The sequence below is a fragment of the Eumetopias jubatus genome, unplaced genomic scaffold, assembly GCF_037043125.1.
Source record: "Eumetopias jubatus isolate StellerSeaLion01/CBP00866 unplaced genomic scaffold, mEumJub1_p1.0 scaffold_2, whole genome shotgun sequence".
Taxonomy (NCBI): domain Eukaryota; kingdom Metazoa; phylum Chordata; class Mammalia; order Carnivora; family Otariidae; genus Eumetopias; species Eumetopias jubatus.
Genome location: NW_028274808.1, coordinates 15,490,731 through 15,719,530, shown reverse-complemented (window position 1 = coordinate 15,719,530; position 228,800 = coordinate 15,490,731). Strand labels below are relative to the sequence as shown.

General features: G+C 44.1%; 1 protein-coding gene, 1 long non-coding RNA gene and 1 pseudogene across 2 annotated transcripts; 2 read left to right on the top strand and 1 right to left on the bottom strand.

Moving 5' to 3' along the window:
* Nucleotides 1-23,933: 23,933 nt before the first annotated feature.
* On the top strand, nucleotides 23,934-57,149 carry LOC114206184 (uncharacterized). Its single transcript, XR_003608573.2, has 4 exons — nucleotides 23,934-24,737; nucleotides 52,477-52,558; nucleotides 54,008-54,278; nucleotides 56,947-57,149. It is a non-coding gene; the product is annotated as an uncharacterized LOC114206184 (long non-coding RNA).
* A 54,829-nt stretch (nucleotides 57,150-111,978) lies between these two features.
* On the top strand, nucleotides 111,979-221,766 carry ENPP6 (ectonucleotide pyrophosphatase/phosphodiesterase 6). The gene is made up of 8 exons (XM_028099881.2): nucleotides 111,979-112,228; nucleotides 162,244-162,423; nucleotides 189,710-189,821; nucleotides 198,278-198,419; nucleotides 199,145-199,324; nucleotides 202,342-202,479; nucleotides 215,739-215,862; nucleotides 220,522-221,766. The coding sequence occupies exons 1-8, from the start codon at nucleotides 111,988-111,990 to the stop codon at nucleotides 220,725-220,727; spliced, it is 1,323 nt and encodes a 440-aa protein (XP_027955682.1). The 5' UTR covers nucleotides 111,979-111,987; the 3' UTR covers nucleotides 220,728-221,766.
* LOC114206228 (ER lumen protein-retaining receptor 1 pseudogene) lies at nucleotides 156,154-157,188 on the bottom strand (annotated as a pseudogene).
* Nucleotides 221,767-228,800: the final 7,034 nt, after the last annotated feature.

Sequence of the window (228,800 nt, the reverse complement as noted above, 5' to 3'; positions counted from 1 at the left end):
CTATCTCCTTCTCTACTGTGAGCACATTCCACCCACCTCTGTGCTTTTCCTGTTCTCATCCATAGGCCTATACATATGACTAAAATTTTGTATTTATGTCACATACCGGGCCCGTGGGCAAGATGTTTTCAGTACTAGGAAATGCATGTTGGGCTCCTGGTCTACCTCAGTCTTCTATCCAGGACCTGGGGCCTTAGAGAAGCTGTCTTCAGTACTTAGGGCATGTCCTTTTGCATGACAGAACTCCAGACTCCTTCACCCATTTGTCATTTCAAGGTGTGTCCCTGACCTTGGAAAAGCCACTGCACTAACCTCTCATGCATCCATGATATCTATAAAGTCAGAAAACGAAGACTTACCTGCCTATCTACTACCCCTGGGTGTTGAGGAGGAGATTGCTAAGTTAATATTTGAAAAGGTCCCTTCAATGAAAGGACAGAGAGCTATTTTTATGCTTTTCTCCATGTGTGGCTGCAGACATAATTAGTGGTCATAAAATTATCCAGCTCAGAACAGAAATTAACTGAAGCATTTTACTCGTTGATGTGTTGGGTTGAAATGCCACATCTTGATGGTTGACTTCTTCTGTGCGGAGCACTTTGTTGACTGTGTGTTTACTCAATTTCATTGGAAAGCCTCACCTTCTTAGTGAAAGAAGTCCTAAAGAGGAAGGAGAGGCTCCCTCCTCCTAAGCACTATGCTCTTCAGTGAAGACCTCCTCTTCTCCCGAGTCCTAAATAAATGAGTCCAGTTTGTTGTGACTTCTAAGTTCTTCTATTTAATCATCCTGTTTTTAAATAAGTTGAAAAAATAATGACAAAAAGTGGCCCTAAGTCACGCGGCCCGGCCGTCAGAGGGTTAAGGGTGGCTTCTGTCCCGGTTCCCCTTCTCTCTTCCAAAAGTGGAGGAGTCAGCTCGCATCCTGCGCCTTTGCGCAGCTCGGCAGGTCCCAGATGCCATCCCTGGGCTTGTGTCCTCCACCTCCGTGGCTGTGACCAGACTTACAGACCCTTACCAGCTGAAAGAAATTTCGGGATTTAGAAATGCACAATAAGGCCCCGGAGAACGGAATCGTGTTTAAGTGATTTCTGAGAAAGACTGTATCATCCTAAGTGTTACTTGCCGGGAATGTGGGAAAACGAGCTAGTTCTACAAAGCTGAGGGGTGACGTGAGGAAGAAAAGCAGATGAGATGGGGCATCTCAGGGACTTAAGCCTCAGAACTAGTTGTTGTCAGTTAAAGGAAGTACTAGGGACACGTGCTTCATTTGGCCAGCGTCTGTGTGAGCTGATAACGCTTTTATGATGGGCTTGGGTGTGTGTGTGTGTGTGTGTGTGTGTGTGTGTGTGTGTGTGTGTGTGTGTGTGTGTGTGTGTAAGTAGTAAGTTCAACGTAACAGCCTTTGGGACAATCGTCTCCATTCTCTGTAGCCAGCACTCAGGTCTCTCCGCTGATAACAGGAGCGTGGTACAGCTGTGAACTGTGAATCCAGTGACAGCCACTTCCTCCCAGTCAGAAGGCTGAGAGAACCCAGCCCATCGTCGAACTGCAAAGGGCTTCCAGAACACCACTTGCAAATATCTAAATAAATCCATGCTCAACCATAGCATTTTTTCAATGTTTTGATGAAGTAGCTGCCAAAGGAGGTGTTTAGTCTATTCAAATGTATTTATAGAGAAGAAGAAATACACATGGATAAGAAAGACACACAAATCCACTGGACATCAAAACCTCCAAACAGTATCCCTTTCTTCCTTTTTTTTTTTTTCCTTCACATTTAAAGTATACTAAACTATCAGGTACCCGCTACTGAGGTAAACATCTTAGGAATGAGGACGATTATTAGTGATTCCGTCTCAGGGTTCTGAATTTTAAAACTTGTGCTTTTGGAAATATTTTGCTTGTCAATGAAAAAGATGTTAAGCCCCCAAGTGGCCTCCTGCCCTAAGCTGGAGAGAGGGAACATTAGACATTCCATTTGCTTGAGGCCATTCTTTGAACGTTAAACGCATTAGGTTTTTAAAAGCCCCTGTTATTCTAGCTGTGGACAAACAGACCCAGATAAAAGGTGAAAATAAGAACCCCGCTCTTCTGCCAAATTCTACTGAAGAAAGACAAAAAGCATGCTAGGAGGAGATTTGCAATGAGGTAGCCAAGATGAGTCCCTGGCATGCCATGCCAGATATCCAGTGTCTCGGGACTAGTTTTGGTTTGAAAAGAGAACGGGAGCAGAAACCGGTTTTTACCTGGTGGTGTTCAGCTACCTCATGCTAAAATTCCATCCAGTGGCATAACCAGGGCCAGGATGATCAGAGCCAGTGGGACCCAACCCTTGACCAGCCAAGGGGGCCAGGAGCCAGCTCTCCATCTGTTCCCAGGCTGCAGTGGACCCCTCCCCAAGAGCGTCACAGCCCGCAGGACTGTAAGCATCTCAAAGTCACATTTGCATCCCAACATGACGAACGAGGTTGGTAGTCATCCTCAGAACCTCCTCCCCCTCCGCTGGGATCCGCCATCCCAGTATCAAAAGTTAACAGGGCTGGAATTCTTGGCTGCGCCCCCTGGGGCCGTGGCCAGCTGCCGACCCGGAGAGGAGCCCCAGGGTGTGCCAAGAAGGTGCCAAGAATTGTTCCCTCCTGAGGCTACCTGGCCTCTTTGAGTCCCAACCGGCCCCTTTGGACACTGACACCGGCCCCCCTGCCGCAGCTCGGGCATCCCTGCCTGTGCCGTGGGGACAAATGAGCGTTTGTAGAGGTCTCCTTCTGTGGCTCCAGCAACAGGTGCAGGGGCTCCGTGTCTCTGCTACTGAAAATAGTGCCAGGAAGGAAGGAAGTGGCCAGGCCTAATAGCTGGTTTTAGCAGAAATGTTAAGTCTGTCCAAGAACTTGAGTCATGCTGGGGAAGGATCAAGACATAGGACATTTCAGAGTGCACACGGTCTGAAAAGCATTTTCTCAAGTCTGACCAATTTCTTATGGAGAGAAGTTGCACGTGCACTTCTGGTGCTGTAAGCAAGCTGTTCTTTGGAGGTTTGGTCCGTTTCTCTGGATCTGCGTGATAAACGCGTTGGAACGGAGAATGCTGGCTCTGTGAGAGGTCCTGTGCCGGGACTGTGTAAGTGCCTGGCAGTGAACCCCTTACACGCGTGGCTGGAGAAACACCACCATCACATGCAGCAGCCTGCGAAGCGAAAGCAGCTGATTTTAGTAACACAACTGTTTTTGCAGGTGCAAAAAATTCCAGAGTGATTGCGCCTCTCAGTTTCAGTTTTGGTTGAGAAGAACGTTCTAAAATCTAAACACCGAAACACCCGTCCACATGAATCATCAGGGAAAGAGAATGCCCAAGATGTTCCCTCTGCCGGGAGGCTAGGTCATAGATCTGAGAACGCTCATATTCTCCCGATTCTCTCTAATGCACCAGTTCAAAGGTGTTGACATTTTCAATCCACAAGTTATGTTTGAACTCACTGAAGTTTCAGGATAACTTTAGCAGCTAAAGGGGGTGAGTTCCTTAGAGTTAGGGATGACTAAGAAATAGAAATGGCCTAGAAATAACATTGATAAATATTCTCTAGGGGCGCCTGGGTGGCTCAGTCAGTTAAGCATTCCACTCTTGGTTGCGGCTCACGTCATGATCTCCGGGTCATGGGATGATGGAGCCTTGAGTCGGGCTCCACGCTAGGCGTGGAGCCTGCTTCGGATTCTCTCTCTCTCCCTCTCCCTCTGCCCACCCTCCCAAAAAATAGAAATAATAAATAAATAAATAAATAATAAATCTTCTCTGAAGTTCACTCTTCTGACTCCTGAAGAGATTATGGACTTGGACTTCTCTTGCCTTCCCTTTGGGATCTGGTGCTATAAATGCTGCTGCACCTTCTCTCTGGGAAGTTGACAAATCGTAGTTTTAATGTAACTATGAACGACAGAAGAGATTTCATTTCCCAGGCTGAGCCCTGACACATCCAGGGGATAAGCAAACAGGAATCTTGGTAAAAGTGGGAAATACAGCTCAAGGCCTTTGCTCAAATGGGTTCAGGGGTTATTGGCACCACGGCCGTGATATGGGAAGGAAACCACAGGATGGTTTCACAGATTCGTGTTTGCAAACTTTTATTTGCCAGGCTGATTTAAAGTAACATAATTCCAAATGCCTTTCTTTAGCACCTCATGAATTTAGTTAGGGTAGCCAACCATCTTGGTTTGCCCAGGGCTGGAGTTCCCACGATGTGGGACTTCAGTGCTACAACTGGGAAAGTCTCAGGTAAGCTGGGAGGAATTAGTCACCTTAAATTTAATGCGAAGATCCAGAGAACAGATGTCATGGTGTATTCCTTTTAGATTTTCTAAACCCAGGTGGAAGCTTCATGAAGAGGCATCATTAAGGGCATATTGTTGATGGGTCTATTAGGAAGGCATTAATTTAGTAGTAGTGTTCTGTTAAGAAAAATAGATTCAGGGCGCCTGGGTGACATAGTCGGTTAAGCGCATCCGACTCTTGGTTTCAGCTCAGGTCTTGATCTAGGGGTCATGAGATCGAGCCCCAAGTGGGGCTCCTTGCTCAGTGCAGAGTCTGCTTAAGACTTTCTCTCCCTCTCCCTCTGCACCTCGTCCCGCTCTCTCGCTCTCAAATAAATAAATAAATAAAGCTTAATTAAAAAAAAGAAAACTAGATTCATTCATTCACTATTGTGTATTACATTCCCACTCTTTGCCAGGGCTATTGTGTTAGAGAACTGTATAGACATGAACAAAACCAAGTCCTTGTTCCAGTGGAGCTCTAGGAGGGGTGGACATTCAACCCATAAATCATCGTTGAGTGACAATAAATACCATGGAGAAAAATAAAGCTGGATGAGAGAGATAGGGAGTGAAACAGGGATATTCAAAATTTCATTTTAGAGCTTAAAGGATCAGTTGAAGTGTTGGCAGTTGCAAAGACCCACAGTTAGCGGGAAAGAAGGAAAACAGTGTGTATCAGCAGGGTTCAGTTGCAGGAAACAGAAACCACTCTAGCTATTTTAAGCAGGAAGGCATTGAGCAGAGAGAAACAGGTGTTTCTAGCATTGTGTGGAAGGCTGGAGGAGCCGACTTTAGGGCTGCTTCCATGTCTGCCCTGACCGTGAAGGTTGGCGATCAGGAGGCTGTCACTGGAAGTAGTGACTGAAAACACACAGTTGTCCTTGAAATATAAGAATCAGAAAGTCCCTGTCACCCCCATTCTATCTTCTGGCTTCCATTAAATTAGTGACCGAAAGCCCCAGTGTCTCCACAATCATGTTTGCCAGGGGTTAGAGCCAAATCAGCGGGAAGGTGGATTTTGCTGCCATTCTGACTTCCAGTCTCGTGCAAATGCATGTAATCAGTTGAACCTAATTCACAGTTAGAAGCCCCAGCTACAAAAAAAGACTAGGAAACATGGTTCTAGATTTCCAACATCTGCATTAGAGAAAGACACACTAGAGGGAATGGGGAGTGGGTACTCAGTGACTCCTCAAGACATCCATGAACCTCGAAGAAGCCACTCTGCCAAGAACACCAAAAGAAGTAGGAGGGTTCTAGAGGGGAGGGGGGTGGGGGGATGGGTTAGCCTGGTCATGGGCATTAAAGACGGCACGTTCTGCGTGGAGCACTGGGTGTTATGCACAAACAATGAATCATGGAACACTACATCAAAAACTAATGATGTAATGTATGGTGATTAACATAACAATAAAAAATTAAAAAAAAAAAAGAAGTAGGAAATCCCGGGTAAGGCTGTCCAGGCAATGGAAACTTCATCCTGTGCATCCAGTGTATATGAGAAGGCAATATTGTAGAGTGGGAGATTAGGTTTTTGAAATCAGAAAAACCTAGGTTCAGTTCTCACTTGTTGATGACTTTGGGCAATCCCTTAATATCTATAAGAAGTGGCTTCTTTGTATATAAAATGGGGTATTAGCACCTTATTTGGAAGGATATTGTAAGCATTAAATAAGATAATGCCATAAAAATATGGGGCATATTGTAGGCATTCAATTTTATCAACCATACAACTTGTATATAAAATAGCTAATATCCATACTTTGGAATGCTGATTCCAAATTACGCATCCTCTCCCACACTTAGATGAATTCAAGGATTTGCCACTGAGGACCCCAGAGCTCAAACATGTGACCCCAGTTTCTACATAGCTAAAATTAGTGGCACTCGTTTTCTGCTTTTGTTTTTTAAAATCCTGGACCATCCTTTATGAGGACAAGCTAATTCTATTATTGGGATGAGTGGCTTAGAAGGAGCTAAGCTACCATTTCTGGTAGAAGTTGAAAGGGTCAGAACCTGCTGGTAGTTACTTTTAATTTTAACAACATGAACGCAACCAAATTTTTTTAATGCCTTATAAAACCACCAAGTGGAATTAAATAAACTTTTGATTATTGAGGTGGTTCTGATTTGCTTCCTTCTTGGTCAGCAGTATAATACCATCCATCATGGACCAGTTTGCACTGTATTTCCCACAAAGGTCCTGTGATGCATGATATTTGACTCAGCAATTTCAAAACTAGGTGTATTTCAACATACTTATAAAACAGACTAATAAACAATTAGGCTTTTGTGCTTTCTTGATATATTCCTACCCTATCCTAGAATGTTATCCGACCTCGTGGATGGGACAAGGGACCTTATATGGCAGATGCTTTGTCAGAGCCCAAACATATACCGGGTGTGAGCGCAGGAGTACTCCCTTCCAGGGCCTCTATTTGCCTAAATTGATTAACACTGGGGCTGAGAAGGCTCTGGAAAAACAGCTAGAAGAGTGTGTCAGAGCCTAGATCCTGGAATGTGACCAGCTGGAGCCAAAAAGACTCTGAAAGTGATGGGGTGAACAGGTGAGCTGTTCTCAGTGGTGTCATGACTGTTGCTTGAGCCCGTAAAGACACCTGGCCACCCTTGAGCAGCGTGTGTCCCCTGAGGAGAGAATGGCTGAAGGTGTGGAAAGCTACCACCTGAGGGCCCACCCCTCTCCTTATTTCCTTAGCTAGTGGTCTGAGGAGCCGTGGCCTGAGCCTGAGTGGCAGATCAAGTAGAATGACAAGAATTACCCTGGAAAGGGCAGAAGCAGGTGGCCAGGAGAAGCTCCCAGACATTCTGGAGTAGGATCACATCAGTGGAGCATGTAGCAGCCATAGTCAAGGAATGAGAATTTGGCTAAAAGTAGCAAGACTGTGGGGCTGGCAGCCGGCCCAGAGAAGCAGCAGCTCCCAGGTTAGAGATGGCAGAAGTGTACTTAGTAGATCGGTACACAAAGCAGAGAACCTAAGATACTAGAGCTGGAGGGACCTCAAAAAAATGGGTGGTAGTGGTGGCAGGGGGTTATGCTTCTGAAAGCCTTAGGTTGCAGAGGTTGAACTTTCAAGTTTAGGATAGCTAGTCTATGTGTCATATGGTGTCCTTTGTACACAGGTCGGGAAACATTGGGACATTCAGATTATAAATGAATAATAAAAAGTCTTTTTCATTGTAGTGTGACCATGATGATGTAAAAGTGTATTTCTTTCATTTCTTCAAGATCCCAAGATTTCCCCTCTTGTCTTTTTCTTCCCTTCCAGAACTGCAAGGAGCACCACTACTTCTCTATAGGTGTGATTCTCCCTCCAGAAGCAATGCTTCTTAGTGCTACCTTCACTCACACTGAAGACCCTACAGGGAATCAACACCACACACACGCACACACACAGGCTCTCTTAGGGCACTCTCTTGAAGGATGAGCTGCTGCCAGCAAGAGATAAATGGGGAAACTTCAAGAAAAGCATTGATCATGAGAATTTAACGTATGTAACTGCGTAGCGAAGACCAAAACAAGGGTGGGGACATGATCAAATAACAGTACGTAAACAGGATGTGTTCTGGCCAAGAGGGAAGAATGGTAGAAGAAGGAAGAGAGAAGGGACAATTGTCACATTCATTATTCATTCTCTTGGATTATTCATTATATCAGTGATATTGATAGATCCTGGGTATAAGTGCTATCATACCACTTAAAGTGGACAGAACAGACAGTAAAAAGTTAAGAAAAAGAGAGAACAAAAGTATTACAAAAGGCATAAGTCTAGAAGTATCCAAACATTCCTGCATCAAAACAACTATGGCAAAATATCCTGATCCAATACTATGGCTGCTACGACTGAATGTGTCTCTCCAGAATTCATATGTTGAAGCCTCTTCCCCCAGTAGGATGGTATTAGGAAGTGGGGCCTTGGGGGGTGATTAGGTCATTAGGGTAGAGCCCTCATGAATACTATTCATGCCCTTATAAAAGAGGCTCCAGAGAGCTCCCTCCTGCCTGCTATCACATGAGGACATGGCAAAACCCAGCCATCTGGTGCTTTTATCTTGGACTTCCTGCCTCCAGAACTGTGAGAAATAAACTTCTGTTGTTTATAAGCCCCACCATCTATGGTATTCCTGGTACAGCAGCCTGAATGGACTAAGACAATGGCTCTGGAAATTACTCAGTTCAGTGATTTGGAGCAGGGGATGAGGAAATGTTCACACACCAGAATCTAAGGAGGGGAAAGTGTGGGTCTAGAAAGAAAATAGTGCTTTGTCTCATTGCTTTGATTTGGTTTTAGTTACAAGATTTCATCTATTTTGAATTTTATAAACATTTCAATAGTGTATGAAATTGTGTGGTGATAAAAAGAGAAAATGGGTTCAAAGGGGTGAAAAAGCCCTAATCTAAGGGAGTTTCCATATTTGGAGGAGAAGTGCAGCCACCTGAAATCAAATCTTATCATACCTTAAATTCAACAGGAGCACAACAAAACCACCCGTGGTTCATGACTTCAGCATTAGAAGAGAGAGGATACCTCAAACTTCCAATTACCAGTAAGTAGAGAAATGAACACCATATCCCAAGAGAGTTCCTATCACTTGTCACTGTGAGCTGGGTACAGAGTGTAGGAGAGAGAAGACTTAAAATCTCTGGGGAAAAGAGTAAAGAGACACAGAAAGGAACTAAGAAGAAAACTTAGGACCTTGCAGAAATGACATATAAATATTATATGATGTCTCTGCTCCCCTTACTTCCACTAAAGACATTTTGCTTCACTGCACTGACAGCTGAGGGCTGAAAATATTCTTCAATTAGGAACTCTGTTACAAAATGCCCGGGGAAATTGAAGAAAAATCAACCTAACTCCATAAAGAGTTTCTATTAGAATAACACAGAAAATGAGAATCACAAAAGTTGAAGTGATAAAAATTCTCCACCCCAAACCAATCACAAAGCAGAAGAAAACTGGACAGCAACACTCCAAATTGAAGTAATTATTTTCAAACAACTGGAGATATTTAGGAAAATCAAAGTTTAAAAAGTAAGGCCATAAGTGGGCACAAAATAGGAAGAAATGCAATAAGAGTTGATTGACTTAGGGAAATAAATTGAAGAAAAATACAAAAACTTTTTGAAAATGAAGAACAAATACGAAGTGCTCAAAAGAAAATAGATTTGGATGTTGTAGGATTTCAACATTGGAGGAGGGCAGATAGATAATCAAGGGAATGAAAATAAAATTAAGAAAGGTGTAACCGGGGTTGAAGACAATGTGATTACAATGGAAGACAGGCAAATAAGGTCCAACATACATAGAGTAGCAGCTCCTGAAGAAGAAAAACAAAGCAATGAAACAACTATAATTCAAGAAAACTCTCCCGAAATAAGAAAAAATGTAAATCAATATTTGAAAAGGCTCACTACATATATAGGAAAATTTATCTAAAAAGAGAAATTTTGAGACATTTTCTAGTAAGCTATGAGATTTTAAAGACACACACACACACACACACACACACACATGCATGCATGTGTGCGCACACACACACACATAATCCTCAGTGCCTGTATTAATAATAGCGTGCCTCAAACTGGTGGCTTAAAACAACATAAATTTATTTTTTTATAGTGTTGGAGTCCAAAAGTTCAAAATCAAGGTGTCTGTATGGCCATGTTCCCTCTGAAGTCTCTAAGAGAGAATCCGCTATGCTTTTCTCAGCCTCTAGTGATTCCAGATGTTTCTTGGCTTGTGGTCACATCACTCCAGTCTCTCTTCTGTCTTCATGTGGCCCTCCTCTTTATCCCTGTGCATTTCTTCTCCTGCCTCTCCAATTTACATCCCTGTCCTTTTCTCTTATAAGAACACTTGGCATTAAACTTAGGGACCATCTGGGTAATCCAGGATGATCTAATATCAAAATTCTTAATTACATCTGCAAAGACCCTTTTTCCAAATAAGGTAACATTTACAGGTTCGAGGGACTTGGATAGATGTATCTTTTTAGAGTCACTATTCAATCCACTCCAAGGCCTCCTAAAAAAAACGGCCAAATTACCTATAAGGGTAAGAATATTAAAGTGACATCGGACTTCTCATGAACAACTTATAAAGCCAGTCAATAAAGGGCAGCATGCTTAAGAGGCTCAAGAATGAAGAGTGTGAGCCAAAGATTTTCTATCCAGCCAAGCTGTCCTTCAAATACCAAGGTTGAAGGAAATAGTTTTAACATGCAGTAACCCGGGGAATACTGTACGCAGGCGCTGTAGGGCTCTTCTAGAGGATGAGCTTTATCCAACCAAGAGAAAACTGGAAAACTTTCGCCAAAGGACTAGTGGTAAAAATGTATTTTACGATGTAATTTTATCATACTATTATATTATATTAGTATTAGTTAACTATTATATTATCTATGTTGGAATATATTTAATTGCATGGCTTAGACTAAAACAAGGGTGAGGATATGGATTGAAGAGCAGTATCTGGGGCGCCTGGGTGGCTCAGATGGTTAAGCGTCTACCTTTGGCTCAGGTCATGATCCCAGGGTCCTGGGATCAAGTCCCGCATCAGGCTCCCTGCTCGGTGGGGAGCCTGCCTCTCCCTCTGCCTCTCTCTCTCTCTCTCTCTCTCTGACTTTCATGAATAAATAAATAAAAAAAAGAGCAGTATCTCTATATTTTGTGTTTTGGAAAAGTAAAAATAAAGCAACCAAAAAAAGAGAGGGAAGGGTGAGAAATAGGAAGGTAGAATAGTAAAATTGACAGTTGTATAGTTAATAAGTGAAGAAAGGTACAGAGACATACCAGATGTCAAAGTCTCAGTATGAAAACAAAGAAAAGGAGATTAAGGACACCATAAATGGAACAAATAGAAAGATAGCCACTGGAACAAACATACAAACATTCTGAAATGGTAAAAAGAATGAAAAATAAATAAATAGCAGAGAAAATATGCCCAATTCAGAAGGAAACACAGTAAACATAACACATGCCTAACTATAACATAATGTGATAGCCTTGAGACTAAACAAATAAGTCATAATCAGGTGATGGAATGGACTTTGCTGGTTTCTTCTCTTTTCTTGCTATAGGGAAAAATGAGCCAGTTCTCAAATTAGCTCACAAGGCAAAAGCGGATCCCATATTACATTTAAGAGACACACCCCAAACACTGTGGTTCAAAAGACCCAAAATAAAGAAATGACCAAAAATATACCAGAAAAATAAAAACAGTAAGAAGACAGGGTAGTGACTCATACCAGTTAAAGTGAATTCAGGCCAAAAAGCTTGGAGACAAAAAATACACTTAAAGCTGATCACCACAAGTTGCAATGAAAAGAAATTATAAACATCTATACACAAAATAATACAGCAACCACCAACATAAAGCAGAAATTGCGTGAGATGAGAATAGAAGATAGAAAATAGAGATTTTAACACGACACACTCAGCAGGACAGGTCTAACGGAACGGAAATAAAGATATAAATGTTTTGAACAACTTAATAAGGTAGAACTTGCTTATATATTTAATACTGTGCCCTCATAATAGAGATTCTATCTTCTTTTCAATTGTAATGAGCATGGATCGTTTTGAAAACTTGATCACATACTCATATTTACAGTCACGTTCAATGAACCCGGGTAAGTTCGGTAGACCTCTGCTCTTATTTTATTTATTTATTTTTATTTTTTTAAGATTTTATTTATTTACTTGAGAGAGAGAGAATGAGAGACAGAGAGCACAAGAGGGAAGAGGGTCAGAGGGAGAAGCAGACTCCCTGCCGAGCAGGGAGCCCGATGCGGGACTCGATCCCGGGACTCGATCCCGGGACTCCGGGATCATGACCTGAGCCGAAGGCAGTCGCTTAACCGACTGAGCCACCCAGGCGCCCCCTCTGCTTTTATTGTGTGAGATGCATGGGCAGTGAAAACAGTTCTTATTTTAACATGTATCCCTGACGCTTTCCCGACACAGCACAACGAATACCTCCTTTTGAAGGATAGTATGTGGGATGCTTAAAATATAAAATGCTTTCAGACACGTGGGTCTAGGGATTGATGACCTCTCCAAGTCTCCAGACCCTCCGAAGAGTTGTCGCTCGGGCAGGCCACTTGGTAGGCCGGCCAGTTGTGCTGTGTGGTCTGCACTGTGGCCTATGAGATGTACAGCGTCATCACATTGCCATTCGGCAAGGTCAGTGGCAAACTCAGAAAACTACAGGCTAGTGGTACACGTAACATGGGCAGGAAACAAAAGCTGAGCGTGGCTCCCACTGCCCATAGACAAAGTATCCTGAACGCTCTTGCTGTGTGGTTTTGTCATGTATCGTATGGTCTGAATCCACAACTATGTATTCAGATATTTAGTAATGCCTTTTTTTCTTTTATAATAAACAATTTGGGGCGCAATATGTGTTTTACAAAGTACATGCTTAATGAAAAAAAAATTACTATCTTTCTGATTCTCAAGAAATTTATGGTGAAATGTGAAATGTAATTTACACCAAATTTTTGTTGACATTTACCATCCAGCCAGGGACTGATCACAAGAAAGCCTGTGGATGAAATCTGCTCAAGAACGATCAGCATCGATGTCAAAAGTTAGTAGTCATTTTGAGAAGATTGTGCTTGAAGATGGCAATCTAACTCAAGTAGATACAAAAGATGCCTTTATATATATCACTATGACACAGTGCTGACTTTTTATTTAGATCAAAGTTCTGTTCCCCTAAATGAATTTTTTCATTTTCAACAGTGGTGCCCCTGGGAAGGGCCGTCGGTTCTGGGGGGATGGCACTGCTGCTCGGCTTCGGCTGGCTGTGTCAGTTGCCAGAAAATTCCACGACCTCCAAGTGTGCCATGCAGAGACAGTCGGTAATGGAAAAGGAGTCCTTTTCTCATAAAAGAAATCAACCCGAATAAAGAAGGTAGATCTGAAAGCTTGCACTGAACGTGGAGGATTTCATAGCCAAAAATGAGAGGAAAGGGTTTCTAGCCACCCCGGAAGAGACGTTGTGCTTTCCTGTCCAGCAACCAAGTGCTGCTAAGGCGGGAAGAGCAGAGGCCTGTGGTCCTGTTTGTTTTCCTTCCGTCTGTGGGTTGACGGGGCTGTGTGCACCAGCAGGGGTGTGTGGCTGCAGGGGACAGACGCAGGGCACTCATTCCTACCCTGGGGCTGGTCTCGGGGAGAGGCACTGAGCCCCCCACAAAGTGACTCTTTCTTCCAGATACCTGCATCTTGGCCTGGTTTGGCTTTGCCCGCCCATGTAGATTCTTGTCACATATTCCCAGACTGGGGCGGGGGGGTGGAGAGGGAGGGGGGCTTACTCGTCCTTCTAAAAGCTGGGAATTTTTCCAGAGGCAGCAAGGCAAAGCTCTTACTGCTAAAACAGGAAGGGAGGGGTTTTGCTGTATGAGAGCTTGTAGCCGTGATTAAAAGGTTCTTGCTTTATGATTTTATTCAAAAAGAAAGAAACAAAATACACCCCAAATTTGTTCATGTGTTCACGTGTAACCATACACGTGAACACATGAAACTGCGGGCTACTTTTCTAGGATTAATTCCTAATTCCTGTTATCAGAGGTGAGTTGGTGTTTCACAACAGCTAAGTCAAGTGAGGTTCAAGGTCCCAGAAAAGGAAGCCTCCATGTTTCAGCAGAGCCATGAAAATACATATTTGCCCACGAGCCTTCAGGAAACTAAGTCCAATCTGAAAGGAATTAGTCTTGTATTTCTGGCAGGAAGTTTAAAATAAGCGTTAACTATTGTCTTCTTCTTCCTTTTTAGGTTGGTTTTCCCTCCAAACAGTGATTTGAGTTGGGATTACAGTAAGTGTAGAGGTAGACATAACTTTTTAGCTGGTGGATACGGCTCCAGCTCTGCGGGCTAAAGAGAATTCTCAAGGCCTTGTGAGTTATTTTTATTTTTATTATTTTTTTAAGATTTTATTTATTTATTTGACAGACAGAGCAAGAGCAAAAGCAGGGGAGCAGCAGTGGGAGAGGGAGAAGCAGACTCCCCGCCGAGCAGGGAGCCTGATGCAGGGCTCGATCCCAGGACCCCGGGATCATGACCTGAGCCGAAGGCAGACGCTTAACCTACTGAGCCACCCAGGCGCCCCTGGCCTTGTGAGTTTTGAGAGCTGCCTTATTTCTTCTAGTTTGAGACTCACTTTATTTTTTTTATATGTTAACATTTATGGAATTGGGATCTGTAATGCATGCTCTGTCAAAAAATTTGCCAGTTGCTGGGCAGAAGAGTGAGGTGCCCATGTGATTGGCATTACCAATGGCCACACAGACCGATCCAGCATACAAGTACCTCTTCGCTTTGCCACTTCTGTTTCTTTATTTGGCGGCACCACACACTCTTAACTTAGATTTGTGTCCCTAACGGTCACTGGAAATGTCTTCACAAAGAGTACACTGCTTTACTGAATTGAAACAAACACATGTCATGTGTGCGTAAGATTGCCGAGCACACGCCAAGCATTACAAGTCGCCCCAACACACAGAGCGGGTTAAAAAGTTTTCAGAGCTAGGGGAAATTGTTATGACCACTTCATGCAGCATTTAAAAAAAAAAACAAAATCAAACAAACAAACAAAAAAACCGTTGTTATTCCACAAACCCAAAATCTATAGAAAATTTCTAGTGACTTTCAATAGAAGCTGTTTAATGTTTATCCTTGAAAAAGGAAAAAACAAAATTATAAGTTTAACCAAAGAGGAAATGCCAATAAACCCCTAGGATTCTCCTTGATGACTTCAAATCACATGGTCAATCTCAAGTGTGTTAATAAGGCCAGGCTCTCAAGTGTGGCTGAAAAGCGGCAAGTCCCCACAAGGTTATGGAAAACTGTGGGGGTCCAAAATGATCTGGAAGAATATGTAGTCTCTGATTCTGAAATAAGCCAGAGTGAAGCTTTGGTAATTGTGAAAGGTGGAGGGTCTGTGTCTAGAACCAGTTTTTTTGCATGTGGACATCCATTGTTCCAGCAGTACTGGTTGAAAAGACTGTGTCTTTTCTCCATTGTATCACTTTGCTCCTTTGTCAGAGATCAGTTGACTGTATTAATGGGGGTCTGTTTCTGGGTTCTCTGTTCTCTTCCACTGATCTGCTTGTTCTTTTCACCAATACCACACCCTTCTTCATTACTATAGTTTTAGTGTAAGACTTGAAATGAGGTAGGGTCAGCCCTCCAATTTTGTTCTTCTCCTTCAACACTGTGTTGGCTATTCTGGATCTTTTGCCTCTCCATATAAACTCTAGAATCAGCTTATCGGTATCCACAAAATAATTTGCTGGGATGTTAGTGGGATTGCCTTGAACTTGTAGATCAATTTAGGAAGAACTGGCATCTTTTTTTTCTTCTTGGAAGAATTGGCATCTTGAAAATATTGAGTCTTTCTATCCATGAACATAAAACATCCCCCCGTTTGTTATTTATTTAGTTCTTCTCTGATACTGCTCATCAGAGTTTTACAGTTTTCCTCATAAAGATCTGGTACATATTTTGTTAGATTTGTACCTAAGTATTTCATATTGGGGAGTGCTAATGTAAGTAGTATTATATTTTTAATTTCAAATTCCACTGTTCATTGATGGTTTATAGGAAAACAATAGCAGCATGTAATTGCATACATAAGCAAATGCTGAAGAATTTAAGAGAATATACCATAAACTTAGCCCCCCACTCTCTTCCTGTCTTTTTCCCTCCCCCCTTTTTTCCTAAATTCTCCTCTTCTTCTTCTTTCCTTTCTTTTTCCCACTGAAAGGCTTCTATTCAGTGATAGAGCATCTTACTATCAATAGCATCTCAGAATTGGGGAAATAGCATCTCAGGTTGCTTGAGTGGAGCTTTATGGGATGAAGAACTGGGGATGACTTCAAACAAGTGAGATTACTGGGTCTCTTTAGAGAAGATGCTGAAGAAATAGAATCACCATAGCAGAGTCGAGTGCAGATAAACATAAGCAAAGGCCAGGATCCTCCAACCTATTTGGAGTGGATGTCGAGAAAGGGTGAGTCTTAGTTTTGTAAGCATGGCACGTGGGTCAGATGGGCAGATCAGCAAGCAGCATTCTCAAAAGAAGAGAAGGCACTGACATGTGAGCATTTAAAGATCAGGTGTACAACCTCCCTCAGGGCCTTTGCACCTACTGTCCCCTTTGCCCAGACCATTCTTCCCCTAGATGGCCTCATGGCTTTCTTTCTCATCTCCTACAAGGTTTTGCTTAAATTTCAATTGCTCATTGAGGTTTTCTTTGAACACCATATTAACAACAACAAATTTCTACTCCCCACATTCCATAATCTCCTTCCCTGCATTTTCTTCCATAGCATGGCAAAGGACAGAGAAAGAAATGGTGAAAGGACCGGAGTTGCTTCTTGCCTTATTTTCAACAGGGATGATTAAGCCTCTTATTTTTAATTTGCATTTGCCCTCAAAGGCCCCAGCATCTAGAACAATGCATATGGTAGGTATTCACTACATATTGGTGGGATGAATCAATGAATGATGGATCCTGGTGTGACTGTTCATCTATGATTTCAAACCCCAGTTACAAATTGTGTTCCATGTAAACATAGTTCCAAGGGATGTGAATAGGCATCTTTTTCACTTGTTTGACATTCATTCTGTGTCATTTTTTCCTTTATCTTCCTTTAAAAGAAGTGATTGTGACACAACTTATAGGCAATAAAATTTACCTTTTAAATGCATCCAGTTCTACGAGTTTTGACAAATGCACAATTGTGCAGCCACCCCCTCAATCATGATGTAAAATGTTGAGTTTCCCAAAACTTTCCTCCACTCCCCGAACTTGCCCCTTGTCCCTTCCTAGTCACCCTTTACCTTACTGCCAGGCTTTGGCAGCCAGGTGTCAGCTTTCTACTCTTACAAGTTTTGCCTATTCCAGGATCATACAATATGTAGCCTTTTGAGTCTGGCTTCTTTCCTTGCATACAATGTACTTGACATTCAACCATATGGTTGCACGTGTCAGTAGCTGATTCTTTTTTGTTGTGGAGCAGTATTCCTTGTACGAATGTATCAGTTTGTTCATCCATTCATTCCTTAAATGTGTAGGGGAAGAAAAACACTTCTTCCTCTACCTCCTAGGTTCAGTGGCTGGCAGCCTGCAAATTGAACTGACAAAAAGACAAATTAAGAGGGGAAAAAAAGGTTTATTTCATATGCATAAGGAGGGTCTCATGGAAATCAAAACCTTAAAGAGGCAATCAGACCTGAAAGCTTATATACCATTTTAGCCAAAGGGCAATAAATTTGTAGGGATGTAACAAGACAAAAGAAAAGGGTTTGAGCTTCTAGGGATGGTAAATTGTGGGACGGTAAATATATGGGGACACTAATGGAAGATAAGGATTATTTGGTACAGCTTGCTTGTGTAGGTCCATCATGGCGCTGACCTTCTGTCTTCTTTGTGGCCATAAAATGAGAGATTTATGGCAGTCCTCATTTCTTAGACATTTCTGTTCTTAATCAGATAGGGGCAGCTCTGGGAAGGCTTCTTTCTTCTGTTCATTCTCAGTTGCCTCCAGCTCAAAATAATCCTTATACCAAAGTGGAGTATTTTGGGGTAGTATATTCTGGTCCCCTTCAGAGGACATTTGGGTTGTTACCAGTAGTAGGTGATGATGAATAAGATGTTTTAAGCATTTGTGTCCTAGTTTCATGTGGGTATAAGTTTTCATTTCATGGGGTGAATGTCTAGAAGTGAGATTGCTGGGTGTATGGTGGGCATAGATGACAGACTGAACGTGAGGACAAAGAGAAGGTGACCATCTGCAAGCCAGGAAGAAAGTTCTCGCCACAAACCAACCATGCTGGCACCTTGATCTTGGACTTGCAGCCTCCAGAACCGTGAGAAAATAAATTTCTGTTGGCTAAGCCACCCAGTGTATGGTATTTTGCTATGGCAGCCCTGAGCCAAGATAGTATGTATTTGACTTTATTTTTAAAAACTGCCCAACTGTTTCCCAAAGTTGTGGTGCCATTTTGCACTCTGACCAGCAGTAGTACAAGAGTTCCATCTGCTCTGCATCCTCACTAATACTTAGTATTGCTGTTTTTTTTTTTTTTTAATTAAGTCTAGTAACTTTTATTTTTTTTTAAAGATTTTATTTATTTGACAGAGAGAGACACAGCGAGAGAGGGAACACAAGTAAGGGGGAGAGGGAGAGGGAGAAGCAGGCTTCCCACGGAGCAGGGAGCCCAGTATGGAGCTCAATCCCAGGACTCTGGCATCATGATTAATATCATTCTACTAGGGTGTTATGTTTTAAATTTTCACTTCCCCAACTACTAATGATGTTGCACATCTTTTCATGTTTAACAGGGCTTTAAACCAAGTTAAACAGATTTCTTTCTTTCTGCAGGACTACGTTAATGCACAGTGTGAATCACCTAATGCGAAGACAGCTGGGACTGTGATTTTTACTTGACCATGGAACTCTTTTCTTATGTTCAAGATACAAGGCTAGTATTCCAGTGAGAATATTTTGGCAAATGCTGGCCTGTAGATGTGGTCAAGTACATACTTTCCTGTAAAGCATTTAATCTACTTGCAGCCAATTCATTCAATCTTACTTGCCTTTGTTTCCTATTCCTAACAGAAACATTTTTGAGGTATCAGTTATGCTACCTCCAAACCTTTGCTCATGCCATTCCACCTGCTTGAAATGCCTTTCCCCTTCCCCCTTCCCTTCTTCTCCCTTAACTCACCCAGCTTTGCCTATCTGGCTCATGCCCACAGGGAGGTGTTCCAGCCTACAGTGATCTTCCTCAGACCTCCCCAATGACTGGGCCACTCATGGGGACTCTTGATCACATCCTGCCTTTCTTGTTTCTATATTTTCCCAAAGTTGCTCTGCTCTACTTTTGTAACTGGATAGTTAGTGAAAGGCCCTGATATCCTAGATTTTTTTAAAAGTCCCCTGATGCATTGAGTTGTGTACATAGTTCCTGCTTAAAAACCCCTGTTGAATTCAGCTGAAGTAAATTAATAGGCATTTACATCAGTTCACTTAAATGTTAACTCTCCATTTATCCAGCCACCAAGAACAAATGTCAAAAACAGAAGTTTGTTCACAGTTCCTGACTGAATGGGGAGAAGACATTTAATGGAAATATGAAGCTCATGCGTGGGTCTCCTGGAACTTGTAGATGAAACTAGGAGTTTGTGGCCAAGCCTACCAACCCATATCCCCCAACTGTGTCTTCTCCTTTGGTATATTGGTCATGAAATCAAGGAGTTGGAGGAGAGCACCCAGTCCACTCTTGTCTTTAAGTTGGATTGCATCCATCACTAGAAGAAACAGTGGACCGTGTGGCATTCAGGTTTCTGTGCGCTCTCTCCTCTCATTGGTTGTCTTACCTAGCTCAGCGAACCATCCACACCCAGCTCGTTAGTCAAAGCACTGGCTAGCCCGGGCAGATGGTGCATCAAGAGTGCTCAGTACTCAGGTGTCCCAGGATGACTGTCAAGAGTGGTACAGCTGGGGGTGCCTGGGGGGCTCAGTCGGTAAGCGTCTGCCTTCGGCTCAGGTCACGATCCCGGAGTCCTGGGATCGAGCCCCGCATCGGGCTCCCCGCTCTGCGGGAAGCCTGCTTCTCCCTCTCCCACTCCCCCTGCTGGTGTTCCCTCTCTCGCTGTGTCTCTCTCTGTCCAATAAATAAATAAAATCTTAAAAAAAAAAAAAAGTGGTACAGCTGTTCTCCCACATCTCCCACATCCTTTTCCAAGCACTCTAGCCCTGTAGCAATGTCAGACCGGGTGGCCCAAACTTGCGTGCAGCCAGAAATCAGTCAGTGGGAACATGATGTGCCCAGTTCTGCAGAGATCACACCCTGTAGCTTTCTATCCTTTGTCCTTTCAACAAACATAGATTGAGCATCTACTGTATATCAGGCACTGAGGAGTTCTTGGGGGATACAGGTATGAATGGAACATGAGCCCTGACCCAAGGAACTTAGTCTTGATGGGAGACAGGTATTTAAATAAAAGCCTCGAATGCACCACAAGTGGAAGCCATGATTCCTAGGTTGTGCCACCGATGGTGATGGGAATTGGGATATGAGATCCAACTAGTAGTCACAAATGTGTATTGCTCTGACTCTCACTTACACAAGTCTAGGAGTTTCTGGGGTCTTCCATAAGGTTATGAAGATGCCTTGGCTGCCACAGTATAGCACAGGTCTTTCTCTGTCTGCCCATGCTCACTGTGGTCAGCTCAGCTCTCCTGGTTCCTGTGGCACACAGATATGAATGCCCACCCAAGGCACCCTGCACTCCAGATACTGGCTGAAGGCACTATATATATGTCCCCTCCCAGTTCCGTGACAGGAGACATGCCACCTGCTCTGGCCCACTGCCCAAGCCCCATGATCATTCTCTACTCGAACCTGTTTCACAGGTCACTTCACTTGGTCCTGAGTCCACTTCACGACGACTTGTACTCTGTTGACTATACTCCAGAGTTGTACTTTTTAAAGTGTAACTCAAACTACAGTGGCCAAATTTGGGCTGCCCTAGGGCATACGACACCTCTCTGAAAATTGGAAACATCACCCACTTCCTCCAGATGGACACAGCCCTGTGCAAGTGTGCATGCTTGGTAAGTGGAGGACAGGCTGGGTTTCAGCCCTAACTCACCCCCATGGCTGGTTGTCCTCGGCAGGGCACAAAGTAGCCAAGTGACAATCCTAATGACATGGCCCCTGGCTATATTATTGCAACACATGGGTTGTCTTCACAGTTATTCGCTGGCCATTCATGGCTGTTTCCCAAAGTTTTGTCTGACTTGAACTCAAGGGTAGGTCTCTCAGGGCCTTCCATCTTGACCTTCTGGTCACACTGCAATCGACCCTCCCAAGGATCACGTTTCTACTGGGCACACCTGGCCTTTTCCAGAGATTGCTCCTGCTACCAGCCTGAGGGAGGGGATACCACTCTGTTCTGTACTCTGTCTACCAACTGCATGGGCCTGGTTCATTAATTCTTCATGGCATGGCTGAGACAAAACGATAACATTTAACAAGGTTTTATTCCAGGGGCGCCTGGGTGGCTCAGTCTGTTAAGCGTCTGACTCTTGATTTCGGCTCAGGTCATGATCTCAGGGTCGTGGGATTGAGCCCTGCGTCGAGCCTCATGTCGGGCTCCACATTGGGCATGGAGCCTGCTAAGGATTCTCTCCCTCCCTCTCTTAAAAATAAAACAAACAAACAAACAAACAAACAAAAACCCAGGTTTTACATGAGATTCAAAGATATAGGAAGGAACATAAGAAAACACACAGAGCTGTAAAGATAGATAGATAGATGACAGAGAGAGATATAGATAGAGAAAATGATATAGATACAGATATGGATCTCCCAGGAATGAATTTACAAATATTGTACAAACTAGTATCTGCCCTGGGGTTTCTTACCAGACCACTATCCTGCTGTTTTCATGGCTTACTTGCATGTGACAAGGGACAGCTCATCTCCACTGCCAGAAATACCCGGGGCACTTCCATCCTCAGACTCAGCACCCAACTGCACCATGGCTTCAGAGACGAGGAAGTTGTATCCCTTCATCTCAACCCTGGGCCCTTAGTTCCTGCCCCAGAATTTATCTTTTGCCAGGATGATTGCCAGTTGGAATTTACACCCTTTAGGAGAGCCAGAGCCCCATGTGCAAGAGGGTGGCATGGCTACAACAAGATAACCACACAAAGAAGTGACATCAATATATTTTTCAAAGTTTGGTCTCAAAAAGTCTAAGGATACAGATTCACCCAGGGCTTTACTTACAGAGATTTCCGTGAAACCAGGCTTTAAATTGCTGATGTGCTGCCTCTATCGTCTCTCTTGACAGACCCCAAGAAAACTGAGCTACAGGAGAGTCACTGTGCCGATCTTCAGACAGAGATAATGTAGCCCCGTGGGTTCTGAATGGGCAATGACGCGCAAAGTTTTGGAGCTCAAAAAAAGTGACTTTTGGCTCACTGGAATTATGTATTACGTCATATAGTGGACGGATGGTAGATTTTGAGGGACTCTGGCAGGTGAACAACGTGGGTTAAGAAAGGGCTATGTGTGTAAAACAAATAAGCAATCTCTGAATACATATAAAAATCCTTTCTTTTTTCTACTCTCAAGGATTCCTAAGAGGCTTCAGTACAATAGGAACTTCAAAGTGATGCCAAGGTCCTACGGTTTCTCAGATGAGTTGTACAATCGTGCTAGGAAACTTCAAGTCTATTATTCACAGAAGTGATAGACAGCCTGTCTTTGGAAGCAAAGACCTGGGTCTGACCCTGGACTCAGCTGCTTACTACCTCTATGGTCTTGGCGATAAAGGTAATTCTATCAGGACTCACAAAATGGAGGCCGCCCCAGTGGCCTGGCCACCCCACAGATTGAAACCTGAGTCAGTCACACTTAAGGGAAATGCATCACTGTCAAAGAAACCTACCGTACACCGGTCACAACCCTCCAACTCAGTGTTAGCTGAACTTTGCCTAGAAAATAGGAACTTTTCGCCTTAGAAGGAAGTCCCTGACCTCCTGGCCAATCATGCTGTTTCTGCTTTACTGTTTCTTATGCTCTAAACAATCTGCTCTTGCCCAAATTCCCTTGGGAAGAGTGTTTTACTGCTTGAGAAGCACTGTACTCCCCCAATCTGTGGATCATTTTCCTTTGAATAAAGGACATCAAACTCATTATTGTTTTATTTTTGTCATTTGATATTGGGACAACCATTTAGCCTCTCCAGATTCTAGTTTCCTTGCCTGTAACATGGACATGAGAATTCTTTGGTCCACGAATTCACAGGGTATTGTCAACATTAAATAAGATACTATGTGTAGGACCTGACAAGTTGTAAATGCTAATGAATGGTTACATCTTATGAGCTCATTTGTACTGTAAGTTCCTAAATCTTCAGGTACAAATAAAATACGATGAAATAAATATGTATTTTTACATGTGAGCATTTTCATTTGACGCGATTGAAGCAATTCTTGGGGAGTTCGTGACCTTGATCTATTTATTTATTGTATATGAAGAGACATGTGGCAGGGGCCCTTCACGTAACTCCCTCCCACGGCTGTCCCCGTAAGTGGTTACGAGTCTTAAATGGGTGGCACTGGGGTTCACCGTGAAGTACCAAGATCATTCCATCACACCTTCTGAAGTTACTTTCACCAACAAAGGCTGGCTTTGGGATTTTCCCTATAAAAGCTAATTCTCATCTTCCTTAGAATTCTTAAATAGCTCAGCAGGTATTTGTGATCTGGTATAAACAAGGAAACCATTTGCTTCGGAAGAAATAAATTTCCTTTAAGTGCGTACACCTTCACAAAACCCAGCCATTGCTCTCAGCACTTTTTCCCAGCATTTTGGGGGCCCATCTACCTCGTCAAATGCTACACAAAAGACTTTTTTTTCTGGAAACAACTTCCAGCAAGGGATTAGCACCAGTTCTGAGATTCCATTTGTCTTGTTTACATTCCTTGTGCAATTTCAGAACACTGTGTTCCCTTTCTTGTAATTGCACAACAAAGGCCCTGCCACACAGCACTGGAGACTCGTCCCACTCAGCGCCAGGATTTCCTTCGGGCTGGTATTCTTTGCAGACGGCTCTGGGACCTCCAGGTGGGCTGGCTCAGGGAAGAGAACATGGGCTTCAGAGACAGTCCGATAAACCTGGGCTCAAGGTCTCTGGCTGCATTTCGTGATGAACTTGATTAATCTGACTCTGGGGCTTTTTTTTTTTTTTTCTTCTGTAAAATGGAAACAGTAAAATTGCAGTCTTTGTGGGATCACTGTGAAGATGGACTAAGACAAGACGTGTAGATCCTTCAGCACAGTGCCGGACAATCTTAAGTACTCCAATAAATGAAGTCATTATTTTAATTACGGTGCTCAAGGACTGTGCAGCGTTCTTTTCTTCATTGTGATCTCCAACTCCTAAAGGCTCTGCCTTTGCTTAAAAGTCTCCCAACAAACACGCACAAATGTTCCACCAGAGGAGGTGCTAAGTGATAGGAGTCTTGGCTTTCGTAGCTGTTTTTTAGAATATTCCATGGCTTGGCCAAAAAGGCTGTCTTGGTCACTCTTTGAATCAGTGTTGCTCTCGTAACATCTCTAGAGACAGAGGGACACCCGACTGTTGATGGTGAAGAAGCGGGTATGTGAAGGGAAGAGACGTGGGCCCTGTTATGATGATGACAGGAACACAGTGACCTGAAACAGCTGCTGTGTCTCTCACCCTTTGCGTGGTTGAAGAGGAGAGGGTGTGGCCGCCGATCATAGGCTATTGAATCCATTGTCATCAAACTTCCTGTATGTGGGGGTTACTCTATCAGGATGAAGACCCCAGGCTGGCCCCGAGCAGTCTGAGAGGCCTTCTGTGGGTGAGTCTTGCAAGGGAAGGATGAACGGGTGGGTGTTTGCCTTATGTGTGCTAAGCATTTGCTCTTGGCAGCTGGTGCTAAGCACCTCATGGTGTGTTCATGGTACTCATCACATAGCATGGTGGAAGGGGAGCTCATTTTAGAGTCACGCAGTTTTAGACTTGCATCTCAGCTCACTCACTCATTTACTTTGAACAACCTACTTAACCTTGCTGAGCCACCTCGTTTTAAAACAAAACCAGTAATGCCACTTTCCAGAGTAGTTGTTACTGGTATAGATAAAAAGCTTGTACTATACAGTGCCCAGTAAAATAAGATCACAATAAATGCTGCTTTGCATGGCCATTACTTAAAAATAATCTAGATCTATATAGAAGGAGGGTGATGGGTCCACAGAGCAGGCCAATTTATTATGCAAATGAGCAGGTTTTTACACGGGCCTGTTTGTCCTGGGCATTGTGTCATTAGTGGCTGCTTGCAGAAGAATGAGGGCAGCTAGAATTTATTACTAGGTGGGATCCTGGCTGGGGCCTAGTCCTAGTCCCAAGATAGCAAAGCTTTCTTGACGCTTGGTGCTGGCTTCCCAAAGTTGGCCTGTAGGCACCAAACATGCCAATGTGTCCATCTGTCATTGAGGGTGGAAGGAACACTCTCCTTTTTCATAAAGTCCTCACACATATGGGAGAACCCCTTGGGTGGATGAAACCTGGAAACCTGAAGGGCCATAGCACCTCTGTGCTATGACTGCGAGCTGGGCCAACACAACCTCGCCCATTTGTGCCACGTTGTCACGGGAAGGAACATCTCCCAGCTTCATATCACTGCTCCAAACTAAATACAGTGCCGGCCAAGACAGCAAAGCATGGATCTCGTGGGACTGGGCTTGGTCTGATCATCTATGGCACTACCCCAGAGGCATGGGGATGGATAGCATCCATAGTGGAAATGAGATGGTTGGCAGAAGTGTTGGCTGTTCACCAAAGAACTGTGCTCCCTTCTGTGTTGCTGGGAACCGGATGTTCAGCCAGGGATAACATTGCCCAGGAACACTTACATCTTATTTGGGCCATGTGACGAGTTCTGGCCATTAGAATGTGGCCAAAAGGGATGTAACCACTTCCAGATTTGGCCTCTAGAAACTTGATTCTTTGTCTCCAAATCCTGTAGGTCGGTTGGATGTCCGTGTTGTGGGTAGCACTGTGGTCCATGCGCTGAGGACTCCCATGCATTTGCTCTTCCAGCTGGGGTCTCTACGGGACTGTGCAGAGTGGAGTCTTACGTCAATTGGACACCACATGAGGGGGAAATAAATTACATAAGTAAAATTTTATATTTTATATAAATTAATACTACAGTTTTGCCACTGAATTTTGGGGGTTTGTGTGTCATAGCAGTCAGCACCATCTTAACTAATTCAAGATGATTTATGGGTTTTTTTTTTTTTTTTGTAAGATTTGTCTATTTGAGAGAGAGAGAGCATGTGGGCAGGTGCAGAAGGAGAGGGAGAGAGAGTCTTAAACAGACTCCGCACTAGGCATGGAGCCCGATGCAAGGCTCGATTTCACGACCCTGAGATTCAACTAAGAGTCGGACACTTAATTGACTATGCCACCCAGGCGCCCCCATAAGATGATTTGTAATGTCAGCACAGGTATGCTGGAGATTTGTCCATTTAGTGATCAGATAATTGAGGGTGTTGGGTAGGTGATTACACTAAGAAACACGTATGTACCTTAAACCAATACTCAGTTTGTGTTTACAACTTTTAGGATAAGAAGGAAGCCTGACATTTAAAATGTAAGTCTGGAGCCTTGAATGTTGAGTAGATTTATAATGCATAATAAACCACAGCTAATAGGGCAGGAAACATCCATTTAGTACAAATTTCAAAAAATTCTTTCTTGGAATTTCTTTATCCAAACGAACAGTTCTGGAGTTTCATGCTAAGTAATTACTGCTTGATTGATTAATTTAATTGGGGAATAACATCTGAGAACTTTAGAGTCCTGTCTTGACCTGTGCAGAATTATTCAGTTGTCTTAAGCAAAGAAAAAATAATAGTCCAAATAATAATTTCTTGGATTCCTAAATGTCTTAACAAAATCGATCGACAACTACTTAACTGTCAAGACAACATTACAAAGCTTACTGACTTTTGTTTTTCTTTTCAACCTTTCCCGGTAAAAGGACAGGGTCCCCTGTGAGGACAGCTCACTTTCACTTCAGTAACTTTGCTGGGGATTATTCTTCTCTCCTTTATGGGCCTGTCACAGAGACTCCCTGGACTGGGAAGTTTGCCCAGTTCCTAACACCACATAGGGCAAAACTCACCGGAAGTGTGCACTTCCCTTTTCTTCCCAGCAACAATTACTTCGTCCAATCCCCAGGAAGTCCTGTGCACTGTCAGCTGTGTGGGTGTGTGTGTGTGTGTGTGTGTGTGTGTGTGTTTGTGTCACCCACAATGTGACATAAAAAAGACATATATAAAAAGCAAAAGAAAGGACTTTTCTCGAGACTGCCTAGAAATTCCTAACCTGTCTGAGATGCTTCCTTTGCTGCTTTCTCCCCACAGGACCACTCCTGCATAAGCTGGGTGATGGTCTTCCCTAGAGCAGGGAGGCAGTTCACCCCAGGGGGATGATGGGGAGGGATTTGTGCTTATTTTCAGCAGACTGTAGGCACCCACATTTTACTCACTTTTCTCTTTTAGAAAAGTGATATACTCTCCCCAAATATTTTTTCTTGCTTTAAGTAAAATAAGTGTCTTAGAATTGATTCGCATCATGTTTTTCTCTCACCCTGTACTGTGTCTGAGACTCTGGAGAAGCCTCTGACTGTCCTCTAATGTTCCTGCGTGTTAGTCGACCAGATAGCATAATGGCTGTAAGGAATGACTCTGATTCAGGAATACTCCCAAACAGTAAGTTCAGTGAAAATACATATACAGCTCATACTGGGTACTCCAGTTACTGTTGCTACAGAAGAACTTACCCCCAAAGTTTAGTGGCTTAAAACAATGTTCTTATTATGCTCATGGATCCTGGGGCTTTGGAATTGAGACAGCAGGAATGACTGCTCCATAACATCTGGGGCCTAGACAGTTGGGGGTGACATGAAATTGGGGGACAAAATCATCTAAAGACTGCTCCACTCACATATCCGGTGTCTGATTTGGGGGCATTCGAGGATGAGCACTGTTGACTGAGCATCCATCCAGGGCCTCTCCATGTGGTGTGGTTTCCACACAGCATGGTGGCCTCAGGGTAGTTGGACATCTAACCTGGAAGCTCAGGACTCAAAGTATAAGTGCTTCAGCAGCAAGACAAAAGCTCAGGGAATGGCCTTTGTGACCTGGAAGTCATGTGGCATCATTTCCACTGCATCCCATTGGTTGCAATCAAGCCACAACCTTGCCCAGATTCAAAGGAAAGAGAATTAGACTCTACATCTTGACAGGTTAGTGGCAAGGGTCTGGAAGTGCCTGCATAGAAGATGTTGTGATCTTTTCATGTTTGGAAAATACCATCAGCCACAGTGGAATCTGCTTTTAGAGGTTGTGTGGGGATTTGTGTTGCAGAATTTGAAGCCACACCTGGTCAGTGCTCTGCATTTTGTAAACAAAGTGCTCTGGGGGTCCAAGAAGGGAAGAATCTTGACTTATTGAGATGAGTCTGGTTGCCTTTTCGCTAAGCCTGGAAAGACATGGCAGACAAGAGGGGACAGGCAGCACTTTTAAATATAGGGAGGTGGGACGTACAGGGAATTGTGACCATATCATGCGACTACGGTATTGGAGAGGGGTTCAGGGGCAGGTGGAGACAAACTTGAAATGTCGATGGAACCCAGATTCATTTGAGCATTTGGCTGACAAAGCAAAAGACCAGGGAAGTTGCTTCTATCAGCTCCTCCTGCCCTCCCCCTCCCTCCAAGAGTCTCTACATCTTAACATTTTCCTTGTATCACTTTAAATAAAATGTGCACTCCTTTGCTCTTTGGATATATTTAGGCATAAACATACTTAGATATCTTTTGGGTTCTCATTTTTATACCATTACATCTTTGCACACTTTATCTTGGCCCCTTCCTACCGCTTCAGTTTTCCCCAAGACCTTACTCACAATGTGAAGAGAATGGACCCACTTTGGCTCTCTGATTCCCTGGTCGTCTGCTCCTTTAATTGCAGCTCTCTCCTTGCTCTGTAAAACTGCACTTGATCCTGTATTGCACTTATTTCTATTTTTAGTTTAGTTTTATGTGTTATTCATGTTTTTAAAAAGGATGCTGACCAGTCATCTTGAACACTTTGCAAGGCAAATTTATTGAAAATTGGGGCAATCGTTAATTATCTTTGTGTCCTACCTAGCAAGATGGTAAGATGCCATTGTTGGCTCAACACAACCCATACCTGGAAGTACACCTGGGTGTTATTCAAGAGTCAGGAATCCAGAGTCAGGATGGAAAGTTAATTTAAAAATACCCTCTTGGGATGCCTGGGTGGCTCCGTCAGTTGAGCATCTGCCTTCGGCTCAGGTCATGATCCCACAGTCCCGGGACCAAGCCCCACATCGGGCTCCGTGCTCGGCAGGGAGTCTGCTTCTCCCTCTCCCTCTGCCCCTGCTCTCTCTCTCTCTCTCTCCCTCTCTCTCGTTCTCTCTCACACACACACACGCTCTCTCTCTCTCTAATAAATAAATAAAATCTTTAAAAAAATAAAAATACTCTCTGACTATCTGAACTGGGCAACTGCTGTGGGGAATAAAAAGACAAAACAGCAGTCTCCTCAATAAAGTATGAACACACAGAAGGGTAAATAACAGAGCGGTAACAGAATAATACGGGCCCCTGTAAAATGTCCACATCCTAGTCCTTGGGAACTATGAGTATGTTTCTTTACGTGACAAAAGGGACTTTACAGAGATGACTAAATCAAAGCTCTGAGATGGGAAGTTATCCTGGATTATCTAGTTGGGCTCAATGTAATCACATGAGTCCTTTAAGTGAAAGAGGGAGGAAAGAAAGTCAGTTATGCAATATGAGAATGACTTGACTGGCCAATGTTGGCTATGAACCAAGAAATGAAAACAGGCTCAAGCAGATGGAAAAGGCCGAAAGGGAACAGAGCTCTGTGTAACCTTGATTTTAGTTCAGTAAGACCTGTTTTGGACTTCTCATCTTCAGACCATAAGAGAAGATATTTGTGTTGTTTTAAGACACTACGTTTGTGGTAATTCGTTACAGCAGCAATAGAAAACTAGTACAAACAGCAAAGTTAAATGATAGAAGAATCTAGAAAATGGTGTCATGGGTCAATAGCCACACGTTTGCAAATATTGGGGTTTCTACTGTAATGCCATATATAGATTCTCCTCTCCCCCGAAAACCCCTTACTTCTGCAAAATCAAGCATGAAAAATAACTGGGCTTATAAGAAAAGCGTGGTTGGGGCAGATCTTCGAAGCTTATGGAATTTATAACCAGAGCACTAATAAGAACGATAACAGTGCTAATAAAAATATTAGTACAGTTCATCTCCACTGGGATGGCATCTACATCAGTCAGTCTATCCCAGGCTCGTGCTTTCTCCTTGAGAATGGAATGTTCATAGGGCAGTTGTTTCTGATAGTGACCTGCTTCATTAAAATGAACAGTACAATCTTGAGATAGCTTTGTTGGTCAATCATTTCTTTTTCTTTTTTTTTAAGATTTTATTCATTTATTTGAAAGAGAGAGAGTGAGTGAGAGAGAGCGCCTGAGCAGGGGGAGGGGGAGAAGCAGACTCCCTGCTGAGCAGGGAGCCCGATGAGGGGCTAGATCCCAGGACCCTGGGATCTCGACCTGAGCCTAAGGCAGTAGCTTAACCAACTGAGCCACCCAGGCGCCCCCGATCATTTCTTTTTAGGCACTGGGGGAAATGTCTTTGCAAATCCTTCATCTTCACTTCAACTTCCCCAGACATATTGGAAAGTCCAATTCTAGAAGTTATGAAACCAGCTCCTACCTGCACCAGTGGAAGATACTTCTGCAGGATATTCAGATTTTCTTTTCCTCAAGTTTTCATTTAGAGCTAAAACTTTCTATTTAACCCTGAAACCCTTGCTGATCATCGCTTCCAAATGTTGATCTCCTTGGAAAAATTGAGGAAAAGCAGACCTGTGTAATGGGTAGAAGCAATGAGTGCCAGGAGTTCAAATAAGGGTGGCAGTGGTGGGAAAGGCCTCCTGCTGGAGGTGGTCTGGAGCAGAGCCTTGAGCATGAGTAAGATGATGGAGATTAACTTCCAGGTGGAGTGAAGAAAAATGGTGGCACCAGCCAACATGGCATGTCCCTGGTGAGCTATATTTGGCTCCGGTACCACTGGTTGGTGCAGTCACGATGGCCAGAGCCAGCAGACCTCCCATTCCCGTGGCTGCTGCTCATGGTATCAGAGTGCAGGCACCAAGGAGCTCGCCCCAAGGAGCCAGTGCCACCCCTGTGCTCATCCTTACATATACAGCAGATGCCTCCCATACCCTTCAAGCTGCCTCGCCCCTGTAATTCCCCCTTCAAATCAGCCTCCTGTGATTTTGTGACACTGGAACTCTTGGAGGAGATAAAAATACAGAACAGCGGGTTCTGGACATGCATGCTTTCCCAACTTTTCCGGCCAAGGTCCTTCAAACGATTTCAAATGCCTCTGCCTATCACAGGGATCTTGAAAGAAAAAGCCTCACCAGCAAAGCCACTGTAGGATGGGGTGGTGGCCTTCAAACACGTACCCCACTGACAGATATGAGGACCTCCTGTGTATTAATGCATACGATGAATCTCTACCCATGTCTGTTCCTCATCCTCCGTGACCTGTGGGGTCAATTCCCACACCCCCACTTCCTCCCCCTGCCCACACCCCTCTCGGTGCCTCTTTTCCCCCTTCACCCTTCAAATTCATGCTCTAAATTGGAAGATGGCACTCATGCTGGGAAAGAGCTGGAAGTGCCCCAGATGCAGCTGTTGAGCTCCCCGTGTGGCCATTGGGTCCCTCCTCAGGGTGCACCCTGGAAGACCTTGGCATTGGTTGTGCTCCTGTCCTTGCCAGTGGCTACACCGGTCCTGTTGGCGCCCCTGGACTCAGGCTTGGCCTCGGCCTTTGTTCCGAAAGAGCGTGCTTTTATCACAGCTTTTTCAGAATCTCTCCTGCCTGTTTGCCTGCTGTTCACTCAGAAGTAACTGGGTGATCCCTTGATATCTGGGCTGCAGAACGTGCCGGGTCAGAGGAGAAATAAATCCTTAAGAGCATTCAAAGGAGAGCCACCAGGACGATTGAGGAACCTGGAAAAGAAGGCAGGGCAGTGGGGGACTTGTAAATGTGATTCTTCCCCAGAGGATGGGAATCCCCTTTCTTCTGCACAACCAGCGAGAGAGAGTCAACGTTCACTGAACTTTTGCTAAGAGGGAAGCCCTGCAGGGAGGGGGGGCATGAAGGAAATGGAAGCTGGCGCTTGCTCTGTCCCGATCACAAGATTCAGAAAGAGACTTGTGAGATAGGCATATGCAACTTCTTCACTCACCGATTCAAGCAGTAACGATGAGAAATGAGATACACGAAATGGATTAGTAAGGGCCGGGAAGGCACAGATTGAAGGTGTAAGTGAACTGGATTTAAATTACACAGTAAGGAGCTCTACCAAGGGCATTTATCAGTCCTTCTTTGGAAGGCTTTAAGAAGAGGGTCGGCTAAACTAGGTTTAGATGGGGACTTGTTGCAAGCAAGAGGAGGGAAGAGTCACGGGGGGTGCAGCGCCCTCAGCCCTGCCTGCCTGAGAAGCAGCGCCTGCAGGTGTAAATACTTGCCTGCCAGTTTGTTCAGCAAATCATCGTCCCGCCGCACCCACCTGCTTCCAAGGGAGCCGATGTTAAGCTGGCATGGTGAGAATGATACTGGTCTTGGTGTTCTAAATGAGGGGCACGAAGTACAGCGGACCTTGGCCTTCAATTACCATCACAGGGAAATGATCTCCATAATCTACGGAACTCCCCTCATCCCACTGGTTTAGCAAAACTGTCAGGTGTTTTTTGTTGTTGTTGTTGTTTTGTTTTGTTTTTTAACACGTACCATATTCCAGGACAATGATCTAGAGAAGTGTGGAGAGTTGGCATTAGCACAGTACAGTATGGAGGGGGGATGGCGGGGCACTGGAGGGAAAAAGCAAAGGCCTTGCATGTTTTTAAAAACTGCTGCCAAAAGATAAGGCTGTTTGTTCAACTTCTAACACTGATCAGGCGAGGACTCTGCCAAACCAGGATAGAAAGAACTTTGGTCAGCAAATAAATACACGATTCACATTAGCCAGGCAGGGAGAAGGGTTGCTATGGGTCTGCATCTGTGAATAGTCATAGAGCAATAACTTGAAGGCATATCTGGGGCTAGGTGTCGGATTTAATTCCGTTGGTATGGAGGGGTGATTTGGAGTCTACATTCAGAAAAATAATTTATCTAATGAAGCACCAGGCTACAAACACAGGTTTCTTAATAGACCCAGATGGTCAATGGATTAAAATGATGACTTCCCACATCCTAGGTGCCAGATGGCTCTCCCATTGGCCTCACACTGACCTCTGGGTAACAGAGCCTTGCCATCAGGGAGCAGGCTTTGGGGAGGCGTTGAGGCCAATTGAGGTATTATAAAAGGAGACAGTTATCTCTGTGAGTCCTGGCTATTACCAGGAAGTGATCTAAAACATGAAAATAGATATGCATATCAGAAGTTGGAACAGTTTACTGAAGGGCAGTTTGGAGAAGTTCATTGACTTTAAGGTATTAAAACCCACTTCCTCTTGGTGTGGAGACACTGAAATCTCCTCCTTGCTGCTGTGGGCTCTGGGTGTGAAGAGAGCACATGTGGGACCTCTATCAGGTGGGCAGTTTCCATAGGGGAAGACTTACCCGGGGTAATTTTGTAGAAGAGCAGAGACTTTGACAAAAGCTTCTCTGAGTCAGTGACAAGCCGTTGCATCTATCATTGGAGAGTCTAGGAGGCAAGTTCCAAAATCCTCCTTAAGTGGTACTTGAGGAGATGCAAGGACATGTCAGAAAGCCTGGGTGGGGAATTTACCCCGAAGCAGATGGACGTGGCTGCCACATGGGGGAGTCTGGACGTAGGACTTGAATCCAGCCATGGTCAGGGTTTTCTCAGCAAAGGGCCTCCCCGCTGGCTCTGCTGGGGCAGCCCTCCCAGGGAGGTCCCAGCTCAGAGGAGCAGGTCTGAGGTGTCTGAACATCCATGCGACTATCAATGACTTTGGATAAATCTCAGCGTGGGGCACCATGAGACTTCGGATTAAGAATTCAATGTTGGCCAAATGCTGACGTGTGAATTATATTTTTAAGCTGTGACTTCCTTCCTGTATGTTGTGGCCAATGCCTAAGCTGGGGGAAGGACAGTTGGTGTCTCTCTACCAGAGACATTTCCCCAGATTTCTGGGCAGATTCTTGAGTCGACAGAAATCTGACAGTGCTGAGAAGCAATGTAGCCCCTCCAAGCACAGGCTCTCGTGCCCAGAGACCGAGTAGCAAGCACATCCATTCATCCATCCATTCCTATTTGGAGCTGAAGACTCTCGAACAGTGGGGAGGTCATTTCTGCCTCAGCATCTGCTGTTCCACAGCTGAAAGAGGAAGTAAAATTGAAGGCAGGAAGGCAGCATTTTGAAAATACTATGGACTTCACGGAGAGTTAACCAAGCAATCTGTCTCTAAAACCTCCTAAGAAATTGTTGCTGGCGATATATTGTTCTCCGATTCTCGGGATGGTCTCTGCCTTGTAGCCGCTGTGACATGGAAGAACCCCAGCGCCCTAAGTGGTAGTCTGCGCACCTGCTGGAAATGTGGTGGGTGGCAAAGACCAGAAGCAGCACCGAACTCCTGGCCCAGAGGAAATCCCTGGTTCGATGCTTCCCTGGGAATGGTTTTTCATCAAAATGGTGTTTCAAACATTTTTCTCTAAATAATATTCACCAAGAGTGGGAAACTGGGCTAAAGGAGCTTGTTCTCTGTCCTCAGATCATCTCGTGTTCCTGCCCTCTCCTCTCTATTTCTGAGCTCTGTTTGGCTTAACTGTGTCGAGCCTTCGGCCTCTGAGCTCATGTGCGGAACTAGGTTAGGAGGGCAAAGTGTTGGGTGAGAAGGAATTTTTTTTGCCGGTGATTTCCCAGGCACAAGATTTCCTTTTTCTCCTTCTTGTTCTTCTTCAGAGGGGAGCAGGGTATGTGGCGTGAGGATGTGCCGGGCTGCCTAGGCAGGAAATACTGTCCCATGACACCAAATTTAAAAGAAAGAGATTTTAGAAAATGGTAACGTATTTTGGATTACTTCTTTCATTTTGTTCCATGCCACTGACTTCTTCAGGCTTTGCGGTCGTCCAAAATGTTGCTTGCAAATCCCAAAGTGAGCCCACGAAGCTGACGTTAGTGGCTATGCTTTTCCTAAAATGCTGAGGGTTTTTTTTGTTGTTGTTAAGGTTAATGTGTTTTTTCAGTTGGTCAGAAGATATTTCGAGACCATCCCCTGGGTGCATGGTGATGTAATGGGTCTTTAGGGATAGCAATTAAAGAGCAGGCCCCAGGCCCTGCCCAGCTGTATTTACAACCTTTTGCAAAGAGAGGACCCAGGGTGGAATGAAAGGCCTCACCCCAGGGCTGGTGGATTGGGATGTAGGCAGCCGACATGGAAGAGAAGGGGCCCACCGTGGGTTCCGGAAAAAAATAAAAGGACGTGGCTCCGGCTGGTCTGCACCTCGGAGAGCCACAGGCAGGGAAGGGGAGACATGAGGAGTAGGGGATCAGTGACGAATGCACGGCCTTTGCAGCCTGGGCTCTCCCCCTCTCCTCTCTGTTGCTACATGCTTCTGTCCAGTCCAGTCATCCAGCTCCTGTGCAATTCCGCACAGCACTCTCTCAAAATGGAGAGGCTGTTGTCGTGGAAACAATATGGCTTTGGAGGAAGTAAGACTTGGGTTCGACTCCTCTGTCTGTGCGCAGTTACAATGTTAGGCTCTATGTTCCTTCCCTGTAAAATGGGCGCACCGAGACCTACCACTCAGGGTACTGAGGAAGACTAAAGTAGATCACGTGTGTCAAACACGGCGCGGTGCCTGGCACGGGACAGATGCTCAGTGGAGGTTTGTCCCTTGGCCCCCTTGGGGCAGCCACTCACAGGGATCTGTTCTCACTCATGTGTGGGTGGAATGGATAGGCCATTGAGTCTGGCTATGTCACTTTCCAGACGTGCAGTGCCCCCAGCTTCCTTCTTCCTAGAGAGGAGATGATGTCATCACGTTGTCATCAGGATTGAAAAGGGAAAGCGATACAGCTGGCTGCCATCTTTAAACCTCTTTTGAATATGCCATCCCCGCACCCCGAGTCCCCCCCGCCCCCCACATGCAGCTGTACCCTGTCATTGCCTTTGCGGGAGCCCCATCGGGTACCTCAGCCAGGTATGGAAGCTGCTTTGAGGTTCCAGGGGACTGTCACTTCCAAAACAGGCCTTGCTTCACTTTCCATTTTTACAACTGCCTTCACTGTTGAGCGTGACCTGATTTTACCTGAGAAGCCAGTTCCGGATAGAGTTTCCCCTGTGCCCTGATCAAGCCTCATCTGTCAAGAGCGGCTCTGCCCTATCACACTTGTCCCACCCCTGCCCCTCTCCAGAGCTTGTCTTGCCGACTGAAGCATGATTCGAGACCATGAAGGAAAACTCAGGCTCAAGAACCCTAAGAGAAAATCCGAGAACAGTCTAAAGAACTCAGTGCTCAGGTGTCAAGGGGAAATGACCTTGTTTCATAAAGGGCAGTTACTGCTAGTTTACTAGCCTCACTGTGGATCTAGTAGACTTCACATGCGTAGGGGAAGAAGAACAATTTCCCTCTATCCTTCTGAGTTCTTAGCTGAGACCTCTGTAATCAAAGACAGATTAACAAGAGAAAAACGGATTTTTATTAACATGTCTACCTCTTGTATATGTGGGATATGCCCAGGAACAAACGAGTAACTCAAAGAAGTGACTTAGAATTCAGGTTTAAAAGCCATCTTTTTTTTAAAGATTTTATTTATTTATTTGAGAGAGAGAACGAGTGGGGGAAGGGGCAGAGGGAGAAGCAGACTCCCTGTGGAGGAGGGAGCCCTACTCGGAACTCAATCCCAGGACCCTGGGATCATGACCTGAGTGGAAGGCAGATACCCAACTGACTGAGCCACTCAGGTGACCTGTTTTAAAAGCCATCTTAATGGAGAAAGGGGAAGGAAATGTAGGCCTCTCAGGAGAGAGGAAATGATTTTTAGGAAAGACAAATGGGCCCTTGAAAGAACAGATGGGAGGTATGATAGTTTGTGACAAAGTTTGTCCGGCTGTGGGATTGACTTCTAGGCCCCCTGTCTGTGACAAGAGTCAGTTCTCCCTGGTTGATGATGCTCCTGGGAGGAGATTTACGACAACTGAGTTCCTTTTGGAGGATCTGTCTTTAGGTAGATGAGGGGAGTTCAGAGAAAGCCTTTCCCTACATTTGCCTACACAGCTCAAAATAGTCAATACACCAAAGCAGCATATTTGGGGCTGACATGCCTAAACTCCTAAAGTCCTATTTTGGGGTGGCGTATTCTATTATCCTTCATGTGCAGTCACTGATTAAAGATTATAGACACTTCTGAGGAGAAAACCAGGAGCACCGTTTGGGCCCATTGAAGGGAAAATAAGGAATCTGCTATCCCTTTGCAGAAGCTTCTCCACACGACTTTAATGAGACACTTTCAAATGGATACGAGTCAGGAGAATAGAAAGATTTCACTGGTATTTTGCACAGTGGAGTGTGAAATGCCAAGTTTTACTTTACTTTACTTACATATCCCTGGCCAAAACCCAAGGAGGAAAGGAGTAAATGGCCGTGAGGCAGAGGGGTTTGATTATCAGATGCTTAAATGTGGCATGATAGTGTTCTACAAAAGTTTTGAGACATTCAACATATGTTCTCTTTGCTTCAGACAGAGCCGACTAGAAAGCATCTGGGGGGCACACAGCAGTGCTACGTGAAACATCTGTGTATAAATCATACACGGTGCTGCTTGCTATTTGTTGGCTCTCAGCTCTGTTCCCACCCTGCCTGTCCTTCCTTCTCTGGAGGGGCTGGAAGCCTGGGAACTACACATCCCCAGCCAGCTGGCTTCCACTTAGGTTCTACCCATTGGGAGGCACTGGTGGGAGACGGCAAGGTAGGTGGAGGGAGAAGCCCATTTTTCTCCTACTTCTGCTGAAGGCTTGGGCGGAGGCAGCGGCAGCAGCAGGTGAATGTGGGTTCGCTCTCAGGTGGTGGAATTTCAATAGCATTGGGGGCAGAGGGTGCTCCTGCTGCACAGCATTCCCAAACTCTGGCTCTGGCGCAGGGACGGGCAACCATGGGTGGGAGTTCAGCCCCCCTCCAGCTTCCTGAAAGACGGTCAAAGGAGAGTAGTGGAGCCGCGGGTATACCAGCAGTCTCAGCCACAGAGCGGTTGTGGATTCTGGATCATCTCTGAATGATCTCAGCTTCCTTTTTTCCTCCTCCAGCCCTTCACATTTTGTTAGCTCTCCTCTATTTAAAATTCCTATAGTAGTTTCTTCTGACTGGACACTGACCAATACATACACATATAAACTAAACCCAAAAATTGAAGGCAAATTGGGGCACCTGGGTGGCTCAGATGGTTAAGCGTCTGCCTTTGGCTCAGGTCATGATCTCAGGGTCCTGGGATCAAGCCCTGCATGGGGCTCCCTGCTCATCGGGGAGTCTGCTTCTCCCTCTTGCTCTCTCTCTCTCTACGTTCTCTCTCAAATAAATAAGTAAAATCTTTAAAAAAAAAATGAAGGCAAATCAAAGTAAAATTTCAATGTGTTTAATCCCCTGCTCCACTTGAATTTTGGAGTTTACACAAATGAAGGGATAAGCAAGATTTTACCCTGAAAATACAACAACAAAACTCAGTTCTTCGTCAGATGTCCTGCAGCCTCCACCAAGGAAAAGAAGTTAGCACAACAAGTATTTTAAAACAAGAAATTTTCCTTGAGGGAGGCCTGTCTATAATCTCAGTCTTCAATGACATTAATAATAGGTATGCTTTCACCAAGTGTTTTTTAGATGTGAGGCCCGTCAAATATGTTATTTTATTTAATTATCACAATAACTCTAGATTTTAGAAATTTAACTCATAATGAGGAAAATTAAATATTTTTAATGGCACTGGTTGATTGTTTAGTGGCTACATATCCCTCTCTAGGATGCAGACTCTTCACCATGTGACCTAGCCATCCCTGCCATGCAGCAGCCTAGTTTATTTCTTCACTCCCCAGAATTTGTGATGCCTCTTGCGACCTACTCGGCCTAGAGAATGTACCAGAAGAGACATGCATGTGAGTTCCAGAGCCCAGGCTCAAGAGGTCTTGCAGGCTCTGCCTTCATTCATTTGGACCACTGTCCTGTAATGTCTATAAATGCAGCATGTCTGGCCCTGATGGAGGATGCAAGGCCATGTGAGGAAGGAACAAGATGCACCAGCTTACGGCCAGTACCCACTTTCTGCATGGGAGTGTGGCCATCTTGGCCCTTCCAACAAGTTGCCTTTCACTGAAGGCAGCTGCCTGAGCAAGCCAGGTGCAACTAGATGAGGAAGCAGCCAGCTAACCCACAGACTTATGAGAGATAAGAAGTCATTGTTTTCTTAGCCACTAAACCTATAGGCAGCAACATATAACTGATAAAGTGCCCTTTGTTGTTTTTTGCACCAAGCATCCATCCTGCCTTCATTTGCTGATAGCATCCCAAACCCCTTTTGTTGTACTTGCCAATAGGATGCTTGTCCCTCCCCTGGTCAAGGGGCAGGCATGTGGCTTGGACTGGCCCACTTGGATGCTCTGTCTCTGGAATTTGATTCGTGACCAGAGGGAGGAAAATTCTGGGTGTAACTATTGAGACCTGGTTTCTGCTATCAAGATGCTTTGGAGATGCTGGTTCTTATCCATTCCACATTTTAGCCTGAATCAGTTTCTGATGCTTGTGACCAAGTACCCCCAAACTGATATACTGTGACAAATTAAGACGCTAGCTCTAAGTCACACTGCTGTGAGTAGCAGCACTACAACTTGAACCCACATCTGTCCCATCTACCTTCCACTTATCCATGTTGTCTCTCCAACTCCTTCTAATCCATTTTCCTCACTCATCTGAGCATCGTGAAGATGCCTGGCCTTTCTCAACAGGCGTGTAGCTTAGAAGGGCCAATGATCCCACTGTGAGCTGTAACATGACATCAATATTGGGTCTCTCACCCAATGACCAGGAGGTAGTAACCCCAGAAGGGGCTTTTTAAACTGGAGAAGTGGTGTGTTGAGCACAAAGTGGTGGATTTTTTTTTTTTGATTTATTGAAGTGTAATTGATATACAATAACATGTACAATATTTGATGCACATGTTTAAAGTGTACAATTTGTGGGACGCCTGGGTGGCTCAGCTGGTTAAGCATCTGCTTTTGGCTCAGGTCATGATCTCGGGGTCCTGGAATTGAGCCCCATGTTGGGCTCCCTGCTCCGCGGGGAGCCTGCTTCTCCCTCTCCCTCTGTCTGCCGCTCCCCCTGCTCATGCTCTCTCTCTGATAACTGAATAAATTAAATCTTTAAAGTGTACAATTCAAGAGGTTTTGTCATACATATACACCCACAAAGCCATCACCACAACTGAGATGGTGAACATCCATCTCTACCAGAAGTTTCATTTCCTTGTACCCTGTTGTAAGTCCTCTCCCATGTCTCCAGCCCACACCAAGGAACCCCGATCTGCTTTCTGCCATCATAGATGGGTTTTCACTCTCCATAATTTTACATAAGTGAAATCACACATTCTGCATTTCTTTCTCCAGTTTCTTTTACTCAGCATAATTTTGAGACTCATCTGTGCTGTCATAGATCAATAGTTTCCTTTATATTGCTGAGTAAGACTTTAAGGCCTGTATATACCACAGTGTGTTTATCTGTTGATTTGTTGAAGGACGTTTGGGTTGTTTCTTATTTTGGGCTATTGCAAATAAAGCTGCCATGAACATTCATGGACTAGTCTTTGTATGGACATATGCTTCCATTTCTCTGAGGTAAATATCTAGGAGTGGAATGGCTGGATCGTATAATAGGTACATATTTAAATATTTAAGAGACTGCTGAACTGTTTCCCAAAATAGTATGATTTTACACTCCCACTAGCGGTATATGAGGGTTCCGATTCCTCCACATTCTCGCAAAACTTGTTGCGTTCAGTCTTTTAGATTCTGACCATTCTAATAAGGTGCAATGGTATCTCATTGTGGTTTTAATTTACATTACTCTAATGACAAATCTTGTTGAGCATATTTTCATATAATTATGTATTTATCTTCTTTGGTGAAGAATCTGTTAAAATATTTGGCCCATTTAAAAATTGCATTTGTATTCTTATTATTGAATTTTGAGAATTCTTTATATGTTCTGGATATAAGCCCTTTCTCAGATAAGTGCTTTGAAAATATTTTCTTCTAGCCTGTGACTTGCTTGGTTTCATAGCATCTTTAAAAGAGCAGATGTTTTAAATTTTGATGAATTTAAATTTATCAACTTATGTTTTTAATGAATCACATTTATGGTAGTTTATCTAAGAGATCTAACCCAAGATCACAAAGATTTCCTTCTAGAAGTTTTACAGTTTTAGGTTTTACATTTAGATCCACTTTGAGTTAGCTTTTATATATTGTGCAAGGTATGGCTTGAGCTTCTTTTTGCATATGGATTATCAATCATGCTGGCATCATTTAGAAAACAGTAGAAAAATGGAAAAGACTCATTCTCCATCTACTTGCTTTTGCATCTTTGTAAAATATTGATTCTCTATATATGTGTGGGTCCCCTGTCCCGTCTCAACTTGCTCTTCTGCTCCTTCAATCTATTTGTCTATCTTCATGCCAAAATTGTACTATCTTGATGACTGTAGCTTTATAGTAAGTTTGTGATCTACTCCTATTAGTCCTCTTCTTTTTAAGTTCAGCTGTTTGTTTTAAAACTTGTTTTGACTATTCTAGGTCTTTCACATTTCCATACAAATTTTAGAATCAGCTCATTAATTTCCATACACATACAAACCTGCTGAGATTTTGATTGGAATTTCACTGGATCTAGAGGCCAATTTTGGAGAGAACTCTCAATAATGTTGGCTGTTCTTTCCATGAACATGGTATATCTCTGTTAAGAGTTTCTTTAATTTCTCTCATCAATATCTTAAAGATTTATTTATTTATTTGAGAGAGAGAGAGAAAATGAAGGGGGGAGGGGCAAAGGGAGAGGGTGAGAGAGAATCTCAAGCAGACTCCCCACTGAGCACAGAACCCAAAGTGGGGCTCAATCTCAGGACCCTGAGATCGTGACCTGAACTGAAACCAAGAGTTGGACACTCAACCAACTGAACCACCCAGATGCCCTTCTCTCAGCAACATTTTATTGTTTTCAGTGGACAGATCTTTTGGAGTTTTGTCAGATTTATTCTTAAGTATTTAATATTTCTGATCCTATTTTAAAGGTGTTTTTCTTGTAATTTCAATTTCAATGGTTTGCTGTTAGTATGTAGAAATGCAACATCCATTCTTAGTAAAACAAGAAACAAAAAGCTCCTGAAACTCCTAGCAAACTAGGAATAAACATGTCCTCAATCTAATAAAAGGAATCTACAGAAGAGCTAAAACTGATACCACAGACAATGGATAAAAGACTAAATTTCTCTTCCAAAGACCCAGAACAGTAGGCATATCTGTTCTCATCACTTCTACTCATCACTGTAATGTATGTTGTACTGTATCAAGACAGTGCAGTTAAAAAAAATCATCTAGATTGTAAAGGAAGTAAAACTGTATTTATAGACAACATTCTCAGCATAGCCCAATGGAATCCACACAAAAAAAACCTACTAGGAGTAATAGATGAATTTAGCAAAATTGAAGTATAAACAAAATCAGTCACATATGTTGGTTTCTGTTTTGTTTTACAGCTGTTGCTGATATATATGAAGTAATGGATACTAAGCAATTCATTTTTACTGCATCTTTACTTGTACATTTGTTCTTACATTGAATTTATAATTTTTATAATATTAACCATTTGTAGCTATAACACTACCTAATTTGATTAGTACACCCAAGTAGAATGAAAATATATCATACTTAATGCTGACAGTCCAGAAGGCATACTTGTTTTTACTAAACCAGTAATATCAAACTAGTCTTGTTTATCAAAGATTTATTCAAATCACATGAACCTGAAAAACATTTGGATTAGTTTCTATATTTCTGAGAGTTTTAGGAATATTTAAATGATATAAGCACTTTAAAAAAAAGCTTTAAGCTAATTTGAAGAAAGCTCCTTCACAGGATTTTATAAATAATTTGGTAATGCCATCCAGAGGTAGAAAAATACCACGTATACATACAGAGGCATATATATATATATATATATATATATATATATATATATGAAAAAATACAAATGGAGAGCTTGCAGTTTTCATTCTAAAACCTTAGACACGAGTCAGGTAAATGCAGTAATTCTAAACTCACTGGTTTATATAAATAGTTGGCTCTTCATCTTTGATCTACTTTATAGATTTTTTTTAATCTGAATTATGTTTCTGGCAGATGGAAAAAGTTAAAGTTACCTGTTTAATATGAGGGCTAAGGCTTTCCACCAATATTTGTGGAGGAAACTTGGAAGATTTTCTTTTGCCCTGATATGTAGTTGCTTTTGCAGGGGGGGTCCTTAAGTTCCTTGAGAGCCCCGATGGGCGACAGGGGTTCTAAAGTGCAAGTGACTGGGTGCTGAGGGGCTGGAGTGGGAAGGGGAAGGTCTGACAGAGTGGAAAGAAGGATGGAGGAGGTTGGGGGCTTAGAGAGGGACATAGGAAAGGATTCAAGGGCGCTGAAGGGAAGATCGAAAGTGGTAAAAGAAGGAAGGAGGAATGGAAGTGACGGGAAAGGAGAGGTCTTAGATGAGTCAGTCTAGAGAAGCCACCAAGGTTCCAAATTCTCCTGAGTGAAATCATGTCAATAAGAAGTAAAGGGGAGAGAAGTAGCATGGTAGTGAAGGAGCATATAGTCGGGAGGGATTTAAGAAGGATTCAGCCGGGCGCCTGGGTGGCTCAGATGGTTAAGTGTCTGCCTTCAGCTCGGGTCATGGTCCCGGGGTCCTGGGATCGAGTCCCGCATCGGGCTCCCTGCTCCTTGGGAGCCTGCTTCTCCCTCTGCCTCTCTCTCACTCTCTCTCTCTCTCTCTTTCTCTCTCTGTCTCTCATGAATAAATAAATAAAATCTTTAAAAAAAAAAAAAAAGAAGAAGGATTCAGCCGACTGAGAAGTTCCTATAGAAAAAGCAGGATCAAACAGAACGAAGAGGCACAAAGAGCCAGGAAAAAATTTCTAGGCCAAGCATCAGGGAGTGAATCCCCACTAGAAAGAAAGAACTGGGAAGGGCTTCCAGCCCAGCAGTTAAGGGAGTGTATCTGCGTTGGAAACAAGGAGCCAGGGAAGAATGGTACCTAGCCAGAAGGTACCTTTCAAACCAAGAAGCCTGAGACTAGCCCAGCCTTGGAGAGTACATTCAGAATCTTAAGAATCAAAAGTCTGTCCTTACCATGATTCAGTGGACTGCCATCAGGAGTACTGGCTGAGTTGGACTCACCAGTGGGTCCTCAATCAGTGAGTCAGGAGTGAAGACAAAAGATTCAAACATGTGCACTTGGGGTCCTGCGTGAGAGGCCCAGGGGTCCAATGGGGAATCCGATCCTGAGTCATAGTACCATCACTGTTAAAGGAGAAATTATTCTGACGCTTGTTAAAATGGTAAGGATGATTTACTCAGGACTATTGTCATAGGTGTCAAGACTGTTACAATAGGGGAGAGAGATGGGGCCCAACTCTGAACACACAGCTGGAAATTTATAGCCAAGGAATTGAATGGGGGTTTGAAGGGTTGGTAGATAAAAAATTGCTAAGAGGAGACACCAAGGGTGGGGGGAATGCTTGCTAACTTGACTTAGGAATTTGCTGAAGGCTGGCCACGGTGGTCAGATATCAAGGGTGGGGGAAATCTCACTAAAGCTTCTTAGCAGAGTTTTTGCTATAAATGGTCTGGGGGGGCCAAAGGCAGGGCCCAATGCTGAGGCCCAGTCAGAAAGTGGGCTCAGAGGGGCCTGGCTAAACTGTGGTCAAGAAGAGCATCTTTGCCTAAGGCCCCCCCCAGTGTGGTATTTATGAGGGTGTTTTGGCTGGTGTTAACGGGGCTGATATTCTGGTACTTTCCTGGCAAATCAAAAACATCAGGCCATGTTGAGAGTTGCGGAAAGAAAATGTTGAAATTCAAATAAATTGCTTGAGGCAAAAAAATCACTTCTGTGGCCTAATTGCACTGATGAGCCTGTGAAGGAACCAAGCTCTAAGCCTGGTTACCATCACCTTCTAAATTGGGTTGGTCCGAGGAGCAGGAGTGAGGAGACAGGCCTATTTGTCTCTGGGCAGATTCTGCCCAAGACTCCAGACCATGGCAAGAAGAAAGATAAGACTCTCTTAAGTTTAGATCCCAAACCTGTAGCCCCTGTCCCTGTCTGGGCTCTGACTAGAAACAATAAAATGCCCTAATTTACAAATGCTATAGTGTCCGCAATGAACTTCCAAAAACCTCAGCATAGGCAGTGTGGAATCAGTCTCTGGGTTTTTAAGGTGCAGGTAATGTTGAAGGACTCTACTCGAGGATGAATACACACTTCGGGGAAGGATTGTTGGAATTTGAAAGGTTATCAGGATGCTCTTTCTCTAGAGGCAACTATAAGCACGTCCCCGCTCTTCGATCCCTGTAAGAACCAACTGCTTTGTTATTTAGCATAATGGATCTTAGAAGTAATGTTCATTGGCCGCATTGAAGCTGTTCAAAGTATGTAAGTTGGTTGAAAATACTCTATCAGACACTCCTGACCTTACTTAAGCAGGGTATTAATGAAACTCCTTCCGAATGCTGTCTCTGTCTTAGGGTTTGAAACAGACATGTATCCAGAGCTTGTCGGAAGTTTCTCCCACCTGATTGACTAGACACTGGGCTAAATCTTGCTGTTAGAATGTTGTCACATCTGCCTTCAGCGAGTCTGTTATGCAAGGAATTTGTCAGAGAGCCAGTAGGACGGAGAACTGTACTTCATTGAGTTTACAGAACTGGTTGTACAACTTTTTTGCGCCTGCTGGCTTCCAAATGTTTATTTTACAGCTGAATTCGGCCCGAGACTTGCTTGCATTGTAACAAAACACCTGGTAATGAAGTTGAGAGAACGAGAGCCCTCACCTACTCGTGCAGGCACATAGGCCCACATCTGAAGTTTCGTGTCCCTCAGTTTTAACAAGTTCCCCGAAGCTCTCGGGCTCGAATAAAGCCAGCATGTATTGTTAGGGACCTCTGCTGTAGCAGGTGTTCTTATATTTCTATGAACCTGCATAATGGCTCTTCACCGTTAAACCCTTTTATGGTAAACCACCTCAGCTCATTTATTAGAGGGGCTCATAAAACTAACTAAATGGTACTGAGCTAGGGGGTGAGTGAAAAGAGTACGCTGCCACCTCCAGGAACCATTTTTTTTTTTTTTTTTTTAATGCTTGTGTTCCTGTTTATATGTTAATAGGTGTGGATGAATCAGTTTCAGCTTTTTGAATGGTACTAAAGACCAGGCTGATGTCCTGCAGCCCGCAAAAGCCCCATAAAGGCTGCCGTTTGTCCCCTCTGGTCGGAGGCCAACGTTCTCTTTACAGAATTTCAAAAGGCACAGAAAACCTCCCCCACTCCAACTTATTTTTACACCGAGTCAGTTATTTTATTTGTTTGTCCTTTTCATATTTGTAGGTGCCACCGCCCAGGCTGGGGGGGTGCTTCTCTCTTGGCTCCCAATGTCACATCTTGGTCACACACGTATACCAGTGTGTGACTATATGTCTGTGTTGTTCAACTTTTGTTTTGCCAAGTAAGAAAATGCTTACTTCTGGTCGTTAAGTACACTGTGAAATTCCTTTTGGGAACCCTGCAAGTAAAATAAGACCATCAGGAGTCTTTAGACTTATTAAAATTCCAGACTCTCTAAAAACAGTATTTCCTGTCTAATCTTCACGTTAATGAAATGATCAACTGAGAGCCAAAGCATGATTGCGGGATGAGCTCTTTTGGACACTATCTGCATGGCGTTTAGAATAGCCAAGTCATTGTCTTCATTAACTTGTCAGTGTGAGACTCCCAGGTTTCTGATATGTACATGGAATGTGCAAGGGTACACACACCTCAAAACAGCGGAGAAAGCTGATAGTTCCACGTCACTACAAGGAAAAGTCATATCCTCAGTTTAACTTTTTTTCACTCTTGGCCTTGAACTTAGCTTTGTGGCCACTCTGAAAACAAAACCAACATGATTATACAGTCACACAAAATTCTCACGTGTTGAATGATTCCACAGAGGTGTTACTGGACAGCAAAGTTTTCAGAAAGGGCCTTTGCTCGCTGTTAGTGGCAAAAAAAAAAAAAAAAAAAAAGTTTCCTTAGGAGGGCAGTTACCTCTTTAAAAGCCAGACGATGGGAACAGGGAAGGGAGAGGGCTGTCTGATGGGAATTTATGCCAATGGAATGCAGGCGAGTTGTACTTATAAGGCCTTGTGCTTGTTCAGCTGGGAGCGGTGCTGTTCAGGGAAGCCAAGGAGATTGTGTTTTTTTGGACTCATCAAAATACAGTGATCATTCTTTCATTAAAACTCGTGATACTTATCATTAGGTTCGATGTAGTAGAATGATTCCTGGGTTTTTTATCAAAACTCTGGGTCAAAGGACACTTATTTAGTTCCTTAACCATTCTTACCTGGAGCTTTCTTTAGTAAAATGCAGATTAGCATCTCTCGCCTAGCCGGTGAGCTAGGGCAGCTTAATCAGAGGGGTAAATGAAAGTTCCTATGCCAGTACCTGGAACATAGTAGATCCTCAATAAAGGTTAGTGTGCTCAGTCTTGCCTTAAAATCAACAATGTCAGTGTACTCTGTGTAGAGACTTATTTTTAAGATGTTTATTTATTTATTTGTCAGACAGAGAGAGAGAGAGAGAGCACAACAGGGGGAGCAGCAGGCAGAGGGAGAAGCAGGCTCCCTGCTGAGCAGGGGGCCGGAAGCGGGACTCGATCCCAGGACCCCGGGATCATGAGCTGAGCTGAAGGAAGACACAACCAACTGAGCCACCTAGACGTCCCTAGCCTTAGTTCATTTTTATGTTTGACTCCCAGTTGTAAGATCTTTGAGGGTGGGGACCTTATCATTTTTTTTCCTGAGAAACTAAGAGCAATAAACATAAAGAATTGATATGTATTAAATTTTTATCACATGAATTACACCAACTTCCTCTTACCTCTGGAGACAGCCTGAAGGTTCCCTGTATGACTCAGTGAAGAAGACCCCTCAGTAGTGAGAATGGGATAGCTGAGCTCCAGTCAGGAATTAAGGGAGTAATAGAGAATCCCCCTCCCCCTCTTTAAGTTTGTAGAACCCCTTTGTCTGTACTCTTCGGACAGAAATCAGAGTGCAAGTAGTGTTTTGTTCAGCACCAAATCAAAACACAGGCTGCTTCTTTGCTTTCACTTTTAACACACTGGCACCTGTGCAGGAAAAGAGCAGAAGAGGGACGTACATTCTTCAGGCTTCCATGGCCCCTTCTGTGTTCATCAGTAAACTGGAGTTTAGAGAGAATCCCTGCGCTGTGTGTACAGAGGCATGCACGTGGCCGACCCCTCCTTGGGTACCGGCTGGACCCACAAACAGTATGTTACACATTCTCTGAGGTCTACATGGTTGAACTCAGGTCTGACAAAATATCTCATTTTATGGGCTCACCCAGAATCATCTTAGGGTCAGGAAAGCAAGTCGTAGCAGCTCTAGATCACTGACACCAGGAGTATCCACGTGCCTTTGCCTCGACCAACTGGTCTCCCTCAGTGTTGTAGTAACTAGATTTATTCTGGTTCACAGAGGCATTGGTTTTCTCTCTTACTCTCTTTAATATAACTTCCTTCACTAAAAATGAGGTTGGGAAAGTATTTTGAAGTTTAAATACTTGAACAGACCCTCAGAGTCAGAAGGCTCCCAATATTTCTGACATTCTTCCTTCCTTTTTTTTTTTTTTAAGATTTTATTTATTTGACAGAGAGAGACACAGCGAGAGAGAGGGAACGCAAGCAGGGGGAGTGGGAGAGGCAGAAGCAGACTTCCTGCGGAGCAGGGAGCCCGATGAGGGCTCTATCTAAGGACCCCGGGATCATGACCTGAGCCGAAGGCAGACGCTTAACGACTGAGCCACCCAGGCGCCCCATTATTTCTGACATTCTTTCAGTTTTTCCAGAATCCATCTCCTTTCTCCATTTACCCTGTCATCCCATTAAAACATATTCTCAGGGCACGTGACTGGCTCAGTCCGAAGAGCATGGGACTCTTGATCTTGGGGTCATGGGTTCGAGCCCCATGTTGGGTGCAGAGATTACTTAAATAAATAAATAAACAAACTTAAAAACATAAAATATAATTCTCTGTTGACTCCACTGGTCTTTGCCTTGGAACCACCTAGCCTAGGGTTTGGTAAAGAATTTTTGATGACATGACTGTCAACCATTCTTCTATCCCTTATTCAATGATTCCAGCTTTTCTGTGTTCCTACTGCATACCACTAACTGAATTTTATAGTTGAGCAAAACTGAAGCTCAGAGAATATATAACGCAACAGATCTAATTTCAACATCTAACAAAAATAAACTGGCTATAATCCACCCATAATTACGGATCATTTTACTCTTACTTTCCCAGCTATTCTACCCGATTAGCTGCCAGTGTTACCCTCCCAAATATCTTTGTCTTCATTTTCTCTAGGTCAATATACCATCAATTCAAGAGGAGAAGAATAGGTTTGAGATTGGAGATGGGGAATATTGGTTCAGAGTGGGCCAAGCCTTAATCGCAAGGTCTCCTATATTTTTAATGATACCGTAGGGAAGGTAAACCTTTTTCTCTACCCTCCTATACTCAGTAGCTGGAGGACCAGTGAATTAAGTTGGCAAAAGACAGATGAACAAGAAAAAAAGAAACAGATTTAATTATGTAAAGATGCATTGGGGTTCACAAAGAAATGTGACCCAAGGAGGGAGTGTTAGTATTTGGGGCATATATACCATTTTAGGCTAGACAAAGGGAAAGGGGTTGGGGGCATCTGTTGGTAATTGATGGGAAGTTAAGGGAAGGAAAAGTAAATAGGGCTGTTTAGTAAGATTTGTTATGCAGATAAGAGTCATCGCAGGTGCTAAGAGTTCTCTGGGGGAGTTCTCTTCTTGGTAGGAAGAGGGACACACCTTTATAAATGGAAATTTACATCCTGCTTTTAGACAGGGAGAGGGGAGAGAGCTAATTGCCTTTAGCTCAAAACAGTCCTCATGCCAAGGCGGCGTTTTTTTAGGGTGGTGTGTTCGGTTTTCTTCGGACCCGAGAGCATGAATGTGTAGCATTACCTGCTTGGTATTGGTACACAGCACCTCCATTGTTATTTCTCTCTCTGGCAAGGGTATCAGCTCCTTAAGGGGAGGAGAAGTGGTTTCTTGAGTTTCATGTTTGTAATGCTCCCTCTTAAAAGCTACTCTTTGTTTAGCACTCACAATATGTCATGTGCTTTGTATACATTCTCTCCAGCCCCTTCAAGGTAATATAAAAATCTCTGTTTTCTGGATGAAGAAATCCACGCTCAGGTTAACTGACTTGCTGAAATTATTGAGCACATTTTAGCAGAGGACTCAGGACTTGTTCCCTAGATCTGTGTATTAGTCAGGATTCTCTAGAGAAGCAGAACCAAAAGTATGTGTGTGTATATATAGAAAGAAATGTATCCGAAGGGATTACCTCGCAGGATTATGGAGGCTGGCGAGTCCACATCTGCAGGCTGAGCCAGCAGCCTGGAGACCCAGGAAGGAGCCACTGCTGTAGTTCCAGTCCCAGTGGGCTGCAGAATTCCCTCTGGGCGAGGGAGGGGAGGGTTCAGCTTTTGTTCTAGTGAGGCCTTCAACTTTTTGGAGGAGGCCCACTCACGTTACAGAGGGCAATCTACTCAAAGTCCACTCATTTAAATGTCAATCACATCCAAAAACACCCTCACAGAAACATCCGGAATAATGTCTGACGCCGAAACGGAACTATCACCAGCTGTTAACAGCCCATTCCACATTCGCTTCATTTTTATCCTACTAGGCTCTTCTCAGCATGGGTTAACCGGTGACCTTGAGTCAGTTTCAAGCCATGCACACTAATCGTGGGTAAAGCTTCCCCATCTCATGTGAAATGGATAATCAGCTCTATTTAAAAGGTCTTTATTTACAAAGAAAATCTTTAAGGGATTTTCTGCCTCCTGAAACTTAAAAAGCAAATCTGATACGAGTGGTTATAAGGAACACAGACATTCTCTAAGCACCCTAGTTACGGAGCCAGCTTGAGGGACCTCCAGGCAAGTTTTAGAAAACCATCTAATACAAGGAAGTAAACAAGATCAGAAGAGAGGCTAGGTTGTTATATTTAAGCAAAGCCATTTTATTCTTACTTGCCGAAATATGAGAAAAGGAGAATAAAAGTAGGCTGATCACAGACGGGCTAGGAATGGAATGGATACCATGTGTAGGGAAGTTTCCCTGAAGCTGCGGTTGTAGTTTAGCTTACTTTATTTAATTTTTTTAGAAAGATTCATTTATTTATTTATTTGAGAGAGAGAGCATGGGGGAGGGGTAGAGGGAGAGGAAGAGAGAATCTCAAGCAGACTCCATGCTGAGCATGGAGCCTGACACGGGGCTCGATCTTACAACGCTGAGATTATGACCTGAGCGGAAACCAAGAGTTGGTCACTTGACTGACTGTGCCACCCAGCCCCCCACCCCACCCCCGTTTACTTTAAATAACAATTTTGCTCTCAAGATCATTTAAAAATTTTGATTAAAACCAAAAATGAGGGCTTCGAACAAACTCATTCCGCAGTCTGTGAGACTAGAAGCTGAGAGTAAGGTCAGCAGGAATGATCAGGGAGGGGATGTCCAACTAAAAGAGGAAGTTTGCAAATGATCAGTGATAGAAAAGCTTTGGAAGCATGGTCTTGTCTTTCTTTTAGCCAAAGGGCCCTAAGTGGAACGCGATGGCCCAAGGCATCCAACCTCTTATTTATTTTTATTTTTGTATTTTTTTTATCATGGTAAAATACACATACAATGTACCATTTTAACCACTGTTAAGTTTACAATACAGTGGCATTAAATACATTCACAAGGTCGTATAACCATCACCACTATTTCTAAGGCTCCTTTGTCATCATTTCTGTACCCATGAAAAGGTGACTCCTCATTCCTCCACCTATTAGCCCCTGGTCATCTCTGATCTACTTCTGGTCTCTAAGAATTTGCCTCTTCCAGGTCCTTCAAGCGTGCGGAATCATACACTTTTTGTCCTTTTGTGACTGGCTTCTTTCACTTGGCATCAGGTTTTCTAGGTTCCTCTATGTTGTCCCATGGGTCAGAACTTATTTCCTTTTTATGACTGAATAATATTCCATTGCATGTGTACACACCACATTTTGTTTATGCACCATTTCTCAATCTGACTTTTAGCCCTGGAAACACGGATCGGACTTGAGAGCCATGCTGCAGACACACAGAATGAACGTCTCAGGAGGATGTGTATGCCCAGCTGGTACGTACGGAATCAGTACAAGTCACCTCACAAGAGACTTCTGTGCATTCTCAGTGCTAGTTACTAACCAACTTCATATGAGAATTTCCAGTGGAGTTGTTCGCCAGTGTTTGGTCATTTGAGCCTCACGTGGGCTAGGGAGAGCAGAAAGGTGAGGAAAGTGAGCTGTAGAGAATTAAGTTGCAGAGAAGGAACTGGAACTCCAATCTCCACCCCATAAATCCTGCCCATTTCCTTCTATTCTAATGAGTCCATTTATCTCTCCCTGGAGAGTATGCCTTCCAGAAGGAGGAGGGCATAGGGCTTTGCTTTGCTTAGCTGAATTAGCAGATGGAAGCTCTTCAGGGCTAAGAAGCCCATAGCCATTTCAGCCCTCTGTTCACATGAAAGCTTGGAGAGCCCCACCGGGGCAGAATTACATTTCTAACGGAACCGCGAGGGTCCCACATCATGCACATGAGTGTCTAGGACAAATGGCTGGGCTCTGTCCCTGGAGATGATTATCTTGTTTTAGTCTGAAAATTAAAATTGGTGTTACAGTCCATCTGGGCACACGTGGGCTTCTTTGACATGGATGGACTTTCCTGTTGTGAGTTATTGTGAACTGGCTCATCTTCAGAATTCAGAAAGCGGACCACTGGCAGGTAAGAGAAAAAATCCTGAGGTTTTTCTGAGCCTAGAAACTTGAGGAACTGAGAAATGCTTTAAAGCTTCTAGGTGGTAGGAGTTCAGTATGACCCTAGTGTCTGGAAGGCAGTTTGCTAATCGTACGCTGAAGATTTGAGTGGTGTATTTTCTAATTCAGGACATTCAAAATTTTCTGTGCATTAGAGAGTTCCTATCCCATTCCATGACGAACACTTCAGTTAAGTGGTTCAATGTTGTGTTTAGCTGTGTAGAGTGGGGAGGTAAGGTGGGTGGGGGCAATGGGAGGGAGGATATTAGCTTTCGCTGTGTTATATGCCTACCCTTGGGCCAGGTTGTAAAATAAGGGAGAGGTGCTTCTCCCTACAGCCCATGCTTGAGGCCAATAGACCTCCGGGGGGGGGGGGAGGGGGGAGGGGCAGGACCCTGTGGCCCAGCCTACCTGCCCTTCTTAGTCGGGACTAGAGAAGACATGGGATTTCCCAAAGCTGGTAACTTTTCGTGGTTTTGCTAATATTTCAAGGTCGTGCAAGAGCGACACACTGTGCATCTATGTAAACGGAAGTTAAGTACATCTTCGTTCATGGTCCCTTTCGTGCCCAGAGTAGGCCAGATGTTCTAGTGTTAAGGGAACCATCCCCTCTCCCACCATCTTTGATTATCGGGGTCTGAAGTATTAGTATTTGTCATCACGCTCCACCTTGCCATCTACTCAAACACCAGAATACATGACACGATGGCAATAGGGGCTAAATCTAAAGTCTTCTGTTTTTTGTCTTTTTTTTTTTTTTAATAACTTTATAGGAAAGAATCTGGAAAACCGACCCCTTAAAAATTGCAAGCAGGCGTTCCCTGAGAGAGATTAAACTTAAGTGTGCCTTTGGGGCAGACTGTTCCCACTTACACAGGCCCTCGCCATGAACCAGATGGAACACTGTGTGCTGTGCCGGGGCCCTGGTATTGCCCCCTTTTTGGCGGCACTGACGGAAGGTGGCACGAAGAGGGCAGAAATGATTCCTGGCTCCATGTGGACTTGGAGCGAGTTGCACTGAAACCCCACAGTACTGTTTGGACTGTAAGTGGCTGGTTCTTCTTACTGTGCGGCTGTAGGATCCTCTGAGCAGTTGCTCATAAGGGCTGGGAAGCTAAGAGCGGCCTTCTGCAGGAAGGGCAAGCAGACAGGACCATCACCCCAGGCGGAGGACTGGATGTCAGCAGAATGGGCTTTGTTTGGCCCAGCGCTCCCCAGATTGGATCTTTGGGGTCCACTGAGTAAGCACGATCCCACCAACTCCAAAGCCTGTAGGGGCCAGGCAAGCGATAGGAATCGTTCAAAGAGACCGGGTGGGATTCTGGCAGATTGGAGAACGTGGCTCCATTGGAAGGGAAGAGCTGCTTCTAAGCTGGAGCTGGTTGCTGACGCTCAGATAAATGGGCTGAGTGTTGCCATGTCTTCTTATTCAAGAGGATATGGAAATCTTGATTGTTTTTTAATGTGAAATATCTCAATTGGAATATTGATAGCAATTCAGTTTTTGTTTTTTTTTTAAACCGCTTTGCAAGTTTATTACATTGAAGTTGAGAGTCTTTTGTGGCAACACTCTCCTGTCATACATTGTTTATATATTTGTCCCTGACAACAGTAATAAAATGGACCTGTAGGGGCCCCGTTTCTCCCTCTCCCTTCCTTTTCAGTCTCCCAGGAGTTAGAATACTTGGCTTGCTGAATTCTCCCGAACGTCCTGTGAGGTGGGCAAGGGTGAGACTTCCAACAGCTTCTGCGGCAAAGCAGACTCCCAGGGCCTGACGGGTGGCGGCGGGGTGTGGCACTGCCTGGGCTCCGCTTGCTTTCACCTGTGTGAGGTGCCCCTCTGGGCGTGGGACAAAGCCTCCCATTGCTGCAATGCAAGCCATGTTAGAGTGACACAGGTGTCCATTGCATCAGTAATAACAACGCTCAGAAGTCTCCAAGAGGAAGCGAAAGGAAAGGCCATCAAAACACATCGGTAACCGAAGGGGAATTCCATGCAGTTAAGATCTACCCCCCGCCCCCCAACTGGTGGCCGCCCTGCTCTGCCGCTATCCTGCGGGGCCTCTGAAGGGCCAGCACAAGGAGGACCCACAGAGGCGTGCATGGGCTGCCTTAACATATGCTGATGCAAATGTCAACGCCAGCCCCTATCGTAATCTGAGGGTCAGCACATGAATCCTGTGGCATTTGGGGTCTGCTGGGGCAGATGAGTACTGTAAGCACCAACACCTGCGGTGCTGAGGCCGTGTCTGGCCGGTTGGCTTCCACGGGGCCCCGCGCCAGGCTGGAACAGGGCTGGGGGATGCAGAAGGCCTGGCGACGGGTGCAGACGTGCCCCGGCCTCTAGCGGGCCCTGCCGCTGGGCTCTTCTCCCCTGCCCTGCACGATGAGGTCTGTTAGCCAGCTATCCTCCCCATCGCAAGCCCAGCGTTCAGGGCCACCACATGTCCTCTGGGAGGTGACAAAAATGATGAGACCAGGACGACAGGACCAAAATAGATTTTACTTTGATTGGACCCCATATGTGTGTCATGCAGTGAAGGGAATGGCCTGGGCTCTGGAGCCTCTCCTCTGCCTCCTGTCCTCACCGGGGAATGGTTTGTCTGGGGCACCGTATCCTTTCAGGATCCAGTCTGCCCTCTGATTCTCCCTCATGGTCTCTATAGCCTGGGGCAATTTTGCTTTAATATACCAAAGAAATACAAATGGGAACAGAAACACAACACAGATGTCCACAGCTTCTTCCCCAATGTCACAGAACTACGTGCTTCGAGCTAGTGGTTTTGCGGAATGATGAAAAACATGTGGTTTTATCCCAACTTCCAAGAATTAGAGGCAGATTCTAGGAGGGTGGGGATTGTCTGGAATTAAAAATAGTAGTCCAACACATCTGGTGAGGACATATTACTGCCCATTAAAAGGACAAAACAGGAGTTGGTCTGCGGGGTCATGCATCTACCTTCCCAGCTTTCCTCGGCCACACCCAGCCCTGGGGGTGCGGCCTCCCCTTGAGGCTGAGAGCTGATAAAGAAAGATCTCTTACAAATTCTAATGTCCACAAAGAGCAGTGAACCTCCTGGTGATGACTCATACCGCCCTGTAATCTAGCCTCATTTTGCCAGAGAGAAATTTCTAGAACTCATGCCTGACCATGCAAGTCACTCCCCTATTTAAATTCACTCTTGGGGTCTCAGACTCAGCAGGTCATACAAAACCCTTCGTGATCAGGCTCCAGCTTATCTCACAGGTCCACGAATAGTCCGTGTTGTCTCTTGCTGTTAGGTTTTGTTCTGTTTGTTCCAATTCTCTTTCTCCACTTGACTAACTCGTACTTCAAGGCTCCGGCTATGGGAGATTTCTGGGATGGCTGCCCCGCACTACCCACCCTCTCTGAGTTACGGGCTTGGCACCCACAGCAGTCTGACGGCCCATGTCTCTGACCTGGCATCAAGCACGTACTTTGAATGGTCTCCTTCCTTCTCTGTGTTTTCAATCACATCACGAGAGCTTCAAGTACAGGAACCACAGCTCCTCTTCGTTCTCCAGAGTACAAATTTTACTATCAGTAAATATGTAGTGAGCTCTATAGATGCAGTGGCCAAAAAAAAAAAAAAAAAAAGGAAATAAAGACATGATCGCCACCCGTATTAATTGCCCTCACAAAGTTCCACAAACAAGGTGGCTCTGACAACAGAAATTTACTATCTCACAGGTGTTGGGCAGAGTGACGTGACCCGCATTCGCCTTCAAGAAGCTCACAGTCTCATAGGAAAAAATGGATCTGCTGACCCATCAATCATCCTGCATACGAATGGCCATGCTACAAACATGAGTGGGGGGCACAGAGGAAGCATCCAGGCCAGAAGAGCTCCTGTCCTCTGGGGAGGGCTTCTCGAGAAGGGAGCAAGAGTGAGAGAGGGGGCTGGTCAGGAAAAGCTGCTGAGTGGGTTTTGGCTGAAATCCTTCTGCCTGGAGCAGAGCGGACCACCCCCCCCCCCCGCCCCCCGCCCCGGAAACTGCTCCTGGTCTTTGCACAAAGGAGTTAGCAGACTGTGCCCACGCCTACACTGGGTACATTCTTGGGCACTGTTTTGGTGGAGACATAGAACCCAGGCTTTTGTTGTTGTTTCTGGGGAGGGGATGTGGAAGTGGACTGAGCAAAAGTGCTTAAGATAATAGTCACAAAAGCAGCCAGGACTCTCTCTTGCGGCCTGTCCCTAGGGATGGAAACCTGGAGGGGCCTGTGTTCCCAGACACCAGGTTGTAGAGTAAACACAGGAATGGAAATAATGTGGGAGGCATACGAGGAAGGGAGATGGTGACTGGAGAAGATCAAGAGGAAGCAGGGGTTGGGACTGACTGCCCGAGGGGACGCACACAGTCCTGAGGAGCCCCAGGAAGGTCACACACTGAGGAGGGGGGTGTGTGTGACTAAAGGGACACAAGAGGGGCGCCCAGGGCGGAACGCTTCGTTGATTGCATAACCCTGAGAGTGGAGAGATGCTTCTTTGTGGCACGGGGGTGGGTGCATTTGCTTTTCCAGTCACCTGTTGGGCTTGGGTGCCAGCTAAAGAAGGGACCGTGAGGGCTGACTCCTTATATGTGGGTAGGAACCCTATTCAAAGACTTTTTTTTTTCTTCCACCTATTGTTTCCCTAAGCCTCATATCAGCCCTGTGAGATAGGTGGGGCAGGGATTATTGACTCTGCTGCAGGTGAGAAAACAAGAGAGGCTAGGCGGGGGGCCAAGGACACCCGGGTAACAGTGCTGGCTCCTATACCCAGGCTGACCCCTTCTTGACCTCCCTTCCCCGAGGGGCTCGTTCCTAGTCCAGTCATGGTCAAGGAGATCGAGTGCCTCGCCTTTTTGCAAACTATGGAAACAGGATTGGTTAAACTGGCAAGTTACTTTCAGCGATACCTTAGGGAAACAACACACAGGGAGCAGCAAGTCGAATGTGTGGAAGTACCCAGTGGAGGGCTTAGAAACAGCGGAACGGATGTACACGTGACAGCGTGTCTGGGTCTGAAGAAGGCGGTGCTGAGTGAAAAGAGTAAGAAGTAGCAAGAGATACATGACACACTTGGCTTCAGGTAAATTAAAAATATGTGCATAGGGCGCCTGGGTGGCTCAGTTGGTTAAGCGACTGCCTTCAGCTCAGGTCATGATCCTGGGGTCCCGGGATCGAGTCCCACATCGGGCTCCCTGCTCAGCGGGGAGTCTGCTTCTCCCTCTGACCCTCCCCCTCTCATGTGCTCGCTCGCTCTCTCTCATTCTCGCTCTCTCAAATAAATAAATAAAATCTTTAAAAAAAAATATGTGCATAAAGCCACATTCTTTTAAAACGGCACAAATAAAAATTCATCATTAAACATATTCCAATGGTTATCTATGGAGAAGTGAGCAGGTAAACGTGAATAAATAAATAAATAAATAAATAAATAATCAAAGGAAAGACCTTGCACAGACCAGTAATGACAATGTGTCGTGAATTCTATGTCCTCAGCCTCTGAAACCACAGATAAATAACAAATAAAATCAAGACGACCTCCTCAGAAATACCACAAAGAGGTATGAACCGTGAACTTAAGCTTTGTTGACAATGTAAAGGCAAGGCAAGGCAGACAAACTTGGTGCTTTTCCTTTCGTGTAGTCACTTCACAGAAAAACTGTTCCCGGTATTTCCTCAGTGAAATGATGTATAACATCCCTCCCTCCCTCCCTCCCTCCCTCCATCCGTTCCCCCATCCCAAACGTTTATCAAGTGTGCCTGAATCTAAGACCCTCTGCTTGGCACTGGAAGCGGCCAAGAGGTAAAGAAATCCTCTCCACCTTGGGGAAGTTTTTGATCCAGTTTAAGGCCGGCGCGTCAGGGGCTATGTGAATTTGGATTTTAAAACTTTCCTATACACAGAGCTTGCAAAAATAGCCCCCCAAAAATCTCATTTTGGTCCACTTCCTTTAGTCACGATAGGGGAGGGGTGAGAGAGAACTAATAGCTGGGATTAGGAAGTCACATCGCTGACCTTATGAGGGAAAACCCAAAGCAACTGAGAATTGTCTGCCTCTCAATGAAAACTGAACCTTTACAAAACTATTCATTGATGCATTTCACTTTCTTTAATGCCAGTTATGGTTCCGAGCTTTTTTTCAGTCTTTTGCTTCCTTCGACTTTCACAGTCTCTGTGCGAACACACGAGGAAGGTGCCCAGATGATGCCCATTTTTACAGACAGAACACTGAGGGTTATGCTAAGTGAATTACTCAAGGTCACACAGTGTTGAAGAAGGGCTTTGAGCCCAGGTATTTCAATTCGGAAGTATTCTATTTTTATCCCCTACATCAGAAGGCAGCACATTTTTTTCTACGGTGAAAAGCTGGAGAGTAAATACTTTAGGCTTGGGGTCACAAGTCTCTGTCTTGACTACTCTGCTCTTGACTGCAACCGAATGGGCGGGACTGTGGCCAGTACAATCCTGTTCCCTTCGGGCGGTCCTTTCTCCAGCCTGGCCCAGTTTCTTCGCAGGCAAGTTCTCATCAGTGTTCCAGCAAAGTCTCCAGGGTGACCCCTCTGCAGATCTTTGGAGAGCTCCCTCTGCAGCTGTCCCCCTCTGTGCTCTGCTTTGCAGGCGCTCACTGCCTGGGCCTCAGAATCCCACGGCCTGCCCCACGCAGGGACACTGCTGGGCTCAGAACACATGTACGTATTTAATACATGAGATAGGATGTATTCAATCAACTCTTTCGGACTACAGACTCAGCCTTTCTTTAAGCCAAGGACAATTTCCCTCTAATCTTTATCTCTTCCCTATCTCTTCTCCTAGGACACCCTTGGACTGGAAATCCTAACAGAGGCTCACAGTCCCTTATCTAAAGTACCTTTGGTGTTTTGGGGTGTGTGTGTGTGTGTGTGTGTGTGTGTGTGTGTGTGTGTGTGAGAAAAAACAAATTTCCAGCAAACACACTTATTGGAAAAACATGACCTGAAATGCTAGGAAACTGTTTTTAAGTCATTAAAAAATACTAGTGTGAATATTCCACGTATTTTGCTGCTGAAAATGTTTGATTTCTGAGTGCTTCCCATATCCTCCTGGGGATGTTACAGGGTACATACCATAATGATATAAATATATATAATGTAAAATGTATGTGAAAACATATAATAAACATAAAAATATAAATACATATATACCTAGAAATATACCTACATAAAAATATATAGAACATTCAGTATTATTTCTAAAAGCTGAAACAATCTAAATTCCTAAACTTCTTCTGGCTTCAATGGTTTCAGATAAGAGACTGTAGATCTGCACACATATTTGCTCTCCTGGATCATCCTCAAGGCTAACTTTTTCCTCCGTATTCCTCAGTCTTCGAATTTTTCCTCCAAGTTTTCATTCATTTCCTCCTCCACTGGATCTTCCAAACTACTCGTCAGGTCTCAGGACTCACCATCATCGACTTCAGTTTACCTACGCTTAAGGAAAATCATGATTTTATTTATGGCATAATTCAATCTCTTGTCTGCCCTCTCTTTCCCTCCCTGATTTTGATAAAAATATTGTTGGCTTCTGCCAGAAGTTCTATTTCACCAGGGAGTGGTACGACTAACAGTCCCATATAATAAGTTCTGTGATAAGTCCTGTAAGAGTAAAGGTTTGGTTTGATTACAATGACTGATTCCCTCCATCACCAGATAAATATATCCAGCTACTCAAACAAGATAGATATTTATTTTTCGTATAGACACAGACAATTCTGGACCACAGTCTATTGACTCCACAATTTTCAAGGAAGCAGTCCTTCTGTTATCTTGCCATCTTCAACTTTTGGCTTCTGTGTGATGGATGGAGGTGACCATGACATCTGTAATCCAGCCAGCAGGAATGAGATGAAAAGCAGCACAGCATGGAGCTTCCCTTTAAGGACATTTCCTTGAAGCTGCGTATGCCAATTCTATTTCCATTTCATTTCATTAGACAGAACTTAGTCGGTGACCACACACCTATCTGCAAGGCAGTCTGAGATACGTAGTATTCCCTATTTGGGTAGTCATTTCCCCAGGTAGAAATCTGCACAGAATACGGGAAGAATGGATTTTAGGAGAGTCTTGGCAGTCTCCACCACTGCCTACTTGAGTACCTTCTTGTCCTTCCCCTATTCATTAATGCTGTTCACTCTTCCTGCTCAGATCATATAGTTGGAGAGTCTTAACGTGGCACAAAACTACAAGTGGTGGAGGTTAGTAGTCTACATCCCTGTGGGCATGGACTACCCCTGACTGTCTCTTAAGATGTACGTCTTCTTGGGAAACGGTGAAAAAGGATGGTGGTACAACTTTGGCATCCATGGATAGAATGCGAGGAAAAAACTGAAATACACAGTTTAGAAGCAGTAGAGTTGATTTAAATGTGAGCAGAATAAAATAGGGACACTGATGATAATCATCCTCATATGGCAATGTACAATCTTCAAAAATGTTTCCACATTTGGAACACACGTTATTGTGCTTGATAATAAAAACCACCGTTTGTAGGAAATTGTGTTAGTTTCTGACTGCTGCTGGCACAAATTGCCACAAACTTAGTAACTTAAAACAACGCAATTTTATTATCTTCTGGTAGTCCCAGAGGTCAGAGTGTCAGGTACGTCTCATGGGACTAAAGTCAGGGTTTTGGCAGGGTTGGCTCCTTCTGGAGATTCTGCGGAGACTCGCTGCCTTGCCTATTCCAGCTTCTAGAGGCTGTCTGCATTCCTTGGCTTGTGGTCTTCGGTCTCGGCCTCTATGGTCACATCACTTCCTCCTACTGCTCCTTCTGATCTCCTATGTCTCTCAGGCAAGGGTGATTACACCAGGCCCACCTGGATAATTCAAGATAATCGCCCCATTTTAAGATTCTTGATGTAATTACCCCTGCAAAGTCCCTTTTGCCAAGCAAGGCAACTTTCACAGGCTCAAGAGACTAGGATGTGGACATTTTGGGGGGCCGGTCATTATTTAGCCCACCACGTCATACAACTGTGTTCCACACACTGTGCTCACTGTTATCTATGTCACCTCTAGTCCTCACAACACCCTTTGGTGTAAGTGTGATATTCAGTCTGCAGATGAGAAATTTGAGACTCAGAGATATTAAATAACTAACAGGTGTCACATGATCTCTAATGTATAGAGAGAGAATTCAAAGCCAAATCTGCCCAACTCAAGATCATGCTTCCTTAATAGCTATCAATATCTCCAGTTTACAGGCCATAACCAACCATCATCGAAAACAGCCCTAAACAGGTCAGGGAGGCCTCAGTGACTTTATGAAACCTTCCCCCTTTCTGTCCAATTCTTGCAATTAATCCAGAAATCTGGGCCAGTGTGAATCACCCGTCTTCACTTCATGTGAAGAAGCATCCTTCAAATTCCAAGAGCAGAAACACGACTATAGGACATGGTGAAACTTAAAACAGAAAATCAGCCAAGGTGTTAAAGAAAGGAGACCTCTGCCACCATTTCCGTGTGGGGAAATCCTGATGGAGTCAGGGAGGGCTTCTGTCAGCTCACCGAGGACACTCTGGGATGTCCTTGGAAGGGGCATGGCTGTGTTTCTCTTCATGTTTTGCAGTCATTCCTGTCTTCTGGCCTCAAGGACATAAGCACATTTAGTTAACTCCCAGAGCCACGGACTCCTTTTTCTTCAGTAAACACTGCTGTGAGGTCTTTCTGCTTCCTCTTTGCAGCCATAGTAACCGTTGTTGGCTAATCCAGGCTTGCCAGACTCCTCAATCGGAGGGAGATTTTTTAAAAAACCTAGTGTCATACCCAGGACAAACAAGGTCCTTTTAACCATACCAGACTCCTTTATCACTATGGTGTTTCAGAAGAAATTTATATGCCCTAATTGGCCCCGTCTTACTACCTGGGAAAGTGTAATTCACACACAGAGATCTGACTCTCTTCTGAGAATAGATGGAAAAATAATGACTGGAAACATTACACATAAAATATTTGTTGGGCCAAGATCCCAGTTAATCCTCACAACTGCCTTAAAGTAGGTACTAACATGACTGCCATTTTACAGATGAGAGAGTTGACACTTCAAACTTGGGTCCTGTGTCAGAGCTGTGGATCTTTCTGGCTGGAGTTGGGGTTTGAACCCGCGGTGGATGATTCTAGGCTAGAGTCTGTGCTGCAAAACAAGGTCGCTAGTGTGCCTTAGGTTTAGTTTATGGACTGTCCACTGTTTGTGTGCATTTCATGACCAACTCGCTTTCTGGTTCTAGAGCTACGACCAAGGATAGGTTCTTCAACTTCTCATCGAGTGAGCTTTTCGCTAGAAAATAGAGCCCTTCAAGAAACAAGATCAAGGCGAACTTTCTCTAGTGGGGAGAAAGGGAGGATTAATTGCCAAAAGAGGAAGTGAAGGGCTGTAGCTACCCCTCCAGCTCGATGTGGCGGCCACGTGTTCCAGCCTGTGTGGCAGCAGACACAGCCCTGGGGCCTCTCCTGGGGCCTCAAGCAGTCCTGGCTGCTGTAAAGGGTGGCCAGGCTTTCGGGACCTGGGACGACCTGGCCTACGTCACCTACCGATCCTTTAGCTGTGAACATCTGGAGCCTAATCACACTCAAGCATTCAAAATTCGCCACTTTATCATGACACTATCTCAGCCAGCCTTATACATTAGGAGACAACGTGGAGACTGAAGGAGGACAGTCTTCTTAAAAAGTTATATGTATTTGTTTGAGGGGCTCTACTCCCCCAAGTGGATTTTCCCAGAGGCCCCTTCCATGGCAAAATCTTACTATACTGTGAGGAATTTATATTATTATGTATAGTTTTATATCATATTAATATATTAATGTATTATATATTAATATATTAAGATTATTTTTATTGAACTCTCCAACCCTATTGAACCCTCAGACATAGGTTAATATCTTTAGGGCTTGTGAAGAGTTCTTATAAATCCACCCAGAAAGAAAGATGAACAGTCCCACACAAAAACGGGAGAAATAAATAAGCCACTCACACAAAAAAGAAATATAAAATGCCCAAGTTATAAGAAAGTAGAAAACCTTACTCTTTTTTTTAAATTTTTATTGTTATGTTAATCACCATATATTACATCATTAGTTTTTGATGTAGTGTTCCATGATTCATTGTTTGTTCATAACACCCAGTGCTCCACGCAGAATGTGCCCTCTTTAATACCCATCACCAGGCTAACCCATCCCCCTACCCCCCTCCCCTCTAGAACCCTCAGTTTGTTTTTCAGAGTCCATCGTCTCTCATGGTTCGTCTCCCCCTCTGACTTACTCCCCTTCATTCTTCCCCTCCTGCTATCTTCTTCTCTTTCTTTTTTCTTAAAATATGTTGCGTTATTTGTTTCAGAAGTACAGATCTGTGATTCAACAGTCTTGCACAATTCACAGCGCTCACCGTAGCACATACCCTCCCCAGTGTCTATCACCAGCCACCCCATCCCTCCCACCCCCCACCACTGCAGCAACACTCAGTTTGTTTCCTGAGATGAAGAATTCCTCATATCAGTGAGGTCATATGATACATGTCTTTCTCTGATTGACTTATTAGAAAACCTTACTCTTAATGAAAGCAATTTAAACTAAATAAGATGCTATATTTACCTACCAAATTGTCAAACTGAACAAAAACAACAGATTTAGAACTCAGGGCTGTAGAGAGTATGAAAAAAAAATAGAGTTTATATATTCTGTAATAAGAGTATACATTTGGTTATCACAGAAGGGCATTTTGGAAAAAAAAACCCATAACCTTTAAAGAGATAGACACATACATAAATACATAGCTCCGGAAATATAGACACACACACACACACACACACACACACACACACACACTGCCTATGCTTTGACCCAGCAACTACACTTTCAGGAATGTGACTAAAATGGCCAATAAACTTGACAGCATACCTAATCTTACTAGAAATAGGGAAAGTGCAAATAGAACACAGTAAGATACCATGTTTAATCAGGGTGGCAACAATCCAAAGTGTGATCGGATAAAGCGTGGTTGGGGTTGTGAGACACATAGGCCCTCACTGGATCTCTATTGGGAGGGTTACTGCGCAGCCACCCTGATGGGCAATTTGATGGTATCTGTGAAAACAAAACATGTGCCTCCACTATGATCCAACAATTCTACGTCTCTCAATCTCTCCAGAGAAACACGTGCCTGTGTGCATGAGGAAAAGATCTAATGTAGCATTGCTGGTTCTAGCAAAAAACTAGAGTCCAAATACCCAGCAATAAGGAAATAGCTCCACGAACTGTGGTTAGTCCTTATTATGGGACCCTACACAGCAGTTCCCGAGAGGGATGCCCATCGTCCTGTGCTATGTCTCTGAGAGAGAGTCTGTTGAATGACTGTAGATAGCATGATAGCATCTGTGCACCATTCCCTGCCTCACAAATAAAAAACCATCTAGCACCATATGCTTCATTTAGATACATGGACATAGATGTCAACACATTGAGAAACGTGAAGGATATGCACTACCGAGTTACAGTAGTTATCCCTATAAGAGTGATAGTGATGAGCGGTGCCTGGGTGGCTCAGTCGGTTAAGCGTCTGCCTTTGGCACAGGTCATGATCCCAGAGTCTTGGGACTGAGCCCCTGTCGGGCTCTCCGCTCAGCAGAGAGTCTGCTTTTTCCCTCTTCCTCTGATGCTCCCCTTGCTTGTGCTTGCTCTGTGTGTGTGTGTGTGTGTGTGTGTGTGTGTGTGTGTCAAATAAATAAATAAAATCTTTAAAAAAAAAAAGAGAGTGATAATGACCAGATTGGTCATTAAGGGGGACTTTGGTCATATCTGTAAATGTTTTAAGTTTTTGGCAAGAGCATGTATTCATTTATCACATATGTATTTTAAAAATATTTAAAAGAATGGTTGCAAAGATTTTGTGACACTAGTACTTAGCAAGGCATTAGTTGTGAAAATCTGGAAATAACCTAAATGTCCAACAGCAAGGAACAAATACATCATAAGGTATCTCATGATGTGCTCTAATACAACCATTAAAACAATGTTGAAGTCTATGAAATAGTGGGGAGGAAATGTTCACAACAATGTCAAGGGGAAAAGGCAGAATACCAAATAGTGTGTGCATTATTCAATACCTGCCAACCGATGGGTCCAAGGCAGAGGTGTCAGATCCCCAAATGGGAGTGGGCTAGCCAAAAAGCTTTTTAAAGGCTCACTAATACCAAAGTCACCAATATCAATGATTGAAATGGTGATCCTGCTGAGATGATGGAACAACGAGGGCCAGAGACACTGAGGCAGAAGGCTTGGAAAGGCAGCCCGGGAAGCCGCCTAGTGCTAACGGCCCGGCTGAGGGTGAATCTGTCTCAGCTCACAGATTCCCCGGAGAGTCTGATCCCTCGCTGGTTCCGAGCAGCCTACAGGCAGTCTGGTCTCCTCCCTCCAGCTTCTTCAGCAGGGCACCAGGTCAGGCCAAGGACAGGGGCCTTCTCTTGCCAGAAGACCTTTTCAGACTACAGTGTAATCCTCAACGGCATGGGGCCACCTCTGATCTGCTGGATAGCTACATGCATTCCAGGCTCAGCTCTTCATTTCCTGCAAGGAGCGCAGAGCACCAGGCCACTTTTTGGGGGGAGGGGGGCGGCGGGGTAAAGCTAGGTCATTGATACCTGGAAGCCCCTTTTTCTTTGGCTTATCAAGAAACTGGCTCATAGACATTAAATCATGAGAAATGCCATATAAAATAGCAAGAGTGTCCCCTGAAAGTCAAGATGTTAGAAAATTAAGTGGGAATTAGAGAGAAACACTTTAATGGAATAAATTGATTTTACCTTATGGAAAAGGAAGAGGGAAAGAGGAAAGAACAGGGAAAAAATGGGTGGGGGGGGAGAGAGGAAGGAAGGGAGGGCAGAGAGAGAGCAGAGAGGTTTCCAAATTCACAAGGGACAATGCTGTCATTTCTGCCTGCCCCCCCCCCCCCCCCCCCCGGCTGCCCTGGAAACTGAGTGAATTCCTGCCCTTCCACGGGGTGGAGAGCGGGAAGAACAGAAGGGCAAGCTAAGGGGGTAGGACAGAGTTCAATTTGAAAACCCAGGTAGAAAAATAATCTGGGTCCTAAGCACGAGGCCGTTGTAGTTAAAACAAGCAACCACCCAAACAGACGGAAATCTCTACCTGGGTCTGGGGATAGAGAAGCGGAAGAATGCGGGTGGGTAGAAACAAGGCAGAAGCATTTCTGATCCTGGAGGTGAATGTCAGGTTGCGTGGGAATGATTCCAGGAACAGTGAGCCTGAGGCCAACTCGTTTCTTTTCATTGTTCATTTTTCCTCTTCGATGTTTAAATCCCTTTGCTTCTCCTGCTTTCACACCTGCATGAAGTCGTGACTCTTAGGGAAAGAAGACACACAATTCCAAGCTCCTCATTCCTTTAATGACAAGGGGTCCCTGGCAGGGGAGGGAGTCTCCGAGAAGGGGCAGATGGGGTTGGAAAGTAGCTGTTTCCCCCTGTTTCTAACAGAACTGCAGACGTGCAGGCTCAGGTGGAAAAACTGGGGAAACCTGCATGCCAGCTTCAGAGATCCGGAGCAACAGTTTGCTTGGCTTCTGCGGTCAAAGTTCGCAAACATATTTAAAAGCTTTCCTGAGTGATATGTCAGGGGATGGACTTACACTATTGACATCCTGTCTCCGAGAATAGGTCTGTGCTTTTGAGCAATACTGACACCCAGTGTTTGAGATGTTAAGACTGAAAGGAAAATAAAAATGTGAAGGGAGGGAGTAGAACAGATCCTAAATATAACCGCTGTCTTATGTCAAGGACCCACTCACTGCACCAACGGAGGTTCAGAAAGGTAATGCAGTGCTGAGCTAGCCCGTCTTTCTTGCCCCCACACCAGGCTTGTTCTACTCAAAAGTGAATGTGGGCATCACGGTGAATTTCTTTGGGGGGTGGGGTGGGGATCCTTTTTTTATAGAAAAGATTTTTTAGAGACTATTTGGTTTTAAAGAATAATATTCAACTTACTAAATTTACAAAATTTCAAAACTAAGCTGGTTCTTCCCTAAATTTTAAGTTCAACTTTCAAACCTGTTTTTTATTTGTAATTAAAACACATTCTTGGGCGCCTGGGTAGCTCAGTCGTTAAGCGTCTGCCTTGGGCTCAGGTCATGATCCCGGGGTCCTGGGATCGAGCCCCGCATCAGGCTCCCTGCTCCGCGGGAAGCCTGCTTCTCCCTCTCCCACTCCCCCAGCTTGTGTTCCCTCTCTTGCTGTCTCTCTCTCTCTCTGTTGAAAAATAAATAAAATCTTAAAAAAAAAAAAAAACACACATTCTCAATAGTATTTACTATTTGGGAACGGCTGTCAATCAGCAATTGAAAAACTTAAAAAAAAACCTGAACATAAAAAAATGAGAAAAGGCACTTAAAATGATTAAGGGGTCTAACTAAGTTTGTCATGGGATCTCCTCAAACATTGTGATTTCCTTTATAAATTTATTTATTTATTTTTAAGATTTTATTTATTTATTTGAGGGAGAGAGAGAGAGAGATGGTGTGAGAGAGCACAAGCAGGGGGAGCTACAGAGGGAGAGGGAGAAGCAGACCTCCTGCAGAGCAGGAAGCCCAACAGTACTCAAGGCTGGATCCCAGGACCCTGGGATCACGACCAGAGCCGAAGGCAGACGCTTAACTGACTGAACCACCCAGGCACGCCACCCCTCTTTATAAATTTATTATATTCAGGCATCTTTTTGAACATATCTGACTGAAAAACTTTACCAAATACTTTAGATAACTTTTTAAAAATCAGATAAAATAAACATATAAATAAGGCAGTTTGTTAAGTCGCTGAAATGACCCAATATTGTTTGCAAACTAAAAAAGTCATCGCATTATTTTTAAAATCATAAGTGTAAAAAACTGAAAAACACATGTTTTTTTTTAAAACTTTTTGAGTATAGTTGACACACAATGTTATTAGTGTCAAGTGTACAACATAGTGATTCAACAACTCTATGCATTATGCTGTGTGCTCACCGCAAGGGTACCTAGCATCTGTCACGTACAACACTATTACATACCATTGACTGTATTCTCTATGCGGTGGCTTTTCTCCTGGAGACTTACCGGTTCCACACTGGAAGCCTGTATCTCCCATTCCCCTTCACCCATTTTGCCCATCTCCCCACCCCCCACCTTCCCTCAGGCAAACCATCAGTTTGTTCTCTGTATTTATAGGTCTGTCTGATTTGGCTTCAAAAACACATTTTAAATTGGAATCACAAGGTTCATTAGTTAGATCCTTCAATCGGGCAAATTATCTTTCAAACAGTAAGTGCGTTAAATTCCACGTAAACAGAGTATCTTGGAATACAATAGTGTTAATAAGGAGTTTGATTTAAGTGTTAATCCAAATTTTCTTGGTGTTAAAAAACACTTATCCTGTGAAGAGACCATTGTGTCACCCCAAACCAAGTCCATTCTGCTTCCTATATTGATGCTCCAAGGTTACATGCCACCCCATTGGGGCCACAACACCGATCCGTGCCTATGACATTGATGTCCCACAGAAGACTACAAATTAGTCTAATTTATAGCCACCACTCCAGTAAGTCCATGCCCTCCAATTTGTCTGGTCTAGTAATCCACACCTCTGGGCTTGAGACATTTGGTTATTTTTTCCTCCTCAAGTCCCACTGAGATTGTAGATAACTTCTTTTTCTGCAGTTGGATTTAATTTCTTTGACTCTCTTGCGTATCACCAACAACTAAATTATAAACCATGATTTCTTATTACTTAGAATTTTTATTTTAAATTTACTGAAAGTCCTCTCTTGGACTTATTTATATTTTTCATATTAATCACCCTTTACAGAGCCTAAAAAGGAAAGTAAAGGTAAAATAGATCGGTGAAGGCATTCCAAAAATTTCTTCACATTCAGAGCCTAACTCTTTTGAATCACTCTTGCACTTAGCTGTTGATACGTACACTCTTCAAAAAGTTAAAAAACAAGATTCTCATGCAAATATAGGATAAACAACTGTCAAACAATAAACAACTGATTTGGAGGAGAATTATAGGAACAAGGGCTTAATGAGCATTGAAAAAATATATTGGAGTGTGTCAACTATACTCAAATTTTTAAAAATAATGAAACTGGAAAAACAAAAATATGCTGAGATAAGATGGCTAGGTTAGAAACAAAACTGGCTAATGTCCTACAGGGCAATAAAACATATATCTTTTTCATTGGACAAAGATCATTTGGCTCTCTACCAGACAAAACTTAGAGGAGTTAACATGTAACTCCACAAAACATGAACTTTTACCCGGTAGTACATAGCAAATCAAACAAAAGTGCGTCTCATTAGAAAATTAAGTGACCTACATGACATTAAACATCAGTGATGCAGCAATTTCTTAAAATAATCCGTTGAAGAACCAAAACCCTTGGTCTGACGCATAAACTGGCTTTACAGTTGGTTATGCAGCCTTGGCTAGTTTTTGTTTCCTCCTTCAGAAATGTTGCTGAACACAACTGTCTGATTCATCATTTCCCTGATCACCTCCTCTTCACAGCAATCAGATTCCTACAGGTGCAAGTGTATTGTATTATTATTTCTAGGGCTTTCCTCTAAGTCACCATAAGTTTTGCTGCTGACCCTTTAATGTTCTACCATTTTTAGGCAACGGTAACTGTATCATGACGGCTAAGTGGCAAACAGTGATTGTACGAGGCTGTTGATTTTAAGGTGTTCTCAGCTCCAGAGATGTCAAATGGTGGGGGAGAAACATGTGTCTTAGAATCAGTGAAATATGGTGAAATATGGCATATTAAGAGTGGCTGAAAGAGTAAACTGAGAGACTAGTGCGTAGCATATATGGAGCATATATATATATATATACACACACACGTATATATATATATGAACAATAAATTGTTGGGTTTCCATAACTCTGTAAATGTCAGTTTCTCTTTCCCCCTCCACAGTCTTAAGTTTGAGCGACTCATCACAGGTGCATCTTCCTCCTGCAATGAGCAATGCGCGAAGCCAGGGAAGAGTTTGTTCTTGGAGGGGGATTCTCCAATGGCCAACTTCTGTAGACCCCGGCTCTCCCTTTATGTTTAGCTTCGTTGCCACTAGGTGACAGGGCAGGAGGAAGGTTCTGAGGTCCGCCTGCTGCCATGAAGTCACGAAAATGTCCTTGAGAGCTAGTACGTAGGACAACTGTTACCACAATGTTCTTAGATTTGGGGGGCAATGACACTTCTATTGACACCGTGATGCTCCCCAAGATCTCATTTGCTGTGATAAAGGGTTCAGGAGCGCTTCTCAGTGTTTCCTGTCATGGCACACACAGCAAACATGCTAACATTTATGCAGCCACTGGGGTCAATGGAGAGGCTTCTCCAGACCGGAAGTGACTGGGTAGGGGGCTGGCAGCTGCCCAGGCCTACCTGACCTCCCGAGGGCGGGGGGCTCCGTGACTGTGTCTGTAATCCATCTGTAGCACTGTGACATGCTGCCCTCTCCTCCCTTGAGATCTGCCACTGGTTACAGGCCCCATTGTGGACCAAGAGCAGAACCCCTACAATGAGAAATAAAGCAGGTCATGCTCTTGCCGAAGAAGAGTATAGTTTCTGTATATTAGAAAAAATGAGTAAGCAATCTTTCAAATGAGTAGTCAGAATTCAACTGTATTATGGTCATAAAACCACTTATCCTTTACTCAGATGGGCATAGCAAATGTTTTTACTTGGCAGATCTGATTTTCCTTACGAGCCCACACCCACTGAGTAAAAGGAAAAACAAACTAAACTATCTTTAGAATGATTTGGTGAACTTAAGTCTGTTTGCAATAATATAAACTGTCCCAGTTTTTAAAAAAAAAATGCTCAGTCCCTTTAGCAGAAAATGCTCAGGCTTTCGGTTTCCACAATTCTCCCTGGCTCCTCATCAGGATGATACCTATATTCTGAACAGACTGACCATTATAATTTATCTTCCAAAAGGGACACTCTTTTTTTTTTTTTTCATTTGTAAAAATGCATGCCTGGTACAAGGAGCCATGCATATAAAAAGCTTTCCACGTTTTCACGTCTCCTCCCAATCCCCAGGTAACTACTGTGAGCAATATCATTTTAGACATGTTCTCTGCAGGTGCACAGACACAAAGAAACCTTCTTCATGTAGGTGACTTTCTTTCCTCGTCAATAAATGGAATCACAATATGCACCTTATTCTGTGTTTACTGTATAACCATTTGTGTCATACAAATTCAGGACACTTGAGAGAAAGTGAGCACTGTTAAGAACTATGCCAGGACAATAGGCATGGACTGGTGAACTTTGTTCACCTGGTCGTGGAAGAGGGGTTTGGCTCATACAGTCTTACGGGAGAGGAGACTCCTGGGTTCTTTTTGTGTCCACTATTTCCACTCCAGTCTGTTGCAACAAGTGGCTGTATTGGATTACTTTCTGCATTGGTCCCTCTGAGGGGCTGCTGGTCTCTTCTGGCCCCTTGGGGTGATGTGCTCCTGCCCCCATGGGAGTCTGGGGACCTGGCCATTTTTTCTGATCTTGATGTCTGGAATCATCAAGGCTTTGCTGAAGTAATCCAAGCTCCCTGCCCGCTGACGGCGTTCTCAGCATGGCTGTGTTCCCTTCCTGCAGCACCGGGGAACTCTTGGGACTCCAGTATGCCAGATGCAGGCCCAGGACATCCAGAGGCCCCGCCTTAGGTTTATCTGTCACCCACTTGCCATTACCTTGTGCCATTTTGGATGTGGTGTTGAGCTGAAGGCTAGTGTTCTCTGAGGACCTGAAAGTCCCCTTCTCTGCCCAGAGAAGTGGACTACCGATCCTGGGGTTCCAGGCTCCCTTCAGTGATCGGGGTGTTTCCAAAGCTCCCCTCTTCCTGCCCAAGCAGGTCCTGAGAGAGGAGGTAAACCAAAGCCCCAGAATATGTCTTCCTTAATCTATCTCTTTCCCCTCCTCCTGCAACCGATCCCTCAGTTCCAGGAGGGGTAGGCTTTGGGCTTTCCATTTCTTCCATGTCACAGCATCCTTCTCTCCAAGAATTACAGACTACCCAGCTTAGCTGTCACTGAAGGACTCAGGGGGATTTTCTCTGCCTCTGTGGAAAAATGATCTAGGTCATCTAATTTGGTTTTTGACCTACTACAAAATTGAGAAAAATATCTTCCCCTATAGAAACCTGTTTTCAAATGGACTACCTTACTACAGACACAAACCAACCCTTAATTTGCTGGTCAATGTTGAGCAAGAGGTCATGGTATGGTAGATACCTGCCTTTCTCCCAAAGCACTCAACCCGTGTCATTAAAGGGCAGGAGATGTGAGTGGTTACTACACAGAAATGGTAGCACAAGCTGGGTATTGTCCACGCCTGCCACACTCTTTGGCTGTCTCATGGGTGACTTATTGCCCCTGGCCTCAGGAAAGAGAAAGAAGGAAAGAAAAGTGAGAAAGGGGGCTCCCGCCACCCACATAACCACTGTCATTCCAGCTCATCAAAACAAGAGTCTAAAACAGTTGCTGGAAAGTACCTTGAATGATCCCTTCATAGAAACAACAGCAGAGGACAATCTGCACAGTGAACGTTGGGCGCCAAGCAAGCACTCTCCTATCAGTTGTCTCGCTTGGTCCTCCCTGCACCTTGCTGCTTTCGCTAGCCAAGCTTTATGTCCCATTTCCCCTGGATTCTTCTCCTTCTCCCAGGATTTAAGAGGACCAAGTCCTGTTCCCAGAGCTTCTGGGCAATGCTCCTGGCACATTCAAGGAGGGAACAGCAGGGTGAGGGACCAGGCAGAGGGTGGAAGCAGCACAGGATTTGGGAGGAGGCAGGTCCAGGTCTGAATCAGTAGGTATGTAACTTGCTGCAATTTACCCAATCTGAGTCTCAGTTTCCCCGTCTCTAAAATGGGAATGCTATTATCAATTTAGTGGGCTGCTGTGGGAATTAAATTTGCTCATGGGTATGTAGTCAGTTCTCTGTTGGAGAGACATGTTGTATCAACAATCTAAGCACTCCTCAAACTGTGCATCGGCCCACAGGAGCCACAGCTAGGCTCTGGGGGACATGGTGATGGCCTTTTCTGCTGATTTTTTTCCTGGCCACTGCCTGTATAGTTTCAGAAACAGTTTAAATTAATTCCTGGGGAAAAAAAATTTAACTATGTAAATTCACATACAAGAGTGAATGGACTTGAGAAACAACATGCTTAACTGCAAAGAGCGCAGGACTATGAATACAAAAGCCAGCTAAAACCCTCAATAATATTATGACCTTGAGCAAGTCACCCAACTTCCTGGATGTTAGTTTATTTATATACAAATGGAGGCTTAGGACCAGATGGCCTCTGAGGTCCTTCTGCGATAACTTGTTTTGATTTCTAGTAATGTTTAAGAATGCAGCTGGCTGATGTTTCCCCCCCCTTCTAATGTTCTCCAGCCAGCAGTTTGATCACCAACTCTTGGGTCCTGTGCTTCACTGAACATCAGACTCCTAGTCCCCAGCCCTCAGCCCCTAGATCCCATGGTCCCTTCCATAAGATGCATCTTCCAACTTCCCTTTTTAGTTCATACATGTAGGAAAGGATATGCGAATGAGAGCAGGGCAGATTCAGGTGGAGGCTCCTCACTCCTTTGAGACTCTTGCCTTACCTCTCCTGCTGAAAAGCGACATTCACACTGCTCTGTCCTCTTCCTCCAGCAATGTTGGAGAAGTGTTCTAAACAGAAGCTCCTTGGATCTTCTGACCAATCTATTCAGAACATTCTTTTAAACAGTCCTTGGATCCTTGATTCATTAAAGACCCACAGAGAAATGTCCTAACTAGTGTCTCTCCCAGTCAACATGTCTGTCTGTCTTAGGCAGAGCCTTTCATGGCACCCATCTCTAACAGACAACCCACTGGCCAAAGAACTCCAGCTCTGGCTTCAAATCTATGGGGAGGTGAATTCATAGGGCAACCAGGATTCCTTAGGTTGCCAGATTGTGAATAAGAGATACAACAATGAAAATAATGTTAATAACTCCACTGTAGCATTTCTAGGGGCATTACAGAAAAAACGAGGTTATCTAAATCTTGCCACTCAAAAGTGAGGTCTAAGGATCAGCAGCTTTCGCCATCGTCTGGGAGCTAATCGGAAACGCAGAATCCTGGGCCCCACCCCAGAACTACTGAATTAGAATCTGCATCTTAATAGGATCTACAGGAGATTTCCAGTGCATGTTAGTTTGAAAAGCACTGATCTAAAAGGCCTTGAGAAATTAAAGAAACTCTGTGTTGAAAGGTCAAGGATTTATATTGCTCTCTAAGTAAAATAGCATCTCCTGGGAAGATGTCATTACACGTGCATTTAGATTCATACATGACAGAGACAAGTACAGGAAGACCTTCCCTCTTCCTCCTCCCTTTTAGTGGTAATGTGTAGGGTTGCAGAAATGGAAAAGCTTAATGCAGGGAAAGAGAGATTCTCTTGGTGGGAAAGAATAGCTCACAAGTTTGGGAAGTGGGAAGGGGGAGGAAAAGATGAACAAATTTGGCAGAGTAGTTTCTGGGATTACTGGAATTTAATAAAGTTTTGCTGAGATGGGTGATGACTTTGTCTTCACTGCTTTTGGAGTTAAATTTCTATTTCTTTTGGAATGACTCACATGTGATCGTTCCATAATTCAGCTTCTTACCCCACCACTGTTTGCCCAGCATAGTGCCAGGAAAATATATATATAAAGTGTTTGACTATTAAAGTTTAAAGATACTTTAGATGTCCTAACTCCAAAAAGCTCACAGTACAGATGAACATCCTTCTTTAGTCTAGCGACTCAAAGTACTAGCCCAAATTCATAAAGAGCCTGGCTCACATGCTGGACTACACTCTCAACACTTGGCCACAAACTGAAGTAATGACCTAACAAAACCCAAGATACTTGACTCTTCTTCTGAAAACCTGAAAGCATTAGACATACTGGGTCTTGGGCACAGTTCAGGAGGAAAGCCTAAAGCTATCTGGAAATTACCCAACTCCCATGGAAACTCCCAATTGACACCCCATTTGTAGATGCATGAAGTGGTTTTGAAGACCAGGCAGCTAAGACTGAGTGAAGTAGCCAGCCCCAAAGAATTCCTCCCCCCACAAGGTGGCCAAGAGCCCAGGAGTGTGGCTTCCTTCTTCTCCAGGGTCCTCTTCTTCCCCAGGGGTGGGTGCTGACCCCCGCAGAGGCTGCTCCAACAGCACCAAGGCATGGTGGCCCTGCTTGGGCTCTAAGGCGTGTGCTTTCTCCCAATCTTCTTAACCATCTGAGCCACCCAGGCGCCCTCTCCCAATCTTCTTAATAAACTGCTCTGTATGATCTGAAAGAAGAGGGCTCGGGTGAGCTATTTCAGTAACCCAAACACCCATCTGGTCCGAACACTATTCTATTTCATGCCACAGCCCAACTCACGCAATTCTTATTTTTTGTCCTGGAAATGAGACGCGTGAACCCAAGAGGAGGGGTAGAGGAAGTAGGGGGCAGGAGACAGGAGGGTGGGGGAAGTGGAGGCAAGGGAGACTGATTGCCGAGACTAGGGTTGGGGTTGGGACAGTGGAGGCAGCAGCTAGGGTGGGGGGCAGTGAAGTACTGACAGTGACAGTCACTGGGGGGCAGCTCAGTCTGCCCCAATTGACTGGTGTCAAAGATAAAGAGTTGAACACTAGTTTCAGTGGTAAGGACAGATTTTAATCAGTGGTATGGACTGATTTTAATCAGTGGTATAGCACTGTAATAGGGGAGGCCAGCATGAACTGAACTCAACTTCTATTTGTACAGAAGTAACTGAGTATTTTAAAGGGAGAATGAGGCAACAGGGAGCCAGGTGAGTAGGCCTCAGTAGAGTCAGGGAAGTGAAAAATCACAAGAAGTGAGAAGTGGGGGCTGGTCCATGTGAAACCCATCTGGGTTTGTTAGCTGGCACTTATCAAAGTTAGGCTCCTATCCTCCCACAGAGAAGGGGAAACCAGAGCCCCATCTTCAAGTGTTGGCTGGAGCAAACAGTAAATTCTTTTGGCAGCTTTGAGCTTTTTCAGACAAGCACTTTGAGGGGGAGTTAGGGTCATCCTAGGGATGCGGCCTTGAGCTGTTAGAAACTATGTTAGTGTTTTGTTCAAGTCTTCATAGGCCAAGGTTGAGGACTAGTTGAGAAGAGGGCTCAGAGGAGCCTGGCAGGAGGGTGGGGGAAGACTTGACTTTTTTGTCAAGGAAAGGGTCTTTGTCACTGGCCTGAAGTGGTCCCCTTCATGTTGAGTGTTTTCAATGGTGGTTTGGTTTTGTTTTTTGAGATAGAGAGAGAAATAAAGAATGAGCAGGAGGCAGGGGTAGAGGAAGAGAGAGAGAGAATCCTAAGCAGGCTCCATGCTCTGCACAGAGCCCAAGGCACGGCTCGATCTCACAACCTTGAGATCATGACCTGAGCTGAAATCAAGGGTCAGACATTTAACCGACTAAGCCACCCACGTGCCCCTTCCTCGGTGGTTTATAAAGCAGCATTCCTTTTGATTCTGGGGGCAGCCTCACTAAAAACATACAGCTGACATTTAGGGTTGTGCTGTGCTGGGCACTCTGACCACATGGTATCTCCTCACTGCGGGGGCGTTTTGGATAGTGATGGCCCACTTTCAGCCCATCCGGGGGCGCTCTGCATGGGGAGGACACCAGCCAACAGGAGCCACGAAAACAGTTCAGCTTTGTCATCAGAACTTGGTCGGGATCCGGATTCTGCCCTTCGTTGTGGTTAAGCATCCATTTGCTCACCTCTAAAAGGAGAGAGGGGCCTCCCCCTTTGGGCTGCTGGATTAGATGGAATCATTCCGTAAAGCGGGTAGCATCTGATGAACATTCAATAATGCTCACTCATTTCCTTCTCTTTTTAAAGCTCAGAAAGTGCCCAATTTAATAAACAGACTAGGGACCAAAATTCCCCTTGTAAGTCGGTTTTAACTCTGAAACAAAATGCATTATATTTGCATTCCCAAAGACCGCTCACAAACACTCATTTATGCTAAATACAGATGGTTTCCTACATATTTAAAACAAAAAGCGCAGCAGCAAAAAACATTTTTTTTTTTTACCAGCAGTTTCAGTGTGCAAGGTGTCCACAGGGAGACATCTGTTCCCCGAAGGGCGCCCATGGTGAACACTTGCTGGGGTGCAAAGCCCAAGCACCTGTGCTGAACTCGTCACCCTCACCTGGACTTGTCTGTGGAAAAGAACACATTTTAGTGCCGGGCAGACTCCGAGTTCATGTCCGCCTCTTCCTCTCCATAATGTGTGCTGTGGGCGAGTCATTTAATTGATCTAAGCCTCCGTCCCCACATCTGCGAAAGGGGCCAACCACGGTACGTGCCTCCAAAGGTTCTTCAGAAGGGTACCGAACGAGTAAACGCACGGGAAGTGCTTGCTGGAGCGTCTGGTCAGGTAACCGTCCCTAGACCAAGCGTCCCTTCAGCTCGTTCATCGCGAGGTTACAGGCGCTCCCGCACCCAGGGAACGTTTGGAGACTGGATTTCCACTGCGACCAAGAGGAAGGGGACGCATCCCGCCATTACGACAGCCACGCTTTACCGCAGCCGCCCTTTGCAATACCCACATTTTACGACAGCCACACCTGAAGATACCCACCGAAGAGGGCGGAACGTGGGTCTCCACTGAGCGCTTTGCACACGTTGAGTAGGAGTGGAGCTAGAGGAAGCAGCCATCAAAAACAACGGTGTTCCCAGGGATAGGTGCAGACTCTGTGTGGAAACCCATGCAGGAAGCCGCCTGGGCTCCCGGGTCTCCGAGCTCTGAAGCATCCCCAAGTCAAAGCTCTAGTCTTGGCTCAATAGTGACTAAGAAGTAGACGGTACTTGAAAACATAGATTCGCGAAGGAAATTTGCATTTCATCTCAGGGAAGATGTGTTGTTGGAGGAAGGGTGAGATTCTAGAAAAATAATTGCCCATTGTTGATACCCCCGCGAGGCATCAAGAAAGCAACAGCCTTTGGCCGGTAACCCTGGTGCGCTTTAAAAATGTGATGACGGTGACAACGTTCTCAGGGATGTTAGCTACTTCATTCATTCGTTCATTCATTCACCAAAAAGTATGCCGACTGTGTGCCTGGCACCGTTCTAGGTACAGCAGGCACAGCAGGGAACAGATGTTTGTCCTCATGGGGCTGACATTCTGGCAGGCACCTGTTTTGCAAAAAGAATTGCGGAATATGAGGGTCAGGAAAGAATCAAGAAAAGGTGAGGGGAAAGGAAAATAAAAAGGAGTAGAAAGCAGAAGGGGGAAAGAGGTGAAGAGGCCAGGCCACGCCGGGGCCTGGAGAAATCCACCACACTTCTTCAAGGTGCCGCTGGTGTTGCCGTGGTTACTGGTCTGGAAGGGCCTCCTTGAAGTTCAAAGTGCATTTGTTATTTTTGTGACATTTATATGTGACAGTGACAGAGCCTCTGCGTGGGTTGACTAAAATGCACTAGTGAACGAACATCCAATACTGAGGAAATGACTCAGAGATTCTCAGCTTTCAGTTTTCTCCTGGGTATATCTACAAAAAAATCCAAATCTCTTACATAAAAAAGTAGTAAGGCCTTTATTTGACCCTGTGGTGAATACATCAGAATATGGTTGCAAATCCGGAAAGTAAGCCGTATATGCATAGAAAATAGGGAATCCGAAGGTGGAGGGAGGGTGAAGGTCTAGGAAAATCTGAAACATGGGCATTGCTAGGGCCGGTGTAGGTGAGATACCGTGATAAGATGCCCAAGTTGGCACGAAGCCTTGAATCAGTGGGGCTTGGATGGCCAAAGTTTCTGTACAGGGCATGGCTGCATGTGACAATGGTTAATTTGCCCACTTTGCCATTTTCTCAGGGATCAGCTCCACCCACCTGACTTACCAGAGGATTCTTCCCATCACATCCCTCCCAACATGTAAATGGACTTCTAGAATTCTGTTGGAGGATGGAAAGGCCTTTTCCGCCTTCCAGCATGAGAGAACCAGGCCAGTGGGAAGGAACTCAGCCCAAGCTGCTGTCCTTCCCTGCCCCCTCCCCTGTCCCACCTGGGTGTGCCTCATGTTCTCCCAAATCCTGCAGCCATCATACCTGTCCTCACAGGACATTTGTTTTTTTTTGTTTTTGTTTTTGTTTTTTAAAGATTTTTTTTATTTATTTATTTGACAGAGAGAGACACAGCGAGAGAGGGAACACAAGCAGGGGGAGCGGGAGAGGGAGAAGCAGGCTTCCTGCCAAGCAGGGAGCCCGATGCAGGGCTCGATCCCAGGACCCTGGGATCATGACCTGAGCCGAAGGCAGATGCTCAACGACTGAGCCACCCAGGCGCCCCCTCACAGGACATTTGTATCCTCTGAGCTCTCCTGGTGCAACTGTTGGAAAAGGAAACTATCATTTTCCTCTGGTTTCAATCAAGACAATCAAGAATTTTTTTATAAAGATTGTTCAACAGAACAAGAAGGAAAAGGGCAATACAATTCAAGAGCTTAGAAGTGAGTGAGCATAGGCCTCTCTGACAAGCATCTGAATTCTCTTCACAGACTGAGCTGGGCTCAGGTCACAGGCCCCAGGCTGTTGGAAACTAGACTAAGTTCTTTGCCTTTTCAAGTAAATTTAGCTGGCACCAACTGGACTTCTTTTTCTTTCAGAACCTGCCTGGAAAGTTAGACAAATGGGAGTGCAGCAGTCTTGGGGCTAGACTGTAGTTTCGATCTCCCTTTGCCCCGGTTTTGCCTGTTGGGTGAGGACAGCCTCGTTCTACCTGACCTGCTTTTCCTACTCGGAGCAGGGTCTTCTGCCATGCCCCCCAGCCTAACCCCCAACTCCACCCAGAATGACTGCTAGGCAGATAGATGACGGGAGGCACAGTAGCTGTTTGAATACTCACAGGAGTGATTCAGTAGAGACCTTGGAGAGAGAAGGGGGAATTGTCGGGAGTGGTGTCCTTAAGTAGTTAGGAGGTTGTGGGGTCTAAAACAAGGGAAGCGGTAGCTCACAAGTGAAGAAAGTAGGGATGTGTATAGGGATGTGTATATTGTGTATATTGCCATGTGTATGGGGAAGAGGGAAGGCCGGGCTGGCTCACATGTGTTTGTAGAACTTTTATTCTGATAGCTTCTAATTTTACAATGAAATGATAAGCCTTGTCATGGGCTTGTGATGGTGGTAGAGGAGGTGCGGGTGGCTCATGGAGAGAGAAGGTGTAAAGTCAGAGTGGGAGAGTGACCGGATTAGGGAAATGGCACAGAAAGGGCTCACTTGAGATTTATGGTCATGACTTAAAAGGGCCAGTCAGTGTGGCTTTGGGATTTCCTCCAGGCCCGTTCAGCGGCACAGTGTGTGGAGATTTGGGTTTAAACAGGGGTGTCATCTTGCCAAGTGAATGACAAGGCAAAAGAGGGTTGAGAGAGCTGAAAATTTATGCAAAGGAGGGATTGAGATGGTTTCCCATGGGATTAAGGTCTGTGGAGGGAGGGCAGAAAGACAGCAGAGTCTGAAGGACAGTATGGAGAGGGCAGGACCAGTGGGTTGAAGGACCTGATGGGGTCAAAGGATTATATGAGTCACAGTTCTTTTCTAAGTAGGGAAGATAGGAGTGGTGGTCCTTGAGTGGGGCGCATGGATTGAAGTTATGGAAAGGTGTCAGTTATTAGTAATGCTGTGCTTGTGGCTCAGGGTGTGATCACGGAAGTGGCTGAGGCATGGCAGGGAGGATGATCATTAGAGAAATAAGTTCCATGAACTGAGGGGATTGGTTTGGAAGAATCATCTTAATCATTGGTTGGCAAACTATGGCCCCTGACCAAATCCAGCCTGCTACCCATTTTTTTTTTTTTTAAAACGTGGTTTGCATCCTTTTTATTTTTTAAAGATTTTATTTATTGGACAGAGAGAGACACAGCGAGAGAGGGAACACAAGCAGGGGGAGTGGCAGAGGGAGAAGCAGGCTTCCCGCGGAGCAGGGAGCCCCCAATGCGGGGCTCGATCCCAGGGCCCTGGGACCATGACCCGAGCCGAAGGCAGACGCCCAACGACTGAGCCACCCAGGCGCCCCCTGCTACCCATTTTTAAAAATAAAGCTTTATTGGAACACAGACATGCCCATTCGTTCATGTCTTTTATACGGCTGCTTGGACAAAAATATTTACTACCCGGCCCTTTGCAGGAAAAATTTGACCACCTCTGATCTAAGCGGATCTCGAATCACCATTGTTTATAATTTTAAGAGAACAAGCAATGTTCTAGAATCAAATAATTTAAATCAATGGAGTTTCCTCTAATAAATATTCACGGTGTAATGGTTACAAGCCAGTTGCCCTTGAAACTACAAAAACAAGCTCTTCACTATTACAGAAAAGCTCTTTCCCCTTCTTCATAAACAAATACTCAGTTCAACTTTCCGATGACAAGTTGCAGAATAAATATCCATTTAACGTGAATGACATGCTTATAGTATTGTACATATTCACTAAACGTTACCCTCTTTTAACTGTAAGATGGATAAGCTGCCTGCTCTATTTAGCTGATTCAGGAATAAAGTGCTTTTAATTTCCACTTCTCTGTTGGTTATGAGTTCTGATTGTGTTCTATCATTCCAACTGGGTCAGTTCTGGACCGAATTCAATACTGTGGGGCCAACATATAAAGGTTCTTTCCTTTCAGAGCACCCCTGCTCCATCTCCAAAAGAGTGAGGAAATGGTAGTTCTTTAAACAGATCTTCTCTGGCTCTTTCATCTGAGCAGGTCCCCCTGCTGTTGTCTAAAGCGTGACCCTATTATTCATTTTTTTCATAGCAATTATAGCCATTATGCACCAAAACAAGTCTGAATATTTTTACTTACTGTCAGAATTTTCACTCACATTTCCTGATTCTTGGCGATATGTGGGATTTTAGATACAATTTTTATTAGTAGTATATTTTTCATCGTACAACTTTTCTTTCAAGTACCATGTACATACTCATTTGCTCTCTATTTTAAAAGTATATTTAACACAACCTTTTAGGCTTATTTCTATGATTGAATTAAAAACATTCCTACTCGTTCCTTCTGTATCATAACTTCTCCATTCTTGAGTCACCCCTCTTTAGACAGGACCTGAGTAATTTTTCTGTGAGTCCTGTTTTGTTAGCCCTTGCACATGTGAAAATACCTTTTTGTTGTTTTCTTACATGAATAACAGTATTGGCTTGTGGTAGAATTCTTGAGTCATACTTGTTATGTTTCAAACCCCTAGATGTCGTTCCGTGGCGCCTTCTGGGAATTCCTGTTACGGAGCCAAAGTCCAAAGCCATGCTGATTGCACATTTTTCTCTTCAGATAACTTTGAACAAATCTGATTATTTATTTTGTAAATTCAGGCATTTCTCAAGGAAATATCCAGCGGCTGGACTTTAATTTTCCTTGGCAAAGGATGAATTTTTACTTTTTTAGACTTAGGTATTTTTTGTTTCAGAAAATTGTCCTTTTATCTCCATCGTTTTCATTCAATGGCTGTGGTTTCTCCTTTAGAAATATCAGTTATCCAGAAAATAGTTCTGTATTCTCAGTTATCTTTCTTGCGTTTTTGATCTCTGCTCCCTTTTCCTCTGCATCCTGGGAGCTTATCCTCCACTTCTTTAAATTGCCAGTTTGTCTCCATTGTACTGTCATCTCTTCCCTGAATTGAGACCCTTTATCTTTTTGCTTCCTCTGTGGTCTCTTCTAGTCCATTCTCTATATAGTAGTAATTAATATATATATTTAAGTATGTTTATATATGTGTGCGTGTATGTATATACGCAAATAAATACATATAAATATATACAAATACACACACATACATATACATAAATATTCACACTCAGTAACTGTCTTTCATACTTAAAGTCCAAAGTGCTCTTCCTGCCCATAAAGGTCCTATGTGGCTGACCACTGCTTATGTTTCCAAATTCATCTTCTACTGTTACCAGGCACACTGCTCTTTTTTCAGTTCCTCAAGCATGCAGAACTCTTTTTTTAACCTTAAGACAAGCTGTTTTCTCTGCCAGTCATGCTCTTTCCTTGCTCTTTTCAGAGCTGGCTCAGAGTAAATCCCACCCCATTACAGAAGCCTTCCCTGATGCCTTTATCTAAGTAGGTGCCCCTCCTGTTATTCCCTAAATCAGCACCCCGTTCATCTTCTTGATAGCAGTTACCACATTTTAAGTTATTTATTTATTATTTTATTGTCTGCAAATCTCACCAAAGTATAAGCGGCCTCAAAAGTGGCCTCGTGTGTTTCACCCAGCTCTGGGTTCTCCTCTTCTAACACCTTGCTTGGCTCATGACGGTTTCTTCGTTATCTGTGGAAAGCATTAGTTTATCCCGTATCCCTCAATTTTCATCTTCACTTATTCTTTCTTTATGGTTTTTTGTTTTGTTTTTGCTAAATAGAGGCAGTATCTTTTTATATCCTACAGAGGATGCCAATTTTTTGAATCTTCTGGATCCTACTCTAGGCTGTTAATTATTTTTAGAGATCTTACTCTACTGAATCATCAAGATGAATTCCCTTTCCTGGTTTCTGTAGGTTTTACAGTTAGCTCCGCCTCCTAAGGTCGCCCGTCCCCCCCCCCTTATTTACTCATCCTTGAATGAGATGGCATCTGTATAGAGGTAATATTTGTTAAGAGATGGGGCAAGCAGATTGGCTGTGGTCACATCTACCTGTGTGCAGTCTTGTTCTCAGAGGACTAGCCAGAGGCCAGATGGACAAATAAGTTCGTGTTCCTAGTTCCTGGCAGATGTTTACCTATAGAAGCTCTGTGTTACCAACCCACCAGTTTCTCCTGATTGGTTCTCTGATACTGTATTCTGAGTCCAAGAAGTGCCTGAAGACCTTAGGTTACTCTATCCCGCTAAACGGGTTTCTTTCCCACTCTTCTATTACTTACGGAACTTTACTTGTGGGGACAGTGTTCCCTCCAATGTGATGAGCTACCCCCGCCCCTGTTCCTTCTCCTTTCTGCACAGTTTACAGTTTGGGTTTTTCTCAGTTCCCATGTCTGAATGAATCTAGATTAAAAGAGGAATGGAGGGGAAGTGGAATGACCGAGAGGAACGAGGTATCACCAAGAATAACACCTGTGTGCTTTTCTGGTTGTTTCAGAGCTCGGATCCGGAATGTACAAAGGGATGTACGAAGTGTCTTCCAAACTTTTCGAGTGGTCTCAGGTTCCTGAAGTGAAACCTTGGATATATATATGCCTTGACGAGAGGCTTGTTCGTAGGTGTTTTTTCTGCCCAGTTCCCTCTGCCGTGTTGTTAATGGATTCTGTCTGTATCTTGCATGAGGTTGTCTAACAAGCCTGGTTTTGGTGATGGTGGGAGTTTTTATGTTTGTTTTTCCCTGGGAGGCTGAATTCCCTTTCATGTTTTCTGTAGGTTTTACAGTTAGCTCCGCCTCCTAAGGTCGCCCGTTCCCCCCCCCCCTTATTTACTCATCCTTGAATGAGATGGCCTCTGTATAGAGGTAATATTTGTTAAGAGATGGGGCAAGCTGATTGGCTGTGGTCACACCTACCTGTGTGCAGTCTTGTTCTCAGAGGACTAGCCAGAGGCCAGATGGACAAATAAGTTCGTGTTCCTAGTTCCTGGCAGATGTTCACTGAGAAAAGTTGCTGATTGATCTCATTAAAACCTCCCAATTTATTATTTTTCATGTTCAACACAGATGATTTTCCTCAAAGCAGCATAAATAATGACTACTAAATACATGCTTCCCCCCCGCCAATCTGTATGTTAAAACTAGCACTAAAGGAAACTAGAAGCGGACTGTTATATTTTTGTATTTGGTTGGGACTATTTAAAGCCTTTCTTCCTCTTAGCTACAATAGACTCTTGTTTTCCTCTGTGCTTTCCGTCCTGATTTAGCGAGGAACAACAGCAAATGACTATTTCTCTTTAAATTTAATCCCTCTCTTTCTTTTCTATTTTCAACTATATGTGAACAGATGTGGGTTAGAGAAACATAGAATTGAGTACCTTGAATGGGTCAATAAAAAAGCTATTCAGCGTTTTGAAGGGTTTTGGTGATTATTATGGGGAAAAGAGAGTCAGAGGAGTTACAAGGCGTATATTTATCACTCAGCATCATAATTTAAATGTATATTTAAAAACATTTTTTATGTAAAATAGATATTTAGTATATTACATATAAAAGTAATATAGGATATATTTAACAGATCTTTTATATATAATTGGGGTTACAAAGCATTTATTTGTCACTTAACAGCAGAAAGAATTTTAAATACATAATATATAAAATGCAATAAGTGTATCTTTTATATATTAAAATACATTTAAATTATAATGAATATAATTACACAAATATATATTGAGTATATTTTACATTTTATTTACATAATATAAAATACATATTTTATGTTAGAATACATTTTAAATATATATTTAAAATTTTCTGTTGCCTAGATAAATACATGTTTTGTAACTTCTCTGCTTCGGTTTTATTTTACACACACACACACACACACACACACACACACACAGGCATATACATATATTTACTTTTTTTTTTTTTAAAGATTTTATTTATTTATTTGACAGAGAGAGACACAGCGAGAGAGGGAACCCAAGCAGAGGGAGGGGGAGAGGGAGAAGCAGGCTTCCTGCTGAGCAGGGAGCCCGATGCGGGGCTCGATCCCAGGACCCTGGGAACATGACCTGAGCTGAAGGCAGACGCTTAACGACTGAGGCACCCAGGCGCCTCACATTATATTTACTTTTAAGACAATGATCTATGGACCAAAATGGAAAGGTTTAGCTCATGGGGCACTACAGAGTATAGACAATACATTGGCATAAAATCTGGATGGGAGCCAGTGGATTTGGTGCGCAAATCCTTGCACTAAGTCTTTTGATTACTTTCAAGCTAAGGTCATTTGAGCTGAAAGCCAGTTCATAACAGAAGGATCAAGACTTTATTTTGAAAACAGAGCTCCGCCTAGTGGTCATTCATAGGTTGATTTTTAAGGTTGAGTTCTAAGAACTTGGCCAGGTTCAGGGGAGCATCTCCCAAATTGTTTTCTTTCTGTTTTTATTTTCTACCCCTCTGCTTGAGCTAGATTTCAGCTTCTACTCACCCCGTGGGTCAGGGGTTATTCTTACATCTGGATGATGGTGACACACCCTTTCCTAGAGTGTGATCAGATAGAAGGACGAAGGGTCAGGGCTCACTTAGGCTGACGTGTGACGGTTATGGAGGCAGCTGGAGGCTGGTGGTGGGGAGAACACGGGGCTAAGACCCCCAGGACATGCAGGTCTTGGTCCTGGCTGTATCATTAACTGGTACGCCGGTTTCCCACTGCAGGGTCCGAGCCTTCATCTGTGTAACCAGAGGCCTGGAGGAAGACTACACTTCAGGGCACCATCCAGTTCGGAGAATCTGTGGTTCTGGAGAGTGTTTCAGGAGGAAGAGGGACGGCAGACCTGGCACCTGCCATTTCTCATAGGGGCCTTCTTCCACGAGTTTGGCCCTCTCTGAAGTCAAGTCTTGCGGCTGGCCTGGGGCCTCGCTAGAAGAAAATGCAAGCATAAGCTGTGGGGACAGCTCCAGACACTTCAGTGAAGGGGTGTCCACATCTTCCTCACAGGGGAGTTTGCTGACGGAAGGATTCTCGGAAGAAGTACCCACAGGGGAGGAAACAGCCTTTAAAATGGGCAAGCACAATGAGGGATTGTGATTTAAATCTATCAAATTAACCAAGAGTATTTTTAAAAAATTCTGCTCAGTGCAGGCAAGGCTCTGGTGAGACGAGCAAGCTGATGGGAGTGTGAACAGGTTGACCTTCGTGTCAACGATTTGTTGCAATTTGGCAACATCGAGAGCTTTAAAAAATGATCATTATCCTCAACTCTCCATTAGGTTAGGGAAAAACCGGAAACAACCGAAGTGTTTAGCTTTAGGGAAGAAGTTGAATAGGGCAGCCTTCAGGTGTTAGATTTGTACTTGTTTTGCCATGGAGCCTTTCTTTAAGTGGAATATTAGGTGAGCGTCTAAAATCAACATGGATTGATTGACATGGAGAAGGGGGTTCTGTTTCCGGTCCCCCACCTGGATGGGAGGACTTGGTCAGTCCCTGCTCTCTCTCCACCGTGACAGCTTCTGAGGCAATTCCACGGCAAATGTAGGGCTCCGTGGCATAGCTCAAAGCCACTGACTCAGTCGGTCACGGGATCTGAATCGCATTTCCCTCTGACTGCTGGAATTCTGGATGATTCTCTCCCCGATATTTTTACTTTTCCATACTTGCCAAATTTTCCATCATGGTCTTTTTTTTTTTTTTTTGCCACTAAATATTTATGTGAAGATATTAAAAATAATGTCAGTTTGTTATTTTAGAATTGTACGTATAATTGTCATAGGAACTATGTGTCAGCCTAGCCAATATAGTCTTTCTTCTTGGCTTATTTGGGAACCTCAATAAACAGAAAAACACGATTAAGAAAATAAAAGCCACTCAAAATCCCACCACCTAGAGAAAACTACTGTTAGTATTTTTTAGTGTATTTCCTTCCAGATGTTTTTCTATGTGGTATATGTATGTGTATGTAATATATAGGTATTATTAAATATATATCATACCATGTATCTTACATATGACACATTTTATTATGAACAGTTTTACCTCCTATTTATTTTTGTAAACATTATATATTCCCAGAACGAGATTTTGAAAACATGCTGTTTAATGGTTTCGTAATATTCAATTCTATTGACAAAACATAATTTTATAACCAATGTTTTGCTATGCTAGCTCTCATGTGAATCTTATCTTTTCTGTATCTCATTCTTTCTTTAAATTGGATTCCTAGAGAGGGAATTACTGGGCCAAAGATTCTGAATGTTTTCCAGCCTCAAGAAGTGTATGGCTAAATTTCCCTCCCATCAGTGATTATGACACAACACTTGGAAAAAGTCCTCCCAAAAGTAAGTGACCCAGCAACCTTTATTTTAGTAGTGATCAATTGATTTAGGAGTAGAAGTATATGTACAATGTAGCCTGTTCATTAGGGAATAAGTCTATTTATTTAGATAATAATTACAAGCCTATGAAATGAATTTACATGTAAATGTTTTTTATTTGTTTCAAATTAAGCTATAATCTCTGGAATGTTAAGGAGTCCTTTTGCTTTTGTCAGTTTATAGTTCATTAACATTACATAGTTAAAGCAAATTGCTGGTTTTATGTTTTCTGTGACTAGCCCCAGTTAAGCAAAGACTGACAGCATTCAGTTTTGGGCAGAGAATAAAGGCAAAAGCAAGCAAGCAAACCAACAACCCCCCACACTCACTGAAGACAGTCTTTTGCTTCACAAAATGCCCTCTGAGCTGCTCTGTTTTCTGACTGCTCATTCTCAGAAGCTTGCCTCTCCTGTTGCTTGGATATACTTGGAGCAGAGTGCAGGCTCTGCTCCGGGGCCATTTCTCCTTCCCTCGCATCCCGAGTGTCACCTTGTTGATGGAGCATTTCCCCCTCATTTTAGAACTGGCAGGAGAATGTCTTTACATCTGTGCACTCAGAAATTACATGCTGGTAGTGAGTCGCGCTTTACATAAAAACCTACGTATACCTACGTATCATAGTTTTTAGAAAGTGACTTAGTAGGAACTTCTCAAGGGCAGGAATCCCTGGAACCTAGTACAGTGTCTGACACATGGGATGGGCTCAATAAAACATTGTTGAAGTGAGAACTGGGAATGTAAAGGTGGGTAACATTATGGGAATAGTTTATATTGATTCTTTTATTTTATTTTATTATGTTATGTTAGTCACCATTCATTACATTCTTATTCATTTTTCTAAAATAATTGGAAAAAAATAACTTGGAGAAAAGGAAGCTTTTTGTCTTGAATTTTGGCGAGTTTTTTTTCTTTTTAACCTCCTCAAGTATTCATATCCCTAATCATGAACAGGAAATTTCGAACCATAACAAAGACCCAGTTGTTGCTGCTCCCATGTTTCCATACGACCTTTAGCTGCAGCTTTGCTGGCTGTCCTTACTGATGCCACTGATTTTAAATGTTAGTAAAAATTTAAACAGGGGCGCCTGGGTGGCTCAGTCGGTTAAGCGGCTGCCTTCAGCTCAGGTCATGATCCCAGGGTCCTGGGATCGAGTCCCGCATCGGGCTCCCTGCTCAGCGGAGGGTCTGCTTCTCCCTTTCTCTCTCTCTCTGCCTCTCCCCCTGCTTGTGCTCGCACTCTCTCTCTCTCTTAAAAAAAAAAATTAAACAGTATAATGATAATATCTTACATTGGTAGTTTACAAGGAATCCCTCATGTATATTATCTCATTTAATTCTCAATTAATTAATTAAAGCATCTCACATTAATTAAAGCACAAGACTGTACATTAAGTATTAGTGCCCTTGCTATTTCTATTTTATAGCTAAAAAGAGTTGATATTTATAGAGAAATTGACTGTCTTACTCACATAAGTGTCCAAGCTGGGAGTCACTTTTTCCCCGCACCGTGACGCCCTAAACATTTGAAATAAACTTGGTTTTGTTAAGTACAGAGTCAGATTGTTTGCAGGTACAGGGAAGTTGTAAGAATGTCTGCCCCCTGTTTGAAAAAAGTAGAGAAACTGCAACACTCAGGAAATTACAGGAGTCCACTTAGCTTACAAGGGCATCGTCTCCTACATTGTCCTTCAGTGTCCCTGGCTGTTTGCCCCAGTGAGGAACAGTTTAAAAGTTGGTAGAGTCCACATAACCCAGACCCCAGGTCACGTGTCGGGAGGCAGAGACTCTCCCATTGCCCTTTCCTTTCTCCCTCTGCTTGGCTGGTCCTTAATATCATAATGTGACCGGCACCCACGTTGCACTTATGGAGGGAGGGTTGGAAGTATTCTTCTAGAAGGTAGGGCAACTCTGTGATATCCTGCTGGAATTGGGGCACTTTCTTAGTGGGGTGTCCACACTGACTCATACTGGCAGGGAGCCACGAGTCTGTTGCTTAACGTTTCTGTACTTTTTGGAGCCAGGTGTCAAATACAGCTGCTATTAAGATAATGCAGAGTCAAACGATGTCTTAATCCTGCAACTCTGTGAGGAGAGTTGGCGCTGTTGCAAATCGGTGGCCCTGAAGCTGAGGGAAGTTTCTGTTTAGAATTTCCGAATGTAATTTGTACAAGGAAGAGAAACAGTTTAATGGTAGATCACCTATTAGACTGAATGACAATAACTTTATTGGGAAAAGAATTAGCAGCTTTCTACTAGCAATTTCTGGGGAAAAGAATGTGACTCCGTTTGTCAAATCAGGGTTGAACTGCAGCTAACAGGCAGGCTAAGGATACAAGCTTTTGGCAAAAACCAACAAAAGCATTCTCTGAGAATCAGGTGGACAGATGGAATTTTCAACAAAGAATAGTGTATACTTTAGTATTATTTGTAGACTGCATACTACACATCCTTTATATCAAATGTGTGCGTGTATAATCTATACATATCCGCATATGTGTCTATATTGAGACCTGCTTTTAAACATTTACCAGCACACCACTGCTTTTGAGAAGGAAAGGAGGTGCTAGTAATAGGTATGTTGGAACAACGGGTGAATCAGGACTGTTCCTCCCCGCCCCCCCCATCAAAATTCCCAGGTTTTACAGACTCTCTCCAAGCTGACTTGTTTCTTGAACAAGCCTCCCCACCCAGAGGCTTTGCATAATCCCTCCAAAAGGCTTTCTGTCTGTAAGCACGTTTGCCCCAGGGTATCACAGGAACTTTACTTCCTGAAAGACTTGCTTCAGTCCTGCTTGATGCTTTTTCCAAGCCCTTCGTTTTAGAACCATTTCTGGTGCTTATTAGCTCTTATAGGAGAGTCTCTTAATGTCTGGTGAATCTTAATTTTCTTACTGCAAAATGGGCCTGATAGCCCCACCTTGCAGGGTTGTAAAGTTAGAAATAATACATATGAAGTGCTTTTATATGTTTGGAACAACATAGATGCTCAGTGAATGGTATTATTTTTCTTACTACGACTACTCCTCCTATTATCATTATTAGTGCTCTTTTGTTTGATGTTCCTGCCTCAGACTCCATATTTTGGACACACTTCCATTACCTAAAGCCTCTGGACTTTGGTGATTCTGAGCCCTCTAGTGTACGCCATAAGCTGAGCGCTGCTTTCCCCCTTCCCATGCCTAGTCCTGGCTCGTGGGGGGCTGGTTGCATGAAGGGGTAACCTGTGGTCCCTCTGCTCATTTTCTAAGAGGAGCCCTGATACGTAGTGGTGGGCCTCTGGAAACAGCTCTGGGTCCCCAGGCCTGTCCTTTCCCGAGCTAAGTGATCCAGATGTGGCACCTATATATCCAAGGTCAGCCAATCAGACTATTGTAGCCCTGAGGGGCCTACCTGTGCAAGCCAGACTGGGGAGAGTCCCTCCCTGGGAGCGCCTGGGAGGCTCAGTCGGTTAAGCTTCTGGGACTCCTGATCTGGCTCAGGTCCCCATCTCATGGTTGTGAGTTCAAGGCCCCTGTTGGGCTACATGATGGGAGTGGAGCCCACTTAAAAAACAAAAACAAAAACAAAAAAACCCTGCATGGACTTTCGGAATGGAATGAAGGGAAGAACAGCACTGATCGGGGGCTGACGGAGACAAGTTACTTAATCTACAAGAGCCTGTGGGAGAGTCTAAAGCCAAGGATAGTGAACTGGACTCAGGAGATGGTGGGACAGTCCTGCTGGGACAGTTGTCACTGAGGTCTAGTTGCTTCCTTTTCCTCTCTGGAGGAATCCTGATATCTCCACGTCTCTCGAGGATGGTCTCCCACTTCACCTAAGCTAATTCCAGCCAGCTTCCCTTTGCTTGCAGCCACTACAAAACTTTTAATTAATACTTCTAGAGTCCCTGGTTCCAGAGAGGGGAAATCAGATACTCTCAGCCCCCGCTCTCTGCAGAATGGGCCCCATTTAAGAATGCAGCTACCTCTTCATGTTTTATACCAAATGCTCAACTCAAGCACATAGCATACCCCAGATAAAAGGAATGGGGCACTAGTGTCCATGGCTCCAGGAACCTGGCATCTAGACGGCTGCGGTGCCCTGGGTGGATCAGAAGTGACTCCTACGACTTGCTGGCTCCATCCCTGGATCTGAGCTCCTAGAAGCCCTTGTGAATAACAGACTGATTACACTGCTTTGCTCCGAAGTGGACATACAGTGTGCGTTTTTGTTTTTGTTTTAAAGATTTCACTTATTTGACAAAGAGAGAGCACAAGCGGGGAAGCAGAGGCAGAAGCAGGCTTCCGCCTGAGCAGAGAGCCTCACGTGGGGCTCGATCTCAGGACCCTTGGATCATGACCTGAGCTCCGAAGGCAGACGCTTAACCAACTGAGCGGCCCAGGCGCCCAGGACCTACAGTGTTTAATTCAGGGAGAGCGTGGGCCTCCACAGCCTCCCCCAGGTCTGTGGCAGGCATTGCCAATCCATCACCACACTCCACAGTCGAGCTCGGATGCAGCCTCCGAGCTCCTTCCATCGCAGGTGTACATGGTTCTTCTCGGAGAAATCACCAATTCTCTCTTCACAGCTGAGTGGGCCTCTGTGTTTGAAGGCCACGTAATAGAAAAACGACAATTTTGGATTTGGCTCTTTGTGAGTTCTTTGGGTGTGGATGTTCTGTGTCCCACAAAGCTACTTCAGCTTCTGAGTCCACGGTTAATACCCAGGGAAGGTGACAATCTACTTTACAGTTGCTAGTGAAAGGGGCTGGGTAGTAGCAATATATAGCTGGGCTTACAGAGCAGCCTGGGTTCCCACACAAACAAGATGTGCTGAATCACACCCATGAGTCAACTTTTCTGCACTGGTTTTGAGCCCGGGAATGAAGCTGGAAAAGAGTATTTACCAACCATGCATGCAGAGTGAGAACTTCCACAGCAAAGCCCTCCAAAAAGGCAGCCAAAGCAAATGGCAGTGGGTCCCCACAAAACTCCTGTCGGAACCCCAGCTGCAGGCTCCCCGGAGGCTGGAACGGCACAGATGCGAAGGAGTCCGTCGGGCTCGGGCACTACAAGATCTTGTAACTCCTTCTGGGAAGGTCCCACCCTTAAGAAAGCCTTCCTTAGCTCAGGGGTGGTGACTGGGGTCTTGGAATTTAATGAACATACAGTGCGTGCTTTGCAGGTCCAAAGCCTCCAGCTTCCGGGAGACTTCGTTAAGAAAGCCAAAGGTGTGATGCTGCTCCGGGGGGAAGGCTGCTATGAGCAGTGACCACAGAGCCGCCTCCTCTCCATCACAGTCTTGGTTCTCCAGCAGCCTGTGGGGGCGGGGGTGGCGGGTAGGGCTCTTCCGCTCACCCTTGCCTTCAGGCAGTGTGTATAAACTCGGGAGCCTGCGGTGGCTGTCTTCCTGAGGGAGCAGGAGAAGCTGAAGGAAAGCCCTTTGGTGTATGTGTGTGTGTGGGGGGGGGGGGTAGGGATAGTTTGGAAGGACATCCCCGGTTCTCCTTGAGGCAGGAGAGAAGGACTCCCCATCCAGTTAAATGGCTAGAAAAGGCTTCTGCCAGAAGCCCTGGGTCTTGCTCTGATGCAAGCCATCACGGAACAGATAAGAGTTGCAGAAACCAAAGTATCGCTGTTTGTTATTGTATCAACTGCTTGAAAAGCTAAGAACTCTAGTTTCATAGGAGTTGGAGAGAGCTGGCAGGGACCAACAAGGTTTTTAAGGTTTTTTTTTTTTTTTTTTTAAGATTTTATTTATTTATTTGAGAGAGACTGAGAGACAGAGAGCACGAGAGGGAAGAGGGTCCGAGGGAGAAGCAGACTCCCTGCTGAGCAGGGAGCCCGATGCGGGACTCGATCCCGGGACTCCAGGATCATGACCTGAGCCGAAGGCGGTCGCCCAACCAACTGAGCCACCCAGGCGCCCAAGGTTTTTAAGGTTTTTAATCCAACCCGCTCATTCTGTAAGAGAAGAAACCTATTCAGCCTGCTGATGTGCGTACTCCCTGACCAGGTTTAGGGGGAATGGCAAGACTGGCAAGACCGGCCCCTCTCAATGTGGGAAGGAGCACTGAGTAACTATCCTCTTGCAGGGGGAATGAGGGGTTGGCGGCATGTACTCAAAGCTGAATCTCAGTCAGATTTGAGTCTTTGGATCCCATGCTACAAGGCTTACTGGTTAGGTCGTTTCTGAATAGATGAATTCAAGGTCTGACAGGATTTCACATTTCCTCCGGGAGAGCAGTTAGGGCACGTATCATTTTCCTATTGCTGCTGTAACAAGGGACTACCAATTTCAGGGCTTCAAACTCTACAAATTTATTATCTTACAGTTCCGGACGTCAGAAATCGAAAATAAGTCTCACAGGGCTGAAACCCAGGTGTTGACAAGGCTGCATTCATTTCTGAGGACTCTCAGGGGGAATCTGTTTCCTTGACCTTTCCACCTCCAGAGGCTGCCCTCATTCCTTGACCCGTGCCCTCTTCCTCCCTCTTCAAAGCCAGTGAAATCTGTCCAGGTTCTTCTCGTTCTCACAGCACGTCACTCTGACCTCCTTTCCGATTTCCCTCTTTCACATTTAAATACCCTTGTAATTTCACTGGATGCACCCTGAGAATCCAGGATAGTTTCCCTAGCAACTTTAATTCCATCCACTTTAAGTCCGCTTTGCCACATAACCTGCCTTATACACATGTTCCAGGACATCTTTGGGGAGCCATTTTTCTGTCTACCCCAGTTTTTCAGGAGCCGTCCCTACAGCAGGCCTTTGGCATCCACATAGTCTTGACCTCTGCAGATTTGAAAGTTCTTGGTTTCAACTGTTTAGGAATGATAGCGAGGGTTCATGACATATGACCATTTGCCATTATACTTCTAGCCTACTGTGCCAAAGCCAGTATCTTACCAGTGAGTGAGCCTAGCCTGCCGCCTAGCTGCAGCGTTCCTCTGTTGACTTCATTTAATGAGTTCAGATTCGTTCTCACAATAACCCCTTGAAATTGATATTATCATTCCCGGATTTATGGTGAATACGCTTATAGAATTATATGCTATTTCCAAACTCTGTTTCTAAAGTCAAGGATTATTTACACATTCCCCACAAAAATATAAAGGTTTTTATATTCTTAGCGGACCCAGGCTGCCTCGCATGGAGGCGAGTCTTTCTTAAGAAATCTTTGGACACTAGAGGGAGACAACTCTTTGAAGAACGGAGGCCATTTCTCCTGTCTGTAGGTATACAGGGATGAAAACACTGTTTCTGTTTAAGGACGGTATCTAGGGCTGACCTTGCAGGTGGACAATGACGGGGCAATTCCTGCACTCGCCCCCAGTGCAGACCTCAGTGATCAACATTCACCCTTATCCCCTTGGCTCCTTCTTCCATCGTATTCCATGCCCTCTTAAGCAAGGGTCCTTTTTACCTATTCACCGGCAGCTTAAAATTTAATAAAATCTTCTCTGTCTTTTCTTCCTGAACGGAAACTTTGTGGAAAGAAAGCCCGATAAATTGTCAGAACTGACACTATATAAAAACATAGAATCCCAAAGATTTTAAGTCTCCGAGTGCTGCCACGTAGGGTCTAAAATAGGGGCCACTGCTCACCCAGACAAGCCCTGTCGCAACCACGTGTCATCGGACAATAGCGTTCTGAAATGGGAACCATGTACATTTTATGTTATAGGGTTCTGGGTTCCCCGATGCAAGATTTGCTCCTGACATCTCATAGTCTGAAAAATGCAACTTCTGGAATAAAGAGTTTGCTCTCCATGAGGTAGGATGGCTCATATGGTAATCAGGTGAGCCCTGCTGAGGCACTATGGAGGAAAACCAGGCACAGATACCGGATAGTCATGTCAGGAACAGAGTGCCTGCAGACAGGACCCAGTAGGAATGAAACAGAATGACTTAGGCCAAAGCTCTGTGTGACGGATTTCAGACACTTGAGGGCTTATTAGATAATAACCCATGCCCTCCTCCCTTCCCTCTCTTACACTTTACCCAGAAATTCTGATTCGTCCCTGGAAGCATTGTTGCAAAACCACTGTTAGTAATAAGGATGTGCCATATCGCTTATATGTTTTGAGGAGGTAAAAGGGTCTCAATTATGACTGTAGATTTGTAATACATCCTGGAGAAGCCAGTCCTATTAATTTTTAACCATGCCTTAGAAATAGAAAACATGATACATAAATGTAAAAATATGTGGGAATCAAAGGCATTGCAAATAAAATGTATATTCTTTTTAAAATATAGATGGACATACGGAAACAGTACCTAAGCGTGAGGCACATCTCTCGGCCATGACAAAGAGATGCTGAAATAGGATGGCTTAAACAAAACAGAAGTTTACTTATTTTTGTTCTCATTAACTTTCAAAGGTAGAGGAGTGGTTTGGGGCTGGCAGGCTGGCCTTGCTTCACAAGATCATTCAGGAATTCAGGCTGGTGGGATGCTCTGCTATAGAGCTCTCGTCTCTGGATCCACTGTGACTGTTCCTGTGGCTCCCTTTCCTCATCCTATGAGAGGGGGGAAAGAAGTACAGAGTGAACAGTTTTGCCTTTAAAGGGATGTAACTTCTACTCATATCCCAGATCTAGTCACATGGCCTCTCTTGCCTGCAAGGGAGACCGGGGGAGAGGGTCTCAAGCTAGGGAGGCACTATGCCCAGCTAAAACTCAGAAAAGGAGACTAGATGCCAGGCGACAGTTTAGTAGCTCCTGCCACAGTCAGCCTTTCTGGCTACAGACTTACTCAGGCACACCCTTCTTCATGTAGAGAATAAATGCACCCATCCCCCAGGGACACAAGCCAGCGTGTCCTCCAATTCATGGTCCAGGAACTTCAGGCAACGGAGAGTCCTTTGAACAGGTCCAACTGAGTCTCCTTGTGGTCCAATGACGTATCCACCAAAAGACAAGTTGTCCTCCTGCCTACCTCCTCCACGATGGAGTAGGAACAAGGTCACCACATTACAGACTCCCATTCGGGAAATGGCAGGAGAACACACAGCAGTCAGTGCCCGTGGCATTCAGGTCCTGCAGGGTTTGCACAGAGTAATCTCCGTGTCACGATGGGCGGTAAGTTCTGTGATCAGCCCACCTGGTGTCTTCAGCTACCCTCTGGAAGACACTCCCTTGTCCACCATCCTCTCTTGCCCCAGTTCCTCCCGTGGAAGATTCCTTCTTGTCCACTTTCCTCTTTGGCCACATTTGAAGCAGGTGCGATAAGTCTTTCCCTTTGTCAGGCTGGATGGCGCTCAGCCCCCAATTCCTACCTGTGCATTTTCAAGGGCCTGGGGAATGATTTATGGGTTTGAATCGTCACAGGCTTTTGCCAGGTTTGTGGTTTCTTTGGCAATATAATTCTTTTAAAAATATAAAAAGATGTCAATCTATTTTAGCCTGTCAATTTCATGAGCAAGTAACCACAGTCAAGGATCTTGACTGACATGTAATTATTTTACCTGCAGATTCTGGTCTTTTAATCATTGTCCTCAGAGCTCAGTTCATTTATTTCTCTTGCTACCAAGTAACACTTACCTGGAGACCATCCAAAAAAGTGCGCTCGAGTGGGGAGACACCCCCCCCTTAATTGCCTCTCCCCCAAAAGCTCATTGCTACTGCGCTGACATTGCTTCTAGACCTTTTTTTGTGAACAGAGCTATCAGTTTTAAAAGTAATGATATATAAGGATTTTTATTGACATTTTCTTTTCAAATTTTGTGTAGCATGGAGTTTTAGTATCTTTGCTTCTATGATAGTATCTTTCTATATTTGATTTCTGCTATTAGAACCTAAATTTTTCTTTTTTAGTTGGCACAGAAGGTTACATTAGTTTCAGATGTATAGCATAGTGATTCAGCAAGTCTATAATGTTTTGCTATGTTTACCACCAGTAAGAACCTAATATTCTTGAGTCAATTTTGTTAGCTTATGGATTTCTAGAAACTTGGCAATCTTTTCTGTTTTTTTTTTTTAAGATTTTATTTATTTATTTGAGAGAAAGAGTGAGAGAGCAAAAGCACAAGAGAGGGGAGAGTCAGAGAGAGAAGCAGACTCCCCGCTGAGTGGGGAGCCCAATGACGGACTCAGTCCTAGAACGCTGGGATCATGACATGAGCTGAAGGCAGACGCTGAACCGACTGAGCCACCCAGGTGCCCATCTCCGTTTCCAACTTTATTGACATTAAGTTGTTCAGGACATCTTATTTAATTTTTTTTTAAAGATTTTATTTATTCATTTAATTGACAGAGAGAGAGAGACAGCGAGAGAGGGAACACAAGCAGGGGGAGGGTCAGAGGGAGAAGCAGGCTTCCCGCCGAGCAGGGAGCCCGATGCGGGGCTCGATCCCAGGACCCTGAGATCATGACCTGAGCTGAAGGCAGTCGCCTAACCAACTGAGCCACCCAGGCGCCCCCATCTTATTTAATTTTTGATCACTACAGGATCTGTACTACTGGCCCTCTTTCTATTTCTATTGCCGTCTATTTGTGTAGACACACTCTCTCTCAATTTTACTGAGCTTGCCAACTTCTGGTTTTGTTGGTCATCTGTTTGATGTTCTTTTCTATTTCTTTAATTTTGGCTCTTTTTATTTATTTGCTCTTACTTTTGTTGGGTTTATTCTGTTGTTCTACTTCTAATTTCTTGGGTTGGGTACTTAGATCATTAATTTTTAAGCTTTCTTATTTTATAATATAAATATTTAAAGTTATAAATTTCCCTCTAAATACAATTTTAGCTGCATCTGCTTGTTTTATCATGTGGTATCAATATTCTCATTCCACTTTGAATATTTTATAATTCTCATAATGGTTTCTTCTTTATTCATGAATTATTCAGCATTTTTTTTTGTTGCCAGACATATGTAATCCAGAGTGTTATCATTAGAGAAATAATTAGAAAGTTATCTTTTTACTGTTGATTTAAAATTTAATTAGGTTGTGGCCAGATAATATGGGCTGCATGGTATCAAATTTTGAAATTTGTTGAGTAGTTTTTTGGTCTATTTTGCATAGATATTCCATGTGTGTTTGGAAAGAATATGAGATATCTTCTTGTTTGCTGCAATGTTCAGTATGCATCCATTAACGCATCCCTGTTGATTATGCTATTCAAATATGCATCGTTAATGATTTTGAAGCATTGATTATTTGGAGAGGTGTTTTGGAATCTCCCGTTGTGGGGTAGATTTTTAAATTTCTCATAGTTCTGTTAGTTAGTCCTTCATATCTTTGGAGACTATATTGTAAGTTATTAGAACTTTGGAATTGATACATTTTCCTGGCGAACTAAACTTTATTATGCAGCTTCTCTTCATCTCTAGTTGTGATTTTTCCTTAAATTCTATTTTATCTGATATTAATGTGGCCATACCTGTTGATTTTTGTTTAGAATCTGTGTGCTACCTTTTTATTTTCAACATTAGACATAACCTTACATGTTAAATGTTATTCTTATAAATGGCATATAGTTTTATTTTTAAAATTCAATTTGATAACCTTCATTTTTAAAGGGGAGAATTTAGTCCTAGCACTGGTTGTAAGTAATAGTACACCCGGATTTGTGTCTGTCGCCATGTTTTGTTGCCCATGATGTTCCTATTGTTCAACATTTTCTTTTGTGTTCTATCCCTTTTCTTGTTTTGGGGTTGGTTATTTTCCCTCACTTTTCCCTCCCTCCTACTAGTTTACATTATATATTTTAAATGCATGCTTACAAAATTTACTATGACATATTCAGTTAAAAAGAAAGCCAACAAAGATGACCTTAGGTCTTCTTCACTTACCGTGTAATTGTTGTATTTATTTCTGATTTTAACCCCATGCGGCCTGACTATCAATACTGTTTTCTGTACCAAAGTTTCTTCTGACTTAGGCACATATTCATTATTTTCTTTATTTTTCCTTCCTTCTCGCATCAGAAACCTAATTGGGCCAACTTGCCTCATGTCTAAAGCATATCCTCTAGAGTTTCCTTTGATGAGACTCTGTGAGACAAACTCTCTCAGTCTTTATGTGTCTGAAAACACTTTTATTGTGCTCCCATTGTTGAAAGTTATTTCCCCTGATTCTAGGTCGATCATTATTTTTTATTGAGCAACTTGACGATATTGTTCCATTGTCTTCTGGCTTCCACTGTTGCTGTTAAGAAGTAATTTGTTACTCTACTTTTTATTTCTATTGACTAATCTCTCTTTTTTATCATGTCTGCTTTTTAAGATTTTTTTTTTTTTGTCTTTGGTGTTCTCTAATTTCGCTATGATCTGCCTAGAGGTATATTACTTTTTCCCACCCTCAGCTTTATTGAGATGTAATTGACAAATAAAAATTGTATGTCAATTTAAGTTACACAATGTGATGTTTTGATAGATGTGAACACTGTGAAGTGATTACCACAATTGAACTGGTTAACATCCATCATCTTGCATAACAATCATTATTTTCTATGTATGGTGAAAACACTTAAGATTTCTCTTCGCAAATTTCAGATATACGATACGGTATTATTAACTATAGTCACCATGCTGTACACTCAATCCTCAGAACTTATTCATCATGTGGAACTGAAAGTTGTTCCCTTTGACCAACATCTCCCCACTTTCTCCACCCCTCAGACCCCAGCAACCACCATCCTATCCTCTGCTTTTATGAGTTCAGCTTTTTTTAGATTCCACATTTAAGTGAGATCGTGCAGTATTTGTCCTTCTATGTCTGGCTTATGTCCTTTAGCATTATGCCCTCCAGGTTTATCCATAAGTATTACTTTTTATTTACTTATTTGGAACTTATTGGGCTTCCTGAATCAGAAGGCTATTGACCTTTGTCACTTCTGGGCAAGGCTTCACTATCACCCTTCCAACATTACCTTGCCCCATTTCCTCCTCTACTTTAGGAATTATGTTTAAATGTTTGGTATCCTCCAAGTCTGACCATGTTTTCATATTTCCTTTCTTTTTTTCTTTCTGTACTGCATTCTGCATTGTTTTCTGAGCTCTGCTTTCCAGTTCATCAGTGCTTTATTCAGCTTTATCTAATTTTCTATTAAAACTTCCTCTAAGTTTGAAATTGTGTTTATTTTACTTTTCAGTTGTGGAATTTCTATTTGGTTCAAGGCAAATTACTTCAACATTTACATAAGCATTATAATTAACATTTACTAATTCCAAGTACCTGTGGTTACTATCAGTTTGGGGTAATTTGAAGCCACATCTTTTGCTTGGCATTTACTTGACTACACAAGTAGTGTGCACTGGGGTTCAAACTCACCTGGGGGCTAGATTGTCATTAGGAATTCTCATGGACTTTTCACCCACCAGAATTTCAAGAAAGGCCATTTTCCTTTCTTGTTGTCTCAGAGTGTTGGTGATGGGTTTTTTTGTTTGTTTGTTTTGTTTTTTGTTTTTAGTGATGGTCTTTCATCTGGTGTGTAGAGTCTCTTTTTTATGATTTTGTTAGACTCCCCCTCATCTTTATCTGGCCTAGGATTTGTCTCTTGTTCCCTGCTGGGAATGACACTTTAAAAAGCAGGAAAAATAAAATAAGATAAAAACGGAGAGGAGAACCCTAAGAGACTCTTCTTACCTATAAGAAACAAACTGAGGGTTGCTGGAGGGGAGGCGAGTGGGAGGATGGGGTAAGTGGGTGCTGGTAACTAAGGAGTGCACTCGTTATAATGAGTGCTGGGTATTATGTGCAACTGATGAATCACTAAATTCTACATCTGAAAGTAATAATACTCTATATGTTGACTAAATTAAATTTAAATAAAACATTTAAAAATAAATAAGAAATAAAGAGCAAACCTCCAGATAACTAACCTCTTTCTGGCAAGTGTGCTCATGGTGAGAGCTGGTTTTAGCGTTCTGACCAGTCTGGCTTCTTGTGTTCACTTGGTTTGGGGTCTCAGTGATTCCTTTCTTTCTCTTGAGATTATTAGTGCATTTTACAAATATTTTTAAAAGTTACTTGGTAATTTTTTTTAGTTGCTTTCAGCAAGCAGGTCAATCCTGGTATTTATTTAACTCATCATATTCTTAGAAATGACATCACCATCAGGCTCTTTAGAGGTTTTATTTACTTCTATAACCCAATTTTAAAATTCAACTTCAGTTGCAAGCAGCATACATTGACTTGGAATATACATTCTCTGTGATATGCATATCTAGCTCTTATATAACATAAAAGAGTGCTGCACAAATTTTGCATAATGATAGCATTTGGTGTTCAAAATAGTCTGTTTTTAATAAGATAAGCTCTCTGTAATAAATGCATATTTGCAAATTGCTCTGATCCATGGGTATCTTCAGAGAAGGGACTCCCAATAGCTGGACATTTTGGGTCAGCCCTATGCAACAAGGGGAGAGCTTGGGTCAAACCAAGACCAAGCCCTTCTGCCTGGATCAACATAGGCCTAGAGAGCATATCCTTGGGTGATCTGGGCCACTTCTGGCTCCACTTGAACTAGTTCAGGCAGGTGCATAATTAACATTCTTTAAAAATTTTCAAGGAAGGAAGCTGGAAACTTCTTTCTGGACCCCTCTGGTCATACCTTGGACTGGAAAGAGGTACTCTGTGTGACCTGGTAGCTAGTAGCCTTAGGGGTGGTTGTTGGTGCAAAGATCAGAGTCCGCCTCGGACCCCCTTACGAAGATGGGGTTCATTGGAAGGATAACATGGACTCAAGATGGAGCTGGCAAGGATCCAGGGTGGAAGTAAGACTGGCTACATCCTATTTCTCTCTTTTATGGATATGCAGCCTCTCCCACATCTGTTTCTCCTTCTCTCTCTTCATTTGCTCCTCTCTACCACCTTGATCCCTCTGCCTATTTAATGGTTTCTGCTTCTTCCTGGCTTCAGCTTACATATGTCTCTGGCACTGATCCAAGTGCCAGTCCCAGGGAGGGAAATCTTGTGGCCATGTTCATCTTATCCTATGAGGCCTATACAAGCCGTTAGGCCAGATTCCCTTGAGTCACGTGCCCACCCTTGACCGACCAGCTGTGGTTAGGTCATATGGCAGAGTCCACTGACACAAAAATGGTTACTAGGAAGGCTCTCCTCCAGTAGAGGCTGGGGACTGGGCAAGGCCATATAGAAGAGAATACTTCCAAGGGGCTTGGTCCGACCAAGAGAGGACAAATGCCTATTACTGAGATTTTAAACTAGTATCCTGCAGAGCAAAGGTGGCGATTGCATCCTAACTGACAATCGCATACATGTTTACGGCTTTCCAAATTAGCAACTCATTCCTCCCTCTTGCTAGTTTCTAGGCACCTCTACCTTCTATAGCTTCTCATGGCACTGGGCATTTCCTTAGGACATAGGGAGGGCCTGCCCTTTCTGTCTTTCTAACAGTGCTCTACACTGACAAGGCCTCACCAAGCCCCATGGACTAGGAGCAAAGTATATATCCTTACCTAATAACATTTAGAGTTTTCTCCAAAACATCAAGTTATGCCCCTGTCCACAATTCTAGAATTCAAAAAGCTCTGAAAACTTAAAGATTTCAATAACTTACTTGGAGAGAATCCTGGTCTTACCTGAACTCACTGGGTGGCATACATTCACCTTGATCTAACATGAAGCTACTTATGGTTTTTATTTATCACACTTAGTGTGAATGTATATACTTTTTCTATAGAAATGTTAACAGACTTGATTGAGTGATGCCTCAGATGCTGCAGGTGTTTATATAATATACTCTATAAGCACCACAATACCTTTTCAAATTAGAAAAACACCTCAATTTCAAAACATAGCTGACCCCAAGTGTTTCAAATAATGGATTGTGGACCTGACCCATTAAAAGCAAGTACATATATTTATTACTATAGATATAAGACAGACAAATAAACAATAAATGGAGTTGGAGTGGAAGGAGACACAGAATAAATAAAGTTGAAATCTAAAAAAAGCATTAATATGGAAGACGACTCTGCCATTATTTACCTTCGCGTTCCCATAGGCAAGTTCCTCTACCCACTCGACACTCAGCTTTCTCTTCTCCAAAATGAAGAAATTACAGTTGGAACATTTCTGCAATCCCTTTCATGTTTACATTTATGTAATTCTGTGGTTCTAATTCCTTTTTTCAAAGTAGTTCTTCCCATCTGGCAGCAACCAAGATGTGGCAACATTTTGTCAAGCATTTTCAGTGGAAATGCTACTGCATTGTCCTTTCGCATATCAACGCAGTTAAGTTAGACTCAAACTTACTCATTGCTTTGACTAACCATTTTTCCAGTTTTCCTTAAAAAAAAAGAAAAACACTGAACAGTTTCAATTGGTTATAAGTGAGCTTTTACATGCAACTGTTGCATCACGATTAAATAATTCACTTTACTTCCCTCTGCATACACGATGATTTCTATTTATCCCGCAAAGACATAAAGAGAGAATATTAGGTCATTTGTATAAGAGTGAGCCAGGACTCAGAATTGCTCACTCTTGACGGGTGTGCTGAGATCACTTCCCTAGTTCTATTTTGAAGATAAAATTCCTTTGTTACCTTGGATCATGGTTTGAATTAGGTTAACTTCTCTCTTTTTTTTCTGATTTATATGATGAGGTGATTGCTTAAAGATGGCAATTCTCCGACAGTACCGATCCTGATAAATGGTACCACTCTGTCATGTAAGGCAGAACCTTGGGATTCATCCAGGACCTTTCCCTCTCCCTTACCACCCACATGTTCAATTAATCACCAAGACCTGCTGATTTTTTTTGGAAAAAAAACTTAAACTCTGTTTCTGGTCTACAGAAAATCTGAGAGCATAATATAAATGACACCCCTGTACCAACCTTCAGGTTTGTGAAATTGTAGCATTTTGTCACAAATCTATAAACCTCAGGTTTTTGTTTTGTTTTGTTTTTAAATAAATATAATATGACAGACAAAGGTGAAGCCCCCAGTGTACCTCTCTCTTTTCCAGAGGAAACCTCAATTTTGGTGTTTATAATTTCCTCGATGTTGGTACGATTATATGTTGTGCTGCATGTTTTAATGTTAATATTTTATATTGTTTGTATCCACCTGCAGTTTGTTTTTCCCATTCATCGTTGTTCTTGAGATCTATCCAAGACATTTAAGTCTACACTCGTCCCCCTCTTCTCCGCGGGAGATACGTGCCGAAATCAACTCTATATATACTATGTTCTTTCCTTTACATACACATCTCTGATGAAGTTTAATTTATAAATTAGGCACAGTAAGAGATGAACAACAATAACTAACAATGAAATAGGACAATTATAACAGCGTGCTGTAGTACAAGTTGTGTGAATGTGGTCTCTCCCTCTCGAAATATCTTACTGTCCTGTATTCTTCCTTCTTCCTGTGATGTTGGGGAATGATAAGATGCCTCCCTGACAAGACAAAGTGAGGTGAATGGGGTAGGTGTTGTGACCTTCTGATACCATGTCAAAAGGAAGAGCTTCTGCATCCTGACCACGGGTGACCATAGGTAACAAACTGTGGAAAGCAGAACTCAGATGGGGGCGGGGGGACTGCTGAGGTTCATTCTTTTGGACAGCTCTATTGGGTTCTATTAGACAAATATTGATGTCACTTATTCATACTATCGCTAATGGATGTTTAGATTGTTTCTAATTTTTTTTTTTTTTTTTTTTTTTACCATTAGATACTGCTGCAATAAACATCCATGGACCTGGATCCTTGCACAAACAGGTGTGTGAGAGCTCCTCTAGGGATCAGTGGGGGTGTAGTACCAGTGTCTGCACACTAGTGTGTTGCAGAACGATTATTTTTCTTAGCACACTTTTTTTGGCCACAGGGTTATAAGCTTCCTCTTTTTGGAACCACTGAAACAAATCTTTTAATGCTATAGACAATCTTCTTGCCTGTTTCAGTAAGAAGACTTAGAAGTGTTACCATGACAAGATGCAGAGTCGGTATGCATGTATTTGTGGTAACCTTCACTCCCAGCTCCCAAACGAAGGGCAGTTGGGACTCCATTGTTTTGTGTTCTCAAAAGCACTTTTATCTTCCCAAGATTCCTGTTATTGATGACCAGTCTTCTAGTTTCAATTTAATTTTTTTAACTTTTTATTTTGAAAAAATTTTAGACTTACTGAAAAGTTGCAGAAATAACGTAGAGTGTTCCCATAAGCCCTTCACCTAACTTCGCCTAAGGTTGGCATTGTTATGTGTCCACAGTACAGTTATCAAACCTAATGTTGGTACAGAAGCATTAACTAAACGACTTTATTTGGATGTGCCCATTTTCCCTTAATGTCTCTTTCTGTTCCAGGGTCCCATCCAGGGTCCTAGGTTGTATTGCAGTTAGTTGTCACGTTGCCTCAACTACCTCTGTTTTGTGACCCGTGTCTTGGTCTTCCCTTCTTTTTCATGACCTTGACATTCTTAAGGAGTACTTGATAGTTATCCTGCAGACAATCCCCCAACCTGGGTTTGTCTGGTGTTCTGCTCACGATTAGATTGGGGTTATGGGTTTTTGGAAAGAACACCTTGCAGAGCGAAGTGCCTGTCTCATCGTATGAGATGGCGGGGCGGGGGGGTACATGATGTCCCCATGACATCACTGGTGATATTAACCTCCATCACTCGGGTAATGTTGGGTTTGCCAGATTTCTCCACCGCAAAGTTACGTTTCCCTTTCCTTATTCTGTCCTTTGGAATTGAGTCTCTAGGTCTGGCCTAACTTTGATGGGGAGGAAGTAGGGATCAAGTTCCATGTCCTGGAGTGAGGGTATCAACAGGTATTGTTTGAAATTCTTCTGTAAGGAATATTTGTCACTTCTCCCCTATTTATTTTTTTATTCAATTATTCATTTATACAGTATGGACTTGCATAGTTATTTTGTACTTTGGGTCAATATGCCAATATTGCATTGCTTAGTTCATGATTTAGGTTGTTCTGGATTTGGCCACTGGGAGCCCTTTCAGCTTGGCTCCCATGTCCCTTTGACATGCCCTGTCCTTTCGTTCTTTTGATCACTTCCTTACTTTTTTTTTTAAAGATTTTATTTATTTATTTGACAGAGAGAGACACAGCGAGAGAGGGAACACAAGCAGGGGGAGTGGGAGAGGGAGAAGCAGGCTTCCCGCCGAGCAGGGAGCCCGATGTGGGGCTCGATCCCAGGACCCCGGGATCATGATCTGAGCCGAAGGCAGACACTGAACGACTGAGCCACCCAGGCGCCCCAGATCACCTCCTTACTTAATTCCACGAAGCTTTGCCTCCATCAGTGGCTGTTGCCTGTGACAGTTATGTCTGTAGTGTCCTAATGGTGATTTTCTACTTCACCCCTCACTTCAGTCAAGATAAATGAAAGCTACTTAGGATTTATTCTTTTTTTCTTTTACACAGGCTTTGATTCCTCTCCCTAATTGCAAAAATTGAATGTATTCCCCCCAAAATATGGGACTCTAAAAGAGACCTGGGCTTGAATTTCCATCCTGACACTTCGGGCTATTTGGCGTTAGGCTTCTCTGAGCCTTCCATTTCCTTTGTATCGCAGAGGTCTAAAAAGCCACCTAATAAAACTATCAGAAGGTCTAAATGAATGATTGCATTTAAGTTCTTAATACTAAGGAAGGCGGGTACTGTCATCCTTGCTTGCACCAACACTGTTACTGCCCCACACGACCTCCAGAGCCTGTTTTCTAACATGCAAACTCTGATGATGTCCCGACAGTGCTCAGCTTTGTCCGCAGCTGCTTGGCACTGTCAGCGGTGTTTTCTGAGCCTGGCTTTTGACCAGAATCAAATGAGGAACTTTGAAAGCCGTAGGTTAACTCAGTCTTACTGATGCGGATTTTGGGGGGTAGGTCCAGCCCTTATCTGTACTCTGGAGAGGTGAGCCCGGGGGTTCACCACAGTAGGCGTCAGTCTGGGGCCAGGTCCAAAGGCTAACAGTGGTTGTCACTCGGGAGCTGCTGACAGTAGTCAAGAGAGGATCCCTGCCCCTGACCTTGAGACTGCAAGGTAGTGCCAACGCGTGAGATGAGGAGTCAGGCTAATAATTTCTAGATGTTCCACTTAGCCACACGTGTCCTCCCGCTTAGTCAGCTGCCTTTCAGAGAGAGAGTCTGTTCTTGGAGAACTTTTTCATTTAAAAAGTGCACAAAGACTACTTTTCTGGTGGGAACAAATAGAATGATTATTGTATGCCCTTTCTCTAATACCACCTTGGACTCCTTTTCACCTTTAACTTGCCAGAGCACGCTCTCTCTCTCTCTCTCTCTCTTTGACTCAATACACATAGATATATTACAAAATGATTATCCCAATAAGGTTAGTTAACACCTCCATCACCTTACATAATTACTGTTTTGGGTTTTGTGTGTGTGTGTGTGTGTGGTGATAACACTGAAGATGTACTCTCTTTACAACTTTTAAGTATATGATTAAATATAGTCACCATACTGTACCTTAGACCCTGGAACTTATATATCTCACAACTGGCAGTTTGTATCCAACATCTCCCCATTTCCCCCACCCCTCAGCCCCCGGCTACCACCGTTCTACTCTCTGTTTCTATGGTTTTGGTTTTTTTTTTTTAGATCCCACACACAAGTGAGAACATACAAGTATCTGTCTTTCTCTGTCTGACTTACTTTGCTTAGCAAAACGCCCTCAAGGTGCATCCATATTGTTGCAAGTGGCAGGATTTCCTTCTTTCTCATGGCTAAATAATATCCTATTGTATATATATATATATACACCACGTCTACTTTATCCGTTCATCTGTCGATGGACCCTTAGGTTGTTTCCATCTATTGGTTATTGTGAATAATACTGCAGTAAACACGGGGATGCAGCTAGCTCTTTGGGAAAGTGATTTTATTTCCTTCTCTATATCCTCACCAACGCTTGTTATTTTTCATCTTTCTGAGGCTAGCCATTCTGATAGGTGTGAGGTGATAGCTCATTGTGGTTTTGATTTGCATTTCCCTGATGATGAGTGGCATTGAGCATCTTTTTATGCACCTGTTGGCCATCTGGATGTCTTCTTTGGAAAAATGACTATCCAGGTCCTTAGCTGGGAAGGACCTGGAAGCTTCTGTCACTTTTCAGAGGAGAAACCTGACGCACGGAAAGGCAACTTTCTCAGAATCACACAGCTGCATAATGCCAGAAGCCAGGCCATGGAATCCTGTCTTCTGCCTGCAAGCCTTTGGTTCTTTTCTTCCACGTCATCTTCCTGTCCATGGAGGCGAGGCCCCAGAGTGCTGACAGATCTGGGCAACACACTCCTGAGAGCTCATGCATGTCACTAGCAAGACCTGGAACAGCTCTCAACACAAAGGTGGTTCCAGATCCTGGAGGAGATTTTCTGTTTTTCTGCATTGTCTGGGTTAAACCACTGTGACAAATGACCTTATAGCATTGTCAACCTTTGAAAAACAAGTAGCAAGAAGTGCTCATTCTGAAGTATTAGGTGCTGATAACCACTTCCAAACAAGATCCTCCAGATAACAAACACATAGACTTTGGACCACAAGACCTGGGGCAGTTAATATTAACCACATTTTGTGATCTATTGTCTTTTAGCTTTTATTTCCAATCTTTCCCAGGCCAGAAGGTAAAAGATTAGGAGGAGTCTTACTGTAGGCAATGCTGGGATTTGGTTTGAATTCTATCCTATACGTTTCTTTCTTTTCTCGTATGTTGGTATGTATATTAAAGGGGCTTATTTACAATAAGTTATTGACCTAAAACTTTAGAGAAATTGTATACACATGATCATAAAACAATAAGATCATCATAAAACAAGATAGGCCCCATCACCAGTGTCCCCACCCAGACACGTCCCAGCAGTGCCAGTGCGGCCTTCGCGAGCCTCTGAGGACCTGTGGACTCAGGGAGATGTAATCTGCTCAGGTTGTTGAGGCAGATGAGGAGTGAAGCAGAGGAAAGTGGATACGCCATGTATGCTCATCCTTAAAATTCGGAGTCCTTAACCTTTCCCCAAGTGAGCCCAGGCCGCCCCTCCCCCAAAGGGCGAGAACCACCTCCTCCTGCCGATGGGTTTGGACACCAGCAACTTGAAAAACAGGACAATAAACACTGTAGATAGATGCATAGGGAAAAAAAATAAGTGGCTAAGACCTAGACAACTAATTTGCTTTTGAAATGTGACGGTGACAGAGACACTGCTGAAAAGTTCACAAACGTGCCCACCTAATTTTATCATCTCTTGTTTCTATCCTGGATGAAGAGGTTCGTGTTACTAAATTTGAAGTGAAAAAGTCAGTCGGAGAGTTTAAATTGGGCAGAGGTGCGGGATAGCAGCAAATTAAGATTGTCCTTTTCTTGGGCCCCACCCCTTTGGTTAGCCCGACAGCAAAGTTAGTGTGGGCTTCCGTCATCTTCTAAAATTCTACCTCTCTGTGGGTGCCTGTATTTCTGGAACACTCACCCAAAATAATAAGATCGCCCTGTCTCCCCTGGTGTTGATTCTGGGTTGTGTGGGGGACCCGGCTACTCCGAAGGAGTTGGTCTCCGGACTTTCTAGTAAAGGATGAGCATAGATGTTTTTAAAAGGGGGTGCTGTACCTTTAAATTCTGAAAGTGAACTTGGCTCAGGAAGGCCAGCAGTCAAGGTCCAGCCCCTAGAAGAGAGAATAGCTCCAGATTCTCCATCCTCGGTCTTTGCAAGAGGAGGGCTGGCACAGCCGGGCGGGCGGGCTCCTGGCAGTATGGCAGTGAAGCTCAGGGCCCTCCTGCTGGTGCTCGCGCTCGGCCTGGCGCAGCCAGCCGCTGCCGGCCGGAAGCTTCTGGTGTTTCTGCTGGATGGTTTTCGCTCAGACTACATCAGTGATGAGGCCCTGGAGTCCTTGCCTGGTTTCAGAGAGATCGTGAGCCGGGGAGTAAAAGTGGATTACTTGACCCCCGACTTCCCCAGTCTCTCTTACCCCAATTACTACACCCTAATGACCGGTGAGTACTGTGTCCTCTTCTGGGTGGTGTGGGGGGGCGGGGACTGGAGTCCAACAGGGAACAGCTCCTGGCAGTGAAGTCTGCTTTCACCGTTCAGGTTTCCCTAGCTCTTTGGGACACCAAAGTTCTTGGCTGAGACTTCTTTTTCGCAGTAGTGCTGTTCTCCAAAAGTTATCTCAAAGACCTGTTTGGGTGAGGAGAACAGAGAACTACACAAATAGATGATGTTAAAAGTCATTATTTGTTTCACAAATAAAAATTCTAGTTAACTCTGTACTTTCTACGTTCAAGCTAAAAAGTCAACAGGTCTTCGTGGATTTGTACCGAATTCCTTCTGTCCCTTTGCTCGGCAGTCATCTGTCATCCTGGGGGTGTTTTGACTGGTTTATCAATGTGCTAGACTATGAAAATTACGAATGGGATTCCTGGCTTGCGTGGAGAGAACTTGTAGGTCATATCCTGAAGTAGTACTTCGCAATGCCACTTGCCCTTCTTTTGCCTTCTTGGGCCAAGTAAAATGACATGGAGGAGAAAAAAAAATTGTTTTGTAGTTCAGATTCCCATCTTTAACTTTTAGTATCTGTTAAAACAAAACAAAACAAAACAAAACAAAACCCCAGCCAAGCAGAGCACACTTGGGTTTGGGAAGCTGATTTTTGCCTAAAAATGATCTTCATCAGGGATCGCCAGAACGCCAAATGTGATTCCACAAATTCAGTCCTCTCTCTGTGCTATAGAACATACTTTCTGCTCTCACAGTTGGATTCCCAGCTTCCAGTTTGTTTTTTAGCTAACCTTTGTAAGGGCCAGCAAGAGGCTCTCAGAAAGAATTTAGCAAACTGTCCAGGGAGGCTGTTAAGAATGCGCTGTTATTGCTGCTTATGCAGGACTTAGCTCTGTGCTCCGAGCACAGGGAAAACTCTATAAATTATCTTAACAGGAAGAGGGTGAGAACTCTTGGATCTCATTATGGATCTCCACACAGAGGCAAACCCAAAGGAGTCTAGAAAGACAAATTGATATCTCTGACTTCATGCGTGGGTACTGGATGCATGTGTACATAAAAATGCCGTAAAATTAAGGTGGGGGAGATACTTTGGAGAATTAGAAATGAGAGCATGGGGAGAAAAAAAACCCAGACGGCACAAAGGCAAAGAATTCACTTGCTTATTTTTTAATTTCCCCCAACAAATAAACAAGCAGCCTCTGTAAGATAAAGAAGATGAACAAAAGTCCTCTCGTCCTCACTTGGCATGCTTCTCCCCTTGCAGGGAGCTGGTTCGCAGGCTGCTGGGTCACACACAGATGTTATTGTGTGTCACAGCCTGACTTCAGTTCTGTCCCGTGGAGTTTCGCACCCCCAGACCACCCCCACTCCAGTTGTCTTTCAGAGCTCTGGCTGGGAGACCCAATTCATAAAGTGCCACGTGCAGTTTTCTCCATTCCCAGTGGAAAAATGAACAAAATCCGTTTGAGAAAGCCGGGCTCCAGTGAGTAAAAGGGGACCATGAGAGCCTCCACAGAGAAACCAAGCCAGTGGCATGGCCTTTTGATTGTCAGACCCACATTCCTGATATTGGCACAAGGAATAAATGGCACAGAGCGTCAGTCACGCGGTGACACACTTTCTTCTCAGGCTAGGGGTGTTTTCACTTGTCTACTCATGATGGAAGAGCCCTTTCCATGGTGGGACAGGCAGAGCCCATGAGTGTCTGGCAATGATCTCACCTTCACGGTCAAACTGAGGCTAGCCTGAGGAAGCCACAAGAGCTCCACATGCATTCTGCCTGAATATTTTTAGATGGTAAGATGTATTATTTGAAAGGCTTACTTACGTTGGCTTTCTCTCTTTTATAGAAGCGATATTTTTTAAAAGATGTATTTATTTATTTGAGAGAGAGAGAGCACGAGCGGGAGGGGCAGAGGGAGAAGGAGAGAGAATCTCAAGCAGACTCCGCACTGAGGGCGGAGCCCCACATGGGACTCAATCTCATGACCCTGAGATTACCACCTGAGCCGAAACCAAGAGTCGGATGCCTAACCGACTGCACTACCCAGGCGCCCCTATGGAAGCAATATTGTACACAGAATGGCTCATGTTCATGCGCACATGTCTTTGGGTTTGTATCGTACCTCCTGAGGGAAAGTATGGCTTGGAGCCGGACTGGGGGCCGGGAGGTGCTAGACCATGAAGCTGGTATCATCTCCATTGCCCTGGAACTGACTCAGGGCTACATTTAGACTTTTCCTCCCAATAGCCATGCTTAGTTTTCCACTTGATGTTGAAAAATCCCTCTGTTTTCATTTAAGGAAGGATATATCCGTTGGGAGTTGTACTTAAACATATGGTTTGAGCATTTGAGCGTTTTATGAATCGACAAAAGAAGCACGCTGGATCCTTTTGGTACTAAAAGATATACTGTTATAAGGGTCATCGGAATTCCTAAGAGAGACTATGATCTCACTTCATTACATGAATTACTGCTCACAAGACATAAAGCCTTTGGTGTTCTTATCTTTGCATAATGAGGAATACTAGGTTATTGGCCTTGGAGCTGGAAAAACTTGGCTGGAGTCCTCTCGGGGTCAGGATGGTGCCGGACAACTTCGGGCAGCCCAGTGCAGTGCCCTGAGCCTGTTTCCTCAGCTTCCAGGTCCCAAGTTAGGCCAGGATCTCAGGTGCTGCCAGCTGCAGACATGAAAATGAGCAATGCGTAGGGAATTAGAAAATGTTATGACTGGCAACTCTCGGGAGGCCTAAATATAAGAAACAAAACAAATGACTGAAATTCTAGAGAGGAGAATTTTTTGGGAAGCCACATGGACAGTGATGGGGACTGAACAGTCACAGGATGCATAAGGAACCTGGGAAATCATCTAGCCCAGTCATTGACATGAAGCCCCTGCAGCTGATTTTTTTTTTTTCTCCTTCAAAATATACACTGACATCAGGACAACTGTGAACAAAATCTCAAAAGTGACCAAGAAGATCCATCAAACAACTGATTGCTGGGGATGCACAGAATCTTAAAACAGGGTCTTTCATCCGGGGAGCCCACAGTCAAGTTGAGAAGGAGAGACACATCAGGTACCTACTGATACTCTGAGATGAATGAAAAGGGCTGAATTGTTTCCCTCCAGAATTTATGTGTTGAAGTCCCAACCCCAAGTAGCTCAGCATGTAATGTATACAGTAAAGACTGTAAAGATACAGTCTTTAAAGAGGTGAGTAAGTTGAAGGGAGGCTGTCAAAGAGGGCCCAATCCAATCTGACTGATGTCCTTTCCAAAGAGGAAGAGACACCAAGAAGAAATGTCCTCAGAGAAAAGGCCATGTGAGGAAACGGTGAGAAGGCACCATCTGCAAGCCAAGGAGAGAGGCCTCACCAGAGGTGAAACCTGCTGGCACCTTGACCTTGGAGTTCTGGAGGCTGGTGGTCGGAAATCAAGGTGTTGGCAGAGCCATGCTCTCTTGGGAAACTCCAGGGGAGAATCTCTTTCATGATTTTCTCTTAGCTTCTAGTGTTGCCAGCAATCCTTGATATTCCCTGGCCTGTAGATGCATTGATGTCTTACTCTAGTCTCTGCCTCTGTTGTCTCATGGTGTTCTCCCTGTGTATCTCTGTGTCTCTTCTCTTCTTACAAGGACACCAGTTATATTGGATTAGGGCGCATCCTAATGACTTCATTTTAACTTGAATACGTCTGCAAAGACCTTGGTTCCAAATAAGGTCACAGTCACCAGTACTACGGGACAGAACGTCAACATGGTTTGGGGGAACACAATTCAACCCTTAACACACGGTAGAGTGGAAAGAGCTGTGAATTTGTTGCAGAAGACCTGATTTCATCTATTCTGTCACCTCTTACCTTTCAGAATTTGAGTAAGTTCTTTGAATATTGTCCGTCAGTCGAATGGAGAAAGGAAAACTAACCCAGCAGGCTGGTTGGAGGACAGAATGGGACACCTCGTGTAAAGCCACCATTATAAAACCTGAACCTATTACGCACTTTATCACTAAGATTAGGCTAAATTATGTTGTCGTAACAAGCTGTATCAGAGGCTTACAACCAAGGTTTATCTCTCACTCGTGTACACGGACCTTAAGGTCTAACTCTGCCCCATTTCCTCTTCATTTTGAGACCCAGGCTGAAAAAGCAACTTCTATATGAGGCGTGCTGCTCACATGGCTAAGGGAAAAGGAACGTGGCAGAATGACGTGGCAGTGCTTAGAACCTCCGCTCAAAGCGGCACAAGTCACATCCCCTCATTCCATTGGCCAAAGCAAATTATGTTGCCAAAGCTTGATGCCAGTAGGTCAGGGATGCATAATCCTCTCACAGTGGGGACAGGAATTGCCTGGAACATTAATGCCGTGTATCACACACACCGAACGGGTACTAGTTGCATTTTATAGGAAGCTTGTGGGGCTTTGTGAGAAGGAATGCCATGGAGATAAGGGTCCGCAATGCAAGGGAGGGAAGTATTATCGGGAGTTACACTGGGCTTGACCATTTCCATTCAGTTCCATCTAGAACTAAACATTGAAAGACGAGTGGAAAGATTTTTTAGCAGGAGATGCATTTTAGGCCAGATCTTAAGAAAAAAAAAAGAAAAGAAAGAAATCCATGAAGTCTGCTAGATGTGAGGGCCATAGTACAAGCAAATCAGAGAGGCCGAATGAGGCAGGTGAAGGGGCACTAAACCTATTCACCACCTGGGTGTGGGTTGAAGGGCTAGAGGTGAATTTGGAGGAAAAAAAAAAAAAAAGTCATGCAGTTGATGGAAGGCTCTGAAAGCTGAATTGAAAATAACCCAGTAGGCTCCTCCTTTCTTCCTCTTCCACTTCAAACGTTCAAGCATCTATCCTTCGTGATGGACTGTAAGTGAGGAGCTGAATTTGAAGAGCAGCTTGGAGGCAGCGCTCGCCGAGGCTAACATGGTACTGAGAGGGTAAGAAGAAGTAAGAGGAAGGGAGCCTGAATCGGTTCCCAGACCAGGAGGCATTCAGAGTCTGGGACTCCTGTGAGCAGAGACCAGAGACGGGAAAGTTTGGAGGCCCGTCTATTTGGGGAAGTAAATTTTATCAGAATAGATTTCCAAGTTGGAGTAGGCTATTCACCTGGAATTGGCCCTTTAGGGGATCAGAGAGAGTGTCTTAAAGGACAGTTCCAGAAACATGTGGAATAACCATGGGGGTAAAAGGGAGAAATTGCTCCTGTGGATCCCAGTGGATCCACAGTGAATGGACTTCTTATCTCTCTGGATGCTCCAAGCTGGTGGAGGCTATTTCTCACAGATGCACAGTTAACTCTGTCTTCCCATCTGCATGAACTTGGTCTACATTTTGTCGTTTACTTCCCAAGGACACATAATCATACTTTTCTAAGGGGTCCCGGTCACGCTGCCTCAAAAAGCAGGCTGGCTAGGTAGAGTACAGGGCAACAGAAGCGTGAAGAGCAGTAACCGGCTCATGCCCAGAGAAAAAAGTGTGTTCCAGGAATTTACAAAAATAATCTTTCCTGGCACACCATTATTTAAGCTCCCATCAGCAGACCTCTCTACACCGAAGTGCCACTTTTCAAAAAGTGTGTTTCTCTTGGCTTCCTTGGTGATGAGAGGGCGTTCTTGTTCTATGGCATTCAGCTGCTGGAACCTGACTCCCTGAAGAAGGGAATGGTTAGCGCTGTGGGGAAAGCTTAAAAATGTGGTGAAAGCTTTTGATTATAAATAACAGCAAACTCTTTTCCAGAAGGTCCACCCACACAGTCCTCAAACCATGGCTGCTCTCCACTCCCCCTTCCCCTCACCCCAGTGTTGATTGATAGGACCATATTCCTCCTGCCAAGGCTTCTGGGGGTTTGGTTGAAGCACACTGCTCTCAGTACCTGCTTCATCATGAATGATATGCCAAAAATGGGTTAAAGGGCATTTAAAATTATTTTGGAGGGAGCCTGAGTCAGCGTGGTAACATTTATTTCAGTTTAAACAACACATACTCAAGTTTCAGAGCCCCCTTCCATGAATAGCGCCATTGTGTCCACCATCCTCCAGGCGAGGACCTGGGGCAGGTCTGGGGCTCCTCTGGCTCCTGTGTGTAGCATTTGGCTCTCGTTGGATATTGTGCTTGATCATAACCTAGTCCTACCTCCAGCCATTTCCATTGCAGGGAGAAAGGGTCTGGCAGACAGGTCATGGAACCATGTGGAGCAGTCTCATTTGGAGAAAGGGCTGCTCAGACTGGGATCATAAACAGACTTGTAGTTGGGGTTACGGCAGATATTTTACCCCTTGATGAAGTAACTCCCCCTGGGTGCCTGCCTCTAAGAACTTCTGCGGTAGCCAGGCGCGCAACAGGAGGACGAGTGGGGTCACCGTGAGAACGCAGGCACGTGGCTGCAGCAGAGTGTCCCAGGTGGGACCCATGAATGGGTCTCAGGTGTGCCAAGGGGCCTGGTCCCCTACCCAGTCACCCGGGGATGAACAGCCTTGTGTGTTCACCCCACGTTGTCCAACCCAAATGTATGATGTGAAGCCGGTTAGGAAGTGTTGGCGGACCAGAGAGAGAGCAGAAGGGAGGGCAGGGTGCCAGGGCTCTTCTCCTGACTGCCAGGACCCACTGGGACATCAGATAGATCATATCGTCTTCCTAGTCCTGAGTTCCTATGGCTTTTAAGATGGGAGGCCTGGGAAAGAGGAGCCCTGGGGTTAACTGTGCACTAAGTGAGCGCCAGATATATGCTGGGAATGTTCTAAGTGCCCTGTTCTAGGTGCTGGGAATAGTCAGGGAGGCTCAAAGGAGATTCTCAGGGGCCACGGTGGGGTGGAGGGAAAGGGTGATCAAATGGGGTTCTTGAATGACATTCTGCATCCCTCTCCTGTTAGGATAACAGCGAGTCCTCTTGGACGCCTCTAACGCATTTGAAGAAAGCAGTCTGTGGTGCACCCCACCGGCCGCTGATGGCCCTGGACAAGGATGCTGGCCTGAGGGGAGGGTGAGAGGGATGGCGGTCCCCACATTCTAGGGAGGTAGTGGGTAAGCCACCCATAGAGTTTCCCTGAGAGGTCCCTGGACCTTGGCTCTTCTTCCAGATTCTGCACACAAGGCAAATAAGTCAGCCCACTGGCTCTGCAGCCCGTCTAGTTTTCCCTGAAAAATTATCTATATGTATAAGGATTTGGCTTTCTCAGGTGGGCTTGAGAAAACATTCTGCTTTCATGGTTGAAGGCAAAAACCTTAAACAAACATAGGTGTTTGGGAGAAAGCCTCAAATATTGGGCTTCTAGTCATTCACTGGCAGACCACAGGCCCAGCCTTGAACATACTCCCCACCCCTGTCAGGCCCCGCCCCTGTAGGGGTTACACGTAATGAAAGCCTATTAAAGGGTTATCCCCCCAGGCCCACCCTCAATGGCTACGTGAGCTCCATTTCTGGGCTTTGGTGTGTTCTCCTTGATAAAGGAGGCGGACCCTCTCTAGGGTACACCCCTGACCTGGAAGACAACCCGCCAAGAGTCCACAGAGTCCACCAACGAGGGCAGATGTGAGTCCAGGCCACGTCAGGCCTGACCTCAGAGAAGTCACCAGGGTCTACGCTCCTGAAAAAGGCCCCCGAGTCACTCACGCTGAGATGTTCCCAGCAGCCAGGCCACGTACTATGTGTGAGTGGTTAGTTATTTTAAAATTTTTTCACACATGTTCTCCTAGTCTCCTGTCACAGACACTCTCTCCCACCCTCTGTCTGGCCGGGTTCCACCAGGAGGCAGGAAGTACAAGCAGCCCCGGCTCGGAGGCACCCCCATTCAAGGTCATCGGGACCCAGCCAAGGATTTTTGGCAATGGGAGGAAAAACATACCTTTAAACATACACAAGAAAGAGAGCCATGGTTCCCTCTTAGAGATAGATGAGAGACGAAGAGGGGAAGGAGATGTCTTATTGCCTGTCTTTTGAACAATATGATTTCTCTATTCAAAATATTAAACTAAAAATATACCCATATCCAGTGGAACGTGCTCATCTGTAGTTGAGTAAGCAGACATTTTAATTTAGCATTGATAAAGCCCTCTGTTTTGCTTCAGGCTGCTATAACAAAGAACTATAGTTTAGGTGGCTTATAAACAACAGAAATTTATTTTTCACAGTGCTTGGGGCTGGAAGTCTCTGATCAGCATGCCAGTGTGGTCTGGGTCTGGCGAGGATACTCTTCTGGGTTGTAAAGGACCATTTCCTCGTTGTGTCCTCACATGGCAGAAAGAGGGTGAGAGCGTTCTCTGGGGTCCCTTTTATGAGGACACTAATCCCATTTGTGAAGGCTCCATCCTCATGACCTAGGCACCTCCCAGAGGCCCAGCCTCTTAATAACATCACATTGGAAATTAGACTTTAATATATGAATCTTTTAGGGAGACAAACATTTGGTCCATTGCGCTGCCTTCGTGACTTAGGAAAGTATCTTCACACTGAAAGAGTTTTTAAAAAGACGTTTTCCAACCGAGTGGGCATAAAGCGGTGTTTTGTGGTTTGGTTTGGTTTGGTTTTCTCAGTCTGTATTGCGGGCTTGCAAACAACAACCAGCCAGGGCTCAGGAGACCCATGGTGAAGGCCACTGTCATCATCCTTCATGGAACACTATCACCTCATGGGGGCTAACACTGCCCCTTCAAGAGGCAGGACTAAAGACAGTCTATCAGGCCTCTGAAGCCTTGTTGCTAGCCTCTGAAGGCCTTCCAACCCCCAGGTGGGTCCCTCAAGCTACCCCTGCAGACCAAACCACTCCACACAGTAATCCATCCTGCTTTTGGTCTACACTTGCTCAAGGGCAATGGAGTGTTAGCAGTCTCTGCATCTGGGCCCAGTGCTTGCCCAGAAAAGACACTCCATTCATGTTTGTTGGATCCTGTTGGTTCAGCCAGTAACTGGACTTCTGTCCGACCCCATGGTGGAAGCCTTATGTTTTCTATCTTTTTTGTAGACTCTAGAGTTTTGTTGCTGAACCTCATCTACTAAGGTTCCACTGTTCTTTAACAAACCACTGGTGCATTCACATATGTGTGTTGATCTCACTGGACTCTGGCGTCCTTCTGGCCATGTTCCATAGGCTTCTAAGGTCCCCCCCTTCACCTTCACACTGGATGTGCTTCTCCTCCCCCAGGGCCCATAGCAACACCATTGCTACTTTTAACCTGTCCTCCTGGACTCTCCATTACCCACGGCTGTCTTCCTTTGTGCTGGGCTCTGTGGGTAGATCTGATTCCATGTTCCTGTTACTCCCCGTCTATCTCCTTCCCCTGCAGCTTAGGCAGCTGGCTCTGTCCCAAACCATGACACCCCTCCTTGTACATTCAGACTCCATTTTAGCATGCATTCATCAGTGTAAAATATAACATTAAAACTATATGAATGAGCTTGGGAATATGTAACAAAACCCACTACATCCCAATCCAGAATTTCCCCCAGAGGCATTCAGAATTACAAAATGTAAGAACCAGAAGCAGCCTTAGAAATGCTTGTGCATTTATTTATCTCATTGTGCAGAACAGGAGACCGAGGCCGAAGATTCAGACCCAGCAGCTAGGTAAGGGCAGAGCCTCACCAAGCACAGGGCTCCGAGGCCAGCTGGGATCTGGCGACCCTCAAATGCACAGGGACAGAAGCCCAGGCGTCCTTTCCTACCCCTCCTGCCTGTTTGTCTGGTAGGCTCCTCCGCCTGAGCTCTCAGCTCAGCTCTGGACCCACCACTCTTTCAGAGAGGGGCTTCCCTGTCTGGGTGGCTCTGCTTCTTTTCTCACCTTGACTAAGCTCTCCCGGGATGTAGAAGCTGAAATGGAATGCGATTCAAAGAAGCTTTCTGTGAGGTTTCGTCAAAGATCTGATCAAGGAGGAGGTGGATCCATCTAGAAGACCGGGGGTGGTGCTCGGATGCAGCTCAGCCATCCTCCCTACTTCCCCGTGCCACCGATGGTCATTGAAGGCAGGCCGCTCTCCTTTAAGCTCCTTAAATAACCTCCCCAAGCTCTGATGGAGCAGATCAGAAAATCATGTTCCAAAGAATTCCCTCTCAGACTGTGTCAGCATGTACTTCAACATCTAGCTAAAAGCTAAAATAATCAGAAGAAAAAAAAATGACTTTATTGATCGAATTCCAGCCATCTGTTTGCTCTTTTGAAATGAGTAGCCAGCTGTGTGGATGTCTCGAAAATTCACCTCAGTGGAGAGTTTCCCTCAGTGGACATCAGATTAGTCCCTACCCTTCAGGGTCCTGTTGGCCAGTTGTGAAATACCTGTTGGAATGGAATTCTGGAGAATGATTGAATGATCTCTTCACCTCCCCCTTGTCACCTCCCTATTTTTGTTGGCGGCCTCTCTGGGAACTCTTCAGGCCTTCCCTTTGCTTATACTACTTATGACTTCTGGAGGGGCTCTGCTCCCATCCTCTGCTCCAGCCCAGATGCCAACTTACCTACCTCTTTCAAGCCAAAATAAAATGTCTCTCCTCTAAAAACCTTGACCCACAGAGAGTAACCTTTCAGAGCTGCATGGTGCTTTGAGATCTATTTGCTAATTCCTCTACCACTTACTGTCTGAACCGCAGAATTTGGTAACTGCAACATAGAATGTGGACCTGTATGCATGTAATACATTCATATACGAATATTCTCTATGCGAGAATATATTGAACATTTACTATTCTAAATCAGTTGCTGTTCTAAAGATGACCGGGACATGGCTTCTGTCTTAGATGAACTTGCAATTAAGCTGGAGCAACTAAGTATGTGTTGAAATAAATATAATCACAGCACAGAATAGAATAGGCACAGGAGATACAGAGACCATTTCTGAAAGTGCGTGGTGAAGAGGAAAGGTTTGCTGAAGGTGTTGATAATTAAAGCCTGAGGGATTTGGACAGGTTGAAACTCGGAAGAAGGGCCTTAAGGGTGGCCGGGCTTATGGAAGTCAAGGGCCAGAGGTGGAAAAGAGGAAGAACATGTGGAAAGTAGGACTGGGCTTTGAGGTGCTTCCTGTGACATTACTGAGCAGCGTGGGTCCGAGGGAGGCTACGCAGCTCTGAGCTGAGAACTCACCTGGGAGTCGGGTCCTCAGAAGCAGAACGAACCTGGGATCAAGGGTCTGCTAGGCTCTGTGGCGAGGGAATGGGCAAGACAGGCTGGATGTGGAGGTTCAGAGAAAAAAAGAAGTCTCAGTATCAGACAAGAATTCAAGCTAGTCCTATGGGAATATTAATGACTTAATCTGTGTGTAAAGTGGATCCACGTTCACAGTCTTGAACGTGCAAGAAACAGTGCACGTCTTTAAAAAAAAAATCTATGCAAGGGATGAATCACTGAATTCTACTCCTGCAAACAATATTACACTATATGTTAACAATTAGAATTTAAATAAAAATTTGAAAAAAATAAAAATGAAAAATAGAAATTTACAATTTATTCCTAAAATAACTAGACCTCTTATGTCTGAGCCCCCCACAAATCTGAATCTATGGGTGAACCTGAAAACATGCTAAGTCAAATAAGCCATACACAAAAGCACAAATATTAGGTGATTCCACTTATGTGAGGTACGTGGGGTAGTCAGATTCGTAGAGGCGGGAGGTAGAATGGTGGTAACTAGGGGCCTGAAGGAATGGGAAGTTAGTGTTTAATAGGACAGGGTTTCAGTTTGGGATAAGAGAAGTTCTGGAGGTAGACGGTGGTGATGGTCGCACAACAGCATGAATGTACTTAATGCTACTGAACTGCAAACTGAAAAATGGTTAAAATGGTGAATTTTATATTATCTGTATTTTACCACAACTAAAAAAAAAAAAAATCCTAAATCTGACTCAGCCTCCCATCCCACTGGGCTCAGTGAAAATTCAGTCTCAGTCACTGCTGGGTGGGTAGTGGGGTGACTTTTCTTCCTCGTCTAGGGTTATGCAAAGGTCCTGGGTCATATATAATCCTAAGGCATTGAGGACAGTAGCCCTTGTCATCGGTCCACCCTGGTTCCCACCAAATGCCCACATGTCAATCCGTGTGGCTCCAGAGACCAGGCTCTGCTGCTCTGAGCTGGAAAACCTTGTGCCTTGACTCCAGCCTCCCTGTGTCTCTCAGATGTCAGTCCTCTCCATGGAGTTCTGCCACCAGGCAGTGCATCATTTTCTGCTCTCATTGGATCAGTAAATCCTTCTTACCTCTCCCATGGTCTGGAGGAAAAATTTCCACCAGGATAAGTTTCGTGGGTGTGTGACCTATGCAGTCACACCGGGCCCCATGTTTATAGGGACCCTGTTCTTGCTTTCATGCTCTGCTGTCACCATTTTGAAATTCTTAATAATTTATGAACAAGGGATCCCACATTGTCATGTTGCACTAGGTCCTACAAGTTATGTAGCCCGTCCTGCCTTCAGAGACATGTTCACAGTGTGTTCAGATGAGCTCAATTTGAGATAATAAAATGTCCCAAAGGAAAGAGTGTGTCCATTAGGCAATATCAGCTGTTTTTCCAGAAACACAGACCACTCCAAAGACAAAAGGGGCTGGATGTCTGCTTGAAACACAATGGAGGGAAATACATAAGAAGAGAACAGGCAGGTTCATATTTCAGTAAAATATCTCAATGCAGTATCTAAATCAGTTGTTTATACTCTCATACCTTGGGCACTTGCAAGATATCTGGGCGGTGATTTCTTTACCAGTCATGACGGCTTAGAGATAAAGATTTCAGAGTTGTCCTCAGAGAGGTGGGAGATTATGTAAGTTGATGAGGTCCCTTGGGAAGAGTATGTCAAGAGAAGAAAAAGAGGTCAAAATGAAACCTTGAGGGACCTTGCTTACATTTAGGGAGTACGATGGAGAAGAAGAAAGAAAGAAGAAGAAGGAGGAGGAGGAGGAGGAGGAGGAGGAGGAGGAGGAGGAGGAGGAGGAGGAGAAGAAGAAGAAGAAGAAGAAGAAGAAGAAGAAGAAGAAGAAGAAGAAGAAGAAGAAGAAGAAGAAGAAGAAGAAGAAAGGGGACAAGAAGTACAGACCTATCACAGACCATTCTAGCGAAGACCCAAAATGAAAATCAGCAGGAGTCAAACAGGGTCAAAGTAATCAAGGAAAAAGATTTTTCAACGGGAGACAGAATTACCATACAGAAGAACTAAAGAAAAGAAGAAACAAAAAGTCATTAGATTAGGGGACTTGCACATAGCAGCAGGGTTTGGAGACCAGTAGGGAGATGGAAAGGAGGGACAATGGTTTGTAGATGAATTCTGTATGTGGAGGGTTTGGGGGCTGGTGTTTGCCTGTGTCACCTAGAATGTGGAGGATTTAACCTAGTCTTGATATGCTGGTTTATGGGTTTATATAGTTGTGATAGCAACTGATCTTTTAAAATTATTATTACAGTTTTATTTACATGCCATCAAATCCATCCATTTATAGTGTACAATTCAATGACTTTTAGTATATTTACAGAGGTGTGCAACTATCATCGCAATATAATTTTAGACTATTTCCATCACCCCACAACAAAACCTTATACCCTGTAGTTGCTCTTCCTTCCCACTTCCAGCAACCACGTTAGGCAACCACTAATTTAGCTTCCTTCTCTAAAGATTAACCTTTTCTCGACATTTTATATAAATCAAACCACAGGATATGTGTTTTTTTGTGTCTGGCTTCTGTCACTACTCATAGTGATTTTGAGGTCCATCCGTGTTGTATCAGTACACATTTCCTTTCCACTGGCAAGGAGTCTTCCATTATACAGATAGACCACATTGCATTTATCCATTCACCAGCTGATGAACATTTGGGTTGTTCCCATTTTTCGGCTGATGTGAATAATGCTGCTACAAACATTCACGTACAAAGTCTTTGTCTAGACAAACGTTGTCTTTTCTTCGGAGAAACTGCCAAACTGGCTTTCCGAAATGGCTGCATGACTTTACGTTCCCACCAGCAATGTATGAGCGGGTCCCATTTCTCTACATCCTCAGTAACACTTGTCACTGTCTTTTCTCATTATCACCATTCTAGTGGGTGAGAAGTGGTAGTTCACTGTGGTTTGTAGTTGCATTTTTCCCTAATGATTAATGATTCTTGACATAACACACTTAGTGGCTATTTGATAACTTCTTGGGAAGGATATCTATTCAAATTATATTATCCATTTTTAAAAATTGGGTTATCTGTTTCTATTATTAGTTGTAGGAGTTTTTCATACATTTTGGATATGCTTTTCCTAGAGGAAATATGACTTGCAAATATTTTCTCTTAAGAGCCGGGCTGTTTTTTCACTTTCCTTTTTTTTTTTTTTAAAGATTTTTATTTATTTATTGAGAGAGAAAGAGAGAATGGTAGAGAGAGAGCATGAGAGGGAGGAAGGTCAGAGGGAGAAGCAGACTCCCCGCTGAGCAGGGAGCCCGATGCGGGACTCGACCCAGGGACTCCAGGATCATGACCTGAGCTGAAGGCAGTCGCTTAACCAACTGAGCCACCCAGGCGCCCGTTTTTTCACTTTCCTAAGTGAAGGGGCTTCAAGTGTCAAAGCATTTAATGAAGTCTATTCATTGATTCTTTTCCCTTTATCACTTGTACTTTTCGTGTCATCTGTAAGAAATAGCTGCTGAAGCCAACGTCATGAAGATTTACTCCTGTGTTTCCTTTTAAGAGTTTTGCACTTTTAGCTCTTACATTTAGGTTTGCGATCCATTTTGAGTTAATTTTTGTATCATGTGAAGTAGTCACACAGGACCATGTGTCAAAAAGAGTATTCCTTTCCTGCTGAATTGTCTTGACACTTTGTTGAAAAGCAACTGACCATAAATGTTAGAGTTTATTCCTGGGCTCTCTATTTTATTCCATATGTCCCTCCTTATGCCAGGACCATACTGTCATGATTACTTGGCTTTGTAATAAGTTTTGAAATCAGGATGTGATTCTTACCCCCCGACTTTGTGCTTGCTTTTTTTTTTTTAAGATTTTATTTATTTGAGAGAGAGAATGAGATAGAGAGAGCACGAGAGGGAAGAGGGCCAGAGGGAGAAGCAGACTCCCCGCCAAGCAGGGAGCCCGATGCGGGACTCGATCCCGGGACTCCAGGATCATGACCTGAGCCGAAGTCAGTCGCTTAAGCAGCTGAGCCACCCAGGCGCCCCTGTGCTTGTTTTTAAAGATGTTTTTGTCTATTCTCAGTCACTTGTATTTCCCAGTGAGTTTTAAGATGAGCTTGTCAACCTCTGGGGAAAAAAAAGAAAAAGAAAAAGAAACCCAGCTAGGATTTTGATAGGGATTGTATCGAATTTGAACAATTTTAGAAAGCATTGCCACCTCAACAACATGATGTCCTCTGATCCGTAAACATGGGGTGTGTTTCCATTTATTCACGTTCTAAACCCTTTCAGCCATCTTTGATAATTTTCCATGCATAAGTCTTGCACTTCTTTTGTTAGATATTTCTAAGCACTTCATTCTTTTTGATATTGTTGTTAATGGAATTATTTTCTTAATTTCATTTTTGCAGCATATGAAAGCCCAGTTGGTTTGGGGGTGGTTGATCTTGTATGTGGTGACTAACAAACAAGGTTTATTAGTTCTAATAGTATTTTGTGGATTCCATCGGATTCTCTGCATACAAGAATATGCAAGATCATGTTTCCTGCAAATAAAGACAATTACTTCTTTCTTTCTCAGCTTGATGCCAGGAAGTTGTCAGGAGTTACATAAGGGCATTTTTTGCAGATGAGAGACCCTAAGTCTAGAGAGGGTAAGCAGCTTGTCCGAGGTCACCTAGCCAGGAAGTGAGTAAATAGGACCAGAACAGAGGACCTCTACCCCCATCCATCACTCAGCATTTTCGCCACGCAGCCTCTGGTTGGTAGAGAAGACAATGGATGGCCTATATCTCTACAGCACTCTTATTGTCTTCCAGATTCAGTCAAGCCGGGAGCAGAATGTACATTTCCCAGATGTCTGCAGTATTTCTATGCCTGTATATCTGTAGCACTCAGTGCTAGGTGCTTTCAAGTACTACATCAGTCAATCCTCATAAAACCCTGTGTGGTAGGCATGAGTTATACCCATTCCGTGGATGAGGAGATCAAGGCTGTGAGGTAATAAATTACTCGCCCGGGATCACAAAGGCCATAAACAGCAGAACCATGAGTACAAAATCCTGTGCTCCTCCCATGACATCATGCTCTCCTCTCCTTTCCTGCTCTCAAGGAAGTGGCCCGAGGGCAGCCCCGCCCTGTGCAGCAAGTGTCTGCCCCTCAGACAGTGACCTCGTAGCGGCCTCGCACGCCTGGCGCGCGCCTGCACCTGCAGCTACCCGTAGTGCACGAGTCAGTGCCTTTCCAGGCTTCCTCCAGACTAAGCAGCCTCACGGGCAACTATGTTTTTAAGCCCTCCTTTGGGAGCCTCAATGGACAATGTGAACAAAAGGCGCTTCTGGGGGGTGAGTATAAAAGAGAGGATTCAACCTCAGACACTTAGCTACTTATCTCGAATGGCCGAGGCTGAACAGTTGTGAGGAATGGTTTAGACAGGCCTCTTTTGATAAGCCACATCTGGGATCCTGACCCAGACCACCAAGATGCATCTCTGGACCATTGTTTCTACTTACACTTGGTTCTGGGGGCCTGGGAGGCCACGGCAGCCCCTCAATGGAGAGGGAGTCCGAGTTGCCCCCCATCCCACCCGTGCTCCCTGACACTCAGTAGGAACCCAGTAAATGCCTCTTTGTATTTGTTCTAAAGTTACTTGGAAACTGCTTTCCCTTAAACACTAGGCCAGTTTCTCTCTTCCGCATCCCGCCCCCACTCCTAACAGAAGGGGACGTCCCACTGCCAGTCTTTCAAGCGGGACGTTCTCAGGCTCACAGCCGATGAAAGATCCAAGCAGAAATGGCCAAGATCGCCTCGGACCGAGCTCTGTGTTTCTCTCTGTCATCTTCTCCCCCAGGTCAGTCCACACCCAACCCAGGACAGGCCCTAGAAACACAAAGCAGAAACGGATATCGTTAAGTATCTTGCAAACGCAAAGATTTTAAGAGACGATGGAGTCCGAGAAACAGAGGGTTCTAGAGGGGAGGGGGGTGGGGGGACGGGTTAGCCCGGTGATGGGCATTAAAGAGGGCACGTTCTGCACGGAGCACTGGGTGTTGTATGCAAACCATGAATCACGGAACCCTACATCAAAAACTAATGATGTAATGTATGGTGACTGACATAACTAATAAAACAAAATAAATAAAAATAAAAAATAAATTGAAAAAAAAAAGGCAAATAGACACCCAACCTAAAACTCTTACGATTTGCCTTTTTGCTAAATTCCAAATTGGTGAGTGAGCGAGCGCCCGGGTGATTTGAAACGACTTCTTTTGTACTCCCCAGAGATTGCAGGTTTGGGAGTTTGAGGCATTTACAATGGAGAGTCTGGAAAAGTTCTCAGAAACAACAGTTCCCAGGGGCGACTTGGTGTGAGGTAGAAGGTCTCCTGCCCCAGGCCGGCTTCCGGGTGGTTTTGTGGTCAGCAGGAGAATAAGAATTCCTTAATAACATGAAATAAAAAGGCGATGTTCTGCCAAAACCGGATTGCTTTGTTATTTTACTTAGCCATATTTTATATTTTTTCAGTTCATTGCCAAATCCGACCCCTTCTCCCCTCACAGGAGTCCCTCCTTGTCCACATTAATAGGCCAGTGCTGGGTGTTGGCCCAGTCGCTTCTCTGGTCTCTTGAAGAGATGTGTGCAAGGGGAGCCATGAGCTGGAAGCCAGAGATGGAGGTTCTAGCCTGGCCCATGGCCCTTTCTCGACTTTGTGGCCTCAGAGTCTTTCTCAGCTCATTTCTTTTTTCTTTTCTTTTCTTTTTTTTTTTTTTTAAAGATTTTATTTATTTATTTGACAGAGACAGAGAGAGCACAAGCTGGGGGAGCAGCAGAGGGAGAGGGAGAGGCAGACTCCCAGCCAAGCAAGGAGCCTGCTGTGGGGCTCGATCCCAGGACCCTGGGATGTTCAGGTCATGAACCCAGGGTCCTGGAATCGAGCCCCGCATCGGGCTCCCGGCTCAGCGAGAAGCCTGCTTCTCCCTCTCCCACTCCCCCTGCTTGTGTTCCCTCTCTCGCTGTGTCTCTCTCTGTCAAATTAATAAAATCTTTTAAAAAAATAATAAAAAAATAAAAATAAAAAAAGAGGGAGCTGAGGGCTTCAGGGATGTGAATCCCGAAGCTATAGGAAGGGGCTGTTTCTTATCCGTCATTGGGGATCCGTTCCCCCTAAACTTTCCGGCCCCAGCTCCCATCAAAGGAAGGGTGCTTCTGTTTTTGGACCTTGTGTCTCCTCCTCGCTGCCATCAGCGGGGAACAGCAGAGCTGGAACTGCAGCTTCGGTTAGCATTGGAAGCCAGATGTCCACACATTTCCTTTTCAAATCATGAATTTAGTTTTTACACACACCCCTTGCCCTGGTAAGAGGCAGCGTTATGATTTTAAAAAGAAGGAAAATGGCCTGGCTTGAGGTAGGATTTGGGGGATTAGAAACCTAGGCCAGAAATTTCTATTTAAAATCACATCCTTCACTACCAGTTTCCTAGAGGAATATAAAGTTTCATTCTTTGGGGGAAATATCTGACGGACTCCATCCCCCTCTGATTTCACTGGAGGAAACCCCACACGGAGTCATGGCAGCAAAAAGAGGGGGTGGCCAAGGGAAGAAGTCCCCAGTGTGACCACGAGGAACTATTTATTCTCTCAGCCCTGATCCATTTGCGCGGCGCAGCCCCTGGCTCAGCACACAGAGTTGCGCAGCCTAGGCCTCCAGCCCCGAGACGGCCCGAAAGGCTGAGCGGCCACCCTGGTCGGTTACACAGGGAAAATCCAGGAAATTCAGTTTTGAAAGAATGGCAAACACATTGGTTTGCTCGATCACCTTATCTGTCATCTTTCTAGATTGATTCAGTTTCAAGTCCAAGTGAACATGAGGCCAGAGTTTGACTCCTACATGGCAATCAGTACCCCCTCAATCACATAAGGAAAGAAAAAAATGAGATGCAAAAATGGCTTTCTGAGTGGGCCTGGGGGATTAAGAATGAATCTTAGGTTTACGGTTTGATGTCTTTATTTTGAAATGTCTCCACCATTTAATTGGTGGTGTATTCTCCTTAATCTTTTCTCACCATAATTGCTACTCCTTGATAAGGAGTGCTCCATGATAAATGTACTGTTCGTACATTTTCAGAGGGCTGGAGTGACTTGGCTTCAGTTTTCACATACGGCTTCTCCTGAGCTCTTGGTATGTTTCACCTGAGACGTCCGTCTGTCTGTCTATGGTCCTATGGACCAGCAGCCAGCACAGAGTGGCAAGGCCAAGACGCAGCTTGTATGGAAGCTTCTCGTCATGTACCTACTGATGACACAAGTAGAGCATGGGTTCCCAGGTCTTTAGATAATATCGGGAGGAGTGAAAAGGGCCTTTTTTTTACTTGGAGCAAAAACCTCAGACGATGTTTGGTTTTGTTAAACAGAACTGGATTGGTATTTTAAGAAAATGTTTGCTTTGTAAGTCTCAGAATTGAGCTCACAGAAGCCAAGCTCAGTTAACGGTTTCTTAAGGAGACACCACTGGGAAAGGCTTCAGGCACAATGTAAACCAATGCTTGGCTTCTAGAATTAAAATATAAACTCACGGATAAAAACAAAGACCGCTGGGCTTGTTCAACCCATGGGCCATGTTACCTTCTTTCCTGGGATAGTCTCCTGGAAGAGTTTGCTCCCTTAAAGTGAACTTAAAGGGACTTATGACAAGATTCCTCTGCTTTCATAAATGATCTATGAGGCTCCAGCAGGCAGTCATCAATCTTTTAGTTTTATGACGGAATGTATGCTCCGTGACATCAGGGACTTGGTCTCATTCAGTGCTCTATCCCCTCCTCCTGGGATAGCGCCTGACTCATTCATTCATTAAATAAATATTCTCAGAGCACTAGCTCTGTGGACATAAAAGCTGTTCATCATTCACTTATCATTCATTCAGAAATTATCCAGTGCCTTCCACGGGCCCAGAGATACACTCTTCTGGGCACTGGGGACACCCACAAACAAAACAGGACAACGCTTCTACCTTCATGAAGCGTCTGTTCCTGTGAAGTGCCACAAATAAACCAATAGGTTATAAATAATGTTAGGCGCAATAAATTCTATGGAGAAAGTTCAAGGCTAAGTGTACCGAGAACGATGAAGAGTGCCATTTTACGGAGTGGTCTGGAAATGCCTCTCTGATTAGATGGAATCTGAGCAGAGGCCTAAAGAAAGTAAGGGGGCCAGCCATGTAGATTTCCGGGGGCAAAGCATTCCAAGCAGAGGGACCAGCACGGGTAGAAGCTCCGAGGCTGGCACATGCTGGGGATACTGGAGGTGAGTGATGGGGAGGGTGGCAGATGAGGTCTGAAAAGTAACAAGCGGTGTGGCAGCCCTGAAAATGCACTGCTCAGATTTCCAGATTTTACAGTTAACCCACAGGCCACCATTGTGTTGGTGCTGCAACCCCACGTCCCCCAGGCTGATCCTCACTGATGAGTGAGCAAGGTGGGGGTCCGAGGGCGGGCCCATTCCCCTACTGGTGACTTTGGTTGAAGGCACCCCCTCAGCCTGGCCCAAATTTCTCAGAATTGTGAGATCCTTTCTACCCAACCCTTTCCTTCTCCTTCTCCGTCTCCTTTCTACGCACGTCAGCCCTTTCCTCCCCTGCATGCATCATAGATGCTTCCCTGGTACATCTCATGTGTGTTGGCTCTTGGCTCAGGGTCTTCTTCTCAAAGGACCTGAACTAACTCAAGGCCACGTCAGGTCTCTGCAGTTCATGGTGTAGACTTTGAATCGTATCCTGAGTACGCGGAACGCCTCTGGAGGGTTTTGAGTGGAAGAGCAGAGTGATACACCTTTCATTTTAGAAAGATCACCCTGGCTACTGGGGCGCCGAGATGAGGAACCGCCTAAGGTAAGGGTGGAAGCAGGAAGACGGTTAGGGGGCTTCAGCTCAGACCAGGGTTGGGCAGGTATGTGAAGTACAGTTTGACTTTTGATGTCATCTTTCTACCATAACTGCCCTTCCTAAGTTCACCCAATACCTTCTAATAGCAAGATCCAGCGACATCTTCCAGCACTTCTCTGTGGCATTTTACTTTTTGACCATGCCTGCCTTCTAGAGACTGTCTCTGTTAGGTTCTGAGTGTCCTCGCGCCTCTCAATCTCACCTTCTAGTAAGTTCCACTGACTCTTTTTTTTTTTTTTTTTTGCCAGTTCCTTCACACTGGGGCTCCTCAGAGTTTGGTACCAGTTCTTCTTGTTCTCTCTTCTCATCTTGGTGGTCTGACTCCTCATGTACATTTGTTGTTAACTCCCATTTGTCGTTACCTCTACCCCAGACAACCACTAATCTACTTTATGACTTTTTAGCTTTGCCTCCCATGGATATTTCACATAAATGGAGTCGTTCAATACATGGTCTCTTGGGTCTTGCTTCTTTTACTGAGCTGAACTGAATAGCTTTGAGGTTCATATCCATGCTTTGTTCCTTTTTATTGCTGAATAGAATTCCATCCTCTGAATATTTCCCAGATTTTTATAATAAAAGAGCTTCAAGCTAAAGAAATCCTGAGAGTATTATGGAATTAGGGAATATTTGTGTGCCCCTCACTTGGTTCTCTAAGTGTTAACATTTGACACATTTGCTTTATTCTGACTTGAGAAATAGAGGTTTCTGTTTTGTTTTTGTTTTTGTTGAACCAGTTGCAGAGAAGTTGCCGATATCATGACACTTCACCTCTAAATAATGCAGCATGTACAGAATGCTCTCCTATATAACCACGATTATTTTCACATTTTCTCAATTGCCCAAAAAGTATGCTTTATAGCCTTTTTGAAATAAAAATTCTAATCAAGGTTCAAATAGTACCTTTGGTTGCCATGATTTTTGCTCTCTATTAAGAATATTATCTTTGACATTTTGGGTTTTTTTGGACTTTTGTAATGTTAACATTCTCGAAAAGCCCAGCCAGTTCTTTTATAAACCGGCTGCATTTTTGTCTGATTTTTCCTCATGACTAGATTCAAATAAATCTTTTTTTGGCAAGAACACTACAATTTTTTTTTAAAAATCCAAGTCAAGGCAAGGTGTCATGTAAGTTGGAAGACGGCGATGTGCATCAAAAGGTCTCAAGGTGTTGGCATTATTCTAGAAGAGGGTCAGAAGTACCCTCCCTCTGCTGCCCCCACACGTGGCTCTTTGTAGCATTGGTTGGGTTGTTCCCACAGCCTTTACCCTTGAGGTTCACAATTCTGCTGTAGACCTTCTTTGTCTTTATGGGGGGAACTGGGTGATGTTCAAAATCGATGCAATCCATCAGGACACTTTTGAGAAGGAAAAAGTTTCTAAGAATCATTACTTTGGAACAACAGGTATGAACCGTGACTATCTGGGGCAAATGCTACCCTTGGCCAGGTAATTCTACTCCCAGGTAGAAATTACCTGGGGATTTGAAGGAAAGGATGTTCTGCGTTCTCACTACAGTTTGTTTTGATATGAATTACGATATTACAATTTAACCTGCCTTTTTATATGTTGTCATCACCTAAGGATTCGTGTATTTCATTAGTTCGGAAAATTATCAGTCGTCATCTCTGTACTACTGACCTTCCTCCAGTCTCCCTGTTCTTCCTCCTCGGTCTCTTATTAGATGTAAATTAGAACCTCTCATTCTGCTCTTTGTATCTCTGAGTCCTTGTATTAGCTTCCTGGGGCTGCCATAACAAATTATCACAAACAAGGTGGCTTTAAACAACAGAGATGTATTCTCTCACAGCTCTGGAGGCCAGAGTCAGAATCCGGATGTTGGCAGGATTGGTTCCTTCTAGAGGCTCCAAGGGAGAATCTGTCCATCCCTCTCTCCTAGCTTGGTGCTGCCAGGATCCTTTGGCTTGTAGATTCATCACTGATCACTGTCTCCGTCCACACATGGCCTTCTCCTGTGTGTGTATCTGTGTCTTCTCCTCTACTTGTAAAGACCCGTGGATGATCCAGGATGATCTCGTCTCAAGTTCCCTAATTTAAGTACATGTGTAAAGATCCTTTTCCCAAATAAGGTCACATCCACAGGTTCTGGGTAGATATATCTTTTGAGGAGCCACCATTCAAACCCACTACAGTGTTTCTGTCATATTTTAATCTCTCTCTCTTATATGCTGACTTCTGGGTCTTTCAATTATATCTTCCAGTTTACCATCTTTTTAGCTGGGTTTATTCTGCTGTTTAGCTGACCACCAAAATTTTATCTTAAATGATTATATTTTTAATGTCCAAATGCCTCCCTCGTTATTTTCGATAGTCTTCTGTTCCTTGATAATTTTGATTCTCTTCTATTAAACATGTAAAAAATCTCATATTCTATTCTAGCTATGGTAATCCCAAACTTTTAAACTCCTGGTGCGAAATTTGAGTTGTTTTTGCTGACTCTGGGTTGACTGATTAGTTAGTTAAAGTCAAACTGACTTCTACACACTTAAACTCCCAAATCGCGGTGGCTTAACATTCTACATTTCTTTTCTTACTTGCATAATGTCAAGTAGGTGGATTGAGGTGGGACTTCACTCCATGCAGTCATTAAGGGACCTTGACTGGCGACGGCTATGCCATATTTGACGTGTGGCATCCAGCATCACCCTGATCACCACCATCCTGCTAGTGGACAGGGAGAGACTGCAGAGGATCACAGACGTAGTCACTGTGGGCCAGGCCGAGAAATGGTTTTTACCACTTCTGCCTTCTTTCTGTTGGCCAAAGTGCATTCACGGCTCCACCTAGATACAAACGTGGCTGGAAACTATCATTGCTGGCTGGACATTTGCTTCCCAGCAACAATGAGTCCCTATGGAAGGACGGCAAGAGACATTTGTTGAGAACTACCTGCCTGTGTCACATGATTTCTTTCTCTGTGTGTTTGGTCTTTTTTTTTTTTTTTTAAGCTCATATTTGATTGAACTTAGTCTGTGGGAAATCTGAGGACTTAAATTGGGACTTTCCTTGAGAGAAGAGATTCAGTTGCTTCTCCGGGAAAGAAGGCACACTACTGATCTGGGACCATTTGTGAGCTTAGCAAAATTTTAAATGCTGTGTGTGTGTGTGTGTGTGTGTGCGTGTGTGCGTGTGTGCGCGTGCGCGGTATATTCTGTCTAGGATCTAGTTCTATTATATATGTAGTTATATTGTAGAGGGAGAGCCCTTTGGAGTATCTAACCTGCCAGGCTTCCCATGAGTGTTCGCACATGCCTGTCAATGGTGGAAAGTACCTATGCTCACAATGTTCAGGTGTAACCTACCTCATTGGCTGTGTAGTGGTTGGCAACAATAACTGGCAATCTAAAATGAAAAGCTATTCGGGCGCCTGGGTGGCTCAGATGGTTAAGCGTCTGCCTTCGGCTCAGGTCATGATCCCAGAGTCCTGGGATCGAGTCCCGCCTCGGGCTCCCTGCTCCTTGGGAGCCTGCTTCTCCCTCTGCCTCTCTCTCGCTCTCTCTCTCTCTGTGTCTCTCATGAATAAATAAATAAAATCTTTAAAAAAAAATAGAAAATAAAATGAAAAGCTATTCACATATTTCTACATACTCAGTATCTGCCTAATAGTATCATGTGTTTTGGTTACTTTCCATTAGTCTGACAATCTAGTAGGTCCAGTACGAGTAGGAAGCATAGAGCTCTCAGTGCGATGGTATATACAAACACGACATATGCATATTTCACACAAATATCACGTCATGTTTCTCTGGCACCTTTCTTCCAAAGAGCTCTCAAACATTTTCATATTTATTAACTTATTTTTCCTTAGGATTTCTTAATCCGGTGCAAAGGGGTGAGATTCTTTTAGTCCCGCTTTAGTGATGAGAAAGCTGAGCCTCACGTTGTAGCTGAAGACCAAGTCTCTCTCCAGGCCAGATTCCTTCCTCTTGCCCACATTTCCCCCACCATGATGACCATCAGAACCCGGACAGCAAAAATGGTGTGCAGATAGCTGTCACTTACGTTTCGGTGTTTTCATAGTCCTATGTTAAGTCTCATGACGAAGTCTTCTTACTGGAAGAGGTTCAGTCAACTCTAACAGGCTTTTCTTCAGGCCCCACCAGCTTGAGAGTATCCGAGCTAACAACATCCATTACAGGTCACGCCTCCATACAGTCGGTGCCCAGAGCTCTGGCCCTCACCAAGTGCTTCCCTTCCTGCAGTCCCATGCAGAAAGAGGTGTGCTCCCTGTGGCCCATGGAAAGGCAGACTGCTCAGGAGCCGTAACCCAAGTCCAATGGCCTGTGTGCATGCTTATATCTGTCCCCTAGTCACCCTGAGTAGGCCACCTAACTTCTCTGGGCTTCCATCTGCTCGCCTAGATCAAAAGAAGATGATGACGTGTCTACTTCACAGGGGTGGTGTGACGATTAAAAAAGTAATGCTGGGGAGGCACCTTGTATCCAGTTTGGCATAGACTTAGTTTTTGGCACCTGTTAGTTGTGATGGTAAAGATGACACTGAGAAAGGCCTCGCTCTGCTGGCCACGGGTGCTGGCTCTGCAGTTATACCGTTGGAGCTGGATCTGAGCTCTGCCACTTAACAAACACACAAGCTTGGGATATTGACTCACCTTTCCTAGTCTTTTCTTGGAGGTTCCCATTCCAGTGCTGGCTTTGATTTTCCCAATGGTGTGATAAAATGTCCTCTTCTGCAGCGGTAGCCCCAAAGGAAGGGCTTTTCCGCCATTTACCTTTGGCATCAACTCAGCAGTGGTGTAGACGGGAAGAGAGCAGGGCTGTTATGAAAAGAATAGTTGCCTTTAATCTAGTGATTATTATGTGATTCGTTTACATGAATTACCTCTCTTTCATCCCCTGTAAGAAGAAAAAAGATAATGTGTCATTTATAGTCTTCCACTGATTTTGAATGGGAGTGGATCCTAGTTTACTCAAGCAGAGATGCGTGTGGGTTTGCAGGTTTGGAAACTGGGACTCGGAACAAGCTGAAGGCCTCTGCCAGAGGTTAAAGAGAGAATGAGAGGCCTAGGGAACAAAGGGATAGATCTGGGTGGGAGGGGGTCAAGTATCAAAACAGCACTGTGGGGTACGGGGGAAGAGAGAGAAGGGTCCTGGGAGCTGCCAGGAGAGAAGAAAGACTGGAGCACTGTTACCTTGTGGGAGTTTGGAGTAAGTGCTGTGCACAGTGTATTGTTGGGAAATCTGCAGCAAAGGGTACATTGTTTCTTAATGCGTTTATGGGGATGGATTATTTCCAGTGAGTGCATACAAGTACAAAGTTAGCAGGTGCATAGATTGCAATTCCTTCATTTCAAAGATGAAGGAACTGGGAGGCCCCCAAGGTGACCAGCTGGGTGGTTGGTGGAACCAGGGTGCAGTGTGCGGCTCCATGGACTTGAGGGCCTGTGCAAGTTGCATGCCACGCTAATGTCACCACCTTTGCCCCTTCATGTCCCCTGGGAAATTCCCATACTACCTGGTAAACTCAAGTGCATATACTTCATTACAAAATAATATTTTAAGATACTTTTGGGTGCAAATTAAATATAGATTGTTTCCAATCCTGGCAGGGGAATTTACATAACTTACTTCAGTATCTGGGCCTCAGTTCTTCCTTCGTAAACTATCTGTTACCTAAGGCTACTGTGAAGATAAGGTTATATAATCCTGGAAACCTCTCAGGACAGGACTTGGCACACAGTAGAAGCTTCTGCTCTCATATGGTGCTCATTGGTTATTAGTAGGTATGTTGCAGACATCTAGTATCTTGTATATTTCATTGACCTGGCATAGGATTAAAGCATTGAGATCTCTTATAATTGATTGGATGATCGACTGATACCCTATTTTATTTCAAAAGAAGTACTTAGGGACTCTTCTAGGAGCTTCCTCTTTCACTGTCCAGTAAAGGTGTTTCTTTATATCTTGCCCCTTCCTCATAATTGTCCTAATTTCTTTTTTTTTTAAGATTTTATTTATTTACTTGAGAGAGAGAGAGAGAGAGCACAGAGGAGAGTGAGAGGGAGAAACAGACTCCCTGCTGAGCAGGGCGCCCCATGTAGTGCTCGATCCCAGGACCCTGGGATCATGACCTGAGCTGAAGGCAGACGTTTAACCGACTGAGCCACCCAGGCGCCCCATAATTGATCCTAATTTCTAACTCAGTTGTAATCTCACTAGAGTCTGAGCCTCTGTCATTCTCCTTTCTTCAGAGTTAAAAGAATTATAAGCTGTAGGGTCCCTCAGACTTGACCAACCAAATGTGTCCCTTGGTGGATCTCCAATACTGAGATCATGTCCGACTAATAATCTTCTACTTTTCACAGTACCTAACATTGTGTCTTGAAAATACGTACTCCAGAAATGGGTATTTAAACCAAGAGTGTTTCTAAGACATTCTGTGTATTCCCTCTTTTTGAACCTAGGTGGACCCCAGTGACAGCTCTGACCAATAGAGCCCAAGAGAAATGGGGCTGGGTGACCTCTGGGTCTGGGTCATAAAAATACAACTCCTTCTACTTGCTCTCTTGGGTTTCTCACCCTTGGGGCCAGCTGCCATGCTTTGAAGAAGCCAAGCAGCCATGCGGAAGGGCCACATGTGGTGTGGCGGCTGAGGGCCCCAGCTCAGGCCACGACCAGCATCCATTGCCTTCCGGTATTTCCAGCCCTGCGGTGTCAGTCACCCCCGTGAGCTGCCCCTGCTCATGCCACATAGAACAGAGGAGTTCCCCTCCCGACCTCTGCCCAAACTGCAGACTTGTGAGACGAATAAATGATTGCTGTTGTTTTAAACTACTTACAGTTTGAGGTCATTATGCAGCCATCAAAAAAAAGAAATCTTGCCATTTGCAATGATGGAGATGGAACTAGAGGGTATTATGCTAAGTGAAAAAAGTCAGTCAGAGAAAGGCGAGTATCATGTGATCTCACTGATATGAGGAATTCTTTTTTTTTTTTAAAGATTTTATTTATTTATTTGAGAGAGAGAATGAGAGAGAGAGAGAGCATGAGAGGGGGGAGGGTCAGAGGAAGAAGCAGACTCCCTGCTGAGCAGGGAGCCCGATGCGGGACTCGATCCCGGGACTCCAGGATCATGACCTGAGCCGAAGGCAGTTGCTTAACCAACTGAGCCACCCAGGTGCCCTGATATGAGGAATTCTTAATCTCAGGAAACGAACTGAGGGTTGCTGGAGGGGAGGGGGGTGGGAGGGAGGGGGCAGCTGGGTGATGGACATTGGGGAGGGTATGTGCTATGGTGAGTGCTGTGAATTGTGCAAGACTGTTGAATCACAGACCTGTACCCCTGAAACAAATAATATGTTATATGTTAAATAAATACAATAAAAAAGCAAAAAATAAAATGAATCGCTTGCAGACAGCAAAAAAAAAAAAAAAAAGATTTGAGGTCGTTTGTTACACAGTAATAGACACCTGATACACCCACCCACTTGAGCATAAAGCATATACAGGCCCCATGGAAATTCCAAAAAGAACCTGTTTCCAGAAAAATGGTTTCACTTGGGAAGGGAGGGATTTTGCAACACTTATAAAAGGAAAGGATGTAGGTGGCGACCGTTGGTGGATGGTGGTTGTTGCTCAAACCAGTAGATGAAGGTTCATGGGAAGTTTGACAGTAAATGGATTAGGCTAACACCATCCAAACCTACAGATCAAGCGTAACAAAAAGTTAGATAACCAGATGTAATGAGCACATGAGGTGATGCAAGAGCAAGAAAATAGTCCCACCGATGATGGATTCTTGCCTTAAAAAAACTGAACCTGAGTCTAATCAGACCTCTAGATTGAACTAGTAGTTTTCAAGAAATACAGGAGATGAAGGAACATGTTAATACCACCACAAGAATATAATAGGCCAAATCTATAATATGAGACATTTTCAGGACAAAAGACCCAGTTTTCTCAATTAAAAAAAAAAGAATAAATAATAAATAAATAAAGAAATAAATAGAGGAGAAGCCTTGCTCGTTGGCCATGTCCAAATACAATATGTGGTTTTGTTTGGACCCTGATTCAAAGAGATCGACTGCACAGGCATTTTTGAGATTATTAGGGAAATCTGAACGTGGACTGGGTAACAGATGATATTGAAGAATTATCATTCATTTTATTGGGTGTGAAACAATGTCATTTTTTAAAAAGTTCTTCAGTATGGGGTGCCTGGGTGGCTCAGTCGTTAAGCGTCTGCCTTCGGCTCAGGTCATGGTCCCAGGGTCCTGGGATCGAGCCCCACCTCAGGCTCCCTGCTCAGCGGGGAATCTGCTTCTCCCTCTCCCACTCCCCCGTTTGTGCTTTCTCTCTCTGTCAAATAAATAAATAAAATCTTAAAAAAAGTTATTCAATATAAGAAATAGAAGTATTTAAGATTTAAGATATGATGTCTGGGATTTACTTTACAATTATTCCAGCGAGGGAAGGGAAACCGGAAGCCAAGGCAGAATGTTCTTTGCTGTTGTTTATCCTACTCTTTCTGTACGTTTGAACATTTCCATGAAAGAGAACTTCTAAACTTTAAGCGCTCCAGAAGAGATGACCGTGCACTTAGCACAGAAGCACTGTGAGATTTTGCCATGGGTGAGTCAGCCTGGAGGGAGGCCAAGGCCACCGTGCTGAGGCTTGGTGCTCAGAGCCATGTGCCCCTGAGTCGGGGACCTCACTCTAGAGGGTCCTGAGGCGGCGCCCTCAACGGCCAGGACCCCGGCCCGGCCCTGGGAGCTGAGAGCGAGGAGGGCCAAGCGGCCAGAAATGCCCACAGAGCCTTGTGTTGGACGCCGGGAGAGGAACCCTGGAAAAGGTAAAGGACCCGAGTGGTGGCAATGCAAGCCCGCTGCTGTGGACAGAGAAGGCTCGGGCAGCTTCTCCGTCCAGAGGCACACGGGGCAGGGCGGGGAGGGGGGGGCGGGGGGGGCGGTGCTGGGAGCAGAGCTAAGGACGAAACCCTGGCAGGACTCAGTCCCCACCTCCGTCTCTGCTGCTCCCTTCCCGCCGCCCACATTCGCCCCGACTGCAGCCCGAGGTCCTCCGTCCAGGGAGCACGTGTTCCCAGCTTGGCCACCAAAAGAGATGGCGTGTCCAGCCTGGGGAATGCATTGGCAGGTGCCTGACCTGCACAGCCCGGATCCTGGAGCACCTGTCACTGCAGCCACGAATGGGGCCCGGCTTGGCATAGGTGGCCCCCCTCTTCCGACTCACTGTAGTCAGAGAGGTCTGGTCATCCAAGCTGCTGAATGGACCGTGTGCTGGGGGGAGGCATTTCCCCAGGGGCAGGGGTAGCGGCTCCCGGGAGGGCACAGGGGTGCTAGAGAAGTTAAATGCTCATTGCAGGGACCGTTACAAATTGGGGTTCAAAATCACTGGCCTCAATGCAAAGAGAAAGGAAGAGGAGGGTGATGAAGGGTAGGATAATAAAACACCGAAGAGAAGCAAATACTGACTAGAAGCAAACAAGAAGAAAAGTGAAACAAAACAAAGATGAGGATGGGAGGCGGGGTGGCTGAGGACGTGGAAACAACACGAGAACCACAACGAGTGACGTTCAAACTGGGCGATGGCTCCCGGCTCTGCAGGTTGCGCGGTTCACTTTTGCTGCAGTGACTGAAGGGGCTCCCCTGGGTGCGCGGCCCCTCGGCTCCCCGGGCCTCGCTGCCTACCTCGGCCCGGATTCTTGGCATGTTTAGCATCTTCCCAAACAGCCTTAAGAATCCTGGGGTGCCCTCACACCGTGAACTGCAAAACCGAAACGCGTGGCGGGCACAGGCGCGAGGCTCCTAGCACCGCCCTGGTGTGGCTGCAGGTGGCGGTGATTTTTGTGACCGCCAGGAGAGGGCAGTGTCGGGCCAGGCATGTCCCCGGCACAGGGACGACGTTTTCTCAGTCCTCCACGGTTAGGTTCTGAATGTGGGATTCACCCCTCCCAAACTTTCCTGAGCAAGGCACGTCTGTGGCAATGCTTCTTTTCCCTATTCCTTCAAGGATTTGAGAGTCGGCTTCAGACCGTGTTGTGTAAACACGAAATAAGAGGCGGCCCGGCCTCCGCCCTCCCTAGAAGCCATTGACCCCTGCACGCCCTTTGATAGCATTGCCCTGTAAAGGGGGATTTAGGTGATGGTGTGCATCTACCAAATGCCTACCATGTGCCTACCGTGTGTTAACGGTCTAGCTACTCCAATTATTTAACTCTGCGAGAAAGTATGATTATCTCCATTTTCCTGATGCGGAAATGGAGGCTCATTAAAGTTAAATGACTTGTGTGAGCTCCCACGGCAGGGGTAGGATCCCGACTTTGGTCTGGTGGGCTCCAACACGCCCTCCCCTAGGCCACAGGCTTCTCACAGGTCCTCAGTTCCTGCCAGTTCTCATCCTGCCTGAGCTTCTATTTTTAACTCAAAAAGCTCCTCTGTTCCCCTGGTGTCGACTCTTTGGACTGAGAAACTATCAAGATATCAAAAAGATACTTCTCGCACCTAGCCAAGCGAAGAATTGCTCATTTGAGTTACTCTTTCATCCGCAAGGCAAATTATCTTTCAACACATCTTACGTATGCTAAGAGCACCCAAGCAGAACTATATACACAAATCATTAGGTGAGGCGTAGTGTCAACTCCAAAGCCCTCCATTTACATGCTGATCGCTGGTGCTCATTGATCAGAGCAGATAAACTGTGGCTAGAGTGGTGACCTAAACTGTTTTTTCCTCCCATGACTTGGGAAGCTGGGCAGCTGGTCTCCCTTCTCCACGGCCACACCTGGCCCAGGGTAGTGAACATGGACAGGCCAGCATCATACCTCACACGTTCTAGCAACGACAAACAAAACTAATCACACTGACAAAAGGTAGTTTTCTTCCATTTGTTCCTACCGAAAAGAAAAGCTTGAGGTGGAACGGTTTTTATTTTTATAGATTGGTGGGTCCACACTAGATTGAGCCATTGACATTGCTGGTTACCTCACACTCCTGAACAGCTGAATTTGATAATTCTTTATCGGTTTCTGGAATTAATGGTTGATCCAATAATATTTTGATATCTGGTCCCTGTTGTTGGAGATCACCCATCGGTCATCCCAGATTCTACACCAATTGAAAAGCTGGATTGGAGGGTGTGGGTTGGATCCAAGAACTACATGCGCCTTTTTTTTTTTTTTACTGAGTTGAACTCTCCATCCTTGTTCCCCACCCCTCCTCCAGCCACAGGTGGGACAACTGGAGAACTGGAACCACCCCCTGCGCTCCCCTGCCCTGGCAAGAGCTGCTGTCCTGGGTGAGAGGAGAGAATGTAAACACTTGCAGGCAGACAGGCTAGGAGGGGGGCTGGAGCCTGTTTTATGGTCAAGTAACCACCCCAAGTAGTGTGAGGAATGTGGCCAATCTTATGTAACCGGGGGAGAGGAGGACAGTTCAGTGGCGGGGGCGGGAGGGGGGGAGATGGAGGCTTTATCACTAGGGAGACAGTGTTTCAGGATAAAGGTATTGGCTGAATTTCACTCTTGTGCGCAAGAATAAGGGCCAGGAATAAGAAGTTTCTCTTTCAAATACCTTCCATCTCCAGAAGTCCCTAGAAGTACTCAGTAAAATGGGAATGTGTCTCTCAAAAGAGATTCCATCTTAATGCAATAATTAATTCAGGCTTTTTTCTAACTGCGCATAGAGGTGAGGATAGATTAAATTGTTTGGAAAATTCTTTGAGCTTTGATTTTTAAAAAGTCAGCTTTCCAAAAATAGTGTTTAAAATAAAAGCGCCAAAACTTACATTTTTGTCCTTATGCAGGAAAATAATTTGTGTTTCTTTTCCTGTATTCTGGTTGTTAAATAATTGCACCAATCGAGGGCATGCCCGAAAAATAAAACCGTGCATTTTTTTTGAGTCCAGTGACCTCAAAACTATGAGTGTGAATGTCTCTAATAAAAACTCTCTCTCCTTTTTAACATTTGGGGTTATTTTTGTTGCAGTCCCTACACTTCGTGCTATAATCAAAGCCTGTTATCTCGGTCTTGCAATATCTGTGACTCAGACTCTAATCATGACTGTGTCTGGCACATAGATCAGTAGTTGCATTTAAAGACGTGCAAATTTTGAGCTTTTCTTTCAACTGGAGCTTGCCTATTTCATTTGAAGCCCCTTCTTTAACATACCAAATTCTGTCTTTGAACAAGTTAAGAAAATAAGATGTATTTCCCAACTGAGGTGATCCTTAAAACCAATTTCAACTTGTAAGTTAGGTGCTTTGAGCAATGCATTGTTAATTCTTTCAAGTCTCTTGGGTATCAAGTAGTCATCTGAAAGTTCGCCGATCTAAATAAGGTCTAAACTAACCTTTAGAGCTTCCAAATTCTCAGGAAAAAGTGCTGAGAGGGGTCTAGTGGTAGAAAGTTTGGCTTATAACATTCTCGGGTTGCCTGGCTCTGAATCAGGTATATAGTTATTTCCTGGAGCCACATCCATTTGAGGTGTTGTATATACATTCAGTCTTTAAAATGCACCCATTCACTTGAGACCCCCGGATTTCAGACCTTTGGGAGCCTTTCTTTTCACAGCTGGACTTTTTCCAGAGGAAGAGGGAATGTATGATCCCTATCTGCTTCGTCGGTATCCCTTGTCTGGCGGCATTCCCTTCTTTAGAGATATTTATGGTAATGTTTGTGTATGAGAGTCCACTGTAAAAGATAAAAGTGTCTGGCTTTCTGGAGATCTGTGCACCTCCATGTGGTTACCTTGGTGAGAGTCTCAGAAGCGAACCTGGGTTATGAGGCAATTTCTCTTACCACGACCGCGTCCTGATGGGCTGATAAACAGCCCGGTGGCTGGAAGGGGGTGGATGCTGGGAAGCCTGAGGGCACTGAATCGGTGGGATCTGGCTTTGAATTGGGCCTCTGCCCTCTTACCAGCTGTGCTGCCACTTGAAGCCTTAGTTCTCCGCCTGCCAATGAGGATAACAGTACCCATCTCTTATTAGAGTTATGTTGAAGACTAAGGTGAAAGCATATAGCACCTAATTCCAGATACTTACGAGGTGGCCAAGAACTAGTCTTATTACTAAGCTGATCAGTCTTATGACCAAGCTTATTACCTGTCAAATTGGTTCAGACCTTTGGCCTTCAGGTGTGAAGCCGTCCTGAGTGAGTCTAACTTGGTCTCTAGCAGCCCCCATGCATTGCCCCAGTTAAAAAGTGCTTCCAGAATTGGCTGAGCCCTGCATCCTTACACCTGGACAGAGCCGGTGCCCTGAAGCCATCCTGTCCTTGAAGGTGGAGGCTTTATAGATTGCATAATAGCAAGCTCAGCAGCGGCTGCAGCCTCCCTGTGCACTTATTAAGCGCTGAGGATTGTACTGAGTGCGGGTTCACACACTGGCGAGCTAGTGTTAGTAGATCATCCTGGTTAAGAGCAAGGACTCTGGCTCCAGGCTCCCTGAGTTGAATCCACTACTCCTGCTGTTGAAAGACATCAAGAAAGTTTCCTCTCTGGGCCTCAGTTACTTCATCTCTAAAGTGGGCTAACAATAGTACTTATCCCCTAATTTACTGTCAGGATTAGACGCTATGTTAGTTTCATGGAGCTGCTATAACAAAGTACCACACGCTGTGCACCTTGGAACAACACAAATTTATTGTCTCATAGTTCCGGGTGCCCGCAGTCAGAAATCAGGGTGTTGGCAGGGTCACACTCCGACTCAAAGCTCCGAGAGAGTATCCTTCCTTGCTCCTTCTAGCTTCTGGTAGCTCTTGGTGCTCCTTGGCTTAGAGATGGCTATCTTCTCCCCGGGTCTTCACACATCTTCCCTCTGTGTGTGTCCACCTCTGTGTCCCAACTCCCCCCCGCCTTTTTTTTTAAAGCTTTTACTTATTTATTTGACAGAGAGACAGCGAGAGAGGGAACACAAGCAGGGGGAGTGGGAGAGGGAGAAGCGGGTTTCCCGCCCAGCAGGGAGCCCGATGCAGGGCTCGATCCCGGGACCCTGGGATCATGACCTGAGCCGAAGGCAGATGCTTGACGACTGAGCCACCCAGGCACCCCTCAAACTTCCCCTTTTGATAAGGACATCAGTCATCTTGAATTAGGGCCAAGCCTAGTGACTCCATTTCAATTTGATCATCCTCTCTAAAGATCCAATTTCCAGATAAGGTGATATTTTGAGGTACTAGGGGTTAGGACTTGGATGTATCTTTCGCGGGAGGACACATTCCAACCTCTAACATACAAACTGCGAACAATACTTGGAACAGAGCCAGCACTGCCTATGTGTTGACAATGTTTATTTTTAAGACCACAGTCGAGCCAGGAAAGTACTGTTATTCCCATTTTAGAGATGGAAAAAATGAGGCTCTGAGAAGCTAAGGATTAGCTTCAATTCCCACAGCTAGAAAGGGGGAAGACCTCTTAGCCCAGACCCTGGTGTGTCTGACCACATGCCTGCTATCTCCCCACGGTAGCCAAAATCTCCCGGGGTGGACAGACTGCCCACAGCCTGTCTCAGTGTGCCTGTCACACATGGTTGTGACACAGATTTCCAGCGGGTGGCCCCAGAGGCCTGCCCGCAACTCTGACCTCGGCCTCACGAGTGCTGCCCCTGGGTGAAAATGTCTATGTTCTGAAAGAATCATTTCCCAGATCCTCATTAGTGTTTTAGAACCTGTATTTATATCACCTTGTTTCGACTAAGCGGATGGGCCTAACATGTAACTTCGTTTTTCCCTTTTCAATGAGCTATCCGAATATCAATTAGACACGGCCCCATCCATCCAGTGGAAACACCTGTGGGCCCCAGGAAACTACAACGAATGACTTTAGAAATTAGAGATTCATATTACTCTGTAGAGGTGATTATACGTCAGAATTAAGAATACTTTTGTAGAATAAATTCCTCTACTGGTTCCTCCTTGGCTGTGGAACCTGAGTGTTTAGTAATATAATAGGCCTATGGGGTTGTTTTCTGCGTGTATACTTACAGACGTAAGTAAATGGTTAAAAAAAGAAAAGCCAAGAGGTCTCCTCTTGAGATCAGCATAAATTTATGATCCGGAATACAAACAGGACCACTAACTCTATTGTAGTCATGAAGAGTGAAGAGCAAAGAACATTATATTGAAGGACAGGTGATCAGAGTTCAAGTTGCTTTTGTTGTCTTTGCCCCTGCACCTGACGCACCACTTGTCAGCACTGTGACCTTGAGCAAATATTCGACCCTTTCACACATAATATGTACATAATGCAGAGTTATTCCTTGTCTCTGAGTGTACAGATAGATGATTAGAACCAGAGGCCACCCGTGGTCCCCTTCATTTCTGAAATGTGTGTGGAACCGTAAACACAAGGCGCTGTGGTGGTGACATCAGACTCGGATGGTGCCTAACAGTTAAGGACCCTACTCAAGAGGTCAATGTGATTTTCTTGAAAAATCTGTGCCTTATGGTTTTGTTTTGTGCTGGGTCTTCTCTATTTGTCTATTTGCCTGACTCTACCTCCCCTAGCCCTCCTGGAGCTCCGAGAGGCTGACCTTCTAGGTGGCCTCAGCTGGACAGAGAGAGAAGATTGAATTCGGGAGACTGGTCCTGACTCTTGGCTCAGCGCTGGCCACGTTCCTCGGCTTGCTCTTCAAGTCTCAGTGGGGTGGCGGGTAGGGGTGCTGGCTCCCTGCCGCACTAATCTTGGGTTGCCTCACTGTCTCTTGTTGGTTCTCCTAAACCCTGGCCACCCCTTTGTAAATCGCCCCTCTCGGCAAACTGTACCATCTGTTTACTGTGTCAGGATCTTGATCGAATCAAGCCATGACTATCTTGAATTGTCCCAGCACAGCGTATCATTAAGAGCATCTCACCCTTTAAGGAAAGTGAACGATGAGTGACGGAAAGCGGAATTCTGTTTTACCTGAATAAGAAATCTCCCCCTCTCTCATCTCGTCTTCATTTCGTGCTTGCCTTCACCTCTGTGTGCAGTACTCTTTGCGCCTGAAAAAGTCCTCCTTAGCTTTCAAACCCCAGCTCCTCTAGAAGCTCTCCCTGACTCTTGCCGGCCGAGTTGGCCTCCCCTCACTCTGCATTCCTTGCAGGCTCCCCATGTCCTTCCTAGCCCACTTCTCGTGCTTCACTGTTCCTGTGAGATAGCAAAAGAGAGGGTGCTTCGCAGCACGACAGTGAGAGCTGCTGGGTAAAATACAGGGTGCCTGGCCACATTTGAATTTTAGGTAAACAACAAATAATATTTTAGCAGAAGTATGTTCCATGGAATACTGGGACACACTTATAGTAAAAATTCATTGTTATCTGAAATTCAGATTTAGCTGGGAATCTTACATCTTTGTCTTTTACTTTTTTCTTTTTTCCCCCCGAAAATAAACCTGGCAACTCTAACTACAATGGCCTTCTAAAGTGGGTGGCTCCGGTTTAAAGAAACACTTTCTTTCCTTTTTCCTTCTTTCCCTTCTCCCTTCCTTCCTTCCCTTTTCCTAGCATTCTATGAGCTCATGAGTATGCAAATTTGGGAGCTGAGCAGGAGCTCTGGAGGACTGAACTGCTTTTGGGAAAATTGAGGTCTGGAGAGAAATTTGGCCAGTAGGCTCTGTGAAGCAGAGAATGGAGAGAAGGTCAATCAGTGAGATGGACAAGGCTGGGACCTTTACAGGGAGAGGCCAAGGAGGAATATTTTGTCAGGCGGCGGGGGTGGGGGGGCGGCGGAGAGGGGGGCGGTTCTTCTCAGAAATGTAATGCAATGTAGCAAATGACTCAGCTTCTTTCCTGCGGTGCCATGTATTATGGAAGCAGGAGTCTAGAGGTGGAGATGCCTGCAATTATGTGGGAATTTGCAAGAATCTTGGTGGAAATAAGGTTGCAATCATTCATGTGGAGAGCTCAAGAGAAAGGAGGCTCCAGCTGATCTCTAGATTATTTTGTTTCTGTGATTCTCCACCCTAATAATAACAATAAAAGTTAATGTTAACAGTGCTTACCATGTGCTATGTATATATATGTATGCGTATGTGCATATGTATGTGTTTGCACATATGTCTGTGTATACACAAACACACTCCTCGTTCTGTTGAGTTTGAGTAAGCACAAAATCCAATTACCACAGTTGAGTTAAATAATACCAATTAAATAATACCAGCTGGAGAGCAACAGGATTCTAACTTCAGTTGCCACCCCATATTCACTCAAATAAATATGGCAACCTTAATTGTAGCTATTGTAGCATAAAGTATAATTCACTGCTGGTTCCTCAGTCCACCGATCACTATGTAAATAACAAATGTACATCATGATCAGTGACCAATCGCATCACTTCTTTCAAAGTCTGTTGGTAATTTGTCGTTGCACATGTTACTTAGCTCATGCACAGACAGCAAAACATGTAATTGTGTTGCCTCCTCGCCTCCCAGGGATAAACCCACATAATTTAACTTTAATGCACTCCTGCTGCTGGATAATGCTCCAGGTCAACCTAATTCTCTTCAACACTTGAACAAAGGTGGGAAATGGGCTTTTTACTACAAAAACATTTTCAATAATCTAGGAAATAGACCAAGGAGCTATTTCAACTTTTAAAAGCCTATTTTCTTAGAGGGACTGTTGACTAGGCTATTGGTGCTACAGTGGGAGATCATGCAATTTCTTTAGCTGAGTTTTGGAAGAAATATGACCTAAACATGCAGCTGAAAATATCCATGCATCATGGAAGCAAGGAATATGTGTATGATGTGGCAGAAATGTACTGCATTGTGCAAATAACTTTGTAGGATCTGAACCCAAAGTAGATGGACTCATAGAGGAAATAACTGATCGTGGGGATGTTGACATCGGGCACCATTGAAGACTGTCACCATGCAGTCAGGGGAACTTAGCAAAGGCGAACTTACTGACATAAATGAAGAAAGCAGTTGTGATGAGAAGGAGGAAGATGTCCTAAATTGACACCAGCAAAAATCTTCATATTAAAAGAATTCTCAGAGATATTCCATGGTATTGAAAGCACAAAGGATAAAATGTTTGAAGCTGATCCAAACTTAGAAAGGGTAGGACAGTTTGCTAAAGCAAGGAAAATATGCTTACTTTTATCATGTTATATCTTGGGAAGAAGGCAAGCACTGTTCAAACCGGTCTGATAAGTTTTGTTTTTACAAGGAAAGAAGACTCTTTGTCAATATTTCTAATATTTTAAATTACAGTGTACTAATAAGTGTTAATTTTACTATTTTCTTCAATTCTCTATACAGTTATTACTTACAGTAAGAGAGTTTTTAATATTTTGACAAAAATACTAAAAGCCATGGAAGAAGTGTAATTTTTCCCACTGATTATTAGGATAGTTTTGCATGGTTTCAGATTGCATGGTCATTTTTTAAAAATTTTAATTCCAGGATAGTTAACATATAGTGTTCTATTAGTTTCGGGTGTACAATATAGCGATTCAACAGTTCTATACATTACTCAGTGCTCATCGTAAGTGTGCTCCAATCCCATTCACCTATTTCACCACCCCCATAACCATCTGCTTGTTCTCTATAATTAATAGTGGTTTTTTTGTTCATTTATTTTTTGAACAAATTTTTGAATTTTTTTTGTTCATTTGTTCTGTTTCTTAAATTCCGTATACCAGTGAAATCATATGGTATTTGTCTTTCTCTGATTGACTTATTTCGCTTAACCTTATACCCTCTAGATCCAGCCATGTTGTTGCAAAAGGCAAGATTTCATTCTTTTTATGGCTGAGTAATATTCCATTGTATATATCTACCACATCTTTATCCATTCATCAGTTGATAAACACTTGGGCTGCTTTCATAGTTTGGCTATTATAAATAATGTTGCCATAAACATAGGAGTGCATATATCCCTTGGAATTAGTGCTTTCATATTCTTTGGCTAAATACCCAGTAGTGGAATTACTGGATCATATGGTAGTTCTATTTTTAATTTTTTGAAAAACCTCCATACTGTTTTCCACAGTGGCTGCCCCAGTTCTCATTCCCACCAACAGTGCACAAAGCTTCTTTTTTCTCCACACCCTGGCCAACACATATTGTTTTGTCTTTTTGATTTTAGCCGTTTGGACAGATGTGAGGTGATATCTCATTGTTGTTTTGATTTGCATCTCCTTGATGATGAGTGATGTTGAACATCTTTTCATGTGTGTGTTGGCCATCTGTATGTCTTCTCTGGAGAAATACCTGTTCACGTCTTCTGCCCATTTTTAAATTAGATTATTTATCTTTTTGGTGTTGAGTTGTAGAAGATCTTTGTACATTTGGATACTAACCCTTTGTTGGATATGTCCTTTGCATAGATCTTCTCCCATTCAGTAGGTTGTCTTTGTTTTGTTGATTGTTTCCTTCACTGTGCAGAAGCTTTTAATTTGGTGTAGTCCCAATAGTTTATTTTTGCTTTTGTTTCCCTTGCCTCAGGAGACACATCTAGAAAAATGTTGCTATGGGCAATGTCAAAGAAATTACTACCTGTGCTCTCTTCTAGGATTTTATGGTTTTAGGTCTCACATTTAGGTCCTTAATCTATTTTGAGTTAATTTTGTGTATGGTGTAACAAAGTGGTCCACTTTCATTCTTTTGCATATAGCCGTTCAGTTTTCCCAACACCATTTATAGAAGAGACTTTTTCCCATTGCGTATTCTTTCCTTCTTTGTTGAAGATTAATTGACCATATAATCGTGGGTTTATTGATAAGCTCTTTATTCTGGTCCTTTGATCTATGTGTCTGTTTTTGTGCCAGTACCATACTGTCTTGATTACTCAGCTTTGTAGCATATCTTGAAATCTGGGAATGTGAGACCTCCAGTTTTGTTCTCCTTTTTCAAGATTGCTTTGGTTATTCAGGGTCTTTTTGTGGTTCCATACAAATCTTAGGATTGTTTGTGCTAGTTCTGTGAGAAATGTTGTTGGTATTTTAATAGGGATTGCATTAAATATTTAGATTGCTTTGGGTAGTATGGACATTTTAATAATATTTGTCCTTCCAATCCATGAGCATGGGATATCTTTCCATTCATTTGTGTTGTCTTCAATTTCTTTCATCACTGTTTTATAGCTCTCAGACCTCCTTGGTTAAGTTTATTCCTAGGTATTTTATTATTTTTGGTGCAACTGTAAATGGGATTATTTTCTTAACTCCTCTTTCTGCTACTTCATTATTGGTGTATAGAAACGCAATGGATTTCTGTATATTGATTTTGTATCCTGTGACCATACTGAATTCATTTATCAGTTCTAATAGTTTCATGGTGGAGTCTTTAGGATTTTTTTTTATATATAGTATCCTGTCTTTTGCAAATAGTGAAAGTTTTACTTCTTCCTTACCAGTTTGGGTTTTTTTTTTTAAGATTTTATTTATTTATTTATTTATTTATTTGAGAGAGAGAGAGAGAGAGAGAGCGAGCGAGCGAGTGAGAGAACAGGAGCGGGGGGCGGGGAGGCAGAGGGAGAAGCAGACTCCCTGCTGAGAAGAAAGCCTGATGTAGGGCTCGATCCCGGGACTCCAGGATCATGGCCTGAGCCGAAGGCAGATGCTTAACCTACTGAGGCACCCAGGTGCCCCTTTCTTACTAGTTTGGATGCCTTTTATTTCTTTTCGTTGTCTGATTGTTGTGGTTAGGATTTCTAGTATTATGTTGAATAAAAGTGATGAGAGTGGACACTCTTGTCTTGTTCCTGAACTTAGGGGAAAAGTTCTCAGTGTTTTCCAATGAGTATGATGTTAGCTGTGGGTTTTTCATAGATTGTCCTTATTATGTTGAGGTATGTTCCCTCCAAACCTACTTTGTTGAGGGTTTTTATCATGAATGGGTGGTGTACTTTGTCAAAAGCTTTTTCTGCACCTATTGAAAGGATCATATGGTTCTTATCCTGTCTTCCATTAATGTGATGTATCAGGTTGATTGATTTGCAAATATTCGACCGCCCCTTGTATCCTGGGAAGAAATCCAACTTGATAGTGGTGAATGATTTTTTTAATGTATTGTTGGATTCAGTTTGCTAATATTTTGTTGAGGATTTTTGCACCTATATTCATCAGAGATATTGGCCTGTAGTTCTCTTTTTTTGGTAGTGTCTTTATCTTGTTTTGGTATCAGAGTAATGCTGGCCTCATAGGATGAATTTAGAAGCTTTTCTTCCTCTTCTATTTTTTGGAATAGTTTGAGAATAATAGGTATTATTAACTTTTCTTTAAATGTTTAGTAGAATTCATCTGTGAAGCTCTCTGGTCTAAGACTTTTGTTTGTTGGGAGTTTTTTGAATACTGATTCAATTTCATTGCTGGTAATTTGTCTGTTCAAATGTTCAATTTCTTCTTGATTCAGTTTTCAGAGGTTATGGTTCTAGGAATTATCCATTTCTTCTAGATTGTCCAATTTGTTGGAATAAAATTTTTCAGGATATTCTTTTATAATCCTTTGTATTTCTGTGGTGTGGGTTATTTCTCCTCTTTCATTTCTGATTTTGTTTATTTGAGTCCCCTCTCCCTGCTTTTTTTGATGAGTCTGGCTAAAGGTTTATCAATTTTGTTGATCTTTTTAAAGAACCAGCTCCTGGTTTCATCGATCCATTCTATTGGCTTTTTAGTTTCTATTTCAGCTATTTCTGTTGTAATCTTTATTATTTTCTTCCTTCTACTGGATTTGTATTTTGTTTGTTCTTTTTCTAACTCCTTTAGGTGTAAGATTAGGTTGTTTATTTGAGATTTTTCTTGTTCTTGAGGTAGGCCTGTAGTGCTATAAGCTTCCCCCTTGGAATAGCTTTTGCTGGATCTCAAAGACTTTGGATCATGCGTTTTCATTTTCATTTGTCTCCATGTATTTTTTTTTAATTTCCTTTTTGATTTCTTGGTTGACCCATTCATTGTTTAGTAGCGTGTTATTTAACTTCCATGTATTTGTGATCTTTACAGATTTTTTCTTGTTGTTGATTTCTAGTTTCATAGCATTGTGGTTGGAAAAGATTCATAGTATGAGTTTGACTTTTCAATTTGTTGAGACTTGTTTTGTAGCCTAATATGGGATCTGTTCTGGAGAATGTTCCATGTGCACTTGAAAAGAATGTGTATTCTTCTGTTTTATGATGGAATGTTCTGAGTATATCTGTTAGATCCATCTGGTCCAATATGTCATTCAAAGCCACTGTTTCCTTGTCGATTTTCTGTTTGGATGATCTATCTGTTGATATAAGTGGGGTGTTAAAGTCCCTTACTATTATTGTATTACTGTCAATTACTTTCTCTATGTTTGTTATTAGTTGCTTTATGTATTTGGGTGCTCCCCTGTTGGATGCATAAATATTTACAATTGTTATATCTTCTTGTTCCCTTTATGATTATATAGTGTCCTTCTTTGTCTCTTGTTACAGTCCTTCTTTTAAAGTCTGTTTTGTCTGAGATAAGTATTGCTGCCTCAGCTTTCTTTTTACTTCCATTTGCATGATAAATGCATTTCCATCACTTTCACTTTCAATCTGTGTCTTTAGGTCTGAAATGGGTATCTTGTAGGCAGCAAATAGATGGGTTTTGCTTTTTTTTTTTTCATTTTCCTCGGTTTATTTCAAGAGAACAAAGAATCAACCATCAATTCTGTACAAAAATGTGGCTGTTGAGCCACAGTGACCCTCAGGCCAACCCCCTTTGCCACGTCTGGCCCCCTCGTCCCCCGCTAAATTGTCAAAAAATGAGGACAAGACCAAAAAACCCCAAACTCTGGGAAAAAATTATATTGAAAAGTCAGGGAGACCGTCCCTCCCCTCCTCCCTCTCCCTAATCCTGAACTTTGGGGGGTTTGGTGGGAAAGCTGCGTTCTTGGCCACGATGGGAGGTCAGACAGGTGGGTGTGTCCAGGTTTAGTGTTTGGCAACGGGCAGGGCTGGGGGTTAGGGTCTGCAAGGGAGCCGAGGGGCTTTGGGGGAGGGAAAAGATCTCCGACCCTGCCCCACCCCACAGGACACTCAAAAACAGTTAATAAAAATCAGGGGCCAGAGAGTAGAAGAGAAAGGAGTCATCAGAATCAAAAACTAAATAGTGGAAAGATTTTTTTTTTTCTTCTCTAAAAGGCAAAAAACCACAAACACCCCAGGTCCTGAGCTCCCCAAGACTTGGGTCCTCCACCGCCCCCCTGAAACCCGGCAGGAGGGGGGCCAGGGAGTGCGGAGAGGTTGGTTCTTTAAAAAGCCACCCCTGGATGGGAAGGCTCTTCGTTGTTTGCTGCCTTCCTCCACCTCTCGCGGGCCGCCGAGGAGAGGGATGGCCGGGCCCAGGGCTATGCCGGCAAGCTCAGCTTCTTCCCCTTCAGGACTTTGGTGATGTAGAGGTAGAAGAAATCGCAGTAGAGGACAGTCTGGACTAGGCCCGCCACAATGGCGATGAGGTCGAAGAAGCCCTCGAAGTGGTAGCGCCAGATCCAGTTGAAGAGATAGAGCGTGCGGTAGACGCCCAGCGCGAACAAGTAGTGGCTGGTGATCGTCTCGGCCTCCCGCGTCTTGCTTACCATGAACAGCTGGGGCAGGATGGCTACTGACCCCAGGTAGATGGGGAAGGTCCAGAGGATCTCTAGAGGGGTAAAATCATGGTTGACCAGGAACGCCAGGATGGCGGTGGGAACAACAAGGAACTCCACCCGGAATATATCGTGGTTCCCATCGTAAGTGGCTTTGAACTTGCTGTAAATCATCCAGACTGTGGTGAAGGAACAGGCAATGTAGACCACCGTCATGCAGGTGTTGTACAGTGAGATGTAGTTGGTGAAGAGGTCCAGGTATCGGGCGGTGAACAACACAGCAAACAGGACCTGGCTCTTCCCTGAAATCCCGGCACAAGAGCGGGACTTCCAGATTTTGAGCAGTAGCAAGATGATGGCTAGGAGGTGGGAGAGGTCTCCCAGGAATCGGAAGAGATTCATGCTTTGTGGGGGGGGGGGGGCTCTGGCAGGGCTGGGCTGGCAGGGGGCAGGCTGGAGGGGGTCTGCCCCCCGGGGCTGATGTTCTGGCCGGGTGGCTGGGCTGGCGAGCGGGGGCGGGAGAGGGGCCCTCGGGTGGGCTCCGCTCCGGGGAAGGGGCTCTGGGAGGGGGTTTTGCTTTTTTATCCATTTTGTCACCCCATGTCTTTTGATTGGAACATTTAGTACATTTACATTCAAAGTAATTATTGATAGGTATGTACTTATTACCATCTTGTTTTATGGTTGTTTCTGTAGTTCTTCTCTGTTCCTTTCTTCTCTTCCTCTCTTCTCTCAGGGTTTGTTGACTTTCTTTAGTGATATACTTGGTTTTATTTCTCTTTATTTTTGTGCATGGTCATTTTTATGGTCCTACAGTACAATGCAAAGGGAGAACTGCATATCTATATGTATATATCACAATAATTATTACCATCCTCATTACTCTGATGAGAAAATTAATGCTTCAGAGAGTCTAAGCTACTTGTCCAAGGTCATGCAGATAATAAATAGTAGAGCTTGGATTTACATCTATGCCGTCTGCCTCCAAGACCTGCACCCTTAACCATTATACTACAATGTTGCCCCTACCAAGCTATAAGCACTTCAAAGACAGGGATCACAGCTTATGATCTTTAAATGCCTGGCATGTAGACATTTGATAAATACACGTTGAGTAAATGAAAAACAAAAAAGAATAAATGAGATAGGAACTATAAAAGGAATTAACATTTATTGTTTGAAAATAATGAGAAAAAATTAAGACCAATTGAACACTAAGTAGCAGCAAACTTACAGATGTCCATCAGTTATAGATAAAATGGACAGATCTGAAGTCATCTCATTTGCTGTGAAAGCCAACCATTTCTGAAATGTTTGGAAACATATCGCAGATGCAGAGGATTATGGGTATTTGCTAAGAAACTTCTGGTGATGGTCATTACATCAGAACACACTTGACAAAGACTTTGGGGAATAAAGAATGAAGGTTTCTTTTCCTGATCCTTTCATACAGTAGTTCTAGGTGTGGAAACTATTCCATGAGCATCCTCTGAGAAAGGCAGGCAGTAGCCCCTCTTGCCGCTGGCCTGAGTAGCCACTAGCAGCTCCCAGTCCAGTGCAGCAGCTCCCAGTCCAGTGCAGCAGCTCTTAAACTTAGGCATCTATGGATGGGCTTCAAAAGTCCACAAGTTCCATAGTGGGCTCTTGGACTGAGCGTTGGGTGTTCTATGCAACTGATGAATCACTAAATTCTACCTCTGAAACTCACTTTAAAAAAAAGTCCACAAGTCCTTCCAAGTATCAGGTTGATTGCCACATTTTGTGTTAACAAGTTTATAAACTCTATGGGAGGAAAAAAGAGAAAAACATTCAACTGTGTTTGGAAATTTTTGTACCAGGAGCTGTCCCCATTTTCAGAGTGAGTACTACACCTTCTGGAACAAGTTTTAAAGCCTCACTGGCTGTCATTTGGAGGAGGGGATGAACAGAAATAGACCCTTACACCACACCTAAAAACCACCTGAGAATTGTGGTTTGTGTCTGTGTCAGGAAAGTTCCTGTTGAAGTCTTGAGGAAAGGGTCCAAACAATCAAACTTAGAACAAAGCTCTGTTTGGAAAGCCCAAACCAGAGGAAAATCAAGAAGAGTTGCAGATGTATAAAAATAGATATGGGTCAGGCAGAAATATGGAGATGAGAGCTTGTGGGCTGCAGAAGCCAGTACATTGTGTTTTGTTCTGTTCTGTTTTTACAGCCACAGCATTTGCCCAGGCAATAAAAATGAAAGAGCAAGAGAGAGACAGGGTAGGTAAGGAAACCAGCGTGAGTAAGAGCGGACTCAAACTGTTATAAGCACAGACTGCCAGCCTTAATATATTCATGGAAAGAAATCAGCTCATCTGGGAGAGAAGACTCAGAGCAGATATGAGATGGGGAACATACATCCTCCTGCTGGCTTCCATGAAAGGCAATGCTTCCCAGAACAAAGGAATGCCCCTGGGGACTAGCACAGCATCTATGATTAAGCCTTTGAAGAATACACCCTCTCATTTTAACTCAAGGCCCTAATCCACCAAAAGAATAAAACCTACTTTCTAAACAGGGGTCTGAGGTTAGCTTTGTTGAAAGAGCTCCAGTCTACACTTGGAAACCCTAGAGCTCACAAAGAGAGAACTACTGGTCCCAGGACCTTCTTTAGGTACCATTCACTCACAGGAAGTGAGCAGGAACTTCTCTGTTCCAGAATATCACTTCTAGCCTTTGGAGAAGTGTTGATCTCCTTACGTCTGAGATTCCTTTAGAATGGATGAGCCACTCTGGGCCAGCCTAGACCAATCGGTGTGCTAGATGGGAGCAGAAACCAAAGCCACCCTTGGGGTCCTTGTCTTAAAGACCTTCCCTAAAAAAAAGTCATAATTAAAGTTATCAGAGCTCACTTGAGTCAGTGGGCACCACGGATTTGATTAGTGTGTAAAGGGAGTATCAAGGCTAATGCTACATCTTACATAATGAGGAGGAGAGAAGATCCATCATGAAAAAAGCTAAGGGACTCAGATAACCACAGGAAACAAGATTTCATTATTTGAAATTTTGAAATATGCCAGAACTGTGTGTTAACTGCACACATAGATCCTGTCTCTCCTCAGTGAGGCCCAATAGATATTTCAAAAAAAAAATGTGTAAGAGATGGAGAATTTAATTTAGCAGAAATTCTCTGGAAGAATGTTCTCTCTCTCTCTCTGTCTCCGTCTCTCTCTCACAAACACCCCTCCCACAATCCAGTCATAAGACAGCCCTACAATTCACAGGAGTCTCCTTATAAATTTTTAGCTAGAGAACAAAAGAGGGTGGAGAGTTTGCACCCTTAAGGGTCTAGACGGTTGAGTATGAGTGTTGAAAAGAAGAAAAACATTTTATCAAATGATATTGTGGGATTTCTGAGATATACAATTTATAAGTACTTTAAAAATTATTTTCAGTTGCTTCATCCTTCTTTGAAAGTAGCACTTGGTGGAAACTGAATCGTATGAGGTCCCTGCTTAGATTTGGGTTTCAGGCATTTCTTCTTCAATAGTCAAAACAGTTTCAAATAAAAACAGAGATTCCTATACCCCTCCCATTTGGTATCTCTCCCCATTACCCCAGCCCTTCCAGCCCTTTCCTGTGATTCATCTAGAAACTTCTTGCTTTACTGACTTTGGTAATGCTTTCCACACCCCTTTCCAGTTTTGCACCCTTGCCCAGTGTCTGTGACACCAGCTTCAGATGAGATTCCTCTGTCCTTAGGAGGACTTTAGAGAACATCTACAGACTGAAAAGGACACATTTCCCAACGAATATCACGATGATTATCTTGTCTTGTGAAAAAGGTGAACATTAGTAGGCTAATAAAAAACGTTTTAGATACAAGATGCAGTATTTGGAGTAAAGAAAACAGGTAAGAAATTTTACTCAAGAAAGGGTTCACCTTGATTAAAGGTGTTAAACTTTGATATGCTAAAAAAGGGTTAAACTTTGATATGCTAAAAAAAAAAAAACCATAGTCAACCAATAAGAAATATGCCCCTACTTTTAAGGAGTTAGAACATACTGGAAATTATCCTTAAAAAAGTGGGTGAGAATCCTTACAAGTCTCAAGTTAAGGTGGCAACCTGGTCCCCTTCTTAGCCCTGGCGCAAGGAAGCCTGTCTCTTTTATGTAGAAGAACCTCTGCTGCGAATTACATTACAAGGCACTTGAGGATGGGGACCACATTTATTTATTTTGGATATCTATGCCTATTACCGTGTAGAGCCCATAGAAGCACCGAATACATGCTAGTTGAAGGAATAAATATAATTAAATTCCTTAACCATTGGAGAAATTGCTTAAAGTTTTTATTCTATTTTATTTTTTAATTTTATCAGTCCACATGTGAAAGCTTTGGTTAGGGTCAAAAAACTAACTGCATCCTTGGGTAAAAACCATTTTGTTTGGATCCCTGGGCTTGCATGATTTGTAGAAGGCCTGGGTTTCTGTGAGGAAATAAAAGGTTTTTCCTTTATAATATTTTGGTTCTCCAAATTTTCAAAAATGTATTTTTATGGTTTCTCTTTGTTTTTGTTTAAAAATAAACTTGTTGTGTGTGTTGGGGTTGGGTAGAGGTGCTCAAGAAGAAAGAACAACAGCAAACAAACAAAAAAGCCACTTTGATTAAGCATAGTTAGTGAGCTCAGTGAAGCATGTTTCATCCTGATGCCAAATGACGCTCACGAAAATTGCAGCAATTTTTGATGCACTTGCCAATGTTTGTGTTATTTTTACTTTAAAGATGTAGCAGATTGCTCCAAAATAAATAATTTAAGCCTAACGTTTCAAAAGAGTCCAAGCGCTTGCGTCTTTCACTTCTGGCTTCTCTTCTGGGACTAAGCTGTGCCCAACAGAAGCAATCCTCATTTCTATGTAACACTCCATTTGGAGGGCTGTTTTCTTGCTTTGTTTTTCAAAGTTGAATCTATTTCTCACCATTCTGTTCCAAATGTCGTAGATTCTATCATTGTTCTGCGCTGAAGCCATAACTCCTCTTATTCAGGAAAACAAGGGAATAAACTCCACAGCATCTAGTTTCCTGACTTTGTGGGAGGAGGTTTCCAAGGGGTGCTCTGGGGTGAAGATCTAATCCAAGCCCCATGGGAAACTACAATTTCCATATTGATTCACATTTAGATTTCGAGCCATCAACAATGGGTCAAATTTTGCGCACATCCTCAGTATAACTTAAAATAGGTTGGCAAATTACCTTCACACAAAATGACCCCATCCTCAATCAATTATTAGACTTCTCATTTGATTGTCTTTGTGGTAAAATCTAAGAGAGAAGAAACATCTATGATTTAAAAAAAAATAAAAAGTAAATCTTTGTGCTGTTCTGTACTTCCTAACTGTGCATGAATGGCTTTTATAAACAAGAGAAAATGGCTTTTATAAAACGATGAAGTATAAAAAGACCAGAACAATAAACCGACGGCCTTGTGTTCTCATTAACGTAGGCCGCCACTGTGAGGTCCATCAGATGATTGGGAACTACATGTGGGACCCCACCACCAACAAGTCATTTGACATTGGTGTCAACAAAGACAGCCTGATGCCTCTCTGGTGGAATGGATCGGAACCTCTGTGGGTCACTCTGACCAAGGCCAAAAGGAAGGTCTACATGTACTACTGGCCAGGTGAGTGTGTTGACATCCAGGTCCCTCCAGTCTTCCAAATCTCAAACACCGTGGAGTCTCTGAAGACAAATGATGTGGTTGTCATGTTCGAAGACCAAGCCAGAGTTTGGAAAATGGGATCTTTACAAGAAATATGTTTTATGGGCATGATTTTTAAACTTTTGTTTTGAGCTCTCTAACATCAGGCCAGACACAATGCAATTTCCCGATTTCCTTGGTTCAGCAATGTTGCTGTAGTAGATCATGCTTTTTTCATGAGCAAAATTTTGGATATCCAAAAGAGATAAATGATGTGTTGCTTCTCTGCTTTACAAAAGAATTTGGCGCACAGTTTCTATAGATTTTGAGCTCCCCTGTAATGTTGAAAAGACGATTTAAAGCACTTACAACTTTTTGGTACTGCATTAAATGAGGTCTCTTTGTATTAATATTCCTCCTGTACATCATAGACCAATGAGAAACTAAATTACTTTACTTACTGCAATGAGGTAAGTCATGCAAACTACCCTGGCTGCTGTGAGAAGTCTTCAGAATACTTTCCTCTTGGCAGTCAAAAATCTTGCACCAAGGATGAGAGGATTCAGTGATAACAATATAATCAACTTACAGTTGTCTTCCCATTGGTTCCCATTGGGATTCATTCTTTAGGTAAGTGGGTAATTTGACTTCCCGATGTACATGGCTGTAGACACCTTTTTTCCGAATTCTTAATGGTGTAATACTGCTGAGTGCCACGATGGAAGAAGATGTCAGGGGAGGCCTGGAAGAAATGAAGGGAGTAATGGGGAGAGGCCGCTGGGGGACTTCACTGGCCTCTGTTGGAGGGCAGCAGCAGCCTGATAAAGCTGTGAGAGCACGGTGGGTTGTGGGGGACGGTGGTAGGTGGGGGTCGGGAAGAACAGAGAGAAGGATGAGTAAGCCGAAGCTGAATCACAGATGGCCCACACTGAGGGTGTGGGCTTTCAGCAGGAGTTTGGAGGATGCTGGTTGGAGTGGTCACGTGAGAGCTGCTGAGGGCACTCAAGGCTGTGCCAACTCTTGGAAGAGCATGGAACACAGACAGATGGAGACCGTGGAAAACAGACCCACAGCCATGCTGGGTTAAGGGCCCGGAAAACTGCCACAGAGCAGAGACTAGCATCCATAGGTGAGCCCATGAAGGCCAGAGCAGTCTGCATAAATTAGAAACTGGGCTTAAGAACAATTAGACACAGGCTGGCTCTGCTGGCAGATAGAATTTCAGGGAGAGCACTGGAGTTTCTTCAGAAGATCTGGGATTCGGTCCATAGAAGCTACCTCAGCTGACATGAGAAGAAGCTTTCAAGCAAGGGAAGGATTTAAGGGGACTTCATTACCTTAAATGGAGACTCAACTTTCCAGAGTTGGACATGAGATTAAGAAAAGAAGCCAGTGCACCAGCCAAGCTAATCAGACTTGCTGGAGGAGCCAGGCTCATGGTTCAGCCCAGTGTGATGAGGTCTCAAGCCAAAAGGTGCACTTTGAGGTCATTCTCAGAAATCATTATGAACAAATACAAGGCCCACATGCCAGGGCCTAGGAGAAGGAACAGATTGGGCATGCTGCCTTAGGGACCACCTTAGACAAGTCTAAGGACCATCAAGATGCCTGTTACCCCAGCGCTGTAAGGGCCATCTTCCATGGTAGCTGGTTAATTTAACTTCCTCTGTCTTGGAACTTGAGTTTTTCATGCTCTGAAGAGCACATATCCCCCATCATCTCTCCCCAGCTCCCCACGTGCTGCCTCCTCTACACATGATCTCCTGCCAGTGGCCTTTCAGATAGCAGTGGATGCCAATGTGCATGAAGGTAGGGAGTGGTCCTGAAGGGAGACAGCTGCCCTATTTTAGACCTCTCTCTGCAGCATTACAGAGCATTATTCTGTATCTCCTCCTGGAGGATCTGGCTCCTTCAGGATAATAAACAACTTGAAGTTACATATCTCTGAGTATCTAAAAAAAAAAAAATCTCAAAGCTAATTTGCATGTAAAATATCATGTTCTCCTCCAAAACAGCTCCTTAAGGGCAAGAAAGTTCCAATCGCTTCTTTTGATTCACAGTTTAACAGCTAATGTGTGTTATAACATTAACAGCTAATGTGACAAATATGCCTTATAATCAGTTTAGGGTGTTAACTATTGGGAGGAAAGAAGCTGAAAAGAAAATCTCCTAGGATTTCCTCCGTGACCTAAATGAAGATGAGCTCAAGATCTGGCCGTGTTGATGTCTTGATAGAAATCGGATGAATAGTCTCTTCTCAGACACTGTCCAGTCCTTCTAGGACCTTCTAGGCTGGATACCCAAATAAAGGCTCTCCAAGAGCTAAGTGTCTCCGAAGCCCCTGCCCCCTGACCCAGCCAGGAGTGCTCTTGCACCCTCCACTTTTACTGGCTGCCAGCTGAGGGATGAATGGTCGCTGCTATCCTTTCTCCCTCCACCTTGGTCCCCTCCAGCCCCTCCACACAGCTAACAGCCCAGTGAGCGTTCATTTGTCGCTACAAGATTAAGTGAAGTACAGTGGCGTTTCTTCTAAACATGACTTGATTTTATTTTTCTTCTCAAATCCTCCTCTTCCTTCTCCACTTCCCACAGGACATTGTACAGACCTCTGGATGAGGCCTGGAAAATCTTCATTGCTCCAGTGAGCTGTGTTATGACACTTTGAGTCTCACTGTGAAGTTAATATTTAGAAGTGCAATTTAGAGATGGCGGTAGTTCAAGTTTTTCCTGTCAGGTAGACAAAGCAGCAGACGGAAAAATTTGTCAGTGGCGAAGAGTCCCAAATAGCCCACCTCAAGTCTCGAGAAATTTAATATTGTAAACAGACCCTTTATTATCCCACCCAATGGTGCCATTGAGCTGTGCAGGGAGAAGCGTACCATGGGAAATGATCCCCAGCCCTAGATCAAATATTCCTTTGGGAAGCCCAAAGAGATCATCCAGGAACTGTATGGTGGGGGCCTAGCAGTGTTCTGCAAAGGAAAAGGGCTAAGTGTGTGTTGCTAATTAACTTTATCTCCTATTCCATCCCTCTGGTTTGAGATCAAAGAAATTTTACTGAGGGGGAAGGGAAGAGGCTCCGATAGTCACTTCATAGTAAGAGCATCCCAAAGCAGAGAAGGGTGGAGGAGGAGGAAAAATGAGGGGAAATGGGAGGATAAGGCAGATACCATGTGGAAACTGAGTTTGAGCTCCTTGGACAGCACACAGGGGCAGTGGTTTTAAGTTGGTTCTTATGGCTGCTGTGAAATCCCAAAAAGGAATAAAGATTAACAACTTTTTAGGAGTCTCTGGTTAAAACTCCTTGGAATGTTTGAAGACTCTGAGTTCTATGTCTTTTATCATGCATTTTGCAGTGTGAACTCCCTACAGCCAAATACTCAGGGCGGACTGGGGAGCCACCAGTCATATGGCCCCGGAGAGGGCTGGGTGCGGGTCTGGGCTCTTCTACCGACCTCTTTCTGTCCTGTGCAGGTGTTCAGATAAATAAGGCACCTTCTTCGTAGGGAAGGACACATTTCCACCTTGCTTCCCTTCCCTACATTCCAGAGGTGGGCTGGGTGGGGACTTTAGGGGTGAGTATCTAACTGAGCTCCTACCAAGCAAGGTGATTTCATCTGCATAAGTCAGGAGACATGCATTGGCTATTGATGGCAAATTATGGATTGTTCACAGCCTCTTCCCCTTTCCTGCTGTGGTGGGTTCCCGACAGCCTTCAGCTGGGCTGAATTTGGTTGCATACACTAAGGCACAGGGAAGATTAGGGGCCCAGCATCAATTATACAAATGAGTGAATTAACGTTAGGAATGGCTCAGTTTTTTGACTCTATGAACAGGACTCCAAATATCTGAATAAAAACTGAAATTCTTTTTTCAGACAAATATTTGACATTGCAAATGCATGGAATCCAGAGTTTCACTAAATTTTCCAATAATATCACCAATTTAGCATTAGACTTTAAGATGTATGTAACTTCAGAACACAAAGAGGCCCTAGTATGTAGTTTGCTCATTCCTATACTTGTAAATCAGGACCTCTTTAGGAAACTCATCAAAACTTTGGATCCCCTTTGCAGAAAAACCCACCCTTGCATACAACACTCATAATTTTGTCCTCAGGTAATACAAGAAACTACAATGATGAGGATTGGCAAAAGGGCTTTGACATAGAAACACACATATATCTAATCTATAATTGATTTGATTTTTTTTAATGTGATAAAAACATGTGTTAAAAATCATGGAAGTACCAAGCGAAACTCAAACTCCTGTAATTAATCTTGTCTGGCTAGAATGGGCTTGGGTCAAAACTCTCTAAGACTCTTTGGGTTGAATTCACCTTGAGTCATTTCCTTTGTTTGTCAGGAACTTTGGTCAGGTCTTCATCCCTGATATTTCTGTCTGTGTCAGTAAGAAAAAGATTATGAATTCTCATTTCCAGCTGAAGGGTGTCTCTAAGAAGTGATCTTCAAAAGCATTCTGTAGGACTTCTCAGCATCAATGATCTCTGCTGCAGAGAAACTGAGGAGGTGTTGCCTATCTGGACCACTGCCAGCGGGAGCAATTCCTCCAGTGCTAGAAAGTTTTCATAGATGCCCAACCACATGCAATCTCCTCTCGCAGGCTAGCATCTTGGCCAAAAGAGCTCACAGTTTCTCAGCAGCATCCATGATGGTAATTAGAAAGCCTTAAAGAGAAATCCAGGGATGAACTTCTTTTTTTTTTTTTTGAAGATTTTATTTATTTATTTGAGAGAGAGAGAGAGAGCACATGAGAGGAGGGAGGGTTAGAGGGAGAAGCAGACTCCCTGCTGAGCAGGGAGCCCGATGCGGGACTCGATCCCGGGACTCCAGGATCATGACCTGAGCCGAAGGCAGTCGCCCAACCAACTGAGCCACCCAGGCGCCCCCAGGGATGAAGTTCTATTCTTCACAAGTCATGGCAAATCTGTTTCTTCATAAAACATCTTAAAAGGGTGTGACTCCAGGCCCTGAAATCCGCTCTTAGGAGACAACTCTGAGCAAAACCAGATGCAGGCTCTCCTCACTCCAACTCCCCTCCCTCCAGGAATTCACCATCCCATGGAGGAGGTAGATGATAAGCTTATATTTGCCCAAATAAATGTAGAAATCCACTTGTTAAAAGTATAATAATGAAAAGTAGATTGCATTGTGACATCATCTAATAAGGGATCTGGTTTCATCAGATGACAAGAACTAACACCTTGGGTAAGTCGGGGAGTCAGTGGTAAGGAGCACCCAGGCTGAGCGAACAGCAGTATTAAGGTCTGGAAGGGATGGGAGAAGCAGCAGGCTCAAGAAGGGAGGAGAGATGTGGTGTGGATGAGATGGAGAGAAGCCAAGGCCAGGCCAGGTTCTGTGGGCTGAGCAGGAGAATTTATTTCTATCGAGAGGAATAAGAAGTCACAGGATGGCTCTAAGGAGAAAGGAGGCAGTGTCCTACTTGCGTTTTGACAAGACCACTCTGGTTGCTACGTGGAGAATGGAATGTGACACCCCGAGGGGATGGAATAATCAGGAGGTTATTGTACGGACCAGGAAGGAGGTAACCTTCGGTACGGACCAGAGTAACCCAAATGGTGAGAAATGGAATCATTGGGGACATATTTAGGAATTAAACTCACCAGGACCTAGTGATGAATTGAATTTGGGATTGAGCAGTGACAGGCATGACACCCGGTTTCTGGCTGACAGACTGTGTGGGTGGCGAATCTTCACTTAAACTGGGAAAGCTGGAAGACGAATGGTTTGGGGGCAGAGGAACATCGGCTCTGAGTTGACTCTGAGACATGTGGACAGGGCAGGTCTGGAGCTCAGAGAAGAGAGCTGGAGACGGAGGTGTGGTTCATGGCGGTAGCATCAGCGGTCCTTGATGTTGTGTGGGTCAGAAGCTCACCTAGGGAAGGAGCAGACCTGAGAAGAAGAGAGGGTCCCGGACACAGCCTTGAGGAAATGAATGATCAGACGGAGGTAAGCCTGCAAAGGAAACAAAGAAAGAGTAGCTTGGGAAGCAGGATTACAAACAGAAGAGTTGTGGAATGTGTAATAAAGAACAGTGATATCCCTTTATAAAGGCGTCTAATAAGGGGCTTGCTCTCATCTGAGAGAGGAGGGAAAGGTGTCACTGAGAGAGTGACTCCAGTGGAAATCTGTTGGCACGCACTTGTTACAGAAACCAAAGGAATAAAATGGTTTCAAGATGGGAGTGGCCATCATCAGTGCTCACTGTTGAGGGATATTACAGGGACTGCAAAGAGCATCTGGATTTATTATCAGGGGCATCGCTGGCAAGCTCTGAACTTTGTAGGAATTTCATCTCCTTAGCATTTTCTAATTTAAACTAATAATTATTATTAATAACACAGGGTACCCTTTAATTTCTATCTACAGCAAGAGAGTCTCGATTTTAGTAGTAACATTGATTATTATACTTCATCTAGAATTGGTTTTGAAGAAAACAAAATATACAAATAATAAAGTTTGGCATGATTTCTCCCACAAAGACAATTTTCAGTTAAACAGGAAAAGATGATGAAAAAAACCCAACACCTCTTTTTCTGGTTAGTGACTGCTTTGAATGCCATCGAGAGTTGACACATGCTAACGAGAAACAAGGCATATTTCCTCGGGTTGGGAAGCAGACCAGAGGTCGGCAGTTACCATCCGCCATGGCTGATGCTGTGATTATACTAGACACAGGGTATTGGATGAGCGTGTGGGACGGGTTTCTAGTAGGGACATTTGAGGCAGGAGAAAGGATCGCGGTCTTTTCAAAGACAAAGTGAGCTAGGGCATGTCATCTTTGCAGAGCTACAATGGCTCTATGGACTATGGCGGGAGTGAAGAGATATAAAACTTGAAATGGCCAGATCTTTATATGCTTTGTAAAGGGATTTGAGTTCTAGGGGGAAGGGTATATTATTAAGTTAATGTCTGTTGCAGAAACAGGTAAGTCCCAAAGTCTCAGTGGCTTCACCCAATAGAAATCTTTTTTTTTTCTTTTCTTTCTTTCTTTTTCTTTTTTCTTTTTTAAACTTAACATATAATGTATTGTTTGTTTCAGGGGTACAGGTCTGTGATTCATCAGTCTTACACAATTCACAGCGCTCACCATAGCACATACCCTCCCCAATGTCCATCACCCAGCCACCCCATCCCTCCCACCCCCACCACTCCAGCAACCCTCAGTTTGTTTCCTGAGATTAAGAGTCTCTTATGGTTTGTCTCCCTCTCCGGTTTCGTTTTGTTTCATTTTTTCCCTCCCTTCCCCTATGATCCTCTGTCTTGTTTCTCAAATTCCTCATATCAGTGAGATCATACGATAATTGTCTTTCTCTGATTGACTTTTTTCACTTAGCATAATACCCTCTAGTTCCTTCCACGTCACTGCAAATGGCAAGATTTCATTTTTTTGATAGCTGCATAATATTTCAGTGTGTGTGTGTGTGTGTGTGTGTGTGTGTGTGTGTATACCACATCTTGTTTATCCATTAATCTGTTGATGGACATCTGGGCTCTTTCTGTAGTTTGGCTATTGTGGACATTGCTGCTATAAACATTGAGGTGCATGTGCCCCCTCAGATCACTACAGTTGTATCTTTGGGGTAAATACCTAGTAGTGCAATAGCTGGGTCATAGGGTAGCTCTATTTTCAACTTTTTGAGGCACATCCATACTGTTTTCCAGAATGGCCGCACCAGCTTGCATTCCCACCAACAGTGTAGGAGGGTTCCCCTTTCTCCACAACCTTGCCAACATCTGTCGTTTCCTGACTTGTTAATTTTAGCCATTCTGAAAGTCCAAAACGGGTGTTCCTGACCAGCAGTTGACTCTCCAAATAATGATACAGACACTGCTGGGGACTGAAATGTGTCCCCCCAAATTTTGTATCTTGGAGCCCTAAAACCCAGTGTGATGGTATTTGGGTGTGGGGCCTTTGGGAGGCAATTAGGTTTAGATGAGGTCGTGAGAATAGGGCTTCCATGCTGGGATTATTGCCCTTAGAGGAAGAGGAAGAGACTAGAGCCCTCTCTCTGCCACACAGTAAGAAGGTGACCCTTTGCAAACCAGGAAAAGCTGCCTCACCAGACACCAAATCTGGTAGCACCTTGAACTTCCCATCTCCCAGGACTGTGAGAAATAAATGTTTGTTGGTTAAACCACCCAGTCAATGGTATTTTATTACAGCAGCCCGAACGGACCAAAGCAGAAGGGAAGGGGTAAAATGGGAAAGAAAATAAGGAAGAAAGGAAGTGTGAGAGACAGACATTACCCCAACACTTGTTAGACTAAATGAGGAGGCAAACCTGCTGGGGGCAAGGCTCTGGATTACTGCAAATCAGAGCAAGGCAACTGGATTTTCAGGGCTCCTGTTCCTGCCATCGTTAGGACTTGGAAGTGTTGGACGTTCATCCTCCTGGGTGCTCAGGGCTCATTGCTGAGCTCCATCCACCTGATCTGGCCTCCTAAGCCACACGTCAGCCACAAAGCTCCCTGAGCCCTAACTCGTCCTATGTACCCCCTGCCTTCCATTCCCTCAGCGCCCCTGCTGTCAGCTTGCCCCATCAAGAGATTGCAACTCAGGCTAATGATGGACAGTATTTTAGTCTAACAGCTCCCAGTGCCCTGCTAATTTAAAGGAAAGACTGATAGAGGAATGATAGCCTTCAAGGTAGAACCCAATGAGGAAGAAAGTTTTGTTCTGCAGGATCAGGTCAGCGGCCTCTCTCTGGGCTGATTTGGGCATTCTGCCAGCTCCAGAGCTTGTTTGGGGTCAAGGTTAATTCCCACTGAGAGCTCCATCTGGCCCAGAGCTGATGCTGGTGTGGGAGGCTCAGAAGCTCTGCAGGGCCTCACATCTCCCTTTGCTTTCTGCGTTAGTCCAGGCACTGAACTTTGACCTCAAGCTATCTGGGCAGGCTTGGCTGCCCCAGCAAGGACCCTTCTTACTACAGACAAGGGTGGATTGAGCATCTAAAGTAAACTGGGCACTTCACACGCATCCCTTTATCAAATTCTCAGAACAGTCGTGAGAAATGACTGCTAGTCTCCCCACTTTGCCATGGAGGAAATGCAAGCTCCAGAGAGAACATGCAGCCAGGAAGCAAGTGAGCTAGGCTGCCACTGGGGCTGTCTGACTCCAAGTCCCAGGCAAGGTCCCCTGCCCTGGTACCTGAGCTTCGGCCAAGGCTGGGGAGGGTCTTGTGCTGCTCGGCATCCACTGCCCGCCCCCAGGCTTGCCAGCCCAACTCCCCAGAGCAGAGCGAGCTGGAATTCAGGGGGAGGGGGCCTGGCAAAGTGAATAAAGGGGCCCAAAGTTGGTACTCCTGTATTAAGCCAGTCCTCAGGAGGGAATGCTAGACTCTTAGTTTTTGGTGGCTGAGGACAGTCCTGCAGCCATTTCTCCTAGGTCTGTGCCATAGGTTTTGCTGGTCCCGAAGCCCTCCAAGCGGGCGGGGGGACCTAGCCACCTCTATGCCTTCCCCAGGTGGGTCGGCAGGCTGCTAGCTGTTCGTCAAAGAAATTTCACTGTGTTGGGACAAAGAAGCAGCACTTTTACACCCCCTCCCCGAGCTCTTCGTGTGCAGGGAGCTCTGTCCCCTCTGTCCTTCCTGCTGTGTTTCCAGCACTTCACTGAAGCAGTTGGGAAACCTCAGGGAAATTTAAAGAAAAGAGCCGGAATGTGGCTCTAGACCAGTTCAGCTTCTTCCTTGCTATGGGACCTGGGGACAGTCACTTAATCTCTCCGTGCTCCAGTTTCATCATCTAACCAACAGGAATGACCATATGTACCTCTTAGGCTTGTTGCCATGTGACATGAGATAAGACATGTAGAAAATCTGACCAGAGTAAATGTTTAATTGCCGTAATACACCTCTTGCCCCCAGATTCTATAAAGGGATCTTCAGTTGTACCGACTTTAAGTCACATAGGGAGAGCCCTCTGATCCAGGTTACTCTCAGCCCAAAATAAAGCTGCAAGGTCACATCAAGAATTCAAATATATATTTGCGGCAAACATCATAGAGTGATATACAAGCCCTACTTCAAATCACTAAGAGAATTCTGGGACAGGTCATAAGGCCAGTAAGGAACAGGAGGAGAGTGTTTCCAGGAAAGGAGTAGACAGAGGGGGTTGACCACTGGGTCATCAGAGAAAGAAAGGGCAGAGCCTATCTTTTGATGTCTCAGAAACCATAGACAGGGTTAGCATACACAGGACCACATGCAGAGGGAGAACCTAGTGCTGGGCAGTGTGGCCACTGGACTGGTTACAGGCTGTTTGCCTAAGGATTGCAGCGAAGTGACTTTGCAGGGCCCACACAAAGCACTCAGTCCTGGTCCCAGATGTTGCTAGTAGTGGCTCAGAACCACCTCAGAGGTTGGGGAGACCAAGGTTCCTCCAGTTATATGGAGAGAAAGGGTTGTTTGTAAGACTTGGCAATCACAGCTTGGAATTGGGGGTTGGCGGGGATGAGGGATCCCTGGATAGGTGCTAGAATTCTAGCGAACTAGCTGACAGGGCTGAGCTGTAAAGGGCTTGTCGGCACCTTGCATCTTAAGTAGGTCCAGTCTGCTGCGATCTAAATGACAAGAAATCACCTACGCAGAGAAAGAGACTGTGGGAAACCATGCGGTGCAGAAGTCAAGATGGCTTTCTTTGGGGGAAGCATGATGTCACTGTAATCATGTAATCAATCATAAGATTTAGATAATCTTGAAGCAGGTGCCCCTGACCCAGAGACACTGCTGATAGCTTATATGAGGGGGCATCCAGGGGCGGTCATGCTTTCCTCACCTGGTCCCACCTGGGAGGAGTGCAGTCTTTGACCCTGGGCCAGAGATTTTCCCCATCTAAAGCTAACTAGCATATGCAGAGATTAAAACTCCACCTTTGGCTTCATTATGCCTTGCTGTGGTTTCACCACTGCCTTCCTAATGCAGAGACTCAGCTTGGGTTAGGCACACATTCCTTCTCACCTTGGTTTCCCATTAGTCATCTTTAATGCCCAGTGAGTCATTTTCAGTTGAGTTTTTGGAATCTGCTCTAATGGATGAGTTGTTTCTCATCTCATTTTCTCCTGGGCTTCCTTCCTGCCCCTGCACACAAAACCGGTATTCAGTGGCATCCTGTACTCAGGCCAACCCACTGCCCTCTCCCTACCTCAGAAGAGAGCTGTCACCAGAGGTCTCCTCGCTCTGTGGGCCAGGCCAGCCCTGGGGAAAGGCTCTCTGAGATCAAAGGCCACACTTCCCCCAAGGACCTGTTCCCACAAGCTCCTGTGCCTCAGATGTATTTTCTTGGAAAAGGTTCCATGTTTCTAAGAGAGTTAATTGGCTTAGCTGTTTTAATAAGCTCTCTTGAGACACGTATTCAACAGTTGTACACCTGCCTCATATCACATAAGGCGCAGCTCACAGGGGTTATTGTTACAAGATGTGTCAAATTTGGCAAGCTGAGCTGCACTTGGAAGGCGAGATCTGTGCTCTTGGAAGTTGGAGAAATGTGATTTTTTATGGGCTCAACTTGGTGGTCCTTGGAGAGAAATGCCAGGAAGCAAGGATCACTTAGGAAAGCAGTGGGCATAATAGAAAAGTACCCCAGCTGGGAGAGCTGATTACTAGCTGGCCTGGAGACCCTGGGACTTTCACTTCTCCCATCTGAGGTCCTTGATTTCTCTGTAAAATAAAGGGGTTTGGTGTAAGGCTTTCATGAAGGGCTGTGAAGGCTGTGAGTTTTGCAAGGATGCCACATCCATGGGAGCATCATTCACGTTACAGACATCGTAGATTTTCATATTTATTTTGACAACATTTTGGCCCACGGCAGCCAAGTGTTGATGTGACAAAATAGGTGTATTCAAATAAGTTTCTGTTGGACGGCAGTTAAGTGCTTTTAAAAAGAAATGCCTTTCAAAAAGAAATCAAGCATGGGCTTAGTGGTGACCCTCTCTGTCCTTTAAGGTCCCTCTGACTTTGTATTTTCTACACAGGGTATTTTTATTAGGTTGTAGGAGAGGATACTCATCCAGTGTGCGGTTGGAATATCCATCAGGAAAGTGGACTCTAGACAGAGATAAGATGAGGTCCTAAAAAATGAACCCGAATTCAAGGCAATTCCTTCCAAAGTTCCCTGGGAACAGTGAGGAAACAAGCTGGAGTAAAGCCGAAACACGCCTTCATGGTGTTTGTGAAACCAAAATCTTAACTCCAGAGTTCCTGGTTGATTTTTCAAACCGTGAGATCCAGGCCATTGCCTTTGTTTCCCCACAGATCCCCGTGCAGAGATACAGAAATCCTGTTTTCCTCCTTCATGTTGAGGTGACCTACAGTGACCTCCATTGACCAGATTTCACATGCTCCCTGAAGCCATGGAAATGGCCTGAAGGCAGCAGACTCAGAGGTTGAGCAACACACCCACTTTCAAAGATTGGGCCTGTGATAAATCCAGAAAGGGCCCGTAGACTCCTGATTGGAGAACTATCTCATGGGATCCACACAACAACCCCCAACACCAGTCTGCTGATTTCCATCAGATAAAGACTAAAGAAAACAAAATGAAGTATCTACACCAACTCACTTAGGAATAATTAGTCTTGCTGTCTCTAAAACCACCAGTTTCATTAATCTCATGTTCCATTGCATTGTGGCTGTCATCTCTTGCTAGCTATTTTCTTTGCGAGTCACTTATTCATTCTGGGTTATAAGATTAGAGGTATGGGGAATGTGTCTGCCTTTTGAGATCTCACCAAAGAGAGACCATTCTGGATGGACAGAGCAGAAGGATTGCACTTGTCCAGTTTCTGTCTACCTGGATACTAGTTTAATCTCTTCTCAGGGGCACAGGGAGGTTTATAGTTTCTATCAAAATTAACTGTGTTTGCAGGACTTGGATTCAGGGCATCTCTGATGGGTTGAGATATGCTCCTTTCACTCCATCATCTGGATCTCTGATTACCCCAGTAGAGAGCAAATTATAATGCCCCATTTGTTCTGCTATGAAGGTTCTTTCTCTCTCTTTGCTCACAGAGATTCAGTTGTGGGACAACCTAGAGGAGAACAAATTATACAACTATCAGTCATATGTCACCTCCAACTCCCCATTCTTTATGCCCAGCTGCTTTCTTGAACATTACAGTTCCCATGGAGTAGAGCTACTGCTGCTTGGTTCCCTAGTTCAGGGTCTTCAAACTGGGTTCCCAGGAATTTACAAGAGCAAAATTACTTTTAAAGAAATCAATTCTAAGATCCTAAAGTTTCATGCGCATTGCACATATTGTCTTGACTGAAAACATGCCCTTTCCCTACGCTACATAAGAAAGTAATACCCCTTAGCCAGGTAGAACCTTGCTAAGGTGCATTGCTCTGATATATGAAAGCCTCTAGGTACCAAACAAAGGGACAGTTCAAAATATTGGTGTAGGTGTTGAGGAAGTGAATACATCTAGTGATAAAATAACATAACTTAAAAAAAAAATCGAGTATTTTCTTCTGCTTGCTTTTAAATTATTTAGGGAAAACTTAATTGAGTTGTCAGCTGAAACATTATTTAAAAATTTATGATGATATGTGAATGTTGTATTCAAAGAAGCAGTTCAAAGAATTAAATGACATTGGTACAACAAACTACTTCTATTTCCATCTACTTATTTATGTGAACAACTCTCTTAGCCTTAGACTTAATAGGAATAGAGTGGATTCTGAACTTGTCTTATTCTAGAGATCTAGAGATCAGTCATATTCATCCATGAATATATGAATTGATTTTTGAAAGCATCCCTATTCCTTTCATTATGAGATACATTTCTCTTTTATTTTATTTATTTGAGAGAGAGAGAGAGCAAGAGAGAGAGAGAGAGCACGAGTTGGGTGAGGGACAGAGGGAGAAGCAGACGCCCTGCCGAGCAGGAAGCCCGACGCAGGACTCGATCCTGGAACTCCAGGATCAAAGGCAGACATTTAACCAACTGAGCCACCCAGGCACCCATGAGGTACATTTCTAATAAAATGTAACTTTTTATGTTTAAAAACTATTGAGATCTGGTGTTGCACTTGGTACAAGGACAGGCTAAGTTGTATTTGAAATACTCCTCTCTTCAGCAACAACTACAAAAGAGGCTGAACTATGTGTGCATATGTATGTTCATAATGGGTCAGAGGCATATCGAGACCTAGAGAAGGAGGTATATCTGGCAATTGGTACCATGTCTCCCCTGCAGTGAAATACTGATCTCAAAAGCAGTTGAGAGGCCAATAAACTGAACTGAGCTTTTGACAGACTCACAGGATGAGAGAAATAATAAAAATTGGAGTTCATAGTCCACCAAGGAGAAGAGATCTAGTAAATATCCCAGATGTTTAGTTGGACAATAAAGGGCAACATTCTAGCAATAAAATGAGCTAGACACAGGCAAACAGTATAGACTTTTTGAGGACTGAAGCCTTCACAAAGAGAGTGAGGAGTTTTGAATCATCTTAACCCATTTGGATTGAGATGGTCTGCCCATAGCCTAGGTGCCCATTGAAAGCAAAGCATTTGCTCTCTAGAAGAAGGTAACAACTATGGAGGGGCAAGTGATATCTACAATTTTTCATATGTAATATGCAGCATTCAATTTTTTAAAATAACCAGAATATAGGAAAACAAGGCTTGACTGAAAAATCAGGAGAAATAAACAGATGGTAAACTTAAACCCACTAATGATCCACATATCAGACACAGACTTTAAGGAATGATGATAAAAAAAACTAAATGACAAAATGGAGCCTTGCACTAACCAACTAGAGTCTTTTTTAAAAAGTAAATTCTAGAACTGAATACAGCTATCCAGCTTAAATGTGGAGAGGCAAAAGAATGGAAAATGTAGAAAAGAATGTAAGAGACATATTGGGTATGGTGAAAAGGCCACAGATGGATTAGAGACACAAGTAATACAACACAAATAGTGTTTGAGGACTTTCCAAAACAGACATGAGCTATCAAATCATAGATTCAAGAAATGCCATGAAATCCAGGAAAGAATATTGTGAATTTCGGGACTGCTAAAAACCACAGATAAGAGAAAATCTTAAAAATTGCCAGAGGAAACTTTTCAAAGGGTCTATATTAAGACTGACAGCTGATTTTCCAGCAGAAATATTGGAATCCAGAAAGGCAATGGAATGGTATCCTCAAAGTGATTAAAACAAATTATCAACCCCAAATTCTATATCCATTGAAAATAACCTTCAGAAATGAACACTCAAAAATGACTTTTTCTAGAGGCAGAAAACAGAGAATTTATTGCCCACAGGTTTAAAGGAAATACTAAATTCTTTAGGCAGGAAGAAAATGGTCACAGATGGGGGCACAAAGGAGGAAAGAATGAGGAGCAACAAAAAGGGTAAATATGTAGGTAAAAGTAAATTAATAGTAATAATAATAATATTTAGATTAAAAATTCATAGAGAATTAAAATACATGAACAACAGAAGCACAGAAGGTAGGAGAAATGTAAAATTTAAAGCACTCAAACATCTTTATATTTTCTAGGAAGTTACAGAAGTGCAAATTTATATTAGACTTCAGTAGATCAATATTTCAATTTTTTGTCATATCCAGGGCTCCATGCCAAGAAGATATTAATTAAAATATATAAACAACAAGCTAATAAAGGCTGAAAATGGAACAACAACAATAATACTTAGCCCAAAAGAAATCAAGAAAGGAGAGAAAAACTATCAAATGTGTGATGAATACAAGACATTTAGTTAGATGGCTGATTGAAACACAAAGATATCAGTAAATACATTACATGTAAAATTTACTTTTTTACTAATATTTTATTATTTCAATTAATCTCAGTTATTCTATTTGTTTAAAGTTCAAAAGCATGTGAAACCAATTCACATTGTTAGAATAGTGTTTACATTTGGGAGAATAGGGACTAGAAGGTGCCTATGTGTGATAGTAATGTTCTGTCTCCTGATCTGTGTGCTGGTTACACAGCTGCATTCACTTTATAGGAATTCATTGACCTGTACAATTATGATTTATTCATTTTTTGTCTATGTTAAACTTTAATAGACATTTACATTAAAAACAACTATCATCTGACAGGACAAAAACAAAACCTAATATATGCTGCTTATAAAAGGCATACATTAAATGTAAGTATGTGGAAAAATTTTAAGTAATAACATTTTTAAAAAGATATATGACACAAAAAAATTAACCAAGGGAGAGCTGGTGCAGCTATACGAAAATCAATGTATACTAAAAACCTAGACTATTTTTATAATAAAGAAGGTTACTTTATGTTGACATAAGGTTCAATCCACCAAGAAAATGTAACAATTCTAAATTGTAATGCTCCTAATTGTACAGTCTCAAAATAATAAAGCAAAAATTTACAGAACTAAAGGAGTGATAGGTAAATTCACAATGATATTGGAAGATTTTAAGATCTCTTTTCAGTAACTGATAAAATAAGAGAACAAAAAAGTTAGAAGGGTACAGAAAATTTATACAACATAATTAACATATTTACCTAATTGACATTACTAGAACACTGCACCCAACAACTGATGAATACACATTATTCTCAAGTGCACAGGGAACATTTGTAAAAAATGACCATATGTTAGTCATAAAGCATTTCTCAATAAATTGGAAAAGTGTGAAATCGTACAGAATGTGTTCTCTAACCACAGTGTAATTCTTTTTAAAGATTTTATTTATTTATTTGAGAGAGAGAATGAGATAGAGAGAGAGCATGAGAGGGGAGAGGGTCAGAGGGAGAAGCAGACTCCCTGCTGAGCAGGGAGCCCGATGTGGGACTTGATCCCGGGACTCCAGGATCATGACCTGAGCCGAAGGCAGTTGCTTAACCAACTGAGCCACCCAGGCGCCCACAGTGTAATTAAAGTACAGTCAATAATAGAAAGAAAACTTTAAATCTGCATATATTTGGAAAATAACCAGAGATTTCTAAATAATTCATGGTTCAGAGAAAAAGTTATTGTGGAAATTTAGAAAATATCTTGAATAGAAGGTTAGTGAAAATACTACATATAATGTGGCAGGATAAATGGGATGCAACTAAACTCATGCCTGAAAGGAAATCAATACTTATATTTGCATATATAGATAAAAATAATGGCTGAAAATCAATAATCTAAGTCTCCATCTCAAAGCAAATTAAATTCCACCAAATGGAAAAAAAAGGCAAGAATAGCAATAAGAACAGAAGTTAAGTAGAAAGCAAACATATGAGAGAAGGGATTGACAAAGCCACACTTGTTATTAGAAAAAAATGAGGGGCGCCTGGATGGCTCAGTCGTTTAAGTATCTGACTCTTGATTTTGGCTCAGGTCATGATCTCAGGGTCATGGGATCAAGCCCCCTGTTGGGCTCAGCACTCAGCACAGAGTCTGCTTGTCCCTCTCCCTCTGCTCCTTCCCCCCTCTCTCTCTCTCTTAAAATAAATAAATAAGTAAATAAAGTCTTTAAAAAAATCTAATAAAATGGGTGAAACCTTGACAAGGTTATCAAGGAATAAAAAGAGAAGACACAAATAACCAATAATAAAATGAAAAAGGGAGCATCAATATGGAAACCACAGACATTAAAAAGCCAGTAAAATAATATCATGAAAAATGTTATGGCGATGTATTTGAAAATGTAAATGAAATAGACAGTTTTCTGGAGAAAAATTACCAAATGGACAAAAAGAAATAGAAGATTGGAATACTTTTATATTTATTTTCAAATTAAATCTTTAAAAGACTTCCCTAGGGGCACCTGGATGGTTCAGTCGGTTAAGCATCTGCCTTTGGCCTAGGTCATGATCCCGGGGTTCTGAGATCAAGTCCCACATTGGGATCCCTGCTCAGTGGGGAGTCTGCTTCTCCCTCTCCCTCTGCTCCTCCCCTGGCTTGTTCTCGCTCTCTCTCTAAAAAATAAATAGAATCTTCAAAAACTAATAAAAAATAAATAAAAGCAGAATACCCCAGTATTAGATGCCTCCACTAGTGAAGTTTTCAAACATGTAAGGAAAAAGTAACACCAATCTTACACAAACTCTTTCCGAGAATGTATAATGATAAATCACATCCATAATGAAGTCAGCATAAGCTTGATACTAAAATTTGACAAGAAGAAAGTTAAATTATAGACAACCTTTTTCATGAACATAGATATAAAAATTCTAAACAAAATATTTGTAAACTGAATCAATCAATACATAAATAGAATAATATATGCCAACCAAATTGGGTTTATTACAGGAATAAAAGATAGGTTTCATATTTTAAAATCTATCAATGTAATTCACAACAGCAATAGAATAAAAGTAAAAAAAAATTTGATCATCTTAGTAGATACATAAAAACTATTTGATAAATATCAACAACCATTCATAAAAAAAAAAAACTCTTAGTAAGTGAAACTGGAATTTATTAGAATGAACTTGGGTAACTAGTAAAATACCTCCTTAATCTAAAAAAGATTATCTACCAAAAACCCTATAGCAAACATAATAGTTGATGATAAATGGGTTCAGGAATGAGATAAGGATGCCTCCTACCATGACTTCTATTCCAAATTATATTTAGAGGTCCTATCTAGTTGGGGATTGTAGTGGGGAGGGCAGGGGTAAAAATAAAACAAAAAGAAGAAAAAAATTGTCATTATTCTAGATGACTCTGCAAAAATCCAAAAGAATTCATGTTTGGAGTTAATGAGATAAATCTTTTGATATAAGGTCAATATTTTAAAACTATTGTATTTATATATACTAGGAACAAAAAGTTAGAAAATGAAATTTAAAAATCAATATCATTGGGGTGACTGGGTGGTTCAGTTGGTTAAGTGTCGGCCTTTGGCTCCCGTCGTGATCCCAGGGTCCTGGGATCAAGCCCTGCGTCGGGCTCTCTGCTCTGCGGGGAGCCTGCTTCTCCCTCTGTCTGCAGCTCCTCCTGCTTGCACATGTTCTCTCTCTCCCTCTCTGTCAAGTAAATAAATAAAATCTTTTTTAAAAAACCCAATATTATTTACAATAAAATCTAAACACACAAAAAATAAAGGAATATATCTAACAAAAAATGACTTGAGAACTTTACTTAGAAAATTATTTAGAGAAATGTAAAAAGATCTAAAAAGTGGAGGAATATATTACATTAATGAATTGGAAATCTTAATATTATATCAATTTTCCCAAAGTTTGATCTATAGATTCAGTGTAATCCCAATCAAAATTCCAGCAGCTTGTGTGTGTGTGTGTGTGTGTGAGAATTGTGTATGTCAATTGGCAGGTCAATTCTAAAATCTATATGGAAATGCAGGTTCAAGAATAGCAAAAACAATCTTGAGTCAAATGAGTAAAACTGGAAGATTTACCCCATTAAATATAGACATTTTAAAACTACAAAAATGAACACAAAATGGTATTTACACAAGAGCAGACAAATAGACTAAGAGTAAAGTTTAGATATTCTTTTTTAAAAAAGATTTGTTTATTTTTTTGAGAGAGAGCATAAGAAGGAGGGGCAGAGGGAGAGGGAGAGAGAATCAGAAGCAGACTCCATGCTGAGCACTGAGCCCTACTGGGGCTCCATCTCACAAAACTGAGATCAGGACCTGAGCCAAAACGAAGAGTTGGACGTTTAACTGACTGCGCCACCAGGCACATCTCTACTTTATATATTTTTGAAACAGACCCACAATAGTTGATTTATGACAAGGGAGACACTTTAGAGCCGTAACGAAAGATGATCTTTTTAAAAAATTATAAAACGTCTATTGAATGTGTGTATATATATATTCAGACTCCTATCTAACACTATCCATAAAAATTCTAGGTAATTCCAGGTGGACTACAGATCTAAATGTAAAATATAAAACATAAAGCTTCTAGAAGAATACATAGATGAATATAATATCCTCATGACCTTGGGTAAGAAAAATATTTCTTAAACGGGAAAAAAATAGCATAACAATATAGAAAAATGACAAAGAAAATAGAACTTCTTGGGAACCTCTTGAAAATTGGGAACTTCTCGAAAGGACATCATTAAGGGCAAAAAGAAATCCACAGAGTGGACGGAGGTATAACAAAAAGAACTTCGTATCTGGAATATATGAACAACTCCTACAAAAAACAGTCAAGCCAATAGAAAACTCTAGAAGATTTGAGCTGCCACTTTACATAACTGGGTATCCCAATGGTCAATAAACATACGTAAAGATCCTCAACATCATTGTTTATTAAACAAATGAACAATAAACTGCAGTGAGATAACTCTACACACACATGGAAAATGGCTCATTAAAAAACTGACAAATCCGAGTGATGGTAAGGATGGATTAGCTGAAAGTCTCATAAAGTGTTGGTAGGGCAAATTAAAAAAAAGCTTTGAAAAACTCTTTGGCATTATCTAATAAAGTTGAACATATGCATACCCCCAAATCTAGCAATTCTACTCCTACATATATTCCAACAGAAATGCATACCTAAATACATCAAAGAACATGTACAAGAATGTTTATGTCAGATCAGTGGAACAGAATAGAGAGCCCAGAAATGGACCCTCAACTCTATGGTCAACTCATCTTTGACAAAGCAGGAAAGAATGTCCAATGGAAAAAAGACAGTCTCTTCAACAAATGGTGTTGGGAAAATTGGACAGCCACATGCAGAAGAATGAAACTGGACCATTTCCTTACACTACACACAAAAATAGACTCCAAATGGTTGAAAGACCTAAACGTGAGACAGGAGTCCATCAACATCCTAAAGGAGAATACAGGCAGCAACCTCTTCGACCTCAGCCGCAGCAACTTCTTCCTAGAAACATCACCAAAGGCAAGGGAAGCAAGGGCAAAAATGAACTCTTGGGACTTCATCAAGATAAAAAGCTTTTGCACAGCAAAAGAAACAGTCCACAAAACCAAAAGACAATGGACAGAGTGGGAGAAGATATTTGCAAATGACATATCAGATAAAGGGCTAGTATCCAAAATCTATAAAGAACTTATCAAACTCAACACCCAAAGAACAAATAATCCAATCAAGAAATGGGCAGAAGACATGAACAGACATTTTTCCAAAGAAGACATCCAAATGGCCCACAGACACATGAAAAAGTGCTCCACATCGCTCGGCATCAGGGAAATCCAAATCAAAACCTCAATGAGATACCACCTCACACCAGTCAGAATGGCTAAAATTAACAAGTCAGGAAACGACAGATGTTGGCGGGGATGCGGAGAAAGGGGAACCCTCCCACACTGTTGGTGGCAATGCAAGCTGGTGCAGCCACTCTGGAAAACAGTATGGAGGTTCCTCAAAAAGTTGAAAATAGAGCTACCATATGATCCAGCAATTGCACTACTGGGTATTTACCACAAAGATACAAATGTAGGGATCCGAAGGGGTACGTGCACCCTGATGTTTATAGCAGCAATGTCCACAATAGCCAAACTGTGGAAAGAGCCAAGATGTCCATCGACAGATGAATGGATAAAGAAGCAGTGGTATATATACACAATGGAATATTATGCAGCCATCAAAAGGAATGAGATCTTGGGCGCCTGGGTGGCTCAGTTGGTTGGGCGACTGCCTTCAGCTCAGGTCATGATCCTGGAGTCCCTGGATCGAGTCCTGCATCAGGCTCCCTGCTCGGCAGGGAGTCTGTTTCTCCCTCTGACCCTCCCCCCATCTCATGTGCTTTCTCTCTCTCTCATTCTCTCTCTCTCTCAAATAAATAAATAAAATCTTCAAAAAAAAAAAGGAATGAGATCTTGCCATTTGCAATGACGTGGATGGAACTGGAGGGTGTTATGCTGAGTGAAATAAGTCAATCAGAGAAAGACATGTATCATATGACCTCACTGATACGAGGAATTCTTAATCTCAGGAAACAAAGTGAGGGCTGCTGGAGTGGTGGGGGGGTGGGAGGGAAGGGGTGGCTGGGTGATAGACATTGGGGAGGGTATGTGCTATGGTGAGCACTGCGAATTGTGCAACACTGTTGAATCACAGATCTGTACCTCTGAAACAAATAATGCAATATATGTTAAAAAAAAAAAAAAGAAGAAGAAGATAGCAGGAGGGGAAGAATGAAGGGGAGTAAATCGGAGGGGAGACGAACCATGAGAGACGATGGACTCTGAGAAACAAACTGAGGGTTCTAGAGGGGAGGGGGATGGGGGAATGGGTTAGCCTGGTGATGGGTATTAAGGAGGGCACGTTCTGCATGGAGCACTGGGTGTTATGCACAAACAATGAATCATGGAACACTACATCAAAAACTAATGATGTAATGTATGGTGTTTAACATAATAATAAAAAATAAATTAAAAAAAGAATGTTTAAGTCAGCATTATTTAAAAATTTAAAAAACTGAACAGTAATACAATAGGACTTTTGTACATTTTGGTTTCCTATCACAAAAATAACATTTATTTTAGTAAACTTGGTTCAATTCAATAAACAATAGTAAGAATTAAAAGTCAACCACAATCCCTCTGAATCAGTTAGGAATTATCTGCTGCAAGTAATAGAAAATCTAGCTAATAGTGAACAGTGGATACACATATGGGAATTTATCTGCATCACAAGAAGTACTTTATGGGGTTCATCTGCTTAACAACCTCATTGGAGGGGAGACGAACCATGAGAGACTATGGACTCCAAGAAACAAACTGAGGGTTTTAGAGGGGAGGTGGTGGGGGGATGGGTATTAAGGAGGGCACTTTTGCATGGAGCACTGGGTGTTATACGCTAACAATGAATCATGGAACACTGCATCAAAAACTAATGATGTACTGTATGGTGACTAATACAACATAAAAAAAAAGACATAAACCTGAAAAAAAAAAACAAGCTTGTTATACCCTTTGGCTACATTTTAGCATATTTACTTTTTATCTTCACATCTGTTACCCCGTGGTTTCAAGATGGCTGCTGTACATACAATAAAATGGATAGATCATAAGAGTAGCACTTGGTGCATTTTTTAAAACTGCATGCATCTCCGTAACTACCACCCAAATCAAGATAAAACATTTTCCCATAGTCATTCTTCCTTTCAGTCAGCCACTCCCTGTCCCCAGAAGCAAATGTTTTCTTATTTGTATTATTATAGATTCATTTTGTCTATTCTCAGGCTTCATATAAATGGAATCACACCATATATATTCTTCTGTGTCTGCCTTCTTCTACTCATTGTAAGATTTTTGAGTTACACTCCCTGTGTGGCATGTATCAGTAGTTTACTGTTTTTCACTGTTGAGTAGTATTTCATAGCATAAATATATCAAGTATTGTTTTTCCATTCTCATATTTATGTGTATTTCGGTTATTTCCAATTTGGAGCTATTACAACTAAGGCTACTATGAACATTTTTGTACAAGTCTTTTTGAGGACATATGTTTTCATTCCTCTTGTGTAAATACCTAGGGGGCAAAATTGTTGGTTCTTTGGGTAATGTATATTTGACTTTATAGGAAACTGATGAACAATTTTATAAAGTGACCATATCATTTTATTCTCCCACCAGAAAATTATAAATGTTTTAGTTTCTCATCTTCACTATCATTTAGTATTTCATAAAAATCTATTTTGATACCATATCAACTGCTTATATTTATTGTTGCATGATGTAACTTTTTTCCATCCCTTTCTTTTTAACCAGTGTATTTATATTTTAAATTTTTTCTCTTATAGATAGTATATATTTGGGTCTTAATTTTTTATCCAGTCTGACTATCTCTGCCTTTTAAATAAAGTATTTAGTTCATTTACATTTGATAGTATTTAGTAACTATTGGTATGGTTGGGTTTAAGCCTACCATCTTTGTATTATTTTTTAATTTGTCTTAACTGTTTTTTTTCCTCTGTTGCTCATTTCCTATATTCTTTTCCATTAATTGAATGCTTTTAGAATTTTGTTATATTTTCTCTATTGATTTCAGATTTTATTGTTTTTTTTTCTTTAATGGTTACTCTAGACATACCAACATACATCCTTAACTTATTCATGTTCTACCCCGAATTAATATTATATTATTTCACAATGAAGTTAGAATTTTTAAATTTTATAATGCCACTTGTCCACTTATACATTCCTTATATTCTTATTGTCATCTATTTTACTTATATATATATATATATATATATATATACATATATATATATATATATTGTAAACCCCATAGTATATTGCTTTTAATTTTGCTTTAAACAGTCAGTGATCTCTTAAAGAAATTTCTTTTATGTTTACCCTTTCTGGCCAACATTTGTGTCATCTGTGGATCTGGCTCTGTTGAATATTTTTCTCTTAATTATGAGGCATATTTTATTGCTTCTTAGTACATCTCATGATTTTTTATTATATGCCGAACATTATCTGAAAAAGAACAGAAGAGAGTGTAACAAATGATATTTACCCTGAGAAAAATTCATGCCTCTTCCTATGTCAGGCCTTTAGGGTGGAGGCTAAGTCAGTCTAATCTGTAGTTGAGCTGGGTCTGGGGTTTTTTGAAGCTTTAGTTAGATTTACTTTGCCACTGGTTTCAAATGTCATGAGGGAAGATAAGGATTATCCCTTTATCAGGTCTTGGAATTTGTCCAGTGGAGAACTCTCTGTTCTTCACATGGAAATTTTATGTTGCCTACTTTTTGAATCACTGAGGTCTTTTTCTCTCAAGCATTGTCCTCAACTTTCTGCAGCTGGGAAGATCTCTTTCCCCTTTGATGTTCTGTCCCTAGCCTTTGATGAGCTGTTGCCTTGCACTCAGTGGAGGGTTTGTGTACTTGAGGGAAATTTCTCTGAGTTCTTCTGTCCTACCCGTAGCCTTTAGAAAATGCTGCTATGGTTCTGGAATGAGTTAAAATTCTTTGTAATTTTTAAGAATAAAAAACAGAAATAAAAAAATGGATCTACTTTGCCACATGTTTTCTCTAACTTTACTATAGAATTCTACATGTAACTAATCAATAAAAAGTTGTTTGTATCCTCCTTTAACTTGAGGAAAGGGTAAATTTCTCAGGTGATTTATGTTGCTATGCCAGTGTTAAGTCCAGATTCATTTTAATTCAATAAGAGGATTAAGAGAATATATGACTGATAATATTAACAAACATAATTCTTATTTAGTATACAAAAATACTGATTGATATTAATGTGCAAACATAAAAAAGTGTGCAGTTTCTTTTACCTGCCAAAACCATGATCAAAATTCCATTACTTGCAAACTCATAATACCCATGTATCAGATATGCCAGAAGATACCTGACCACACTGTATAAGGCTGCTAACGTTTTAAAGGATAGGCAGTGTCTTATTTGCTTCTGAATGCTGACACTGAGCACAGAGTAGATACAGAGAATGGTCTTCATACATTGTTGAATGAACAGCTTTGCAAGACCAATAAACATTCACAAATTACCTTCAACAGATAAAACACAAATATGTAAAGTGCTATAACCAGTCAAGATCCCACTGGCATTTCTTACCATAATGAATTTTCTGCAAGAACTCATGGGCAGGATTTCCTCTTGGGTCATCTAGCCTAATCATCCTTCTCAACAAACAAGCCTTGGAAGGGGAGCTGCCTGCCTTCTAGGCCTATCTGAATTGTCCTAGATAGCCCTTGCTCTCCCAAGATACCAGGCACAGAGAGATGGACTCTTCAACGGAGCACTCAGATTTGCTATGGTATGCTGGAGTAAGGAATTCTTGGAGGCTGCCCCACCTTCTTATAAATGAGCTGTAACAGACTAGCAGATATACCCAGGAGTGGGGTCAATTCGTTTCCTGACAGAGACGTTCCTTTCCTGCTTACTCCCAACTTGTTCCACTTTACTTACCTCTACCTTGAGAAATCATTTTTCCTGGGCTATAAGAATGCTCACCATCCTGTCTCCTGACACTCCTTGTCCAGAGCTTTATTTTGTGTATAGTTCCCCACACTAACCTTGTTGTTTTTCATCTCTGAACTTTTGCTTCTGCTTCTCTCTTTGCTTGGGATGTCCCTTCCTTCCCCACCTCTATCCCCTGACACATTGGCCAAATGCGGTCTATAAGACTGAGCCCAACCTGGGGATTCAAGGAAGGCTTCCAGGAAGAAATAATCCCTCAAGTAAATGTCCCTCATCTGAGTTCCCACACCAGTAAGTGTGCACCTCATTTTAGACTTCACATATTACAATTTTTTTCCCAAATGTCTCCTCCCACTAGACTAAATTCTGGGATGCTCCAGGATAAAGACCCTGACTGACACATTTTTGTTTCCACTATGTCTGAACACAGTGACTAGTTCATAGTAGGTGCCCAATAATAGTCAACTAACTTAAACTGAGACTTGCTCATACCTCTTCTGCCCTACATTTTGGTAATAAGTTTGGGTGTCTCTTCCTCAGAGCAACTACCTCTACTTGTCCAGGGGCCTGGGGCAGTGAAGCTGAGGCCATAGCAGCTCCTAACATTGAATGCCCTTAATTCTTTTACTTCCTTTTGGGGCACCTGGGAAGCTCAGTTGGTTGGGCCTCTGACTCTTGATTGTGGCTCAGGTCATGATCTCAGGCTCATGGGATCAAGCCCCACGTCTGGCGCTGCAGTCAACACGGAGTCTGATTGTCTCTCTCCCTCTGCTCTTCCCTGCCCCACCCTCCCCCCCAACTCTTGTGTTCTCTCTGTCTAAAATAAATAAATAAAATCCTTTAAAAAATTATTTTACTTCATTTTGGGAAAAGCAAAGTCATGTCTCAGAATCCCTGCTTTAAGTCAGTGATTTTTAGGCTTGCTAATTTAGTGTGGCATTTCTTAGTTCAGTTAGGCTACTGAAATTTTTATTTTATTATTCCAGGACTAATCAGATACTATCTAATACTTGATTTTAGAATAGACAAAGACACACTAGAAGACTTAGCAGTTATGGAAAATCTATGGGAGAAGGTTTTAATTGAGACCTTTCTGTGTATGAATTAATTTTGTTTCAAATTGGAAAAGACAAACATTAACCAATTTTTGCTAGTCCCTACCATGGGACGCCAGCGTTGTATAGGAATGACATTTGAGAACCTCTGCTCCAGTTAAGCAAAATTACAGTTAAATATACCACCTATCAGTAGTCAGTTCTTTTATTTCATGAAAATGAACAAAGATTTTTATTTTGACTTATGGTGTTTGCTTCCTGAAATAAGCTCAAAAACCTACCTTAATTATTAAAGAAAGTAACCATTTACCATCTTTTTCATTCTCAGGCTGTGAGGTTGAGATTCTTGGGGTCAGACCTACTTACTGCCTAGAATATAAAAACGTCCCAACGGATATCAATTTTGCCAATGCAGTCAGCGATGCCCTTGACTCCCTCAAGTAAGTGTCCCAAGGTTTTGGTCATACCATTGTTCTTCATTGTTTCCAGGACCAATAATGAATGCTAAAGTGAATTAAGAAGGCTTGGTACAGGTGGAATGGTGTCTCAGAGATATGATTAGCCTCTTGCATGATGACTGTTAACTGCTACCAGAGAATAATTGTGAGTGAGTCATTTCAGGTAGGGGCACTCTCTGTAAATGTTTGAGAGCAAGAAAGTCCTCAAGTGTTTGGGACTTTCTTCTTTATGTTGATGGACAATAGAGAAGCAATATGAATGTCAACATCTCTCTAATTAAAATTTTGAGAATGCTTGTATTTCAGAAAATGTTATTATTTGGCAAGAAGGGGGGATCTGTGGTGAAGTAAATTTGAAAAAATTGCCTACTCTACCTTCTTCTTGGTAATGTATGAAACACGTTAGCATATTAGAACATAGAACCTTTTTCTTCCTCCCACATGGAGTAATGACACAGAACTTTAAAAATGCAGAAATCATTAATGGTGTCTTAAATAGCACACGAGAGTCTGTCAGAGAAACTGGTCAACAAGAAAGGTCAGGAGAAAGCCTCAAGGTAGTCTCAGAAGTTGCTAGATGTGGAAATCAAGATGCGAGACCAGCTGGGGTCTACCTGAGTAATTAGCAACCAAGAAGCTAAAGATGTTGGGGGCTCTCACATTTCCAGGGCTGGATTTGCCAAGGTCACCTTGGCTACTGAGTAGATCTCCTGGGTAGGGTCAAGGCAGAAGACCTAGAGTCATCAGTTTGGAGATCAGGGAAGGACTGTTATCCTCCCAGGAGAAAGAGCCTGTTTTCAAGCTGGGCAGCCTCCGAGGGCCACCATATCACAGGCACTGTGTACTACTCGCCAGCAATAACCACAAGAATTGGCCTACAGCTAAGATCGCCCCAGATGTAAAGCCGACCAATTATGAATCCCCTTCTTGCCATCCCCACCCCAAACATTGTGGGGAGCAAGTCACCCCCACAGAACTGCACAAGGAGAAAATAACACCCCTCCCTCCGTTCCTTCTTGGAATAATTCCACTTCCATGAAACCCATCAAGATGGGCCTTTGAGGCACAGGAAGGCTCAAGCTCTGACAGATTGGAGAGGAAATAGGTTTGAAATACTTAAAAACTGAGCTGTAACAAATTTAAAAGTTGAGATTTTTTTTTTTTTTTCTGGAGGGAAGAGGGAAGGGACAAGGTCTGGAATGAACTTTAAATAAATATTATTAACTATTGAATAAATAATCTTCAACATGTGGTTTGTAAATCATGTGTGTTATATGATCCTGTCTCCTACCTACTCCGCTTTCTTTTCCTTGCCCACAAGTGCTGGAAAACCACACACACATGATGAACTAGAATATCATGTTACAAACTAGTTTGTGCGAAGCTGAAGAGCACCACACGCACAGCAGATGAGCAGAGCTTGAACTTCAGAATAGCTCTGTGTGTCTACAGTGCTGTTTCCAACATATCCAAAATGCTGCCCCCCCCAACAACCTATTGCCATGCTAAATATGAACATTTAGAACATAGTTGTCATACAAATACCTCCAAATAACCCAACGCTCTATTTGGGAGTGTAACCTTTTTCACATTCATCTTGCCTTGAGAATTGAATGGTCACTCACTGTACACAACCCAGTGATTCAACAGGTGGAGAGGCATAGAGTCCCAAGAGGCTCAGGTTAGCCAGGGCTGGCAAGCTGGCCCATCCAAGCAGACTCCCTTGTCTTAAGGTATAGCAGCATGCTGGAGGAATGACTGCTGGGCTCTGTTTCCTAGAGAAGTTTCTGTTTCTCTGTTTCTAGAGAAGTTTTTCTTTTTCCCTTTTCAAGCAACATGACAGAGCTCTGGAACACTGGGGAATAACTTCTTTACCTTAGAGCACAGCATTTAGAAAGCGGGAGGTTGGTGGTGGAAGGTGAGGTGGTAGTATGTATATGTGTGTGTGTGTATCTTTGTGTGTATGTGTGTTTAGCAAAGGCATTGGGCTCCCCTAGACAGAAAAGGCTACCAAGAACTGGAGGCCCAGGAAAGTGGCCCCGGGCTAGGCCTCTATCTGGTGTGACCTGATGCCACCACATTGTTCAATTGGCACCATTCATACTATAGTCTACATAAATGGCCTTGAACTCCAGGGGATGACATTCACATAATCTACCAGTGAATGATGCTTCTGCAGTTGGGCAGTGAAGGCCTAGGCAGGATGGAACCAGGCCAGTGCAATTGTCTTGTGGGGTCTTCATACTGTCAAAGCTAACAGGGCCACCAGAAACATCCCCTGTGAATAGTGGTTGGAAAGCTGGAGATCCACCATTTCTAAAACTAGTTAGGGCTTGAAATGAGACAGAGAGAAAAAAGAGAAGAAAAGCCATAGGCCAGATGATACTGACTGCCTGTGGAAAGCAGTAAGATGATTTAGGCTCTCTTGCAAAGAAAATAAAGGCACCTTCTATAAACAACCTCTACAGATAGATAGATAGATTGATTGATTTAGAGTGGGGGCGGGGAGGAGTAGGGGGAGAGGGAGAGAGAGAATCTTAAGTGGGTTCCACACCCAGCGCAGAGCCCGATGCGGAGCTCGATCTCACCTCCCTGAGATCATGACCTGAGCCGAAACCAAGAGTTGGACCCTTAGCCGACTGAGCCACCCAAGCGCCCCTAACCTATGCATTTTTAGAACATGTCTCATTACCTTCTTACAAAGTAGAATAAAGGATTGACCTTTGTGGGCCAACACAGTTAAGACCACTTTGCATGTAGCAGCTTATTCATGTAAGAATGTGACTCAAAGGAATTATGAATTCTCTTGGTGTGTATATTTAGGCAAAGATGTATTAATTATTTATCCTTCCATCAGATGGCCCCAAAACAAGGAGCAAGTTTTAGACTCCATAGCTTACCTCTTGGTTTCTGCTCAGCTGTATCTCAAATTCCTAGCTATAATCTGAGGCGTGCTTAGAGTTCACACAAGTGTGCAAACACAGGCATGCATGTGCATGTGGGCACACACACGCATTTCTCCTGATCAGTACTACTTATAGAGTGTCTTTTTCCACTCTGCTATTATTCTGAGAGGCAGAGAGAATGGGATACAGGATAGATACGCTTTTAAAAGAAGGCAGTTAAGATTGACTTACGGGCAACATTTCAGCAAAGGGTCCAGCTCAGCCAAGAAGCCGTATGGTTTTGTAGAAGGGTTAGTCTAATTTCCATGTTTGATCTGGGCATTGCTATCCAGGGCTCATAAAGCTTTACTGACCCAAGTCATATCCATGGTAGATGCTACCTCAGCACCTAGACAACCTCCAGCGTAGAAGAAAGGAGAAGGCGAAGAGAATTCATGTCTTCAACAGCCACCTGCTAGCATTGTGTCGAAGGCACTATCACCATTGACCCATTCTGCTGTTACAGCTACTGTATTACACAGGCGTGTCGTCATCGTCCTCTTATAAAGAGTCCTTCTCCGCTCCCAAATTTAAGCACCTTGTTTCAGGTCGCACACAGCTAGTAGGTGGTGAAGCCGGAGCCCAGGTCTGAGAGAGAAGTGCCTGGACACTTCAGAGTCAACTTCACAGCTCTCCTCCTGGTCTGCACCCATACCTCTGAGGTGCCCTGAAACCGAATCAGACCGACAGGACGGGGCTGGGGGCGTTGGCTCCTTCGCAAGTCAAGCCTGTGGGGCTGTGCTGGGCCTGGGGCTCATGAGCGCCTGAGGTGGACTGGCAGCCTCTGGGATCTGCTCACTGCTTGACGTGTTCAGCAGCACACAGCCCCAGCCATGGGCGCACTACGTACCATGACACTGCACACGGGGACAGTGAGGCAACACCCCTGCTCACACAGCCACAACAGAAAGCAGTTTGTGATCACATCACTTAATCCGTCCTCCTGGAAGTTCTGTTTGTGGACAGTCATGCTTCGGTGGGCAGGAAAGGGGGCGTGGCCGTGGTGACAGCCACATGCAACCCTGACCACCTGGAGGCACCAGGAGGCTGCTCCCAGGGGCAGGTGAAGGCTGATGAAGCCTCTCAAAAGGGTTGGTCAAGTAACAACTGGGCCACGGGAGCAGTGGACGCAGCTGCTGTCTATTGTCAAGCTCCAGGTTACAGAAAACAGCTCCAAAGGAATTCTTTTAGGATCCCAGAACCTCAGTGGCTGCTGGTGCCTATACAGGAGTGGATGGATGACGAGAGGGTTCTTTCCACAGACCACGGGGTGGCTGGGGCAAATGTCCTGGCCTTTGTCCGTCCTCCCCTCCCCAGGGACTCTGAGGGAAGGGGCTCAGCACACAGGCAAAAACCATCTAGGCACATCTGGAAGGAAGAGAGGGATGCAAGGCATCTCCTTCTCTTTGCCTCCCTTTTGCTGTGCGTCAGGCACTTTACAAACAGCAGCTCATTTCATACCCAGGGCAGCCCGCTGTGGAGGTTTTTCACACGGTACACTGAGGCTTCCGGATATTTCTGCTGTTCTTCTGAGACCTCCAGGATAGCAAGGTTCACATCTTTGAGCCCAGATTTGTCTAATTCCAATGCCCTATCAATGTATAATTTTCAAAATTAAGCCTCTGTCATGTGCTCACTACATACGTGTACGAGAATTATGCCGAGGTTCAAATTCCTTTACTGCTGAGGGAATCCAGGGATGACCAGGCTGGTTAAACAGAGAATATGAGAAACGTACACGTGAAGGAAAAGAATGTTGGAGGACGATGGCATACGATTATTGTGAGATGCAGAAATGCTTCATGACTTGGAGGACAATCAGACCGTGATCTCTGGGACTGCTTTCTCCATCAGGCAAAAATAACCTTCATCTTACTGGTTCCCTACAAGTTAACAGCTGAGTTTACACATTCCGGGCTCAAGTCGGTCATAAAGTCTGGTGACCTGTAAGCAAGTTTATCAGACACCGTTCTTGTAGGACACAGGAATGACAGGCAGCTGTTTTTGGGGCCTAATTTCTAAGTTTTAGATCATTTTTCTTAACAGCTGATAACTTCAACCATCCCTTTGAATTGCCCCCCCATTTCTCTCTCCCTAAGTCTTCTCTTTCCAACTCACTTCAGTAAGGAAAATGGATGTGAGGTTATGAACTTTTACACTGAAAAGAGGTCTGGACAACATCCTAAGATGATGGGGGACCTGGGTATCCCTGAAAGCCTGGGGCTGGGGGCTCCTTGCAGCTCTCAAGTACTGGGCTGACAGCCACATGTCCTTTGGCTCAGTTCCTGGACCCCTAAAGCTATAAATTATAAATGGCCAACCACAGGTCTGCAGGCATTTCCACCCATCGCTCCTCACCCAACCACTCCATTACAAATGAGCTGACCTGTGATGGAGACCAGATCCATGTGGAAGACACCTGGCGACCAAGAATCTGTCCGCTAAACTCCAAACAGGGACGAGAGTGCTCAGCCCTTGAAGACTCAGGTCCCTAATGAATCGACGAAACTCCAACCTAGAAGTCTGTTCCAAAGGCACGTGCATAAATCCCTGAATCGCCAGCATGCCAAATCCAGTGTTCCTGGCACCTGGGGTTGACAGCTCCTTCAAAGAAAGCCATCAGGTAAATCTGTGATATGGGCTCCCTGATCACACAGAGATTTGTGGATATGGTGCAGAGCCTGAAAGAAACCAGCCAAGTGGTTGCTGCGTTAAGGGAAGTATCTACAATGCAGTGACCTAAAAGCATGTCATTGAACTTTAATGCAATGGTCAGCCTGTTTGTACAATTTTCCCCCCATGCAAGCCCCACCCTGGAAGTGTGCACACTTGAACACAGGACACACTGCATGAATCCACACATCTGGGGAGCTACAGATGCAACTGCATAAAGCAGCTAAAGGCTGAGGCTCATCTGAGGGAAAGATTTTATGGAAGGTTCCACTGTGTTCATTAGTTTATCAGTGTAATGAACACGGGCCTCACAAAAGTTTAGGGATGTGTATGAAAGTGTCATTACCGAGCGAGGACTTTTCCCCACCGCCCACACCCTTGCAGGCCCCTGCAGTGACTTTTTGTTCTCTGCTGTGGGATAGATGGATGAGTCATTCACACATTAGTGAGTATGAATAATGATAATATCACTTTTGAAAAACACCTAACCCAGTCCCCATTGTGGAGGAGGGTGGTATTTGTTAAAGAAGGGCCGGTTTGTTGTGTTCTAAAAAGAGAAAACACTTGACTAGCAATTTCACTTAACTTGAAACCAATGTGCCCTCAAGAACATAAATGAAATGCCCCTCAGGGTACACAGTAGAACATCACAGCATCATTAAAGGAAGTGCCCTCTTGGCGAGCATGACCATAATGAAGGAAGATGCTGATCAGAATATCCCCCGAAAACTGCCCCACTGTAGTGAATGCGGTAGATGCGGACTTTCAAAAGCCCAGGCTGGTAGAATATTCTGATCTTGGAGATTCACGTTTCCAGTTCTAGCTATGTCTCTGTGAGACCCTGAGCAAGTCCGAGAATCCTTGCCGGCCTATTTCCCCATCTGCAAAATGTGCAGTTGCTTTTCTATAGGGACGCTTCCCACAGTAGTTCCAGAAACCCAAGACACACCTAACCCACAGACATGGAGCGCTATCCATCAAGAAGGGTAAGAGTCTTATAAGAGAATAAGGACCATTTCCATAAGAAGGTTAAGCAGAATGTTGCCCCATTGGTGTGGGCCGTAGAGTTTTTAGTGATTGTGGTCGGGGTTTTCGAGTCAGCCCAACGTGGGTTTGAGTCCTGTTGCCATCTCTCACTGGCTGTGTGAGGCAGGCAACTATACTGAGCTTTCTGTTCAATGTATTCCTATCTTAAAGGGTTGCTGTGAGGATTAAATAATGAATGAAAAGCCTTCGGCATAGTGCCTGACCCAGAGCAACTGTCATTTATTGAGCACTTACTATTAGTATACTTTCAACAGTTATAGAGCTCCAACTGTATGCCAAATACGGTAGGCTACAACTGAGCTATAGTGGAGGATGAATCGCCATCCCCCACAAAGAATTCACAGCTTAGAGAGGGCGAAGGAACATCAGCATGCCACTGCAGCCCGGCATGGAAGAGCATTACCAGGAGATGAGCCTAGAGTGCCACAGGAGCACCCGGAGGGCTGCCCAGCAGAGCCTGGGGCATCAGAGCCAACTTCCTGGAAGGGGCACCATCTCCCCTGAAACCTGGAGGATGAGTAGGAGCTGTTTTTAACTCTGGCAGTGCAAACCACCCTCTCTGAACTACCAGGAGGCAATTTTCCCTCCTCCGTGGATTGCAAGACCCAAGGCAGAGCAGGCTCTGAGGACACACATTCTTCTATTGCTCATGTTCCAAGTGTTGGGGCGGCCGCATCAGGAGACACCATGCCATCTCATTTGTGTGTGTGTGTGCCTTTGAAATATAGTTTTTCGAGAGAAATAAGGCAATCCACCAAGAGTATTAACTATTAGCTCTTGTAAAGTCCAAGCAAAGGAATGAGCTGTAATTTCTTTTGCATTGCTTCAACTTTTCTCAGTGACTATAACAGCTCCCACCACTAACATCGTCATCATCATGATCATTGTTCAGCTCGGGTGCTTTGGGAGGAGTCATGGGCAAAGCTTGAGCTGGGGCGGGAGGGACGGTGGAGAGCACTGTGTGAAGGAGGGAGGTGCATTACACAGCATTTTTTTCTCCCTTCCTGACTCTGCAGGCCTCCTATTCGAATGGAGATCACTTGTTCCTGGTCATTCTTAGCCCGGCATCAAGGGCTTGGATTATTAGTACTCTGCCATCATCAGTATTATCAGTACTCTGGCCAAGAAGGAGAGTTTTTTCCAGAACCAGCATCTTCCTGGGACCCAGGGAAGTGTGGTCACTGTTAGAATTCACTCTGTGTCCACACTGGAGCTGGTCCTTCAGAGAATAAATGTCCCCACAGAATAAGTGTCTGCTGAACACTAACCTGTTTGCCTCCCGCAGGTTGCCCTGGTAAAGCTTGCTCTTCTTCTTGCCAGTGGGTTAAACACGCAGTCTGCTGTTTTATTTAGACACTTCCTTCAGGTCCAACAATAATCGAAGTCGTTATTTGAAGGATTGCTTCTAGTTGTTCTGACCTTACGACAATAGCCGTGGTAGAGTAGAGCTGTGAGAACTGTCCTCTGCCTGTTACCAGCCATTCCAACTCTTGGGGCACAGTGAGCGATGCCACATGAGCCAGGAGGGGAGATGTCCCATAAACAGGCTCTCTGACTGTTGCACTGAGGTGCTCAGGACTGGCATGTCTTGATGCCGTAGTCGTGTTTCCTCCCTTAGAGATCACCGGGATCATTTTAAGGTGTCAGCTTTGCCTGGCCCACAGGTCAGGGACCTGGGGACGCCAGTGCCTTCACAGAGGACTGCTGAGTGGAGGGGGAGAAAGCCGGTGAGGGCCTCCCTCAACTGCGTCTCTCTCACTCTGCTCCCTCCAGGAGTGGCCGGGCGGACCTGGCCGCCATATACTATGAGCGCATCGACGTGGAAGGCCACCACTATGGCCCCTCGTCGCCTCAGCGGAAAGACGCCCTGAAAGCCGTGGACACCGTCCTGAAGTACATGACCAAGTGGATCCAGGTAACTGAAACCAAGGACCATGAAGCTGATCTTCCCTCTTGTCACTTGCTGTCAGTTTCCTTGGTTGTCATGACCCTTCAGCATTTTCCTTCTTGCTGGTGTTAGCAGACGAGGTCAGCACCAGGCTGGGGTGGGTCTCTTTTCTTCCCACAACCCCTCGTCAGATACCAGGAGCTCCCTTGTTTTACAACCAGCCCAGCGGGACTGAAATGGCCAGATTCGCATTCCTACCTGGCTTAGCTGGCCGGATAGCCCCGTTCTTTACCAAACCTAGTAAGTCTGTGAACCAGGTTCAGGCGGGCATGGAGACCAGACCTGGGTTCTGTCCCTGACCCTGCCACCCACCCCCTTGCTGGATGACTCTCAACAAGGTAAAACTTTTGTGGGCTTTATTTTCCCATGTTTGTAAAATGGGTCAGGGACAGCTCCCATCTTACCACACATGTCTGCTGAAAGAGCAGAAGGAAATGAGAACAGAGAAAGTAGCTTGAATGGCTCAAGCCCAGGAGGGATGATGTCTAGCACTACTGGAAAGGGGATGTGCTTTCACCTCGCCCTCCTCGAAGTGCTTCTATGGTGATGTCCCAACAGGGGCAGAAAAGTCTGTGATTGAGGAAGTATCCTTTCCCCCCTAACTTACAGTTTAAAACGCTTGTTTACAAGACCTTCCAGAGTGAGCGCATCTCCGCCTGGGCACTGCGCTGACGGCTTTTGTCCGCCCACAGGAGCGGGAGCTGCAGGACCACCTCAATGTCATCATCTTCTCAGATCATGGAATGACTGACATTTTCTGGATGGACAAAGTGATCGAGCTGAATAAGTACATCAGCCTGAACGACCTGGAGCAAGTGAAGGACCGAGGACCCGTCGTGAGCCTCTGGCCAGCCCCTGGGAAACACTCTGAGGCAAGAAGCACCATGATGGGGGGAGGCGGATGGATGATCACTCTGCGCGCGGTCTTTGCCCTGGGGCTTTAGCGCTGAAGTAGAGAGCTGGGCCGGAGCTGAGCCTCCCGAGGCACGTGACCTACTTTGCTGCTCCCTTGACCTCTGCCAAACTGCTCATCCTCCTGTGTCTGTCTTCTCTTCTCTGAAATAGGCATGATGGTATCCACTGCAGGGATGTTAGTGGAAATCAAATGAGATAAAGGATGTGCAGTGCTTAGCATGTTAAGCTCTTAGCCCTTTAGTAGGGCTATTTTATTATTGGCCCAAATGCGGCACTTCTGAGGCAAACCTGGGGGATACTGGATGCATACAGAGAATGCTCTTTCCCTGGAACAAAGCTGCCCCTCTGATCTGTTTTCGTCAGGGAACTGGAGATAAGAAGGTGATGAATGAACAGGGGCTGAGGCCGTGGGCGCCATGGGTCAAGCTCCCTAGCTGAGGAGGCACGCTGCTTAGGTGCACATCCCAGCCTGATCATGGACTGGTAACCCAGAGCTCCCTGTCCCGGACCCTCTGCTTCTTCTGAGTCCATGCGGTTGGCGATGCCATCATAGCCGCCCTCCTGGCCTGCTGGTAAGCCCACAGAAGCATGCTGGGCCCACCTCAAGGACGATGTATGTGCCACTTATTACAATGATCACCATCACAGGGCGGGTGCCCAAGAGGGTGCTCCCCACTGTCACTGCCCTCCAGGAACTCAGCACTCTGAGATGGCTAGACTTTACTTACCCTTCTCTCCAAACTATAATTATCTGCAGTACTTAGTAAATCATGATGGGAAAATGAGGAACAAGCAGCATCTTTGTCCACCTGCTTTGCCCCACGTTGCCCCGTCACATTCCAGGGCAAGCTCTGGGGCTTCTGCCTGCTCCCAGAGAAAATTTCGTGCTCTGGACCAGGAAGCGGGTCTCTTCCTTGGGGGAGGCTCAGACTGCTGCCCATGGAGGTGCCAACCCCAGGGTCCCAGGAATTGGCCTAGGGTGGGCCTGACACCTCCACCTATCCTCGCAGCCAGGATGTGGTTGACAATGGACGCTCTTTGGTATGGATGGACACTGTGTGCAGGAGGCCGGGGTCTCTCCGCTGGTCCTTTCGACCTCCTCCTGCCCATAGAGAAGTCTGAGACCTGTCTGTTTGGAGGTTGAGCAGCACAGTTGCCAACAACGCCACTCCTCCCCAGTCTTGTCCCGTTTCCTAGGTGGACGCCCCTTTTTCTCACGTTCCATGGTCAGGAAGTGGAGGTGCTGACCATTGGAGGTTGAGCAGCGCAGTTGCCAACAACGCCACTCCTCCCCAGTCTTGTCCCGTTTCCTAGGTGGACGCCCCTTTTTCTCACGTTCCATGGTCAGGAAGTGGAGGTGCTGACCATTTGTACAGCAGCCCCATAAAATCCCTTAATATGGAGCCAGGAGGAATACTCTACACATTGGCAGGTCCCACAGAAAGTGGTTTCTTGCAAAGAAGTTCTGTTTTCTTGGCAAGGATGATCATCTGCCATTTCCAACTTGGCGCTCAGGGACGTGCTGCCTCCAGAATGCTTGAGCATCAGCAGCTTACGAGCTGGGAAGAGCTTCTTCTAGCATGACGTTCATGAAAGCCAGGCGGTTGCAAGCCGCCTGAAGCAGTTGGTGGATTATTCAAGAGTGGGGGCTGTGTTTGGGTGACAGTTCGTCATGTGACGGACACAACCATTTGTGAGACCTGGTATGTGTCATCAGATTCTTCACGTATCCAAAATCTTCCTGCAAACGCATCCTACTTTCCTTAAGAACTATGGATTTTCTCAAGTAGAAAATCATAACTCGTGGGGCCATCAGAAACTCTCTACTAAAAAGCCCGAAGGCTAATGATTCTCCAGATCTGAGTTGAAAAACTCAATTTTACATTCAGTTCTACCCAGGAAGATGTGTCTGATTTGGCTGAGGGCCAACAAGTCAACATCAGCCAGTTGATTTTAATGTCAGCCATAAATATCTAAGCTGCTGCTAAATATTGGAAATATGTACAGAGCTTACACCCTCATCATGAAATTAGTAGTGTAATGAATGGCAGACAATTGCTGATACTTTTAAGATTCAGGTGTAGGAAAGACATGCTCGAGGTCAAGAGCAAATCCTCTCCCTTTGGTCTTAGCGGCATTTAACAGCAGGTGGACCAGTTCCTCATTTGCCTTTTAATTTTACTATAGCATTTTTGATGTATACAAGCTTTTGTAATTTATTAACTACTGAGTAGGCAAGTTATTATAAAATATTGAAAAGTATAAAGGGACGCCTTATATTTACTAAACATCTAAGAAGTAGGACATTACCACTGATAATGGTATCTCCTGTATATCCTTCCCAAACCCCACCACATTTCCTGCCCCCCAAAGGAAGCGACTCTCTTAAATTATAAGTTATCATTTCCATAACTGTCCTTATCATTTTATCATGTGTTGTTTAGTTTTATAGGTATTCGAACTTCACATAATAATAATAACAATAATAATAATCCTGTCTGTGTTCTTCTGCAACTTGCTTTATTTTGCTTCTCAAACTCAGAGCCCTGCGATGCTTGCAGGTGTTCTGTTTAGGTGTAATTCGCCTCTTTTCACTGCTGTATCGTATCCCACCGCAGAACCACCACCCGAGTCATCTCTCCCTTCCACTGTTGCTGGGCATTTGGGCTGTTGAGTCTGCAGTCTCTATCCCTCTATGTGTCTCCCGGTGCACGAGTGGGAAGGGGTCCCGCTAGGTCCCTAGGGGCTACCTTATTAGATCAGGGGGTGTGAGGATCTTCAGCCTTACGAGATGAAGCCACCTTGTTTCCTGAGACATACAAAAGTTTCTCATTCTCATGTAGTCAAACCTAGCAGGTGTTTTGGTCATTTCTTTCTTTGGTCCGTGAAGTTCTCCCTCTCCTCCAGGTGCCGTAAATGTTCACACATTGTTAAGAAAGAGAATGCTAAACTGGTGACTCTTTTGTCTTTGCAGATATATAACAAACTGAGAACAGTGGAACACATGACTGTCTACGAGAAAGAAGCCATACCAAGCAGGTTCTATTACAAGAAAGGGAAATTTGTCTCTCCTTTGACCCTTGTGGCTGATGAAGGATGGTTCATAACTGAGGTAATTATAGAATTATGACAATGTGTTCATTATACAAATTCCATCAAACACCCAAAGGTAAATAATGACTCTGCTGTTGCACGTAAAAGATTTTGTTGTCACTTCAGTGTCCTTCACGGCCTCACTTTCACCTTTAGAGATGCCAAAGACTTGGTCAGGTGGCTTTGTAGACACACACCATAGACGTGGACCCAGAGTCACAGTTTAGACTTCGGGGCTCCAGACTTGCTATGTTAACAAACTGCCCTTAACTCAATTACCCAGGCTTACAATGTAACCTATTCAGTTTAAAGTGCAACAATTACTGTGAACCAAAGCAATCGCTTCAGGGCAGTGAAAATCAGGGAGAGGCTCCGCTTTGCTTTCACCTTTAAGAGGAATGTTTGGCAAACACAACTCCAGCCATCCCCGTTCCCCAGTTAGCCAACTTGATTTTGCAGAGGAGATTATCTTGCGTTTGGGGTCCAAACCCTCATTGCCTTGCACACGAATGACTTCAGCAGGTCCTGCCCGCCTGCCTTGACTGCAAGCTCGCCAGGCTCTTGGATCAACTTCTGATCACAGGCCAGTGTGGGAGGGAGGGCCCCGGCCTTCAGGGGAACCGAGGTCAAGGCCGATCTAGAATCAGTTGGCGGAGAGGGCGGGGCTTATCATAGACACGAGTTTGAAGATGGCTTGCAAAGAGACCAGCCTGCAGGGTGAAAGAGAATGGCAGGTGTTGGCACATGGGGGTCGTCGGTCGATGCCAATGAAGTCTAAGGCCTAGGACTAGCATTTATCTGCCAGACAGAGGGCAGGTGGTGATCAGCAGAAATACGCATCAGGCAAATGGGTGGAAGGAAGTCTAGGAATCTAGGTGTGGAAAAATGAGTGTTCCTTGACAGGAAATTTGGTCACCGAGGAGAACTGAGTCATTCCTGTGTGCTCTCACAGAGAAGCATCTGGTGACCAAGGAAACAGAACAGACCCAGTCTGAGCTGTCAGTTTACACAGTCCTGAGGCCAAGTGGGGCCCATCGAATCGGCAGACTTTGGCTTCCACACCATGTGATTGCAAGTTTCCAAGAAGGTCCCTCTGCCTCCTCCTGCTTCTTTTTTCACTTTAGCACACTGTTCGATGTTTGCCTGGAGCGAGATTATTCCAGGCTCACAGAATTTTCATGTACAGTGATTTGCTCACAGCTTTGCATTGAACACACGAGCAGTCAATTGTATCACTTGGGTAGGTGTCTATACGACTATTTCCATAAAACCAACTTTCCCAAGTCATTCAAAAGGGCTGACGTTTTGAAACTTTCTCAGTTTAGGAAATTCTGGTGGAATGACTTTGACTTTTCAAAGCAAAGAGATGAAGAGGGCCAGTCTAGTTACCTGTCACTCATTTCTTAGCATGATTATGTGCATCTACTCTTTCTCATATTTAGCTGAAAGCAAGTGCACTGAGAAGCTGGTTCATGGTGGGGAGGGCAACTGAGGTGATTTGGAGTAATTTATGGGAAAGTAGTCTTAGGTGGGAAGAGTGGCAAAGCCAGAGACACTGCACAACTAATGAAAGGCCATCTCCATTCCCGTGGGAGAGGCTCTGAACCCTCCAGTAGGGTAGGATGGGCATCAGGAAAGCTGCTCTAGCTCTAAGTGCTTTCTGGAAGGTAAGAATCTTGGCAGTAGCACATCCAGCAAGGAGATGCACATTTCTCCAGTGAGTGACTAAAACACAGTGGTGGGGGACCGGGGGGGGGGGATCAGCAAGATGCTCTTGGTTATAAGTCACACACAACTTGAATCCATGTGCCTTAAATAATAAAGACTTTTACCTCATATAACTGGAAGTGGAGGTAGACAGTTCCAGGGTTGGTTCATCCAGCAGCTCAATCACATCAATCATACCAAGGCTCTGAGTTAGCTCTTCTGCAGTTCTTTTGGCTTTCTCTTCAGGGTCACAAGATGGCTGCTGCAGCCCCAAGCATCACATCCCCTCAGGTCATCCCAAAGCAGAAAAGAAAGGGTGTGGCTTCTTCTTGTACGTCTCCTACTTTCATTAGGGAACAAAAAATATAACCCCAGAATCAGAGGCAGATACCGGTTTCATGGGACTCTGACAATTACAAAATTTGGAGGGGTCTCTCTTTAAGAAAAGAATATGTAATTATGAATATAAAATTAGGTATAGGACTCAGAAGAAGTGCATGAGAGTGAGAAGCCCTGATGCTTAAGCTTCTCTAACTGCGCTGTTAATCCACTTTTGCCCAGACCCCGCTAGCAATCCCCACCCCCCCGCCTTAGGTCTCATCCAGAAGCAGCAGTGTGGCTAGGAAATTCCTGCCTCGAGTCTGCTTTGGTCCTAAGATCTAGCACCATGCTGCAATGCGGACCGGGAGACCACAGTCACAAGACAAATGTGATACAGAGGCTGCAGAGTGAGGCACACAAGGTCCCTGAAACTTAGGTCACAAAGAAGAGGAGAATGAGAACAAACGTTCTGGCTAGCTGGGGGCGGCCCGCTCCAAAAGCCCAGTGACGACTCTGATGGGGCCTCATCGCCGCCTCCCCAACCTCCCAACACCCCTCCGCTCTGCACTGAGTGTCCAGGTACCTGCTCTTTTGCAGGAAGCCTGCCAACTTCTGTGTCTTCTGAGAGCCAGCCATACGCTGATTACACACCGTATTATATACTACGTTACATTACGTTACTTTTGTAATTACACAGTACACATACATATGTTTGTGTGAATCAGAACTCAGTCAGGGAGTTAACAGGGGCTACCCAGTTAACTGTATGGCTGAAGAAGTTGGGGAGAAGCCACCAGAACAGAAAGGAAGAATGCCTAGCAATTGATGATTACTTGAAAAGCTTTTTGAAAAAATATAATTATTTCAAGAGGGAAATTTGGGGTGACTTTTTAAATATTTGAAGCAGAAAGTGTTTTGTTTTGTTTTGTTTTGTTTTAAAGAAAGAAACCAGAAGGAAGATCAATAGGACGTGAAAAAAATAAGATTCTGAAAGGTTTAGTGTTGACCCATTAAATATCGGGACAATGTTATCTTGCCCTGCTTTAATTACTCATGAGGGGTGTTATAGAACGAATCTTCATTGATCATGCCTGGTTCATTAGAAACTTTACAATGACTCCTCCCCACATTTCAATGACATGAACATAAAGCCATTTTACCTTCTGCAGGTAATAAATCCATCAGGAAAAATTTCTTCTTAAAATTTTGGTCAACAACAGTAACAGCTATCTTGAATGAAGTCCCCTCCCTTCCTGGTTACTATTTCTGTTCCTCTCAATGACTCTGCATCGAGGATATTGTTAGTCCTGAAAGTAACACACCACAACATAACATGGAACACAAATATGGTTCTGAGCTTCCTAGCGGCCAGCTCAAAGAGGGAAGCACAATCAATTACATTAATGTAACTTAGAGTGTCTGTCACATAAAAACATAAATGTTTCTCTGAAAAATCATGGTTGTCCCTGAGTCCTGAGAGAGATCAGATGTCTTTCAGTCACTCCTTTTTGTACCTCAGTTTCTTAGCCTGAATGAATACCTTTATCATTTTATGAATCCTTGAATTTATGCGCTTTTTTTCCCAAGACTCACCGGTAAAAATTATAATTTCGGATTCTACCTTGATACAACATGGGTTTTTTTTTTTATCTCTTTGTCTTCCCTTTTTTAATAAAGATTTTATTTATTTATTTGACAGAGAGAGACAGTGAGAGCAGGAACACAAGCAGGGGGAGTGGGAGAGGGAGAAGCAGGCTTCCCGCCGAGCGGGGAGCCCGATGCGGGGCTTGATCCCAGGACCCTGGGACCATGACCTGAGCGGAAGGCAGACGCTCAACGACTGAGCCACCCAGGCGCCCTGTCTCTTTGTCTTCTGAAAAATCCTAAAGACGAGTGTCCGTGTGTTCCTTGTTGCCTTAGTCTTTTTTCTTTCACATCTTTCTGTTGTTCATTATACTTAACCTGACTGCAGAGAATCAAGAACCGGGTTGGCTATCTTTGTTCCCGCTCGGTGCGGGCTGCTAGTGCCCCCCCCCCCCCCCCCCCCCCCCCCCCCCCGGCTATTTGCAGAGTCTCTCCCCTTGCGGGAGAAGAACGCTGTGATTTGCTCCGTAACCTGCCCAGCAGGGCGCAGCACCTGTGAGGATGTGTCTGTGGTAGACTGCGCTCAGCGGCTGCCACAGGGCCAACTTCTCAGGCCTGAAAGCAACCTCTCGGGTCTGGACAGCCAAAGAGTCTTTTTTTTTTTTTCTGATTTAGACGCGATTAGAAAAATGGCCGAGTCAGGACAAATGGGTGCCGGCTGGACCCAACAGAATAAGGTCCCATCCCCCCTTCCTTGCTCTCTGTTCCGCAACACGCAAGATCTGGCTTCCTTGGCAACCGTGCCACGCCCATATAAACACCACCTTTTTGCTACCACTTTACGTTTTGCAGACTCTAAGGCCGCTGCTCTACTGGGAAGACTTAATTGAGTTCATTTATTTATTTATTTTTTTAATGGTCTCTTAGAGAGCTGTCCCTGGAAAAGATAAAGACAGGGAAGCAGATCGAATCTGTCACCTGGAATTGCACGATTACCCCGTGTGACTGCTGTTGGCCAGGGCTTTTCCGCAGCTTGCTTCTGCTCCCGCATTCTTTAGTATATGGACTGGGTTGCCACCCAGTGCTGGTCCCTGGCCCTAGAACTCCTCCTGCGAGGGCGGCGATCTGAGGCTTCCACATACCCAGAGGACTGGCCAAACATGAAGGGTGGAACAATCCAGGCCACCCACCTAGGTCAAGCCCTGGCCTGTCACACCGGCCAGGCTCCTTTCTTCAAGGGCCGCCTAAGGGCTGCCCACCACCCCCCACCCCCGTCTCCCTAAGACCTGGTCACTGTCCTGTGGGAACCTCTTTGCTTATGCTTGCCAGGGGTCAAAGGCTATACCCTTCACCAGCCACCCCACTCCCCGGTCCCGAGGTTTCACCCACCCATGCTCTACCCCACCCTCCTCCAGGGGGCATCTGCAATGGGGCTGGACATGGGCTCATCCCCATGTGGTGGTCCAATGGCCCTCGGGAGGGAGGTCCAGTGATGCTACGTGTCCTTGGTATATGGGATAGTCAGGAACAACACAGGAAAATGCAAAGTGGGCAAATGCTGAGGGCAGTTTCTGCCGAACTCAAGTGCATTCTTCCATTCCCCACCTCCATTCCTCCATCCATATGCACCTTCCCCCCCCCGCCCCGCCCCATCCAGAAGCAGAATGTTCCTCTGAAACCCCTTCATAGGCAGACGTGGCGCAAAGCGAAGAAGCAGTTACCATTACTTCATATGGAAGAATTTTTGAGCATTCCCAGACCCAGAAAATCACCTCGCGTAGGCTTTTCAGATCCCTTAGATCCCATCTTGCTAGGGATGCACAAAATCAATCGACATAAAGCACAGGTGCTCACAGGCACAGTTCGAAGCTACGGCGGCTTCCTGCTGAATGTGGTTTCCAGGGAAGGAGCTGCTCGGTGCCCCTCTGCTGCTCGGGGTGCGCCGTCTCTGTAAAAAACCAATGCTGAACGCCATTTTCGCTTTTCACCTTTTCTCATAGAAGAGAAAACCCCTCTCGGATTTCTTTCGGTTAGCTACTAATATAGTAGCTCTTTTGTAAAAGCAAAGTGGTGTAACTCGAACTTTCAAAAAAGCAGGGGATACCTGTACCTAAAAAAAATCAGCCAGTACTCAGCGGGCTCTGGTAACATCAGTCGGAACCCCTGGGGTGCCCCCTTCCTTCTTGACTCCCACCTGCCCTTTAGCCCAGCTCAAACACCATCTCTCCCATGAAACACCCAGCTCTCCCCTAATTTCCTCCATCCTGGAATCCTCACGAAAGCCGGAATCACTCCCCTGCATGCTACATTTGTCCATCTGCTCCTGTACCCTTCCTTCCTGGGCTGGAGGCTCCTTGCAGGCAGCCCTGTGGCGTCTCCGCCTTGGTTTTCCCCCATGGAACCTGGCACGTGGCAGAGGCTCAGTACATGTTTGTGGAATATGAATTACTAAACGAATTAGTAAGTATTAAGGCAGTTGATTCTGGGTTACTTATCACAGGCTGTTCACTTTGTAGGTCTTAAATCAGTAACCAAGTGAACAGAGAGGTCAGCTGAGTCAGGAAAGCCTTTCCTTTGGGCTCATTATTAGTAGCCCAAGAAGAGATTTCAACAGGGAGAAGGTGTTGACAATTCTCCTAGCTTCAGCGAGCCCACAGCTGGAGCCCAAGTGTGGGACACACCAGCTCTCGCCAGAACCCCCCAACCCCGCTAGAGGGGCTAAGTCCTATAGCCTGTCCTAGATGGTGTCCCCCTCATGCCACCGTGCTCAGAAAGATAGGATGGGGCCCCAGCCTGGTGAAGGATTGTGAAACACGGTGTTCGTTGTTGATCTTCCGGACTCCTGTCTGAGGGGAGAGAAATGCAGCTAATCCAGCCCCAAGCTTCTAAGGGAGGCCAATATTTGTCTCCAGAGGAAAGATTTATTTTTGAAAACTGGCAAAGGATATGAAATGCCAGGCTCAATTCTAAGGCCTGTGGTTGAATGGCAGTTAGGCCTGGACCCAAAATATTTAGGGAAATCAAGACAATCTGGAAAACGTGGCTTCTGAGATTTAGTGGGCAGCTAGAGTGGTGTTGTCCAGGCCCAACTAATTGAGCTTGAGGAAGTTGGATGTCAAGTGCTGGGAGCTGCTGACTTTCTGGGGGTGATTAGGGCCATCTGAGAGCACATGCACACCCTTCTCACCCTTGGCACACTTCAGTAAACATGATCCCGGGAAAAAGAAAAAAAAAAGGAGCTCAGTCCACGGAGTGCTCTCGAGCCCTTCACTGAACTCTGAGGAATTCTGTTCCTCGTAAGCCCTGCTGGTTTTGCTATCTGGCATTTTCTATTCAAAGGATTAGGCTGTGTGTGGCAACAGGGCGTTCCAGGGGCAGGCCAGGGCCTGAGGCTTGAGCAATTAGGTTCCGTGTTAGAAAGGCACAGAAAAAGAGACCTTTAGAGAGACATCTCTGCATAGGGGTGTTCCCGACCACCACTCCCACAGGGACCCAAAGACTCCCGCCAACAGGAAGCCTCCCGGGAGAGCAACAGGGGAAATCTAAGAAACAGGGGTCTGTAATAGAAACCGTTGCTCAAACTTAACCCTATCAGGGAAAACACCAGAGCCAGCAAACTGTCCTCATTGGCACAAGAATTTGAACTGAAGCCACCCCTAACTTGGATAGTATCGGGTGCCTCTTTCCGCCTGAGATGATATCAGAAGCTTATATTGTATTTTCCAGGGCCTGGGGGCTTCCTCTTATAACCATGTCCTAGGAGAATAAAGTAGATTTAATTTTAGATAGATGTTCATATTTTATTTATTCTAATCTGACCAGATTTCCCCTGTGTTCCCCAGAGCCCTGGAGATTCGGGGAGATGCCTCATCAAGAGAGGGAAGGGACAAACTTGGGTGCCTGACCCCACTTCCCTGGAAGAATTATACTTTTAGTGGTTGAAAAGAGGACTGATGGTCGAAAAGTTGTGGGGTTTTTTGTTTTTTTGTTTGTTTCTAGAAAGAGAGAGAGAGAAAGCATGAGTGGGGGGGAGGAGCAGAGGGAGAAGCAGACTCCCCATAGAGCAGGGAGCCCAATGTGGGACTCGAACCCAGGACCCTGAGATCATGACCAGAGCCGAAGGCAGACGCTTAACGACTGAGCCACCCAGGCGCCCGAGGGTCGAAGTGTTTAACAACCAGTATCCCACAGGCACTGGCCAATGAGGCTGGAGGCCAGATGGAATAAGCCAGTGGGGCCTCCCCGGTTCCTGCTGTGGACAGCAGTCCTCTGGGAGCCCACTGCATGACTCACTCTACGCCCCCTGAGACCCCGCATTCTCTCTGGGAGGGAGGGCCCTAGGCAGCTCTGCCGGGGCCACACGAAGGGCCCGAGACACAGACTTGGACCTCGGCATGGTAATCCAGTATAAATAAGAAGTGTCCTTAGAAAAGGACAGATAATTTAACATAGCACACGATGGGTGCCAGGTGAATGGTTTCCAGGGGTTTCCAGGCCTGATTATGCATCCTAATCAGCTGGGGAGAGATGATTAAATGGAGAGATTCCCTGCCTCACCCTGACCTACCGAACGCAAATACCCAAAAGTCGGGCCCAGGATAAGCTCAGGGCATTCTCTGCATGGCTAGGCTTGGGATCCCGCAGTGCAGACAGTGAGCGCTCCAAGTTTCAAGGTAGGAGCGCCCCCAGTGGGGGAAGACGGGACCAGAAGTCAACCCAAGCAGGAGGCACCAGACAAGGCCCTGCACAGTTGCGCTGGCCAGGGAGCATACCCACGTGGGATGGATTCCCACACCCTCAGCCCCCCCCAACAAAGTCATTTTGGGGTGCACAGCAAGAGCCGGAAGCCCAGATGTTGTCCTGGCAGCCGGCGACCCTCCTGTCTCCTCAGGAGTATTTGTGCCTGCAGCTTAGCAACCATTTTCTGATCTACACTGAGGGGAAATCAGAAGGCAAAGGGGAGAGGTGTACACGCTAATCCCCAAGATGCACCCATAAAAAAAAAAGAGATTTTGCTACAGCAAGTACCTTGGCCATGTGCCAACAGAAACCGATGACACGGATTGTTCAAGCTGCTCTTGCTGCTTCTTGTCCATCCTTCCTTCTACCTTTATCCTCACGCCCAACCCTACCCCCATATCTGACTGTGTTCCCTATACCTCTCAGCTCAGCACCATAAAGGACTGAATCTGCCATAAAATGGTGAATTCAGAGATGCCACCAGGCATGTGTTGAACAAACTTCATTAACTGGTTTGCTGATTTGGGAGTGAACAGTGAACATGCCTTTTTTATTTTTTCTCTTTTAATTCTAAGGATGATTAAGACAAAGGTCTAGTCTGAAAACTGTAACTCTTATCTCATAAAGACTCCCGTGGCTTCCCAAATTCAAGCGAGCGGATGGTAGGCATTTCCACATAAACAGGCCGGGGAGTGCAGACACGGAAATCAAAGAACACAAGTGTATGAACCTAGTAACCATTTCTCCCAGTATTCCCTCCTGCGGAGCTATTTCTGGTTCCTTCCCGTTAGGAATGATTAATTAGCTCAGTGGCTCACCAAAGGAAGGTCCCAGCACAGCTACCTGCCTGTGTGTAGAGGAAGGGTCCCGAAAAGTCTGGAACATGCTGAACAAATTACACTTGGGGAAGATTTTGTTTAAATCTCCAGGATAGTGTTCACTGTGGAATGGCCAACATGTCCTGGTTTGTCTAGAACTGTCCCAAAGTGGGGCATCCCCGGCAGCCCCTCAGTCCTGGGCAGACCGTGATGGTTGGTCACCCTGTTGACTGGCACAACCTCAGGCAGGCTCCGAGAGTGGCGAACTCCAGGTCCTCCCTCCTCCTCACACCCGCCAACGGTTTCTTTCCCATGGCGGCTTCCTTCTCATGCTTCTCCCGGACAATGCGGTACAAGCTCTCCCTGCCTGGCCCGGCCTTCTCTGTGCCCAGCCTTCCCCACAACCAGAGCTCCCAGGGGTCCGTTGCTGGGGGCGCCTCGGGGCCAGCACCTGTGTGGCCTCTCACTGTGTGTCCCCTGCTACACACGCTCGCCCACCCCACGGACAGTGATTCTCACCACAGGCCTCCCCAGGGCCTCATCCTACCTCACCGCCTGTCCGGGCCGGCTCAGGGATCAATATACAGAAGCCGTAACCCTTCTTCGTCCTTCCTCACTAAAGATAAGCCCTTTCAGAGGAAGGAATGCTTTCCTCCTCTGTGCTTCTCAGCCAAAAGCCTCGCTGAGAGCCCGACAGATTCAGAGCTCAGCGCATGTCTGTCGAGCTGCAGAATGGAATGAACAGGCTCTTCTCCCATGGCGGGGGATAAGGACATCTCCCACTGTTGCCAGGGACTCCTCTCCCCAACAAGACCCTATTCCTTCTAGATTCCCTCCCTCACCTATTCATTAGGGGGAACTACCCCTTGCAGGTGGGGCCCTTATTTGGGCTTTCTACAACACACTGCAGGAGGACCCGGTGTTTCCTGGGAATTGGCTGCCAACCCCACCATGAGCCCAGTTTTCTTAGGGACCCAAACTTAGGAGCACTGCCCTCCCCATTCCCATGGACACACACACACACACACACACACACACACACACACACACCCCCCACTCTTCTACCCCTGTCTCAGCTTTGACCAAATCTGGAGGGTCTGAGCACCTCCCCGGACATCACTAGGTGGTTCTATGTGGCAGTCCCTGGGCCCGCGAGAGTCTGGATGGGATTAGTTCTCTTCAACCAGCAGTTGGAGGACTCGCAGCCTGGGAATTTCTGCTCTGGAGGCTGAGAGGTCTGGGACACACATGCATCAGTAGGACCTCATCTGTATGCATCTAGGTGACAATGTGGGGCACACAACAAAGACAGGGGAAGCCACCGGGAAAGGAAAAGGAGAAAATCGTCCAGACGCCATTTTGAAGCTAAGGCTGTGCGTGACACGTAAAGCATTCAGTCACTGCCGGGAGACGGGTAGCTTCTCACATGAGCAGCCAGTTCCTTATTACTTCTTAAAATCAGTAAGAACAGTTGCTTGACTGGAGCGACTTGTCACTTTAATAAAAAGGAACGCACTCCCCTACGATCCACCAGAGCCCCAGTGACCTTCAGGCTGAGGTTTCACGGCTGTATGTTTGTCTTTGTGGAATTCGCAAATCAGGTATAATCAGTCTTCACCTCCCTTTCATCTGTCCCTTTGTTGTGGGGCACATATGTCCTGTGGGGGTCACAGTTGGTGAAGTCGTTAGTAACAGAATGTTCTACCTGGTGCTGCAGGAGTCACCGCCCCGGAGCCCGAGAGAGGATGCGACACCTCCAGTTAGCTGACAGAGCTAAACTGGGATGTGTTGTGATCATCACCATAGACAAAGAACAAAAACAGTATCACAGGTTTGGAAATGCAGTAAGTTAATAAAAACGTTCCCATGGAAAAATACAAGCTACAGCTGGAGAAGGAGGGACAGGGGATGATGGGAATTCAGGAAACGGAGAATCAGTGAAATAGTGTGCTTTGGAAAGTGAGGGAGCGATTTATTGGGTGCGACAGGATGGGTGTGCAAAGCGATATGACGGCTAAATAAGCAAAGGGGACTTCACACCCCACAGCCAGCTGCATCTGGTGACCGGCCCACAGCCGTTTATTGGGCATCTATTATGTGCCGGGCACATCGTGCACAGTCATGTCCTCCTCCAGAAACGCTGTGAGGGAGGTATTATCACATCCAACGGGGAAACCGAAGCACCGAGAAGTAGCTCGCCCTGGATCCGAACCAGTTTGCAGAACCAGAAAGCGACAAACTGGAATCCAATTTTAAAACCTTTTTTTCTATACACCTGAGAACTGGCCACACTACTCGGTGAGTAAAGAGGCCCGTGGGGTCATGGAAGGTGCACGAAAACCAGGAGACAACCCTCCTGGGTTCCAACCCCCGCCCTGCCTCTCGATCACTGTGTGGCTTTCAGAGTGTCCCTTAACCTCTCTGGGCCTTAGTTCCTTCAACCGTACAGTGGGAAGAACATCATCCACACTGGAATGTGGTGACAACAGAGTGAATGTCAGTGCAGGCTCTTGGTGAACTAAGTCGACGGTACAATTACGCGTCTTATGAGCCAACCTGTAAATTGCTGGGATTGTTGCTTCCCTGCTTTGGTCGTGACCAGTCATTTCTACTTCCTGCATCTCAAGTGTTTGTGATCTCAGACGCTGCTCAGCAGAGGTGCCTGGACCGTCGGGCTCGAATGGTTAGTCTGCAGTGAAGGGCTGGGGATGCGTCCTCCACGGGACCCATGGCTGTCACACAAGCCAGCATCTGCCATCTAAGGAAATTGAGTTCTGAAGGAAAGAGGGTGACAGGGAAGTGATGGTTCTGGAGCCCGTCCCGAATGAAGACCGTCGGAGGAAACAAAGATGTAAAGGGCCGTGCCATTTTCACATGTTTGACTAAATGAAGAGGAGGGGACCAATTTAACCCACGTTGCTCCTGAGGTTGGAGCTTGGAATAAAGGAACAATGGGGGTGGGATCCGGGGCGGGGGGGGGGGGGTGGTGGTGGTGGAAAGGGCTCTGGGCTTCGACAGCTTTGCTAGAAAAACGAGGTGATTCGATTAGACACCGTGTTTTCCAACAACTCTTGGACAGCAGTCGGGTGTCCTGCAGTTCAGTTCCGTTCGGACACTGACCCCCCCCGGAGCTGGAGCAGCCCCTTGAGCTAGGGGGCTCCGTCCCACCTGACTGTCTCCTCTTCAGCTGCCAGCCATAGGTTCTGGGTCCCCAGCCTACCCACACTAGTGTCCGGCTCGACTACAGATTGGAGGGTTCTCCCAGCCCTTTTCAGTTTCGATAACTGACCAGAATGGATGACAGAGCTCAGAAATGTGCTCTATTTGTGATTAGTTTTCTTACAGAGGTGACAACTCAGGAAGAGCTGGATGGAAGAGGGGCATAGAGCAAAGGATGACGGGTGAGGGGAACAGAGCATCCAGGCTGTCTTTGGGGCCATTGCCCTTCCAGCACATCGGTTTGTTCATTGGTCCAGAAGCTCCCTGAACCACGTTGCTCCAGGGTTTTTACACGGGTTTCACTGCATAGGCATGGGGGACTCCGCTGTTGGCCCCAAGACTGAGTGCAGTCTTACAGGTCAGAGGACGTCTCCATCATGCAGTTGGTCCCTCCAGTGACCTCCGGAAGCTCCCCAGCCCCCCACCCCAGTCAGCCATCTCATTAACAGACACTCAGGTATGGGGAGAAAGGGGCTCATTACGAATAACAAAAAACACCCCCTTCACTCTGGAAATTCCAAGGGCTGTAGGAGCTCTGGGCCAGGAACCTGGGACAAAGGCCAAATATACTTTTCACTATACCGTAGATGCACTTTAGCATCCCTTCTGTCTCTAACATGATATATTTAGTGGCTTTCAAACTGATTACGAGGTTCAGTTCTGCTCAGTGTAAGAAAATACCCTTATAGCTAGAGCTCTCTGGCAATTTCAGGGGCTGCCTCCAAAGGTCTGTGCTACCTGGGGTAGGACGTGATCCAGCCAAGGTTGCATGACCCCAGTGGAGAATGCTACGAAGGAGATCCCCACATTGGGTGCTAGTTTGGGCCAGATGCTCACTCATCACGATGGTTGGGACACAGTGTAATGTAACTGCCTTGCCTGGTTTCAGAATCGAGAGACACTTCCTTTTTGGATGAACAGCACTGGCAAGAGGGAAGGTTGGCAGCACGGTTGGCACGGCTATGACAACGAGCTCATGGACATGAGGGGCATCTTCCTGGCCTTTGGACCCGGTAGGCAAGACATGACCCATGCTTTGTCCTCCGTTCCCAAAGAAGTGGTCTCCAGGAGGGGCTGACAGCACTAGTAAAGGCTGAAGTGAGTTCTTTATGGACCTCTTTATGAGCCAAGCGGAGCAAACCCAGCTGGCCTCCATGAAACATCTTTTGCTGGCTTGCTTTCAAATGCTTCATAGGTTTGGCAAATGCGGTCAAATGCTTTTCCTTGTAAATTTTAAATCTTGAGCGCAGTGAGGAAAATGTATTCCACATGTTTGTGATTCATTTTTTACTTAATTCATCAAAATGTTATTTCACAGCTATCTGATGTCCAGGAAAGCTTATCGGGCACCAGGTTGCTGACAGCTGTGAGTCTCAGACTTGACGTGATCACTTCCCAGGGTCTGACTCTTCCACAGGTCCGCCCTGCCTGGAGCACCCATGCCTGCGGGGGGCCTTTGGTTTAGGGCCCAGCCAGAAGCTGGGATGTGCTCAAGGCCGGGCTAGGCAATGACCTTGAGAATGACTTTGAGGGTGAGCCAGAAGGCCCAGGGACGGCCTGGATGAGAACAAAGGTACTCTGCCTCCCTTGACCAGATAAATTTCTAAGGCTGGAATAGAGAGAAGATGGAGAGGGTCTATTTGGTCATTTGCTTTAACTGACAGAGGACTGTAAACTCACATTGTGGAAACGTTTATCAGACACTCCGGAGGTCATACCATGACCCAAACACCCCTTTCTTTCTTAAAAAAAAAAAAAAGCAGAGGTGGGAGAGGCATTCAACAGCGGCCCTCAGCCATCAGTTGACTGGCTCATAAGCTGGTCTTCTCCCTTACGACTGTCCACTCTCCTTATGAAATGTAATAAACTTACCCCGACATCCATACTCCAAGTGCCATTTTCTGGACGTAGATCAGAATGTTTCAGCCCATGACAGTCTGTTCTTCCCGTTCAAAGTACAGGTTAGAAGTCATGCCTAGAAGGTCTGCTCGTCTTCTTGATATAGCAAGACAAAGATCTATGTCGACCTCTCTCATTCCGTCTGCCTTGGGTCACTCTACTTACCACAAAATAGCTGCTGAGAACACCTAGGTGTCTATTTCTGCACGCTCCTTGGGAGCCCCTGGCCTCCTGGGCTTAGGGAACACACTGGTCTAGATCCTTTCCCATATGTGATCCAAGTTCCCAAGTCCTGAAGTAAACATCGGTACCAGTAGCAGCAAACATTTATAGAGTGCTAACTGGGTTCACAACATTGGCCTAAGAGAGTTCAGAGGATGCCCAAGCACATTGCCATCAACCAATGATAGTTACTGGGTGCTCCCTGTCAACCAAGCCAGAGGTTATATCTGACCAACCAGGTCAGATATAACCTCTTACTCTATGTTCAACATTAATTCACCAAAGAGCTCAAAAACCTAATGAATGAGGGATGGAGGCGTAAGGATTTTGTTGAGGTCAACCGTTCATTAGATTAGGTTGGGGACATTCCAAGGCCGCAGGCTTTATACGGGAGAACATTAAACATCAGGGCTTTCATTCAAAAGCATCACCTCCTCCTTCCTTAGAAGAGAGAAATAAGATCATGAATGCAAAACAGTTGTCAGTGGAAGGAGTGTTTATAAACAAGAGTCTCAGGCATGTTTTAAAGCAGAAGCAAATCTAGCCTCAAACCAAAATTTTAAGACAAAGTACCCAAAGCTACATTAGCTTAAAGTTAAATTCAGAGGGGAGAGTTTGTCCATCAACAAAGGCCTCCATCATATGCTCCTGTAAAACTAAAAACCTAAACCTTTTATAGACAGATAGATGACCCCTGATGAAAAGGGATTGGGCCAACTGCAACAATGTTTCCAGGCAGGGACCGCCTTGAGAGAGCCTCCCACAAACCATCACGTTTCTGGCTCCAATTCTCATGAAAGATTGAACAGCTTTACACACTGACTGTTTACTCAGAAGAAAATTTAAGAGCGAGGTCTTTAATAGCTATCTAGCTGCACTTTGAGATAAAGGTACATGCCTCCTGATTAATTGTAGGCGCTTCTTGCTTAGGGAGGATGCTGGGCATCATTGCAGCTGCTCAGATGGAGCTTCAGAAGCCAGTAAGTCTGGTCCGGCAGAAAGAAAAAGAAATAATTCTGGAAGATAGCCTCTCTCTGGTTAATCCCAGTTTCTAATTTGAACGACCTAATCTTGCCCTGGAGAACTCCACATTTCAAGATAAGACAGCAGGAGTGTGATTCAGTGAGCTCCCTGTGAGCTAGGAAGCCTCACCCGGAAAGCGGTCCAAGGTGGCCAGGCCTGGCGTGGGGCTGCAGAACCTTCTCTCTTTAGGAGAAACGGTTTCAATATCCACAAAATTTAAATTCATGGAAATAACCTGGATTGCCAATCCAGGTTCAGCATGCCACCTTGAGTTAGCTGAGATTGGCCAGGTCCTCTCCAGCTGGATCTGGTATTGTTCTGTTGTTCAGGAATTTTCTAGAAGCTCTCATTCTAGCCTGGATCCTCTATTCTTTGGGCCCAAAGGCCCAGCTCCACAGCACAGGAAGTCAGGAACCAGATGGAGTTGGGAGGGAAAACCCAATTCTTCTTTCTGCTTATGTGCATAGGATTTAATTTTGTACTTTCAATGTAAAATCTTTTCTTTTCTTTTTTCGTCAGTAGAGCTTGATCTCAGTTTTTCCTGCTGAGGGTTAAAGACATGGGCATTTGGAAGGCTGGGGAAGGATATGTTGAGTTTACTGTTGTCCCCTACCCACACATCCTCCCCACCCACACACGTGACAAAGACATGGCCACCACGTGGCGGGGCAGGGTGATCATCATGTCCAGGTCCATGGCAAGTCGGAAGGAGAGAGAGGAGTTGCTGCTACATCACAGGGACAACTTTCCCATTGATTTCTCACACTGCAGCTGATTCTTCTCTGGGGAAGTCTAACCACTGTCCTCACCTAGTTGTAATTACCTTGATATTAAGAAGGGTTGGGATTCTGGGGAAGACCTAAATCTCCTCTCCGGCGGGGGGGGGGGGGGTCTGGATTTTGAATAGTTTTTACCATGAGGTGATGCTGCCTTATCCCTTATCCTTCCTGCCCCAAAAGTGAAGTGAATCCTCCAAATAATTTATAGGGTGACATTTTCAGTCCATAGTATGCCCTTGTGGGGTGTTTACTCTACATGCTTCTTAATAAGAATAGCTACCATTTATTGAGCAGATGCAGTGTGCCTGGAGCTGTGGTTTAGGTACCATTTCTATGCCCATTTCCTGAGCTTATCCAGCTACTAAGTGGCTGGGGGCTGGTTGTAGAGCCTATTAACTTCTTATGCTAAAGTCAACATTAATTCTCCAAAGTGAGGAAAATCTATCACTTGGGAAGTCGGCCTGGATCTAACATACTTTGTGGGAGAGTTTTCTGAATAAAACTTTTTTCTGTACTTGTAATTTCAGGGTTAATATAAGAGCAGGATTTGGTGTTGGCACTTCTGGACTCTGTTGCCATTGGTGTTCGTTTGCTTTTTAAATAAAGTACATGTGATCATTTTAGCAAAGCAATTATAAAGGATTATTTTCTAAGGGAGAAAACTTGGCTTTACAGCCCCCAAACCACCCATTTCCTTTCAGTCTTACACGGACTAAAAGCACAAGCAGAGGCCTTTATGGATGGATAAAATCTCCTTCTTGAATTCAAGCTCAATGTAGCTCTGCTTTGGGGCCCAAAAGGGAAACTGTTATGTACACTACTAACCTCTTACACTCACTCTTTGAACAGACAGGTACTTGGTATTCAGCCTCTTCTTGGCCGCCTGTGGAGAAGGAGAAGGTGCACTCTTGACTGAAATTCCTCCGTATTCACTAGGCTGTGAACGACTAGCCCTACCTTCTAGATTCCTGCGTCACCGCTAGAGTGTGGTGCAGCCTCTGGGTGGAAGCAGGCACAACACTCTTCTCCACTAGAGCTCTCAGGGCCTTCACCCGGGTCCCTAACTCCAATACCGGTTCGCTTGTTTTCCACTTGGCTAAGTTATTTCATCTGCTAGTGAAAGACTCCCAAGGAATGTTCGGTTGATCCTCCAAACATATTTAAGAAACCAGTGTTGTTGCTTCTGAGGTAGCCAGCACTGAGGAAACCATATAGGTTCACATTCCATGAAGCCCTGAGACCTCGATGTGGCAGGAAAATGAAGAAACATTCTTAAGTGGCTCTGGGGTCCCCTGGCCAACCAGCTGCTGCTAGATAGACGTTCTGGAAGATAAGCATACTGTGTAATTGGGTTTGGGGAGCTCAGCAAGACAGTCAACCTTCTGTGACCACACCTGCTCTCCAGGGCTCTGTGGAGATGAGCAGCAAAAATGGAGATGCCCTTCTGCCGCTCCAGGATAGCTCTGCTGTCAGGAAGGCACCACAGTTATGCACAAAGACCGTCTGCTGATTTGTCTTTCTAAAGAAACTCATCTCCACGAGCCGTAGAAAGCAACTTCCTTTTGTAAGCTATACCCCTTCCAGATACCCTTCCAAGTTCACCATGAGTTGGTCACGCCCCATTGACAGAGCTGGTTTCCAATCCCGAAGCTGCCTGGAGCCTGAGTATAATTCTCTGTGTTATGACTTGGCCCCCTTTCTGCCCAGGGCATGGCTGTGACAACTTGTTTGCTTGCCTTTCCCTTTCAGATTTCAAATCCAACTTCAGAGCTGCTCCAATCAGGTCTGTGGATGTCTACAATGTCATGTGCAACGTGGCAGGCATCGCTCCCCTGCCCAACAACGGCTCCTGGTCCAGGGTGATGTGTATGCTGAAGGACCAGGACAGCTCGGCTCCGTCCGTCCGACCGAGCAGCTGTGTTCTGGTCTTGATTCTCCTCCTACTGTTTGCATAGATGCTGCTATTGTTGTCCCCAAACACTCAGCCAAGTGTGCCTCCATGGTGGGATGGTTTTCATTTTCTATTCGAATAATAGCTTCATTAACACAATCAAGGCCACAAAAATTGTAAATATACTATCCTTGGGTGATTCCACACAGAAAAAAAAACATTTTAAATTTCTTTAAAAATTTTTTTTAAACTTCTTTAAAACAAAACAAAACACCGAAAACCCCAAGCTTTATTTCTTCTGGAGGTAAGGAAAACCCTAGCTTTTCATTGGTTCAACTATATGTCATTTTCTGCATTGTTTTCATGCAGTTACTCAGATGAACTGTCTGAGTACGAGCCCACCCCTGGGGCAAACAGACTTTGAGTGGATATTGCATGGAGTCTTGGGCCCGTCTGTGTCCTGCCTTGCGCAAAGCAGGCCCTTGTCTGTGTCCGGTCCACAGCCAGGAGCCATCCCTGGGGTTTATGGCCACAATCCGGTGCTGTTCCTTCCAGCCCAGAAAAAAGAAGTCCACATAAAAGCAACAGCGGTCTTCTGTTTTGGGTCCGGCTCATGGAGTCTTTTTAATTTTATACCAAGCCCCAGAAAGGTCATATCTTGGCTCACCAATCAAAAGTACCAAGGATTGAAGAACTCACAGAACAAGGTGGAAGATGTGGGTGCCCTCCCAAACTCGTGAGTGCACAAAAATGTCTCCCTTGCCTTGAGGAGCAGAAAGGCTTGCAGCAGACCCAGGCTTCTGGTGAGACTTAGCACAGTCTGTCACAACATGGAAGCTTGCACATGGTGGGCCCTATATGTGTGGGTGGACTAATGGTTTCCTCGCCACGCTTTGGATCCCCAGACAGAGTATAGGCTATAGCAATACCTGACATATCGTTACAGGCTGATACAACTTGCTGATGACTTTTGGACATGTTTGCAGAAATCTCAGTTCACTGCTTGGAATGGTAGCACATTAAGTTCTATGCACCAGTAGTCTTGGAGCAAGGCTTGTGGAATAACACCAGCAGAGTGTATCCTGAGGGACCCAGAAGCCCAAGGAAAATGGTGGGGGTGGGGGTGGGGTGGGGAATGGAGAGAACATGATGGAACTGAATCCCAAACCAATTAGCCATTTGATTAGGAAACAGTTTGGTCAAAGTGCCACCTCAGGGACCTAAGTTGTTTGGAAGCCCCTACGAAGAGCCACTGAGCCTGAGCTGAAATGTTTTCAGTTTAGTCATCTAGATTTGCTGTAGGAAATCTTGTTGTGAAACAAAACATAACTGCATGTGTAAATGATCAGAGTCACATAGACATATCATTGCGTTAACTGAGTTTGCACTGAATGGGGCACATCTGCAAAAGAGACTTTCTGTCAGGAAGAGATAGCACATCAGGTCTCCTCAGGATGATGAAGCCCTTTTAGAGCGTTTGCCTTGAGAAATGAGCATCAACACTCACCCTGATTCAAGAGGGTTGGGAGCATCTCTGAGCCTTGAATCATGAGAGCAAAAGATCACCACTTAAAAAATACATATACCAAATCTGTCATCACAAAAGATTTCTAAGGATTCATGTAATGTGTTTTAAAAGTGCCAGCAAGCCATCAGATCAATTAGGAAGAAGGCAAATCGGCCTTTGCTATCTGGCTGAAAGCAAACTGGTGCTCTCAGAACATTGGGCAGTGGCTGTTGAAATAAGCGTCCATTGTTCAAACTGTCCTTAGTCCGGAAAGGACAGTGTTATAATGAATTCAATGGAGCTCACCTTCCTCCCTTGTGAAGGAAGGATCACTAAAAGATATCCAAGTGATTCGGTTGAAAGAGGATCATCCAAATCAAGAGAATACAAACATGCACACAGTCTTACATTTGTCTTTCCTGCTCTGTTCTACCATTTTCCCCTCACTCATCCTTAAAAACTTCAAGTTACATAAAAAAAAAAAAAATCTCAGCTATTTGTCTGACAGAGTGTAGCTAATAAATAATCTTAAATAGATGAATGAGAGTAAGATACTTTTGGAATCATGAATATTGGTAAATAATAAAGAAAATTCAGGCCCTAAATGGAGAAAACACTTTTTCCTAAAATAATGCATACATTTTAGTGGCTTAATTATTTAGCTAGAATTTTTTTCCCTTTGATTTTTATTTTAAAGTTACTTTATTTTCCCCAGGAAGTTTTTCTCTAAATGTGTTCTGTTCCTTTGGAGTAAAATCTCGTACATATAGACACCTTTTCTCCTGGATTACGTTGCTACTTCACTACTAATTCCAGGGGAAAGATAATTGGATTGACCTGCAAATACTGAAGATAAACCAAAGGAATGATCCTTACATTAAAGATGAGATGAATGGCTGCTTTCCCCGCCCAATGTCTAATCTCCAGGGCCCAATTCAATTAAGTTCTGAAGACCTAAGCATAAATTAGAACAGACCCAGGGACTTCTTTCTAGCCTCGAAGAATCCTGATTATAGAGCCCCAACTCTTTCTACTTTTAAAGAGAACTTGGAAATCCACATCGATCTGAGTTCAGTCACTGATGGCCATTTGCAAACTTCCTGGGATTGTAAGCATCATCTGGCCTGCTTCCGGAGATGGAGGTTTGGAGGATCTGGGTAGGACCTCAGACGGCACTTGCAGGTTTGGGTTTGCTCTATGAAGAGAAAGGTTCTGGTTAGAGCTTGGTAGACCCGGGTCTGCTGACAGCAATTTCATAATCCTCCAGTTTCTCCAGAGGCCATCGGACTGGTATCGACTACCGGTCCCAGCTGGGTCAAGCTTCCAGCCCTCTCTAAGCCAAAGCAGATCCGCAAGCCCCAGAGAGGGAGAGGGGCACCCAGAGGGGCAAACTTTGCTTCTCCACACTCCGTTCCCGTGAGTCTAGGGTTCCCAAGAGCGTTATCACACAAACTCATTGTTGAAGACATAGGCCTACTTTATGGATTTTCTAAAAAAAAAAAAAAAAAAAGTGTTTTCTGCATTTCTGTAAATATCAAAAGACTTCCAAATGTGATTGTGTGTTTAATCTTTTTAAACAATTTTTGATAGACCAAAGTCAGCTCTTGTAAACTACTTGCTCGAAGGAAGGGAGGTGGTAGTCTTGGCAGACTGGTTCTAAAACATGTGAAACTTGGTCTCAGGTGTATGCTATGAAAAATAGACTTGTGTGTGTTGCTTGGAAATCATAAAACAGCACCAAGTACAGTGCCTCAAATGTTTAATAATGTTCCATAAATATGTGTTGAATAAAAAAATAAATCTCATAAAGGAGATGTGCTTACACTTCAGATATTCTCTTTGTCTATAGTTCCACAAATTAAAAGAATGATTCATTTTTAACTAGCTATCTTTTCTTATCACCCAACTGATAATACAATTATACTTCATTCCATGGATTAAACATAGTCCATCCCAGGCTTATGAATTTGATGATGGATGGAAGGAAGGAAGGAAGGACGGGAGGAAGGAAGGGAGGAAGGAAGGAAGGGAGATTAGATTTTGAATATACTAAGCATAATATAATTTTTAGGATAACAGCTTTATCAAAATTTAATTCATATACCATATAATTCATCCACTTAAAGTGTACAATTCAAAGGCTTGATTCAAGTCACAGAATTGTGCAACCATCACCACAATCAATTTGAGAATATTTTTATCACCCCCAAAGAACGCTATATCCACAAGTGCCTTAGTGGATCGGTCCCCATTTCCTGCCCACCCCCCCCCACCTGTCTTGGGCCACCACTAAATCACACTTTGTCTCTATAGGTTTTCCTATTCGAGGTATTTCATTAAAATGGAATAACAGTACGTTGTCTTTTGTAGCCGGCTTTTTTCACTCAGCGTAATGTTTTCAACGTTTAGCATGAATCAGTACTTCACTCTTTTTATTTCCAAATAATACTCCATTGTATGGAGTGGCTACATTTTATTTATCCATTATTTAGTTGAGGGACATTTGGTTTTTTTCTCCCTTTTTGGATAGTATGAATATTGGTACTTCGAACATTCATGTATGTGTTTTTGTGGACATATGTTTGCATTTGTTTGGGGAATATACCTGGAGTGGAATTGCAGGATCACATGCTAACTCTACATTAAACATTTGAAGAACTATCAGACCATTTTCCAAATTGACTGCACAATTTTGCATTCCCACCAGCGATGTAAGAGGCTGCAAGTTTCTCCACGTCTTCACCAACGCTTGGATTCCTGTCTTTTTTATTATTATTATTACAGCCATCCTAGCAGGCATGGTGTGAGATCTCAGTGTGGTTTTGATTTGCATTTCTCTCATGACGCATAACGTTGGGCATCTTTTCATGTGCCTATTGGCCATTTGTCTATCTTTGTTGAGGAAATGTTTATTCAAACCCTTTGCCCATTTTTTTAAAACTGGATTTTGGCCTTTTTATTATTGAGTTGTAAGAATTCTTTATATATTCTGGATGCAAGTCCCTTATCAGATATTTGTTTTGCAAAAACTTATTTTTCCCTGTCCTGTGGGTGTTCTTTTCACTTTCTTTGATAGTATCCTTCGTGGCACAAGTTTTTAATTTTGACAAAGTCCAATTAATCTATTTTTCTTTTCATCAGTTGTGCTTTTGTGTCCTATCCAAGAAAGCTTTGCCTGACCCAAGATCCTGAAGACTTACTCCTCTCATTTAGTCTAGGAGTGTTACAGTTTTAACTCATATTTAGGTCGATGATCCACTTTGAGTTAATTTTTTTCTTTATTGTGTGAGGAAGTGAGGGCTAACTCATTCTTTTGCCTGTGGATATGCAGGTGTCCCGGAACGGTTTGTTGCAAAGCATATTGACTTTTTAGAGAAATGTGAAAATGATTCTGTTGGATATAAACACTTTAAAAAAAATAATAATCACTCCAGAAACGTGAAGTTTTTTTGTACTTCAGGTTACACAACACTGGATATGCAACACAGTGTTTGTTTTCTCATACTCTCCTTGACCAGGTTAGGCCCCCACTATACTCTGCCTCTGTACATTAGGTGCACATAACACCCACTGTGATTCTCTGTCATACACTGATCAAAATTCTAATCATACAATAATTAAAGTTCTTGTTTACTATTGTCTATTTTTTTCACTGGAATTTCCACTGAGAAAGATAGTGACAGTGTCTTATTCACCCAGCAAAATGCCTGGCACACAATAGATATTCAATGGATATCTGCCGAATGCGTAAGTGACTTTGCATTTTATTGCATTTTTCTTCCCATTTTTATAACTGCACCCCACAACCTCACACACAGAAATCACAAATATTTTTTAAAGCCCCTGCTTCACCATTTTAATCTCACCTCTGGCCTTCTTATCTAACCCCATTTTTCCTAGGTAATTACTTACCTTGGTTTTCCTTTGGCACTGAGAAATGTTGTACCTCACAATTATCTTTATTTCTATTTCCTTGAATTCATACACATTCTATTTTGCATGAGTTTGTTTTGCATGCTAAATATGGGAACAATAATATTTTTCTTCTCTGTCTCATTAGATTATAGTTTTCTTAGAACCAAAGAGCTTCCCTCCCTCCCTCTTTCTCTTTCTTTCTCCCCTCCCTCCATTCCTCCGTCCCTCCCTCCCTTCTTTCTTTCCTTTCTTCCTTCCTTCCTTCCTTCCTTGGAAGGTCAAGATTTGAGGGGACCCTAATAATCGGCATCCCTGCTTCCTAACTAATTTTGTACGTAATTGAGGCAGACCAGGGTTTGGTAGATGGAGAGCGAAACATCACCTTTATTACAATAAAGCTGACAGTACTGGACAATGTGGGCTATAATGTCACACCTCTGAATCACACAGACTGGCCCACCGAGGCCCTACACCTGTACGTGCTTTGCAGCCTACAGGAAGGGAAGCAAATGGTGTGTCAAACATGAAGGCACAGAGACTAATCACAGCAGTTCTGGAGCTAATTCCCTGAACCCTAAACAACTGCTAGGATGTTTCTTCTCTGGGTCACCCAGCACGCTTACTGGGCCAGGAAAAGTCCTTAAGGAGCATCACTGTGGCAGTTCTGAAGTTCACCAAAGTGATTCAGGAGGACTCAGCGTGGCCTTATTCATGGTGAGGCCACACAGAACTGCCTGTAATTTGGCCCTTGGACAGGAGATCCAGGGAGCTCACTCGACTTTGCCCTCGCTCGAGCCCACCTGGGCCTACTGGCTGTCCTGGCCTCCTTGCTCTGCTCGGACTTACGGAACTCCAAAAGGATTTCACATTTTTGACAGAAGCCCTTGTAGATAAGGCATAGTTCTGTGAGATAACATTCTCCCAGTTGTGAGTCTTAGCTTAACTCCTAGCAAAAGAATGATTAATTTCCGTTCCTTTTAAAAAACTTTTTAGTCATGTAACTGCCAACAGCACTTGTTATACTTTTGGCAAGTTTAAAACACAGTCAAATAATTTTATTTCATCGGGGCAGAGCCCAGGTCTGGCTTATTCACCTCTGCATATCTAGATCCTGGCACAGAGTCAGGCACCTAGTAGGGTCTCACGCATTTGAAGAATGGATGAGCCTAATTGTTTATAAAAGAGCATACTGACTGTGTCATACAATTATCTGAAGTTCTGGAGCTGCCCTGGTACAATCTGCCCCATGTAGAGTTAAGTTCCTTCAGGGAAGGTTCAAACTGCAAGAGATGCAAGAATAGCACATACCACACCCTTCATTAGGCATTGAATTGCTCACCCCACCGCCAAAAAAAAAAAAAAAAAAGATATGTCCAAGCCCTAATCCTTGATACCTGTGGATGTGACCTTATTTGGAAATAGAGTTTTACAGATGTAATCAAGTCAGATGAGGTCACACTGGATTAGGGTGGGCTCTACTCCAATGACTGGTGGCCTTCTAAGAAGGGAGAAATTTAGATTCAGAGACATAGGAAAGAAGGCCACAGGGCAGTGGAGGCAAAAACTGGAGGGACGTGTCTACAAGCCAAGGAACGGCAAGGACCGTGGGCAACCACGTAGCTAGAAGAGGCAAGGACAGATTCTCCCCTAGAGCCTTCAGAGGGAGCATGGCTTTGCTGAAACCTTGATTTCAGACTTCTAGTCTCCACACTGTGAGAAGCTGCATTTCTGTTAAAATACCTCGTTTGTGGTGATTTGTTACAGCATTCGTGGGAAACTAATACACCCTGCATATTGTTTTTGGAGTCATTCCAGCTCATCAAAGATTTCTTGAGCCCCTCCCCTCTTTCATACCAGGTACTATGAATGTTTTGGGGAAGAAAAGATACCATTACTATCCTCACTGACCTTACAATGTAGTCATGTCATTTCTTCCATTTTTGAGCAGAGTTGAATACTCCTTTCTGTGGAACAAAATGTTTCGGTTGCCATAGGCAATGCGTAGAGAAAATTTCAGACAAAACAGGAGTAACACAATGAAAGAAGGCATCCACTCCAGAGCAGGAGAGCTGGAGGCAGGAAGCTCACTTGCTTGTGCTCCTGATGGCGCCTTGTCCATTGTCTCCTTTGGGATCTTACTCTTGGCCATTGGATGTTCCTCCTTAATCTGCTCTTCGCCTTCCCTGTATAATTTTCCCTCAGCAAAAGCAGGGATGATCATGTTACTCACCTGGTTAAAAACCACCCTTGTGTCTTTCATTCCTATAGAACTAAATTCCAAATTCTGCTTCCAAACCATTTCCATGGTTCGACTTCCCCCTGCGTCTCCCAGTGTTCCATCTCACATCCTCAGCTGAGCACCATGAATGTGCCATTCTCAACTCTGACCTTGGCCCTCTGTCCAGCACTCCCCTTCCCACTCTTTGTCCAGCAAACTTATATTCACCCTTCATGGCCTGGATTCTCTGGGAGGCCTTTGTACTTTCATGTTCTCTTATTTCATTTATTACTAAGCAAGTCACAATGTAGTGTAATAATTTTCTTGCAAGTGTTCTTCAAACCAGGATATAAGCAAAGCAGAATGGCGGGATTGTGTCTTCTCATTTTTGGAGTCCTCAAACAAAGTCTGGAGCCCCAATGAAATCGACCACAAAATAGCTGATAATTGGTGAACAAATGAATGAATTATTGAATGAATGAATCAATCAATCAACC

What these genes read in the sequence shown, in the direction of transcription:
- ENPP6 (XM_028099881.2), top strand. Translation starts at nt 111,988, where the DNA reads ATGGCAGTGAAGCTCAGGGCCCTCCTGCTGGTGCTCGCGCTCGGCCTG. An exon ending in TTACTACACCCTAATGACCG is followed by an intron (nt 112,229 to 162,243) that starts GTGAGTACTGTG and finishes TCATTAACGTAG; the next exon opens with GCCGCCACTGTGAGGTCCAT. An exon ending in CTACATGTACTACTGGCCAG is followed by an intron (nt 162,424 to 189,709) that starts GTGAGTGTGTTG and finishes TTTCATTCTCAG; the next exon opens with GCTGTGAGGTTGAGATTCTT.